General features: G+C 39.5%; 1 protein-coding gene across 6 annotated transcripts; it reads left to right on the top strand.

Moving 5' to 3' along the window:
* Positions 1-75,589: 75,589 nt before the first annotated feature.
* On the top strand, positions 75,590-280,925 carry pik3r3b (phosphoinositide-3-kinase, regulatory subunit 3b (gamma)). 6 transcript variants are annotated; one of them, XM_017480125.3, is made up of 16 exons: positions 75,590-75,729; positions 76,081-76,954; positions 146,240-146,332; positions 146,622-146,699; positions 169,667-169,798; positions 178,140-178,341; positions 184,489-184,574; positions 274,804-274,915; positions 276,698-276,796; positions 276,884-277,064; positions 277,541-277,666; positions 278,036-278,178; positions 278,297-278,473; positions 278,578-278,652; positions 278,908-279,078; positions 279,718-280,925. In XM_017480125.3, exons 2-16 carry the CDS (start codon positions 76,612-76,614, stop codon positions 279,917-279,919), a joined length of 2,220 nt encoding a protein of 739 aa, XP_017335614.1. In that variant the 5' UTR covers positions 75,590-75,729; positions 76,081-76,611; the 3' UTR covers positions 279,920-280,925. The 6 variants fall into 6 exon arrangements, with proteins under 6 accessions (XP_017335614.1, XP_047014379.1, XP_047014378.1 ...); XM_047158422.2 differs by lacking the exon at positions 75,590-75,729 and adding an exon at positions 75,738-75,892; XM_047158424.2 differs by lacking the exon at positions 75,590-75,729 and adding an exon at positions 143,692-143,922 and having other exon boundaries at positions 76,864-76,954.
* Positions 280,926-288,358: the final 7,433 nt, after the last annotated feature.

Below are 288,358 nucleotides of genomic sequence, written 5' to 3'. Positions count from 1 at the left end.
CCTATAGCGAGCTCTCTGCTCTTCATGTTTTCTTATCCTTTTGAACAACAAATGCAGTCTTCACAGGTGGAACTGAAGGCTAACACCAAGAGTAGATGTTCAGAGCTATTTATTGCTTAACTCAATCAATCTAACATTACCCACCTGGGTAACAGGAAATACCTGTCAGTCACATGTTCCAATATTTTTGCTTGCCTACAAATTATGTGGTCTGATACAAAATGTGCTAATTTCTATTTCCTATTAAATATAAATACCAGGAAATAAAAGCTGAAATTCTAAACTCTCTTCTCATGTTCATCTTTTGATCTCAAACCCAAATGCCTTCGGTCTTCAGCAAAAAAACAAATTAATTGGCCTTGATTTTCCAATAGTTTCAGAGGGGACTGTATAAATATGTAAGCCACTACACATGTCAGCAAACAGCATATCAGAATTCTGATATGTTTTTCAGAGTCGATATCGTAAAATAACAAATCAGTAAGCATGCAACTAAAACAGTATGCGTGATCAGTCCAATAAATAGGTTTAAAAGCCAGTATACATGGACCAAATTCATTATTCTGAATGTTCTGCAAAACCAGTATAGTTCAAAACCAATGTATCTGCCAATAACCCTATTAGTTTCCCAATGGACCAAGTTGTATGCACACAGTAAGCATGAATTATTTCCTGAACAGAACCCCACAGTAAAGAGCAGCGCTCTTGAGACTCTCTTTGTGAACTTTATGTACAGTTAAACATAGCCAAGTGACACACACACACACTCACTAACTTTATGGCTTCAGGCTGGTCCACAATCCCTCCCTTTAATAAGTCACAGTGGATTTAGAAGAGAGATGGACTTTGACAGCTCTCACTGAAGCATTCCCCACTCCACTCACTATAATCTCAAATTAAAATTTTATCTGAGGCAATACACTGTGTGTGTGTGTGTGTGTGTGTGTGTGTGTGTGTGTGTGTGTGTGTGTGTAATATATAATTGTGGCACACATATTTACAAAGATTTTTTGGGGGATAAACTTGTAATTGTTTGTTCATGATTGTGTATCCATGGTATCCATATTCATACATTTATACCATTTTTAAATTATATTGTTACTCTTTGGCACCTATCTTTTGCACTACCTGTTATATCGGACACTTCCACACTAAAACTGTGTACTAGTCAGCTCTAACTGTCACTTACTCTGCCTATTGTCCTGTTTTAGTTGAATTGTACTGTCCTGTGGTGTTAGTATATGCACTTTATATAGAATATGTAGATCTTATTTAGTTCTGTGTCATCTCATGTGGTTTTATATATATATATATATATATATATATATATATATATATATATATATATATATATATATATATGTATGTATAATATGATATCATACAATATACCATATATATATATATATATATATATATATATATATATATATATATATATATATATATATATATATACCTTATTGGACATCATCAGCTGGTTGGGCCTCTTTAATCATATGTCATATACACATTCTCTTTATATAGACCCATCTCACTGATATATAAGAAGTCGTAAAAATGCATGAGAAGTGAATGGAGGGGGAAAACACTGGAGCAATGGCAGGTGCTCACCAACACTTCTTTGTCTTTCCTGTGCTCTGTGCTAGCTTTTCCCCAAACTGCCTTCCTTTGCTGCATTGTGTGTGTGCATGCCCTCTCAATGATAATATCTTCTCTGCTTCTCCACTCAACAGATGGACTGCTGCCTCATTAACTTTAATATATCCAACATCAATTAAGAAGGAGTTAATTGGGATGCTGAAAAGGTGATTGCCAGCCAACGCGGTGCATACGAAAGCTCTCCGCTTAATAAATGAGACTCGTCAAGGCGAAATATGCCAACAACAGAGCCCGATACGCCTCATCGTAAGCGCCGGTGCTAGCTGGGATTAGCATTTCATTTGAAAATGCCTAGTTTTTTCCCCCATCATACATAAAGAGCTGACCTTGATCGGTCCCAATTGCTTCACATTGCTTGCATATTTTATACACAAATGATGGAAAATATTACACTGAGTAGCCTCACACGCATATACAATTCTGTTGAATTTTTCTTGATTAATTTTGTCATTCATCTACTTAATCAGTATTTAGACAACACATTTGATATTGATTGTCAGGTTTAAAACGATTCTAGCTATGAGTAATTCTGTGTACTATTATGTAACCTTTAGGGTTAAACCTTTCAGCATAGGGGTTCATCATAGATATAAACCTATTATGCATACTCATAGGAATACGCTTACTGTGAAAAAAGCCTTCGCCCCATCTTTTAGGCTGTGAGGATTGTGGACATGCTTTCTGGGTGGGAAGGATAACCCACACTATCTCACTAGCCAATAGAGGGCATCTGTGAGCTCATGTATGTGGAAGAGGGCCTATAGCACTTTCCTACAAGAGTGTTGCACTGTCCTGTGACACAACATGAGCAGCAGTTCAGAAAGAACCTGTTGGATGACTTCACATGTCTCGGAGGAAGCATGTGTTCGCCTTCACCTTCACCTGGTTGGTAGATTTCCTATGATTGGTTAGAGCTGGCTGGTGGTGTGGTTGAGAATTGGCAAGTGAGCAAATTAGGAAGAAAAGTTTAATCACTTGACACCAGTGACTATGTGAATATTTTGAGTGTGTAATTCTACAGTCTGGGTTACAAAGAAATCAGCCCCAGCCTCTAATAATACATAACATTGTGTGTATTTTTACTGTTACTGCTATTGTTCTTGATTCTACAAAAAATATATAAAAAAATTAAGCCAATTGTTTATGACAAATAAGACAATGTGCATGACAAAATCTAAGCCTTATGTTATGTATTTTTCCTTTTTTAAAAAAAAAATAATAAAGAGAGGGATGACTCAACCCCACTAGCCTAATTACACCAGCCGGGCCTGCATTTGTTGCTTTCCCTCTCACTTTCAGCATGCTTTATGGCAAATATTAGTACACTTGTTTTGCAAACTGAAGCCAGTACAGACATCTCAGTCAATCTCAGACCGAGCTGTAAGTGTGAAAGATGAGGTGTTTTGGAGTTGTCATCTGGCTGCCGTGGACTCATGGGACAGCATTCTGGACGAGGACCTATGCCAGGCCCGTTTGCTGACTCAGTGCCTTATGTGTCCTGCCTTTTTCCTAGAGCAGGTGCCGAGGAAGAGACAACAGATCAGTGACTAGTGTGACACACACTTCATTAGGAAGACGAATGGTTTATTTGGAGTGTATAAATCACATAAACATTGTATATGGAGAGACGGAGAGGATGCCAAAATGCAGCTGGAATCTCATCCTTACTGCTCAAAAAGGATGCCTGGGTGAGACACTATGTAAGCATTAAAACAAGACAGGACATGCTGTTATAGGAAAATAATTCATGACAGGGTGGTGTGATGCAGAGAGTTACTGTTACCATGTTGAAGTTGATTATTGTTATATAACAACGTCTGCAGTGTTTCAGTTCTCTTATATCACAGCAAATTGACCAATGATTACAATTCATACATGTCATACAGTATTTTATATCTAAACAACTTGTCATGTTACTAAACCATAAAACCCTTTGTCCTGAAGTATTTCCTTTTCCTTTGTAAGAAAACTTACAGCATTACCTCTGATTGAATCATAATTCTGACACTGGACACTGATACTGACTCCATCACTTCACCGTATCAACATTTACACACATTTTTAATCTGAATACGTGGAACCTCTTGTATATACGGTCATTATATCATTATACCAAGCATGGTAATATTGATATTGACCTGTGATTTGAATTACAGATGGAATTATTATCAGAGTTGCTGTTATTATTGCAGCTATTATTATTATTATTAGTAGTAGTAGTAGTAGTAGTAGTAGTAGTACATTAGTAGTAACGGATAGCATAGTCATTGGTCAAAGTGTTAAATTCATATCAGTGGTTATTCTTGATATATACAGTTATTATGCAGTTGTTTCTTTAGAGAGGCAAAATGAGGTCATTTCAAAATTTCCTGTGTGGACTCTACATGTGCAAAAGACCATATGATTAGTCACAGTAGAGTTATAACATCCTGTTTTTTTTTGTTCTTGTTTTTTTTTTTTGGGGGGGGGGGGGGGGGGGGGGGGTTCAGGTTCAATTCCCTTCATGCTGCACATCATGTGAAGAATTATTATGAAATTAAATGTCAGAGATCATCAGGTTATAGTATATTCACCTTTCCAATCTACAGTATGTTGTCACTGAAGCATTGAATAAGGCATGAGCTACCTATAACTAGTGTTTAAAAGATTCGCATATGGTGCCATGCTGAAAAAAAAAAAAAATGCCAAAATGCTTCACACTACATAGAGTATGGAGCTTTTTCCTTTGTGTTCTTTTATGGGTTTACTATACTGGCTATCCACATGTTCTTTTTGTCATTGTTCTTCTTGTTGGTGGTTTTTTTGGGGGCTTTTTTTTTTTTTAAGCCTATACATCTCAGTCAGGAAACCTGTAACAATAAATTCTTGTTAAAAATCATTGGAATGCAGATATTTAAAAGAGAATTATAATGAACCTGAGGAAACTGGACAAATAAGTAAACAATGCCATAAGGTTTGCAGGTCCAATGATGCATCTTCACAACGGATGACTCATTACACTTGCAATTTCTCTCTCTCTCTCTCTCTCTCTCTCTCTCTCGACTCTCTCTCTCTCTCTGTCTCTGTCTCTCTCTCCTTTGATAAATGCGCTGGACCACACCACGGAAAGCAGACCTCCTACCCGCTGTTTCACCATGGGGAAATTTGCATGTGCACTGACTGTAAAATTGAGGGCTCCCACAGAATCAAGTCTTAATCAACCAAGCTTAATGATCTTCCACGAGGAAGAGATTCTTATTGTTCTCTTTCCCTCTACTTTGTATTTATTACAGTGCATGGATGGATGGAGTGAGTATAAACAGGGGGAACATTATTCTATCTTACACATCTTTTGATGATGGAAGTGTATTGGGACATTGTGCCATTGTGTTAGATCTATGGCTTGGTACTGAGATGACTTTTCTATGTACAAACAGCTCAGTGATCTTTGGACTAAATGTGTGTGGTGTGACAGGAAGGATTTGAATAAGAAAGTCTTTTTGGTACTTGAATACTAATATATGTTTTACAATTAAATTTCATTTTATACACACTGTGTTGATTATGGTACGGAACGTAGTTTTTACCGATCAAAGCAACAAGATGAGAACAAAAGAGTTGCACACCTGTTTGTTGTTTTTGTCCTTTTCACAAATGACCACACAGGGGCACTGTGCTTCACACTGAGGGGAGAAAAGTGCAGGCTTCTCACATTGCTGAAGAGAATGCATTTCATTCCTCCGTATGTTTTCAGTGAAGTTCACACACAATGGAAAAGTTGCTACGGCACATGTGGGACCCATTCAAAAAGGCCAGTAGGGTGGTAATAAAGCTCAGATGATTTTTACTACATTCTCAAGGTGATACTAAGGTGATACTGATGCTCACAATGTGGAGACTATGAGGATGGAGAGCTGCTAGCCTAGTGAGTATTTTCTAATACAAAAACTTGTGTGTGTGTGTGTGTGTGTTTGTGTGTGTGTGTGTGTGTGTGTGTGTGTGTGTGTGTGTGTGTGTGTGTGTAAATATACAATGCTATACAAGAGATCGATTAGCGTCAGTATGTCTCAATTATGTAAGGATTAAAACACTTAGGGGTGTGTTGTTATAGAAGATTAATGGTGGCAGGGTGGTGTGATGAGGCCTAGCATGAAACGAAGTGACTTTTACCAGCCTGGTGGTGATTATTTTTCAATTAAAGGCTTTTATTCCTCTTATACCACATCAAGTTATAGTTACATTTTATGTTGTAGAATTGTCACACTAACAAGCTGTCTTGTTATCACTTACATTATAGCAGATATAAACTGTCAAACCTATCTCTCTCTCTCTCTCTCTCTCTCTCTCTCTCTCTCTCTCTCTCTCTCTCTCTCTCTAAGCTTGACACATTACTGAGAAAACAGAAAGCATTAACTCGTCTGTCCTGAAGACTCGTCTGTCCCTATGGTGGAAAACCTACTGACACGAGACTCCCTTCATACATGCTAAATAAACATCATCTTACAGAAAACATATAAATGATCATAGTGTCTTTGTTAATAACAACACATTTTTTAAATCAGTTTATTATTACGCTCAGATCATATGACGCATTCGATATACAAGTTCCTGCGAAAGAGCTGTTACTATACCAGAAACAAAAATGTATTAGAATAAGTGCATTAAGATAAACTTATGATTTGAATTACAGGTGGAACTACTGTCACAGCTGCTTTTAATGAAAAACAAAAACAATGAACACCTTCTGACCAATCAGAATGAAGACTTCATCATATTGATGCGCTGTAGCAACATCTGCGTGAGGGATGGGACAAAGTGAATGTCAGATGCATGCTCACTGAACCAGCACACTGGGCCTAGGAGAGACACTAAACCACACACACACACACACAGAGAGAGAGAGAGAGAGAGAGAGAGAGAGAGAGAGAGAGAGAGAGAGAGAGAGAGAGAGAGAGAGAGAGAGAGAGAGAGAGAGAGAGAGAGAGAGAGAGAGAGAGAGAGAGAGAGAGAGAGAGAGAGAGAGAGAGAGAGAGAGAGAGAGAGAGAGAGAGAGAGAGAGAGAGAGAGAGAGAGAGGGCATGAAAGAGAAGACACAGCTGGGGGAGCTGATTGAATGAAATATGATCTAGAGAAAGAAAAAGGGGTGTTGGAACAAGAATAACAATAGGTTGTAGCGAGCATTAGAAAGACAAAAAAGGCAATTAGCCACAGTGTAAACAATAAGTGGGGAGATACATGGAAAAAATACATTCTCTCTCTCTCTCTCAGCTTTCTTTCTCACCTCTCTCTCTCTCACCGCTCTCTCTCTCTCACACACACACACATAGTTTCAGAGCAGATGAAATGAATGAGAAATGGCAGGTCAGAGGCACTGCAGAGAAGGTCAGCCCATAGCCATACACATTACTTCCTTCTCCCAGCTATATTCAAATATATTCTGACAACACACACACTCCACAGCTTTTATTGGTGCAAAGACCTCTTTAGTAGCCAGTAAGCTACAAGTCATATCCAGAAAGCTTCATAAGCGTGGGCTGTATTTTCTCTATGTAAGATTATAAGCTTATAAGAGGAAAGCTTAAACTGTGTTTTACCTTATGGAATAGACAAGTGCTAAACGTTGTTACAGAGTGTTGAAAAATCCAACTTGGTCTGACCAGCTACCAGCTGCTAAAACATTGGCTGATCTGGACAAGCTGGTAGACCATCTTTCCCAGCCTCCTTATTACGTGCCAAAATTGATCATGTGACGTGCCGTGAGGTGAAGGAAGACACAAGTGCAAGTGCTATTTATTTGAATGAATGCAATAATCCGGAAGTCCAGAAGTCAAACCAGGATAATCCATAATCATAAACGTGGCGAAAAGACAAAGGTCAAAACCAGGAAGTACACAGAAAAAGAACTAGGAAAACAACGCTCAGACTTAACATTGTCAAAACCATGAAAAGACTTTGCAAAGATACGCAGATACAAATAGACAAATTAATCAAGGACTTAACACAGAACAGATGAACACAATAAAGTAACCAAACAATGAGAGGACAGAGGCGGAGACAGCACTGTATATAAAACGCATGACCTGAAAGCTGTGATCATGGCACTGGAAACAGCACCAAGCCCTAAGTGGGATCATTTAGACAGATCAATAAATACTTAGTATTTTATTATGGCCTACATGTTATTTTGTTAGTATTAACTTTAGTAACTTTAGTAACACTTACCAACTGGGGGAAATAAAAGATCTACCAGTTTGACCAAATTGTTCTGTGTTTTGTCAGCTGGTATAGCAGAATAAGATGGATATTTCAGCAGGGTGAGAATGTAAGAGCTTACACTCTCTAGTAAACTTGGCTACTGGTTTACTCAATGTAATAGGCTGCCTAATACACAGATACTTTTTTTTTTTTTTCCAGCCAGGTACACTTTAGCTGTAAAAGATGTTTCACAGACCCACTCTGCCCAGATCTATTTGATGGATTTACAACAATTATATACAACTATGCAAATATAATATGTCATTATTTAAATGTGTGTAATAATATGTTCACTATCTATTTATTCCTGAAACTTCTACCAGGTCCAAGTTGACATTAATTATAGGCCTAAATGTGTTTGAGTTATTGAGGTTTGGATTAATCCTGTTCGATTCAAGTGACCTGTCTACAGGCCTGTAATGGGTTGTGGATTGTGATTTCCACCACTGGATTAAAAAAAACAAAACATTCAAATCACAATTCACTGGCTATAATTCATGAATTACTTTTTTAACCACTGGCCTTTTAACCTTAGTTAAACTAACTATGTAGCTAGAAACCATAGTGATAGCTCAGTGGTTAAGATGTTGGGCTACTGATTTAGAAGGTCATGAGTTCAAATCCCAGAATGGCTAAGCTACCATTGTTAGGCCCTTGAGCAAGGCCCTTAACCCTCCATTGCTCACGTGTGTAAATGAGATAAATGTAAGTTGCTCTGGATAAGGGTGTCTACCAAATGCTGTATATTTTAAAAGCGAGCTGAAGTAGAATCTGGGCAACAGCCATGTTTTTGGTGAGCAGCTGTATTTTAAGTGAGTGGAAAATTCTACATTTCTCCAAACAACCTCTTTTCCTTTTCTTTATTTTCAACATAGAAGCCAAAAACTGCAAATTTCTGGAAGCATATCCAAAGATCTATCTAAAGACTTCAGACCAGAATTTCAGCATACTGACATGTTTTGCTCCTTTATTTAATCTAATTTACTTTGTTTCCTCTTGTGCCAAAGGAAAATGCACAAAATGTGAAAGGTAAGTGTTTCAAGCTCATAAATATTTTTTGTAAGGAAAATAATAAAAGCTTGCATGTTTTACATGCGTACGATTGGAAATATTGAGCAATGCATTTAGATATGTTTATTATATTTTGCAGACCAAGTCACTGCATTCCATTTTGTACATATAGAATGTTTAGACTCTCCCCCTAGAGACTTTTTGTGTACATTATTATGGTTTACTCTCATTTACTGCCATTTAAAGAGAACATTTGCTACCTCCCAAAATGTTCTAATGATCGTTACACCTCTTGCTCAAAGACCATGACTCAAGGTGGTTAAATGTGCAGTAAAAAGTATTGGCCAATGTTATACATACTAGTAAAATAAAACGCTCTGTAGGCAAATCTTAATTGGCATTTAATTTATTATGAATTTAAATGAATATGATGTGGAGAGTATAAAAAAGTACCCCTTCTTTACTTGCTGCAGCCAACCAGTTAACTTTTTTGAATGTCACGTCTAAATTCATTCAGCATATTCTGCTGATGTCTTTCCAAGCTGCCTTCATTCATATGTGCCTGAAGCTAAACAGCATCGGCTGTCATTCACTTCATCCAAGGAACAGGGCTAACAAGGGACTAATGGCCAATATGGATGAAAGTACATAATAAAACTCCTAAGGTCAGAAATGAATATTTAACCATTAAATGCATGGTTTACCAGTGACCTTTGATTTCACTCTCTCCCCACCTTGTTTTTTTTTTTTTTTCTCAGTTAGATTCCCACCTCCTCAATGTTTTTTTATCCCCTTCAATTTGAATGTACCAATACTGAAATTAGTTTTAACCCCCTAATCCCCCATCCACCCCTCCCCCCCTAAAAAAAAAACACCTTGTACCAAGCCACATTCATGTTTGTTGTGTCGCTTTTGACCCTAGGCTGTTATCTTGTTTCTGGATTTTTCCCTTGATCTTAGATACTCTGGATACCACTGCCATGTCTTTGGTCTTGACATTTGCTTACTGATTTGGATTTGTTTGATATTTCCAGTTGTTGTTTTTTTAAAATAAAAAACACTCTCTGCAGTTGTCACCGTCTCTGCTGCCTGACACCTACCGTAAGGTCTGTTTTCAGTACCAATCCTCTATATTTTCTAGATTAGCAAATTCTTTTAAATATACCGTGAGGGTTTTTGATTTGAGACACATGTTGACCATGACAACAATCATGCTGACGGCAGAGAGTTTTAAAAGGAAACAGAGCTCGCTTTGCATTCAATTATTCTGATTAACCCCAAATAAAGATCAGCTGTTTCTGTAGGATTTTCTTTACATCGTCTTGCTTTCATTCGACTACATAGGAGATGCCCTCACAATCTGATGGATCTAGTACGTTTTTTGCAAGAAAGAGTGGGAAAATATTGCCATCAAGATGTGCCAAGCTGATAGACTCTTACCCAAAAAGACTGAGTGGTGTGATAAAATCAAAAGGTGCTTCAACAAAGTATTAGTTTAAGGGTATGCACACTTATGCAACCAGGTTACTGTAAGTTATTTTTTTTAACTAATAAGTTTCTGATTGTTTCCCCAGTTTATTCGCATACTTTGCAATTTCACATTAAAGGTGAGAAAAGATCTGACATTATATATCTTATTGTCATTCACAAAAACCTGCCATTTTAACAGGGGTGTGTAGACTTTTTTTTTTATATATCCATTGTACATGCCTCATGAACTAGGTAATAAATGTATGATTTCTCCACCACTGGAAGTTAAAAAGTCTTGCTTAAGGACCCAACAGTGGTGCTGGGTGATGAAAACGTAACCTTCCAATTATTATCCCAGAACCTCAGCCACTGAACTGCCCTATTAGACTTATGTATAAATAACAAGGTCTTCATAAGGATCAGGATTTTATATGCTTAGCCTCTTAAACTCCCACCTTATTACACAGCATATTATATATGAATTATTCAAGTACAGCAAGTAAGTACAATAAAGAGCTATGAAAGGTTTGTAGTTAATAATAATAGTGAGGAATGACAATCTGGACAAACCGACAGCCTTTTGGGAGTTCAAGGGTTTTAAACAGTGCTCATTCTGTATTCAGATACACTGAACCTTACAGATTGTTAATTCCTCCCTGCCAAATAAACAGCAAAATACATCATTTAAACAAAGCCTGAGCACTAAGGTTGTTAATGGAAAGAGATAGCGTTGACTCACAGCAATCGCTTTAAATATACTCCAGAGCATTTAGCTTGCACTGTCCTTTATGCTCACGCATAGCAAAGACACCACAGAGTTTGATTTATGTATGGTCACAGTTCTACAACCTCAGCGTCATGCCGCTCTAATTTGCTGCTCAACATTCCTTGCTAAGCTAAATGGACTGCCGTGCCTACTTGGCTAAATGGACTGCCCTACTACTAACATGCTGAAGCAGACCTGTGGGATTCCAGCACATATAAACCCGGATTGCAGCTGTATGCAGCCAAGGGTAAGAGGAGGTGCAGTTTAATTTAGGGAGCATATAAATGTGAACTTGACTTCAAAGGCTTGTGAGGCCACATAAACAGATGACACAGTGTACATCCGAGTCTCCCCAAAGAAGAGGCTACACTGACAGTCAAATCAATCCATCCATCTCCTTAACAGCCTGCTCCAGGCCAGTGTGCTGGAAATGATTGCACATCGCCTCTGCTCCACATCACTGGCTCTTATGAGATTCGTCTGGTGATGGCACACGGCCGGGCCTGCTTTTCCTCTGAATCGCTGTCCTCATTTTTCATTTATCCTCTTTGTTTAGTTGTCATATATATATATATATATATATATATATATATATATATATATATATATATATATATATATATATATATATATATATATATATATATATATGTGTGTGTGTGTGTGTGTGTGTGTGTGTGTGTGTGTGTATATATATATATATATATATATATATATATATATATATATATATATATATATATATATATATATATAAACATGTTTCTAAATTACATTTCCCATTACTCTATATTGAAACTCTTTAGTGTTGTCAAATTTATTAAGATCTTATCCATTGATATGAAATTTAACCTGACTCATGTTAAAGGCAACTGTCCAACTTTTACATTTAGAGCATCAAGATGAGATTTACTTTCACTGTAGTATTTGGATGTAACACACAAACGAGAAGCGACAGTGTTCTCTGAGAAAACTCTCTGAGAATTTGAGGAAAAAATCCTTGATAGGAATCAGACTCAAAGAGGGAACCCATCGTCTTCTGGGCTTATAAATCATTTCTCTTCTACAGTTGCATACTATAAAGTCAGAAAGTACTGACTGTGTTGAAAGGATATGCAGTATGATCAGATTGTGAATAAAAGTCCTGGAATGAGCACAGGACAGGCTTTATGGTTACAGCAGCAGTTCTTAAGTAAAAATCTACAGTATCCAGGCACGATTATCCACTTAAGCAAGGGTGAGTGTTAAGTCCTAATCTGTAGAGTATCCATGTTGGACCATCTACACCAGCACCAGGTGAGTCACATGTTCAGAAAGCTGTTTCTAATAGCTAATGTCCTTACACATTGGTAGTCTGTGAAAAAATAGGTCAAATTAGTTGGGTTTATGGTTGAATGCTGCTGACATGGTTTTTCTGGTCCGTTTATCATGATGTATGTTAAATTTAATGTTATGTCCATCCATCCATTTCCCATACTGCTTATCCTACACAGTGTCTTGGGGGGAGCCTGGAGCCTATCCCAGGAAACTCATCACAGGGCACAATCACGCACATATTCACACACTACAGACAATCTGGAAACCCCCGAAGCACGGGGAAAGCCTGCGAACTTCATGCACACAGGGCTGAAGTGCAATTCGAACCACTAATCCCAGTGGTGCGAGACAAATATGCTAACCATTAAACAACCATGCCCCCCTAACATTATGTCGTTTAATTAATGATGGTGCTAGTATTGCCACCTCACAGGGTCCGCGAGGTGTCTCGGCACAGAGTTGCATTGGTTTAAAACAGAATCCGATCTTTTTTAATATGATTCACACATCGCTGTAGCTCCTAAAATTAAGAGAAGTAGTAAGTTTTCCTACATCTGTCATCTATATGTGTCAGTACCAGGTGATTGATTGATGCACTGTTAAAATACTGTTAAAAGTTCTATGCCGAGCCATTTATGGGAGTTCGTATTACTAGCCCTTTGCTATTATTTCAAACTCTCTCATAGAGGTGTGCATTATGTTTTCATTCCAAATTTACATACGGTCTTTTGGATACATTTTTTTTGTGTGGGGTAATGACTGCTACTTCTTATTCAAATACAATTTTTACTGTCATGTCCAATCTTATGCAAAGTTACAATGTACATTTATTCTAAATCAGGTTGACTGAACCAGTTTTAACAGATAAACTCCGCGACAGGTTTTTGCTTTTAGATGAGTTATTGCTCAATTTGCTCTCTGGTGAGACTAATCAGCCTGGGAGTAGAAGTGCAGCAATTACAAATCTTAACAGATTTGAATGTCTGTGAAAATTGGAACCTTCCCCAAGGACAAGATCCATGGAACACCTTGATTATGATGAAAATGAATTTGAAAATGAATATGAATCACCTGGAAAAGAAAATCGCAGTACTCCTCAGGAGGTTCTGAGTAGAAAAGGTGATAATGAAGGTCTATGCTGTGGAATTATACCCTGAACTACAGAAGTAATTTGTCCAATGTAATTCGCTGCATTGTCTGTCAAACCTGTCATTATACCACAGCACTGTTGAATTCTCAAAGCTGATTGGTAAGAAGGTGTTGATTAATTATCTATAACAGTAGTCCTTACAATAGTTACAATAAATTCAAGTCACAGGTTTATATTAATGTGCTCGTATTAATACTTTATTGGTTACTAATACAGAAACTTGTATGGCAGATAAACTACATAAGCTAAATCTGTTAATCAGTGGATTGAAAAACATTATATTTAAAAATGAAAAACCTATACTCTTTAATATGGTGAGGTTTTATGTACTATAAGGAGACTTAGGGCTAGGTGACACAGTGCTATAATATCGATATCATGATAAATATGCTTTTCTGAGATATCATGGACATCGCAATATCTTTTGTATAATTTTTTTATTGATTTTTTTTGGAAATTTTTGGAAAACTGGAATTTATATATTTATATATATATATATATATATATATATATATATATATATATATATATATATATATAATTATCATTATTATTATTATTTTTATACATTTCTAATTGTTTTTTTTCCTCCTCTTCAATTAGTTATTTTTTAAAATATTTTTTTTATGAAAAAAAATAAATAAATACAATGATATATATTGTGATACATATTGTGGATCATAGTAATTCCTTTGAGAACTGTTCTATGATATTTCTGTCATATCATCGTCCTTTAAAGATATGTTTATTTATCATTTTTAAAGGCGTCTCAAGTCTAACAGTAAGTAAGTTTCCACTACAAGGAGAGTCTTCAGAACAGAGGACTTTCTGCTTTTTCAGTATCATGTCCTATGAATTTCAATCCACAATAAAGTGAGAAAGGGAATTAAATTGTCTTGTGAATGTTTCATGACATTAAGAGTAATGGTTAAAAAGCAAGATATGTAGTTCATTAATAACTTAAAAATTGTGTTTGCTGGAAAATCGCTCTGGTATAATAAAACATTTTAGGATTTGGTGTTATAAGAAAATAATCCCCATCAGGGTGGTAACAGTAACTCATGGACTATTTTCCTATTACAGCACTCTCAATTGTGTTAATTCCTTACTTATCACACTACAGGATAATTTACTTTGCCTTTTTTTTTTTTTGATTCACACAAATCAAAAAAAGTTGTCCTGAGTTGAGGTTGGTGTCATGCCAATGCCCATGCCCACTCCCAGTGATACACCTGAACCACCGAACTACCTTTCCCACAATTCACAACCTGCCTCCTTGTCAGGTGATTAACACCAAGCCCTATTCAGATTCAAAATTTTATTTGTCACATACTGTACACAATTATATACATTATATAACTTGCTGTATAATGAAAAGACCTATCTCATGAATGATCACAAGACTCCTTAGCCATTTTTCAACATGCCTGAACCATAACTGTAAGTTTTAGCATCTTTATTTTAATGACAATAATCTAAATATGCATCTAAAAAGAATGATTTTGATATATGATTTAGACTGAGATATATATGAAGTTGTTGAAAAGTCAAATTTATCCCTCAGATGTATTTTAATTAATCTACGCTAGCTTCCATCCTGAGGTAACGGTGAACTTGTTAGCTTAGTTTTTAGTTAACGTGAGGTCACGGTTGCAAACAGAGAGCTTACTACGTTAAAACATGATTAATTAACTCTTGTTTAATCGGCAATTTAACAGTAAATCTATGAACCGGCTGAAACATATTACTTAGGGAGCGCTGAAAAGACAATGGTCCTGTCCAAATACTAGAAATGTGCTGGGACGGTACATTGCGCCACAGGAAGATCGCAACACATTTCAATTCTCTCAAAGATATGTTCAATGTCCTGTACCCTTGTTGACATATCCTCCTTCACACTCTTATTAAACTTCTGATCAAGCACACCTGTCTCTCATCAGCATCATATACCTATAAAAACTCTAACTCTTCCAATCTTTTCACAGCATAGTCATGGGCACCCCAATTTTTTAACTGTAAATATTTATCACTCACAATCATGTAGTATGAAGGAAAGCTGACAATGTCATATAAAACATAATTCTGATTTCAGGACTGGAAATCAATGTGCTGAATGAAAGACTTCTATATGTACAGACAAAAAAACACAAACAAGGTAGCTAGCATGTAGCGGTAAGGCTTTGTTTATATGACCAATAGTGAAGTTTTAATTGTGTCTCAGCTCATAACACAAGCGCTACAATCTCTGCTGATCCCATCTTCATCCATACCTTTTATTTTGTATTCACTATATATGATATAAAGTCACATTTGTTCACTAGAAATTCTGTAAGATCTCATGTTTTGAGAGTCGGGACAGTTCAGCACAGCCATGTGTGTGCAGACTTGTAGTGTTGGGGCTTTGGAGACTGTATAATAGCCAAAGATGAATATCTATGAAATGTTGTTTTGTTAAGGAGTCTTTCATGTGTTCAACATTAGTTAGGATGTTATAACTCTTGTAGCGTGTAACATGCTGTGATTGAAGACAGGACGCAAGTGTATATTGTTTATTATGGAAAATCCAATAATTATACTATACAAAACACAGGCAGACAATAACAAACTGGGAAATGGGCAAGTGTCAACACCAGAAAACACGCAACACAGAAACTAGAAAAAACAAAACTCTGACTAAACGACATGAATGCATGATAAGACTTTGAAAAGAGGTAAAGAAAGAAGAAGCTATACATGGAGAAACTAATCAAGGGCTTAACACAGAACACCTGGACACAGTCGGGTAACAGATCAATAATAGGACAGGGGCCAAGGCACGACTAGAACCAAAACAAAAGTACGTCTTAACAAATAAAAGCACATGGAGTGCATGCAAAACAAAACATAGAGTGCTCGTCATGCTCAGGTTGCAATGCTGGGCTCGTCACGGTGGGAACTGCGCTGCGTGCTGAGAGAGAGAACCCGTGTGTGTGATGAGTGTGGGTCAGGCTAGTGGCGTAGCCAGGAATTCATTTCAAGGGGAGATTAGGAAATAGGATCAATAAAATCACTGCATGATCTGTAAAATCAAATAGGATCAATGTGACGTGCTCATGCATTTTGGGGGGGATGATAGAGATTAGCAGAAGTGGTGGTGGAATTCACAATTTGTCATTGAATTGTAATTACATTTAATTATGAGCCAAGTGTACTGTCTTAGGCAGTGTTGGTGTAAACTTTGTTTTCTTTCGCTCATGAGGAAAATATCATTGGAAAATTCTTTCCTTTGTATTTGTGAACAGGACACAGCCGATAATGTTTGTCCTCATCTCTTCTCGATCAGTTCCCATGCACACAACCTCTTTTTGTCCTGCTAAAAAAAACACACTAAAATTAGTTAGTTAAATTAGTTAAATTAGTAGCTGATAGCCAATAAAATGTGATTATACAATCTAAGGGAATTGACAGTGATAATAATGATGCCTTCATTGACTATTTATGAACATCATTAAAGCACATTTACTGCACAAACCGTGTTATTTGGCATGTATATAATCAGCTGCAATGTATGTTTTTGTAATAAGCCACCCACGAATACGCATCTGGAAATGTCCTAACATATTAATTAGGGGGTTCAAACCCAAAATCCTTCCCCCAGGTACACCTCTGGGTCAGCTATTAGGTGATGGTGAATCTGGCAATGAAAATGAATACAAATGAAAGCACACTAATTCATGCACATGCACATCTTGGGAGAAATACTTCTGGCAAGAATCTATTTCACAGAAAGACCAATGGGTTCACATTCCCAGAATATGCAACTCCAAACTCTATGAGTCAAAAATCTTAAGTCAGCAAATCCAGTGTTCCCAAATGTCTAAGGTTCTAGCTGCCAAGAACAAAAAGGATTAAATAACAGTCATATGAGGCTGTCAGCCAAGTGAACAGCTAACGCCTGGATCTATGTAGTGATATAGTGTAATTTTAATCGTGTGAAACTTGCTGGTCATTTGAAATTCAGATATCGCAGCACTGTGAATACACAGACAGTCCATCAAATCTGTGATTGACAGATGCGAGCTATTGGGGCAGGGCTGAGTGAGCTTTTTTAGGAAATGACTGACAGAGGCATTGACATGCTAGCTTTGAAAACTGTAGAATATTGTTGAAAAAAAATCTGCATTTTTCTCCATTTCTACCATTTCTCTTTTGTTATTGCCAATCATTGTAACTGTGATTTTTTTCCTTTCAGATAGGGTAAACATGCAAAAAAAATAAAATAAATAAGAGAGAAGGGAACCAAAGAAACCATCATGATGTTAAGTGTGATATTACAACACTTTTGAATTCTTAAATCTGATTGGTCAGATGTTGATGAATTTTCTAGAAAAGCAGCTCTGACAGTAGTTCCAGCTGTGAGGTAAATCAGAGGAATATATTAAAGCACACTTTCTAAAGTGTTATTGATTCTATATTAATGGGCATGGTGGCTTAGTGATTAGCATGTTTGCCTCACACCTCCAGGGATGGTGGTTAAATTCCTTCCCTCACCCTGTATGCACCCTGTTCTCCCCGGGCCCTGGGGGATTCCTCTGGGTACTCCGGTTTCCTCCACCATTTCAAAGACATGTAGGCATTTTCAAATTGTCCATAGTGTGTGAATGATTGTGTGTGCGATCGTGTCCTGCGATGGGTTGGCACCCTGTCCAGGGTGTCCTCTGCCTTTTGCCCCGAGTTCCCTGGGATAGGTTCCAGGCTTCCCCACGGCACTGTGTAGTGGTACAGAAAATGGATGGATAGTAAATATAGTAGACACTTGTGTAGATGCTCCACATAAACTAAGACCTAATAATAAGCAATTTTTTTTTTTAAAATGTTATTTAAGAAAGAAAAACACATATGGTGACTCTTTTTGTCAGGAGATGTTTATTTAACATTTATGGAAGGAGTCTCCAGTGTGAGTGCTTTGTAACAATCAGCACATTTACCTCCAAAGGAAAGACTTCAGTACAGAGAACTTTCTGATTTCTGTTTGTTTTTCAGTACCAGACTTGCTTCATGTATTTTTTGCTATTAATTGAGAGAGAGAGAGAGAGAGAGAGAGAGAGAGAGAGAGAGAGAGAGAGAGAGAGAGAGAGAGAGAGAGAGACTGTTTAAAGCTGTTAAAATGTAAGTGATAACAGGAACTAGCTTGTTTTGCAGATGTTCCACAACATTAAATGTTAATATAAACAGTTTAAACATATAGTGTGTTGTTCATAACTAAATTGAAAATTGAGACATGCTGTTATAGGGAGAAAAAAAATCAACTGCAGATTGGTAACAGTAGCTTCATGTCTGATTATGTCACACACTCCCATCATTGATTATTTTCCCGGACACAGAGAAATGAAAAATTGAAATGAAAATCTGTGAAAAGGATATGACCTTGACTGTATTGAAAGGAGTTGAAGGTGATGACTTTCACACAGAAGCCAACACTTATGGAAAAATATAAAATACCAAAGATGGCATTACAGGAATGGTTCTTATCTGATATCGAATATATTATATACAGATCCCATACAGTACATCTCATCAACACAGCCTTGAGATTTCCAAACAGTTGTTGCACCATAATTCTTATGGAGTCACATGTGTGTGTGTGTGTGTGTGTGTGTGTGTGTGTGCATGCTCACAGCTTGATGTGAAGCACAATAAAGTTTCATATTAGCTAAGGCTTCCAGTTCCTGGTGCAAGATCCGAATGATTTAGGATACACAGAGATTTCTCTTAGCCAAGAATAGCTGTCCTTTCAGGATCCTGAGAACAGATGTGCAGCCAAGGACATCCAGTACCTGCATTTTTCAAAATAATTGTAAAGTAAGTATCTGTGTGATTTGTCTACTTGGCTTTTGTCATGACTCAGATATAATTCATGAATGTGTTAACTGGTCAGAGGTCACACACTTCCCAGGGAAGGGGTTTTATCAGTGAAGATGCAGCAAATAAACAAAGGGAAACTTGCAAGTTATCTCCAAAAGAGACATCTATTGTGTATGGTTAAGTCTTTTCAACCTTGGCTAGATTCTGCCTCCGGCTGTCCTGCAAACATCTCTGTCAGCCAATCTCTCACTCACACTTTACCTGTCAGATAGCTGGCATGTGCACATTTGTCATCCCGCCAAGATTCCTCCCCCTCCATATCTCTTCCTTTGTTCATCCACTCCCTCGCCTCTGCACTACCACTATCCCTGGCAGTGAATTATAGTTCAATTAACCTTTTTTTCCCCACCAATGCCCGCTGCTTCTGACAACCACAGCATGAAACAAGACTGACATTTACATGGTTTCACTCCACTGTTTAACTTATTTATGTATTTATTTATTTATTTATTTATAATCAGATAACACCAAATAAATGGGGTTATTGAACCACTGCACCATGGCCAGCCAAAAGTCAGTTTCAGATACATGTTTCTGTATCCATTCTTCTTGTAGAATCCATATTGACAGAAAAATGACAGAACATGTGGCTCTCACAACCCACAGTTAACCTCTCTAATATACTCTCATGTCATGATAATCTATAGCATAGGGTATGCATGGCTTGTTTTAACTATGTATTATTGAAGTCACTGAAATATCATCCCAGAATGCAAATCTCTGTGAGTTCAAATGTACAAGTTCTCTGCTACATGCTCACTGTATGGTTGGTTAGCCTACACATGGCTCAGTAGTGCTAGTAAATACAAAAAACGTTCAATTCAAATCAATTTTAATTCATATAGCTCTTCGAAAAATAGACATGAAAGCAGCTTTAGAGAAATCTATATCCCTGTTGAGGTGACAGTGACATGGAAAACTCCCTTGAGGAAGAAACCTTGAGAGGAAACAGACTCAAAAGGCAACCCATTCGCTTATAGATGTCACTGGCTAGTGGTATTATAAATCATTACTCTTCTACAACTGTATACTTGCAGTCAAAACAGTAAGTGTGTTGAATAGATCTTCAGTATAACAGTCGTTATGATTACAGCATCAAGTCTTGGGTACGAATCCAGGTACAGTATGCAGGTGAGATCCATCAAGTGTGTCCAGATCCTATGACAGAAAGAGTACAGATTAGTAGGGATGCTTGTATCCTACAGTAGTTTAAAAGGGTCTATATTGTGATCGAACAGGGATTCTGTGAGGTCTAGCTATAACAGCATAACTAAAACAAGAATCTACATGGTTGTCCTCCATGTGTTTTATTATCCATGTCCTTTAGGTTTCTTCCTTTCTTCTTGTGGATAGAAGGTTAGCAACAGATGAGACGTAACGCACTGTCTAAATAAAAAGACTGCAGTGTGAGCATACAGCTGTATCCAAAATACACAAAGCACAGCCCAAGCTCTTAACACAGTCCATAACCTTTGCTGACTGTGATTCTCCAATGTGAATGTGGCTATTACTCTGGGTGGCTTGCTCCAAGATTCTCTGCCAAGCTGTTTTATGTCAGTGCCCACTGTGTTTTCCCAGCCCTGGAGGCAGAGGTGCCGGTCTATGTTAAAGCTTTTGTTTGAGGCTAGTGGGTGGGCAGTTGGAGGTAAGGCCAAGTAGAGAGACTCTATCAGTTCAGACAATGTCTGGGAAACAAAGCTGTGTTTGTGTAATCTCACCAGCATAGCGATTCTAATATGTGATCTAAACTGATACAAATACAAATATGAATAAGAGTCGCACTACAGACGCAATAACAAAAAAGTCCCACACATTGGAGCTTTATATTTTCATGTGGGCATGAGTGGATGGTCAGTTAGGAACTGTGTGAGCAGGATTAAAGTCTAGTTGAGACTCATTATGGAATGGAGTGATGTAGCTGAGGTTGAGGAACTGTTAAAACTAAATTTACTGACCATGCTGACATTGAAGTTTTTTCTCCAGTGTTTCCAGGAACGCAGTTGGGGGGGGGGGGGGGGGGGGGGGTGTTACACTTCAGGTTTAAATCCAAATAGAGATACAGATTTGGAGCTCTAAATACTGTACATACAGATACAGATAGTGTCACAGCGTTACACCTCTAGACCATACATAGATCATCGTTAAAAAATGCGACTGCACTCATTTATTAAAAATGCTGCTACAAATCACATTACTACGAGAGACTTGTGATCTATAGATACCCATGGGGCGGATTTATTTATGTCATGAAACAATGTTTGTAATGTTGTAAACATTATTTCATATCCACAAAACGTTAGGTGTTCCAGCTTTTGTTCCAAAAGTACAAAACTACAAACACATCATGTTGGTATAATCAGACCACTGAGACATGAAGAACATAGACTTCACAGCTGCACATGTAGTACCAAAAAAACCTACCAAATGCAGTGATTTCTCTTTGGAGCTTTAAATATTGCTCAATAAACCCTAATTATGATTCCACATGTTGTTGAAACATAACTGCAAGTCAATCTGTTCTAGACAAGGGCATGCCTAGGTTTTCTGTCATAAATAAAGTACAAAACAGCGACTCTATATACTGTATATATCTTTCAGCCTTGCAGCTATTGAGTTCATTCTTATTAAGTAACTCTACTGAGAATCAAGCGTTTCTATTTAGCAGTGGGAAACACCACACTGTTTTAGCAGAGATGATGCTTTTTATTATTTGAGTGGGGGACTTCACATTTTGAGACTTTATACTATATATTGTTCTCTTTTTCTGTATTTTCTGTATCTCAACCAGAACTAACTGTAACACTAATTGTCGATTTAATTTGCCTTTTAATTATGTATCAAATACAATGGATGTAAAATAATAAACATGGCCATTTATGATGGAAAATGTCATCATTTCATAATGTGGATCATGATTATTACCCACAGTACCTCTAGTCTCATCTTCTGAGATAAATATCACTTAATACTGAAAGAATCGCTGATTAATTAATTTTCTTCTGGGGCAAAATGTCAGATTATTTTTTACTAGCATTCGAACATTGCGACTTTGTCTGCTCTAAACTTTATGCAACCGTGTGTGTGTGTGTCCGTGTGACAGCTTTATTAAAGCATGTCATTAGAAAAGCACACCTAGCTAGCACATTAGCAATTATTGACATCTTTAAGCAAAGTGACTGTTTTTACAGCTGCAATTTGTTAAAATGCTTCCTTATTCACCTGCATGCACAAAGCATATGCCAGATTATAAAGTAAATAAAACCATTTTGGTGTATAAAAAAACATTTATTTTTCTTTAAAGTAGTGGGGTCAAAGCAACTTATAGGCAGTAGAACCCAATCACTTTTGGCTGGTTGCTGGAATTCAGTCGCCGCACCATCCAATTGGTTTTCCTAGACTATTTTATTTTATTATCACGTTCTGTCTCAGTTCCTGAAACTAAAGCTTTTGTTTAAGTAATAACATTCACTGTGTGCATCTGAGAGCCCGTCTGCTGTTGGCCTTTTTACTGTATCACGTCCAGGTGTGGCTTCTGATGAAACTGGAGAACCTTAATGATCACGTATATGTATACGTCCAGACCTTCAACTCTTCCTCAACTGGAATCTTAATAACCCATTAAGGGTGTTTGTGTAACACAAGCCTTGCTAATGTTCTCCTTTTGGCATCCATTAGGCTGGCTGTAGTTCCCAGTGCAACCAGATGGATTTGTTCACTCATGTCTTCACTGTGTATATTGCATTACAGTCAGCTGGCCTTGGAGACGATTAATTCACCTGTGTGAATTGCATGGCGACTGGGCTGGGCAATCAGCTTGCTTAGGGAGCGAGTGTGCAAAGTACAAAGTACAAGCAATTAGCCTGGCGGTAATGCCTGCACATCAATACTGAAGAACGATGCTGAGATGAAAAACAGATCAATTGAAACTATTGTGCCTCTCTCGGATACAGTGACATCATTGCATGGAGAGAAAAAAAGTCATTCATCAAAATGGCTCGAGGAGCTGCTGTACAATAAAAGCTCAGAAGTCAATCAAAATTTGCTTTTCCTATGGATTTTTCAAAGTAGGCTCCATGGTTGTTGCAATCACTCTACAGCTGCCTGGAGATATGACAGCATGTGAGACAAAGCAGGAATTGTCAGCAGAATTAGGCAGGACATTAAACAACAAAATGAGGTGCCTGCTGTGTTTTAACTCGACCGAGGTACAAATCTACCGGTGCACAGTGCATGCCATAGTACCTGCATGGATTCCTGCTGTCTTTCCTTCTTCACCTCTGAACCCCCCACCCGAGTGGAAACAAGCTCCACCGTGCTGCTTTCACACTCCACATTTAATCATGTGAAATTCATGAGAGCATGGAGCTGGCAGCAGGGAGGTTAACGAGGAGCTGCAATAAAAAAGCAGGGTGCCCCATATACATTCCCTTATTTATCTACTAAACCAGCTGCCTGTAATGCCTTCTTGTAAATAGATATTGGATTAATGTGGTTTTACTTGCCCTGTTGAATAGCAAAGGTCGCTGGAATTTGGTGAAGTTAATTATGGGAATGATCCATAATCTTCATACATTGTATTCATACAATTGACTGGGTCTGCTCTACTGTTCACTCTGTCATTGTATGTCACTAAGGTGGAAATGAATTATACAAGGAATTAATCAAACATAAAGGCATGGAAGCATTTGCATGTATGTTGTAGGTAAAGTACGGGGAAAAAAAGAGAAAATTTTGCCACTAAATGGATTAATTACATTTGAGGGCCCGTTTAACTGGAAGATTCATTAATGCAGCTTTCCTTAGATCCACTCATGAATTAGACCTCCCTTGGGGGTTTAGGGTAGGGGGAGTGATGACTGGAGATGGCCAGGACGCTGTGGTCTTTTCAACACAAAGCCTACTCAAACAATGGATCCAGTGTTACTGTATAACCAGCCGTGCTATCTCCTCCATAGTGCACTATTAGAGATTGCGACAGCTGAGACTCCCAGCAAATCAGGCTGCACAGGGTAACAACTGAAATGCGATCTGTGTCCAACAGCCAGTCCCCACGCCTCAACTTCTCACCCCAGATCTCCAGAGCACGGCCTAGCAATGACTAATAAAATATTGTAGGAAAAGGCCAGTAGTCTAGAATAGTACATTGGGGGAAACAATAAATGATTCCTAAATTGATCTGACCTTTTCAGCAATTGTATTCAGCTGCACAGAAAAGCTGCCACCTTGCTTGGTGAAAGTAACGATCTGGGACGGTGGACTGAACAGATGCTATCCCCAACTTGGCTGGCCCATCATGAAATTTAATAGGCCATAACAATAAAAGTGGGAACACTGGATACACATGGGAAATCAACAGTGTGCCTGGATAGACAGAGCAGAAGGAGAAAGACAGAACAGAATTCAATTACAGAGCATTCTTAGTCATATCAGCGGTCTAGACGCTGTAGAGAGACTGTAGCTTAAATATTTGGCAGATTGTAGAAGGTAAAAGTTGCACATACAGTGAACGCGTTCTTTTGGTCCAAATCATAAGGAATTTATTATTATTATTATTATTATTATGGTTCATTTAATATTCGGTTTGGTTTGATTTTGCACTGCACATAATTGAATAAACCAAAAACCATATATAGTTGAAAACATACTAATAAAACTCTGACATTCTTTGGACAGAAATGAAGCCCCACATACACAGCTTGCTTGGGTCACTTACTGCAGTTGGATTGATTCTAAATCAGATCACTTTCTCACTGCAATCGAACCATTTGCTTCACACCTGAATGTGATTGCTGTGTTCTCATCTGAACAAATGAACCACACCGAGGAGGAATAAACACCAAGGTGTAGGTCTGTTATAGTGTAACTTCTATAACAGAGTTTTATAACAATATAACAATGTACATGGAGTAAGCCTGCTTCAGTGTTCTCTTTCTCACATTACTCCAGCACTTTAAGCACTTTAAGACCCTGAAATGAGTATGCTAACTACGGGTGTAAACAACCATTACTGTTCTTTCATAGAAATCATACTCTTTTCTACATATTGACTTACCGGATTTAAGGTGCAGACCTCGCAAATACAAGGAACGGTATGTATGATTCCTGGTAGACCCCACACACATACTCTAAAGCTCTTAGTTCTTCTCCAGCTCCTTCAGCCTGGTTTATGCTTGTCAGAATGCATTGGAGAGCTGCCTGAACTGTAAGACCAGAATGTTCCTGGTTTTTAGGAGCAGTTTGAGAATCTTGCCTATCTGTCATTCAAACTGGCAAGTGTGGGGACAGGGAGGTAATAAATAAAAATATTGCTGTCTGTTCAAATAAAATGGTAATGACGAGGAAGTTGCAGTTTTTACTCTAAGCTAATCTCAGAAAGATGATTAATTATAATCATGTTGGGATTATTATTATTATCATGAGATAATGGTTTGGAGGTTCTAGTTGAAGCTGTTTATCTCAAGCAACTAGATTTTTTCTATGAAAACACAACAACTTAAAGGTTTTCACAGGTTTATAGATAGAAAGCTAAACTGCACTGTACAGGTGTCCTAAAAGTCTCCATACATTTGGGGAAATAACCACTTTTTGTAAATTTATATATATAATGTTGGGTTATTTTTTCTACCCAAACCTAGGGTTAAGCCTTTTTGGGTTATTTTCTCAGTCTGGGGTAGTTTTTGAGTAGTTTTGTGTGGGTTAATGGTTGGGTCATTTTCACAGGAATCATGACGGCTTCAAAAGTGAATATCATGTACTGCTTCCTCAGTGTCGGCGTTAAACTTCCAGTGTCATGTTTTTCTGTTGGCTGTGAAATCTGGACTGGGGTTATTCTATAATTCTCTCTGGTCTGCATCTTATCTGAGGCTCTGAGTTCGGCTTATCTAGCTGGATGCTGTCACCAGTAGGGATGAGTGATGCTAAGCTAGACTCTCACCTGAGTCAATAACATTACTTTAGCATGCATCTCCTTAGCATACAACACATCTGTGTTATTTTTGTTCTTTTTTAACACATCTTTGTGTGGAAATGTTTAACATACAGCATGTGTTAAATGTTCTAACACACTGAGGATGTTAAAAGCAACACAAAATTGCCCATTTTAACTAGACACGCAGGTGTGTTAAAAATGAACACATGATGGAGTAAAGGTTCATGTCAATATATTTATCCATAAAACCATTACCGTACACTGGAAAAAGCAAGAATTTGCAATAACATTCCAGTTTACATGACGTTAAATGCACTGCTATCTTTGTTAGCTTTGGCTTATTTGTATGTAGTGCTCACTGGATCATAAGTTGGTTACCCAGTTTTTGGGATGTTTTAAGCGTTTCCTTTGATCAAAATCTGACGTTTTTGGCTTAAATATATGACTTATTTGAATCATTTACTTCAAAGTGTATATATAAACATCACTTTAGCAGCTCTAGCAATACATTTCTGATCACCTTCTTGTGTATAAATAAAGGATATACCATGTTGTTACACATATTTGTTTATAATGTGGTATATTTCCAAAGGGTAAATTTTTTTTTACCCATTTATGAAATAAAATTAACCCAGCGTTTTTGTAAAAATGAAACCATCTTTTGGGTTGAAACACAACCCATTTGCTGGGTTAAAATTAACAACCCAACTTGTTGGGCTAGGTTAACCCAAAATATATTCTGTCATATATTTTCCCAGCCATTAGGTTAAAAACAAGAGGTCTTATATATGAATTAACTATTATTATAGGAATGTTTATGTATTGTGTTAATGTATTAAACAAGCGTATTAAAATAAGCATGTGATTTGCCTTGCAGCAAGCCCTGACACTTCTGACCAATCAGATTTGAGTACTCAACAGTGTTGGAGTATAACTACTTATAAACTTTTTTATTTGAAAAGGATTGCTGCTACCACATTGCTTCAGGGAATTTTTTTTAGACTAGAGAGCCATCATTTGTAGTGTTGCTACTACCCTTCATCTCTCCTCAAATGTCTTCTATGCTGCTGGAAGTAGCCAGCCTATTTGGAGTTTCTTGTTTAGGAAAAGTCAATTTTCCAAACCACATCAACCCATCCCCTCTCTGGAGTGCTTCTCTCTCTCTCTCTCTCTCTCTCTCTCTCTCTCTCTCTCTCTATATATATATATATATATATATATATATATATATATATATATATATATATATATATATATATATATATATCTCAGAAACCTGTTGAAATGGAAGCATAAACCAGTCTTAACCTATTTTGTCTAGACGCTGAGTGGGAAAGGCTGTGTGTCTATGGGTTTATGCCTGAGAACTAGGGAGCTTCTCAAGCCTATGATCACTGTGTGGCTTTTGTGAGTAGAGAACACTGAGGTATTATATCTGTCCATTCAGTGAAGGCCCATAACACTAATCCTCATTTAGTCACTGTCTGTGTATGACCATATGTTGTGGCTGGTGGCACATAACAGTTCCTAGCATATGCACACACACACAGTGACCCATCACACGCTGACCTTCCCTTGCTCTCTCTAGTAGTTGAGTGGGTATAACTGTAAAGCCTCAAAGCCAGATGTGTTCCATCAAGTGTTCTGGAAAGAATACAACGCCAGCTGGATTTTGCCTCAGCCTGCTAATCAGATTTTTTCCATTGACTAAGTTCAGATGGATTCAGCGAACACCTGACTACATTCACTTGCACAAATTTTGCATGTTTTAAAGAGAAGTGTTAAAACATGGTCCAGGATTTGTACTAGATTCGTTCACCTTAGCAAAAGAAGCTAGCTGTGCTAGCTATGTACTCTCACCAAAGGCATTAATGATCCCTGTTACTTCCTTATAAGCTTTATTTTTTTGTCATAATGTCTCAGTATACATTTAATCAGAGGCCACATATGACCAGATAAGATGAAACCCCAGTTATCAGGTTTTCTTCCATTTTTGAACATCAAATAGGAAATGGGAACTGAAGAAACATTGGACCACATGCACCATAGGATTGGTCTGAGGAATCATTTGAGTCAATCATTTGGATTTATCACTTCACTGCACCATACCGAATTTGCATAAAATCTCAATTTGAATGTCTCAGCAATTGTCATCATGTGTAGAACGCTAGAAACAAAACTTTCATTTACACTATTAACGTAAATTTCAAAGAATTTCAGACAAAGTGCAGTGGTGGCTCAGAAAATAGGACTGATGTTGGCTCAGAAAAAACGAGCAGTGTTTAAGGCTCTGGGTTTCCGATCAAAAGACTGACACTGCCAAGCTGCCAATGTTGGACCCTGACCCTCAACCGTCAACTGCTTCAGGGATGATGTACCATGACTGACCGCAGCTTTCTTTCAGGATGAGATCTGCAAAGGAAAGAATTTTGTTCCACTGTACACATGTGTATATGTATAATAACAAAGGCTTGCTTTCTTGGTTTCTAAAGAGGATTTGGGACCTTGGGGCAAGTAAGACAAGGGGCCTTATTCCCAGACAAGAACAATTTGAGAGGCCAGAATGAAGTGGTGTCAGATAGATTTAGAGCTAACTCAATCACAATATTGTTTTACAGTCTATTGTCTGGGCTGTATGAGCAGTGTGTGTGTGTGTGTGTGTGTGTGTGTTGGGGGGTTGGTGGCAACATCACACTTTTTACTGAAAGGCAATATCCTACCTGCCATGACTGCACCCCTTAAGCCACGAAGGCTTCTCATTGCGATGATATGGCATTATAGTGATAGTTATGGGGTAAAAGATAGCTTAAAATTTTCCACAGGAAGAACCTATACGCAGCAATCAAACCAGAGTAAAACAGGACATCCATCTCTGTATTGGCATGTCTTAGTCCCACTACCAAACACATTCACTCCATCTTTTTAAACCATCACAAACACAAAGCTCTTCCTTTGTCTTCCGTTATCTATTCATTTGTGCACTATGAGATGCTATCAAAGTGATGGACAATTATTTACTGAACAGTGCATTAGATGTTAGTACTGTTTGACTTTATAGAAGATTAATGATTTATAATCCCACAAACTGGTGTTACTCAGAAGAGGATGAGTTCCCTCTGGAGTCTGTTTCCTCTCAAGGTTTTGTTTCAGGAACACCTCTGTCACCTCTGGCTTGTTCATTAGTGATCTAATTCTACATCTGGGTTTCTGTAAAGCTGCTTCGTGATGATGTCTACTGTTAAAAGTGCTACACACATATACACAATTGAATTGCAAAAAATCTAATATTAGATACCTTTTTTGCACTTCTTGAAAAACTCAACAACAAAAAATTCACCTTTCTGCTGCAGTGAATTCATTTTTATTATTATATAAATGGCCTCTTAACTTTAACCCATCAGCTGATTGTGTATATCAGCAGATATAAAATATACAGTGTGTATATACAGATATACAATAATAAATATGAGTTTCATCTAGTTGTGACTAGAACTGTGCATTAGGACTGGGATCCCACATATATATATATATATATATATATATATATATATATATATATATATATATATATATATATATATATATATATATGAAGCTCACGGGACAAAGAACATGTTGTGCGATGCAGTTAGAGTATTGATTTATGACATGTTGAGAGCACTGGTATTTTGTTTCCAGTGTTTCTGGGGGCATATAGGTATGGTTCATATTTAATTAAAAAATACTGTTTAGGCCACGCCCACTTACATTTTAAATCTGCAAACAGATTACACCCCTAGTGTACTATATATGTGGGTGTGTCTGGCTGTGTGCGTGTGAGAAAGTAAAAACCATGCTGTCTATATGCCAAATGTGAAGGGTGCCAGCTGTTTCCATGTGTGAGCACACTGTTCTTCTGTTCTGCTCTCCTAAATCAGTCTTATTTAAAGCAGCCAAGCAGAAAGCTTTACCAGCTTGCCCAAACCTCTCACATTTCACAATCAACAGAAACACTCCCAGTAATACTTCTGAGCACGGATCCAGCAACCTCTGCTCTCACCTCTCTTTGTGCTGCATTTACCCAAGTTTACAGAAGATTATTATGCACTCTTTCGGTGCTGAGTGGAATGGCACCTGGTGTAACACTCAAACATATGGAGTAAAATCTAAGTACAGTTTTATTTGGCAGAATCTCAAAAACAGATCTAAGAAGCAAAGCGTCAAGGCAGACAAAGGTCAAAGCAGGGTCATGCAGAGTTCATAACCCATGAATATACTGAGTCACATTTAAGCCGAATACTTGAGTCCGCACCCAGATCTGATTCTGGGCTCGGCTCATAATCTCAGGTATGCCATGACCATAACAACCCTGCCATCAATAAACATGAAACAGTAAGTAATGTGATAAGTTGAACCAATCATGGTGCTCAACATACAGCACCGATAGCGAATAGTATCCATACCACCGTTCAGTGGAAGTGAGACCCAGACCACCATTTTCAAGAGGACCAGGGATCAGACTGTGACTGGGCTTGAAAATGGCTTTCACACTTCACCAAACATACTGTACAAACAAACTCTCGGGGCAAATTGACCCGAGTCTGGAAAAAGTGCACGTGTGAAAATGAACTAAAAGCAGGGCGAAATGATAGGCAAACATGAAAAGTAAAAAGGAAAGCTCAAATAGTTCAGGCTATGCAAAACCAAAAGTGAAGCTTATATACACAGGTAAGGAAGGAGTCAGGGGTTATATTTGACGTGTGACTACACACATACATCTAAATATATTTTGGAAGAATGGTGCTCTATTCCTTCAGTACAGTTCCAGAGACATGTGCAATCTATACCAATACTCCAAAACATGATATCTGATATCTAAAAAGTACAAATATCTTGAACATTGTCAAATGTTTCTAGTATTTCCTATTCTAAGATTAAACTAAATCAAATACAAGATTATTAAACCTATTTATAGATTAAAAACAAAACAAAACACTAATTTCGTGTTTGTAATCTTGTTCTATTGGCAGATCATTTTGCTAATTTCAATCATTTATGTCGAGAAAGAAGCAAATTGATATTCCAGTAGAATAAGAATAAGAATGTAAAGCTTTTTGTAGAAATGTCTACAAATAAGTTTAAAAATCTTATATTTGATTTATTGCAAGTTTATAATAAAAAATACTAGATAAATATGACTAGTGTTCAATATGTTTTCCAGTGCTCAGATGTCATTTTTTGCAGTGAAGGTGTATTGAAGATGTTCTCTTGGCTCATGGTGGGCCGACACCTTATTAAAACATTACACACTTCTGGAGCTTTTTACATGGGAGGCTCAGCTGGCCTATTCCAACCTGTTCCATTATATTCAGCTCCGTCAATTTATATAGAAATGATTTCTTGAAGGGAAAGGCTGTATGAAAGTTAGGGGGCTTTGGTCTGCATTGTTTGACGTACTCTCATTGCTTTCAGCTTAGTCCATGTGCACTGCTGGCAGTCCTCTGGGTTTCATCTGAACCTAAACCATATAGCGCTTATTAGATTGCCATGTTTGCTTTTACTTTGCTTATATCCATGGAAAGAAAAATTTTAGCATGGAAATTGCACAGTCGTCCTCCATATTTGTCTGAAAGATTTCATGCTTTTTGAGTTCACTATTGAGCAGATCTATTGAGCTTTTTTTTTTAAATTTTTTATTTTATAGACAAGGTGAAAATGTCTTCTGCCCTATTTAAATAGTCTGTCAGTACTCCTAATGATATGCAAACCTAGGAATTAACATTGCAAAGGGAGACGAGAGGAGATCATTTCTTTTGGTTGGATGTCAGTGCCAAATGTGAGACAGACTCCACCTGGAATGTTACTATATTAATTACTTTTCTGACATTTAATATGGAGTCATTCAATCATCTGTTCATTTTCAGTAACCATTTTATTCTGTTTGGGGTCATGGTGGATTCAGAGCATATCTTGCAAGGCCAGAAAACATTCTAGTTCACTGCAGGGCAGTTGGCTTCCCTTTCAATTGTTATGCACATTTGCACACTCAAACACTGTTCTTTTTGCTATCTCTCTTTTTCTTCTCTTCCTCTTTGTTGAGTGTATTCAATACTCCATAAACTATATTGTTAACTTTATGAAGTGGAATATTTTGTACATGTGTGTATTCTGCCCATAGTGAGAGTTCTCCAGTCTTGCTCGTGTGAACTGCTGTAGCTGTGTAGAAATCTCCTGATTAAGCCTTTTAGTCCATTTGTTTGATTGGCAAATACCTCATTTCAGAGGAAAAGAAACCTGCTTGTGTTGTGTCGATTTATAGCTGCCCATATGTGAGAATTTCATCACAGAGGAGCCATTTTATTACCAATGCTACTCTGATAAACAAACACTGTAAATTGGGCTAAAATGATACGTTTAGCAAGCATTTGAATCAGATTTGATATACAAGAACTTTAACAGATTACACTATCAAATACACGTGGGACAAAATAGTCCTTTCAAAAATGGATTGGAACACATCTCCAGCATAAGTTACAGGTCACAAATTAGCCAAGAAAGGTTGGACAAGCCAAGAAAATGTTGATTTTTATTGTTCTGGAGTTTTATCCATTTTCTTACTGCATTGACCTTGTTATATTCCACTTGTAGTCGTTGGGCATTAATGATATAACCAAGACAGTGAATCTTGAAGTTTCTCACAGAGTCAATTCCCTATGGATGACAGAATGTGATGGAAATGGAAGAACTTTCACTCAGATTTGGAGAATACACTGAAATATTGTGGATGTAAATTATTAAACTTAAATTGATATGTAAATTATTTATTGCTGCACTGTCTGCATGGAAGATAGAGTGGGTCTTAATGGCATCGTGAGGTTTTCTTATTGCCCCCAGGTAGCTTTCCATTTATTGCTCCCTCAATTTCCATACATTTTATGCATTGCTCAAATTAAGGTGAAACAATGTTCCTCCTTCAATCTGTCTACACCCAGCATCACTGCAGGAAGAGAATACCAGCATTTGATATGGAACTTGTAGTAGTCAGTGCAAGGTTGCATTCCTCTATCCATTTTTTTTCCACAAAGAGGAAACCCACAGTGTTTGAGCAAGTAGTTATGTAATGTATCCATCCCTGTCTTAAATATGAGATATTATGGGTATATGCAGCCCAGTGGAGAAATGGTGCCACAGGGTCAGGGTAAGACAGGTGGTATTGATCTTATTGAATGTCTTTGAGTACTCTTTAGGACTGATTTGCTGCTCAGAAATGGTTGGCGTTTAAATCTGGTTGCTCTGCATGCTATACTATACGGCCCAAAGTTTTTGAGTGCCTGGCTATTACACCCAGCTGTGGTTTTTCCCCAAACTGTTGCCACAAAGTTGAACCACACAACTGTATAGAATGTATTTATATGCTGTAGCATTAACATTTCCCTTCGCTGGAACTAAGGGGCCTAAACATGTTCCAGCATGATAATGTCCCTGTGCACAAAGCAAGAAACATGAAGATATGGTTTGGCAAGATTGGTGCGGAAGAAATCAAGTTGCCTGCACAGGACCCTGACCTCAACCCTGCTGAACATTTTTAGGATGAAATTTGATTGCTAATTGCACCCCAGACCTCCTCAACAGTCATCAGTGTCTGACCTCACTAGTGCTCTTGTTGCTGAATGGACACAAATCCCCACAGCCATGCTGTGGTGGTTGCATGTCATGTCAGTTGTAGCACGCAAAACCTGACTTGAACCCCATAGAAAATCTCTGGTGGGATTTGAAGAAGATGTGCAGCACAAAAACCCAAAAATATCACTGAACTGGAGGCCATTGCTCATGAGGAATTTGCTAAGATTCCTCAGGAACGCTGCCAGAAGCTATGCATCTTATTTGCAGCAGGTCATAACAGCAAAAGGGTGCTCTACTAAGTACAAAAGACGCTTGCCATGAATGGGATTGAATAAATTTTAAACTGGAGGTCATTATAAGTTGCATTTTCAGTTGAATTTGGGGAAACCACTTGAAGCATTCGTTGTGTTGAACTATTTCAATTGCTATTGTTTGATTTGTTCACTGCAAACAGCTGAAAGTCTGTACATTTTGAGAATAAACCCTATGTTGCAATGGGGGTGGAATAATATTGATTGCAACTGTATGTTGTTTCTATTTCTCTAGTTAATAAACTAAACTTCATAGCTAAAACATGTAACAGTGTAGACATGTTTATTTCGGTGCATTTGGGACGTGGAAGTACACAATTCCTCAGTCTCCTGAGTATGCTAATGCTCTGAGTGGAGTCAAACAAAGTTGACATGATCATATTTTAGTTTGAAGTACTGGGGATAAGAGGGCAAATCTATGTGCTGTTCCATCTGTGTGAGGACTCTGAGTGCAGGCATTAGCTGTCAGTGAGATGGAGTGTTGCTTGGTACTTTCAGATTGTCTCAGCATTTCCCAAGGGGACGCACATGCCCAATGGGCTTCATCACAATTATCATCATGCTCATCAACACCACTGTCATCAGTGTCAGCGGAAAACAATACAGGCCAGTAGTTTGATTAAAAGTGGCCTGGCAAGGTTTTGCTCATGATCTTCAATCATCATCAGCTCCTCCATTTCTGTCAGGTTCACTGGGGTTTCTCTGGAGTTTTCCACAGCAGTGCATGGAGCCTTCTGTCCCACTGATCAATGCTACTGTTAAAATGAGTTTGGGGGAAGGAGGGGAGTGTGCCAAAATGATCCCTGGAAGGTAGAAACAATGCATATGGACCTGCCTCCATTCCCCTCGCTGTCACTCAGGCTGTATTTCCCCTGGACTACCTTGCTTGGACTCCTGCTGCTAGGTAGCTATTAACACCCAGGCACTCAGCAGGGTGTACAGTTTAAAAAATGAAGTTGGACGCTTCTCTATTGTATCAAATTGACAGCTGATTGGGTCCTCAATCTCCTCTTGTGCTAGAATCCGTCTCTATAAAGCAATACCTTTTGTCAACAGCAAAGTGCAAGCACTGACCACTGCATCATATTTTACCAGCCCCTCCTTTTATCCTATTCATTGTGTTTTGACTCTCTCTCTCTCTCTCTCTCTCTCTCTCTCTCTCTCTCTCTCTCTCTCTCTCTCTCTCTCTCTTTCTTTCTCTCTTGCTGCTCCCTGCAGGGATCTATGATGGTGACCTGCATAACAAACAGCAGTGTCAGTGGGCAGGCCTCATTGCATACTGGATTGAGGTTGTGACAGGACCTTACCAGGTGAGATAAATGGTCCACATTACTCATGCTGCTCTGAATAGGAACACAGAATGGGCAGACATTGAAATACAACAGCCGCACTGGATCCATCAGACTTTTCCCCCCAAGCGCAGCCTTTAGTCTAAATTAAATGTTTTTTTCCCCCAAATACATTCTATTAGGCCATAAAACAGGCCCACTGTTATCTTTCTCTCCGGAGACTCTCTTGCTTTCTCCCTCTCCCTCTCTTCTTTTCTTCTTCCCTTTTGTCCTGTAATTCCCTCGTCTTTTCACAGGCAGAACTTCATGCTCCAGTGGACACCATTTTCCATCCTTCAGTAGAGATTGATACACAGATGCCCATGGTTTCCGCTTGTCTTCAGGCACTTCTCATATGATCCTTAGAGACGCTATAATGATAATATCTCCCTTCTAAAACCTTTACCGGGTTGCCTAGAAACCCCTAATCAGTAGACTACTGGCCAAGAAGGTAAGAGTGGAAAGACAGAGAATATAAATCCTCCTTAAATCCCTCTCCACCCCCATGCGGATATGTGGCAAGATAAAAAAAAAAAAAGGCACTGGATCAGAATGAACATATTACTATGCTTATTCTTTATACAAAAAAAAATTATCGAAGCAAGCTACAGCAGTCACCATTCCTCACAAGCCCAGCGTGACTTTCCCTGAATTTAATCCAGTATTATATATATACAATTTATAAGATTTGGATGTGCCCTTCAGTCTATGTGTTCCATTTGTCTAGCAATCATGCTGGAAGTAGCAAGCACTACTTCTCCATATGTTTGGATTAGAAAGTGATTACTGGTAATATATGAACATGGAAGCTGGCCTTAAACTGGCTGTGCTCAGTGAGGTAAGGATTAGCTAGCCTATAATCTAACAGCACTGATCCGTATTGATTCTTCTTGGTATACCTGGCCAACAGGCACTGCCTCAGATATGTGCACTTAATCTCCCAATTTATGAAGCAGACAGAGAAGGAAGGAGAATTGAAGAAAAATTAAATGCAAAATGTGTCCACAGCTTATAGCTCCCCAGGCTGTTAAGCAAAGAGTTAAAAGGATAAAGAATGAGGACTGATATACCATATATCTCATCTGACATCACATGGTACAGTGAACCTGCTCTTGTAAATACTTGTTAAGTGTAAACTTATCTTGCACCTTTTATGTTACATGTAAACCATTTTGTTTTATTAACCCTTGTTCATCCTTATGGACATTTTTGTCTTTTAAATTTTTTTTAAATCATTTTTTTCTGTGTTAATGCGACGGCATAAATTTTACAAAAGGTGTGTATTTTTATTGGAATTTTAATATTTCACCCTCATTTGCTTTCATAAATCTATTTTAAACCAGGTACACAAAATATTTACACTGAGGATCTTAAGGACAAAAATGTCCCCATTGAAACCCATTCAAACTGCAATATTTAGTCCCGTGACGGTTAAGCATAAAATCATGCATTCTGTGTTGATAGGCTATTATTTTGTTGACAAGGGTTCAAAACATTGAATTTAAAAAAGAAGGTTTTCTCAGGTTTAGCCTGTGGGGAAAATACATGCTTTTCCTTTTTTTCTGATTCTGCTGTATTATAGAGCGCCTCAGACCGACTGAATAATTGATGCAGCTATAAGTGTGTAAGTGTGTGTATGGATATCAGAGTTGTGGTTTGTATGTGTGTACTGAAAATGTTATGCGTGTGTGTGTGTGTGTGTGTGTGTGTGTGTGTGTGTGTGTGTGTGTGTGTGTGTGTGTGTGTGTGAACAGTTTGAAAGAAAGAAATGATATTGCACTGGAAATCACAAATCCCACCCCATGTATATGAGTCGAAGAAGGTTACTGAACTTTAAAGATTTTTACATTATGCAAAGAAACTGGCATTTAAAGGGTTAAAATTCTGAAACTGAATGAACGTTTGGTAGTTATGATCAGTGAAAGTTGAAAAATATATATATATATATAATATTTCTGACAGTTTTTTGACATGGACATTTTTGTCCTTTGTGGACCTGAATGGTAGTTTTTTTGTTTTTTATTTAATCTGACACTGCATAAAAAATATGAATGCATCTAAATTAATGTTGTTGTTAATCATTGACATATCAAAGATTGGAATAATCAAAGAAAAAAAAATCTTCTTAGCTTTTATATATATATATATATATATATATATATATATATATATATATATATATATATATATATATATATATATATATATAAAACATCTGTGGCATTATATAAACAAACCAGCATTTAAAGGGTTCCAATTCTGACAATGAATGAATATTGGTAATTATGATTAGAACTGATGCTGGTAAAAAAAATATATATATCGATGTCAGTGAAATTAATATATAATACGTTTTTGACAGTTTGTGGACATGGATATTTTTGTCCTCTATGGACCTATGTGTAACTTTTTTTAAATTGATGCACAAGGGTTAAGTTAAAACTGTTAAAATAGGAAGCTATATTGAAAAAAAAAAAAAAAAAACAAAGATATGAGAAAGAAATAACAAGGTAAGAGGGACTGAGAATGTATCATACAATAAACATAGAAGAAACAACATATTGCTGGAGCAGTATGTGCCAGTAGCGTGGACGAACAGACTTCTTGTTTCCCATCATCTTCAGCTTCATATGTCCTTTACTTGTGTATGACTAGATTTTTCCTTTTTAGTAACAAAGAAAAATGGGAAATTTTGAATAATGAGCACTCCTAAGGTTTAAATCTTCGCAACATGTTTGTTGGTGAGAGTAAAATGTGCACAGTTATTCAAATTGACTTAATATAATGGAAAAGCATATTTTTATGAGGGAGGACCGTGTTCAAAGATGCACTTTTATGATTCAGGCAGCTGAGTATGACAAAAATGATCCCATTTGAAGACTGTTAGAAGAGCACAACGCTCTCCACTTCCTCACACATCTCTTCCATGCACTTTCAGACTGCTTGTGTTTTCCCACATGTCCTCTGGATACAATCAGTTGAATGTGGGATTAAGAGGCAGTGCAGGTTGTCTCATCTAAATGCTCTAAAGTCATTAAAAACTGTTCAAGGCACAGCATAGTCATTGCAGATATGGTTCATGTTTTGTAGGTCTGCATATGTGACATTTTTCAATAATACAGATATCAGTGTGTAATTTAGTGGACAACTCCTGTTTGGTCATTTCCTTGCTAAGTATGAATAGCAAGGCATCGCATTGTAACCATGACCTTTATGTGTAGCCTATAAAAATTCCCCTAGCAATTCTCATCAACCTGAGTGACACAGGTGGCCTCGCAGTCCTTCACTCAGTTATAGAACTGTGGTTAGATACATAACCTTATGTTCTACTTCCTTTTATTCAACACCACCTGGGTGTATATCAAATTTGTCAAAAGGGGATTGTAACACATCCCAGTGGTTCACCTCAGCAGACAATAACGGACAGCACTCATAAATAGTGTCAATACTAGTATACTTTATTGAAGATACTTTATTTAAAGTGTTGATACTGTTCTTTCAGCTATTCGAGGATGAAAATTAGTCAAGTGCTGATTTTGTACTCTATTGAGGATAAGAATCACAGAGTCTTAATGCTGTATTCTATTGTAAATGAGTATCACTCAAACTCACCACAGAGCATGTGAAGCAACATTCAGTCTGTAAAATCTGGTAGATGGTTAACTCCATTTTACCAGTTCATAAATTTCCACAAGTGACACTCCTCTTAGTGTGGCCCAGGAGGTAGTCATACATATATTGATTGACATTTAATGGAAGAAGACACCTCTTGATTTTAGTTCTGTTGTTTCCAATCTTATGCACTAAGATATAGTGTGACTGGAGTCACAACTGGTGGTCAGTTGAAGGCCAAAATCAGCTGACGAATGGTTGGAACAAAAAACAACCTGCAGCCACACCGGCCCTTGGCAGATAAGATTGGACACCTCTGCCTTAGTTGAAGTATGCTTATACAATCACTTGCTTTACCAAGAGAACCTGTTTTTAGACAGCAGAGCCCCTTAATATTGTTCCCTAAAGTATACAAACAGCTGGTCAGCGACTCACCAGCTGGCAGTCACTTCCACATTACACTTGAGAGCCCTTGCTATGGGCCTTGGAACAATCTCACCTGCAAATGCAGATTGGTTCACAGGTTTAACATATATAGATATAGTATGATTGTGTAAGCCTACTTTAACATCTTTGACAGGAATATTGGCTTTGGCAACAGCACGCTTGATCTCTGGTCCCCAATGCTGACACTGCACGTTCACTAATAACACATGCTATTTGTCTACTCATCTGACTGTAATGAAGCCAAAGTCACTTTGTATCTGCATCTTTCATTGGTTCATGTGGCAAGTTGGACAAGCTGCTGAGCACCAAGTCCAGGTCCCACTGTTATTTTTCATCAAGGTTGGTGATGTTTATAGTTCCAAGGTTTTCACTATATTATGCAATCTGAGCAGTAAACTATCAGTCTGTCCCCTGTTCACAGACAATGCTGCCATATAAACCCAGAAAGAGTCGTTTTTAGTCAACTCTGCAAGAACTTCAGCTCTTAAATTTGGCCCATGACAGCTCTTCCAATCTGCATTAAATTGCAGTAAAGGCACTCACTATTTCTCTTCCATGGTACTGATCAGCCAATTCATCCACCCACTTCAGTTGCTGATGCTGCAAAGCAAAGGAGCTTACTTTTTTCTTTCGAGCAGGCTCTGCTTCTTGCTGTGGTCACACTGTACAGCAAAATATTAATTAGACTATCCTTATGTACAGTACTCCACGGAATATTATTGATTTCAGTTTCTCAGCTGAATATGCATATAATGTAATGTTTATTGTTTAAGATTGTTAGACTCTTCTGAGAAGAATGATCCTATTTCCATGGTATTTGGATCACTATTGGCTGTATATCAGCTCTGCCTAACCAAACGTATCCAACCATATCTGAGTATGGACAATGTAAAATATCCCTTCACTATTGTAGTTTCTGTCTCTTTCATGCTCACACTCCTGCTTTATTTACACTCTCATGCTTTCTCTCCTGATTGGCTGCAGCAACTTCCGGTTACCATATAACAGAACTTCTTTCATGCCTGCACCTGGGGCATGATAACTTTGGACATATGTGAACTGCTGTATAACATATGCATCTAGTATATTTCCATCCAATTCTGATCTGACATCCCTGACACAGCAGAGACTAAGAATTACTATCACAGGAATGTCAGGTGACTCACAGCAGCTCAGGAACAATATATTTTACTCACTAACTCATAATCAACTCAAAAACCTTGTAGGCATTTCCCATTCTCCTGAAGAGTGCTGGAGTTGACTTTATTTTCAAAAATAAAAAATTTGCATTGTCCAGCCAACACAGTAATTCAACCATTTGCAGTCTTATTTAGAAAGGATGAGAAACAATTTTTCTCTTGCTCTCTCACCCTTTATAAGTGACTTCCATCTGTTTTCACTTTAGCATTAAGGCTTGTTTTATGTGCTTTATGTGTGTGTGTGTGTGTGTGTGTGTGTGTATGTGTGTGTGTGTGTGTGTGTGTGTGTGTGTGTGTGTGCATGAGAGAGTGTAGCTTCCTGTGCCAGTGCAAATCTATCCAAGCCATTCCTGTTTATTTTCTGTGAGTTTTAGCACTGCTGTTAATGTGGGCCAAACAAATTCCATTGACTTCTCTGAGATGGGAAATGTTAGGATGCTAATCTGAACCAGGGGAATTCACTAAATTGTCCATCCATCCATCCATCCATCCATCCATCCATTTTCTATACCACGTATCTTACAGGGTCACGGGGAACCTGGAGCCTATCCCAGGGAGCATTGGGCACAAGGCAGGATACACCCTAGACATGGTGCCAATCCATCACAGGGCACAATCACACACCCATACACTAAGGACACTTTAGGCAATCAGCCTACCATTTATGTCTTTGGACTTGGGGAGTACCTGGAGGAAACCCCCGCAGCACAGGGAGAACATGCAAATGGAAAAAATCGAGCCCGCGACCCTGGAGGTGTGCGTCCTCATTAAATCATATCATGCTTAAAAAACAAAAGAAAAATTCCTTCATTTTCCCAGTTTCCCACTGCTCAATGGTTAAACTATTGGACTACTGATCAGAAGGTTATGAGTTCAAATCTCAGCACTGCTGCCACCGCTGTGCCCTTGATCAAGGCCCTTAATCCTCAAGCTCAGTTGTATAAATGACATAGATGTAATTCACTTTGGATAGGGTGTCTGCCAAATGCTGTAAATGTAAATAATTTAAAAGTAACTTTGGCTGTGGATGGTTTGGCATTGTAAAAGGTACCATATGCTAGTCTTAGGGCAGAGCTTCTGTAATAAAATTGCAGAAAACGTTAAGCTGGGATGTGTGTATGGTTTTCATTTGGTTTACAGGCAAGACAAGAGACCATGTAGCGATCAAGGTTGAAAAAAAAAATATGTGAAGAAAGTTTTTGCCCTAAACTATCAAACAGCCAGCTGAGTTTGTCAATTAATTACAGTAACATCAAACGGACAGATTTTGCTTTAAGGTGTGTTGTTTGGTATCATTTAAAACATTAACCTTAAAAGTAGATGATAGACAATGAAACAGCATTCGTTGCTTTACAATTCAGGCATTTTGGGCAATTCTTTGAGCAAAAAGAAAAATTTCTTTATTCATGACACGTTGTGCCTGAAGAAAGATGCCAGCCTTGTCTTCCTTTGCTTTTTGACAACTTGACAATCCGTATTTTCACTCCTCCTCTCTTTTAGCTCGAGCCTGACCCAGTTTCTCTGGCTTTTAAATCTTTTTTTAGCAGAAGGCTGGGTGTATAAGATTTAAAAAGAAAGAAAAAAAAGAAAGAAAGAAAAAAACAACTCTAATGTACATCTGAAGGAGTCAGCCTTCTCTTTCATGTACAATATTACTGATGCCAAGGCTTCCAAAGCAACGCAATACAGACCAGATATTGCCTGTTTTTCATCATTCCGCTTGTCTTTGTAGGAAATGCTTGAAAGGCGTCACACAGCAGAGAGCACAGAACAATGCAAAGGCTGAAGGGAGGTAGGGGAGATGTGTGAAAGGCCCCTCAGGTTATTCTGACTTCTTGCTTTGCTCTTCTGCACTTCACTTGCTGTTGCAAGCAGCATTTACTGCCATTCAGCTGTTTGCTCTTTCATACATGTACTCTCTGTGGAAAGGATTAAACCACTCGCCTTCCACAGCACCAGCCCTCACCAACACTTTTATTCCTAGTGCTTTTCACATCGTTCATACACAGAACTGGCAAGGTGTGGCAGATAAATGAATCCTGATGGCCCTGGGCTGCAGAAGCACACTGCTTTGAGCGAACCCCTTGTCAGCCTTAATGTCTCCCTTGACCTTAGGTGAACAGACTGATCTGTGCGCTAACAATGAAAAGAAATGTCACAGATGTCATAGATGAAGCCCCTGTAATTTAAGTGCACAGTGTACAATAGGGAATGAGATATCATTGAGTTTATATGAATCATATACTCTATTTTCCTCTCGTGAGAATATTGGATGGCTTGAAAAATATATAGCACCAAACTTTCAATAAGCTATGGAGTGATCTCTGGCAGGATGGGTCTAAATGCCATAGCAGCAATCACACTGTGCCTTATAGTAGGTCATGAGTGCTATAGGGCTGCAGTCCCTTTCCCCTGAAAATCTGATACTTCTATCTGAATGCAGGTATTGTATTTACAGTGCTCCTGAAACTCCTAGAATGGCAAGACCAATTCATTTATTTGTGCTATACACTAAAGACATTTGGGTTTAAGATCAAAAGATGCATATGAGACAAGAGTTTAGGATTTCAGCTTTTATTTACATCTAGATGTGTTAAACAACATAAAATACAGAACCTTTTGTATCAGACCACCCAATTTTTAGGTGAGCAAAAGTATAGGAACAGATGAATCTTGAAGTAATTAACACGTAATATTCGGTTGCATATCCATTGCTTACAATAACTGCTTCAAGCCTGCAACTCGTTGACATTACTAAATTGTCGATTTCTTCTTCGTGATGCTTTTCCAGGCTTTTACCACAGCCTCTTTCAGTTGTTGTTTGTTTGTCCCTTCAGTCTCCTCTTCAGTAGGTGAAATGCATGCTCAATTTGGTTAAGGTCTGGTGATTGGCTCAGCCAGACTAAAACCTTCCAAATTTCCCCCCGATAAAGACCTTTGGATGCATTTCTCTGTAAATTGACAGACAAAATGCCCTGTAAACTTTTTCTGAATTCAATCTGCTGCTACCATCATGAGTAAAGATTACTGATCCTGTTCCAGAAGCAGCCATGCAAGCCTACCTAAGTCATGACACTACCTCCACCATGTTTCACAGATGAGCTTGTATGTTTTGGATCATAATCAGATCGTTTCTTTCTCCACACTTTCCCTTTCCATCACTTTGGTGGAGGTTCATCTTAGTTCCAGATTTTTTGTGGCTTTCGGAGGGTATTGCAGATCAATAATTCACCCTGCCACAGAAATCTGTGCAAAATGCTTTTATACCACAGCGCTACTGAATTCTTGATTCTGATTGGTCAGAAGGTGTTGATTAATTTTCTACACCAACAGTTATGACAGCAGATCTGGCTGCAGCAAGGTTCATATCAATATGCATGTTCATATATGCTCTATTTCCCATACTAACAACTTACACAGGGACTTGCATTGTGGACACTCCACATTTCAGATTAAAAAAGAAATAAAATAGTGTTGGAAAAATAGTGTCTCAGACAGTCTTTGGAACAGTTTTCCAACACAGCGACGTCTTCAGGACAGAGGGCTTGTTGGCAAATTGCTGTTGTATAAGAGAAACAAAATACTTTGAGACATGCTAGTATTGGAAAATAATCAGCTATAGTAACTCCACTTCATGCCAGGCTGCATCACACCACCTTGTCCTTGTCTCTTATTATTTTTCTTTTACAGCATGTCCCATGTGCAATCTTTATCTATTTGTACAAGGCACATGTCTTTTCACTTTGTTTTTGCCAAAATAAAGCAGATTTTGTAGCTTTTAAAACTCTTGGCCAAACGGCCAATTCTGTTGCTTTTAACATTTAAAGTTTGATCATAAACTATTCATAAGTAAATAATACATAATGTATTAAGTAATGATTAATGATTAATTCACAAGTGATTTATAATGAATACTTATTACATACATTTATTGAATACATTTACTTATTAAATACATTTTAAAAAATTTATTTAAAAATGATTCCTTATGTATTGATGATTTTCTTTGTATTCATAAATGGCTTAGTATACCAGCATACTGCCCTGTACAGCTTCAAGCTTTCTCGGCTTCCAGAGTTCTGATGTTGAACTTCTTGTTAGTGAGCTGAGGAACACTTCATGGGGTGTGCTGGGAGCACAGAAAAACTCTACAACTTTAGTTGAAAAATTCTTTTTCAAAATTTTTAAAAGTATATATTAACCAATGTTTGCTAAGGACAAATATTTCAAGGCCACATTACTTGCTTATAAATAAATAAACCAAAGCTGGTTACATCGTGATAAGCACAGTCTGCCTTAACTCTAGCTGAAATTTGTGCTAAAATCATCATGGGTGCTCTAAATTCAATTCAACTCTAGAGAGACCATCTGAAAAGTCGCCACCACCAAGAGTGTAGTGCTGTAGCTGTGTGAAATGGATCCCAAAGAAACATATACTTTTCTATATTTATGCATATAAGGGTTAAACACATGCTGCATTCAGCTAAATCCCATAACTCAGAACCACCACCAAGGGGGGAAAAAAAACAAAGAAAACACTCCACAACCGAGAATTCCCACTTGTAAACCTCGGATAGTCTCCTCAAACCCGAGTTCAGCAAGTGATATCAGATCAACATGGCTGCTCACAACATCAACAGTAAACAAAATAGCACTTTCTTTACTTTTAAAATCATTTATACTGTATATACAAGTATTAGATTTAGATCAATCAACATACAGCCATATAAGCTTATTAAAGCTATAACACTGACTATAAAGTTTGCTGTTTTGAGGATGTAAATAAACATCACTTACTTACAGTTAATTGGCTAGCTTGTTGCTGACAAGATGGAGGTGTCCATGATTTTTCCCTATTTTGTAGCTCAAACACACAGAGGTTGAAAATGACATAATTTCAAGTTCTGACTTCCCGCTTCTGAGGTAAGTTGAATACAGCATTATTTAAGGGTTTGACATAAAACCTTTAAGGGCGTCATACACCTCACTTTTGTTAAGTTTACACTGAAATGTGCGTCTGTCGTGCTTCTAGTCTAGACATTTCTGAGACTTTGTCTCATTGCATTTCTGAACCTTGTTTTCCTGTGTTCTCTGTTTCGTTGTTTCTAGTCACTTTCAGTTAGCACATTTGCCTCGCACCTCCGGGGTTGGGGGTTCGAATCCCGCTTCCACCCTGTGTGCACGGAGTTTGCATGTTCTCCACGTGCTTCAGGGGTTTCCTCCTGGTACTCCGGTTTCCTCCCACTGTCAAAAAACATGCATTATAGGCTGATTGGCATCTCTAAATTGTCTGTGTAAGTGTGTGTGCAATTGTGCCCTGCGATGGGTTGGCATCCTGTCCAGGGTGTGCTCAGCCTTGTGCCCTGAGTCCTCTGGTTTAGGCTCCAGGCTCCAGTATAGAAAATGGATCGCTTTTATGTTTTGACCCATGCCTGTATCTTGTTTGCAAAATGTGGTTGATGTTGTCTGCTGATTGTTGTATTTGCCTGAATATACCTTTTCACGTGCTTAAACGTTACAAGGGGATTTCCTCAAAGTACTAATAAGTACTCATGATCAAGTTCTCAAAGCTGGTCTCTGTTTGTTGATGGCTCTGTTCTAGAGACTCAAAGTAAAATGAGGAACCTTGGAGTCATTTTTGATATCAGCCTTACATTTGATTCTTTTGTACAGAGCACTGTTAAAGCATCTTTTTTTCACCTCAGAAAAAAAGGAAGACTGCGCCCTATGCTAAACTTCTCTGTAGCTGAAAAGCTGATAAACTCATTCGTTGTCACTCGGATAGATTACTGTTACGCTGTTTTATCCAGAGTTTCTAAATCCTCAATCTATAAGCTCCAATATGTACAAAACTCTGCTGCCAGGATCCTGGCTGGGATCAGGACATGGAATCATATTCATAATCATATTTTGGAGTCCTTGCACTGGCTCCCGTCAGGTTCCGCGTCGATTTGAAAATTATGATGCTGACATACAAAGCATTACATGGCTTGGCTCCTTAGTACGTATCTGCTTTGTTAATCCCTTACACCTCAAATCGCAGACTGCTCTCCTCACAGTCTAATTTGTTAACAGTGACAGGACTTTTTCTGTCTATGCTTTGGAGTCCCTTTGGAACTCTCGAACTTCGGGAACCTCAGACCTTTGACATATTTAAAGCTCAACTCAAGACATACTTTTTTTAAACTAGCATTTGCTTGCTGATGTCTACTTTTATTATTATTATTATTATTATTATTATTATTATTTATCTATTATTAAATTCTGCGTACTGCTTATTTTGTGTACAGCACTTTGAGAAGCTGCTTTTAAAGGAGCTCTATAAAATAAAGTTTATTATTATTAATAAGGAAAGAACGTTTAAGGGTCCTAGATTTAACCGTCTTAAAATAATAATAATAAATAAATAAATCAAATAAAACAGGTTTCCTGCTTTTTATAGTACTTTTGTATTTAGAATTGTTTCATTATTCTTTTTTTTTTTTGTACTTTTCTTTACAGAATTTCAGTAAAGGAACGCTATCTGCATTGTTATAAGTTTAGTTTATTATGCATGGAGCTTGGTTATTCAAGCAAATCCAATCCAAAGATCAGTGCAGGATTATCTACTAAGCAATGCAAAGACTAACAATTTTGTGCAGTTGTATTCCAATGCAAATGGCTGCATATTGACCGTATTTGTATTTTCCCAGTATGGCTTGTGTTTATAATTCAAACTGCATATAAATTGCTTTGAACCCCAGGCATTTGAGGTGGTTCTTTAAACTTCACTGTCTTTGCTTTTTCATCCCTCCTCCTGTAGTTATTGGTCCTGTGTGTGATGGACATTACTAGCCTCCTCAAATAAGGGACAGTAAGTGTGTGGAAGCGAGCTTTGTGCAGCAAAATTATTAAAAACGAGCCCATTTCCCCTCTTTCCATTTTCCACTCCTGTCCTTTCCCTTTTATTTTCATAACCAGTGTGATGAGATGTGAGGAGTGGAAGCTCTTCAGCCTGCCTGAGATGAACCACTCACACTGCTAAATCGCCCCCACACACTATACATTTACACACCGTTTATGTGTCTATTTCTCACACACCCACGCATACACTCCCATGTTTGAAGTGAACTAGTTAAATATTTAATGAAAGCGTCAAAGTAGGTTATACTGCATATGAGACACAGCACTGAGTTACGACATGGATGCAATATTTATACATCCAATTTCAGTAATGGCGCCAGCCTCTGAAGTGGTGGCGTGGCCCCGAAATTTATTTAAAGAGGAGACAGGGGAAAGGAGAATGAAAAAATCCAGATATACAGTCACCAGTCACTTTAATAGGAACAGCTGTAGGCCAGCTGATTTATACAGTTATCCAATCAGCCAATCATGTGGCAGCAGCACAATACAAAAAAGTCAGGAGCTTCAGTTAATGTTCACATCAAACATCAGAATGAAGTAAAAGTGTCATCTCTGTGACTTTAACCGTGGCACGGTTGTTGGTGCCAGATGGTCTCGTTTGAGTATTTCAGAAACTCCTGGGAATTTCACACACACCCACACACCAGTTTCTAGAGTGTATGAACAATTGTGCAAAATACTAAAAACATCCTGAGTGTGGAGGGTCTTCAGGCTGAGACACCTTGTTGATGAGAAAGATCAGCAGAGAATGACCAGACTGATCTGAGCTGATAGGAAGTCTATAGTAACTCAAATATATGCTCTTTATAACTGTAGTAAAAAGAAAAGCATCTCATAATGCACAACACAACAAACCTTGAGGTGGATGGGCTTCAACAGCAGAAGACCACATCAAGTTGCACTCCTGTCAGCCAAGTACAAGAATCTGAAGCTATCATGGGCACACACTCAATGAAGTCTGACCTCTCTTATCAACAAGATCAATGTTTCCTCCCACAGAATTGTTGCTCTCTCAATGTTTTTTTTGTTTGTTTGTTTGTTTTTCACACCATACTGTGTAAACTCTAGAGACAGCTTTGTGTGAAAATCCCAGGAGATCTGCAGCTTATGAAATACCCAAACTGAGCCATCTGGTACCAACATCCATGCCACAATCAAAGTCACAGAGATCACATTTCATTTGGACGTTTGATGTGAACATTACCTGAAGCCCTTCATCTGTATCTGCATTTTTTGCCTTGCTCTGTTGCCACATGATTCGCTGAGTTGATAACTGCATGAATGTACACTTGTACAGGTATTCCTAATAATATGAACGGTGAATGTATATGTTTTGAATGTCATTTTTTTTAAAGGCTTTTAATTCATGAGATCCTAGAGTAATGATTCCATTTGGGCCCTACAAGCACATCTTTTTCAGTGTGTCAGTGTCGGTCTCTAATGCCTGTGCTCAAGGCCTGTTATCTCTGTATAGTAACATTAAACAGTAGGTGATTTTGACAAATTCTATTAGCAGACACTTTTATTTGCATCTGTTCGTTTACAGTAGACAGATAAAATGAAATATACATACAAAGAGCAGATTGTAACCTTAACGTTAATTGTTCATATTTGGTGAAAATCCATTTTAAAATGTCACAGCGTTCCCAGGATAAACCAGTTACTGAAAATGAATTAATGGATCAAATATTGTTTGGTTTTATAAGGTTATATTTGGTGGATTCACATTAAGCGATCCCTCAGTCTCGATAAAAATGAATAATAAATAGTTTATGGTAAAGATAGACATTTTTATGTCGATTAAGATTTAGGTTTGAGTATGATCATATGACATTTGAGTATGATCAAATATGCTTTTCAAATGTGTTTTATTTTTAAATGTCATGTACCGAGGTTGAGGCAGAAGCAATCGCAGATAATAAAACAGTTTATTAAACAAACGTACAACAAAACAAAGACACGAAGACAACTAGGCAAGATACTGTGGCGTGAAACAAAACACGGGAACATGGAACACGGAAGTCTAAGACAACGAAAGACAGAGAAATAGTGCAGACAATGACTATATATACACAAGAGTGCTCATTAACAGAACATGAATCAGGTGCAGGTGGTCATGTGACATGTAGTGCAGTGCAGTGGCTGATGGGAACTGGAGTCCAGAGGTTCCTGATACATGACATTAAAATCACACGCAGGGCTCTAAATCATCCCTCATTAAGATTTATTACTTGAAAAAATCATTAAAAAATATAAACAATATACAGTATATTCATATTAAAGCACATTAACCCTAACCTAACATACTCAAAAAGTATTTATAAATCAATAAAGGTCACTGTTCATGACTCCACGATCAGAAAGACACTGGGCAAAAATGGCATCCATGGAAGAGTGGCGAGGCGAAAACCACTGTTAACAAAGTAGAACATTAACATGAATTTTGCCAAAACACACCTTGATGATCCTCAAACCTTTTGGGAGAATGTTCTGTGGATTGATGAATCGAAAGTTGAACTATATGGAAGACAGGTGTCCATTTACATCTGGCATAAACCAAACAGTGTGGGGATGCTTTGATGCTTCAGGGCCTGAGCAGCTTGCAATAATTGAGGGAAACATGAATTCTGCTCTCTACCAGAAAATCCTAAAGGAGAATGTCTGGTCTTCAGTCCGTAAGTTGAAACTCAAGAGCAACTGGATTATGCAGTAAGACAATGATCCAAAGCATAGGAGTAAATCCTAGTCATAGAAGTAAGTGAAAGGCTGATCTCCAGTTATCGGAAGCGTTTTTTATTGCTGTTATTGCAGCTAAATGTGGCACAACCAGATTTTAAATTTATGGGGGCAATTCGTTTTTCACATTGGTGATAGGTGGATTTTTTATTTTATTTTATTTCTTTAATAAAATAATTAAATAAATAAAAACTGTGTTGTGTGTTTACTCAGGTTGCCTTTGTTTTATGTTGTATTTCATTTGAAGAGCTAAAACTTTTTAGTATGAGATATACACAAAAACAGAAGAAATCAGAATGGAGGCAAATACTTTTTCATGGTACTGTATGTAACTAACTAATATTTAATATTTCATTTAATCCCTCTCTTAACTAAGAAAAACATTTTTAAATGCAGTTTTTTTGTCCTCCACATCATCTAATAACAGTGCCATCATTGGTATTAAGGAAAAAAAAAATACACAAACGATGTTGTGACTGGGGATAATTACTTTCTAGGTTCTTCAGTGATTCTTTACAGCACCATAGGTTCTGCAAAGAACCTTCTTCTTGTCAAGAACCATTTTCATTGTATAGGGTTCTTGAGTTGAGCTATATGGTTCTTTGAAGATTAAAGAAAGGTTCTTTCATCAGAGCAGCGTATTGGTTCTTCAAGGTATCATCTCTTAACAGGTTAAAGTGAACCCTATAAAGTTCTTTGTGTGACTGGAAAAGGTTCTCCTGGCATCACTTTTAAGAACCTTACCTACGTTCCTTAAGGCACTATCTAGGTTTTGGTGGTTTTTTTTTTTTTTTGGGGGGGGGGGGGGGGGGGGGTTAGAGAACTTGGTATAACATGGTTCCTTGTGGCACGTCTATGAAGAATCATTTGTGGGTTCTTTAAAGCACCAGTAAATAGATGGTTCTATAAAGAACTTCTTTGTGCAACTTAAAAGGGTTCTCCTGTGGCATCAGGCTAAAAAAAACTCTTTTTGGTTCTAATTGGAACCTTTATTTTTAAGAGTGAAGTGAAGTGAGTGGAGTTTGACTTTATGCTGGAGCTCTAGAGTTGAAATAACCTCATGGGTCTCGTGCTGGGGCTCTGGGGAGAAGGTCACCATGTTGACCTCAGACTGAGTCTCTGGAGCTGAGACAACCTCATGGGTCTCATGCTGGGGCTCTGAGGAGGAGGTCTCCAGGTTGACCTCCAACTGGGGCTCTGGAGCTGAGACTACCTCGTGGATCTCAGGCTGGAGCTCTGAGGAGGAGATCGCCACGTTGACCTCTGGCTGGAGCTCTGCAGTGGAGACCACCTCGTGGATCTCAGGCTGTAGCTCTGGAGACGATGATGCCACATTAACCTCCGGCTGGAGCTCTGCAGGTGAGATCACCTCGTAGGACTCAGGTGGGAGCTCTGGAGATGAGGTCGCCACGTTGACCTCTGACTGGAGCTCGGCCGGTGAGACCACCTCGTGGGTCTCAGGTTAGAGCTCGGGAGAGGAGGTCACCACGTTGACCTCCAACTGGAGCTCTGTGGTGGAGGTCATCTTGTAGTAGATGGGGAATGGCCTCACAGGTTCATTCATGAGACTGGCCCTCCCCAAAAACTCATCCAGGTTGGGGGTGTACTCTGGACTTCCAAACTCCTTTACCAATAGTCCCACAAACTAAGTTACATTGTGAAGACCCTTGGATTCTGTATGGGCCAGATGCTCCACCCAGTGGCGGGCTTGGCCAATGAGCCATAAGAATACGAACCCCAGCCACTGCCTCTGGTCAGGCTTGGGGTGCGCCAGGCTCAAAAAATGTAATTGGCAGTCAAAAAGAAAATACTCAGGGTAGCAGAAAAATCCATCGTATGGCTCTGGGGGATCCATGGCAACCCATTGAGTAAGCTTGATAGAGTTGAGTCTTGGTAGGGTGTTCCTTACTACCTTGGCATGATGTCTCCTTCTCTTTCCTGCTGCTTCCATGTTATCGGCGAAGTATTCTGTCACTAAGGGAGGCTGAGACCGAAGCAAGTGCAGGTATGGCAGTTTAATGAAACAACAACCACAAGTCCAAAGGATCAGGCAGAAATCAATAAACAAAGACAGGCTATGGCCAGGCGGACAGGCAAACAGTCTAAACAAGGCAAGGCAAAAAGACAAGGTCGAAAACAAGAATAAGGTCAAAACCAGAATAAACAAACACAATATAAGGCTTGGTAACAACAGAGACAAGGCAACTGAGTGTATACCTCGCAAAGAATGAATTCATAGAAAGTTCTTACAACCTGTGGTTATGATTGTGCTGTGAATTGGATGCAGGTGTGCGTGATTAGAAGGAAGGCGAATTCTGGGAATTGCGGTCCATGGCAGCCATGCTTGTCAGCCGCAGTACAGGATGGGAAATGTAGTCACTGGTGTGCTGTGATATGACAGATGTTATATACTCATTCTGGATGATGAATGCCTAGTAAACAGATACAGCCAATGACTGAATTTGTAATTTTTTTTTAATGATCAACATTAAACTTTTAAATCTGAAAGCTACATTTAATGTTGTGGAATATCTGCATGACTAGTTAGTTCCTGTTATCACTTTATACCAGCTAACACTCTTCCATAGTGGAAAACTTACTGTTTGCTACAAAACGCTGACAGTGGAGACTCCCTCCATTAATGTTAACTAAACATCTACTTACAATATCAGCTTAGTGGTTAGCACCTTTACCTCTCACCTCTGGGGATGGGGGTTCGAATCTCACCTTTTCCCTGTGAGCACAGAGTTTGCATGTTCTTCCTGTGTTTCGGAGGTTCCCTCCTCCAGTTCAAAGACATGCATTCTAGGCTGATTGGTATTTTCAAATTGTCCGTGGTGTGTGAATGGGTGTCTGAATGGGTGTACGTTTGTGCCCTGTGAAGGGTGTCCCCTGCCTTGTGCCCAGAGTTCCCTGGGAAAGGGTCCAGGCTCCCCCACAACCCTGTGTAGGACAAGTGGTATGGAAAATGGAGAGATTATTTACATGGTGTGCCATACAAATCCAAGTGAATGAGTTGTTACCATAGAATTGTATAATGTATTAGAGCAAGCACATTACTATATAAACCTACCATGTGAATTACAGTGAGAGCAGCTGTTATAGAACATTAACACCTTCTGTCCAATCAGACTCAAGAATTCCACAGCGATGTGGAATAAAACCTAATAATACTGAGGTCACAAAATGGCACGTGTATGTGAGAAATTCTCTGGTGATAGTATCTGCTTTCCCTCTCTTTCTCTCTCTCTCTTCCTCGTTCAGCTATATCTCACAAACCAAATCATCTATCATCACATACCAAAGAGCCTAATCTGCTGCTGAGATCTTTTGTGTTGTGAGAGATGATGATGTCTGCCTGGAAATCTCTGCTGAAATAATAATGGCAGTGAAACATGCCATGGGAGTGGAAATTCATGCGTCCTTCCTTATCACTAAAGATGACTCTTTCCGATCAGTGTCTGCAAAGCCACAATGAAACACCGAGTAGTGGCAGAACATTACATCAATAATGCTCCAGAGAGCGCACATTCAAAACCATTTGTACCATGTGCTATAGTGTACTGATGTTTATCTTTTCTAAATTACTATTCATGGTTTTCTGATCAGTTTGCATCCTGACATCCACCCCCATGTAATAGAGAAAAATCATTTTGTCAATAACCAGAGTTCACCTCTAAACCAAAGGTAATAAAATATATATATTTTAAATAAATGGATATAAGAAGACAAGGTAATTTATTATTTTGCTACATGCTCATTACATTTCTTTAAGCAAATCAGATGATAAATGAGGATTAATTGCATTGGTGCAAACATCAATGCGCAGCTGTGATTTCATTTTTGCTTCTGGTGCTGCAGCGTCTCCTGTGAAAACTGAACCAACAGCATGGGGAAAATATAAAAAATTTTAAATTAGTTTTATATAATATGTGGATTGAAGTAAATGAAAATGGTGGGAAGAAACTAGTTAAGGAGTCAAAGGAACTGAATTTTTCCTGTACATCAGAGAAAGGAGAAGAAAAGAATAACAGAAGAAATACAGACAGTGCAAGCCACATACTGTATGAAATTTTCCCTCATCTGACAGTTTCCAGAAGTTTCCTAGTGACCTTATTGATTCTTTGTGTCATTTTCACAGCAGAGATGCTTGACTGAACCTGAAACCGAAAAAAAGAAAAAGAAAAAAAAAAGTCTTTTCTGGTCGTAACGGGTCATTAGTGTTTCCATAATGAGACTCTACATCTGCTAAGATCTTTAGTACTCTATAACCTTCTTGAGACCTTTCATGATCCTTTTCATAATTTCCACTAAATAGATATTGCTCTTAATTTGAAGCAGAGACAAGGCTAATTGGGATATGGGCACAGCATCTGACATTCCTGCTCATTAGTGACAGCTCTGAAGGCAGAGGAGATTGAATTGAAGCATTTATCTCTCTGTAGAGAGATGGTGAGTGTCTTCATCTGCCCTCTTTGGCCTTCATACCCGTGACTGAAGCTTCAGAAATCCTCAGCTAGAAGGGTAGAAGGTCTCTGGGGTGGATGCTCACAGGCAAGCAGGCAGAAATGCCCAGCGGATGGCTAAAGGGGGGAAATGTATTGCATTAATGTTAGAGATGTGAATAATTGTACCATGGTGGGAAATGGTTATAACATGTAGACTTTTAGCATTTTAATGAACTTGAGGGAATCAGCTCCAGGGACTAAATTAAAGGCAGTAGTGGTAAAATGAAATGTCAGTTTAACATGCTCGTGTTAGAGGTAACAAATGGCCTTTTTAAACATATATAGATTCATATAGTTAATATTTGCTGTATCTTTACTGTGTGCTTATGTATATAAAGATAAAGGATACCAATCCAGTGGGTCACATTTACAACTAATGGGCGTGCATAGTAGTGAATCAGTTATTTGGCAATATTAACAACTTATAGTGTTTTATTTATTGTTATGATATTATTTTATTTTATAGTTGATACCTACTTCTCCTTAATGACTACTGTTTATGTAAATGTACTATGCATGCAAGTCTTAATGTAAATAGTCACCAACATTTTTTAACTGTTTGAGAAATTGCAATTTATCTAAAAAAAATAATAATAAATAGCATTTACATACCTCGTTTCAGATTTGTACAACAATGATTCTTCATTCATTCGTTTGTTCTTTCCTTTATTTGTTTGTTCATCCTGTCATTCATTTGTTTAGTGTAATTGTGTTGGACAGTTCTGGTCAAGATGGTAAATCAAGATGGTATTTTAGTGTTTGTACTGTAAAATAGAGCTGTGTATTGAACACATTCTCTGTGATTATGAGGTATTATCATGGGAGCATGGTGGCTTAGTGCTTAGCATGTTTACCTCACACCTTCAGGATTGAGGGATTAAATCTTGCCTCCACAGAGCTTGCAGGTTCTCCCTGTGCTTTGTGGGTTTCCTCTGGGTACTCCAGTTTCCTCTGCCAGTCCAAAGACATGCATTGTAGGCAGAATGGCATTCTCAGATTGTTTGTAGTATGTAAATGTGTATGCAATTGATAAACTGATAAACTGTTAATGCTGCCAAATAAGTGCTGTACTTACCATTTCGAAGCACATTTCATATCTAATATATAATTCCCCATAGGATGTTGGCAATGTAGATGAAGTGCAGTGGGTTAAGCAAATTCTATAGCTGCCCCATAGGTTTGAGTTCTAATTGGCAATCCTATGAAACCATCAGATTTGCTAAAAAAAAAATAAATAAAAAAAAAAGCATCCATCTGACCCATATGAAGTGATCTTCATTGCATCTGATTTTGTCATTTGGAATAAAGAAATGAGCCAATGGAAAGGACACCTTCAAAGAAAGTCTGGAGCCACTGAGGACATCAGTGTCTATCACAGCGCTATCAGTGTGGAACGACATTCACCTCTACTTTTACAAGCTTGATGTGATAGAGGTGGGAATGACCTACTGGATTACACATTTATTGCATTTCCCTGAGACAGAGAGAGAGAGAGAGAGAGAGAGACAGAGAGAGAGAGAGAGAGAGAGAGAGAGAGAGAGAGAGAGAGAGAGAGAGAGAGAGAGAGAGAGAGAGAGACTGGGGGGGATTAGATTTGGTTTGGATTGATCCCTGTTTGTGCAACCACTCAGGCTTCATAGTGGAGGTGGATTTGATTATCTCATGTTCTGCTGTGGACTATACCACATATGTTTTATTCTGAGTACACCAGATTGAATCACATTCATTGATAACACTAGCAACCGCAGATTTCACCACATAAATATGAAGCAATGTTCTTATTATGGTTTCTTATAACCTTATTGCTGTCAGCTCTCATGCTGATGCTCATGCAGATTCTCATGCTGATGCTCATGCAGATTCTCATGCTGATGCACTAATATTATTCCAAGCTATATGCCTCTAGGACTTGTGTCTATGGGACTATGCTCTTCTTTGTGTTTTCATATTGTTTCAGCTATAGAAAAAGGAGCTGCACAGGAAGGAGCTGCACAGGAAGGAGCTGCTCGTGTGCATGCTCGTTTATCAAATTTTTTTTTTATTTTTGATCAATCTTGAAGAGATTGATCAAAAGAGAGCTGAGCACAGAGCAGAAGATTCATAGTGAGGCAGGGTGGGGCATCACAGGAAGTGAGCCAAAAGTGAGCAGGCAGGCAGCATGAGCAGTCAACCTGGAGCATGGGGAAAAACAGACCAGATAAGCACAGGAAAACTCGACAACAAAGAACACTAACTAAATAGCACCGAAAACAATCACCCGGAAGACCAGAAGTGTACTGTAATGAAACCCGAACAATCTGGTGAAGAGTGGCTGAAGAACTGGGGTTTATATACACTGCTGATTGATGAGCTGATGCGAAGCAGGTGAGTCAATGATTCAATCAGATGGCCTGAGAGGTGGAGCAGGAATTTGGAGTCGGGACCGGGAGATCTGAGATCTCCCGGTGTTTGGCTCCCCAGTAACTTCCTTGCTAATGGCAAGCCCCTCCCTTTAGGGCAGAGAGAACTTGTGGAAATGAAGTGGCCTGACTGACCACAGTAGATCCATACCCCAGCCTGGAGCCTGCGGTCATGCTCGGCCAGGCTGAGCTGGGCACGGCCTACCTGCCTGGGTTCTTCTGCTAGTGAGGAGAACCAGAAGGGACTCGAGGACAGGGCTGAGGCTCCTTGGCCAGGTTAATGGACAACTGGGGAGGCAGACAACTGGTGAAATCAGCGTGTCGAGAGAGTCTTGGCAGAGGGAAAGCAGGCAGCCTCCTTCCCTTGGACTGGGTGGTTGAAAACCTGCTGAAGCTCAAAAGTAAAGGCACTGAGGGAGGACCACAGAGCTGGCTGCCTGTCCCAGATGGCAGTGGCCCAGGCTAGGGTGTCTCCCCTCAATAGCCCCATGATGTAGGCCACCTTAGCCTCATTGGTGGAGGAGGAAGGACCAGCACTTTCCTAAGTCACCCGTGTAGAGTTCAGGGTTTGGGAGGCAGGAGACTGGACCATTTGGGGAAGGACGTTGTTGAGCTGCTGGGTGAGGGGCCCGAGCTTTTCTATAATAGCCTGGTGGCTCTCAGTGAGTGTGTGGAGGTGTAAGGAAACTGGCTCTGCTGGGCCCATGATGGCCAGATTGTTCTGTTAGAATGGAGCCCAGACGCAAGAGGACCCAAACACAGAAGGTTAACAGGATTTATAACGGGATTCAAACTCAGGTTGGAGGCGTGAGAGCTGAGCACGGAGCAGGAGATCCATGGCGAGGCGGGGCTGTTCATAGCAGAAAGTGAGCCGAAAGTGAGCAGGCAGGCAGCATGAGCAGTTAACCTGAATCACAGGGAAAAACAGATCGGATAAGCACGGGGAAACTCGACAACAAAGAACACTAGTCATAACACGGAAAACAATCAAGAAGAAGAGCGGAAGTGTACCGTAGAACAATCTGCCGATGAGTGGCTAAAGAATCTGGGTTTATACACACTGCTGATTGATGAGCTGATGAGAAGCGGGTGAAACCATAATTTAATCAGATGGCCTGAGAGGTGGAGCACTACGCGCACACACATACACATACACACACACACTAAGAGAAACACAAGGGAGAGAAAACACTGGAAATATGCTGAAGGGAAAAGCAAGGAACACAGGAAAATGCATAGGCTTCTGGCTGGATCATGACGCCAGGGCCCTACGAGTTTGCAGATTTCGTTTCAGACTTAATAGCTAATGTGGACAAAGCACTGATTGAGTGAGATTTTAACATCCACATAGATAACAAATATTATGCAATATTTCCTTGCCACCATCATCGTGGCCGTCACCTCTGGCTTGCTCATTAGGGACAAATTTCTCAATTTAAAATTTAGATTGGAAATTTATATATTTCTGTAAAGCTGCTTTGTGACAATGTCATCTGGAAAAAGTGGTATACAAATAAAACTGAAATTAATTTAATTTAATTTAATGCAGCACATCACAGTATACTGACAATATTAAGTTAATATACATATTGTGATAAATGTCAGCGCTGCGGCAAAGCACATTCTTGAATTAAAAAAAAAAAGCACTTTGAATGCTCAGTTTGATCATTTTTATCCTCACTGTCATTCTTGAAGTGCATTTGGATTATGAATATAATTGGCCACGAAAAGAGAGAGAGGCAGTAGATGAAAGTGTGCCAGGCAGAGGAATCTGAGCGCGAGGAAGGAGAATAGAGAGAGAGATGCTCTCCGGGAGCATGTGCGTGGGAGTAGCGTGACAATATTTGGCAACTCTACATGATGAGAGTTGCACTTATCCTAATGAGCAGTAGGTATGTATGTGCATATGCAAAGGGTATTACTTGTCAGCATTTGCTATCAGAATATACTCAGGAATGAAAGCTTATTTTCCATTTTAAAAAAAACCTTGTAATTCACTACTAGCAGAACATCTGGGAGAAAGATCTACAAGTTAGCTGATGTATTATGCAGAGCAACTGAAATCAAGCTCTTAATTAAGAGGAGTTCAGCTGTTCCACTCTTCTGAGATGTAAATAGTCATGTATCTGTGGCTGAAGTTAAGACTCAGATGTGGAGGTGGGAAGATTTTAACCCTTTAAAACATGCAGGAGTAAGTTCTTCATTCTCATAACTACATACCATTTCTTATTAGTAGGTCATCTGTAGCTCATTCAGAGTAGTTAGTGAATAACATGCTTGATGAATAATTGGGGCTGTAAGGTGTTAACACTATTTTCTGGGTAAGCCCACTGTTAAAACCATAAAAAGGCTCACCCAAAATTCACAGAATGGTTTTTATTTAAAATTTTTTTAAAACATTCAAAATTGTATTCTGCTGGAAGGGGGCATGGTGGCTTAGTGGTTAGCACGTTTGTCTCGCATCTCCGGGATTAAGGGCTCAAATCCTGCTTCTGCCCTGTGCACATGGAGTTTGCATGTTCTCCCTGTGCTTCAGGGGTTTCCTTTGGGTACCCCAGTTTCCTCCCCCAGTCCAAAGACATGCGTTGCAGGTTGATTGGCATCTCTAAATTGTCCATAGAGTGTGAACGTCTGTGTGATTGTGCACTGAGATGGGTTGGGACCCCCTCAAGGCAGTCCCCTGATTTGTCCCTCAAGTCCCCTGGTATAGGATCCAGGCTCCCCTGTGAGCCTGTTTAGAATAAGTGGTACAGAAAATGGATGGGTTTCTTGATGGAGTGTCACAGTTGATTATATAAGGCTATTTAGCAGATCATTTAAAAGGCACACCAGATATATTCTCTGACTTGTATTAGTTTTCCACATTGGGCCATCATATCTCAAGCATTTTGTGTTTACTCTTCACGCCGAGAAGAGAGAATAACTTTATGGGTAGAATGTTCAAGATTGTTACTGTAAATTTAGGATCCTTATTATTTTTACTAACAGCACATTTATTAAGCTCTGATACATCTTCTATAAAGCATCTATTCATTAAGCTGAATAAAAGTAAATTTGTAGGTATACATCAGTGCTTTCGATCTAACACAATAGACCATGTTGTTATATGAAAATAATCCATATCAGGGTGGTGTTATATGTTGTTGTGATAAGTGTGTTATTCCATTTATACCACTACGATTTGCCAACAATTTTTTTTTTATTATTTATGAATGATATATTACACTTTTTTATAGCAGTTTATTTTATTGTCATAGAATGTTGATGAGACAAATTAGTTCCTGTTATTGCTTACATTATAAACAGTTGTTCCCTCACCAGCCTCTACTGTATTCTCTCTCTTGATGTTATTAAGACAGAAAATTGCAGCTTGCCATTTTACCAGGAAACCAAAAAACATAAACTCTCCTGAAGACTTTCCTGTGCCAGGAAAATTTACAAAGCACTGTGACTGTTACACAGTTTTGAGACCCAAGACTCCTTTCATAAATATTACATAAATGTTTCCTCACAAAAACCTTCACACCAATGATTATCATTTTTCTTTGTTTAACAATAACACATTTTTTAAAAATCTATTTATTATTAGTTTAGACTGTGTGGAGCATCGGCCGTAGAAGTCTCAGTTTATGAAAAGTTACTTTAAAAACCAAAATTTATTGAGCACATTAATATTAACCTATCATTCATGTAATGAATGCCAGAAAGATAATGTACTCTGCATGGCACTGTAGCAGCTAAACCCATACAATGATAGCTTAGTTAGCCTCCCTTTGGCTAGTGACACCAAGCTAGCCTAGTTAGAAAAGTTTCATATTTTTTCGGTCTGGTAGTCCTACAAACAGTGACAATACCCGAGGCAATTTTTATAATAAATTAAGTCATACACTGGCATGCTAAAATTACTGAAAGAACCATGAGTTTCACTTTGTAGTGTATTTTTGTAGGTTTGATAGATTTTGAAAATAACATGAAAGTAATTAGTAATCTGATTCTTTTTTATTTATTTATTTATTTATTTATTTTACATGCAGTAATCAGTAATGTGATCAAATTACAGTTTTAAAGTAGTAATTAGTAATCTGTAGTGGATTACTTTTTTTTACCCAACACTGGTAGGTACCATTTAAATTGTCAGGTTTAAAGTCCCTCGTTTGTGGCTTGAGAGTACTACAGTAATATATCCATTTTATCCAAATTATCAGGCTCTTATCTTGTATTAGTGTTGCATTCAAAATATAAATGTACCTTTAGTTATATCAATGGTCCACTGAGATCACAATGATTGTCATTTACTTATTTGGCTAAAGCAGACTTGCCCTTCTCAAAATGAAGAAATAAGACGTGCATTGAATTTTCTCTAGTAATTTAAACTGAGTTATCATAGCGCCCTGCCAGTCATTCCATTTAATATATCATATCTCTTCGTCTTCAGGCAGAGCCATAAAAATAGCTTTTCCATTCCAAGCTCTACTTTTTCAGCATTGTGCATGAATTTAATGACACTGAGCACTTGCACTTGCACCTGATGGTGTCAGTATTTAAATATACTGGTACATGGCACCAATTCAAAATCTCCAGTCATTCTCTACGCCAGACAATTCCTAGCTTGATTCTCTCCCTCGCTGGGATAAACATATGCTCATGAAATGATAATCCTGACCGTGCACCATGTAGCAGCAGGACCACGTTCCTCTTTGATAGGTGCGTGTCAGTGACTTCATTAAAGATATTTACTGTTGGACGCTGTCGCTGTGTTGAATATTCAAAATTTGTGTGGATTGACTTGCGTGTGGTGCTGTCAGGATGATAAAGTGACAGGTAACATGCTGAACATGCCTGGCACTGCTTCAAAGCAACAGGCGCTGCATCTGTGGCTGGTCCCCTTGTGTCAAACTTCCTGTCCTTCATGTCCCTTTGTTTACCTCTCATGTGCAATGAGATCATCGGTAGTCTCCAGCTGTCCCCTTTCATCCTCTGAACCCGGGGTGTCTTTCCGTGGAGCTTTCATTAAATTCATTGCTGTCTATAATCTTTGTTTTGGTTGGGTTACAGCTCTTTACTAGTGAAGCTGTAGGCAGTAGGTGACCCTTCTCACAGAGCGTTTATGTCTCCTCTCCTTTTTTTATGATCAATCTGTCCTTTCGATCACCCTCTGTGCTTGGCCGTGTACGTGATAAGAAAGGCAATGAATAATCGTACTCTTTCTCTCTACTTCTTTGTATATACAGTACATACAGACATACACACACATCTAATTAGAATGTGTATTTAGACTGCCCCAGTTTCTGGATAACATGCCTTTTCGGGAAACTGGATAAGCTTATAAGAGCAGAATCATAATTTGGCATGACAGTGAGCAAAAACTAATCGTTTTAAAGGGTCTACATTTAATCCTGTGCTGAGCTGACTGTCTTTGTCTGGTCTTCCTGTGTCTGTGTGGGTTTCCTTCAGATTCTCTGGTTTCCTCTCACCGCTCACAAAACATGTAAGTAGGTGGATTGCCACTAGGTGTGAATGTATGTGTGAATGTTGGCCTGAGATTGACTGGTGTCCCATCCAAGGTGCATTCCCATCTCAGGACCTGTGCTTCCTGGATAGGTTCAAGATCTACCGCAACCTTAAAAAAGATAAAGTGCTTACTGAAGATTAATTAATTCAAATCAATTTTGTTTACAGCAATTGGCAGACACCCTTATCTCATTTATACATCTGAGTAGTTGAGGGTCTTTCTCAAGGACATAACAGTGGCAGCTTGACGGTTCTGGCGTTTGATCTTATGACCGCCCAAGCAGTAGTCCAACATCTTAACCTCTGAGCCACCACTGTCCTCAGTTTATGAACATATTTCATATGAAGTAGAATACAGAGACAGCAGTAAAGATTTTTTTTAGGACAAAAAATTTATTTAGTGCAAGTGGACATTAATGTCGGAGCAAGACTGAAGTAGCCGATGACTTTGGATTCATTGTCTCCAAAATACAGAAAAAATTACAACCACTACCTTCAGTGTTTCCTCAAAAGATACCCCCAAGATACATACTTTTTGCTTTGTTTTCAGGAGCTAACAGCAATACATGACCATTATCTCATATGTTTGGGATTGGTGAAGCCATTGTAATTATAACTGTGCAACCACACAAGCACTAACCTCTCACAGGAATAATGAAAATACAGCATCAACCAACACCAGAATTGCTCAAACAGTCTGTAATCTGAAAATCTGTAATTACAAATATTTAAATGTGTGTCAGGGTGTTTTAATACAATGCATTTCAGCTTGGAGGTTTCTTTCAAACAATTCTAGACATGAGTAAAAGTTTTAGTGGTTTCCTTTGTGACAGAATGAAAATTTAGTAACAAACATTGCTAGATTCTTTCTAGGTATCTTTCTAGTATTTCTAGGTATCTTTCTAATTCTAAATAAAAAATAAAAATAAAATTAAAAAAAGGAAAACACCTGTTCCTGCCTGATCCAACAGCAAAATCCCCAGTGTTGAATTAAATCTTACAGTTAGTTGTTAATTCGTCACTCTGAAACTTGATTCAACACTAGGGATTTCACTGTGTAGCACAGTAAACCTATTACACACTTCAATAGTCAGTGTTTCTGCTCATGACACATGTTTTGACATGATAAGAAAAATAAACATTACCGACAATGTTTCCAAAGTAATTGCATTGCGGTCAATATTGACGTTTCATTATCAGTTTTGCCAAATGGTTAGCTATTAACTCTCGCCTACCTTGTATTTATCCTTGTACTTGTGCCAAGGCCCACCGCTGATGCCTTGACCTTTGATGGGTTGAACTAATCTCCCAGCTGTCACACAGAGTGAGACCAATGATTGAAGCCTGCCAGCATCAGTATCCACCCTGCGGGCTCCAATTTGAGCATGAGGAGTCACAACACGGTATGGGAAGATACTGTATTTACACTAGTTACACTACTGGCACCTTCACTGGCTTCCTGTAGCCGCCCGTATCAAATTCAAGGCCTTGATGCTCACCTACAAGACCTTGTCTAGAACAGCACCCTCCTACCTCAAGTCTCTGCCTCTGGGGAGGCAGATGGATATGTTTATTAACAATCCAGTTCAGCAGAAAAACTCATGATTTAAAACAGGTTGAATGTCAGGCTAGAGAGCAATATAGGGCAATCCAATAAATATAAAGGGTAAAATAGCTTTCATGGATTTCCCCTCAACAGCCTGTATCGCCATAGCCAACTCTGGAACCTACGTCCATAAGCATTGCATACTTATTTTTTTTTAATATAAAGCCATGATGTTGTTTTCTACACCTGAACCCATGAGGTGACATTAAAGTTTACATTTAGTACATTACTTGACAAGTGCTGTTATTTAACAAGAATGTATCATCATTGATATGGCGAAGTTTTCTGTAAGGAGAGGGTTATTTAAAATTTATTGAAGGAGTTTCAGGAGGGCATGGTGGCTTAGCAGTTAGCACGTTTGCCTCACACGTGTGTTTTGTTATGTCTTGTTTCCGCCCCTGTTACTTTATTGGTTCTTCCCTAATGTCTCAACTGTTTTGTAATATGCCTCTTTGATTAATTATTTAATCCCTCATGTGGTCTTTGTTCGGGGTGACTTATTGAGTGTTTCTATGTTTTCCGCCAGTACATTCCTGAGCCGTTTTTGATCTTTGTTCTCACGCCATGATTTTGATCCTGTTTTCACCCTCAAATTTTTGATTCTCGTTCTAGTCTTGTTTTACCATATTTGCCGATCACCTGACCCTTTGCCTGTTTTTGACCACGAGTGTGCCATACAATTTGGATTTGTCTGCCTACCTCTCTTCCAATAGGGCGGCTGTGGCTCAGGTGGTAGAGCGGGTTGTCCACTAATCGTAGGGTTGGCAGTTTGATTCCCGGCCCACATGACTCCACATGCCAAAGTGTCCTTGGGCAAGACACTGAACCCCAAGTTGTTCCCGATGGCAAGTTAGCACCTTGCATGGCAGCTCTGCTACCATTGGTGTGTGAGAGTGTGTGTGAATGGGTGAATGAGACACAGTGTAAAGCGCTTTGGATAAAAGCGCTATATAAGTGTGCCATTTACCAATAAATCTCTAATCTGCACTTGCATCCGTCTGCACTCACATTGTGTAACAGGCTGCACGTAGAGGTTGCATGAATGTTAATTTTCACTAGTTGATGGGTAATTCAAAAAAGTAATTGAATAATAAGTGAGTCTTTGGAATAGTAATTCATAAAGCCACCTACCTTTTGAAAAGTAATTGAATAATAAGTATTTCCATAGTTAAAGCAAAAACAGATTCAGCAAAAAATGCAATTCAGTTAAGAGCCATACACAGGCTATTAAATACATTTCCAAATCAGTCGTAATAAAGTGCAAAATGATACATCTGCATATCACATACCACTTGTTAAGGACTTGTTTAAATGCACTTGTGTGGATGATGTGGTGGCTCAGCTAAAATAATTTCTGGAACGGTGAGCATGCAGCATGTAAGCGCATGTACATGAACACAGCTCTCCTTTTACCTCAATCAGTGGCCTTTCTTGGACAGAAGACACACTGTCTACTGCAGTGAATGTGAGTTTTTCTCCATGTTCACCCCTGGCCTTAGTAGCATAGAGAAATGAGTCTGGATTGGGCTTTTTTGTGCTAGCATGTATTGCTAATCTGACTCTAAACTGTTAGTGTTACTGGATAGTGATGTGCAACCTGTGGCTCAGTAAGGGCACTTTCACACAGCCTTCCATTTCTCTACACTTTAAATAAATGATATCAAGTTGATTACGTTCTGTTAAAGGAAAAAAAAAAGATGACTTTTGTCTCTTGAGTAGTCTTACTCAAGGTAACTAGCATCAGGTTGACTGACTGTGGAATCGGCTTCATCTAGTCTGAAATATTTTTAGATTAAAAATAAGTACATGTATCTGCTGTCTTTATTGTCTGATTGCATCTCCTTATTGTCTGCCTCACTGTTTTTTTTTTTTTTTTTTTCCATCAACCCAACTATTCACTGGCTCCCCACAGCAGACACTAGTGAATGTACTGTATTAGTTGAATATTTGACTAGTCTATGCAACCCTAGGGCAGAATTAAGAAGGCAAAACCTAAGAAAAACAAACAGAGAAATCAACTCTGAGAAATTCACACTGGAATGGCAAAACTTCACAGAGATACCGAAGGTGGTGAATGAACTGGTGTAAATACAAGAAAGTCAATGAGGCTTATCAGGAAACAGGTGAGTTCAACTGGCAGCGAGCCAATGCTGGTGTGGATATGTGGTGACCATGAAAGGACAGTATATAAACTGCAGTCAAATAAGACACTATGCAGCTCTGCAGAAAATGACATATCCCAAGATCATTGAACAATTGATGGCCCTCTAGCATGATCCAGTCAATATAGCAAGTTTGACAGCGTCTGCAAGATCAAAACAGACATGATATATGGTGGCGATTTTACACTGTAAGTTCACTGCATCACACGCACTGAGGCCATTTATCTTCAGCAATCAACATCTCTGCCCATAAGCCTCATGTCCAGACTTAGCTGTATGCGTATGGGTAGTGTGCTATTGGCTGTCCAGTCTATTCCATCTTGTTCCAGATTCAGTGTGTCCTGGATTGATTAAAGAAAGTCCGCTGTGTACTCAAAGTGGGTAAACAAGCAGTTGAAAGCAAATGTGTTTAATACATCTGACCATGTGTGCTGCAGAATGATGGGTTTATCGTTCCCTGTCTAGAACACTGCGAGGAAATAAAAGGCATGGCTGGGAGCAACTGTAAAATTTGGCAATCTCTACTTTCAATCTATTTTCAAGAAGATTATTACTGCTCACTGACCTTCCCCACAGACACTTTAGTAGCCCAGAGCAAGTGAGCTCTACTTTAAGAGCTTAGGCATTTGCAGATACTATACAGTAAATCACTGGTGTGTGTGTTTGGTGTTGGTGGTTGGGGGGGGAGGGGGGGGGGGGGTTGCAGTAGGCTGCAGAGTCAATGAGAAAAATTCACCACAATTTCTTTCCATAGAGGAAGAATAAAGTAGAACTAAATGTATAATTATATTATATACTGTACTATATATATATATATATATATATATATATATATATATATATATATATATATATATATATATATATATTTTCACACTATACAGCCTTTCTTTGCATGCACCTAAAACTTTTGCACTGTACTTTTTATCTACAGTATACAGTACTGTGTAGAAGTTTTAGACACATGCAAAGAAATGCTGTAGAGCAAAGATGCCTTCAATATAATGAAATGAAATGTTTAAATACCGTAACGCGCAGTAAACAGTAGTAAATGAAACAAAGTCAAAATTTGTTGTGACACAAAATAAAAATAAAAATACTAGTTAAATTAGTGTAGTTTTATAATGAAATGAGCTGTAAGTTTTATTGAAGATCTTGCAGAACCAGGCACGGTTCTTCTGGAGACTTTGACTGTCTCACTTGCTTCTTATTTTTGCAGCACAATCCAACAGAATTCATTATATTTTTTGTCTGAAAAGTGTCTCTTACGTAATACGCTGCTTTCTTTACTGACATACAAACATTTTTCTGTATGTTTGGAAATCTAATATGTTTTTTGTCCTGACTCGATAATGAAGAAGTCATAACATAAAAAGCTATAACAAAGTTTGTGCTAAAAAAAATAGGATACCTAAAAGTTTTACACAGTACTGTGTGTGCATGTGTATGTATGTATGTATGTATATATATATATATATATATATATATATATATATATATATATATATACACACACACACACACACACACACACACACACACACACACACACACACACATATCAGCCTACTATGCATGTCTTTGGACTGGGGGAGGAAACCAGAGTACCCGGAGGAGACCCCAACCCTGGAGGTGTGAAGCAAACATGCTAACCACTAAGCCACTGTACACCCTCTGTGTGTGTGTGTGTGTGTGTGTGTGCGCGTGTGTGTGTGTGCGTGCGTGTTTGTAAAACGTTCAATAAATCAAACAACTGAAACATCTACAGTTAGTTTTAGACAAACCAATAGACCTAGTGCTACAAAATGTAAAACATAAAATCAATAACATGATAAGAAAATGATAACAAAATAAAGTGAAGCAATAACTAAAACACAACTATATTTAAAAGTACTAAATGACACAGGTGAGCTGAGTGTTTCCGTGTTTTGCAGATTGCTTCACGACTGACCAATAACTAAAAACAGATTTTCCAACATCAGTGCATGCTCAGGGGGCCTCAAGCATTATCCAGTCAATAAAGCGAGTTTGATAGAGTCCATTCCTCAAGGTCAGAATAGATGTATGTGATATATACACTGACGAAAGGGTAATCGGGCCCTTAAACTGTAAGTTGCATCACACGCACTGAGGCGATTCAACTTTAGCACTCAACACATAATGTGTACTCTAACCATCACCAGCAATAAATCTGAGGGCAGACAGAGGCAGGGAGGTTCCTTCTACTGTGCAGAGGGGAAGCAAGTAAAGGGCACTTATTAAAGCACACAAATGCACAATTTACAGTGCTTAATGTACAAAGTCTGAGGAACAATACAGGACATGATCTGCATAGACGTAGAGATTAAAACAATACAATTAATATGAATTGTGAACAGAACTGGACCCAGAATCCCAGAATGATCAAACAATTAGATTTAGTGTTAGTGATAGAGTGATAGAGGTCATTATCATGAATTATGAATATAGTAGAGATATTACGTATACTCATCATACTGATGTGTTTTTTTGTTTTTTTTTTAAAGGACTGATCATCTGTATTAAAAGCTTTGGACAAAAGAGGAGCACAATGTTTCTGCCGCAGTACAATACAAACCAGACAGATGAGTGCTGAAAGAAGTATAATTCACTAAATATTCTAGGGTTTTGCTGAAGAGTGATGATTTTGAGATAATGTAAGTATATAATTATTAAGATTAGATGCTTTATATCCTGAAAATTACACTAATAGGAATCTATGTATTACTGAAATTTATTTAAGTACAGGGAAGTGTAAAGACATTCACACATTTATGCAAATATATTGCAAACACACTTTTGTATATAAACAAACGAATATCATCTTTTTGCCAAAACGTGATGTATCTATTTAAAAAAAAAAAAAAAAAAAAAAACAGAATCCCATGGGATTGAAAATAACTATTGAGATATCTTTTAACAATGAACGCTGACATTAAACTAAATAATGAATAGTCATTTTTAGGATTTAGGATCATTTAAAGCATCTTGACATAATACATGGAAAAATAATATGATGTGAAGCCATTTTAAATAGATAAAGATATTAGGCATGGAGATTTAATTCTGCTGGGATATACAGTGTCAACCTTAAAAAAAAAACAGATCACACGTTTTGTGAAGAAACTCGGCTTTTAATTCTCTAAATAAGTTTAAGTACAATCTGGTGTTGGTTGGTGCTGTATTTTCATTAATCCTGTGAGAGGTCAGTGGTTGTGTGGTTGCACAGTTACAATGGCATTTAATTGCAATGGCTTCACCAATCCCAAACATATAAGATAAGGGTTATGTATTGCTGTTAGCTCCTGAAAGCAAAATTCTCTTTTAATTCTCTTTGCTTATAATGCAAGCAGCCATAATTATTACATATTCTGTATGTATTGATGCATAAGCGTTCAGTTACATTTGGCAACTTGGCATAAGTATTGTTCATATCATCAATAAGTAAAATGAAGCCCACAATGATCAATATGAATGAACACGTTAATGAACATTTTGTTGTCTTTAACTGGCAAAATTCAGAACTGAGGCTGAAAAGTTTCAATAGAGCTACTTTTAGACGAGTTCAGTAAGTTTCAACATATACACTGATCAGCCATAACATAAAAACCACTGACAGGTGTCGTGAATAACATTGATTACATTGTTACAATGGCACCTGTCAAGAGGTGGAACATATTAGGCAGCAAGTGAACAGTAAGTTCTCGATGTTGATGTGTTGGAAGCAGGAAAAATGGGCAAGCGTAAGGATCTGAGTGACTTTGGCAAGGGCCAAAATGTGCTGGCTAGATGACTGGTCAGAGCATCTCCAAAACGACAGGGCTTCTGAGATGTTGTCGGTATGCAGTGGTTAGTAGGACACTGGACCAAAAGTGGTCCAAGGAAGGACAACTGGTGAACCTGGGGACGAGATGAGATCAGGATGCATTATGGGAAGAAATAAAGCTAGCAGAGGTAGTGTGATGCTCTGGGCAATGTTCTGCTGGGAAACCTTGGGTTCTGACATTCATGTGGATGTTACTTTGACATGTACCATCTACCTAAACACTGTTGCAGAACAAGTACACCCCCTCATGGCAACGGTATTCATTAATAGCAGTGGCCTCTTTCAGCAGGATAATGCACCGTGCTACACTGCAAAAAAGTTCAGGAATGGTTTGAGGAACATGACAAAGTGTTCAAGGTGTTGACTCGGCCTCCAAATTCCCCGGATCTCAATCTAATCAAGCATCTGTGGGATGTCCTGGACAAACAAGTCCGGTCCATGGAGACCCCACCTCACAACTTTCAGAATTTAAAGTATTTGCTGCTAACGTTTTGGTGCCAGATACCACAGCACACCTTCAGAGGTCTTGTGAAGTCCATGCCTCAGTGGGTCAGAGCTGTTTTGGTGGCACAAAACTGACCTACACAATATTAAGCAGGTGCTTTACATTTAGCTTTAGTTTCTTATGGAACATCTGCTCATAAGCGGTCTCGGCAGACATATGGAGGTGACTATATATAAAAGCCTGTCTCTTAATAGGTACTTTATATTGATTGTATGTTTATATGTGACATGTATGTCACTTTGCATTAAGATGCTAACCTGATGCTAACCTGTGTCAATGGTATTGCACTGTGGTTAATGTACTTTTCTCTTTATGACTTATATAATACACCATTAATAACCTGTATCTAAATAATAAATGATCAACAAAGCCTAATATTTATGATATTAGTGAGTGAAGCCAGATTTGTGTAATGATTCCTTCTGAAGGCTGAGAAAACACATCTGTGCAGGCTCTGCTGGGGATGAGGATAATACTGAGCATTATAAAAGAAAGATAAGGAAGGAGTGTAGTCCTGTATCTGAATAGGAAGCTATCAGAACCTGAAAAACTCTTATACAAGGCACCTCAGAGGACTGATGATTGTCAGAAAATGCATTTCGTGTCAATTTGTTATCACTACCATTTATCAAAAGTGCAGAATCAGATGAATTTTGACTTATATAGATGACGACACCTTTTCTCTTTTTTTTGCTGTCTTTCTTTCTTTCATTCATAAGTGGTTATAAACGACTGCTTTTGAGTGGTTGTTACATGTAAGTGATTTTTCATATAACTCATGATGGCAGCAGAATGAATTCAGATGTTTACAGGAACATTGTGTCTGTCCAGTTGCAGAGAAGTGCATCCAAATTAATTCAGGAGGATCTTCATCATGCAGCAAGACAATGATCCAAAACACATTGCCAACTCAACAAAGGACTTTATCAGGGAGGAAAAGTGGAAGGTTTTAGAACCAAACCTTAACCCTGATTCATTCAGGAGGTGAAATGCATGCTCAGTTGGGTTAAGGTCTGGTGACTGGGAAAACTTCAACCTTCCTCCCAGTAAAATATGCATCACAAAAGAAGAAACCAACAATTTGGTGATGCCAATGAATCGCAAGCTTGATGCAGTTATTGTAAACAAGGGACTTGTTACTTAAAGAATTTTCGGTTCCTATACTTTTTCTTGCCTAATGATTTATACAAGTCTGATACAAAAGGTTTGATGTTTCATGTCGTTTAACACATCTACAGTAGTTGTAAATACCCGGAAATAAAAGCTGAAATCCTAAACTCTTGTCTCATGTCCATGTTTTGATCTCAACCCCAATTGTCCTTGGTGTATAGCACAAACAAATGAATTGGCCTTGCTGTTACAATAGTTTTGGAGAAGACTGTAGCTTCTGAGGGTCTGAAATATTAATGCTATGCGCATAACAGAAACTGGTCTCAGATTAAAGTGGCATTTTATAAACACTTTCATTGTTATTTATTGCATAATGTACAGCCAGAGTGGAAACAGACAGAAAAAAAAAGATAACAATATGCTGAGCAAATGGAAACTTCTATGCTTGACATATTCCCTGTAACTATCACAAACTATTTCTAACATGGAAACAGAGCTGTATAATTATGCATCTGACCCCACACTTCACAACAGAAAGCTCTTGTCATAGCTGTATGTTTGCATCATACTCGCCTCACAAGTTGTGGATAAAGCATCTTCCAAATATATTGTAGTGGTTTTGAATGGAATTCAACAAAAACATTTGTGACAAAATTACAAGATGTTCAACCAAAATATTTTAGGAATAAAATAAAAGTAATAAAAAATAAAAGAAGTTGTTGTCAATAGACACAGGAATAAAATGACATTATCTACCCATTTAAAAAAAAAAAAATTATTTGGAGATTTACTTCAGTAATTTATGTGGCTATTTGTCAGCTCTGTATCTGTCAGTCCTCTGTTTTGCCTGCATCTGGCAGTGAATCATGGCATTTTCCGTAGAGTCTTATAGTTGACAAAGCCCAGGATTACTCTTGGACGTTCTTCAGAGAACCAAATGCTCGGCTGCAGTAACTGATACAATATATTGCCAAAAGTATGTGGACATCCATATGTGGTTCTTCCTCAAACTGTTGCCACAAAATTGGAAGCACACAACTGTATAAAATGTATTTGTATGATGTGGTTTTATAATTTCTCTTCAGTGGAGCTAAGAGGCCCAAAACTGTTCCAGCATGACAATGCCCCTGTGCACATCGACCCCCATGAGAACATTGTTTTCCAATGTTGGAGTGGAAGCACCTGTATAGAGCCTTGTCTTCAACGTTGCTCCACTGGAACACCTTAGGGATGAACTGGAATTCAACATCAGTGCCTGATCTCACTAATGCTCTTGTAGCTGAATGAGCAAAATTCCCCACAGCCACGATCCAAAATCTAGTGGAAAGCCTTCCCAGAAGAATGGAGGTTATTATAACAGCAAATGGGGACCAAATCTGGAATAGCATGTTTGACAAGCACATATTAGTTTTATTGTCAGGTGTCCACAAACTTTTGGCTATGTAGTGTCTATATCTGCAGATAAGTACTTATCTTGCTACATGCACATGTCAGGGCATGCTGTAATAGGAAAATAATAAGCAACACCCCAAACACTCCTTGTTTATACCACCACTAATTTTGTCTACATTGAAGAATGTTGTGCAATGAATGTTAATAAGATCTAATTACAGTAAATAAAATTAAGTGTGAAACAGATAGAGTTTCACGGGCAAATAGGAGAATTACATTCCCTAATTATATTTCCTATACTGTTTTTCCTGTTTTATATGGATGTTGTTAAAAGCATGATGAATGTCTAATAATGACACACATTCCTTTTCTCGTCCCACGTCACAAAGCTGTTGCCTCATTCATAGACTAAATTAGCTCAAAATGTTCTATGTTGCATGTTAGTATTAGCTGAGATGAGCTGGTGCTGAAGAGAAGGACACGAAGGACATGTTGGGTGCACATTCAGATCCCGGGGGCGGTGGCCTGTGACATCAGCGAGCCTGAGCCCCATGCAGTAGTTAAGGATGGACCCTGGAAACTCACTTAACTGATTTGATTCTTCTGAACAAATCTGCTTAAATGAATCATCTCGATTCCTTTGATTCACTGAACAAAAATGTTGTATGGACAGAAAATCAGTAACTTACATCACACCCAGAGCTTCATGCGGTCACTGTGCAGCCTGATTTAGCAGCACATAATACTTTTTGTTTATTATATTGCATTTATGTTTACACTTTTAACCATGACTCAGAAATAGCCTAGAATGCAAGCATCAAGGTGGTAAATAAACTGATAAAACTACGTTTTCACTAATTGACCCAAAGTAAGTAGTAGATAATCATGCAATTATATCCTAATTGGATATCGTGTCAGTACAAAGTACGCTGGACAGCAGACAGCACCGCATCACAGTACCAGGGCTTCTGATTCAACATGAGTTGGGGTTGGGGTAATGTCTCAGTGGAATGTCTGTGCATGTTCTCCCATGTGGGTTTCCTCTGGATTTTAAGGTTTCCTCCCAGAAACATGCCAGTAGGTGAATTGGCACCACCAGATTACCACTAAGTGTGAATGAGTGTGCAAATATATCTGTGCATACTGGCTTGCGATGGACCAGCCTCCCCATGTGTTCCCATCTCACTCCCAGGGTTTTCGACATAGGCTCCGGGTCCACCCTGACCCTGACCAGGATAAAGCAATTGCTGAAGAAACTGACTGTGTAGAGTATTCACCTAGGAGAGAGATGAGAGTGTGTTTTATAATAATATTGAGTTTTCTTAAACCCTGTGAGTGAATCTATGGCCTGAACATTGCTAGGCAGTTTATTTTACTCTTGCTGAAACATAAAGTGATGCGATGTCTAATATCATAGACGTGTTGTATCTCCAGGCACCGTTCACCCCCAGACTGCAGCGATCACGGTTTAGGCCCTGACGAACGACTCCTTGTAGGAGAATGGCGTTTCTACAAGAATTGATTTCTCAGAAGGCAGCAAGAAAAAATCAAAGAATCGTGATGTACTGGGAGCTAGTAGAAATACATACATCTTGGTATTGGCATGAGGGTTTGGGCTGATTTTAGACTAGTGTTCTGCTGTGATTTTACAGGTTTCTAAGCTGTACTACATTCTCTAACAGTTTGCACTCTGTGGTGAACATGCTGCTATAACACACATTCATACTGTATATATATATATATATATATATATATATATATATATATATATATATATATATATATATATATATATATAAACAAATAAATAAATAATATGGCTCATGATTGAGCAAAGTATTTACAAATGTATCATTTTAATTGAAATAATAATGTGCCAAAAGTTCTGATTCATTTGAGCCCGCGAGTCGATTCTGTCAACTCCCTGAAAAGAGTCGTTCAAAAAGAACCGATTCTCTCGCGACTCGCCCGTCACCAGCAGCAGCGGTCCGGCTGGGCGTCTCTCACCAAGCCACGCTCACTTATGGAGGCGAATGAAACGTGCACTGTCATTACTGTGACCTTACAGCCGCACTCTCTTGTGGGATTATTCGCGTTTAGACTCGGAAGACGGTAAGTTTTTGCCCTGTCGCTCGGAGAGTCGAGTTTGTGCAGGCTTAAGTTGTCACTGGTACGATCACGCATCTGGTCTCAGTGCGCTCTGCTTGGGCTTGGAGTAGTGTGTACATGTATGCTGATGCGCAGAAGAGCTTTAAAATGCTCTAATGTGATGCAGGTATTTCAATCATAATGCAGACTCATAGTTCAAGCTGTTATTGCATATGTATGCAGTGTGCAGTCTGAGTACTAGTCCATAAGTTTAAAATATTTACATGCATTGTAGTGATGCATTATAATCTCTTTTTTTATTTCCTTATTTTTTTTCTTTAATATTTGATTTTTTATAATCATCATAACTTTCAGGTTGCTGAGTAATTCGTTTAGACCACCAAGCGAAGTGAAGTGGACTTTGGATTGATGGACAGGGACTACTCATGTGTGTCTGTCTGTGGGACCACATCTGACACCAGCCTGAGAGGACAATTTAATAAATGTTGCTTTACCGTCTGGCGGTCGTCGCCAGCTCTGCACGACCTACAGACGTCCATGCTGCAGATCTCTCTGTGCCCAAATCAGCGCTTCCAACCTCGTTCCCGCACACCCCTCCTTGGCACCGTCTTTTAATGAGACTGGGGCTGTTACCGAATTCTCTGTCCATAGTGTTCTTCAGTTGCCTGCATACATACTACACATCACCCCAGACTTCAAGTGTACCTTGGACGAATTCAGGAAGTGTGCAGTAATGGCTTCCTCTCCTTCCTCTACGAGGAAATAATCCAAATGTTGATCAGTTCTCAGGACATACCAAAACACTAATTCAGGATTTAAAAAAAAAAAAAAATCTTTTTAAATAAACAATCCAAATCTAGAAGAGAAAAAAAAAGTGCATGCACAATGAGCTCAGACAGTTTTCAGTACCGTGCACTGTATGAGTACAAGCGAGAGAGAGGAGATGACATCTCCCTGCAGCCCGGAGACCTCCTTACTGTCAGCAAGCTAGCAATTCTGACCCCGGACTACCAGGAGGGTGATGAGAAGAACCCCGCGGGCTGGCTCCATGGCACAAACGAACGCACCAAAGAGAAAGGCAACTTCCCGGGGACGTTCGTGGAATACGTGGGGGTTGTGCGTGTGGGCCTACCTGCAGGAAAACCCTGGCCTAGACCTGTTCCCCCAACCCCTGGAGGACCCCAAACACCTGTAGGACCCCAGCCTCCAGGAGCTTGCGCTTCAGGGGGTGAGTGTTACCGTGTGTACGTGTGTACAAACACGAGGGGTGTTTAGGAGTAGTGAATATTAGTAAATAAGTAAAGAGTAAATATTCAAGCAAAAATGTGTTGTTCCTATTTAGTTATAGTGCTTCTGAAACATTTTGTAGCTTTTAAATGCAGTACAGAATTCTTTACAAACATAGTTTAAATGTTAGTAGTTACATTAGACAAGTGTGTACCATTATATTTATTTATGGGATCCATGTTTCTGAACTTTCCGCCTTCAGAACTACAAATATATTGATATCAGTGTTTCTTAAATTCTTGAAGTTTGGCTGGAATCCATTTAATTCAAGTGACCAGTCAATTAGGCTTCTAAGTATCACTATGTAACTATGACTACAACGATAACTAAAATTATGAAAATAATAAATATGTAACTATATAATAAATATATAAATATAACTATTTAGCTATGACTATAGGTATTAAACTTTAAGTATAACTATAAAAATAACTATTTGACTCCCTCTAACTATATGACTATAACGATAACTACAACTATACCTATATGATTATAACTGTATATGTATAATTATAGCAAAATATAATTGTGATAATAGTTGTTAATATCCTCCACCACTGTAGCCATTAAAAAAGAATAACTGCCATAACTACAGCTATAATTATATAACTGCTGTCACTATAACTGTATGACCGTAACTATAACTATAACAAGCTATTATCCTCCACCATTGTAGTCATAAAAAACTACTACTATAACTATAGAGCTATAGCTATAACTGTAACTATAATTAAATGACTATAAAAATAACTAAAAATATTACTATATAACTATAACAACTGTAACTATAACTATTTAACTATTGCTATAATAAAATTGATAATAGTTGAAAAACTACTACTATAACTATATAGCTATAGCTATAACTGTAACTATAATTGTATGACTATAACTGTAACTAAAATGATTACTATGTAGCTATAACAACTGTAACTATAACTATTTAACTATTGCTATAATAAAATTAATAATAGTTGCTAATGCCCTCCACTATTGTCGTCATAAAAACTACTAATGAAATCACAGACCCTGTTATACATCATGGACCCCAGGGGTTCTGCACTCCTGATTATGAGAACCATGACATTATAGAACTCTATAGGCTGTGAAAGTAGTGGCATAAGACTCTGTTTTTGGGTGTTTACATACTAACTAGATCAGACAACTCAGTCCCAAGAGGGCTGCTGTCTCCCTCTGCATGTGTGGCATACATGCCATAGTTTGTTCTTCTTGTGCCATTTATGCTTTTCATCATTCTAAATCCTCTTTTAGTGGGTAAGTATGACATGCTCGAGCCCAAAGAAAAACAAGGACTCATCTTGAATTATTGATCACTGGTGCATTGGGCTGTACACACGGCCAGTCATTAACAAGTGCCATTGATTCGCTGTAGAACACCGTCAGCTCACAGCATGGATAATTTTCTCAGGAAGGAATGGGAAGTTTGGGTCAATATGGGTGGAAGAAAACCTAGTGGTACTGGTTGCTTTAGCAGTGCTAAATTAAGATCCATTAAAGCTTCTGTAAGCGATGTCATCAAAATCTAGCAGGCTTTATTGCTCGCACTGGTGGAACTTTTGGGCATTGCTTCCAGTAGATACTCTGCTGCAATCTTGGGCCTATTGCCATCATGCTAGTGCTTCATTCCCGGTTCGTTTAAAGTAGTGATGGAACATTTGATTCAATTCATCGAGCTGACTCGTTTAAACTGTCCATCTCAATGAGTCAAATGTAGGGCGGGGCAATAAGACGATATAATATCGATATCATAGTGTCATAGTAACATTTTCAGAGATATTGGAGGTGTAATATCACTTTATATATGTTATACATATGTTATACATACGTTAAACATATATTTATATGTTTTTTAATGTTTTTTTTTAAACTAAGTTACAAACTCAGACAAAATGTACTGCTTTGGATTTTAAAAAGTTTTTCTAACGTTTTGAATCTATAAATGTCTCCTTTTCTGTTTAAACATTAAATAAATGTATCAGTTCAGTTTTTTTTTTTTTAATGTAACTATGGTTTTACTGGCATTTTTTCTTTTTAGCTCATTTATAAATCATGTCTCATATGGTATATCATAATAATGTCTGTAAGTAATGATATTTTTGTCATACCGTCCACCCCAAGCTTGTGCGCAGCTTACATGCGTTCATAGTTTGCACCTTAAGGGATCTCTTTTAATGATTTTTTTTCAAGGCCTAGCTATCAGCAATTTAGCAAAACACCTAAGAGTACATCCTTACATTTTTGCTGTGTAGTACCTTTAAGGCTTACATTAAACTTTCCCAATTTAATTTAATACATCAGTTTTTGTGTTACAAAACAAACACACACGTTTTTTTTTTTTTTTTTTTTTTTAAAGTTTGTGAAATGTGACTGCCATAAGCTGTAGCCTGTTAGTCCATTTACAGTGAACTCTTGTACTAGTGGTTTATCTTGTGGAAGTGGTTTATGGGATTGGCTCTTTAGTTTGTGTTTCTTAATGGATTTTGCTGGATTTCTAGTTGAACATGAGAGAAACCGATTTGCCCATGGATCCTGGAACAGACACATTAACTGGTAGGCTTTTCAGGTCAGTTAATTCATTCCTAGAACTTCTTTTTTTAGGGATAGCTATCGGAGTGTTAAAAGGGTGTGTAGAGCTTTATGTGCACAAAGCCCACTGGCCCGCTAGATTGTGTCTAATCATGCGAGCTCCTTCAGGTGAAAGAACTCACCCCACACACTCACTGCAGTGACAGCAGCTGTGGACGTGAAACTCTGGCACCGCATAGAGAAAACTCCATTAGTTCGGTCGCATCTCTGGAAGTGGAATGAGCATGGATTAAGTGCAGAAATCCTGTCTTGATCTCACCATATGTGTTTAAGGAATGGCAGATGAAAGAGATTAGTGCGCATCCATTATTAATGGAGAATCCAAAGCTTTGATGTTCCCACGAGTAGATCCAGTGTGCTACGGAACAAACGAGGAATTACAGTAGTTGCTACCAGCTAATCCAGTTGACATTCAATTGTTCATTCATGAAGACATTATACCTGAGATATAACGTTGATGGCAGCTGTCAAAGGATCTAGAAGCCATTTGCTGGTTGGAGGATGCATAGGGGAAAAAAAAATCTGTTCAGAGAGGAAGCGGCTTGGTCATTAAACAACGTGGCATCATTTGGAGACTGGCGCTATACACACGTAGCGTGGTATTAGACAGTTCGCACAGGATTTTGAAGAGTTTTTTTGTGATCGTTGTGATCAAAAATGCTTGATTTTGCTGCTGCTTTTTTCAAAATTTACAATGTTTTGTGCTGTTTTGAGGAAAACTACTTTCCTCATGTGTCTTTCGCAGTGATGTTTGTAGGTAAATGAGACCTTTTAGTTGTACTCATGTTTGACGCACGTGACTCGAAGGGGGCTTTAGCTGAATGCGTATTGTGACGACGTCACATAACGCATCTTGGCCCAAATCTGTGGAAAATCTTTGGTAATTTTGCAAATTTCTGTGAATATCGTGGAAATTTACTTGATTTTGCATTCATTTTTGTGATTGCAAAAATCGCAAAATCATGGAGGGACTTGATTAGATGAGATAACATAGTATTAGATGATCATGACAAGGGGGCCAATGTTCACAACAATGCTTAAGGCGTGACAGAACAATATGAAGTAAACTTGGATGGATAAAGAGTGAGAACTCCATTGTATGTGGCTTGGTGAGTCCTATTCCGTTAGCATCTAAAGATTCTCATTGCTAATGAAATAGGCAATTAGCCCTCATCTAATCCTCATGAGGTCTAATATTGTGAAAGATTAGCAAATAACAAGCTGTGGCTATTTAGATAATGAATACAGTATTTTGACTTTTAGAGAGGCATTTCTAATTTTATTTTAGAGCACAGGCCTAATTATTCTGCTAATAATTATGCTAGTAATACTATGATAGTGCAGGGTTATTGTACTAAAATTTGTAAAGGTCCAGTTGCATAATATTCCAGCTAATAAACAAACATGACAACATGTTGAATAGCGAGGCAATGGCTATAGACAATTTGAAGTGTTTGTTTCGTTTTGTAGTGGTGCTCCACATTGCTGATTTTTACTAGTGCCATGGACTCTGATGATCTCTTTTGAATTTGCCACAAGGGAATAAATGCAAATTTGTCTTTAAACATTTTACTTTGTAGTCAACTTTTTTTTTTTTCCAATCATGCCGTGGCTTCAGTTTGCTAATCAGGCCAGAGAGGGTAAATAAAATGAAAACCATTTCTGTCTGACCTAATGTAGCTAGTCTGTCATCTGCTGAGCTGCTTACTGCTAAATAATTTACGTAAATGCATGAGATTAGAGAAATCACAACATAAGCTACTATGGTTCATGTTTATAAAACTTGAGCCGGTGAGCTACAGTGCTCTTCAATAATATTGACACCCTTGGTAAACATGAGCAAAGAAGACTGTGAAAAACTGTCTAGCAAGTTTTGATCTTTTGTTAAAAAAAGTTTTTAAAAAAAATACTCTGCTCTCATGGATATCAAACAACTGTAAACACAACTCAGGATTATCAAACAAAAACTTTGTTAAATATAGGTGTGCAAAAATTATTGACACCCTTTTAGTCAATATTTTGTGCTATGTCCCTTTGCCAAGATAACAGCTCTAAGTCTTCTCCTAATGCCTGATGAGGTTGGAGAATACATGGTAAGGGATCTGAGACCGTTCCTCCATACAGAATCTCTCCAGATCCTTCAAATTTCAAGGTCCACGCTGGTGGACTCTCCTCTTCAGTTCACCCCACAGGTTTTCTATGGGGTTCAAGTCAGGGGACTGGGATGGCCATGGCAGCATCTTGATTTTGTAGTCAGTAAAACATTTTTGTGTTGATTTTGATGTATGTTTTGGATCATTTCTTATAGCCAATTCCCATTACATGAAGCTCAACAACTTTTTGCCGCACATCACAGCTATATTCCTTGGTCTTACCCATTGTTATGAATGACTAAGCGAATTTGGCCTGTGTTACCTCATACGTATATCCCTGTGAAACAGGAAGTCATGGTTGAACAATTTCCTGTTCCTAGTCATCCAGATGTACTAAAAAAATTTTTTAAATATCAATGGGAATATACTTTAAATATATGTTTCTCATATGGATTCATAGGGGTGCCAATAATTGTCGCACACCTATATTTAACAAAGATATTTTTTCCGGATAAACCTGTGTTGTGTTTGCAATTGTTTGATGTCCAGGGGAGCAGAGTATTTTTTAAGCAAAAGATCAAAAGGTTAAACAATAAAGACAATTTCTCACAGTCTTCTTTGCTCATATTTACCAAGGGTGCCAATATTAGTGGAGGGCACCTTATGGAGGGCATATGTTTATCAGCTCTGTGACAAAATGTTTCAACTGATTGGTTTGGTGATTGGTGACGACCTCTATGCCAATGCATAATAGTTAACCACACTTAACATTAACCTTATTAATAACCTTATTAGCTGATCTCCGACACTGTCTGATCACTCACGTAACATTATAAGCACAACTGACTCTTCTGGTTCTTAAAACTATTAATGGTTTGTTTGATTAGAAAATTATGTATTTAGAGTTGTTCTCAGTCAGAAGGAATAATGGCAGAGACATTGGGCTGATAGGGTCTGGATCTGGATCTTTGCTGATTGCGTGTGAGTACATCTTGTCTGCGCCAATGCCTTTGCAGCAGTCGGACGTGCAGGTCATGCAGCATTGCCTCATTTGTGACTATTTTTAGTGAGAGACAGGACACAGCAGTGCACTGCTGCAGACAGCCTGCTGTGTCCTCTACCTGATGCTAGGAGAAACATTAGCATAAAAATATGCTAATGCAACCTGTTTCACAAAGAAATGATTATCCTGATTACAACACTATCCTTGTTAATGATTTCTTATAGCATTTTTTTTTTTGCTAACTGAAAGTCTTTTAGGAACCTGGATCTTTTTTATCCATCACAAACCAAACTTTCCCTTACTGCCGCTTTAAGCCAGTAATCTTTGGCATTAGTTGAGGTACTGCATTTCCACTCTCTGCTTTAAAAAGTCACTAAGTTCTGTGTTTGTAGCTATGGACCTGGACAGCTGTGACTCATTCATTTCGTCTTCTCCCCCGTGGCAGGGAGGTGCAGACTAATCTGAGAGTCTGGCAGAACACTCCTTGGCCTCCATGCCGCTTTACTCCAGTCACATTCATTGTGACTACAAAATGTGGTGGAGCAATTTCACCTCGTTAACCTTCTCAAAACCTTATTAGGCCCTTAAGATATTACAGCATCAGTATGGATTTCCTAACAGAGTGGATTAACAAATTTGGGTGGATGTAGGTTGGTTAGGTGTGGCTGCACTAGAAAATGAGAACCAATGCCAACTTGTAGATATAGATCCTGCTATTAGACTCAGAGTATACAATATTAGGTTTAGTTTTTATGGAAACTTTTTTTTTTAATAAATGTGTAAAAAATAATGATTTATTGCTTTTTCTTATTAAATGGACAAATGTCCCATTCATCCCAAGCCCTGTACAGGCTTTTTAACTGTTGCTATGGAGATCAAACTTGGAAACGCCAGAGTCACTGAGCTGGCTAGAACACAGCATAAAAAGTTTGGACATTATGATGGTTTCAAACAGACAGCAAGTTTTTCTATAGGTTAGAAAGACATCTTAATGCTAATGAATTATCTCAACAGAGAGATGATACAAAACAAAAGGGAGAAAAATGAAGCCAAATGCTACTTCACGGCTTGAGTTGGTCTAACTAGCTTTCTTTATCGACTTAGAGCTGTAAAAATGTAAAATCAGTAATAAACATTAGGCTTAGCTAAAAATTTATGCAACACCAGCGTTATGTTTCCTTGTGATCAGTCATTGCTTGCAAGCAAAATTTTGGATGGTTCAGCCAGGATATGCTAGCTAGTTAGCTAGCATTTAGCATTTTATCTAAGTTTAGCTGTAATCCACCTGTGGTCCTGTCAGCTTGGAGTCACAGCATATACTAAATGATATTAGGTTTTTTTCTGGTTGGAAATGTATAAAAAAAAAAAAAAAAGAAGAAGAATGAAGCCAAATGCTACCACTCTTAACTGACTCTTAACTGTCTATTTAGCATGCTAACTAACGTCATTGTTTATTTTATTAAGGCTGTGGCATTTAACAGGAGATCAAATGACGCAGTGAATGTCTTACTTTTCAGTGTGGTACATTTTCTTCTTGTCACTAATGACGAAAAATACTGTTTGCATATTGTATTTCACTTTTTCACCAGTGTGATTGCATTTCGCTCTTGCACAGAATCTTCTCGATATGTAAACATGTTATAAAGGAGGAAACACTCTAAGACTGGCACCAGCCTGTCCTGCTCTTGAACTTCGAGTATGTGCCTGCAGTTCTACCTCAGAGCAAAGCCAGGACCACACAAAGCCTTGTTCTTGTGTGCTGTTTAAGACTGCTATTGTATATTGTCAGTCCTAGGGGCAACGATAAACACTGTCTTTGTTAGAGAGAATGATGTACCATACACATCTGTTTTTGTCCGAAAAAACAAACTAGCTAATACTGCTTTTCAGTGCAAGCGGTCATTTTGAAGGCAACAGTATGAAAATGTATATTTGATACATGCTGAAAGCAGATGGAATTTCAGATGGAATTTCTCAGTAAATAGGACGATAAGAACGGTATATTAGCAATTCTCATGCAGTTTCTTAGTCCCTAGTGGTCCAGCGGCTAAGCATCCTGCGCTGTCCCCGTGGTTCGATTCCCGGCCAGGGAACCGTCCCAGCCACTGGGTTGCACTAAGTGACGCTCCCATGGGAGGGTTGCGTCAGGAAGGGCATCTGGCGTAAAACCTGTGCCGAATCAAATGTGCGGACCAGTGATGTGCTGTGGTGACCCCTAACGAGAGCAGCTGAAAGAACAACATCGACAACAACGGATGCAATCTCTTATGTAACACTCTGTATTTATCATTGTTGTGTAACAAGAACATGTGGTGATTCAAAGTGTTTGAATGATCCACTAATATTAGGAACTTTTCCCGGAGGCACTGTGACTTTGATGGCTATGAGTGTAGTCATGTAGATATTTAGAAGACGTTTAGTTTATTGATTTATAAAGCACATTTTAAAACAACAGATGTTGAAACCAAAGTGCTGTACAAGAAATATAAAACAGAATTTCATCAAATGAAGAGTAAACAAAAAACAAAGATAAGACCAGTGTAAAATTTATACCCTCGATTAAAAAATAAAGCATACAAATAAGTCTTCAAAGAAGATTTAAACACACAAACGAAAGGAAGATGTAATGTGGAGAGGAAGACTATTCCAAAGCCTAGGAGCAGCCACGGAGAAAGGCCGGTCACGTTTAGCCTTTAAACGTGAACGAGGAACTGAGAGCAGTAATTAACTGGATGATCGAAGGTGTCTTGAAGCAGTGTACGGGGTGAGAAGATCACAAATATACTCCACACAAAGTCCATCCATCCATCCATCCATCCATCTTCTACCGCTTACTCCTTCTTCAGGGTCGCAGGGGAATCTGGAGCCTATCCCAGGGAGCATCGGGCACCAGGCGGGGTACACCCTGGACAGGGTGCCAATCCATCGCAGGGCACAATCACATACACACTCACACTACGGACACTTTAGACACGCCAATCAGCCTACCATGCATGTCTTTGGACTGGGGGAGGAAACTGGAGTACCCGGAGGAAACCCCCGCAGCACACGGAGAACATGCAAACTCCGCACACACATAGCCCCGGCGGGAATCGAACCCCGGACCCTGGAGGTGTGAGGCGAACGTGCTAACCACTAAGCTTTAAAAACAAGAAGCACAGTTTTAAAATCAACACGAAACAACAGTCAGTAATCCGGCTGCCGCATTTTGTACCTACTGCAAACGATCAGTAGTTCGAATCAGTAGATCAGCAGAGCGAATTACAATAGTCCAACCTAGATGTTATAAACGCATGAATAACAGTTTCGAGGTCCTTTTTGGAATGCATCATCTTGATTTTAGCAATATCTTAACTGAACGAAACTGTTTTTTTTACCTCAGCACTAATCTGCTTATCAAAGCACAGTGTGGAGTCAAAAATAACACCAAGGTTTTTGACACAGTCACGGATATTGGAAGAGAGGGGACCAATCTGACTGACAGTGTCAGAGGACAGAACCGATGGACCAAAGGGGATTATTTCGGTTTTGAAGAATAAGAGCAGACATTTACCTCACGCACTCTCTCATACACACACTCTAATATCCTTCAGAGTTCACGTGCTATAGTCAGGGCAAATTGCTCTTATATGTACACATCCATTTGCATTAGCACTGCAAATTGCTGCATCCATTAACACTAATGCACCTCTGGAAAGCCAAGTTTGCTGTGGGCAACGTGCACTAATCCAATCTGCACTCCAGAGAGAGGCTTGGCTCGAGCTGTCAGTTCACCTTCTCTGTGTTATGATTCGAGCACAAGCCAGGAGCTGTAACCCAATGACAGAAAGACAGAGACATTGAAAGACTGAAGGTCTAATCTAGGAAGTTGGATGTTTGACGTTTATCTTTGGGTACACTTTGTACCAAACATGCCCGTTCGAATTTTTCTCCGCTCTCTCTTATTACAATGAATGGTCTTTTTGTTTTTGGCATTTACGAACTGGAGGATGGGCCACAAACTGTGCCATAGAGTAAGTAAGGGAGGGAGCGAAAGGATAAGAGTAAAGCTTATCCAGTTGTGGGTGAAAGCATGCCAACTGTCAGTGTGCTGAGGGAGAACAGAGGCTCTGTCTACCAGGATGTGCAGGAACTAGTTGCCCAAACAGTCAAGGACTAATCGCCAAACAGTCTGCTTCAGGGAGCTTATCCTTTTCTTGAAGAAGACTCTTTAAAGTAGATTAACATTGTTTTCAGTCATTATGTATTAATGTCTTTCCGAAGATCCTTTATTCATTATGCTTAATTACAGTGTATCAGGATTTAAGGTAGTTGGAAGGTAAAAGTACTGAGATCATAATTTGCAGTAGCTTGCAATTCCAGGGATTTTCATTTCGCCCTTTAATAAAAGAAGTATTGTAGGAAATGAGGGTCTCGCAAGACTTTAAAAGAGCCTTGAGTTTGCCAGAGACAGCAGTTGGCCCAATTGCCTGAGCTGTGCCTTCAAGTTAAATAGTTGCCCTGCTCGTGCTTCTTTTATCTTGTCTGTAAACGTACTGTACAATATCCCTGAAAGACACTGCGGTCCAGCATCAGTGTATACGACCCAAAAAGCCATGTTGACACAGGTGCTAGTCTTTTGCCTTGGCCTTGTCCTAAGTTTACTTTCCACTTACATCTTGCTTGCTTGCTTGAACTCTTCCCATGTGTTCGAAGCGGCGCCATCTTCAGAACGTTCAAAAAGCCTAACAAGTTTCAAGACCAAGGATTCCTTGCTTGTGCAAAGCCTTACTGAACACACAAATTTGATTTACTCACATAAATCAAATGTGTGGAGTGAGATCAACCACTTAGACATGTAAGAACTGTTCTGTGGCATGCAACGGAAAGCTGGAGTAATGGCCAGAAAGTTCCCTTTGTGAACATTTGCTAGCGGCTAGGGGCTGGAGAGAAAGTCAAAGCTTTATTGTAATCAGTAAGGCTAATTTTGAAAACATGTTCATCTAAAGGTTAGCCATGACAGAGAACCCATTGCTCCATAGCTGGGAATAGTTTGAAGGTCAAGTATTAGCATATTCACAGACAACACAACTGTAAGTTGGGGTGACATTTTATCCTTTCAGCAGAGTCCCTCAATCTTTTCCTAGCATAGCCGATCCTTTGTGTTAAATTTAGCACGGTGGCACAACGGGTCGCACGGTTTACTCTGTGTGGGAGGAAACTGGAGAACCCAGAGAGAACATATGAATCCCCACACAGAGAGTAAACCGTGCTACATTGCCCCCTAGGTGTAAATGTGTGTGTTCAATGTGACCTGCGAGCAGTTCCATCTGGGGTGAAATCTCCTGTCTTCTCAGTGTTCCCAGGATCTTCCACAATCCTGACCTGGATAGAGAGATTGAACGAATGAATGAAGATGAATGAGTGGATCTCTTTTCACATATCAACAGTCACAAACATGGCTGTAATTAGCTGTGAGGACACAGAGGTCCAGACCTCTGTAGTTTTGGACATTTTGGGTTTTTTTGGTATTGTCTGTTTTAGATCATTTATTATTTCATAAGAGCTATACCCTATTTTTTTCCTTAATATGAAATTACTATTTACTGTGACAAATGTGAAAAATATTCATGAGAATGCTTTGGAAGAAATAGTGATATGTCTTCAATTTTGAGGCTGATAAAAAGCTCTATAAAATTAATTTTAGTATATTTTAGCAAAGGACATCCCATACTGTGAGCTCTTTTAGTATGAAGTATATTAGTTGTTTAATTTAGAAAATAAATAATAATAATAATAAAACATGAAAGCAAGCTTCAGAAAAAGCTCTAAGATCTTGTACAGTTTTATTTTTTGCAGGTTGAAATCAACAGACTATTAAGGCTCGCAATACAAAATAATGAACTCTTCTAAATTAAACAAAGTTTGTGGGAGAAAGGCAGGATGAACCAATTAACAACTGATGTAGTACGTATTCCACATTGTGATACGTTAACTATGACGCATTTTTGCATTGTGGACACATACAGATTTCATTTTGGAGAGTATCAAAGCCTGACACCGTTAGTGTGCTTAACACTAAAAGTTCGAAGTGAACGGTTTTAGTACCCCCAGTTGACATCCACAAAGTCGTACAGCATTAACTCTCTCATTGTTGTTGGTTTATCCAGTCCCAGCCATTTACATTTAATCGTTTAGCAGACGATGTTATCCAACGCGACTTAGAAATAAGGAAATACAAGCAAAGCGATATATCAAGCGGAGAACAATACGAGTAGTGCTTCCGTACAAGATTTTGAATTGAGTTGAATTGACTCCTTGAATTGAGTAGAGGTGTAAGAGACTTGTTTTTTTTTTTTTTTTTAACTGGGGGGATGGGGGGGTATAAGGTAGGGGTTAGTTAGGTGGTTACGGAAGAGGTGGGTTTTTAGCCGTTTTTTTGATGATAGTGTCAGATCCTGCTGTCCGGATTGAGGTTGGAAGTTCATTCCACAGCTGATGGACAGTCAGTTTGAATGTCCTGGTCATGTTAAAAAGAATTTGGTCAGTTGTAAATCTCTCTCTGTGGAGCCTCTGTGAAACTCAATTATATCAACCTTGTAAGTTTCTGTAATTTGTAATATGCTGTGATTTCAAGGCTTCAAGGCTTTCTCTGTTTCAGACTCATAACCCTGCTCAGTGTTTTCCCTCAAGACACGCACATGAGCTCACTTGGATGGCGTTTTGTTTTTAGTACACTTATTTCCAAAGCTTGGTTTGAACTGCCCTTGAACCTCTCTTATGGGTTTGGGCTCTTGTCTTCTTCCTTCTCCAATCACCCCCCCCCCCCCCTTCAACCCCCCCCTACGCCTCAGCGTTGTCCTTTTTGGCATGTCGATCATTTCCTCTGCACTCTTCTTCCCTTGCTATTAGATGAGGTGAGCAGAAACAGGATCCGATGGCTTTTTCTTTATGCATCGTGTTGGTTTTTTGACTGAAGGTGAAAGGAACAGGTCACTACTTCTACTACTTATTGCTGTTTTTAGATTTTGAAAACAGCAAAAAAAAAAAAAAAGAATTGTTCAAGCATATGGCATATAAAAGATTAGATCTGAAAGAGTAACCATGAGAGAGAACCGTTGGCTGAACAGACCTACAAACTGGTTTGTGCTGATGGCTATAGTAAACATAATATGGCTGCCATGGGAACAGAGGAATGTTCTCTGTGCTCTGTGGCACACTTGTGGCTTGGGTGAGCAGACGGTTGCGTCCACCATAGACCACGTAATGGCAGGGTGTGCTTGGATCGAGGTCCCCTTTGGCCTTTGTCGTTCTCCTTGTTGGACTGACAGTAGAGCAGAGCCAGGCCACTCTGTTGGTCATCATCCACCATAAAGGGAAACTCCCTTCTCGATTTAGTACGGTCTGTACCTGTCACGCTATGTGGATAACTCTGGAGATTAGGCTTTAGTCAAGCACAGAAGAACGAGCACTTTTACATACCAGAGTGTAGCAAAGCGTAGAGGACTTTAAACAGCAGCTTTTCGATGTACACTGATGTGGAGATCAGTATAGCTTCAACACTTGGCATTTTGCATATAGTTGCTTGTTGTGGTCGGTGTCCTTTAAAACAGGAAGATGCCTCAGAATGAATAGGATCAAGACTTGACATTTCAGTGTGTTGAAAATAAATCTCCTAAACAGATTTCACACAGAACCCGTAGGCGTTATAACAAGTTGGGTTTCATACAAATAAAATTTCTCCACTCTGCTAATCTTAACTGTTTTGAACTTTCCAAGCAAGTTTGGGCTCATGTGAATTCTTACAGATTAGCACTTGTTAGACTTTGGTGGAATGTGTTTACCCAGCTCAAGCAATCCTGCCACCAGTTTTTATTTTGACGTTTTAAAGAATCTATTAAGCATCAGAAGTGTAGAAGAGAGCAGAAAAAGTAAGCCATAGTAGAAAGCTAGCATCGTAGAACAGCTCTTTGCTATAACTGTTTTCATGCTAAGGCTTATTTGCATGGCATTGCCTATCTGTCCCCAGGACTGAAGTGGGACTTAATCTCCAGACCGGCTTTTTGTACAATCAACTGAACAATGTAACTAAATATGGCTTTAATGTCTCCAGAACAACAAAACCAAGTGGAAGACAGTTGCAATATTAACTGAAAATGTTGGATTCTAAAAAAGTTTACCCAGCCCAGCAGAATGTTGTCTGTTTTGAACCTTTTTGTGGGTCATTTGTAGAGGTAAAAACAGTGTAATCAGACTCGTGTGAGGACCCAGACAACCAATCAGAACTCATGGGAGCCTTGGTCTGGGCCAAGTAAACTCTAACGTGGTTCTAATGCAGTGAGGAAGTGATTTGACTCACTGCAACCCAACTGCAAGAAGCGAACCAAACATGTAGAAAAAAGATAAAATAAATGCTAGATGTGATACATAAAATATGAGTTATTTCTATAATTATCCATGCTTGGGTGATTTTTGTCATTTCTGTATGCCCTTGGCAAAGGTTTGTTTGTCTTTTCCATCAGCCTATTTTTTTTTTTACAAGTATGTTTTCAGCCCTGCACACCCACCCCTCTGCAAATATTTTTTGGTTTAATTATGTGCTGTGTGAAACCAAACCAAACCAAATAGCAAACAAGCCAAAAGTATCAATTTCACCCCTGATTCAGATGCACTAAACGGACTAAAACGTGTGAAAGCCCTCTCAGAGTCACAAGCGGACTCACAGTGAAACTCTTTTACGTTATTTCATCCAAAATTTCACTGAGAACCTCAGGAGTGAAAGCTCACTAGCCAGATATTTGACTAAACACCATGTCAGGTTATTCCTTCCAAAGTCAGTTTTATTATTTTGCCTTTTCTTATTTATTTGCCATAGTGCAATAACAAGGCTGTTGTGAGATTTAATATCTAACAACTGATGGCTAGCAATGTTTCCACTTCTTAATGTTAGGAGTGTTTCATCACCTCTTCTAGCATGTCTATTCATTTCAAGCATGTCGCTACATCGTGATCAAATGCTTTTCTTTGTAGTGCAACCTTTGTTCTTTTTGTAACTGTTTTTGCCATCAACCAAGTACGCATCCAACAAGAAACGCTGTTTTCAAGAAAATACCGCCTGGAACCAAATTTTGTCATCTCTTCCCACTCTTTGAGACTCCTCCAAATTGCTAAAATAAATAAATAAATAAATAAATAAATAAATTGGCCAGTTAGGGGTGGCCATGCCAAGTGGCTAAGAACTAAGGCCTGCTTTGTAGTCTTGACAATAATACACCTGCCAAATGATTGCACTTACCAACATTGTTAGTAGTCTTAAGTCCAACAACATCAGCGGCTCAACAGGAACCTTTCTGATTCTCTGAAATACTCTCTGGGTGGCTGTGGCTCAGGTGGTAGAGCGGGTTGTCCACTAATCACAGGGTTGGTGGTCCCCGGCCCATGCGAATCCCCGGCCCATGCGAATCTACATGCCAGAGTGTCCATGGGCAAGACACTGAACACCAAGTTGCTCCCAATGGCAGGCGAGCACCTTGCATAGTAGCTCTGCTGCTATTGGTGTTTGTGTGTGTGTGTGTGTGTGTGTGTGTGTGTGTGTGAATGGGTGAATGAGACACAGTGTAACGTGCTTTGTAGAACCGCTAAGGTTGAAAGGCGCTATATAAGTGCAGACCATTTACCACTCTGATATTTAATTCAGTTTTGGTGTTAACAATAGATATTGTAAAAAAGCAACTTTATAGAATTTTGTGTGTAGATGAGATCCCTAATGAGCAAGACAGAGGTGACAGTGGCAAGGAAAATCTCCATGAGAAGACATGTGCATGAAATCTTGACTCAAAAGGGAATCCATCTTTGTCTGGGTGAAACCACATAGCACACAAGCTCTAAACAGAAGTAGACATTGTCTCTGTCTTTGACCTCATATTCTGTAGTTCCTTTAAATAATTCCTTCAATTTTTTTCCCCCTCTGCCTTCTCTTTTGTCTTTCTTTCCCCAGATCAGCCATCTCCTGTTGCTTTTAGTCATCCTTCTTCACTAGACTCCTTCATAAAGTTTTTCACTTGTCATCATCTGCCCTTTTTCACCAAGCCTGTCAAGAACAAAGCTCATTCCTTGCTGTAGACCAAAATACAGCAGCCATTTTGTTATTCGCCGTCACTGTGTAATTTAAGTGAATTGAAGTCTGTTGTTCTGTTATTGAACGTGACCCTTTTTAAACTGCTGAAAGGAAGATGCTCGAATTGCCAGTAATGAGAGGGAGTGGGATTATGATGACAGAGTGAGAGAGGAACTCTTCAGTTCATCAAGACGACAAAGGTTCCTGATGTGAAAAGGAAAAAAAAAAAACCTGACAAAATTAGACATGAAAAACGCTCCTATTTCCACAAAAACACCACTCACACATGCAGTCAAGCTAGTGTTGAGATCCTAATGGTGCAGAGATCGATGGGATGGTTTTTTTTTTTTTTTTTTCGTGAAAACAGTGGTACTCATTGTGACAATTACAGTTATTTACTGGACAGACAGCTCCAAGTAAGTTAAAGACCAGGAACATGCATACTGAAGTGTGCTCACGTCAAGTCCAGAGACTGTCAGTCAGCCTGAATCCAGTATCTCTTTCCGCAATTTCCCAACACTCTTGTTGTGTAACTGATTGTCTAATTTCTGCTCACTTGCTATATTCTTCATCCTCCTTCTCCCTCATTTTTTATTCCTCCTCCTTGCCACACTGATCCCTGCGTCTGCTCTACTTGTCACACATATGATGAGTGATTCTCTGCCAAGCCTTTCCTCCCTAACTCTTTCAGTATATCTCTCACCCTGTCTCTCCTTAGCATTTGAAGAGCAGGAAAAACATCACTTTAACTAAAGCACATCCCAGAATAGATCTGCAGCACCCCAGATAAAGATCAGACAGCATGCAAAGCCATTGCTCCTCCCTCTCTCTCTCTCTCTCTCTCTCTCTCTCTGGAAACGGGGGCATGTCAAAGCAGGGCAGGAAGTTAGAGAGATGACATGTGGGGAAGGAGTAGGAAGAGTGGGAGATCTGGGAAATGTGCTTAGCCCCTGGGAAGGCATGATTAGTATTATAGTTAAAATTGGACACGATGATGATGAGTTTTATTACTGAAAAGGTATCAGGTTTTGCTGCCATATATAAAAATTGTAGCGCAATCTAAATTTCAGCTTAATTAAAGCATGCACAATTCCGTTTCTTGGCCCAGCGGAGAGATTGCAGAGAGGAAATTGGATCAATTTAAATGCATTACATGACCTTGAGTTAGAGTTATACAGTTGCAATCAAAATTATTCTACCCCCTGAATAGAATCCCTCACGACTGCACAAATACGCAAAACAGGTGTTGTCTCAAACACACCTGATGCAACTAATCAAGGGCTTCATTATTTGCAGCAGGTGTGCTTGAGCTGGAACACATGAAATAACTGAAAACCCTAAAAAAAACCCTCGAGTGACTGCAAAAGACCTGCAGCAAGACTTGGTGGCAACAGGCACTGAGGTTTCAGTGAGCACAGTAAGGCACGTACTAAACGCAGAAGGTTTCCATGCCAGAACTCCAAGACGTACACCACTACTGACCCAAAAGCACAAGAAAAGTCACTCAAAATCATATAAATAAGCCACAGAAGTTTTGGGATTCTGTTCTGTGGAGTGATGAAACAAAACTTTTTGACATGATGGATCAGTGGTATGTCTGGAGGAAGAAGAATGAAGAAAGAACACTCTGCCCACAGTCAAGCATGGTGGTGGCTCTGTGATGCTCTGGGGCTGCTTTGCATCCTCTGGCACTGGAAACCTGCAGCGTGTGGAAGGCAAGATGGATTCATTGAAGTATCAGGAAATCCTAGGAGAAAACGTCATGCTGTCTGTGAGGAAGCTGAAGCTTGGGCATCATTGGATCTTCCAACAGGACAATGATCCCAAGCAGACCTGAAATTCCACCAAGGCTTGGTTGCAGAAGAAGTCCTGGAAGATTCTACAGGGCCATCACAGTCTCCTGACTTGAACCTCATAGAAAATCTCTGGTGGGATTTGAAGAAGGCGGTTGCAGCACACAAACCCAAAAATATCACTGAACTGGAGGCCATTGCTCATGAGGAATGGGCTAAGATTCCTCAGGAACGCTGCCAGAAGCTCTGCATCTCGTTTGTAGCAGGTCATAACAGCAAAATGGAGCTCTACTAAGTACTAAAGATGCTGCTATGAAGGGGGTTGAATAATTTTGAAACTGGAGAAATCATTATAAGTTGCATTTTCAGTTGAATTTGGGGAAACCACTTGAAGAATTTGTTGTGTTGAACTACTTCAATTGCTTTTGTTTGATCTGTTCATTGCAAACAGCTGAAAGTCTGTACATTTGACAATAAACCTGATTTGCAATGGGGGTTGAATCATTTTCACTGCAACTGTATTTCTTCTGTCCACAAAAATGATGAACATATGTAATAAATATAAAATATCAGTGCAATATATCATGTGTGTCAATGTGTGTTATATGTAATTTTTGCTCATTTTTCCCTCTTGGGTCTCCCAGAACGTATCTGCAGCATTCTGTTGTGTTCAATGTAATTTTTTTTTTACTGAATGATAATCATTCAGTATTTCAAGTATTTCAGAGAGGCCTTGTGTGCTGTGGATGGGATTGGGGTCATCCTATAACAGATTCATCATAGGATGAAGGTCTTTAACTTTGTATTGATATGCACTGACTCATCTTTCTAAGGATTTCTAAGGTTCCCAGTAATCACCAACCCAATTCTTTGAGGTCTGCCTTCCTGCAGATTTTATCTCCAACCAAAGTCCAACACACCTGTATTAGTTTATCAAGAACTTCTCAAAGCAGTGAGTTGATGGTCAGGTGGCCACGATTAAGGTTGGAACTGAAGGTAGCTCAGCAGAAGCAGGGTTGGTGACCACTGATCTAGCCAAACGTTATGTCCTTAACTGGTGTGTGTAAATCACAGACAGATTATATGATCACAGAAGCAACCAGTCACAACAAAATACATTTGCTGTTTTCTTACCAGACAGTGCAGTACATCACAGTAACAACTCCATGATTCCACAATACAACTAATTTTTTGTCCAGTTAGCATAAACACCCTTAGCATTAGTGCCTTTGATACTTTCACCCTTAAACTAAAGCATGTGAAATATGAAACTGAATGTAAGCATCACTTTTGTATGTCCAAGCCCATTGTTTCATTTCTCCCACAGGAAGCCCCAAACTCACTCTGTGTTAGAGTTACTGACAAGCACTAAGCTCAGCTGCGATTCAGCTTAGATCAGCTTGGATCTTTTTTTTCCTGCTTGTGTTCACACTTTCACTGCACATATTAAAGTGCCAGCATTTCCTTTGTATATCAGGCCCCAAGAGTTTTACACCTACAGTAAAGAGTGTTATTTCTAGTTCCAATTATAGTCATCCAAAGGGGGATAAAGTAGTAACAAAGAATTCCCATATTTTTCTCCAGAGCTTAAAAGAAGCCACCCCCTCCAACCCGTTTCTCCCACTTTCCCATATTTCCCACTGTTCCCCAGAGGAATGAAAGAGACTCAACAGGAAACTGATAGTTAACAAAAGCTGTGACCATTTCCTGTCAGTCCCTTCGATACAGTGCAAAGACAACAAAGAATCTTTCTCGCTGTCCCCGTTCTAGCTGACAGTGAGCACACAAGGACAAGTGTCTATGTATGCTGACGGGCTCACGTGCAGATGGTGCGCCCTTTGTGAGTGATAGGAAAACTCATCCATTAAACAAAAGCAGGCCTCGCAGGTAACTTTTCCTCTCAATATTTGATGCCCTTGTCACCGTGCTCCAGTTATTATTGCTTCCATCTAGCTTTCAGCTTCTCAAACTGTCAAGAAAATGTGCTGCTTTTTATTCTTTATATCCTTAGCCCCGTGAGACACTTCTATCTACTTTCTCAAGCAGTCCTTCTGTCTACGAATGTATGCACATATCTGATAAAGTGTCCAGACTGTGCATTTAGCCACCTTTAACCCTGGCTAGGTATTGTCTGGGGCAGTATCTTTGCCCAATGGATTCAGTCAACTTGCCTAAAATCTCACATACATGCAGACCGCTTTTTACATACAGAACATCCAGACCTCTTGCGTGTACTTGAACCATATGTTTCCTAATCCCATCCAACGATTAATCTCCCCGAGCGCTTTCATGCTCAGCTCTGCCTGCCCTAATCATCCCACTCGTCCTTAGCCTCTACAGTCAGCAGATTCTTTCATTGGCGTCAACTCTAATTAAAAATGCTATTTGCGGGCATCAGAAATCACACGCAGAGAGCCTGGCTATTCAACCTGATCTGTCATGGCCTTCAAGTCTCATAAGTTTTAACTCCTAGTGTTATTATAGATAAGAGAGTCAAAATTCATGAAAAGTCATGAAAATTAGGAATAAATGGGCCTCATTGATGAAACACATTTATAAACCTCCTGTGCACATTTATTAATCCCAACCAGCATAAGAACCCGATGCAACCACGTCGCATCCGTTAAATAAAGAATCATAAATGGTTCTTAACGTCCATATATTTTGTATATTCGTGATCTTGTGTGCATATTTATAACAACACAATGCTTAGTGATTACAGAAACACAACATGAAACCAGTACATCACATAAAATGACAGAATGTTGATCTTGCGACCACATTAGAGCCAATTGTGCATTAAATGTTAATATAGGGATAATGAAAGCAAAGAAAGCTATTCAGTCTCAGATGCTGCCTTTATTACCACATGGGTAATAAAAATGCATGACGCATGAACTGGTATTCTTTTTATCATCCGTAAAAAAATAAGAATAGCTTAATTTTTTGACAGAAAATAAACATTAATGTAAACAACTTCTGAGAACATTTACATATGCTATAGTGGACTTGTAGATCATATTATAAATAATTAATAAAACACTTGGGGTGCGTTCTGTTATAGGAAAATAATTTATAATGAGTCAGTGTGATGCAGCCCAACACAGAGAAGAGATACTGTTAAAACCCCAAAGTCGATTATTTTCCAATAACAACACATCCTGAATTTTTTTATTCCTCTAACGCCACAGCAATATGCCAACGCTGGCAATTTTTTAATAAAAGAAAAAAAAAAAACATTATCCATTTATTTTTCCAGTAATGTTTTGTAATATCCTCAAAACAAGTTCGTGTTAGTTCAAGTTCCACTTATACTACAGTGGTGCTTGAAAGTTTGTGAATTTTCTGTATTTCTGTGTATTTGTACACAATCTGTCTGACTGTGGATTGGTGGGATCCAAATGCTTTAGAGATGGTTTTTTAACCTTTTCCAGCCTGATGAGCATCAACAACTCTTTTTCTGAGGTCCTCAGAAATCTCCATTGTTCCTGCCATGATACACTTCCACAAACATGTGTTGTGAAGATCAGACTTAGAACCCTGTTCTTTAAATAAAACAGGACGCTCACTCACACCTGATTATCATCCCATTGATTGAAATCACCTGACTCTAATTTCACCTTCAAATGAACTGATAATCTTAGAGGTTTACATACTTTTTCCAGAATTTCACGTATCAACATACAGTTCATCTTCGTTATGGTTCCGTAAACAGTTTTGGGTGTTTTTATTTAATTTTTTTTACGAACCGAACGCTTTAAGTGCAGGTAATTATTTGTCATGCTATACGTGCTAATAGACAACTGCTTGAAGCCGTGGGCTGTGTCCCAAACCGCGTACTTACCGTCTATATAGTAGCCGAGATGCATGTATTTTTCCCCACTACAGGCCTATAGTAGGCAAGTATGCGGTTTGGGACGCAGGTGAACTCTCTTGTTCGCTGTAAAACGTAAAACTTCTGTGTGTGATCATGTCCTGTCGCAAAATGCGGTGAAAACTCTCACACGACATTCATAATGTGATTAAGGTGTTTACCTGTCTGCAATACACGTCCATAATGCGACTAAAACAGGAGTACTCTACCTGTCTTAATTCGATTAGAGCTTAATTCCAGTATGACCTTAATTAGATTAAGGTAAGTAAAAATTGCTGTTTACATGGTAGTTTCTTAATCAAAGTATGGTCTTAATCGGGTTAAGAGTGGATTATTGTTGTCCATGTAAACGCACTGATAGAAACAACAGTGTATTAGAAAGAGGACATGTTTACTTGACACTGGTGAGTGGTTCAGGAGAAGTCTTTCAGCCATTCATTTACAAAAATAATGCAGTGTTGTAGTCACTTGTGTTTGAAAGATGTCTGTGGTCCATTGTTCGAGACCGGACCTCCTAGCTTTTGATCAAGTTATTGTACTTGTTGCAAATTTCTGATGTCAGGAAGAACTGAAACGTTTCTCGACTAGTCAAACTGAGTCACGTGCAGACATAGTTAAAGCAATTGAGCTGTCTCTGTGAACGTACTGTGTAGCATTTCAGCAGCGGTTTAAAAAAAAAACAACACACCAATAAATGAATACATTTCATGGTTCATGACAAAATAAATAAATAAATCACCTTGTTCTGCCACTGGGTCAGAGGTCATAACTTTTGCATGCTTATATCAGTATGATCCCACGTGTGCTTTGTTTATGCTTAAACATGTGCAGCAGTATACAGTATTTGGACAGACAAGGTTTGTTATTGTGCTGTCCTTCTGCTTCTCTCTTTCACGATCACTCTGTCAATAATACAGTGAGTAATGCAGATCTGTCAGAGGCATCCCAGAGGAAATTAAATCATCCGTGGCCATCTTACACTTTCTAGATTATGCTTACAAAGAGAGAGAGAGAGAGAGAGAGAGAGGGAGAGAGAGAGAGAGAGATTCAAGGTAGGAGCAGTATTATTCCTGGTATAATCCAGGAGGATTATACCAAATCAGCAGGGAATCATGCATGCAAAAACAGCCAAGCTCTTAACCCACAGTTCTGATGGGCTGGTATTAGTGAGCTAATACACACGGCAATCCTGGAACAATAGAATTGTTGTTAAAGTTACCCCACCCCCCCACACCCCCACACACACACACATAAGCCGTCCTTCAGTTATAAACCAGCCTGAAATCCCGTATAGCATACCACATCCAGTTAAATAAATGTCATCGGGCATATTTAATTAACTGGATATGAAAAACTTCTCCAGTAATGGGTTCATGGGTCGGACATCCATGTGTATATTAATGGGTGCTGTAAGTTCTGTGAGATGGAAGGCTACAATGGAGAATCATCATCAACATCATCATCAAATGAAATGACTGACTGTGCTGGCAGCCAGAGACGAACCCCTGCGACATTTCTTTAACAGGGTTTAACCGTTAATTAGCTTTTAAGCATAACTGAACTATGGTCACATCTTTCCCATAGTAGCTATATGCAGTTATACGACAGCACGCTTGACGTCTTGATTCTGATTGGTCAGAAGGTGTTTTCTAAAACAGCAAACCTGACAATAGTTCCAGCTGCAAGGTTTATATTAATGCGCTCGTTCTAATGCGTTCTTATCAAATTGAAGGCTTTATAGCTGTTATATAGTGGTGCTTGAAAGTTTGTGAACCCCTTTAGAATTTTCTACATAGTAATAGAGTCTAAAAACTTACAGAGACTTGGTGGATGAGCTACAACCTAATACATAAGCTAAACCTAATACTTGCTTAGACACCTAATACTTGCTTAATATTTCCGATTTTAAAATAGTTCTTTAACAAAGAAAGATGTTTTATCATTAAAATAGTTCAGTGGTAGCTCAGTGGTAGCTCAGTGGTTACAGCGTTGGGTTACTGCTCAGAAGGTTGTGAGCTGCCGCTGTTGGGCCCTTGGGCAAGGCCCTTAATGCTCCGTTGTATAAATGAGATAAATGTAAGTCGCTCTGGATAAGGGTGTCTACCAAATGCCATAAATGTAACATAATGTAATTTAACAGTGAAGTTTTGTAAGGAGTCGCTAGTGCTAGTGCTATTTAACAAGCATTAAATGAGTAAACTTCAGTAGACATTAAGGATGCACCTACTTTTTTACTGACGTTTTTTTAGCAATGTTAAAAGCATGCAAATGATCCACAATTTGAAAGGAATACATTTTAATTAAACTCCTCCTCACCTAAATGAGTATTAGTGCCGAGGGTTAAACGGGTTACAATAAATAAAATCTGTCTTACTGTATCAACAAAGCCTGTGAAACATGATGTACTTAGCATTTTATAGTTTAATCGGATTTAGCAATTGTTGTAATTTTCTGGATTGGTGCCAACTATGCAAGCACCGGTAATAAGTCATCCAAATGACTGCTTTAGGGACGGCACGGGTATCGTTAATGCCTCACAGCTCCAGCGTCTGAGGTTCCATCTGAGCTTGGGTTACTGTCTGCGCTGAGTTCATTATGTTCTCTCCATGTACATGCAGGTTTCCATTCCAATAGGTGGTTTGATTACTCTAAATTCCACTGTATGTGTGTGTTTGTGTGTCAGGACCAAAATATCTGGACTATGTAGGAAACCCAGAAACAAACAAACATAACCTACCTTATCAGGCCCACTAAGATAGCCCTGACAATGGGCCTCATTTAGTAAGCTGGATACAAACAAATCTGTTCTGTGACTTGTTCGTAGGAGCATTTTACCCAAGAAATTTGAAATTCATTTAAATACTGATAGTTCAGAAAACTTCTGTATCCTATAAGAGCTGCTGAGCATGTCTACATTTATACATGAGAAGATCAGTTTCTTTTCAGCTCACTTAATTCATAACTAATTCACTTACGTTTCCGTAATCTGGCTCCATACTTTCAGGTGCTGTTAATATTTGATTGGCATAGGAATGAGTCGAAATAACGGAAAATTCCTTTTCTTTTCCTTTACCGTTTCGTTGTCCTTTCGTGCTTTTAGCTCTGTGAGATTTTCCTTTTATGAAGTTGTGTGGGCATCTCTAAATGCAGATTGTGCCATGCATTTAAGAATGACTGGCATTCATCAACATACTCACTGAAACTTTTGTCAGTTCTGTGGAAATGTTTTATATTTGTTGGATGTGGAGTCATGTGAACAGAAGGAAACTGGGAAGATTAACATCTGCTGTATTTACTGTACTGACAGGGCTGTTAAACGGTGTAAAAGTTGAGCCCATCTCTAGTGATACAAGACAAACGATACATAGCTGAGTCACCCAACAACCTGCCCCCCCAAAAAAACCAACCAAACAAACAAACAAACAAAACAAACCAGACACAAACAAAAACACATACAATAATTAATATATTCGGAAACATGAAGAGCTTGAAATTGGACTGTGGACTGTGCGTGTATGTGTTTAGCCTAGTTATCTGGTCCCCCAGTTTGCCATGGCTGTTTTAATTGGCTCATATCTTTGGTACACACACACACACACACACACACACACACACACACACACACACACACCCACACGCACACACAGGTGCACCCACATTCTCCTCTAATTTAGTAATTCAACACAGCTGCCTATAAAGTTACCCCTGGCACTCTGCCACATGGGTTAAAGGGCTCTGTGTGTGTGTGTGTGTGTGTGTGTGTGTGTGTGTATGTGTGTGTGTGTGTGTGTGTGTGTGTGTGTGCTGGGCACAGCTGTAGAAATCTATATCTTCACTGTAAACACATCCATACTCATGACCCACATGTTTTAGTGTCTCTAGATGTGTGTGTGTGTGTGTGTGTGTGTGTGTGTGTGTGTGTGTGTGGCATCATCTGGCCTGTGGTGTAGCTCTATATAGGTCCTGTCCTGTTTGCCCTCAGTCTCCTGGGAATCAGCAGGCCTGGTTTGAAAGATACTGTTGGAACAGGACACATCTGTATCTCTGTGTTTTATTACAGCATGTAATAGTACATTTTTATATACGTATGTGTGTGTATGTATCATATATCATTGTACTTCTCAGCCTTGGTGGGGTTTTTTGCCATTAATGCCCTGATTGAGATGATTGACGATAGTTTTGGGAATCACAGATAGAGTCCGTCTATCACGATGGCTATCAATTTGGATGGTTTACATTAGAGATGCACCGATACTAAATTTCTCAGCTGATACCGATAACCGATTATTCAGAGTGATACCGGGTGATACCGATACCCATAACCGATAGCTCTGCCTTTTATACCTTCTGTTAAATGAATAATAATTAATTCAACAATTCTGAAATAAATGCAAATACAAACTTTATTCTCTCCATTTCAACAAGTTGTTTCACAGTAACTGGTCTCATGAACAGAAAACACATGACTCTAATTAACATGAGCACATGAACTCAAGTCTGAAGATTAAAGTAAGATTTCTTAACTTATTGAATGTTATTAATTCATATTACCATTGACTGAATTGTAAAAAACCTCCTGTTAGTCTCACATTCACTCTCCACTAACAAAAGCATTTCTACTTCATCACTGAACATCAAACTGCTAATATATAATATCAACTTTTTATATATTAACATTAACTGGATATGAAATACACTACTCTACAAATATATTTTTCTGTGCAATATATACTTTTTTGTTAAGTCATCTTCATTTAAATCTTTCATCAGTGTACTGGCGCTTTAATTCAGCGCGAGCAGCGCGTCAAAAAAAATTCCTGCTTCACTGCAGCTCACTTCCGGTGTAAAATTTGATCGGTGCAGAGATTACAAAGATTACAAAATGCAGTTTTGTTGTCATTCCACACAAGAGACACCTTCTTTACACACTGCATGAAATCGATGTGTTTTCCACATCACTAGATGTGTGTGTGTGTGTGTGTGTGTGTGTGGGCAATTGCGCCCTGTGATGGGTTGGCACACCATCCAGGGTATCCCCCAACTCATGCCCCGAGTCCCCTGGGATAGGCTCCAGGCTCTCCACAACGCTGTGTAGGATAAGCGATACAGAAAATGGATGGATGGATGCTTGGATTCGTTTGTAGTCCTGTATGAACCTTAATAGTCTGCTGTCTGACTTCGGAGGAGAGCAACAAAACATCTTTCTCTGATGCATCTCAGCTTCCTTGTCCGTGCTGGCAACAGATAAAGTTATGCTAGCTTTCCACATATTGATTGTCTTTGCTCACATATCATGAACAGCAGGCTTCCCAGATGCCGGAAAATTATATACAATATCCCAGAAATTAATTTTTTGAGAGTGAGCTAGCAAGAGACCAGAGAATTTCTAATAGTAGATGGGCTCTTTAGAGACAGAGAAAGCAAGTGACAAGATGATTGGTCTCTTTTTCTGCTACCCAGACTTATCAGTTTTCGATGTCGGCGGGCTTTACAGTCCAACTCTCTCTCTCGCTTCAGTTCATCCATCAGTTCAGTGTACCACTGTAGTTCAGTAACACTGTAGTGTCCTGCAGTGCCTAAATAAATAAATAAATAAATAAATCACAATACAAAACGCACTTCAGCCCAGACTACACTAAAGTGCTTAATCGGGGTAAAAAAATACCCCGATATAGTGAGTTTTTCTCACTACACTGTTTTCAACAGCGACATATCAATTGCCCATAGTGGTTTTATTATGGTTTTACTGCCCCTAAATGATTGTAAAAGACATGTTGAGGTGAGTTTAATGGTTAAACAGGTGTAATTTGTTCATTAGCATAGCTAGCGTTATTTAAACTAGCTGGCTAGTTGCTAAGGAGCTACTTTATTGATGTCCCACTTGATGAGGCCAAAGTCCTTGTAGACGTGCTTAAAGTTGTGATTGAATAAAAAATGACACCATGAGTTGAAGAATCTAATGTAAAGTAATATAATATAAAAATCTTACATAAATGTCTCCTTACATGTCAACAATTAAACACGTTTTTTTTTTTTATCTGTTTAAGTGGAGGGTTCACTGTAGAGCTCTAGAGTGAGTTTTTGTAAAGTGGGATGTCTGCTATTATTATGATTTTATTTTTGTCTTTGTTTTTATGTCTGTCCACTAGGGCTGGGAAATTTTACAAAAAAAAAAAACAACCTTGATTTTTTCTTCAACTTTATGAGCGATTCTTGATTACAATTAAAAAAAATTTTGTTCAGACATTTTGCAGAAGATTTGAGGTGGAGGGTGCATGGTGGCTTAGTGGTTAGCACGTTCGCTAACCTCCAGGGTCGGGGGTTCGATTCCCACCGTGGCCCTGTGTGTGTGGAGTTTGCATGTTCTCCCTGTGCTGCGGGGGTTTACTCCGGGTACTCCGGTTTCCTCCCCCAGTCCAAAGACATGCATGATAGGTTGATTGGCGTGTCTAAAGTGTCCGTAGTATGAATGAGTGTGTGTATGTGATTTGTGTGATGGATTGGCACCCTGTCCAGGGTGTACCCTCCCTTGTGTGTGATGCTCCCTGGTATAGGCTCCAGGTTCCCCATGACCCTGGAAAGGATAAAGCGGTATAGAAGATTGATTGATGGATGGATGGATGTGTGTTTTGTGCTTTAGTATTCCGCTGTGGTTTCTGGCATCACTAAGATCTTGCTCAGTAGCACAGTGTCACAGCCACCATATGAATTATGAGCTGTGTGTGTGTGTGTGTGTGTTTTCATGCTTTTTGATTGACAACTGGTTTGTGCTGAACTTCTAGAGGAACAATCTCAAAGTCCTATAGGCTCTGTAATAACACATGCTCTATACAAAGCATAACCATCAAACATACCTGTTTACATGCTCTGTACCTGTATCTCTTCCTCTGCACTTTGCTGAAATGCCTTCCTTTTTCTTCTTTTTCTCAAATCCATAGGACAAACAAATTAAAGTTGGGTCTATCCTGACTTCAACTGACAAAAAAACATTGTTATTGTCTATTTTTTATGTTTTATTTTTTTGGTGCACATTAACCCGCACATATTATGGTTTTGAAACGTGCCTAATTTAGTTTTAGAGGTCTCATACAATAGATTTACACGCATACGAGGTCAAAAACACTTTAACGTGCTCATAATTTAATCTGCAGCATTACCTTGTCTTTTCCCAGTGTCAAAAATGACTCGTTAAATGATCCGTTCTAAAGGATTCGTTTCTTTAGATTCGTTCCTTTAGATTCCTCCTTTCAGAGAGCATACTCTGCTCTGATTGGTCAGATGTCCCAGTCTGTTGTGATTGGTCTATCGCTGTCAGCGTGCGTCGAAAAGGAAACGCCCACTACCGACTTTCAGCTCTGCAACCGATGAAGACCAGAGGCAGGGGTTTATTGTTATAAACCTACGTAGGTTAGTACAGGAAGTAAAGTCTGGAATCACTAACGACTCGATTCAGCTGTTCGGAATCGATTCCTTCTGTTGGGAGTCGATAACTCCATTTGTCCTGTGCTTTAATTTTTTGACTTTGCAGACTTTTTACATTCAAATAGAGCTCTATAACACACTATATGAAAGGTAATATTTGAAAAACCATAATAGGTGCACTTTAAGTTTGAAATCTTTTATTAGACTACAGTAAAGATTGTTTCAGTCATTTTTAGATTGCATTTATATAAATGTGTATAAATAAATATAAAGGTGGCATAGGTTAAATATTTTAATAATTACTGAATTGTACATTGTGTTTGTTTTTATCCGTTTATAGTTTCGTTTAATGTTTGTGGAAAGTCCCTGAAAGTCATATCTGAAAGTCATGTCTTCCTGTTTCACTTTGAATATGTACATAATTCGTAATGTATATCGTTCACACTAACAGCGTATGTGTGCGAAAAGCACGTGTGTCCTTTCACTAGATGTGCATGTTTCTCTGTATGGAAGGACTTACAGCATACAAGCTCCATGAGGTGAATTATGATTGGCTGATTAGCATGACTTGATAGCAATGTACAAATGCAGCTAATGTATATATAGCACTATTATAGGATTAGCACTATAGGAAGGCACTGCTTCTCTGTGTCTCGTGTATGCATGTAAAAGCAGGTCTCCTCACCTGAGACAAATATCTAGCATGCTTTGGGTGTTTGAAAGCCTAGTGAATGCAAGCCCCATGCCATATTTTTAATATATATGTAAATAATTCCTTGGACATGCATTAATCGTTATGGTGCCAGTGCGAGCGGAGACACCATCCCTCAGGCTGTTGATATGGGAAAATTCTACGTATACCCTGTGTGTGTGTTTTCTGTGTATTAGATCTGGATTTGGCACTAGCCAGTTTGGACGTAATATGGAAATGAGTTTACCTGCTAGCCCATGGTTCGCATGCCTCGCTTTACTCATTTACATAATCACCCCTGCATGCAGAAGACAAATATTTCCCCTGGACTTACACTCCATATTCCTCATGCATTATCTCATTATTGACAAACAAACAACATGGACAATATGTGATTGATTCTAGTATTTTTGTATTTGCTGGATTTTACTGCTCATTTGCCATGGTGTCTTGGGCACAGTATAAAACAAACTTCTAAATCTTCTAAATTTAGGCTTAAATAGTTATTAGGGTCCTGTGATTAGTATCTTTGTACTAATTTCTGCAAAATAAGCACTCGATATCTCTTTATAAATAGAAAATATTATGTTTCCTATGATGACCTTTACTTGTTGCAATCTCTGCTTGCTTCTTCTTTCTGGTCATTCATCTTCAAAAAGCACTTTTTCCTGGTCAGGATCTTCACGGATGGGACGCCAGTCTATCGCAGGAAACCATGCACACAGGCGTTCACACACTCGCTGACACCTACGGCCATTTTAACATAGCCAATCTGCCTACATCCCTGATTTTTTTTTTTGTCAGGAATATTACAGTAATGAGAACATTACATTGAGCGCCAAATTTTGAGTGAATATTGAATGGTAAATTTTCTTTAAAATGGTTCAATCTTAGGCTACAGTGTGCACAGGCTCCCCAAAACTGGACAGTTTAAGATTGGGACAAGACCAGGTGAGCGGTGAGCCTGTGCCGACTGTCGCCTCAGATTCCTGAACACAACATGGTTTTCTGCTGTTGTAGCCCATCCACCTCAAAGTTCGTTTCTGCTCACCACGGTTGTAAAGACTGGTTATTTGAATTACTGTAGCCTTCCTGTCAGCTTGAACCAGTCTTACCTCTCAAAACAACCAGGTGTTTCTACCCACAGAAACACTGCTTACTGGATGTTTTTTGTTTTACACACCATTCTGTGTGCAAGATTGTTTACAATATGATATATGTGAAAATCCCAGGAGGTTTCTGAAATACTCAAACCTACCTGCTTTGCACCAACAACCATGCAAAGTCACTGAGATGATGTGTTTTTGTTTGATGTGAACGCTCTTGACCTGTATCTGCATGATTTTGTACACTGTGCTGTTGGCACATGATTGGCTGTTTGGATAATTGCTTGGATCGGTGAGTGTACAGTGCTTAGGCACCCTATTTTGTTGTAGAGATTTGTTTTATGACTTCAGCCTTATTCAGTCATTGCAAAATAATTTAAAAAAAAATTCTTTTCCGACAAAAAATTTGCTTAAAAAATGAGCTTTAAAAAATTAACATTGACTTTGTTTAGTTTATTGCTGTTTACTGCTCTTTATCGTATTTTTTTTTTTAAAGTCAAACAATTATTTAATTATTTTAAGACATCTAATCTTTACAGTATTTCTTTACATGTGCCTAAAGTGTTTGCACTGCACTGTACTGTATATAGTATATTTTCATAAGAACTTCCCCTTTGCCTGGATTAGAGGGGTAAAAATAACTAGCACGGCTTATGGGATTGGTGTCAGATATGGATTGACTGACTGACTGACTGTCTGAAGCAAATATCATATAATAGTGTGATTTAGGATTTGAAAATCTCATCGCTGAGTGCTGTCGACTGTCAGAATTCATGTTGTTCATAATGCTTTTGGCAGATTTCTGTTGGACAGGTGCCACAGATTATCTAAAGTTTGATGTAGCATGTGACAGGTTCTAAATCTGGTGGCATGTAGTGGTTAAAAAAACCCAAAACAAAATGAAACACTATATCAGCTGTTAACCACCCAGAAATAACCATTTGGGACTATCATAAAGTATTTCAGGGGGAGTTCACACACTAAATCCCCCACTAGCTACGCATCTGATTTCAGCCCCTGATTAATATTATAAAGGAAATGAGGTCAGATTAACTGTTAAACTAGGTTCCGACAAATGGTATGATGGAGTCCAGTATGCTGACTTGTACTTCGATTAAAACTCTTATAATTAGCAAATGAATCACAAAACGCGAGCATCTCAAGAAATTTTTTTCAATATACATTATATGAAAAAAAAAAAGTGAGAAACGGTATAATGAACGGAAACTCTTGGGAATGGTTTGGTGTGAGCAGGGATAATGAGAACGTTTGTAGCCTTGACCATGGAGCTTTAGCTGAAACCGGTTGAATTGTAAGCAGCTTGCCAATTATTTGGTGAAGTAGCCGAGAATTATTTATGGGATATAGGGTGATCTATGGCATTGGTTTTACATAAACTGCAACTGTTGAGTGAATGTGATTACAAATAATATTGAGGTAATCCAAAATGTATCCTGGGAGAATTAGGAAGATCAGGAATGCTTTTCTTTTCTTGGTAGCCTTATTCAAATTACTATTACTTCCCCTACATGATACATACAGAATCTTACATGCATTCCCCTTAGGAGGAATCTGTGGTCTTTATTCTTAATTATGTACATATAAAGTGACATTCTGTCTGTATGTATATGTCCTAGTCTGTCTCACAAATGCAGTTCCATGATGCAAACACCTGGTCTTTATTACTGTATAATGTGCTGATGTGTCTATCGGGACACACTGTACCATGTATATTTCATAACCTGTTGTGTAGCACTCATTACAGGCCCTATACTCAAATTTGAAGGCCAGTGAAGGAGAATGACTCTGTATCCCCATAGACAGGCTTTATCCCTGCGGTTCACCTGAATAACAACACAACCACACAACAGAGCAATGGTGGATTGGTGGTTAAAGGAATACTCAGGGATTTTTAGAGCTGTTCACCGCATCAGTAGTGTGTGTTGTATTTTCTGTAATGGATGCACAATTGCACACTCATTCACACCTACGTATGGGCAATTTAGAGCAGGCAGTCCACCTACTGGCATTTCTTTGGGAAGTGGGAGGAAATTGGAGACCTGACGTGCAAAACCCGACCTCAGGATCAACCCAGAGCTCAATCCCGCAATGCACCAACAATGTCTTAAGGCTCTCTTCAGTAGTATTATCCGATTGCAATAAAAAAATAAATAAATTCTGCTTACGGTCTCAAAGGTTTTGCAGTAATCATTCACCAATATACCACTGAAATTTAACCACATATTCTAAAAATCTCTGAATGTAAGTAGGTAAGGAATAAAACAAGACAGTGCATGATTATAGGACGATAATCAACAATAGGTTGGTGTTATGCGGCCTGATGTAAAGGACCAGGATGTAAATATACTAGGACTATTTTCCAATTACAGCGTGTCCCGAAGTATTTATTCTACTAATACAGCATCTACTTATGCATTTATTCTACTTAACAACACGTTGGAATTTTATTCCTTTTAAAGTTCTGGTTAATGTTGTTGAACGTCCACGAAACAAGTCACTTGTAGAGGTCGACCGATAGTGGATTTTACCGATACCGTTAGCTAAGTCGGACAGTACCTGCCGATAACCGATCAATCAGCCCATAGTTTTTAAATTGATACTGTATGAAAACATAACACTCAAAGTAAAATATTGCTGAACTTTATTACAAACATAAACAGCACTGACGGTACCCTGAAAATGCACTGTACTTTTTAAAAATGCAATAAATATTTAAATATTAATATATATTAACTATTAATAAATATTGAAGTCAATAAAAGATATACATCCAAACCGAACCAAAAAATAACACTCCAAATAACAAATAAAAATAGAGACATCCAAAATGAATCAAAAAACACTTCAAATAACACAACAAAATTGGTGAGTGATAGTTTTCATTTCGCCTCTAGAGGCCGCTCTCGTAGCGTATAAAGACAGCGGCCCCTTCTCGACCGCAACAGACGCAACCGGGAAAAACTATCGGTGTGGATTTTTTGTGCCGATTGATCGGTTTTCTCGACCTCTGGTCACTTGTATTTGGACGTTTATGTGGACTGTTGGTTATACAAGTCCCTGTGTAAGCTGTTACCATAGAAACAATAACACATTAGAATAAGCGTTTGCCTTGCAGCTGCTCTTATTGGAAATGAATCAACACCTTCTGATCAGTCAGAATCAAGAATTCAGTGGTGTTATTGTATGAAATGATTTCGAGCTTTGCAAATCTTTGGCTAAACAATCCATGTGAAAGTGATTTACAAAAATATGTATTCCGCATAAATATTTAATGATAGGATTTAGCATCTGCCTTGAATTTTCATTATAAATGACTTTTGTGTAAACAGATTTTCTGTTCTTTTCTCGGCTCAGGGAAGTTTTGTCTCTGCTGTAATCACACATAAGCTGGATGGATGGACATATGATGGACAGAGATTATGTTGAGAATGTTGGCGTATTCCCTTAAGGCTGTGTGTGTGTGTGTGTGTGTCACAATAAGGACGTGTGTATAAATGCCAGGATGCTCAATGAGCCCCTGAGCGAGACTGTTAGCTCTCACCTGCGCAGTTCTGTGCTTGGAACAGAATTTGCTTTACTTGTAAATTGCTTTGGATGAAAATGTCTGCTAGATGGGTAAATAAGCACATGTAAATGTAACTCCAAGAGAGTTGTGTTTTGTGTACAGGGTGATTCTGACAGCATGATTAATCCTTCCTTCGCTGCTGTCCAGAGTCTCTCTCTTCCATCCTCCCTCCTCGTTCTCATTCTCGTCCTTTGTTCTGTCGTTTTTGCTCGCTTTCCTGTTGCTCGTGCTCCATCAGGTCAGTTTGTCGTGTTGGCATTTTATGCCACTTGTTCAAAGCACCTGTTCCTCTCTTCCCTGATGAGTTGTCCCAGCAGAGCTGCCCTCCACTTCAGCTGTCTTCCTTCCCTCCCTCCTGCCTCCTTTTGTTCCTCGTGTGTACACACGTGAGGCACGCTTAGAACCTGCTCTGCAGAAATGCTTTGTTCTCTAAACAGATTCCCAAATGCCATATGCCTTCCAATATTATCCCAGCGTATTTTATTCTCATTCCTTCTGCCTTTTTTTAATGCCTACACATTTGCCTTTCTCTTATCACTTCTCAATTTCAGCCATTATGCTGAATATGCCATTGAAATAATACTTGCCAGGAAAGAAAAAACCCCATATTTGAGCTGGTGTTAAATCTACACTCTCTCTAAGCCTACTTCCCTGCAAGCAGCCAAAGGATTAGAGGCAACAGGATGCTGGAATTTTGTGCTAAGATATATGACGTGGTTTTATAAGCTGAGCACTTGGATACATTCCAGAGGGAGGGATAGCTCCTCTCTTCTGCTCTCCTCTTCTCTCCTCTGCTTTTCCATCCAGGAGCCCATTGCTCACAGCATCTCCATTGATCCTGACAGGAACAGCCAAGAAGGCTTGGCTTAATCACGATCTACCCTTCATGTCTCTCTCTCGGCATAAATAGTAATCTCGGCACTCCTCTCCATGTTTCACACTGCTCCTCTTCTCAGCCTGGCTTTAAGAGATGAAGTCTTATGAATATTTGATACACTCATGCTTATATAAGCAGTGAGTGAGTGTAGCGGCCAGATTTGTTTCCCCTCTGCTTGACTCACAACAATGCCTTAGTTGAACTGACAAGAACACACACAGACACACAAATTCAGGCTTACGTAAACAGCATGCCACACACAAACGCACACCAGGCACGCTACCGTTTACTTTCTCACACGCACACTTAGTCATGTTACTCTGTACAAACTGGACAACAGACACAACAACAACAACAGCTGCCCCGTCAGCCTCCGTCCTGTCTTCAGTCTCATCTCACACCCTGCTACAAAGCAGGGCTTCAATTCCCATAATGCATTTGCTGACTCATAAACCCTCTTTAACCACAGTGTTATTATCACACATGTTTGATAAGGATGTTTTGTCTGGTGATGTTTGTGTACGCAGCTGCATATGGCAAATTATATAAACAATTAAGATTAAGACTCTGGGTTACTGATCGGAAGGTCGGGGGTTCAAGCCTCAGCACTGACAGGCTTTCGGTTACTGATCGGAAGGTCGGGGTTCAAGCCTCAGCACTGCCAGGCTTTCGGTTACTGATCGGAAGGTCGGGGTTCAAGCCTCAGCACTGCCAGGCTTTCGGTTACTGATCGGAAGGTCGGGGTTCAAGCCTCAGCACTGCCAGGCTCTGGGTTACTGATCGGAAGGTCGGGGGTTCAAGTCCCAGCACTGCCAGGCTCTGGGTTACTGTTCAGAAGGTCGGGGGTTCAAGTCCCAGCACTGCCAGGCTCTGGGTTACTGATCGGAAGGTCGGGGGTTCAAGTCCCAGCACTGCCAGGCTCTGGGTTACTGATCGGAAGGTCGGGGGTTCAAGCCTCAGCACTGCCAGGCTCTGGGTTACTGTTCAGAAGGTCGGGGTTCAAGTCTCAGCACTGACAGGCTCTGGGTTACTGTTCAGAAGGTCAGGGGTTCAAGCCTCAGCACTGCCAGGCTCTGGATTACTGATCGGAAGGTCGGGGGTTCAAGCCTCAGCACTGACAGGCTCTGGGTTACTGATCAGAAGGTCGGGGGTTCAAGTCTCAGCACTGACAGGCTCTGGGTTACTGATCGGAAGGTCGGGGGTTCAAGCCTCAGCACTGCCAGGCTCTGGGTTACTGTTCAGAAGGTCGGGGGTTCAAGTCTCAGCACTGACAGGCTCTGGGTTACTGATCAGAAGGTCGGGGGTTCAAGTCCCAGTGCCACCAGGCTCTGGATTACTGATCGGAAGGTCAGGGGTTCAAGTCCCAGCACTGCCAGGCTCTGGGTTACTGATTGGAAGGTCGGGGGTTCAAGTCCCAGCACTGCCAGGCTCTGGGTTACTGATCGGAAGGTCGGGGGTTCAAGTCTCAGCACTGACAGGCTCTGGGTTACTGTTCAGAAGGTCGGGGGTTCAAGTCTCAGCACTGACAGGCTTTGGGTTACTGATCGGAAGGTCGGGGGTTCAAGCCCCAGCACTGCCAGGCTCTGGGTTACTGATTGGAAGGTCGGGGGTTCAAGTCCCAGCACTGCCAGGCTTTGGGTTACTTATCGGAAGGTTGGGGGTTCAAGCCCCAGCACTGCCAAGCTGCCTCTGTTGGGCCCTTGAGCAAGGCCCTTAATCCTCTCTGCTTCAGAGGCGCTGTATCATGGCTGACCCTGCGCTCTGACCCCAACCTCCTGACATGCTCAAATATGCGAAGAAAAGAATTTCACTGTGCCGTAATGTATAAGTGACCAATAAAGAGTCATTATCATTATACTTCTTATAGAGCATGCTTAATTAATGCATCAACTAACATACATGTACTGCTTAAGGTGGTCGTTATTCACGCACAAATTCGTAAGAGGTTAGCTTAAATTAAGGTTAGCTCTTCATTAGTTCGTGCTGATCATGCTGCTCTTTATATTTGACTTAAAAAAAAACACAGGATTTAATATATTTACATAAATACACAGGAAAAGCTTAGTTGTGCATTCATTTTAATCTGTTCTTTAGCCTCCTCTTCCATCACTTATTCTTTTTCTTCTTCAGAAGACTGGTAACTTACTCATCTCATCCTCTTACTTCAGCTTGAAGCTAGGTTGAAATGTGCAAAGCTCTCCCAAAATGTTGGCCCCGAGGTGCTCAGCCAATTATCGCTGTACGTGTATGTAAATTTCTGCTATTGTATGGATTTTTCCACTTCCTCCTTTTCCCCACACTCAATCTCTTTACCCTTTTATTCTCCCACTCATTATTTTCATCAGGATCAAAGAAGGTCCTTTTTCCTCTCTCATCGAGAAATCCCCTTTGGGACTTTGCGATGCCTGCCTGCTGGGGATGATGGCTTTAACTGTCTTTGTGTAAGCCAATGTGCTGGTCCAAATCTCCAGCTTTCCTCCAGTGTGCTCCTTGCTGTGCGAACAGTGTGTCTGTCTGATTACCAGAAGCTCAGAACCACATAATAGTTCATCCTCTGAGTGTGTTTCTTACCCCCAAAATAGCAACACACACTCACCACCACATTCATTTTTCATAGGCTTGGTTCTCAGTGTGACGGCCTCCGGATGTGGCTTCAGGGTGAGGCAAATGTGCATGAATTGTGCATGAAGACAAGTCAGACGTTCCCAAAAGTGCCCGCGCTGGCTCAGGACAGGCTTGGCTGAGGCAAGAGGCGCACGTGAGGTCAGACCTCAGGCAGAGGAATTGGACTAGAGCAAGTTTTCCAGACAGAAGACAATAAACAACAACAACAAAAAAATCTCAAATGTTTTTCATATCAGCCCTAGTCACTTTTACTGTATAGCACATTTAAAGACAAGCGTCAGCCAAATGAGCATAAATTATACGTTATATATAACATATCTATAATACAGAATTTTTGCATCTGATTTTTCAGAAGGTTGATTGATTTTCTTTAACAGCAGCTCTGACTGTGCTGTAACTCAATCACAGGTTAATATTAATGCACTCACTGTAGTATGTTGTGATTTCAGCAGTAACATTTTACACAGAAACTTGTATAGCCGATCAACAATATAACAGCACTTTCCTTGATATGGCGAAGGTTCTGTACGGATATGTTTATTTAATAGTCATGGAAAGAGTCTCCAATGGCAGTGCTATCAACTTTCGAGAGAGAAAAAGTGAGGCAGGTGAGGGAGCGGCTGCTTATAGCTGCTACACCGTAAGGGACGACAGGAAGTAGTGATGCACTGAAAACGAAAGCGAAACTGAAAATGACATTAAACAAAACCAGAACTGTTATTTTATTATTATTTTTTTGTATAATTATATGAATATTGTGCTTTTTAATCTTTTTCATGTGTTTGAATGAAAAATGCAAGGCAGTGAAATTAACAGCACTTTTATTAAAAGTCGAAAATAAATAACCAAATAACAATGAAACGATTTAAATACACAGAACGGTGCAAAAGTTTTAGGCACCCTAATTTTTTAGTACAAACTTTTCTTTTATGACTTCTACGTTATCGAGTCAGTACGAAAACATTTTAGATTCCCGAACATTAGTTTTCCAGCACAAAATGAAACGTTACAGTAAAATGTTTGTATGTCGGTAAAGAAAGCAGAGTATTACGTAAGAGACACTTTCCAGACAGAAAACATAATGAAAGCTGCTGGGAAAATAAGAAGCGAGTGAGACGGTCAAAATCTCCAGAAGAACCGTGCCTGGTTCTGCAAGATGCTCAATAACACTTACAGCTCATTTCATTATAAACCTGCACTAATTGTACCGGACACTACTATTATTTCATTTTTTTTGTCACAACAAATATTGACTTTGTTTCATTTACTACTGTTTACTGCTTTTTACAGTATTTTTTAAATTTTTTTTAATGTAGAAACATTTCATTTCATTATTTTGAAGGCATCTTTGCTCAACAGCATTTCTTTTCATTTCTTACAGCAAGACTTCTGCTCAGTACTGTATATATTAAATATCAATATATTCTTCATTTAGTAACATTCTGCGTGTAAAATCTAACATGTAAATCAAACAGTATTTACCTTCTCAAATACTGTGGTGACAGATGGCGTTGGCTTGCTAGTTTGGGAGCTTTGAAGCTTTGTTGTTTTGCTGTTCTTTGGATATTTAATTGCATGTCGTGCTTTCAGGTGGTGTATCAGACCTGTCATAGAAACTTCAGCTGAGCAAAGACCTCAAATCGCTATTTTGACGTCTTTATCAGAAACTTTTAAATAGTTCCACACTGCTAACTTGATCGCTCTTTGCTTGGTAGTGCGGTGATGACATTAGCTCACATTTACCCTCAGCTGTCGAAATTTCAGTTTCCCTAACCCGGAAAGCACTTATTTCATGGATGTTCCACTACTATGTAACTATAAACAGTTAAAAAGTAGAATGCGTCATTCAGAAATAAATAAAAAATTGTCAAATTGCCGTGGTATAAGAGAAATCAAACACTTTGTGATGTGCGGTTATAGGAAAATAATCAACTTCAGGGTGCTAACGACTAATTCAGGTGAAACATATACCTGGATGCTATAGATCTTATCCCGAGAGAATAAATGCGTGTTAAATTGGATTTTAAAAACGTTTTTAATACGTTGGATCTGAAGATGTCTGCTGTCGAGATACACTAAAATGCTAAAAATGGCAAAGAGGGTCTTGAAAGAAATGATGCTAAATGCTAAAATGCTAAAAAAGGCAAAGAGGATCTTGAAAGAAATGCTAGCGTTTTATTTATTTACTTATAATGAAAATCTAGGGTTATGAAAAACTTAACTCATGTCAAATCACAATTAAATCCTCTGGTGAAAATAGAAGTACAGCTTGAAATTCTTCAGCCATACACAATGTTATACAGGAAAAAAAAAAAAGAATAATCCTTACATTTATTTGAAATATGAACGGAAAGTAGAAGAAAGACTCACAAAAGAAAAATCACACTGATTTCAGTGACTGATGGTAAATGAGTGCTTCTGTCACCAAGTAACGGTTAAACAAAACAATCGTGGGAAAACATTAGCTAAAACAAGGGCAGATTAGCAAGGAAAGCTAAATCTTTGAGGGGCTTATTAGCTACTCGCTCTCGTGTCTTAATTGGACTATAAATGAGTGCTTTATTAAAGACAGGCGCACTTGGCCAGTAAACCTGTTAAGCTTATAGATAAAAGACTCACAGATAGCGCTAGTATTAACCGTAAAACATAAACATGTGGTCGGCTGAATTAATTAGCATGCTAACGATGTTGACCTTCGGTATTAGATTAGTCTGAGATGCCAGGAAAACAAAGCAGTTTCTCAAAACATTTCTCAGTTCGCTGAGCGTTTAATAACGAACATTTCTTCATTCACTCATATCCATTTCATGGTGAGCTAAAATATATTCCGCGTACGTTCAGAAACTTTTGAGTGGCAGTACATTATATCCGCCATGCATTTTGATTTGATTGTACTCGAAAGGCTTTTTTGTATATAAAAATATCTTCGCTTATGTATGTATTTCTTTTCCCTCGCGCCTTGTGTACGCGCTCACTAACTCTTCTGCTAGCTCTTTATCGCCGGAGGGTATAAAAATGTGTCAGTGTGTGTTTGACTACCACGCTGCTTATGTAACCCAGATTTGTGTGGAGGGTTGAGATTTAGTTCATTCTGCCGCAGTGTATCTGGTTTATAGCTGCAGAGACTTGGAGAAAATGTACGGGATATGTATGAGTCCAGCATGAAAGGACAAAGCAGTGTATGTGTGTGGAGACAGCGCTGACCTCAGTAATGCAGGTTATGTCTTCCATCAGTACAGCGTCCTCGGCATGAGGTACGGGTTAATGGACAGTGCAGTCCTCTGTCTTACAGCCCGCTATGAACTGCAGACAGAGAGACGAAGACGGAGGAACATGCATTCGCATACAACGATTGTCCTAGTCTCTGAGGTAAACTTGAGAAACGCTCTAACAGGATTCATCAGTCAATTAAAAAAAATAAATAAATAAAAGAAAAGAGAAGGAGTTAAGAATGCGAACGTGACGTATCTTAAAGACTAATACCACTCAAATGCCTTTAGGCTTCTACTCTGATGTCCAATTGCGTAGTTACTCATTTCTTGCTGGTTGTTAAGATTATTAAGACAGAATGTGATCCTACATCTGAATCGCCATACATCGCCGTGTGGAGCTCTAATAACTGTTTAATGGCCTAAGGGTCTCCCATAAAGAGATGTTCAATGTGTGTGTGAGGAGAAGCGAGTTTCAAGGTTGATCCATCGCGCACCATGGTACGGACACGTGTGCTCCTTTTTTTTTTTTCTTTTTTTTTCCCCACTGCATCAGCATAAATCGTATCTTAAGGAAAGGGACATTAGAGATGATGAATGAATTTTACATTCCATTAATCAGCTGGGTGAAAGGTCTGCAGAGCGGGAAACGGAGAAAGAGCGAGAGATTCCTTCCTTTGTTTGCTGTCCAGTCGCTCACATATGATTTATTCTCCCAGGGGTAAACACTGCCTGAAAAAATAAAAAACGCAGGGGGATGCAGGGGGGGTGAAAAAAAAAATAAAAATACTGGAGTGAAATTGACATAGGGACGTTTGTAACACACGTAAGCTGGGTTTGTGGAAGAATTGTAACATACACACTTATTTTAATGCTGGAAGTCTGTCAGTAATTGCATGTCTGGGTGTCCTTTGCTTAAAGAGGTGTGACCAATTAACGTTCCTCTCATCTTTAAACAGAGTAACAGTGTGGTTTATTGACAGAAAGAGGTTTTAATTAGAAAAGCCGTTTTGTACTTCGACGCGTACCCAGTCAGTCCTTTGAACCGTATACGAAATATATCATTCAGTATAATTTCCAACTCCAGATAAAAGTTTCACCTTGAATGCGTTTTCTATCTGTGCTTTCATTAGCTTGTCAGCCTTCAACGTTCCTATCAGTCACATCTCGAATGTTTTCCACTACTACCGTGTTTCTCAGTGCTTCGATGAGGACAAATCCATTTCCACGTCTGCTTTCTCTCCGTCTGTGTTGTAATGCAACTTTTATTTAGATTCCCCGTTCGAGCACATCGCCTGGCTGGAGATGGGATTTCTTTGTTCCCACAGCCGCGGTGGAAACACAGGCACCGGAAGAAAGCAGGTAACAAAAGATGATGTCTGGTCGCTTCAGAGGCATGAAAAATAACCTCTGCGCCTAATTTCCTTCTCCCGCTCTAATTAATCGTGAATATTAATCATTCGATTCGGTTTATTTCTCTGGAGGATTCCTTTTAATTCACGTTCTTCAGATCAGAATGGCTTTTTTTTTTCTTTTTTTTTTTTTACACGCACATGTGCGCACACACACACATACACATATTCAGCTGGGCCCAAAAGTTTGCATATTCCTTGCAGAATCTGCTAAATCTTAATACTGTTAACAAAATAAGACGGATCATAAACATCCCATGTTGTTTAATATTATTTAATACTGTCCTCGGTGTAAATGGTTATTATTTTGTTTAAAGAGCTTTGTTTTTCATTTAGTACCGCCCTTCAGACGATAAATAAGATAGTTACATGTCTCCCAGAAGACAAAATAATAACAATTTACACCGATCATCCTGTTCAAAAGTTTACACCCCCCTTTATTAGTAATGTATCGTGTTGCCTTCTTGAGCATCAGTGAACGTTTACACCTTTTGTAATAGTCGTGTACGAGTCCCTCAGTCGTCCTCAGTGTGAAAAGATGGATCTCAACATCATATAGCCGCTGATGGAAAGGGGTCAGATATGCAGAATATGCTAGAAAATCAAAGAATGTGCAGGATTTTTCTGAAGAACAGTGGGGCAGTTTAACTGCTCGGGACAAACAAGGGACTCGTGAAGAACTCTCACAAAACATAAACACAGTCGTGGATCATCCAGGTAACGACACACAGTATTAAGAATCAAGGGTATGTAAACTTTTGAACGGGGTAATTTTTATATATTCAGCTATTATCTTGTCTTGTGGACTATATGTAAACATCTGTTATGTGAAATAGCTTGTTCAGGAGAGGACTAAATAAACAACAACATGGGATGTTTATGCTCCGTCTTATTTTGTTAACAGTATTAAGATTTCGCAGATTCTGCAAGGGGTATACAAACTTTTGGGCACGGCTGTATATAAAGGAGGTTGATTTGAGTTACGCTAGCGCAGTATTGTATTTGAAATGATTGTGAATTGATTGTGAATGTGGAAGGAAAGGGTAAGGGGAAGCAACACACTTACAGAGATCGAAATGAATAATAATATTGGGTTCCATCATCTCCAGGATCTTAATTACACAGAAGATGACCTGGACAGTTAAGAGCGAGCGGTGAAGTCAGGGCTGATAAACTCTCTGGCAGTTCTCTAATCATCCTCCTCTCCATGGGGAGAATGAGTGTCTCCAGATGGAGGGAATGAGGGAGTGAGTTGTCTGACTGAAACAGGTGGGCTGGTGTTCTCTGGCAGATTTCCTCTCACACATTTATCCTTTCTGTCCTTCTCTTTTAGCAAAGCTGTCCACATGCAAAGAGTGTGTGTGTGTGTGTGTGTGTGTGTGTGTGTGTGTGTGTGTGCGCGTGTTTCTTTGTTTATTCGTTGTTCCTGCTCTGTACTTGGCTGATGTCTTGGTCAATGCAGAGCTCTCATATGGATTAGCATTGAGTCTTTGTGTGTACAGCATTTGAGCAATTGATATATCTGAGAGAGTAGGATCCAGACGTCTCAGAGTTCAGAGTCCACCAACAAACTCTTTTTATTTCAACCCTTTCGAGTAAAACGTACATCCATCCAAATTTTCGCATATGCAAAATCTAAAATGTAATAAAAAGGTCTATTATTTACTAAAGACACCAGTGAGATTAATAAGTATTGCATACCATTGGCCGTGAGTTTAAAAGATATGTCGATATTTATATGGGGTTGGGTTACGCAGATTATTCGGAATATTCAGATAATTAAAATGAATTCAGAAGTTGCCAGGTTTTTCTTGAGTAGAATTGTCAGAGAGGGGTTTTTTTCTTTTTCTTTTTCTAATAGCGTCCAGACCACTGCCTATAAACACAAGCACTTGGCTTTAAGGCAAAAAAAAAAGAAAAGAAACACAATTGGAGTTTGAAGATATGGAATAAAAAAGCAGAAGACTGCAGTCCCTTGGAACATAAAAGAAAGATACGATTAAAAAAATTCGAAATAGCAAAGACGGATGTGATGTAATTAACAATGTAAAGGAGAAGCGTTCGCCATGAATAAATAAACATGTAATAGGAGTCTAATAGTATGTTGCCAACATATTACAGCATGAATATTCCTAGTTGTAATGATCACATTATCCATCCATGTTCTATACCGCTTTATCCTTTTCAGGGTCACGGGGAAACCTCGAGCCTATCCCAGGGAGCATGGGCCACAATCACATACACATTCACAAACCCCTTCATACACTACGGACACTTTAGACACGCCTATGAGTCTACCATGCATGTCTTTGGACTGGGGGAGGAAACCGGAGTACCCGGAGGAAACCCCCGCTGCACGGGGAGAACATGCAAACTCCGCACACACAGGGCCACGGTGGGAATCAAACCCCCGACCCTGGAGGTGTGAAGCGAACGTGCTAACCATTAACCATGTGCGCCCACTGAATAGGACTTGATGCAGCATATTCTGTTATTTTACACAATGAACTATAAGCTCTAAGTTATAGTTAACTATATACAGTTGGGCCCTAACCTTTGCGTACCCCTTGCAGAATCTGCTCAATCTTAATACTGTTTAAAATAAGCCGGATCATAAAAATCCCATGTTGTTGTTTATTTAGTCCTGTCCTGAATAAGTTATTTCACATAGTAATTGTTTACATATAGTCCACAAGACAAGATAATAGTTGTGTACGAGTCCCTCACTTGTCGCTCTGTGTGAAAAGACGGATCTCAACGTCATTGGAAATATCCAGAAGATGCTGGAAAATCAAAGAATGTGCAGGATTTTTCTGAACAACAGTGGGGCAGTTTAACTGCTCGGGACAAACGAGGGACTCGTGAAGAACTCTCACAAGACATAAAAACAGTCGTGGATCATCCAGGTAACGACACACAGTATTAAGAATCAAGCGTATGTAAACTTTTGAATGGGGTAATTATATATTCAGCTATTATCTTGTCTTGTGGACTATATGTAAACATCTGTTATGTGAAATAGCTTGTTCAGGAGAGGACTAAATAAACAACAACATGGGATGTTTATGCTCCGTCTTATTTTGTTAACAGTATTAAGATTTCGCAGATTCTGCAAGGGGTATACAAACTGTACAGCGGTAGAAAGTGTAAAGCTTAGGTAAGCGTGAGAAAAACAATATGTGCACAAACAGTGCACCGATAGCTCGTTGTGAGCACAAATGAATGCCGCTGCGTCATGATGTGTAAGATGTAGACAAGGATAAGTTGACCAAGCACTCATCTGCTACACTTTGACTCACTTTAAGTAAGTGGTGTTTATAATAACAATGGAATTAAGCGATGTCGCAGATTAAGATGCTGTCTTAAGTGCGTAAGATCCCAAGGTTCTGTAAACTCCAAGAAAGCAAAATGATGTGAACCAACAATATCCAACCAATCAAAAGAACAACTATTTGCATGTCAGTCATGTTGCCTGATAAATTAGAACGCTTCAATTCTTCTATTATAGCCTAAGCAGAATGTGTGTTTGAATGAAATATAAAGTATCGCATCATTTAAAAATAAATGAATAAATAAAAGCTAATAGTATTTGGATATTTCTTTCATTTTATTCTCAGGCGAAATGAAGCTAAAGTGTATTGTTGACTAAAATGTTGCCCTGATGCTGACAGTACCCTCAGGCTTTAGGACTTCAGAAAGTAGCACTCCTTAATTAACATGCTATGCAGTTGTACAGCTGTGTAACAGACTACTGAATAAGAAATGGAAAAAAAAAAAAAAAAAAAAAAAGTGAAGTGAAGTATTCTTTACATGCACCAGAGGCATTCTTTACAAGCTAAGTTGTGCTGACGCCACCATCTTGCCCTGTTTAACACGTACTTTGGAGATTCTAAGGCTATAAAAGTCATTGCTACACCACTCCTTTCTATTCCCAAATGGCTTCGTAGTTCAGCCAGTGTTCCATCTTTGCATCTTAAAGACATTCTTTTGAAATGGCCTTCAAATTACTTCCAAATTACTCCATCGTTATGTGCACATATTGTCTGCATTCGCACCCTGAGCATTGTTAATTATTTAATGAGAAGCTAGAGGCAGCCTAGCTGCACCGCAGGTCTGGCGTAGCGATGGTATGGGGTTGGGAGGGAGGGATTGTGTAAGGGGAGCATGGAGAGCTTGGGAAGTGCACTTCAGAGGGGTAATTAGAGTGGAAAGTGTGCTTAGGCGCTGGAGGGGATGGGAGGTAGCTCACTTGGTGACAGAAGGAGCATGAATGCAGTTAGAGAGCTCCTACTGCAGTAACAGGAATAATAACAGGGGTGCTGTAGGGAGCGCGATGCAAACCGATGATCCGTGTTGCGCGACTGCTTGCAGACAACACACCATGTGTGCTTTAGCATAACCATTAATGTCTTCTGGGTGTCAGCCAAGATCAGGCTTGCAAAACTGTCAGTGCGTGTGAGGAAGTGCTGAACATCCAGGAGAGTACATTTATGAATACAGCTCTGGTGTTTTCCAGGCCATTTGTCTCTAGTCCGCAACGCCTCCTGAAATGATGAATCCAGCTCTTAGCAATGGGAAGTATTCTTTCTCTCCATGGAAATGAGACGAAAAGTGCTCTTACTAGTGCTTATATCCTTGTATTCTTCCAGTGTTTGAGTGATGGGACAGCTTACCCTGAAGAGTGGGGCTCAGAGCAACACTGTAGGGAATGTAGGCTGCTGCTGAAGTGGGTTTATGCTTGAGATTTTTTAGAAGCGAGACACTCAGAAGGACCCCTGGGTGTCCTATTTTCTTACATAAAACCTCGGATAGGGATTTAAGTACACATCCTGAATGCTAACACATTCTCATAAATCCTTGTTTATGATATACATTTATGGTCTGCTTTATATCAATACTCAGCTGGAAGGAGTTACAAGGCTACTGTTGGTGCTAATATGAGAAATGGGAAGCTACATTCAGTTATTATTATTATTATTACTATTATAATTACGGGCTGAGCACTGAAGGTTCATACCTGTGGGGACCTGCACAGTTTCGGTGCAGCGCCACCTAGGGGTCACGAGTTATAACTTCTGAACAGGTAGACCAAAAATCACGAGACTTGTCTCATTAGATTCGTTACGGCATACCGAGTCGTCGGTACCCAATTTCCCCATGTCGGCCATTCAATATCGGCCATTTTGAATTTTTTAACGAAATGCTATATTTTACGAACGCGTAGCCGTATCGTTACGAAACTCGGTATGTGTCATCGGAACCATGCCCTGAAGGTACTCAAGATAGTTTTGAGTTTGTGGTCAAAAATTATAATGAAATTTCAAAAAATGCTAATAGCGTTTGAATAATTTTGACTATTGTGATGAAAGTTTTCTTCTTCTTCTTAATAATAATGAGTCTTTATTGGTCACCTATATATTATAGCACAGTGAAATTCTTTTCTTTGCCTACCCAAGCATACATGGAAGTTGGAGTGTAGGGTCAGCCATGATACAGTGCTCCTGGAGCAGAGGGGGCTAGGGGTTTTGCTCAAGGGCCAAACAGTTGCAGATTGGCTGCACCAGGGTTTGAACCCCTGACCTTCTGTTCAGTAACCCAGAGCCTTAATCTTAATTCCCCCAATCTTCTGCTTCTTCTTATTATTATATTATAAATTCCTTATAAAGAACATTTTTGTGCTTTTGACTCCGCCCCTGTCCTATCACTGGTGTGTTACCCAGTTGTGCCCATCTGTTCTGTGTTTATTCATTTAATCAGTTTGTTTATTTATGCCCTGTCATTTCTGTCCCTCGGTGCCAAGTCTTATCATGCATTTTTGCGTCATTAAATTCAGAGCTTTGTTTTAGCACGTGCCCCACTCTTTGCTTCCAGTCATACTTCTTCGTTTTGTATCCTCGCTTATTTTCCTATTTAACGAATATGGATTTTCCTAGTTTAATGCTGTCTGCCTGCGCTCTGACCCCCACTACGAACTTCAACTATGATTTTAGCATTGCCTCCTGATACACACCATGCTTTCCATAACACCCCGCATGTGAGTGGAGAGGTGAAATGGGTTTTCATGTAAAATCTTCCGACATCACTTAAAGATTTAATTTTTCGGAAGTCCCCCCCCCCCCCACCCCCCCCTCAAATCCAACAAAGAGGTTTGCAGAACAAGGTCCCATTTTAGTGCTCATAATTAATGCCTCTTATCTGAAAGTAAAAAAAAAAAAAAAAACTATTAAAACTGAAGCGGTTTAGTGTTAAGACAAGAATGTAATCTTAAGAGAATATCAGTGGGTGGATCAAAAAAATGTTTTAGAGCAAAAATCTTGGACTGTTTTGTTAGCTCCCAGTGTTTTAGTGACAGTGCTAGCTTGGTGTGCTAGCTAAACCCACAGTGCTGCACTAACGATTAGCATTATGTGCGTATGAGTAGAGCGCTGTTAAAAACTTCATTAACATCCATTTCAGATATGCTCGGCATGTGAAGCTGCTGGTTCATCACTAACCTCACTGTCAGATACTTTTTGTTAATCTCTGCCACACTGAATGAGACCCTAGCAGAAAAGCTAATGCACATGGTTTGACGCCTGCCATTTCATAAAGGGCGCTAGCTCAGACAGCCGTATCACTGGCAGAAGAGAACGATTTCCGTCAATGAGACGGAGCTGAGTCGTGGCTCTTCATTAAACTGTCTGTTCTGTTGATGGAGTGACTGAGATAAATGAGACGGAAGGCCTCGCTGATAACTGGAACACCGCAGCAGGTATGGGAATGAGGGATTACAGTGATTTAATGCATCTGCTGTATTATAGATTATAATACTGCGTTCGGTTGTATTGTAGATGTGTTTCAGACCTTTAATTACGTTCCAACAGTTCTGCGCTTTCGTTATGCTTTGTGAATCTTGTGTGAAATGTCATATCTCGTACTAGCAAATTTCCACTGATCGAGTGCTGGCGTTTGGTTCTGGTCCTGGAGTCAGTGGCTCACTTTAAACTTTTCCACCACAATAATAATAAGTTTCTTTGCTGGAAAAGTGAGTTAATTATATTAATATATTAAAGCACACCCGTTATGGTTTTGAAACGTGAAAAATTTTGTTTTAAAGGTCTCATACAATAGATTTACATGCATCCGAGGTCAAAAAACACTTTAACATGCCATATAACAATAAATAAATAAATAAATAAGCTAACTACTTAATTAAATACATTATTATTATTATTATTACCACTACTACTACTACTACTACTACTACTATTATTATTATTATTATTATTATTATTATTATTATTATTATTATTATTATTATTATTATTATTTTCAGCATAGGAGTCTTCAGAATGGAGAGCTTTGCAGATTCTTGATCAAGTGATGACAGAAATTCTCGCACACAAAGGGTTGGGGGTTCGAATCCCGCCTCTACCCTGTGTGCACAGATTTTGTATGTTCTCCCCGTGCTTCGGGGGTTGCCTCCGGGTACTTCTGTTTCTTCCCCCAGTCTAAAGACATGCGTTGTAGGTAGTTCCAAATTTTCCATAGTGCGTGAATGTGTGTGTGATTGTGCCCTGCAATGGGTTGGCCAGGGTGTCCCCCACCTCGTACCCAGAGTCCCGTGGGATGGGAGAAGGTATGGAAAATGGATAGACGGATCATTTTTGCCAGATTGCTGTATTATAAAAGAAATAAAACACTTCATGTGGTTGCTAGTAAGAAATGAATCAACTTTTTAGTGGTAACAATAACTTTGATTCGTGTCGGACCTTGTGACACTATGATTAGTTTCCTACAGCACCCCATAGTATTTTATTCCTTACTTATCTTCCTTCATATAATTCACATGCTCTGTATGATTGATCTACATGTGAGGCTTTCTTTTTTTCCTTTTTTTTTTTTTTTTTTTTTACAGCAAGAAACCATGAACCATTACAGCCAGAAATCAACCACCTCTAGCCTGGTCTCTAAGCTTTGCTCACTTTGATCATTTAATTAGAGTTTACCAGCTGCTGCGGGTGTATGTTGTTTTTCACATTTAATCTCCTTTGTGAATGCTATGCTTGATTGGATGCTATATAGGGCTATTACTGATAAATTGTTAATGACGTACACACGTGGCTTGTTAATTTCCTCCCAGCATCCTTTACATTCAGTTCACTGTAACCAAGCAGCTACACAAAAAGCCTGCAAACACTCTCCATCTCTTATCTCCAGACTAGAAGAGTGAGTCCTGCTAGAAAACCTCCATTTTTTCTTCTGGATCGCACACACCTGTACGCCTTATCTGTGCAGGTCCAACATAGGCATCAGGTAACCTTTTCCTAAAGAGCTGCTCTTTTCTACGAGTATGTCTTCTTCGGGCATTCTGACCTGAGCCATACATCTCTGTCTCATCTTTACACCTTAGCTCTACAGCTGTGCTTAGCTATCCATTAGCTTGGTCAGACACCACATGGGGACAAATAATTTAGCGCAGGTGTGGAAAGCTAAAAACTGTAAATCATGTGGAGGGGGCGGGTGCGCATAGTGATGACCCATAACCCTATGCTTCCACTCCTGAATCAAATTCTTGGCTGTGGCTGAAGGGAGTGATTAGTGATACGTCTCTGTCTTTGTCTCAAACACACACAAACACACACACACACACACACACACAGACACACAAGCATGATATTGGATGTGATTGTTCCTCCTTATACCAGATATTTTAGTACCGATATGAAAGTAGACCCAATTGCAAAAATGTCAGATTCAATGTGACTTCTGCTGTTCACACTGTAATGAACTTCTGCCACATATAAGATCATTTGCACTATTAACACCTACAGTGTAAATGTAGCCCCAGATATCTTGCAAAGAATAGGGTTACGTTCACGTGGCAAGGCTAAGAGCTCAATTCTGATTACCACTAAAAAGCAGTTTTCATTATATATATATATATATATATATATATATAACAACATTTCATACATTCTGTACAACGCATCTTAACAACGGTCCAGCCGTGTTTAATTTGCAGCTCTGCTGTGCCAGAATATTGCGCTCCTCCTGCTAAAAGCAAGAAATGTTTCTTTTAAAAATGCATGTTCAGAATAATAATAATAATAATAATAATAATAATAATACTAGGGGTGCACAGTGGCTTAGTCTTTAGCACGTTTGCCTCGCATCTCCGGGGTTGGGGATTTGATGCAGGATGCCTGTTCTCCCTGTGCTTCGGGGGTTTCCTCCGGGTACTCTGGTTTCCTCCTCCAGTCAAAAGACATGCCTTGTAGGCTGATTAGCATCTCTAAATTGTCCGTAGTGTATGAATGGGTGTGTGATTGTGCCCTGCGATGGGTTGGCACCCCGTCCAGGGTGTCCCCCGCCTCGTGCCCTGAGTCCCCTGGGATAGACTCCAGGTTCCCTCACAACCCTGTGTAGGATAATAATAAATAAGGATAAGTGGTACACAAAATGGATGGATGGATAGTCCTTGAAAAAAATAGTACTTGAAAAGTCCTTTAATTTCATTATGAAGGATCTGTACGAACCCTGATAATGTTACATAAACATCTCCTTCATTCGTAAACATGACTGCCGACACAGAGCTGCTGTTATAGAGAATTATTCAACACCTTCTGACCAATCAGACTGAAGAATTCAGCAGCGCTGTGGTTATAAGGTAGCAATATATTCAGAACCTTCTCTCAATTAACATTTCTTGTTAGAGACATGATTTATCAAAAACAGCTGTAAGGGAGAGTGTACACACACACACACACACACACACACATTTTTTTTTAAAAATCCGATTTTGCCTACGGTGTGTAATTATAGCCTAAGATATCGCAATTTTGTTTACAGTCATTATTTCAGGTAAAATATAATGAAACAAATGGCCAGCATGTTGAGTCAATGCGAAGCAGCCTTGCACACAGAGCAAAAATGATTCATTGATTTCCTGCTGTAGTGTTTCTCAGCCGTCAGCATTTTTTTTTTTGCAGAAACCAAGAGCACCAAGAACACACTGATGACATTTGGCCTCCGGTAAAGAGGGCAATCAATATATATGATATATTAAAACCCCAATTAGGTGCAGCAGGAGCTGACACGTATTTACAGAGAACATTGAACAAGAACTGAGGTACAAGACTGCTTACATTCATATGTACACTATGTTTACAGCGGTTATTGTACACATGCGTCACTGCTGAGAAGGGAGCGAGGGATTGTCGTGTTGGAAATGAGAATGAATTGTACTGTATATTCAGTCATGAAACACTGCTTAGAGTGGCTGAGATGTGTTTTTCCGCTCGCCATGAATGGCGTTTTGAGAGGGCATCTTTACTGCAGTATGTGTATGGCATGCTATCATTTGAGTAATAGCGAACATATTGTTAGAAACTCAAGTGGCGCTCGAGAGGCACACGGGTCTAGTCCGTGGTTTCATTTCCACATACATGAGGACTCGTCAGACAGCTCTTGCATACCATCCAAGACTCATTTGAATATAACGGTCATTTTTTTAAAAAACACTAGTAGAATTGATTGTGGTTTTCACTGGCTCGAGTACTACAAAGTCACTGTTTGAAGTTTCCCGTTTCAGTTCGTTCCCTTTCATCTTCAAGGCACCGATTTCACGTTCTCATTTCGACTGCACGTTCTCGGTCTCAGTGCTAATTTGTGGATAACGTGTCGATTGCAGTTGAGATGTGCTGCACTCTCTGCATTCGATTTCAGGGCTTTGCATGGTTTATCAATTCTGACTGAGGATCTTAGTTCGGAGAAGTAGCTCAGACTATTTCTTTTTCTAATACAGTCTGAAAGTATGGGAAGGAATCTGTAGACACCTCATGTTTTATAAAGTGATACATTTTAATATTTCATTAATATGAGCCACATAGAATGGCCACTAGGTTCTTTGAAAATATAATAATATAATATCTTTTCGGGCGCACGGTGGCTTAGAAAGTTCGCCTCTCACCTCCAGGGTCGGGGGTTTGATTCCCACCGTGGCCCTGTGTGTTTACATGTTTGCATGTTCTCCCCGTGCTGTGGGGGTTTCCTCCGGGTACTCTGGTTTCCTCCCCCACTCCAAAAAAATGCATGGTAGACTGATTGGCATGTCCAAAGTGTCCGTAGTGTATGAATGGGTGTGTGAATGTGTATGTGATTGTGTGCCCTGCAATGGATTGGCACCCTGTCCAGGGTGTACCCCGCCTTGTGCCCCATGCTCCCTGGGATAGGCTCCACGTTTCCCTGTAACCCTATGGAAGATAGGGTTCCCCGTTCCCCGTATGGAAGATGGATGGATGAATAATATCTTTTCATCCACCTGAAAAAAAGCTGAAGCTTATGAACTGTTTTAATCATTCATGCAAAAAAAAGAGAAAGTTTAATTATAATAATGTAAATTATACAAAAGTTCCGATCCACTAATTCGATTGGTCGAGCAGCATTCCAGGAGCGTGTCACTGTGTGTGTCACTCCACTTGTCTGTGTTTACCGTGTCGAATTCCACTTCCTATTTCAAAACACTTACTACAGTAGTGTTAGTGACATCATCAGCGGACAGAGCAAACAATGCTTTCCAGGAATATCATTTTTGACTTAAAATATAAAAGCTCATCAGGTGAAGGTGAAAAGGAAGAAGGGACACCGATTTCACCAGAGGCACCTTTAACAGGAATGTACAAATCAATGCGAGCTAGCTAGAAAGCTAGCTGAGGTGCTGTAAAATAAGTGTTGTTTAATATATCAATATTAATTCCTTGTTTATAGAACTGTGGCCTCGTGCCTATGCCGATTCACAGCTGTGCTGAAATTCAGTATAACCGCACTCCTGTTTGTGCAACATTGCTTAATTATGACCACATACTACTTATGTAGTATAATACGTCGTATTATAATTGTAATCAATCATGGAAAAATGATCATATATTTCATGTTTATTTTCAATCAGAAATGTTCGATACTAATGATAATCAACAACGAATGAAAAGAAAGAAAGAAAGAAAAAAACAATAATACTTACACCTATTCAGAATAGATTATTTTCCCCATCCGTGTCATCCAAGTCTACTTAAATGGTCTGAACTTATATAGCGCTTTTATCCAAAGCGCTTTACACTGTGTCTCATTCACCCATTCACACACACACTCACACACCAACGGTAGCAGAGCTGCCATGCAAGGCGCTAACTTGCCATCGGGAGCAACTTGGGGTTCAGTGTCTTGCCCAAGGACACTTCTGTATGTGGAGTCACGTGGGCCAGGAATCGAACCACCAACCCTACGATTAGTGGACAACCCGCTCTACCACCTGAGCCACAACCGCCCCTACTTCTGCTTCATATTATAAATAATGTCTATTATTAATATGTATGATAATACATCATGACCTCATGAAACTTGTCTAGCCTAATATAAATAATGTTAAACAGTCATTAACAAAATAGACAATGTTTATTTTGCGTCAAAAATGTTTGAAAATGTTTTTTTTTAAAATCCCCATCCATTTCTTCAATCCAATATATATATATATATATATATATATATATATATATATATAAATATATATATATATATATATATATATATATATATATATATATATATATATATATAATAAACAGTCTAATAAATAATTACAATAATAATAATGTTACATTGCATAATTTAATGTCATTACATATTTTTAACATGCTACTTGTATAACGTAATATAATAATCTGAATCAAAAAAAGTTTAAACTAAAAATAGCTTTTATTTTGCATCAGAAGTATTTGCCAAAAAAAATAAAAAATAAACAAAACTGGAAAGTGGATAAGATTTTTGAGAATAGATCATCTCCAAGTGCCAAGAACTGTTTTATTCAGTTTTATATATATATATATATATATATATATATATATATATATATATATATATATATATATATAAAATTTTAAATGATAAATCTTAAGTAATGTGAAAAGCACATAAATATGAAAGCCATATTGACAATAACACAAGAAACACATAAACCAGCGGACTAAACATTCTAACCGTCGTTTCACAATAACGTTGTATTGAATAATAAGTGTCAGTTCGGTGAAAAGTATTAGTGTTTATTTTTGGTATAAATGATGAACCAAAGCTACTTCTTTGTGGTGAGCTCCTGCTGTCAGGCTCAGACGCACACTTGTGTTTTGAGTTGCTGTATTTTTGGTGCGTTCTCTTGTTATTGTATTTGGAGGTGCTCGGAGAGCCCGTGGCAGCACTTTATCCGTCTGCACGCCATGTGGAGTGTTAGTGCTATAGGGGGGTAGATGAGCAAAATCTGATAAATATTTTGTGGCTCGCAGGAGTGTGTTGGCCTACATTCACTTTCTCTCCTGCTTCTTTAAAGGATGCCAATTACTGTGAGAAACATGAGAGACACGTTCTGAAAACACGGGCATGGACGTGCAGCGCCGAGTTGAAAAAATAACCTCAGTCTGCTTTTATCTCCCCTGCCTTATTAATTATGCATGGCCCAGTGGTCTACAGCCGGGAGCTTGTGAATGAGTACATGTTGTGCACGCACACACACACACACACACACACACACACATACACACTTTCACACTCATTTTCTGCTTGCATTCTCAGTAGAGAACATCTCTAATAGCTCTATAACGAGTTCTTGCTAAATGACCATTATACTCATACTGCAGTCCGTGATGATCGGCACTCTGCTGCCCGGAGTTCACACACTCTTCAGGGATACGCACATACACACACACACACACACACACACAACCCAGCCCCAGTTCCTAACACTACAGTGGTCACAAGTAACCCATTCAATCCCACTGGTTACTGCTCACTTTTCCTTGGCTGTGCAGAAGAGTTGTTGACGTATTTTCTTGATGAAGAAACACACCACAGATAGAATTACATGTTGTCATGACTTCATGTGAATAGGTTTATTAAGGTGGGATAAATAGTCACATGACCAGAGCCTCTTATTTCAAGCAAGCATCCAATAAAGATGGCGTCTAAATCAGAGCTCTATAAAAGGAAGGAAATGAAATGCATGTAAGGAATGCATGGAGGCGTGCTGTTCTGGGAAAATAATCAATGATATGGTGGTGTGATGCAGCCGGATCTGAAGCAGGGTTTCTGTTACTACGCCAAAGTTGATTATTTTAGCACATGCCGACCTATATTATTATGTATTTTATTACATTTTTATAGTTCGTAAAAAGCGTCACCGTCTTTTGTATCCATTCAGAGTTACAGTACATTTCATGTTGTGAAATGTTTGAGGAAAAAGGTTTTTGCATCATTTAGGTCGTGTAGTAATGCAGCTTGTCTGCAAAGCCCACTGCTGTGAAGACTTCTGAAGAATCCTGTTGCAAAGCGCTGACACTGGAGACTCCTTCCATAAATGTTACAAGAACATCTACTGAGTGAAAACTACTGCACATTTCACATGTTAATGTTAAGCCATAAAAATCCATGTGAAAGACATTATTACAAAAAGGATAAGATGTTAGAACGGCTGCAATTAATATAAACCTTGCAGCTGCTGTTAGAGAAAATTAATCAACACCAATTCTCACCAATCGGAATGGAGGATTCCGACAAAAATGTTGCAGTATAATACTTACTGTATATAACAGAGCCATATCTCAGTGCAGTTCTTGCCTGGTTTCCCATTGAAGCTAAGCAGGGTTGAGCCTGGTCAGTATATGGATGGGAGAACTCCTGGGGAAAACTAAGGTTGCTGCTGGAAGTGGTATTAGTGAGGCCAGCAGGTGGTGCTCACCCTGTGGTCTGTGTGGATCCTAATACGCCACTGTAGTGATGGGGACCCTATACTGTAAAACAACACAGATGAGATGTTAAACCGAGGTCTGACTCTCTGTAGTCGTTAAAAATCCCAGGACTCCTCTCATAAAAGAGTAGGGGTATAACCCTGGTATCCTGCCGAAATTCCCCCATTGGCCCTTCTGATGCTACACACTGGGGGTGGTTGAGGAGATTCCACACGCACACCCCTCCCCCCAACCATGTAAAGTGCTTTGAGTGTCTAGAAAAGCGCTTTATAAACGTAAGGAATTATTATTATTGTAACTTCCATATTTGGTACAGATCATCTTTAAATGGCTAATTAATGTTTTAATGGCATTGAATATCAGCATATCATGCAGCAGCATTTATATCATCATGCTCGCAGGTCAGTAGACACAGTTGTGACCACTGGGTCAAAGTACTATTTCATTTCGTAAAGTCTGATTCCTCACACGCAGGACACTGTAGACTTAAATGATCGAAATGTAGGATCCTTCCAAGTTTATGTATTTTGTTCTCTAATATTTCTTGCTGTTAAATAAAGAAAAAAAATTGCAAAGTGGGATCAAGAATTTTATAAATAAACCTTTTTTTTTTTCTCTCTTCAAAAAGACACACCAGTTATGTCCAAATAATTAACTGTATTCTGGGGAAAATTTGGATTTAAACAGATTATCGTCTTGCTGTTTTTTCACACTCTAGTCAATGTTTGTTTCTTCAGACACACATTCTGTGCCAAAGAAAAGATTTCATTTAACCTTCATCTTTTTTTAATTTATGCAACTTAGCCACCTTTTTTTCCCTTATCGCCATCTGCACAGGTCTCAAAAGTTACTCTTTGCTAACTTTGCACATTCCCCTCCTTCACTCTCTCTCTCACTCTCTCTCTGTGTGTGTGTGTGTGTGTGTGTGTGTGTGTGTGTGTGTTTCCTCCCTCTCTCTTTTCCTCTGCCTTGGTCTCTCTTGCTCTCTTGCTCTAATTGAAGAGGCATGTGCTCCACGCCCCTCTCATGGGCCTCAGTCATTGGCTGCAGGGGAAACATCCGAGGACGAGCCCCTACCAGGTGGTGTCTTTTTGGGAAGCCCGCGGTCTGACCTCCCTCTCTGGGCCGATTCTGGCACCTGCTTTTCCTTTCCTCTCTTCTCTTTTTTTTTTCTTCACATCATTAATTCACTCTCTCTTTCCAAACTTGGCTTTTTATTTCTCTCTGTTCCTTTTTCCAGCCTTCACATCCATGTCTAATGTTTTTTTTATTTCATCTTGTCCCTCTCCTTCTTCATCTCCTTCCTCCTCAATCCTATACTTATTTGTGCTTGAAGTCTTCTTCGGAGGAAAAGATACAACCGCAATTCGGAAAAAGTTGGGACAGTATGGGAAATGCAAAAAAAAAAAAAAAACAGAAAGAGTCCTTTGAAAATCCTCTTCATCCTGTACTATATTGAAAACACATTATTAACACATTATTTGATGTTTTAATTTGTGAATTTAATTTATTTCTGAAAATATACACTCATTTCAAATCTGATGACTGCAACACACTCCAACAAAGTTGGGACAGTCGATTGTTTACCACTGTGTAACATCACCTATTCTTTTAATAACACTTATTAAGTGTTTGGGCGCTGAGTGAAGACACCAGTTGGTTAAGTTTAGCAAATGGAATTTTCCACCATTTATCCATTATGCATTTCTTCAGCTGTGCAACTGTACGAGGCCTTCGTTGCCTTATTTTGTGCTTCATAATGCGCCACACATTCTCAATGGGAGACAGGTCAGGACTGCAGGCAGGCCATGCTAGCACCCGCACTCTCTGCTTACGCAGCCATGCGCTTGTAATCCGGGCAGAATGTGGTTTGGCGTTGTCCTGCTCTGGATGGCAGCATATGCTGCTCCAAAATGTGTACATATCTTTCTGCATTAATGCTGCCCTCACAGATGTGCAAGTTACCCATGCCATGTGCACTGACACACCCCCATACCATGACAGACGCTGGCTTTTGGACCTGACGCTGATAACAGCTTGGATGGTCCTTTTCCTCTTTGGCCCGGAGAACACGACGGCTGTTTTGCCCAAAATCTATTTAAAATATTGACTCTTTAGACCACAAAACACGATTCCACTGTACTGCTGTCCATCTCAGATGAGACCGAGCCCAGAGAAGTCAGCGGCGCTTCTGGACAGTGTTGATGTATGGCTTCTGCTTTGCATAGTAAAGCCTGTGAAGTCTGAGGGATCGGAGAAGTGTTCAGAAGTTCATTCAGAAGTGATTTTTGGCCTTTCCCTTTACGCACAGAGATTTGACCGGATTCATTGAATCTTTTAATTATATTGTGCACTGTAGAAGCTGAAATGCCCAAAATCCTACTGATTTGTCTTTGGGGAATGTTGTTCTCAAAGTGCTGAATTATTCGCTGACGCATCTGTTTACAGATTGGCGAACCTCGACCCGTCATTGCTCTTGAAGGACTAGACCCGATTGCCTCACCTGTTTCACATCACCTTCTTATTTCAACTTGTCACATCGCTATTAGTCCTGAATTGCCCCTGTCCCAACTTTTTTGCAATGTGTTGCATGAATCAATTTCAAAATAAATGTTTATCTTCAAAAAAACTATGCAGTCGATTAGGTAAAACATCAAATACCTTGCCGTTATATGCCTTAACTTGTTTAAATGCAAGTCAAAGTACGTTTACAAATCACTCCTCTTTATTTTTATTAGCATTTTCCCAACTGTCCCGACTTTTTTCGGAATTGGGGTTGGAACTAGACATAGCCGGGCTGATAAACTTAACATTAACAGTTAACAGTCCAGTAACATTTTTTAAGGGCCTCATTGATATTCATTGGCTCGAATTTTCAGAAGATTACCTGAAATTAAATGGGTCATCCATTTTCTTTATGGAAGCTCTTTCTGGAGCTTAATTGTAATTTTAATCATGCATGATTAAACTCGTGTGGGTGCGTTAAGTGCAAGAGACCTTGAGGGTGCATGTGCATGTGCATATAGGAGATAAAATTTGTGGGACTGATTGATTTCTATAATGTATTTTCTTATTCCTGAAGGAATAGACAATGAACACAAAATCAATAGGGGCTGAGAAACACCATTTGCACGGATAGCCACTTCGGATCGCGCCTCCAAATTCAATAAGTCTCAGTGACACATTATTGCAATTATCTGAATGATTCAGCATGCATAGACACCAGCCCAGAGTCTGTGTGTGTGTGTGTGTGTGTGTGTGTGTGGGTGGGTGTACATACGTGCCTTTATTCTTTTGTGAGGTGTGAGGACCAAAACAGACTAAATGTCCTCACAATTATAGCGTAAAATGTCTCCACAAACACCCGGTCCTCACAAAAAATAAAGCGTTTATTTGAGTACCTTTTATTTTGGTTTAGGTTTAGCCAATGGATTAATTAGCAACAGTAATAATTATGTCAATGGAAGGTCCTCACAAAGACAGTTTAGGATAGGAAAGAATTTCAGGATAGGTCCAAGGAGTAAAATCATGTACTTAAGTACAGTCGGTGTGGATCAGGGCTGGGATCCTGCAGAACCCACAGGAGCAAAAAAAATAAGAGTCATGGGGTTGGACGGTAACAATGAAAACTCACATTTCTTAACATAGGAGCATAGTGGATGTGGCAGTGCTCACGTTTGCCACTTTCTTTCCTTCGCCTTCTGTAAATACTGAGATTTAGGGTTAGGGTTGCTGTAGTTTCAATGACTAATTTATATTTAGCGAAATAAAGCCAACTAAGTTTCAAAAAATATCATGGGTGGGTACATGCAAAACTAACTGCGGGAGTGGGTGGGATTGGTGAAGATTGTATGTGGGAGTGGACAGAAATGCTCAAAATGTCTATGAGAGCGGGCAGGATTGGTCAGCAGTGTCCATGGGACTGGGTGGGATTTGTCAAAAGTGTCTTTGTGAGCAGCCATGCTTGGACAGAGTAGTCTATGGAAGCAGACAGGATTGGTCAGGAGGGTCTATGACAGAAGACAGGATTAGTTAAGAACACGCTGTCCACATGATGTAAAAGAAAACGTTATTTATCAGACCAGGCCACTTTCTTCCATTACTCCATGTCCAGCGCTGACGCTCACATGCCCATTCTAGGCACTTTTGGGTGGAGACCATGACCCTGTCGCCGGTTCACCGGTTGTCCTTCCTTGGACCACTTTTGGTAGGTACTAACCACTGCATACTGTCAACACCTACAAGATCTGCCATTTTGGAAATGCTCTGACCCAGTCGTCTATCCATAACCTTAAAACCACCGGACTAATATTGCGTAGGTCCCCCTTGTGCCACCAAAACAGCTCTGACCCTTCGAGTCATGGGCTCCACATGACCTCTGAAGGTGTGCTGTGGTAATTGGCACCAAGACATCCGTTAAGATCCTTTAAGTCCTGTAAGTTGTGAGGTGGGGCCTCCACGGTTCGGACTTGTATGTCCAGCACATCCCACAGATGCTCGATCGGATTGAGATCGGGGGAAATTCAAAAGTCAACACTTTGAACTCTTTGTCATGTTCCTTACACCATTCCTGAACAATTTTTGCAGTATGGGAGGGTGCATCATCCTGCTGAAAGAGGCCGCTGCCATTAGGGAATACCGTTGCCATGAAGTTAGGTTCTTGTCCTGCAACAATGTTTAGGGAGACGGTACGTGGCAAAGTAACATCCGCATGAATTCCCGTCCACCCAAGGTTTCCCAGCTCAACATTGCCCAGAGCATCACAATGCCTTGCTTTTTTACAACCACTTTTGGTCGGTACTAACCACTGCACACCGGGAAAATCTCACAAGACCTGCCGTCTTGGTGATGCTCTGACTTAGTTGTCTATCCATCACGATTTTGCACTTGTCAAAGTCGCTCAGATCCTTAAGCGTGCCCATTTTTCCTGCTTCCAACACATCAACTTCAAAAACTGACTGTTCACATGCTAGCTAATATATCCCACCCGGTGACAGGTGACGCTGTAACGAGATAATCAATGTTATTCACTTCACCTGTCAGGGGTTTTAATATTATGGCTGAAAGGTGTTATATATGAACAGATAGAATAGTGACTCTAAATTTAGAGCTAGCTCGGGCCGTGTTATGCTGAAATGTTCAGAATAAAACATTTTATACATAAAATAAACGTGCAAAATTATCGGAATGAGCTGAGTTTGTAAATACGTTTTGTGAGCGGTAGCATTGCAGAGCTTTGTCTACGTAAGCGTGATAGCGGTTTTCTTCATCTGAAAGCGAGTGTGCGGGTATTGTGGCTTACGTAATCAACAAAATGCACTTCAAAAAAAGGGAGAATGAGGTAATCCAGACATTTCAGTCTGTTCCCACTGAATTCTCAATCTCCAAACGGAAGTGTTGCTATCATTTATCTTTTCCTGTAGATATGAAACCAGTACTGGCTTTTCCTTTCTTGATAAGATTAGTATTCTACACCAAACTCATTCCTTTATCAGGACTTATTCATAATCTCTTCCAGCATCTGAGATTGAATCCAGATGTTCTGTAGTAACTACCAGTGGTTATACTCCCAAGATAATTCAACACTTTTATCTGGAGAATATGTACTAGAGCATTAATAAACAGAAAACTTGAGTAGTGTTGACAATTCACATCCGTGCAAGAACGTACCTATAAACAGAACAAAGCAGAAGCTGGAATTACATTTATAAATGAAACAGGTTTTTGGCAGTCTGTCGTTCTTACAGGGTGATTCTAGTACGTTATCTCTTATATGGTTTAAAACAATTTAAAAGTCGGCTAAAATTTTAAATACATTTTATTTACACCATTCACTGCGTATGTGCAAGTGTGTGGGTAGGAAATATTTTAGTATTACTATAATATATATTCATATTTGAATATATTATAATATGTGTGCAGGGCATTATACATAAAATGTAATATTGTATAATATGCACTCTCAATTTGTACGGTTATAATGAATAGCAGTGCTGTGATTAGCTACAGCATTTAGCCGGCGGCTTTGTGCCTATGGCCGAATCACAGCTGTTCTGATATTCAATATAACCGCACACCATGCAAGTGCATATTATACAATATTATATTATATTTTATTTACAATGCACTGTACATGTATTGCTCCTGCAATATAATATAATATAATATAATATAATATAATATAATATAATATAATATAATATAGGGCTGCAACTAACGATTATTTTCATAATCGATTAGTTGGCTGATTATTTTTTCAATTAATCGGATGGGGCGCCAAAATTTCAGGACCTTTTTTTTTTTCGTTTATTTAAAATAAAATCCCCAACCTGAGTGTTACAAATATAACCTTCAGACTAAAACTTTACACAACTGTTTGTCCAGTTATATGGGACTGAAAAGAACCCAATACACACTCACACACATACACACACACACACACACACACACACACACCAGAATATCTATTATTCAGTTAGGACTGTAGTTTAATATAGTGCCTTTTTGTGCATCCATAAAAAAATAATGCATAAATACTTATATATAATATAAACTAATATTTATATATCTATATGTAGAAGTTTATATTACATAATAGTATTTATGCATTACTTTTTATGGATGCACAAAAAGCACTAAATTAAACTCCAGCCTTAAATTAATAATAAAAACTCACTTTCACTGAACGTTTAAGTAGTGCTTTATACAATGCCAAACTCTACGAAACATGTACCAGATCTTGGCAAACTAGAACACGTACACAAACATGAAATAAATATAACAGATGCTAGACAAAGAATACTATAAATGACAGAACTTGAATACTAGTACTTGCTTGACATTAATGTGACTCAGGTCCTCTTGTGGTGTGCAGGGTTTGATGGGGAATGTAGTCCAGTGCTGCTTTTGGTGCTGACATGACAGAACCCCCCTTTAAAGTGCGGCTCCTGACATGTCTACTTTGGTCTCGAGGGGTTCCTGGGCAGCCAGACAGTATGTCCACTGGTGTGAGCTGAGCTGGAGAGACCGCCCCGTCGACCTCTGATGTGAGCCTTGCTGTAGAGCGACGCATAGGCTACAGCCCCCTTGACGATGTTGATTCATTTTCTATAACAGCAGCTCTGACAGTATTGCTAGCTATAATTCCAATCACATGTTTATATTAATGTGTCTGTTTGATTTCGTTTCAATAGTAAGAACTTACACATGGATGGGATTTGTATGGAGGATGCTCCACATAATCCTGTTATTTAAAAAAAAAAAAAAAAAAAAGCAACGTGTACACCGTAGCAATTTACCAATGATCTATTTATTATGTAATCTAATCTAATATAATATTTAGGTCATTTTGGTAGACACCCTTATCCAGAGCGACTTACATTTATCTCATTTATACAACGGAGCAATTGAGAGTTAAGGGTCTTGCCCAAGGGCCCAACAGTGGTAGTTGGCAGTGCTGGTGCTTGAACTCCTGACCTTCTGATCAATAACCCAGAGCCTTTAACCACTGACTCACCACTACCCTAATAATACAGAATAATGTAATATAATATAATATAATATCTGCATTGAAAACACGTTTTGCATTCTGTGTGAATGTCCATTTTCCGCAGCCCCGTTGTAACATCTGGCATAAGCTTGAATTTGATTGCTCTATGCATTTATAACCGTCGTAATGTACTGCCATTTCTCAGATGTAGGAGGTGTGAAGTGTACGAGAGTACAGATTTTGAGTGGGAATACTGACTAAACATGATTCATGGAGTACTAAAGCCAATTCTATTTAGGGATAGAGATTATGTCCCTGATGGTTCAGCTCACAGAATATCATAGCACTACCTGCATATATATATATATATATATATATATATATATATATATATATATATATATAAACACCACTGCATGTCCCAGAGAGAAAAGGACTCAATGACTTGCCTTTTACTGGTCCTTTGAGTCATCTACACATACGTAACATAGAGCCAGGTACCTCCTAGGGCACACAAAGGCTGTTCAAAGTCAGCAGAGACTGTGACGCCCCCTGGTGATAACTGGAGTGCACTGCACACTGTTCTGACAAGTTTGAGTCAGGGGCAGTGTTAGATGTGATTACATCAGGTGGAAATGGTGTTTTCAGTGAATAGAACTTAAAGAAGACGGTAAAGAGAGAGTTGAGATTAAGAATGCTTGTGGAACGTATGTGTTTGTGCGTCTGTGTTGTACATTTATGTTTTTTTGTTTTTTTTACACACAGTGAGCTGACCCAACAGTGGAGCCACATTAATGGCTTTGTGCAAAAGTGCTGATCCCTGTAATTCCCTGTCACCCTGACGAGAGCAGTGCCGCCTTACTAAAACACACACACACACACACACACACACACACACATGCGTGCGCTGCTGTGGAAGCCCAAGAAATTGCTTTCTGTCCACTTAATAGAAAACAGATAACATCTGCTGGGCTCATGTGTTCTCTAAAGCATCAGGGCTGAAGCACTTAGAGTTTGTACAGTAACAATGAGGCTAAAAGCATCCTGCCCTATTCGCTCTATTATAAATATAAATACGCAATACAACTATATATGCACAGTCTTTTTATGTCATGAGTGTTGTTTTTTTAACATCACTGAAGCTTTACATTCGATTTGTTATTTCCTATATTAGTTATATTTGGTTTTTATTTAATTTAACTTTAGTTTTAGTAACGTTAGTTCCCGAAACAGAACAGAAAGCTGTGAAGCTATGGTCCTTCAGTTCATTTTGTAGATATCAAACATTATTATGAAAATGGAACAATCCGGAATATGGTTTGATCAGATTTCATATTAGATCCTCACTAATTCCCTGAGATATCACTTTTAGACATTTTGTTTTCCAAATACGACTTCTCTAGTTTGTGGTGAGCCAAAGTATTAACGTTTTTGGGCTCTTGTTTAAATTCCAAGCAAGTATGATGTCATGGCGAAAACAGCACGGCCTACTAACATACGCCGCCGAGAACTACAACAACCAGATTTCTCCCGTTCACACTCACCTGATTACTGATTACACACACCTGGACTCAATCACCTTCACAGCAACCTCACCGTATATAAGAACCTTCAGTTCACTCACTCATCGTAAAGTATATGCTCTGTGTCTCTCGTATCAGTCTATACCAAACTGTTGTTCCATTGTTTCTCTTTCTGGTTTTGACTTCATATTGTTGTTTACGTTTCTGATCTTGTTCACTGACCACATTTTTTTAGATTACGTCTTTTGTGTGTGTTGCCTAGATCATTAAAGTCCTGGAGTACCTGTGCTTGTGTCCTCAGCTGCTTCTGGGCATATGAACACATTGTCTAGCTTCTAAATGTGCTTCTTTTTGTTAATAACAGCAAGGTTGTTGGTTTTTCGACCACAACTGTCATTAACAATCGAAAAGTGGAAAAAAGTAACAAAAGCGACCTTATAAGTGCTTTGCTGGGGTGAGACGGGTGTGACCGGGTATTGAACGTGCGTTTGAATTCAGCAGGGTCCGGCTGTAATGGCATCGCTCTCAAGTCAGGCAGGAGCCGGGGGCTCCAGAGGTCTGAGCTCTCTCAAAGTGAGGTATTGCCTTGTGAGGGATTGCCACCGTGATCGGGTGTGACAGCAATGCTAATCGAGAAACCGTACCTAAAATACAGAGCTCTCTAAGATATATAAACATCCCTGAACAGCTACTCTACAAATACATCAACAAGCTAAAGGAGAATGCACAAAGGTTAGTTTAGTCTTTTTACCATGTACATTCACATTGTACATACTATACACACTGGAAAGTGTGAGGATTCTACAACAAAGGAGGGAGAGAGAGTGTGTGTGTGTGTGTGTGTGTGTGTGAGAGAGAGAGAGAGAGAGTTATGATTCTGTCAGAACCACCCTCACCTTTTTGCTCATTCATAAACCATGCCGTCTCAGAGTCTGTGGAGAGATCGACAGGATGTGGAGCAATTAAAGGCGCTTTGTGCTGCTGGAATACCAATGCACGCCACCGTTAACAAGTGTAATCCCTATTTCCATCCTTGTGCCACCTTCATCAAAAACTCCCAGATGTTCCTGCTATTCATCTGTCAAGTTTTGTCATTATTGCTCCAAATCTTTCCGCTATTTCTCATTGCATTGCCTATAGAACAGCATTCAGCTGTGCATTTACATAATGATGGTTCCAGAACAGTCATTTTTCCCAATTGATTCCCATCGTCCAGAATCCCAGCTCAAGCAACATGACTGGATTCTGATGTATGCTAATTTAGCTTCCTGCTCAGTCCTGTGAATTTGGTTCCGTTACTTTTTTAATCCACACGAGTGAGTCAAACAAATCAGCCAGCGCCTCTTCCGTGTGGTGCTAAAGGGCCACTATCACGCTGATTAGCATCACAGCTATATCCACAGTCCCAAACAACAGCCTCTTCTGCTATCAACAGATGCTTCTTTGTAGTGGAGAGGTAGTGATAGCAGCAAATGGTACGCATCAGTCCTAATTAGCATCGTCACTAACTAGAGCTGGTGAAGGCCCCCTAACAGGAATACAAGAGTGCCGCTGTTCCCTGAGCCTCGCTGCTTACATTTGAGTAGGAAAAACATGTGGCTCCGGAATTTCTCATAGGAATTCTCTCAATAACGTTAATGCTAATATGATGTTAATGGCGCAGTTATCTATGTAAATATCCAACAAAAAGCAATGCCATTCAATCATGTAAATTCCATGCATGTTTGCTAGCTCGCGTGTCGCTGATCATAGCAAAGGTGGCATTTGCAGGCTGATAGAACAACATGACCGGACTGTTAGAAATGGATGAGTCTGTGTGTTTTTGTTTGCTTATTTATGTGCATCAGCATCAAACGCATAACGACTAGCGAAGCAACAGTACAGCCAGTGCATGTATTTCCCTCTGATATTTGTGGAGGTTTATATTTGGCTCCAGCGTAATCAAAGGTTTTGTTGTGTTTGATGTATGTCCCAGTTGTTGGGTTAGTGGCCCTGAAAGAAGGCAGCCATGTTGCTTTCATACTTTAGTGCTACTTATATGAAGCATGTGTATATATGAAGTCAAAATTTCAGCCTTATTACCATTTCGCAGTCTTAAACTAAGCTGTAAGCTAGCTCAATTTAGCGAACATTAGAGAGGTATTACTGTGTCACGGTTGCAAGCATGATATTTATTGCAAAGTATTAACCACAAACTGTTCAAAAGTATCACAAAGTATTCAATCAGCAACAAGAATAAAAACGAAACGAAATGATAAAAGGTTTATTACCATGGTAGTAATGCTAACATTTTCACCAAGCACTACGCTAGTCGTAAATATGCTAATGTTTCATATGCTAATTCAAGCTATTTTCTCATTTCATGGTCTCACAACACCATAGTTCATATTAACTGCTCGCTCACAATTAACAACACAAAAGCATCATATGCTAACTTTGATCAACAATTATGAACAAATGACAATTCAACAAATTAGCTATTAGCTAATTAGCTAATTAGCTCATTTCCACCACACTCCCTGTATTTTACTTTAAATTGTGCTACAGAATTGAGCCAGAGGCTAATCAATTATCCTGTCTAATAAACAGACCACAAGTCCAAGCAGGCACACATGATCATATGTTTAGAAATATATGTTCCTGTTTCACTGTCATGTGGTATTTTACTTTATAATGACTATACATATATATATATATATATATATATATATATATATATATATATATATATATATATATATATATATATAAAATGTCTCATCTCCAGTGTGTAGACGCTCCTACATCCTGTGTCCATCTGTGTGTCGGTGTGGACATTGTGGTGTGTATCACTATAATGGCAGTGTGAGTGTGACAGCTTTGTCTCTAGGGAGAACTGCCACGGTGACTTAGCGGCAGGCAGCTAATCAGAGAATGCGGGGTGTCAGTGGTGGAATATCACACATCTCCTGTCGCCTGCTTCTCTGTCTTCTTCTAGGGAATAAAGGATAAAGCATAGCGGATTGTCTATAGTTAATCCCCCTCTGCATGCATGTGTCTCTCATGACAGGTTGTGGGTTGGGGGATTCTCTGGAGCAGTGTACCGTGCCGGACCAGGCCCCAGCCGTGGTGCTCAGACTCATTGAGGCTCTGGAGAGACCGGGTGAGATTTATCACTCATTAGTGTGCATACACTTAAAGCTAATCCATCATACAGGACCAGACTCCCTCAAAGTGCTATTAATTGACTGCGTAGTCAATACACAAGCATGCTAGTTTCTGTGTATTTAAACTTATTGAATTTGCTATTGGCTCACATTTTAATCTATTGAAAGGAAAGTCAGAGTTTCGGTCTTAAATCAGGGCTCTGCTCTAGCTGTTATTTATCCTCTGTGTCAGTTTGATCCCGTAGGTCTGTTTTCACGACATGGTTGTCATTTGTGTTTGATCAGGCTGGGAAAATGAGCCTCTCTACAGAACCCTGTTAGCTTCCAGTGCACCGCTCGACCTACAACAGGCTCTGGACACAGGTGAGTTAGCGTAATGTTAAATGATGAAATGCAAAATTAAGCACTTTTTCGTGCATGCATGCAGTGGTTCAAGGTATAAAGAGATTCATGGTCCAGCTGTGTATGTACACACACCACAGCTATGTGCCATATTAACACATAGGTAGGGTTGAACGTATGCCAAAAATATCCTATCTTAATACTTAAAGATGTTTTCATAATACAACAACTTAATATTATAATATTTCTCAGGTTTGAGTTCTAGCACATGGTGGAAATGAGCTTTTGGGTCGCTAGGGCTTCACAATATAACCAAAACGTTCATCTCCATTATCCATTCATCCTCAGAAAGTGCTTTATCATGGTCAGGGTCGTGGTGGATCCAGAGATTAACCCGGGACCACTTGGCGCAAAGCCGGAATACACTCTGGTTGGGTATTAAGTCCGTCACAGGGCATCATGGACATTCACAATCGCACACTCATTCACACCTACGTGCTGTTTAGAGTCAGCAGTCCATGTGCAGACAGGTTTTTGGTAGCTGGGAGGAAATCGGAGAAGTTGGTAAAATTCCGATTACAATGCTTATATGTTGTATCGCAATGTGAACAGACTTGCCAGTATATGAGATATCTGACTTATCTAGTATATAGTATTGTGTGCCCTTTGGCTTTCAGAACAGCATGAATTTGTCCGAACATGGGCTCATCAAGCTCTTGGAAAGGGTCCAGGTCATTCCAATGATCCTCAATATGATTAAAATTGAGAGCCCATGCAGGGCAACAAATCAATGAAAACTTGCCTTATTTCTGGAATCATTCTGTGAACCTAGGAAAAAATAAAAAAATGTCAGGAAGTCTGTAGTAAGGCCAAGCCCTAATGTAGAGAAGGATGATGGATAAACTAGACTCAGTTCTTGCCAACGTCTCTCATCCACTATACAATTCACTGCAAGAGCTCAGGAACACATTTAACCAAGTGGTCATCAGTCCAGAGTCCAATACTAAACGTTTTAAACTCTAGCCAGTGTAAACATGTGATGTCATTGTTATTACACACTGTTGCAGTTTGTAATAATGTATGTAGACCATTTGTCACGCTTAAGTATATTGTTTAGAAGTGCAGCATTCAATATTCATTATCTATACCACGTTGCTGTTGAATCCTCTATTCTGATTGGTCAGAAGGCATGTCATGGATCAGCCTGGCTCTCACAGTTGTTTTTACAAGTTTATATCAATGCACTTATTCTAACATGTTATTCTTTCTTTAGTAACAGCTTACACGGTATGGTGGACACGTATAAATTGTTGATATGGGGAAGCGTTCATCATATTGGAAGGAATCACTAGTGTCAGGGTTGTGCAACAGTTGTCAAAGGTAACAGTCTCAAACAGTTTCTTGTTAACTTGACAAGCTGCATGTTTTTTGTATTATTACCTTCAAGTGAGTGAAAAAAAGAGATGCTGGTCAGGGTATGAAGGTTTATAGACGTTATAATGTAAGGAATGACAGGAACTTAAGTTGTTTTGCGGACGTTCCGCAGCATTCCAGTAGATTTAACTATGAACAGATTCTTTTTTGTTGTTGTTGTCGACATATGTGTCTCCAATAACGCGAAATGTTAGTGTTGGCAAATTTCTGAAGTGTAAATGGAATAAACCACTTTGGGATGTGCTATCATTGGAAAATAATCAACTTCTTGGTGATTACCGGTTGCGTAATACCATGCGATTGTTGATGATTTCCCTGTAACAATGGGCCTTGTGGTCCAAGTGTCCATTCAACTGGGATAAAGCATAGCTATGGAGAGATTAAGCTCATGAGCAGTGATGTTTCTGATATGCCAGGATATCCACATATTTCAGGAAAGCATCCCCCATATTATCCCCACAACACTGACACAACTAGTGAGTAATTTTCGCAAAGATGACTCAATGGACTCCTGTGACCACACCACTGTTCCACTCCTCAGTGGTTCAGTTCTGAAGCCCACCGAGAGACATGTTTTCTTGTCCCAAATCTGCACCCGATGTGGTCTTTAGCTGCTATAAGCCATTCAAAGCAAAGGTTGATAAAGAAGATGTTGAATTTGGATGAGATTTCTTGCTCATGATCTGTCTGGTTTTCCTTCACCCTTCTAATTAGCCAGCTGTTCTCATCGCACCATTCTCGGTAAGCTGTTGGGAGACGTTTGAACGATCACACTTACCACCAAATCACTCATATGAACCATTCCAGCACTCAATTAAATGCTAAGTGATGTTGGAAATGCTGATCTGCCTGATTCAGACCACACAACTGGAAACTGAATATGTGTCCACGCATTCGTGAGGCCTCAATGTCAATCTGACCAAAATAATTTCCTTTTGTTGGATGTTGTGAATGCTATGATTCATTAAACACCCACAGCAGCTCATCTGACATGCTGAAGGTCAGTGAGAATACTCAGAGGCCTAAATATAACATTCGGTTATATGTTAGAGGGCTAATTTGCTTATTGTTGTCTTTTGTTATATCAGTTCTGTGAAGGACAATATTATTATAATACCGTGATTAATGAGAAATATCTTTTACAGCTGGTTTCATATTCAGAAACCCTAGAACTTGTCAAAACACCATGGAAGTAAACATTGCAGTGTAAATATTTAACAAAAGCAGCTATTTTTTCCACACAGTGAACTAAATTATGATTCATGATGCACTGCGTGGTTGTTGTGAACTTGTTTTGGGCAGTGCTCTGAAAGTTGAGCCGAAAGTTTGAGCTGAAGTTCTTACTGGCACCACAAGGGAGTGCTCTGACTTTTTTTTCCTCGGCTGTGCCACCTCCATAAATAACAAAGTGGCACTGGAGGAGAAGAAATACATGTCTACATATATACATAAAGTGAAAACTTTTTATGTTACAATGTTGCTCCATTTTCACGACTATTTTATTACAAGTATTATATACTTTTTTTTTTTTTATCAATGGTCAATTAGAATGCAATGATTATGCACTTAAACAAGAATAAGTACGAAATAAAAAGTTTAGAGAGAACGTACACTTGTAGATTGTCTTAGATGATATCTACCTTTGCCAAGCGTGTGTTATGCCGTTGTATAGTCATGATTGTGTGTGATTGTTATAAGGATGTTGACATACATGTACAATATGTGCAGTTGTGCATAAATACAAATAAGAAGAGAGTTACCAAGGTGTATGAGCTCTGATGTTAGTGTGTGCCAAGATACAGGTGGTTCATACATGTTAGATCCTTTTTTTCAAGCTTTTGTTTTAGATTAGATTATTTTTACTTTCTGAACAAAACTCTAAAAACAATTGTCAGTGGCTGCAGTTTGGACTTTGTTTGAAAATGCTAAGAGATGAAAAGCTGTCTTTCAATGCCACTGGACAGAAGTGGTTTGGGCTTTTCATGGAAGTATAGTTCATTTTATTTATCCATGAGAATATAGTTTGCAGTATTTATTATTATTAATAAAAATCTGTGATTGTTTACGTTTTCACCACCCATTAAAATCATTAGTTCTGATGAAAGCAGTTGCTATCAGAAGCCAAATAATTTGTTGAATGGACCTATGTGTGATTAAAGTGTCATTTCAATATAAATACACCTGCTTCTGACATGAGCAGAGTTTGCTAGAGAACATACCTAAACAAACAGTATCGGAAAAACCAAGGAGCTATTATCAAAACAATTCTGAGACAACATTCTGGAAAAGAATCACTCAGAGTTTGGTTAGAAAAAAAATATCTTAAACTTTTAAATGCTATTAAATCCGTTATTAAATAATGGAAAGAATATGGCCCATGCGTGACTCTGCCTAAAGGAAGCCGTCCAGCAAAAGTCAGTGACCGGGTAAGGAGGGCGTTAGTCAGAGAAGAGGCCAAGGGTAGCTCTGAATGAGCTGGAGAACCACAGATCAACTGGGAGAATATGATTACAGGACAACCATAGAGCAGACATGGAAGAGAATGGAATAGAAAAGAAAACTATTATGAAAAAGGACATATTAAATCCTGTTTGGAGATTGCCAAAAGACATCTTAAAGAGTCAAACATATGGAAAGAATGTTCCCTGGTCTGGTGAGACTAAAAATGAGCTTTTTAATGCCTTGGCACAAAGCGCTACATTTGGTAGAAACTTAACACTGCTAATCACCCTGAGAACACCATTACCACACTGAAGCATGGTGGTGGTAGTATCATGTTTTGAGGATGCTTTACATCAGCTTAAAGCATGCCCAAATTGATTGTGAAATTGGTCAGGGTTAACAACAAGATGGATCCTAGAAGAAAACCTGTTCCAGTATGCAAGAGACTTGAGACTCTTCCAAATGGACAACAAACCGAGACAGACTGCCAAAGCTACACTCAAGTGGCTCAAAACCAAGACGTTTAATGCGGTAGAATGGCCCAGTCAAAGCCAAGACCTCAATCCGAGTGAGAATTTGTGGCAGGACTTGAAAATTGTTGTTCAGCAACAGTCTCTATCCAAACTGACAGCGTTCGAGCAATTTGACCAGGAACAATGGGCAAAAGTATCAGGATTCAGACGTGCAAAACTGATAGCAACATAGACTTGCAGCTATAATCGCAAACAAAAACGGTACTTCTAAATACGGACCCACGGGGACGAATACTTATGCAACCAACACATCTACTTGTATGTTTAATTAACCTTTGTGTCACAATAAACTTTGTGTATTATATATATGTGTGTATTGTGTATTATACACATATTGTGTAAACGAAATCCCAGATAAGTCCATTTTAGTTCCAGGATGTAACTCTATAAAATGTGGAAAAGCTTAAGGGGGTGAATACTTTCACAATATGTGAGCTTCTCTCTCTGAAGTGCACAAGTGAACAGTAAAAAGACTCAAAGAATATATTTGGGAATTCGAAGCCTGATGTGTCTCCTATACCTTCATCTTTTTCCAGTGTACATGGAGCAGGTTTGTGCTAAAGTAACAGGGTGGAAATACTCATGCCACTGCCCTCATTGTAGTATCTTGGCACTAAAGAGACGTGGGTGCCATTTAAGCCGATGGCCAAGAAGTGGCGTAGTCGAGCGGCCTGAGAAATCCAGAGAAAGCATTACCTCACTCAGACCAGAACAGCGCATGACACTCACCGCCCATTCGCAAAATGTTGGGGTGTCGTCATGGACGTGGAGAGCCGATTTTAGCCTGGGTGTACGCCTTTTGGAAATGCATCATAGATGGAGAGAAAGACAGACGGAGAGAGAGAGAGAGACTTGGAAAGATGAAGATGAATAACAGAGGAAGTGAGAAATGATCCAAATAGGAGCATGTGGCCATGTACAGAATTCAGAAATATACAGCATGTGCATATATGAATATGATGGGTATATGATGAGCATAGCCCACACACACACAAACACACACACACATTGCTCAGCAGTAGCCAGAAAAATCCGTTCCAGCACCAGTCTCCTTGGATACAGTGACACACACACACACACATAGAGAGAGAAACCCTTGTCCACTCGACAACATGGCTCACTCATCTTCGCTCCCTTTCTCTGCATTTGTCCCCACATTCAGACATCTCTGTCTCCTCTTTCTCTCTATAACGTTTGGACAGAGTGAAGCTGAGCTCAGCAAAATGCAGTTTTAAAAACGCTGCTCTCATCTTCCACCATTCCTGTCTTCCTATTGGCTGTCGGTGATGTCATCCTGTCCCGTATACCATAGTCGATAACCTATTAGATGCCAACGTTTTACAGTCAGCTGTTCCGGGAGGGGTGTTCTGCTGCCTAAGCTCTTCCACACGCCTTTTATTTTATTAGTGTCGTTTAGCGAGTGCCTTGATTAACACACAGCAAGTTAACTGTGTAAGAGATTTCTACAGGAAGATTGGAAGACTATAAAAAAAAAAAAAAGAAAACACCTCAGGAAGACATTTCCATTGTATGGGAAGTTTTAATAGTTTTTGTTTGAGAGAGGTTTGTTGTTCAGAAATCTCTGCATAGTGCATTTATGGAATGTTTGAGCTTTAAATGAAATAAAATCTGCTGATGTATAAGGTGTAGGTGCTCAGTGCATGGCAGATCATCTTAAACTTAGCCTTGACCTTAAGCAAGTCCCCAATCAATCCCGCTTAATTCAGTCATGTGTGAAATCTGCTCTGAAGTGAGTCATTAAAACATTATTACACCTTATGAGAGTGAGAGCAAAATGCTTGCAGTGCAGGGTGACACGGTGAAGACTGAGCCTATGTTCAGACAGGCAGATCAAATCAGATTTCTTTGATACAGCGGGGGAAATAAGTATTGAACATGTCAAATTTTCTTTCAGTAAATATATTTCCAATGAGGTTATTCACATGAAATTTTCACCAGATATCAGTATTAACTGAAGAAATCCAGAAATATAAAGAACTCACAACATTAAAGTCCATAAATAAAGTTATGTGTAATAAAGTGGAATGACACAGAATGAAAAAAGCATTGAACACGCTAAGAAAAAGCAGTTCTCCAAGGCAAGGTAATGCAAGGTGTCATGTAATATGGGAAAAGGGACTAAAACTACCTTTCCCATCACATGTCTCTTTCACCTGATTCACGTTTGGCTCATTAGCACTTATGTATAAATAGTCACGTTCTGCAATGCACGCGTTGTCTTGCATTTTTTGGTTTAGCTTTATGTATCATGTTCGTCTAGCCCTGGGTTCTTGTAAGTCTTGTTTTATATTCGGTTTGTACCTCATTAAAACGTTTGAAAGTAGATTCTGCATTTGCATCCATCCTTAACGTCGCATCGTGACACAAGGAACCAGCTGAAATCCGTAAGTAATTATACTCACTATCTTTGCAAATTAATATCAGCTTGGTTAGTAAATTTATGGTCTATAACTTTTCATTATTAAGGTGTCACACAAGAAACATCTCATGGTGGGTAAAAGTAAAGCGATCTCCCAAGACCTTCTTGTTGCAAAATATATCGATTGAATCGGATACAGGCGTATTTAAAAACTTCTGAATCCTCCAGTAAGCACCATTGGGGTCATTATCCACAAGTGGAAGCAACATCACTCCGTCATCAACCGGCCACACACAGGAGCTCCTCACAAGATTTCTGACCAGGGAGTCAGAAGAATAGACAGAAGAGACCTAGGACCACTCAGAAAGAGCTCCAGAAACACTTGGAGGCAGTATATATATATATATATATATATATATATATATATATATATATATATATATATATATATTTATATATATATATATATTTATATATATATATATATATATAATTTACCAGTGATGCTACATGATGAATTCATAGCTTTCATTCATTCATCCTTAGTAACTGCCTGGTCAGGATTGCAGTGCTTTAAATTAGCCTTTAAGTTTGTTCATATTTTGGGCCATAAACCCAACTAAACTCTTTAGAAAATATTACTTCCTTTTCGCAAACAAAAAGAATAACTGGGATTGGATTAAAACAGACACATCTGCATCTCTAGTTGAGACCAGTTATGAACTCGAGTGAGAGATAAAGATGAGGAGCTGCCAGAGCCAGAAATGCTTTCCAGGTTTAAACCAAGTTCACTTTGGGTTTCAATCCAAATACAGATACAAATATGAATATTTGTTGCACTAAACAGACACAGATACAGATATAGTGGCATTAGGTTACACCCTAAAAAAACAAAACCATAATTAAAAATAAAATATGTATAGCATGTTACTCAGTTAGACTAGTCAAATCACTTTTCATGTTTTGTTGTTGTTGTTGTTGGTCAGTGGATGGTGCTTCTTGATGTCAAATCTTTCTATCAAGAACAACAGAGACAAAATCAGCATATTGGCAGATCAGGGAAGTAGAGTATCTCAGTCTGATGCATCTCCTTTCTGTGTTTAAAAGTTGGACCGTACCATTTTTGGTACTGAATCAAGTGATCTGACTCTTTAAATCTAATCAGCTAGCAATTTTTTAGCGAACTTTTGTCGGCTCATACTCAATGTTAACACGCTTTCATAGTGACAACAGCAACTGATGTGGTTATGAGAGCAAATTTCGCACCAATTCAAACTAAGAATTGGTCAGAAAGAATAAATCAGGTTCGACCTTCACTGTGACCAAAGTGTTCACTTCTTTAGGTTTGAATACATTCTGCCTTGTATTCAAATAATGTCTAGTTATAAAACTCTTCTACTTATTGCCGTATTGCAGCAGAGTTATTTACATTTACATTACATTTACATTTATTCGTTTAGCAGACGCTTTTATCCAAAGCGACTTACAAATGAGAAAATACAAGCAAAATTTCATGTTACTTCGCTGTGCTCTCTTTTTGGTTCACACACTGACCTAACATTACCTGAGAGATGCACTAATTGCATTCGAGACGCACTGTGGAGGCTGGACCTTTTGTACTAGCAGTTAGATTAGTTGATAAAGAGATTCAGATCCTGCCGTGCATAATACATTTGTTATACATTAAATTACTTTTTAAAAAAAACTAAAAAAAAAAAAATTCCTCTCTCTGCATACTGCATAGCTGGTCATTACTATACGCTATTTCACATTTCATATTAGGGCTTGGTGATATGACAATATAAAATTGACATCATGAGAAATTATTGCACAATTTCTTATTTTTATTTTTACACACTGAATGAAACTTGTTCAATCTTTTCACTGAGTCTTTAAATCTGAAAGACCCCCCCCCCCCCCCCCCACTTTTCAAAACTAAATTATATTGGGGGTTTTTGGGGTCTTTTTTTACACTAAATAAAAGCACTATCAGATGTATATTTTTAACACAACACTACAGATCCAAACTATGTTATTTTTCAATTCTCATCAGTATCGATGCTCAAAGGTTGACCAGATTCATGATGGAGTTGCCCTAGAGCCTTTTTTAAGTGTTCCCCAAATAGTCCAGTCTCCTCATTGCTTCTCTTTATTTCTAAATCATGTCTAGAGTTAAAACTAGTTTTTAAAATAGATTTCGATTCAGAATGAAAGAGTTTTGATACAAAGTGAAACTGCTTGTCCAGCAACTCCAGCAGTACCCCTCCGCACCAGAGGATGTCGCTGTCTCATGAATACTATCCCACGTTCTCATTCATATCTGGTTACATTTCCTGTCTCTACCCTGTATAAACATGTGCAAAACTCATGAACTTTATGAAGTATTACCAACCAGACGTTGTGTATAGAGTTTGAGCATAATTATCCCAGACTTCTTTGATGATTACTCTGACCCTTGGCTTGTTTAATGTTGATGATTTTGTATCGGTATTCTGCTTTTGTTTGCCGTAAGTCTTCGTGTACTGACTGCTTCCTGCCTGACTATGCTTTTGCCGTTTTTGAGTTTTTGGCGTGACATTATTTTTAGCCCCTGAACCTGTTGTCGTATGAGGGTAGGTTTTTAATGGATACTACAAAGCATGTCCCTCTGGATAACAGTGACTGTTAAATGCTTAAATGGAATTCTCCATGTCAGTCACTTTTGTTACACTATTTTGTATTATTTCTCATGGAACAGTCCGAACATGCACACCTGTGTATATTGGTGGCACTTGACAAATGATAAACTACTATGGAAAAATAAGCTGATCCATGGTAGCTAGCTGTTCCGATTGAATTTTCTCATAGTGTCATGAAACCAGTAAGGAAACTCTGAACCACAATTCCCAACAGCCACTGCTTCATTGTCACATGACCACCTGCACCTGATTCACGTTCCGGGTAATTAGCACTCTTGTATATAGTCACAGGTTGCAATGCACTCTTTGTCTCACGTTATCATCTCACTCTACCTTTGTCTATGCTGCCGTATTTTGTCTTTGCCACAGTGTTTTGTTTCCTTGTTGTAGAGTGTTTCGTATGTATGTATGTTTGTTTGTTATTAAATGCTTAAGAATCTGCACTTGCTTCCGTCTGTACTTTGAACCGTGACACATAGTTGGAGGAAAAAAAAAGTCTTCGCTTTTCGTGAGACATTTTGCAGCTTGTCGTAATACTGTATACACTCATCATCTTAAACCGCTTAAATGACTGTTACCATCCCAACAACCAGTATATAATTTCTCTTAATACTGTAGCACTCACCTCTCATTTATACTTCACAGTAAACATGAATTTGATGTGCTGAATGAAGATGCAACACATGATGATCAGCATCATTTGCGTTCCTACCATCATCAATTCCACAATTAAGCCTAGACATTTCCTTTCACAACAGCATATGTATTGTCCAGACTGTGTTGACTTAGTATACAGTATATCTCGCTCTGCTCTATATTTTCCCTTCTTTTGTTTCTGCCCCGTCGTTCTCTGCTCACTGCCACAATGGCAATTTAAACCATTTCAGCCACATCACATTTACTCATTATGTCTGCTTGAAGCAGGCTTCTTGCGTCCAACTGAAAGAGCAAGCACTTAGTGTGAGCATGTAATCTACAGTATAAATTGCTGCCTTATTTAAATAAAGCTGAAAGGATTATATCCATTTGTTAAATCACAGTGTTACATACAGGACCAGCGATTCTGCCGTAAAAGTATAGTCCTGGTTGACTGAGCTGTGCGTAATGATGTGTAATGTTTACCACAGTAATTCTATGGTGGAGGTCATTGTTGATGGCATTTTGTGTTAGTGTCGTCCCGTCCCTCACCCCATATCCCTCTTTACCCCATACTTCACACTCATCGCCTTCTCCAGACACATAAACTCAGCATGAAGCCTTATGCTATCCTAGTGGATAAACAATGGCATGCGCGGTTCTCCTGAGTGTGACCCAACAGCACTGTGGCACGATACTGAAGCCCACAAGGCCTTCAGATATACGACAAGGAACTTGTTGTGGTGGCTGACTTCTTTTCTGGTCCTTAACATCCTACCCTACAGCCACCACAGTTTATTCTTTATGGTGTAGGGGGAGAACATGGAAACTATGTGCATTATAATGCTTCAAAGTTCTGCGCAGTTCTCCCAGGCGACAGTATAAAGGGGATTGTCACTGAACATGGTTTATAGAAATATGGCCTAGCCAGCTTGTGTTAGTCTTTTCATTATGCAGTATTACTCAAAACTTGGAATACAGTTTCTGGAAACAATTTTTTTTTTTATTCCCACAAGTTCTGTTGTTTTCTATCATACAACTTTTCTGTAAAGGCTTGAAACGAACGTGTGAAGCTTGAAATGTTTGGAAAATGACACGTACAAGTGAGCACAACAAGTAGGGCGCATCAAGCCATGTTCAAGAAATTCCTCAAGATATTTGATTTCTTAAATACCCCCTTTGCCTCAATAGCAGCTTCAAATCACCCAACTTGCACCGCCAGTCAAAAGGTTTATGAACGCTCTGTTGTAGCATTTTTTAAATTTTTTATTATTATTTTAGCATAAAACAAATGTAACTAAAGAATATGTAAATAGTTTATATAGACTGGGTAAATATTTATTATTATTACAAGTTTAGCTAATTGTAAAATGTTTTTATTGGAACAATGTCAGTTCATTCCTCACTTCAGCATACTATACACATTTGTGATTTACAGTTATTAACACCATCTAGGAGTATTTTATCTGTAGGCTTAACAGGTTTACCCTCCGAATAACAGTTATTTAAAGTTCCACAAAGATGTAGGTTTCCTTATTGCTATTCTGTAATGTTTAGTGTGGTTTGTGGCAATAATAGTGATTAAACTGTAAAAAAGAAAGAAAGAAAATCCATGTGTTCAAATGATTTCCAATTTATGATGTTTATTTAAAGCATTTTAAATGAAAATTGAACTAAACACTATTTGAATGTGAGGTTGTAAAATGGCACAACGCAGAACCCTCTGACCTACCTGGTAGTGGGGTTATCCTACTTGTTCCTACATGAAGGCTTGAATCAAAATTTGTTGGAAGAATTAAAACCTTGAAACTGTGCAGGTCAGTCAGTCCTCAGCTCTGATGTTGAGAATCCTTGATTTTTGAAGCATTCAAAGTGCTTGTATTCAAAGAGCATCACTGTACTGTGTGATAGACTTTGTGATTCTTACACCACATTAGTGTTGTATTCTCGATTCTGATTGGTCAGGATGTGTTGATAAATTTTCTCTAACAGCAGCTCTGCAAGAAGGTCCAGCTGCAAGGCTAATTACAAGTTTCTATTACTGCATGTGTTTAAATACGTCATAGTTTCTATAGTAACTATATATTGACATGGTGAAGCTTTCTGTAATGAGATGTTTATTTAAAATTTATGGAAGGCGTCTCCAGCGTCAGCACTTTGTAACACTTTGTAAGTTTTCTGCCATTAGAAAGTCCTCAGGGCAGAGGACTTTAATTTAAGAGAGCAAAAAAAAAAAAAAAGAAAAAAAAAGAGAGGCTGTTGAGGGAAATGTTTATAGCTTATATAACATAAGTGATAACAGGAACTAGTATAAGTGGATAAACAGTATGGCATGTCATTTTTCTTTTGTATATATATTTTTGTATATATTTAATTTGGAGCCGAGCACCAACGGCGCATTGAGATTTCTCCAGATTCTCTGAATCTTTTGATAATATTGTGTACTGTAGATGATGAGAGATTCATAGTCTTCGCAAGTTTACGTTAAGGAACATTATTCTGAAATTTTTCCAGAAATTGTAGACGCAGTTTTTCACAGATTGGTGAACTTCTGCCCATCTTTACTTCTGAAAGACTCTGCCTCGCTAAGATACTCTTTTTATACCCAATCATGTTACTGACCTGTTGCCAATTAACCTCCAGCGGTTTATTTTTAGTGACACTTTCTTTTCTAGCCTCTTGTTGCCCCATCCCAACTTTTTTGAGACGTGTTGCGGCCACCAACGTCAAAATTACCTTATTTGTGTCTTAAAATGGTACATTTACTCAGTTTAAACATTTGATATATGTTCTATTGTGAATAACATATGGGTTTATGAGATTTGCAAATCATTGCATTCTGTTTTTATTTACATTTAATTACATTTTACACATCGTCCCAACTTTTTTTTGGAATCGGGGTTGAATATTCAGGACCACACCCTGAATGTGATGAGCTGAGTTTTCATGCCACGGCTCTGCAGCTCTTTTTTCGTATAAACACGAAACTTTGTACATGAACTCAGTATGTCTCGAGGGTCCCGGATTAGTCTTGTGATGGTGCCCCCTAACTGCCATTGTGTGCGAAGCCACGTAAGCCACGTAAATCTTTCAATTATTAAAATAAATTCTAATTAAATTAACACTGCATTCTCACTGAAATGGCTTATTCCATTTGCGTGTAACAGCAATTCATTTACACATTCAAATGATTTAAAACGACATTGGCAAACATTGTTTTTAAATTACAAAAAAGAAAATACAGTACAGACAGTACAGCAGCTTGTTTGGATTCTTTCTAAAACCCTTTTCGTGGTCTGGTAAAAACCCAAAATCCATCCTATATTTTGTACGCTCAGACATATACTTTTAGTTGTTTTTTTTCCCTCCCCAGACAGTTCTTGCTAAAACAAAACAGAACTGTATTTTGAGTTCTATAAGCTCCATGCTGGGCCTGTATAGTGACCAGGGAGGGTGAACGAGGTCAGGCCCAATGTGATGTTTAGCGACCTAGCTGTCTTGTTGTGCAGAGGGTCCTGTGGTCACTTTAGAATGAAACCTGTCATCTCCTTGCAGTCCCTAAAGGTCAGAGAATGTGAAAGATTGTCCATCATCATACTGACACAACCGGCAGCTCACGCCATCAAAGCCAGCAGTAATGCAGTCCGGCATTCAAGGCACAACTGTGTGCTAAGGTAGCACATTCACACACAGAGGAACTTGAAAAATGTAATTAAATAGTCATCAAGACTTACCGAGCCTCTGTTTGTATTTTAAATACACCCTAGTACCGACGTTTGGATGTTTGACCTCCCCAACTAATCTCAGATATGCCTAAACAAGCCTGGCTGCAGAATGGCATTGTCTGCATGCCTGCCCCTTAGTGGACTCTTAAATAAGAAACATAGAAGTTCTTGGGTATATGGGGTTACATCGGCGCAAGATTGTTGACAGGATCTGCTATGAATAGATAGCTGAAGTTGGAAGAGGTGATGAAGTACAGACTCATAGGGTTTTGCAGTAGAGACGAATGCTGAATTTAGAGGTATTGAAAACTGCGTCCAAGCTGACAGTGTGGAAAACGCTGACGTCTTGTAGTCCAATGTGGGTGTATGTGAGTGTTGTGTACTATATGTGTTACTGTATGTGTGTTACCTCACGTTCTAGTTCTAAATATTCGAATGCTATCTCATGCTCCTCTGCAAGTAATATCTGCCATATCTGTGCTATATGGTATCATTTTTTTCCCTTTGTTCTAGGGAAATATTAGATTAGGCAGACATAAACACTTAGTTTGCGTGCATTTTAAGTTAAAATATTTTAAACAACACTTTGTTTAATTAACATTTTTATTCGATACGGAGGGTACGGTGGCTAAGTGGTTAGCACGGTTGCCTGGGGGTTCAAATCCCACCTCTGCCCAGTGTATGCGGGGTTTGAATGTTCTCCCGGTGCTTCGGGGATTTCCTCTGGTCACTCCAGTTTCCTTCCCCAGTCAAAAGACATGCATTGTAGGCTGACTGGCATTTCCAAATTGTCCCCACCCTGTCTAGGGTGTCCTGTGCCCTCTGCCCCAAGTTCCCCAGGAGAGACTCCAGGCCCCTTGCGACCCTGTGTAGGATAAGCGGTACGGAAAATGGGAGGACGGCTGGATGGATTAAATGGTTGGTTTTGACTTTTGATCAAATATCTTCACACTGAGTGTGCTTTCACTTCATCTGTTAGTCCATGTGCTGAGTCCAAGTCATCAATACCTACAGTATTTGGTTTGGTTTAGTTTCACACTGTGCATAATTAAAGGAACCCAACAAACGCTGGTTGACGGGTGTGTATAACTTTGATTTATTGGGCAGTGACATCAAAACAAGTGTGTATGGAAATCACAAAAATGACCCGAGCATGGAGAACACGGAGCCGGCACTAAATAAAGGATTAGATCATTATATAAATAATTCACTGTTTATTTTCTCTTTTTGCTTGTCGGGTCGAATGTCCAGAACACATGGCATTTCTACAGCACTAAAGCTCTGTCTTTTGTCTCATTTTGCACCTCAAAGCTCAATTTTATCAGCTCGCATCTACAACACAATGCTGAAACCCATGTTTGGTTCACTTCCTGCAGTCGGGTTGATTTGCAGCTCTCACTGCCTCGCTTGAAGTTCTCTTGGAACCAGAATCAGACCTCTTTGATCAGATACTGTTGGTTGTTTGTGATTGCTGGCCATGGGTGATTGCTCCGTTCTTACCTTCCTAAAGCACCACACAGATGGGGAAAACATTAAAACACTGATCAAACTAGCATGAATCTATACATGATCTAGTAATCCAATAGCAATGCAAAAGCCTGCTCTTTGGCACTGAACAGTGATTGATATGTGGCTATATAGGGAGCGACTAGAGTGTGACTCCTAAACCGTGAAGGAAATGCTCTTATTTGTATCTAAAATATGCAGATGGAGAGGAATAAAAAATGACTCCAAATCCATCTCTGCCACCGAGCTGGTTATTCATACATGTGAAATTGCATTTCCGTGCATAACACCATCATGCATTCTGCATATAAACACCCACAATTACACATGCACACATACACACTGTCACTACCTCGCTGTCACACGTACATAAACGGCGATTCCTTATGAAAGATTCATCACTCTTCCGTAGGCATGATGGATAGGAAATCTATACAACATGCATTTTCCAAATTTTCACTGCTTTCCACCAACCTGAGCCCGGAGACCAATGATGCCTTTTACAAAGAGGCAAGACAGAAATTTGAGCATTTATTAAATCATTTTAATGCATTTCAAATATGCATGTACACTGGTCACTTCAGTGAAAGGTCTTCAAGAATAAATTAGACCATAACTACATAAACACACGCAGCTCCGTCTTTCCTAAATTTCCTGAATAGAGTATAATGTACCATAATCAGAATCATTTGGTTTGTATTTTATTTTCTGGCAGCCTAGAATAGTTTAAACTCCTCAGGCTGGTTCACTGCCCTACCACACGCTTTCAATCAAATGTCACCAACTGTCATCGTGTCTTATAAGTACAACAGGGAACAGCCAAACAACCTAATGTGACCTCTGGCAAATTGAGGCAATAATGTGTGTCTTTTTCCCTGCCTTTTTCAGGCTCTTAAGAATTTTATAAATCAATAGAATTATGGAGAAATCAGAGCTGCATTTTCCATCGCATTAAATCACGTAAGACATGCTTTTTGATCTAAAGGCCCTTCTCTTTCACTTTTTTTTTTTTTTGGCAAACCTTTTTGAGAAAAATAGTTGCATTTACCTCAGTGAACTGCTTGAACTTGCTGCCCAAACAAAGCTGAAGTAAAGATTAGATAATTCAATAATGACAATCATGCTGAAGCTGATTCGGTTAGCAGGATCATCACTGTCCCATTGTGACCATGTTAAAGAGCTTTAGTGTTTCCTGTGAAGGGAAACCTAGTAACAGCTTTACCTCTGACTGGTGCAAAGCCCTGACACTGGAGGCTCCTTCTAAAAAAAAAAAAAAAAACACAACCCTGGAGGTGTGAGGCAAACATGCTAACCTATTAGCCAGCATAAATAAATGTCTCCTCAAATAAAACTTTTACCATACTCATCCCTGTGCACACAGTTACTGGATAACAGAACGATAATAATTAACAGTAATATAATCCTTTGATTTGCGTTGCAGCTGGAACAACTCTCAGAGCACTTTCTGGCCAATCAGATTTGAGAATTCCACACAGCTGTTTCTTTTAAATCCTTTCCTACTTTGTTCTTTTTGACATCTTTTCTTTTGTCCTCTTTTTTTTTTTCAAGTGTTTAAATAATAAACAATGCTGGCTAATCAACGTTCTTCAGCAGCTGTCTGTTACATGAATTAAATAAACTGTGGATTGCAGCAGTTTGCTAATTGTTCTTGCAGTAGCCTTTTAGCGTGTTTGCAGACCACATACGCAGACTAATGTAGCCACTAGATTTGTTTCTTGGTTCTTTTCTGCTCTGCGTGTAAACTGTAGTAGAATAACATTTCTCCAAAACTCATGCTGTGCTGAAACCTTTTTGTTTTTTGATTTTGTTGCATATGGATAGCTGCTTGGATTATCTAGCACAATCTAAAAGTCTAGCTCAGGCACGATTTTATTACTACAAACAGCCAGATTGTTATTATTGTTTTTTGGCATGGAGAAAATGAGTAATATGTAAGGAAGAAAATTTAGAAGAAAATAATGAATGGTGTGATGCTACAGTATTTAAATTTAAAGCTGCAATAGTTCTTTTTTTTTTTTTTTATTCCTTACTTGTACAAATAACCTCAAAGATATATAGAATATGATTTTAAAAATAAATAAATAAATAAAATAAAAAGGCCTGAGCAAAAGTGTATTAAGTCGCTGAGAAAACCTGTTTGAAAAACTGACGTCCTGTCTGTAATGCTTGTTCATGTTTGGGATACGCCACTTGTTAGTCGTTTTATAGACACTCTATGGGCCACCGTTTATCCTGGGGGTGGAGCTTGTGTTAGAAAGCTTAAAGTTACAGCTTTACCCTTGATTGTTCACCGGAGACTCCTTCCAAAAAGGTTAAACATCTCCTCAGAAAAAACTTCACCATATCAACAATTACAAAGATTTTTTTTTTTATCTGTTTATGTGGAATATCAACCAACCATTCAACAAATGTATACTTTGTTGCTTTAGAAATAATAACGTATTTGAAAGAGCACATTAATTTAAACCTGGGATTTGTCTTGCAGTTGAAACTACTGTCAGAACTACAGTTCTGGAAAATTAACCAACACCTTCTAACCAATCTGAGTCAAGAATTCAACCATGCTGTGGTATAAAAGGAATTTACTACATTGTGGTGGGAAATAAGCGTTAGACTTCAATGGCGGAAATGCAATAGTACAACAAACAGATCTGGATTAGAAATTTGAGGTCCTTGTTTTTCTCGTTGGGATTTGTTTTTAGTAAGTGAACCCAATTAAACATGCAGGATTTTTTGCCCATGACCGTTGCTTTATCCACCATGCCTGATGTCCTTTACCTAATAGATCGACACGATGGGTCATTTCTACCCTTTCAAGTCTGCCTGAAAACAATAACCCTGACCTCTAATGTCATGTCTATCGTCCATCCCCCGAAACCTACTTGAATGGGGTCTTTGTGATGTATCTTCTCAAACAAAGTGACACCAGAATGCTTTGACCCAGTGTGAGGTTATGGTTGTGTGGAGGCTTCTAGCCAAGGCTGGACCAGCCGAGTGGATATCTTTGTTTGCAGATGACTGGTATAAGGCACCAGGCGCACCAATAAAGCCTCAAGTGGATCAATAGAGCTGGACCAGATGGATCAGGCAGTCAAATTTGAATTCAAATGACAGACATGTAAATGGCTGAAGTGGAAGCTTAGTGGAGTAAGGAGGGGCAAGCCAAAGACTGATTGAAGAGCTGAAGTCGTCTGGTAGCAAAGTAGGGAGGGGTGTCAGCTATCGATAAGTTCACAGAGAGAAATTCCAACAACATATGGATTAAAGCTGGCATTAGGAAGCGATCAATATGGAGTCATGGCAAAGAATGAGAAGCCAGTAGATGGACATCAACTGTGAAGATGATTAGAAAACTAAGAAATGTATGTAGATGCAATAACTACTTAGAGAGACCAATAAATGAGATTCATTGAGAGGGGATGGATCAATAGGGGTTAGTTTCTCGCATGACTGTGCCTCAGTACCATGGGAAAATGCAGCACATATAGAAAATCCTTTTGTTCATCCAGCTCAGTATTGTTCAAGCACAGTTATGTGATCTGAGTCAGGCAGTAAATGGGGTTAAAAATAGAATATACACTGTCTGTCACCTGGGCAAAAGCATATGGCCTGATGCAAAGTGGATTATTTTTCTATAACAGCCTATCCTGAAGTGTTTTATTCCTTTTAAACCACTGCAATTTGCCACTGATTGCACTTTATTAATGAACACCACACCATGCTTTTTAACCATTTATAGTTATATTTAATGTTATGGAACTATGGAATCTGTGAGACAAGTTGGTTCCTGTTATAATTTATGTTACAGCAGCTTTAAACAGTTTTTTTCCGCTCTTTCTTGAAGGTAATAAGACAAAGAAACATGCCTTGTCATGTTACCAAGAAATCAGAAAATTCTCTGTCCTGAAGACGTTCCTGTGTTACAAAGCTCCTTCAGTAAATGTTATATAAACATCTCCTAATAAAAGCTTCATGATATCAGTAACGCGTTTTCCATCCATCTTCCATACTGCTTATCCTACACAAGGTCACGGGGAGCCTGGAGCCTATCCCAGGGAACTCAGGGCACGAGGCAGGGGACACCCTGGAAGGGGTTCCAACCCATAACAGGGCACAATCGCACACACACTCATACACCCATTCACACACGCACTACGGACAATTTTGGAAAACTAATCAGCCTACAACGCATGTCTTTGGACACGGGGAGGAAACCAGAGTACCTGGAGGAAACCCTCGAAGCACGGGGAGAACATGCAAACTTTGTGCACACCGGGTGTTTTCCCTCACAATGTGTTTTCTTTGTTAAATAACAAAACACCTTTTAAAAATGTCTTTAGTATTAGCCATAGGTTATATGGAGTGTTTACCATACACGTCCCAGTAAATAGAATATTCATCAACTCTTACTGGCCAATCAGAATCAAGAAATTACCAACAATCAAACCAGAGATCAACATCATGATTGCATGTTTGGTCTACCTAAACAACGGATGTTGGTGCTCTAGGTGCTACATGCTCTACAGGACAAAGGACTGGCTTCCACATTCCACATTACAGTGATTCAGCAGTTGGTCAATAAGGTGCTGGCGGGGACTGTTGATGGAGAATGGAATGGAATGATCTTTTGTAATACCTGGGTACATCATTTGCTGCATCTCCTGGAAGTATTCTGCTGGATGCAGAATGTAGGCCGCACCATTACGTCACTGAAGTGTTTGGTTGCTCGGGGTCAGGTGGAATATTTGTGTAACATTCTAAGCGATAGAACAAGAGAGTCAAATCTTTTCTTTTTTTTTTTTTTTTTGCTTTGTTGGTACCAAGTTTCATCCATAACTCTTTTACTTAAGTTAACTCAAAGGCCACGTGAAAGAAAGCACGTGTCTCAGTGCTCACAGAACACAAATGTAGTTTCTCTGCTACACACTTGTAAATACCTTTGCGTGTGCACACAGAAATGCCATGTGTGCTTGTTTTAATGACCATGCTTGCTGATAACTGCTATGCGTGCACAAGTAGGCTGCTCTTGCGCTTTCTATTAATGATACTGTTTTAAAAACTGTAGCCAGAGCTTTGAGATCTGAGATGTGCTCAGTTATTCGCAATATAGATGACATATTTCTTGTTTGGTGTAAATTACCAGTATTCAAGCAAAAGGGAACCTTACCAGGATGGGTTGTTGAGGAGTATCGAACTATCTAAGGGTCTAAAGGATAAGTGATGCTAGCGACATTTTATTGAATCACTAGTTTAACATATCAAATGCTACACGTAAATAATGTATGTATTTTGTCCTGTTTTATGTTACATGTCCTGAACCTCGACATTGGCAGCATGTGCAGCAGCAGGTGTACACACTAATCATGTTTAGCAGGTCTACAAACTTAATCGTGAGGGAGAAGGTCATCAGTAGAGCTTAATGGGCTTTTCATCTCACTGGAACCCGATAAGAGGGAAACTTTCCTTTACAATTAGTCAGAGGGCCGATCAATGCAGTGTTGAGATAGAGTGGGATAACGGAAAGATCGAGGAGGAAGAGAGCGGAGAGGCAAGCATTGAGAGAGTTTGTTTAATTGAACAAATAATAGGTGTATTTTCATGTGTCTCTTTTTGTATGGTTTGTCCCTTATTACTAGCAAGCTTAGTCGTACCCTATGAATACCTAAAACGTGCATTTGGTCTAAATGTGTTCTCTGACTAACATGCACATTCATTACTCTTTTCAATTTAATCAAGATGCTGAAAGGCAATCTGTTCTTATCATTGCTAACGGTCTTCCAAGGTCACAGCCATAGCAAACAATGCATTGTGGGGCAGAAGAAAGACAAAAGCCATTACATTTGTATAGTATAGCCTCCAGGTGAGTACAGTACACAGGAGCAATTCCTGACAGTCAGTTGGCTTATGAACGTGTCAGTTGTTTAGTGTAGTATTCTGCTGTAAGCATTGTGAGCCATAATAGCTAAGGAAGATTACTGTATGTGGCGAGTTTCTTACTTGGTCATAAATATTCCGACTGAACAGTCACCGAAGAAAGAGAAGTGGTAGATTAGTGGTTAAGACGTTGGATTTCTTATCAGAATGTTAACCCTCACCTGCTCAGTTTTATAAATGAGATAATTGTAAGTCGCTGTAGATAAGGGCATCTGCCAAAATATGCTATAATGTAATGTAATGTGAAAAGATTCCTTGATGAGCTGAATATTATATCTAATTGTCTTCGATCATTGTTCTTTTTTATTGTTCAATCTACCTTACAGGTCACTACTTTTTCGTTCTATAATAGCATACAAAAATTAAAGGACCATGGTTTATATAGCATAGACATACACCTATATGGAATCATTTTAACATAAGGAGGATTAGGATACTGAACATTTCAAACAACACATCTATTCTTGAATTGCAAGTCTTGGTTAACAGATTAAACTCATAATGTATTATATTTTCACATTACTCTTTAAGGTGGCAACTTAAGGCAGGTTACTGAACTGCAAGTTAAGAAAAAAAATGTTGGCGTGCTCTTTTGTTATTTTGACTTAATATATCCTTATTTAAATAATAATAATAATAATAATAATAATAATAATAATAATAATAATAATAATAATAATGTATTATTAAGTTGAATTAATGAGACATTAAGTTAAAGTAATGACATGATACTTTGAAATAAGGACACCTTAGGTCTAAATAAGGACATAATATCTAAAAAACAAGTAAAACTAATGGTATCCATCCATCCATTTTCTGTACCACTTATCCTACACTGGGTCACGTGGAGCCTTGAGCCTATCCCAGGGAGCTCGGGAATACCGTGGAGGGGGTGCCAACCCATGGCAGGGCATAATCACACACACACTCACGCACCCATCCACACACTACAGACAAGTTGGAAATGCCAGTCAGCCTACAACGCACGTCTTTGGACTGGGGGAGGAAACCAGAGTACCTGGAGGAAACCCAAAGCACCAGAAGAACATGCAAACTCCGGGCAGAATCAGGATTCGAACCACCAACTCTGGAGATGCAAGGCTAACCATTAAGCCACCGTTCTCAAACTAATGATTTTAAGTTGAAATAATGACACAGCACAACATTTTTCTCAGAATTTGCGGTTCAGGGTTTATAATATAATATAACCAGAGGTGTCCACCTTATCACCATCCAGATATATATAGGATTCTAAGGTCCTTATTCACAACTATGACCGGTTTGACCTGTTTCAACTTCTGTCATAAGCGGAGCTGTACAACTACATATATTCACTCACATGAAGTACTTCCTTCGTTTCACAGCCGTGCCATTTAACATGTAGGAACTATTGACAATTATGTCCTAACTATAAATTAGGATACTCTCATCAGGAATGTGCAAGAAAACAGCCAGCCTCTTTTATGCCTTCTCAATATATCAATATGCCTGTATAATTTTAGTGCAATCAAGGCCTTTTACAATTCCTACTGTATAATTGCACTCCCTTGAAGTGCCATTATCCGAAGCAGTGAATTATTGACTAGTAATCTTCCACTCAGCGTGCCTCTGTCTCGTTTTGTAAAAAATAGTTAACTGTCTCGCTCTTGCTTGTTCTTTGTCTTTCTCTCTCCCTGGCTTTGTACCCTCCCCCTCTCAGACCCCGCTGCAGTGGACTGTGAGCAGTATGACTTGGCCGTGTTGGCTGATACTCTCAGGGCTTACCTGCAGGAGCTGCCATGTCCCATCATCCCATCTGTGCTCTACAGTGAGCTGGTCTACACTGCTCAGGGTAAGCTGGCTCATAGAGACAAACCATAATACAGCAATATACAGCTACTGTATCAGTGAAGAAAGGATGGTGTACTATCTGCTCGATAAGAGTATGTAAGGATTCTCCACAATGAACTGATCAAATGTTTTACATGACATTCTGTAATGAATAAGAATCGTAAGCATTGGAAAACTGCCGGGTGTAAGAGGAATAAAACAATCCGAGCCTGTCTTTAATAGAAAAAATAAACAAAGGGCTTGTATAATGTATTTATATTTACAGAATTTTGCAGACACCTTTATCCAGTGCTTTGTAGTCTCAATTAAAAAACAAAAACAAAAAAAAATCCTCATTCTAGCTCAGTAGGTCAGGGACTAAGGGTAGCATTGGTCTAAATTGTAAATGGTCACTTATAAAGCACCTTTTTCACCTTAGTGGTTCTATAAATCGCTTTACACTGTTTCTCATTTGCCCATTCTCACTCACACACACACACACACACACACCAATGGCACCAGAGCTGCCTTGCAAGGCACTGGCCTGCCACTGGGAGCAATTTGGGGATCAGTGTTTTGCCCAAGGACACTTCAGCATGTGGGTCGGGGATTGAACCGCCAACCCTACCATTAGTGGACAACCCATTCTACCACCTGAGCCACAGCCGCATTGTCTAAAAACCCAGTTGGGCAGGTTAGTACAGTATAAATATAAAAAAAAAAAAACGTAAGACAAATATGATTAAGAAAGTGCCTGGTGATGAGGTAGGTCTTTAGTCTTCACTTGAAGACAGCCAGTGACTCAGCCAGGGGGAATTCATTCCACCAACTTGGTGGCAGGACAGAGAAAAAGCACTGATGCACATCTTCCTTGTACCCTAAAAGAGATGGTGTATCCAGTCAAACAGTGCTAGAGGCTCGGTGTGAGCTTTGAGTCATCGTGGGATTTTGATAAGTGCTTTGAGGTAGGTGGGCACTGGTCTGTTTTTGGCTTTGCGTGCAAGCATCAGTGTTTTAAACCTGATGCAGGCAGCTATAGGAAGCCAGTGGAGGGAGGGAGTGTAGCAATAGGGTGGTGTGAGAGTACTTTGGGAGGTTGAAAACAAGTTGTGCAGCTGCATTCTGGATTAGTTGCAAGGGTCGGAAGGTGTACAGGAGAAGATCTGCCAGGATTGAGTTTCAGTAGACCAGTGTTGAAATGACATGGGACTAAACAAGCACCTGAGTGGCCTCTGTGGGTAGAAATGTCCATGGTTACCCCAAGGGTGTGTGCAGTGACAGATGGTGAGATCTGAGTTTTCCAGGGAGATCACAAGATCTTGACATGGGGATGCATCTCCAGGGATTTACAGCAGCTCAGTCTTGCTGGGATTTAGTTTCAGCCGATGAGCTGCCATCCATGACAAGATGTCTGCCAGACATGCTGAGATCCGAGCAGAAACATGAGTGTCTGAGAGAGGAAAGGTGAGGATGAGTTGAGTGTCATCGGCATAGCAGTGGTATGAAAATCCTGTGTAAGGTTATGACCTCATTAGAGTGAGCTGGTATAAAGGGAGATCAGAAAGTTTTCGCTATAACAGCAAGCGTCACACTATCCCACTGTACATTTTATCTGTTTAGATATACATGTAATGTGGAGCATCTGCAAAACAAGTTAATTCCTCATATCACTTATCTTACAACAGCTAGAAATGTTACCTAAGAACCAAAAATGTCATCCTTTCCAATGACTTTCCTACGTCAATAACTTCAAATTAAAGTTTTACCTCAGGCTGTTACAAAATGCTGACACTGGAGACTCCTTACAGAAAAAGATAAATAACCATCTCCTCACAGAAAACGTTGTGTGAGTGATTTGTTCAAAAGCAAAACTCCATGTCACAGAGGGTTTGGGTTTGTGCATGTGTGGATGAGTGTGGGTGTGTGCTTGTGTTTTAGAGGGGGTGCTAACATGCCTGATAGTGAGATAACAGCATTTATCACTAACCTCATTCTAAATTACTCCCACTGATGCTGTCTGGCACACACACACACACACACACACACACACACCCAGTCTGCCTTCTCCCTTAGCCTCATCTGATCCTGAGCATGACCTGATTTAGCTAGGACACATGAGCTGAATTATGTAAGTGCTGTTCAGTCTAAGCAATGCCTCATCTTAGGCCCTAGATCCTAACTTTCCCTTAATTATGTCCAGTAAAAACCATCGTACTTATATATATATATATATGTGTGTGTGTGTGTGTGTGTGTGTGTGTTTATATATATATATATATATATATATATATATATATATATATATATGTATGTATATATAAACACACACACACACAAACATATATGTACATATAAACATATATATATGTGTGTGTGTGTGTGTGTGTGTGTGTGTGTGTTTTTATTCTGGATTCTCATTGATCAGAATGTGTTGATTAATATTTTATCACGGCAGGTCTGACAGTAGTGTCGGCTGTATTCCAGTCACAGGTTTATATTAACGTGCTCATTCTAATATGTTCTAGCACATTCTGTGAGAAGATGTTTATTTAACTTTTTTATTTAACCCTGCCAAGTCTTCAGGACAGAGACCTTCGCACTTTCGGGTTTCTTAGCAGCAAGACAAGTTGCATTTTTTTTCTTCAAAAATGAGACTGACTCTCACAGAAATGACCATTTATAACATCTATACCATAAGTGATAACTTGCTTTGATATTTCACAACATCAGATATAACTATAACTAGATTAAGAGTATGACATTGTTCTTTAATAACTAAAAATGCAGTCACTGACTATGTTTACATGGACAGCAGTAATCTAATTATTGACCTTATTCTGAATAAGACAATATTGTGATTAAGGTGTTTACATGAGTCGCTTTTAGAATACTCCTTTCATGTTCCTGTTTTACATGTTATAGAACATAGTTCGATTAACATAGGGCTCATTACATCTCCACGACGTTCATAATGTGATTAAGGTGTGTACATGTCTGTAATACACGTCCATAATGCGACTAAAACAGGAATACTCCACATGTCTTAATTCGATTTGTGTTTACTTCGAGTATGACTTTAGTCGGATTAAGGTCATCAATAATCACTGTTTATATGCTAGTTTCTTAATCAGAGTATCGTCTTAATCGGGTTAATATCGGATTATTGTTGTCCATGTAAATGTACTAATTGGCAGACTGCTGTGGTGTAAGAGGAATAAAACACTTTGGGACATGCTGGGGTAAAAGTACCTTCTTGTTGTTCATTATTTTTTTCTATGTTAGATGAGAAACTTCCGCACAGTATAATTCACGTGCTAGAAATACACTGCCTGGCCAAAAGAAAGCTAAACATACTAAAATTTCGTTGCACCACCTTTAACTTTGATATACAGCGCACATTCTTCCTGGCATTGTTTCGACAAACTTGTGAAACGTGCCAACATTTATTTCCATCCAGCGTTACCTTCATTTTTGGCCGAGATCTTGTATTGAGGACGGGAGCATCGAAACCACTCTGTATAGTCTTCGCCAGCACATCCCAAAGACTTTCAATTGGATTAAGGTCAGGACTCTGTGGTGGCCAATTCATGTGTGAAAATGATTCCTCATGCTCCCTGAACCACTCAATTTCAGCCCAATGAATGATGTGACTTCACCAAGTGTTAAAGATCTCCGATCACTCAAGATTTTGAACGCTCATTTTTCCGACCACATTTCTTCCTCAGAGTTGACAGTTCGCCGCTCTCCTTCCAGGTTTTAATAATGCGTTGGACAGTTCTTACCCCAATTCCAGGGATTTCAGCAATCTCCTTAGTTGTTTTCTTTGCTTGATGCCGGCCAATAATTTGCCCCTTCTGAAACATCTTTTCCACGATCACAGGATACGTCTTCCAACATAGTTGTTTAAGAAACGAGAAGCTACACACTGTATCAGTTAGGGTCAAAAGAATTGCTGGCAGCTGAAACATATTAATCACTGCGCTAATGATCCAGTCATTATTGGCGCGCTTAAGTATTTGCTTATTTAAATCCGAACAGCGACCTTTTTTTTGGCCAGGCAGTGTATATATTATATGATATGGCTGTACAGTAAGATTTAAAAAACGGGAATCCTTTCATGTATTTATAATTTGTGCATTAAGACCCTAATTTATTACCATCCCATATATGAAGGCTAAATTGCATTCGTTCTGATAAATTGTGTGTGCAGTTAGTGTGTGTGTTTCAACGCATTTGCAAAAAGTAATTATGAACATGGTGTCACATGCAAAGGAGGTAGCGAACGCAGCTTTTTTTCATGCGATACCCGTTTTCCTGCTAGAATAATACTGAAATTGAAAATACGTGTGTGTGATTACACAGCGGGAACAGTGCTAAAAATAAAAGCGGAGAGACGGGTAGAAAATGATTCAAAAATTTCATTCATTCCCATGTGTCTTGCTGTCATATTTGTGTACGCACTTATCAAGACAAATTCCTTGTGTGTGTGAGCAATAACGCTCATTCCGATTCTGATTCTGATATATATAATAGGACTGTAGCTGTGAATGTGTGTTCTGTTCAAAAGCTAATTTTAAAGAGACCTATTTCATAACTCTTCATAACTCTTAAATGCAAACATGCAACAGATAATTAAATGTTAGTCACATTAAAATGAAACTCTGTGAAACAATGAGGCATCATTTCAAGAAACTTTAATAAAATAATGGCTTGGTGGAAGCGGGTTAACCCGTATCCGGACATTACACTGAGCGTCCAATATTCATTTATTTGCAGATACGCAGCCATGAATTTTGCACTTTTTAGCCAAAATGTAATGTTTATTAAGGCAAGGGTTCCCAAACTTTTCCAGGGCAAGGCCCCCCCAAATGGTATTAACATTTGACCGAGGCCCCCGTTTTGCAAGATGTCTTTAAAACACATTAAAAATACAGACTTCTGAATATATCCCCCTTTTTTTTATTAATAATTACATCTTACATCTTTACATTACATCACATTAGGAATTGATTGTGTGTGTGTGTGGTTGTCTGGGAGTGAGAAAGAGAAAACATACTAGTGGGAGGGATGGGCTTGGTGGCTCCGACACAGATTGTTGAGGCCCCCCGGGCACCCCTGGCAGCCCCCACTTTGAAAACCACTGTATTAAGGTGAACAGGCGTGGCATGGTGGTGCAGCAGGTAGTATTGCTACCTCATATCTCCAAAGTCCCTGGTTCGAGTTAGTCCTGAGCTTGCATTACGTGTACTCCTTGTGTTCATATGGGTTTCCTCTGGGTTCTCCAGTTTCCTCCAACTGTACAAAAACATCCTGGGAGGACGATTGGCTACTCTAAATTGAAAGGGGGTGTGAATGTGTATGCACGGTGGCCTTGGATGGATTGGCATCGCAGGTGCGGTGAGCTCACAGTGTTCCCAGAATAGCCTCTGAATCCCTCAGAACCCTGACCAGGACAAAACTGATTGGGGCAAACATGCAAAACAGACAATTTGCTGATTTGGAAAGCACACAATCCTTCATCAGACCATTAATATTTCAGCTTTCATGAGGTTTGCATGTGTTTTTACACCCTTGCACTTCTGTGGAGTGTCATTTTGTCACTGGTCCATCATTATCGGTCTTCAGATTTCTCTTATCACAAGAATGAGTTTATTTCTTGCTGTAATAAAATCTGCAGGACCGGTTAAGCTATTTATAGTGTATCCGTCTCTACAAAGTGAGTCAAAGGAACCTTCGCAATTAAACGGTCTACGATGGCTGTATAGATTCCGCGTCATTCCCAGCAGACATGCTGCTAATTGCCATTAAGTGTTCTTGACTGGGGTTCAACTCAAAGCCCAGTTAATGCTAATCGTAAAGGTAGCTTTTGCTGTTATCTGTCAGAGTGTATAAATGTGAAGTTCCAGTGCCAATCTGGCTTACTGGGGACTGCTGTGTCCCTTCCCAGGAACGTCAAGGCTTTTTTGCGGGACTGCCCAACCCCCCCTACATGTCTCATGCTGAGTCCAGATGGACTCAGCTAAGTTCCTGAGGCTCTGGCCTTTATTGAACGCCTCCATTGATTATGACTAGCAGGGTTGGATAGGAGGGGTGGATGGGGCTGTTCTTCTTCAAACAGCTAATAATATACATATGCATTTAAAGAGCAAAGGCGATAGCTGACAGTGGTGTGCGTGCATGCATAGGGTCTAGGTCTATGTCATTGGTCTGTAGGTCTTAGGCCAAGGTCAAAGGCCAAGGTCAAAGTGCTGACCCACATTTCGGCCGGCTGGCTGTCGAATATCCATCATTCTATTTCCCCACCTCCTGCTGCTCATTACCTTTGACCCCAGGACACTTATCTTACGTAAGCACCATTGCCGAGGTTCCTTAACCAGCCGCGTCGTAATGATGCTCATAAGTCATTGTGGAAATGTAATTGGCAAGAGGTTAAGAGTGTGTTCGTGTGAGTCTGGTGTGTGTGAGCACCATTTAAACTTTGTCTTTACTTACTCTGAGAGCATTGTGACGGCTAAGATTTACACCGCTTGCGCTAAAAGCAACGCTGTCTGCTCGAAACATATAGCCATAAATATGGCAAGACAATTGTCAATTACGGTTATTTTATTTCACCACGTTTGCATGTCTAATAGGTACATTATAAGGTATCGGTTATTGTTCTGGCTCTTGGGGATTGTGTGATGATTATTACTCAACACCGATGGATGAGCAGATTGTGCCTTTAGAGCTCAGCCACATGTTCAATACACTGTTTTGCATGCGAGAGTTATTACGTTGAATCACTGGCCTAATTTTGAAACCCAGGTCTGCACCTCCTCCAATTGTTTGTGCACAGATGTTGTCCTTTTTCAGTGTGGGAAAGCCCATCTGAACATTGCTAATTAATACATAGGTGGTGCTTTAAATCAGAGCCTTATTCCCCAGTGGCACAGCAGACAATAAGCTAGCAGTAGCTGTGGCTGGGCTAACACTAAATCCCCAGCGTAGTGATGTATAATGTCGTTGGTAGACGGGTATAATGGCAGAATAACATGAATAATTTGGGTCAGCCCATCAGTCCATACAGTAGCTAATGGCTGCACATATTTCATATTTGTGAGCACTGGGGAAAAAAGGGGTGTCTTGCTGACTCAGCATTTTTACTACCATGCTATATACATACGTGGCCTTCCCAGACACTGAAATTGTGAAACCCACATGCAGTAGCTTCCGAAAAAGCTGCTCGGGTAGCACAAAATAGAGAAGGTGCAGATGCGGGTTTCAGAATTAGACTGGTTTCAGAATTAGACCAGTGGTTCATCCATTCAGCCATTCATCTTCAGGGTTGTTGTGGATCCGGAGCCTATTTCATGAGGCGGGAATACACTTGGGATGAGACGCCAGTCCATCTCATGGCACTTATATATGCGTGCGTTCTCATCATCCCTTGGGACAGTTTATAGTCGCCAATCCACTTACTGGCATATTTTTGGGAGGTGAGAGGAAATGGGAATGACTTTTGTCATTTTTCCATCCCGTCCTGTCCCATCTCGTTCTTTCTCTTACGTCCCTCCTTTCCTTTGCTTTCCGTTCCTCCCTCACTCTCTCACCCTTTCCTCACCTCTCCTCTCCTCTGAAAATCATGATTCATGTTTTTTTTTTTCCTTTATGTCTGACTACTTATTCAGTCATGGTTCAGTGCATTTTAACGTTCTTTGTTTCCTTCGTCGTTTCTTTCTTTCTTTCACTTTCCTTTACTTTCTTTTGCTTTCCTCCCTCACTCCTTCACTCCTTCACCATTTCCTCTCCTCTCCTCCGAAAATGTTTTTCTTACAGTATGTCTAGCTTCAAATTCAATTAAATCACAGTTTTCTTTCTTTCTTTCTTTATTTCCAAGTGAAACACATGATTTTTTTTTTCCTATGCACAGCTACCAATTCAGTCCAGTCAATTAACTTTATTTTGTTTGTTTCATTCCCTCTATTCCTTTCTATTCCTTTCTTTCTTTGTGATATTTCAACAAAATTAAAATGAGAAATGAGATGAACGAAGAATGTCGTACATTGACATCAGTCTTGCCCATTTGACAATCTTTGTTCTGTGCTCAAATCAACTTCTGCAACCGAGGAATGTTTGCTGATGTATTAAAACAATACAATAGAAATAATAGGCTGTGTTTAGCGCTTCCCTTTATGCACTCTTTATCCACTGTCTGGTTAAAAGAAATGATTAAACATGGCAACTGATGACAGAAAGCATGTGTAGCCAGTGCTTTTCCAGCCTCTGATACTATCGTTCAGTATGTGAACTGAATATATACTGGATGGACATGATAGTGCATAGTAAGTATTTAACCTATTGAATGGCTCTTGTCTTCTTTACAGAAATAGCAAGTTTGGAGGATTGTGGTCAGCAGCTGAAGAGGATCCTGGACTCCCCCAGCATGCCACAGTCTAACCACCAGCTCCTGGTCTATCTGACCCGTCACCTCAGCAAAGTGACTCAGAGTGGAGGAGCTGCTCAGGCCAGTGCCAGGTTTCTGTCTCAGGCCTACATCGAGCTGGTCTTTAAACACAGCCATTTCAGGTAAGATGCATACTAAATTGAATTGGATCTGTTCCTGGCGTTACTGCTATGCTTGTGTTTTGGGTGTATGCAATACACTGTAGGGTTTTTTTCCCCTCCATTGGTATTGTGTTGAAGAATTTAAGAAATCCACAGCCCATAATATGACTGATATCTCTAGATCTAGAGCTAGATATTACTCCTGTAACAGAAACTAACATTCACCCTGTTTGTCTGACAAATAAGTTAATACATTAGAGCTCTAATGCTCTTGTGGCTGATTGACAAAGAATAATGGCATCCATGACGTCGCATAAGAGAAGGTGAAGGAAACAGTTTATACGGCGCTAATTATACAGGCTCGGATGTCAGAAACTCCCAGGAAAGTGAAACTAAAGCTTGACACCCATGAGTAATTACACATCAAGTTGCCGAACCTGTCATAAAATTTGAGAAACAAATGGTTTTATTCAGAAATGGGCTTCCATAAATTGAATACCTGGCCTTCGTATGCAGTATATTAATTTACATATGCAGTCTCTGCTCCAGAAGTGACTTTCGTATGCATTATTGATGAAGCTATATGCAAAGCCACCCTGTATTTTTCACCTTTAGGAAGAAATGTGTTCATTTAAGCAAGCACACAATATAGACATGTTTCAGGAAGGTCGTGTTTTTCTCATTTTCATTTGCCTGAATGGAAAATAATACAAAATACAGCATGGTAAACATTTGTTTACTGTTAAAGTCAGTCCTTCCAGTATTATCTTTTAATGTTTCCTTTGAGATTTGGCACTGTATTATTATTTATTATTATTAATTAATACATTTATTATTATTATTATTAGTAGTAGTAGTAGTAGTAGTATTAATAATAATGTGTTTATTTATTTATTTGTTTATTTTTATCTTTTCAAACCGTGGCTGCGGATGGTGTCCGTGTACCAGCAGGGACTTTCCTTTTTGCTTCAGTTTTTGCTGTATTCTGCCTATTGAAGAGGATGTTGTGTTTTCACGCAGTGTATCAAACCTGTAGTAGAGAAGTCCTTCACTGTTCTACCCCCTCTGGATACATGGTATGATCAGTGATTACAAATTACTCGTCTAATGTCTCTCATGGAAACCGTGAAAAGTTTCTGCTGGGTTGACATTTTCACAGTTGATCTGCTGCTGCCCAAATGAAGAAATACAAACATGTATTTGATCTTTCTGTTGGGGGGGAAAAAGAAAAGCCTTTTTTTTTTTTTTTTTTAATGTGTTTACAGCATGCAATGTCATTTGCACATTATTACACATGGATTCACACTCACACACATAAACACGGAAACCCTCTTAAACCCAGATACATACACAGACGTAGTTAAATTTGACATTTAAAGCCCAGTCACGCAGATGTTGAAAGTTGTATTTGGATGACTGTTGAATCTGTAGGATGTAAGACTCTCCTGCTTGCTGTGTACAAAGCACTTCAGGACCTTTTTGTTGGCAAAACTGTCATCTGATTTTTTTTTTTCACAGTTTTGCTGTATAAATGATGATGTTGTGTAATAACCAGAAAGAGGTTGAGTAGACAAAAATCTTACTCAAGCAAAAATGACTCAAGTAAAAATAAAAATGACTAAGTCCATATCCTTTCCTTTCTTCCTTCTTGCCTTATTTCCTTCATTTCTTTTCTCTTTCCTACCTGCCTACCTTCCTAGATGCAAGCATCTTTCTATCTTCTTATTCCCTTTCCTTTTTTCTTTTCTATCTTCCTTTCTTTCTTTCCTTCCTTCCTTCCTTCCTTCCTTCCTTCCTATCAACATGTAATTAAATTAGATGAACAAAAACTGCAGTACATAGCCCACATCTTTGCATCATAAAAATTTTTGTTTCATAAAAGTACACACAAAGTACAAACCCCAGTATACACACAAAATGAAACGTGAAAAACAAACTCCGGTTTACACGGGATCGGCTTTACATTACAGAATAAGCAGTGCTGATGATAATGAGATCAAAACTTATAAAGCGATAAGTTAAAAAAAAAAAAATAGTCAAGTGCTCGCAGAGACCTATACATAACTCATAGCCTATGGCATAAATCATAGACGGTAAATATTGTTTTGCTTTCTAAAGCAAAAAAAAAAAAAAAGAGGCAATTTGTGAATGTTATTAGAAACGTCAATATTTTAATGATTTGTTTTTATATTTATGTACCTAAAAGCTACCCTAATACACGATGAGGCCAATTTGCATATAGTTTCATATTCACTACATAAATGCACCATTTGGGATTCAGCTATAAAAAAAACCCTATAACTGACTATTCAGTTATATATACTAAAAGCATATTATCCAGGAACTACTATGAATTATTCAGTAAGTACAGCGAAGTAATGGGAATAGTTTGAAGTTATGACAGTGAGGAATGCAAGTCTGGGCCAAGCATTCTACTTTAATGAGTAAAACTTATTCAAAATTTGACTTAGCAGCTCAGATGGTTACACATTCACAGCGTATGACAGATTTTCCATCACTATAGAAGCCACATCACTATAATGACTGCAGTAACTTCTTAATTTCAGTTAGAGAAGGAACAGAAGTATAGCGGAAGAATAGCCCTGGTGATTCAAGGCCTCGTCACATTTCATCACAATTACCTTGTAAGCAGTGACACCATATATCGTATAAAGTGCCTGGCTGCGTGATGGACTTTCGTACACACAGGAGAGAGTAGTGTAGGAGTCGTTGGGATCACAGCCTGGGCATTGTACTCCACTAATTCCTAACTCGCCTCAGTCTTATTTGATTGTGATCTATTTCCTTGCCCCAGTGCCAAGTGAGAGATGGGGATGGGACTTTCCTTTCTCACAGCGTCAGATCCACTTGTCCATCTTGCTTGTGAGATTAGCAGGGGGGAGGGCTGTATTATGCCTCAAACACTCCTTTTGTTTGGTCAGCACAAACAGCTGCTGACTGGGGTCATGTAAGGTAATCATCACTATTACGAAGTAGGTGTAAAATTTGAGAAATTCTTTACTCTAATATTTGGAGATACTGGATTTTTGATTTCCGTGAGCTTCGAGCCGAAATCATCGAGATTAAAACAAAAAAAAAAGGCTCGAAATATTTCACTTTATGTGTAATGAATCTAGAATATATGAAAGTTACACTTTTTAAATTAAATTATGGGGGGGGTATCTTTTCCACAATATTCGATTTTTTTTTAGTTGCACCTGTACAATAATAATCCACACCGGGATATGACCATTACCACCCCGACGTGGATTGTTTCCATATAACAGGAATGTTTGAAGTGTGTTATTCCACATATACCACAGAGATTCATGATTACAATTTTTAATTGTCATATTGCACCTTTTAACTCTTCATATTTACATTTAAAATACCTATTTACATTTAACGTTATGGAATGCTAACAGTTCCTGTTATCCTTTACGTCATAAACAGTTGCTCTCTCACCAGCCTCTCCTGTACTGTCATTTATGTTACAGCCAGAACTACTGTCTGTGCTGTGCGGTTATATAAAATTAATCCACACCTTCTGACCAATCAGATATGAGAATTCAACCACACTGTGGTATAAAATTAAGATAACACATATTAATGAAGAATGTAATTGTTAAAAGAGCTACACCCCTAGAAGAATCGTCCTATCTAGCACCCTCAATAGATTTGCTCTGGACGAACCTTAAAGGCTTTTAATAAAAACCCTACAGTACAACAGAGTTCCCTTTCAGAAAAGCTCAACGGAAAGCTAGTATCGTTAACCATAATATAAATCCAAAAGAATTACAACAAATTACGAAAAGCATGTTTAAAAATGCACTCTTAAAATAAAGCTTAAATGTATACCCTTAAATGATTCTTTAGGGCTCCAAGAATGCTTAAATGTCCAGAACTCGCTGTAAGAACCTTGTTTTAGAACCAGAAATCTGGATATGGATTTAGATTTAGATCCTTAATGAGCAAGCCAGAGGTGACGGTGGCAAGAAAAACTCCCTGAGACTGCGTGAGGAAGAAACCTTGAGAGGAACCAGACTCCAAAGGGAACCAAACCTTTTCTGTGTGACCCGGGATAGTGCAATTATGAGTCGTTACTCTTCCACAGCTGTATACTATAGAGTCAAGCAGTGCTAAGTGTGTTGAAAGGATCTGCAGTGCTAGCATCAGGGTCGTTTTTGATTTCAGTACAGTTTTCGCTTTAAGTCTTCAGGAATCCAAGTGAAGTTATCAACAGAACCATAGAGGGACCTTGCATTTGAAGAGTGTAGGCTATCCTTAGCTGAGCACAGTGCTCAGGATGAGCTATAGTGGCTCAGGTGGTAGAGCGGGTTGGCCACTAATTACAGGGTTGGCGATTCAAACCCTACGCCCTCGAAATGCTGAAGTGTCCTGGTGCAAGACACTGAACTCCTGGTTGCTCCCAATTGCTGGCTAGTGCCTTGCAAGAATTTCATAAACCATTCAGTGTTTATATTGTCATCAGTAGGACATTGTAGTCACTGTGGAACTTTATAGGTAGTAAAAGTAGTTTAAATTAGACTGGGATAATGGACTTGTTCTCGTTAAGAATGCAGCTTCCAGAGTTTTAGTTTAATGGCATTCTTAGACCTGTTAGTACCAGCATGAGGATATGCTGGGTTTTTTTTTTTTTATGGAGAATACAAAGCAGTTGTGTTAAGCTGCAAAGGTTAAGATGTAAATTGAATGTAAATGTTGCTGCATTCTGAACCAGCTGAACTTTAAAGCACTTCGACACCAATCTAGGTTTAGAGGTTGTAAAAGCATTAACTAGCAGTGTGAATATATGCCATAGGTATTATTTTGGCTATGTTTTTCAAGTGATAATCTGCAGGTGGAAATTTTGCCGACATGGGAATGAAATGCTAGAGCAGCCACAAGGGTTCACACCAAGGTCCTTAACTGTAGCTTTTAGCTTTACTAAATTGGCCTTAAGCTTCAGGGTGAAATTGCCAAACTTATTACTTGCAGAATTGCTTCCCAACACTAGTATATTTTTATTTCTCAGAATTCTACCACTTCGCTGTATGATTTTCTGACCATAAAAAATGAGTCACTGGTCTTCCAGGCAGATCAGCCAGTGATTCTCAGGATGTGACTGAGTGCATTTTGTGACATGACTGTGTGTGTTTGTATGTGTATGTGTGTGTGTGTGTGAGAGAGAGAGAGAGAGAGAGAGAGAGAGAGATCGAGATCGAGCGCAAGAGAGAGAGAGAAATTGATTAAAAACTATGTGCAGAAGTGTTACATAATATCTACATAATACTACTGTACAGTGTAAATGCAGATTATTTTGGCAGGACTGAACATACATTTTGTATATTTACACATTGTACATTGACTTGTACATTCATTCATGTACAATATTCATGTATAATATGTGGTGTATTTAATATTGTTTTTCCAGTGTGTGTGTGTGTGTCCCCTTTTATTTTGAACATGCTACGGGTAAGATTTGCCTTTAAAAGCATATCATTTGACATTACTGGTTACAGTTTTCAGATTTAAAAAAAATCTGAGTCTTAAATACAAATCTCAAAAATGTTTCCCTGTTTTATTTCCCCGGGAATCCTAGTTGCTCCACCTTTTCTTTTTTCTTTTCTTTTTTCTTTTTTTTACAAAAAATCTGTATTTTTAACATTCAAATTTTTGATCATTTCAAATGATATGTTAGCGACAAAATACACTGCAGAATTTTTTTTTAAAATGTATAATTCAAATATACAGAATTCATATTAAAATACTTTTGTCAGCTTCCATGCGCCATACAGTGACTGAAGTTGGTGCAGTTAAGGAAATTGTTACAGCGACTGTTACTTGTATAAAATACCAATATAATATAAAATACTTTAAAATAATATATAATATAAAATACTTCTAGAACCTAAGAAGTAAGTTGGCGGTTGATTGTACTGGGCTGATTTACATAATAAATTTGGTAAAACCAATTCTTCTAACTAAAGTTACATTTGAACACAATTATTTTGAAAAAATAATAATAATTGCTTGTGGTTAAAATCTTATCAGGATCCAATCCATATACAAGATCAGGGTTCTGTGAATCAAGTGTCTTGCGAAAGTTAATATGAGCTCACGCGGTGACTCTCGTTCATTGGTTTTTCTGCCCTCCTTTGTTTGTAGCACGGATGTGAACCCGGATCATCACGTGAAGATTCTGGAAGCCCTCATCGTCGTGGGAGGCCTGTCTGAGATGCAAGCTGCCCCAGGTAGGCAAGATCTCCATTTCGGTCTGGTACAGTATATGAATCCAAAGCATGAAGGGATCCTGGCACGTTGTTATCAGTTTCCTGCTCTAGCGCTGCATTTTTAATTTTTTTTTTTAACGCAGATGTGCGCCGCAGCATATTTTCCGAGCTGAGGTCACTTATTTGATAATAATTTCTCTTCAGTAATTGCAGTTGTTAGCGGCGATGTAGACGGTATCTGTCTCTCTGTTGGAAGTGATTAAGTTGTTCCTAAATAAAGTTAGCAAAGCATGAGTGTGTGTCTTGGTGACTGATGATGGCTGCTGAAGGGCCAACGAATGTTTGTGGATAGATGGTAACAGAAGAGAGCAAGGAGCAAACGAGCAGGAGATGATCCTCCTGTCCAAGGACTGAGTAGGACTCCTCTGAGGCCTGGCAGCAGTGTGTAGCAATGAATCTTGATTTCCTGTCAGGTCTTTTTTTGGCAGCCTAGGCTCCCTTCGTGGTCTGTTTTGTGGTTTAATGAAAGGAGTTTGACTCTGTGCCTGATACAGTTCTTCAGCTGAAGTTTATTTAACTTATGTAGTTCTCACAGAGAGAGAATGGTCAGGCTCCTCCCTCGAAGGCTGCAGTCTTGAGTTAAAACAGTTATGGTCGTTGAACCTCTGGAGTTAGTAGTGCGAAATGAATATGGGCAGACACGGTTGATGTTTTTCTGCCTTTAGTTTGAAGTATGTTTTTAATAGTTTGAATGAAAGAAACGAAACACAACAGGGTGTGCTGTTAGATGTGAACAATCAAAGATGAGTTGGAGTCACTGTTACCACCCTGAAGTTGATTATATTTCCGATACCCATGTCTTTTATTCCGCTTCAGTTCGCCAATTATTGCATAGTTTAAAAATAATTCAAGAATGTAAAGTTGAACTTTTTATCCATTTATAGTTACATGTAATGTTGGGGAACATCTGTGAAACGTTAGTTCCTTTCATCACTTATTTTAAACTGTTGTTCCCTCACCACCCACTCTTTTATTATTATTATTATTATTATTATTATTATTATTATTATTATTATTATTATAATCTCTGGAGACTCTTTATAAAAATGTTTAATAAACATTTCTTTACAGAAAAAACTTTTCCAACATGTCCCTGTGAACGAGCTGTTACTGTAGAAATAATAAGACCGAGTAGTTGGCATCACTCTCTGAGCTGTTGTTATATTAATAAATCAGCATCTTTTGACCAATCAGAAATAAGAATTCAGCGATGGTGTGGTGTATATTTAGCATAATATGGCTTTCTAATAGATGACATAGAGGAAAGGTATTAGTTAGAATGTGCAGCCAAGCAATGCTCTCTGAATTACAGCCAATATCATGAATATATTAAACAAAAAAAGAACAAGAAGCTGACGAATCTGTATTTTAATTCAAACAAGCATCACAACTGTTTATATTACTCTCTGGCTTTCATTCTCTCTCTCTTTCTCTCCTGCTCTCTCTCTTATGTGTATATATATATATGTATAAATATATATATATGAAAGTCTTAGGAACCTTATTTTTTTTAGTACAGACTTTGTTATAGATTTTTTATTTTATGACTTCTAAGTTATCGAGTCAGTACAAAAAACATTTTAGATTCCCGAACATTAGTTTTCCAGCACAAAATTAAATCTTACAGAAAAATGTTTGTTTGTCAATAATGAAAGCAGCGTATTATGTAAGAGACACTTTTCAGACCAAAAAACAAACATAATGAATTCTGCCGGATTTTGCTGCAAAAATAAGAAGCAAGTGCGAAAGTCAAAGTCTCCAGAAGACCCGTGTCTGGTTCTGCAAGATGCTCAATAACACTTACAGCTCATCTCCTTATAAAACTGCACTAATTGTACCTGAGTATTTTTTTTTTTGTCACACCAAATATTGACTTTGTTTCATTTATTACTGTTTACTGATCTTTGTAGTATTAGAATTTTTTTTTAATGTAGACACATTTAATTTCATTATTTTGAAGGCACTTTTGCTCTACAGCATTTCTTATAATATATATGGAAATTGTTGGCTTTTTTGACATATTGGGCCTCACATTATCTTCAAACACTCTTTAATATGATCAATGAATACAAGCTGCCCGGTCCCTAAGGCAGTGAAGCAACCCCAAACCAAAACATTTCCACCACCATGCTTGGTATGAGGTGCTTCTCCTGAAAAGCTGTCTTTCGTCTACGCCAAGCATGTCTGCTGTTACTGTGGCCAAACAACTCCATCTTTGATTCATCTGTCCAGAGCACATTATTCCAAAATGGTCTTTGCATATATGCTCATCGTCAAACTGTAGTCTTACAAAGGCTTTTTCCTGGCACACCTCACATGCGGGTCAAATTTGTGGAAGCTCTTTCTGATTGTAGTTGCATACACTTTGACACCAACGGTTTCAAGGCTTACTAGCAGATCCTGTGATGAAATCTTGGGATTCCTGAAATCTGCGCTACTTGTAGATGATTTTCCTTACAGTAGAATGATGTATTTCAAATCATTTGGAGATAATTTTAAATCCCTTGCCAGACTCATAGGCGTCCACAACTTTTTTTTTTTTCTGAAGGCCTTACCGAACTCTTTAGATCTTGGCATGATGACACCACACACCTCAATAACAAAGGAAACACCAGACACTACGTATGAGAGGGGTATAAATAAGACAGGTTCCACCTGCACTCCCAAACAGGTACAAATCACTGGCTCCTAATTCCACACCTGATTCTAATTTGATGGATTCGAAGGTGTGATAAATGTAAGGGTGTACTTACTTTTTCCATGTGACTGATCTGTTTTTTGTTCATTTAAATTGTGAAAATCACTACAAAATGACAATTTTATGTATTATTTGATAGAGTGTATGAACTTTATTAATTGGCACCGTTTCAAAGAGGATCAAATGTTTGCTTGTCCAGATATGTCAAAAAAGCCGACAATTTCCATGGGGTGTACTTATTTTTTCACATGGCTGTATACTGTATATATGACTTCACACTTTTGTTAAGGTCCTACTCAGAATAGGTCAGAGTTTGTGTGTGTATGTAGGTGTGGGTTTATTTACTTCTGATTCTATGAATGTGTTCAAGAGTCAGATGAACTTTATGGCAACGCTCCATCAGTACATACATAGCAAAAAGTTTTGACAGATTTATGGGGTGCAATGCTGGTGTTGAGGGGTCTTTAGGATTAGGGTGATGGTGTATGTACTGTACATCTCCAGGTGTTTGGCATCTGGGTGTGGATGAACCTCCCTGAACACTGAACATTCATGACAAACTACTGATGGCTTTAATTAAGGTTCACCATTTTGTTTATGCGCACCAAGCATGAGGTCAGGGTCATGTGTGAACAGCAGGCCTTCCTTCAACAAATCTGAGGTCATGCGAAGGTCAAGTTTCACAGGGTGCCCAGGACACCACTACGCTAATACAACCCAGCCCATGCGAAGACACCGCACCTGGGAAATGCTGTATTTTCTTTGTGCGTGTCGAACTCTGGCACTTGACGTTCATGACTCACTTTCAGCCCAGCGCAGGCAGTCAATCTGTCAGCTATTAGGCACACAAAATACTCCCCCACCTTCCAGTGTACACACACACGCAAATACACAAGGAAATAAAACAACCCATCCATTCACATTACAGCTCCTCATTTATTTCCCAAATAATTTTCTTATTTTCCCGTCGTGGAGGCACGCAATGCTGTGCCCTCAAATGCCTGGCTGCTTCTATGCCTCTAACCCCAGACGTGGCCTCTAATGGGTTACAGCTTGGTACGGTTTGTTGGTGAAATATTGTGTTTAAAGAGCAATCTTTGGGGGTTGTTTTAGACTTGCCTCCACTCAGATGACTGCGCCTGTCAAAGGATGATGGATTCATTAAGTGTGTGTGGGTGTGTGTGTGTGTGTGTGAGTGAGAGAGAGAGAGAGAGAGAGAGAGAGAGAGAGAGAGAGAGAGCATTTATATAGTATACAGACGCATTACATGACAAAATGTGTGACAGCATCTCTGGTGTATAAGAGTGTGAACAGATGTGTAAAGTAGGCTAGCATGTGTCGGATTCACACGCATTGCAATAACATGCAGTTAAATCATTGTAACTAAAAACAGACAAAAACAAGGCTGAATTGTTTTCGTTGTATCGTAGTATGAAGTAGCACTTCATTTGTTACATCAGTGTGTCTACTTAAGTAACTTTTTAATCGAGTTGTACGTATAACAGTACTTTAAATCGTTTTACAGTACATGAAAGTTGATTAGCGGTTGATGCTAAGTGTAATCACATTGTAATTTTTGTCAAATTCACCAACACATCTGAGAGAAATGTTGATATTCATGACAGTTTTGTCTCATTTCGATGTTTATCCTGCCTTTACATCAATTCGAAAGACAGATAGACGATTATTTGCTCGCTAGCTACATCCGTAGCCTCAGTCATTAGCTAGGATGCACTCTTCATCCTCCTCATTTTCTAATAGTGTTCACACAACTTTGACAATTTGAATGTTAGGCTCGTCATATGTTTTCCTTTCCAAAGTCGAGAAATCCATTTGAATGCACTACTATTCCCATAGAGAAGTATACTGTGTGTAGTGTATAGTGAGGAATTTAGGTAACGAAACATTCAGCGTACTTCTGTAGGAAAATGACCTCTTGAAGTCATTCGTTAAAATGAAAGGTATGTAGTTATGAGCTAGTGAGGGAAAACGGTTTAAGGAAATGATACAATTTCCACTTTCTGTTGTTTATACAGTATGACATACTATAGCAGTGCTGCTAATGTTCACTTTTTTAACTTCAACTTTATTCGTTTGGCTTCTTTACAGTATTCTGTGTGTGTGTGTGTGTGTGTGTGGGGGGGGGGGGGGGGGGTAGATTTGGTGTGGTGAAAATTGACTTCTGAATTTGGGGTCAGTTAAAGGCCACAATTCTCTCTCTCTCTCTCTCTCTCTCTCTCTCTCTCTCTCTCTCTCTCTCTCTCTCTCTCTCTCTCTCTCTCTAGTATGCACTATGTTTATGCCCCGTCATCGTACCACAAACTGCCCTCATTGTCCCAAAGCCCTGAATTTAACCTACTCACGTACAACCATTAAACATGACACTCTCTCTCTCTCTCTCTCTCTCTGTCTCTCTCTCTCTCGCTCTGTCTCTCTCTCACTCTCTCTCTCTCTCTCTCATACACACATACACACACATGCATCTCCAGGGGTCCAGGGTGTGACCTCCTGGAATTCCCCACTAGCTGACCCCATGTCCTTGCTGACCCAGTGAAAATGACCACTGCTGTCCACTCAGCTGCTTGCAATCACATGCTTCAGTCTACCATGTAATAATCTTGTAACTGCCCTGACTATAGCCTTTGTTCTTCAGCCATGTTTTGCCTTCCAAACCTTCATCCTTCCTCTCCATTTATATAGAATGATCTCACGTTTGAGGTTGTCCAAACAGAAAACAGTAGTAGTGTAAGCGAGTAAACTTCAAGGAATATTTCATTAAGTTTTCCCTCATATTCGGCAGATTCAATAACATATGATGTGTACCACCAACATTCAGCCAATCAGATAAGATGTTGCCTATCCTGTCAGTTCAGAAACCTCCACTTTGCGAAATATTTATCATGTGTGAGGTAAATTAAACATACAAAATATACATATTCAAGCTTTCAGGCGTTCTAGCCTAGATAGCGTGTGCATGCGTTTTGACGGGAACAGTGTGATAGGAAGGGCAGTCCACCAAACTTACTGGCCAAACCACTGTCTTCACAAATCATGGACAAATCATACATGTGCTGCCCAGTACTTTGCTTTGGTTGGCCATAAACTTAATTGACTAGGCTAACAGATGGTAGCTAATATAATGTAATAAGACATGGTCAGCAGGTTAGTTAGTTAAGTGCTTTAATAATGACTAAGATAAACAAAGCATATTTATTTTCTTTTAATAATAGATTTTTTTAGCACATTCCTGCTACATTAGCTGAAATAAAGCTTGGCCTTGAGCGTGATTTGATGGTTTTCTGTTTTGAATTTGACTTGGCTTGCTTTCATATGGACTTGACTTGACTTGGCCCTGACCCCCTTCAATCTCAGCTAGTCCTGTGGTGCGTCTCAATCAGCTCCCTAGTTCAGTAGTCAGGGCACTGATCAGAGAGTCGGCCATTTTAAGGTCTGTCTCAATTGGAAAATCCTTCCAGTGCATAGGAACGTTCTCTCCCTACAAAATCCCACAATGCACCACAAAAACCATGGAGCATCAATGCTCACTATGTTCTCTTACTGGAAATAACATCATGTTTTCTGAAGCCTCTCAATGGGGGACGAATTCTCAGACAGCTTCATCTACAAATGTAAGTAGCTTGTTATCATTGTTGTAGCTCTCAAATGATTGCTTATGTTAGCTAGTTTTAACTTTATTTCACATTCTATATATAGCTTGATTGAGTCTAATGACTTTTAAGTGTTTAATTTTTTTCTTTTTTAGTACAGTAGCTAGTGTACGATCCTGCTTGAAGTACCATGCCAGAAATGCATGTGATTAAGCTAACAAATTTGATTAAATTTTTGGTGATGTTTTACAATGCGAGTACGTAGTCGTGTCGCCGGAAATCGAGTCATCAGTGTCCCAATGTGTAGTGAGCCAGGGTCCTTACCAGTGCCTGAACTCATGTGCACGATATACTTATTCACCACCTCGGGAGCTGATCGAGACATAGCCCTGGTCTTGGATTTGTGTTGGACTTGACAGTGGCGGTCTTGACTACGGCCTTAGTCTGTAATGCAGCAAACCATGGGATTCAGAATTGGTAGAATACACTATACAGTAGTTATAGTTTCAAGGTGTCTCACCAACGTGAAGTGTCCATCCATCCATCCATCCATTTTCTATACCACTTATCATACAGGGTTGCAGGGAACCTGAAGCCTATCCCAGGGAGCATCGGGCACAAGGTGGGGTACACCCTGGACGGGGTGTCAATCTATCGCAGCATTCCATAATGAAGTGTATTAGGTTTAAACATACTTACACAATTAATTGTGTCAATTAAAAGGTCAATAAGTTAAGGCGTTGGACTTCTGATCGGAAGCACTGCCACTCCTAGGCCCCTGAGCAAAGCCTTTAACCCTCAACAGCTCCGTTGTATAAAAGAGATAACTGTAAGTCAGTCTGGATAAGGGTATCTGCCAAATGCCATAAATGTACAGTTTTTCTTTTTCTGGTTTTTGAGCTTGTCCATTGAGCAAATGGTCTACATATGAACTCTGCTACTGATTTGTCCACCACTTCCTAAAGTGGTGAAAGAGTCCAGATTGCACTGTTGCTTGCGTATTGGAAATCTGACCAGCACTTTAAATTATATCAGCTGCAGGTTTTCTAAATAAAGCAAACATTTTGGATTTCAACCTTCAGTACTGTCATTGAAAAGAATCGAATTATCCCATTACCAGACCCTGGTCAAATTTGAAACGAGTTATTGATGACTGGATTACCATAACATGGATTTTTCATCTGACGTCCAGAATCACAGCCAAAAACAATGCAGAACTGTATCCTTTATTATCCATGGCTGAATATAACCAATCCATTTTCTGGATGAAGTCATCTTCACGGGTCTCAGCTATCCGGCAGTGATATTTGAATTTAGTACAGTTCTCCTGTGGAACTAAGGAGAGCCAAAAAAACAAAAAAAAACAATCCGTTTTGTCAATCATGGTCAGAGAGAGAGAGAGAGAAGGTAGAAAATCCTGTATTAAAAATGACTGGGTCATGTTTGGAAAGATCTGCCGTTCTCCTAATATGGGATGGAGGACTGAGTCTATAACCATTGCTGTTTGTTCAGGCACTCGTACCATCTGTAAATCGACACTGTAGATGACGTAAGGGACTGTCAGTTATGTGCTATACACATCATCGTGTGCTGTCCCTCTTTGAACCACAAGTAGAGAGCTTTAGTATGTAAAGATACCAATATTTTGCCCAGAGGGACCACAAATGATGGCAGGAAATCCTTCAGGAATAGATGAGAATGTAACAATAAAACCTGATCCTAAATGGACCACCGGGGGAGGATTACGTAATTAAGAGTACTAATCCAATCTCAGCAATCACTGTCTACACAAAGGCAAGATAAAAGATCTCCTCAGATCCTAAATCAACATCTATCCTGTCATGCGTCAACTGTCCAGCTTTCATTTCTCATCTACTGAGGGAAAACTACTGTAATTCCTGATGGAACATGTCATGGCATTTGTTCTTTCAAGTACCTTTTCCATAAGCTCCAAAAAAGACCCTTTCACATGACATTAACGTCAAGCTTCGTGCACGCTCTGTGCACTGATACAAGCACTATAGTCTATACTCTTGTCAAATTTTTTTTTTTAAATGTCAGTAGGAATACACTTCAAAAATATGTTTCTCATATGAATTCATAGGGGTGCCAATAATTGTGGCACACATACATTTAACAAAGATTATATATATATATATATATATATATATATATATATATATATATATATATATATATATATATATAAACCGGTGTTGAGTTTGCAATTGCTTTACATTCATGAGAGCAGAGTATTTTTGTGAATTGAATTTTTTTTAACAGAAGATCAAAAAGGTTAAACAATGAAGACAGCCTTTTTTCCTCATATTTAGCAAGGGTGCCGATATTAGTGGAGGGCACGGTATATGTTTTTGGGAGGTGGAGGAAACTAGAGAACGTGGAGGAACCCAGGGCGTATGTGAGAACCCGCAAAACTCCACACAGATGGATATCATTTCCACTCTCCCATTGTTCCTGATGTATCTGTTATAATTCTATGAAGACATCATAAGCTGAATTCACGTGTTTTGTCATGAGCGCAAGAGGGTCATGGTTAAACTTGGTTACTACAGTAAAACTAATAGGAAAAATTATGCCAAATAGTTAAACATATGGATCCTTTAAGCGGTTAACACACCTGCATGTCCAGTGAAGAACAATGTTTTCTGTGTGTGTTATCACAGTCACTATTTCTTGAAGAAAATGAGGGACAATTAAACAATTGGTACAGATGAAATAATAATATCCAGTCAGTTATTTTATCCAGTGTGTAACATTGGTATTATATTGTCATATTGCCCAGCTCTACTCCTGATTGTGCTATTTCTTCCTTAAAGAGATACCAATCACATTAAGGTTTCCTCAGCTGCATTTTTACACACATTAATCTTCCATTAAGTATACCCAGACTGTCCTTAGCATGAGGCAAACAAAGCTCTAATTAGTGTGACGTGGCTGATCGTAAGACAATTAACTGGCTTTAAAGCTGCTGATAAGGTGATTCAAAGTCAATTTGGCAGAAGCTAATGTATGACGTGGTTCTACAGACTCTATTTTAGTTTGCACAATGAAATCCTGGATTTCAATGTGGATTTTTATCATGTCACGTCATGTCATCTCTCCGGTTTACTCAGGGGAACTACACTAAGGCTTGGTTGGCAATCTAGCTATAGTAATATTATAAAATTATACTAGGGGACATAATGGAAAGCTCTAATTACATGATCTCGATTTTTTTTTTTCTAAGGTACTTGAACAATAGATTGGTTCCTTAGAAGTAATATCTTCATTAGTTGTATTATTCCTAACACAATGTGGAATATAGGGAAATCTCACCGTTTTGCACCAGTTTCAGACAGATTTTGTCAACACAGTTGATCATGATGAAATATTAGTCAGAAGTTTACTTAGATGGCAACATTTTAAAAATCCCCTCAACCCTATGATACAGGAACAAAGAGCATGCATTTTTAATATATATACTTTCGTGAAGGGAAGTCAGCAAGTGCTTTGAAAATGAAAGTTTCAGCTATAAGCTGTGGTGTTATGTCTTCGTGTCACCTGTAATACATATTCTGTTCAGCATCTTTATGCTCTCTTCGTATGTTTCACTTTGATGCGATTGCATATTGCACTAGAGTTATATACGTAACTCATCTGCAGACTACAGTTAGCCAGATCACCCCTCAACCTATGTGTAGTGCAGCAGGTGGTGGGATTCAGAAGCCTGTGCTATAGTTAAAGTGATGTCACCATGGAGCATATTATTTAAACATAGCTACTGTACACACCGGATGAAAATGTTTATTTTGCGAAAGAATTGGGTTTTTGTTGTTGTTGTTGTTCAATTCTGTTTTCACATGTCTGCCTTGTTCCTCTTTCTGAAAATGTAGTACAATATCTGAAAAGGAGAATAATACAGATATAACCCGATCGAGCATAACATTAAAACGACTGACGGGTGGCGGGATTATCTCGGTACAGTGGCACCTGTCAAGGGTGGGATGTAATAGCTAGCAAGTGAACAGTCAATTCTCAAAGTTGATGCGTTGGAAGCAGGAGAAATGGGCAAGTGTAAGCATCCGAGCGACTTTGACAAGAGACAAATTGTGATGGCTTGATGTCTGGGTCAGAGCATCTCCAAAATGGTAGGTCTTGTGGGGTGTTTCTAGTATGCAGTGATTAGTACCATGGAAGACATTGTGATGTTCTGGGAAATGTTCTGCTGCAAAACCTTAGATCCTGGAATTCTTATGAATGTTACTTTGACACGTACCATCTACCTAAGCATTGTTGCAGAACAAGTACACACCTTCATGGCAACGGTATTCCGTAATGCCAGTAGCCTCTTTCAGCAGGATAATGCTCCCTGCCACACTGCAAAAATTATTCAGGAATGGTTTGAGGAACATGACAAAGAGTGCAAGGTGTTGACTCGGCCTCCAAGTTCCCCAGATGTCAAGCCGATCGAGCATCTGTGGGATGTGTCGGACAAACAAGTCCGATCCATGGAGGCCCCACCTTACAACTTAGAGGACTTAAAGGACCTGCTGCTATGATGTCTTGGTGCCAGATACCACAGCACACCTTCAGACGTCTTGTGGAGTCCAATGGGTCAAAGGGTCAGAGCTGCTTTGGTGGCACCAGGGGGACCTACACAATATTAGGCTGGTGGTTTTTAATGCCATGGTTGATCAGTGCTTTATTTACAATTAAACTCTGACTGAAGAATTTAGAAATCTACTAAAACAAATGTTTTACTGTATGTCACATTTATCCATCCATCCATCTTCTATACCGCTTATCTTTCCTTCAGGGTCACGGGGAACCTGGAGCCTATCCCAGGGAGCATGGGGCACAAGGCAGGGTACACCCTGGACGGGGTGCCAATCCATTGCACACTCACATACACATTCACACACCCATTCATACACTACGGACACTTTGGACATGTCAGTCAGCCTACCATGCATGTCTTTGGACTGGGGGAGGAAACCGGAGTACCCAGAGGAAACCCTCGCAGCACGGGGAGAACATGCAAACTCCGCACACACAGGGCCACAGAGGGAATCGCACCCCCGACCCTGGAGGTGTGAGGCGAACGTGCTAACCACTAACCACCGTGTGCCCTGTCACATTTATTGACTTCCCAAAATTGCCCTTAGCCTTACATTATAAGTGAGTTCTGCATAAATCTGTCTTTCTTTGCTTTTTCTTTTCTCAGTGCAGCAAAGTAATTGCTCACTTTAGTCACATGTATGCTAAAGATGTGTCCATACAAATGGAAAAAAAAACAAACATCGTTTAAGCATTATAGCGTTATAGTTTAACATTATATTACATATAGTAGATAGGAAATGGATGGTAAATGCAGCATGTTTGTGGTAATGCTGCTCTCACTGTCTGCAGAACTTTTTCCACTGTTGCTTTAAATGATAGTTAATGAATTACTGGCCCACATCCCAGAGGCTTTTCAAGTGTCTCAGGCTCCAGAAGCTTTTTTTTTTTCAGCCTGGCTGGTGCTGGTCATAGCAGAAGGTTAAAGGCGGGTTCAGGGGGGAGATTTTCACTCTCTAGGGAAGGGCAAGCTTATTACCTAGCGAGCTATGCTTAAATATTGCGTGCACGCTTGTGTCTGTGTGTGTGAGGGGATTTCATTGTCAAAGAATTCTCAACGGATAGAACCTCATCTGCTGTCCTTCCCATTTAGAGTTCTCACTTAGAGGTTTACTCTCATCGGACACCCTTGCCCAGCCTCAATCATGTTCACAACCTGGAAAAAGTCTGTTCAGAATTGCTTTTGGATGACTTCTTCTACTCCCCGTGCAGCTTCCAGTTGACTTTAACATCAGAAATGGCCTATTGTTTTGCCTATAGTTAGCTGTGACCTTTAGGGACCCCGTGACCAGAATTTGGTTTGGCAGCCCACTCGATGTATCCCATAGCCCGCCTGTTCTTAGCCAGCTCCCTGCCTTTGTTTGCATTGAGTATGCCGAAATAAACATCTATGAATAGCTGTTGTGGTCAAAAATTCTTATTATTCTTCTTGGGCCATTTTCTAAGACGTGGTTAACTCATTTACTGCAAAGTCAGTTGAGATTGTGTGCTAAAAATTGGGTGTAGTCTGCAACTTCGCGTAATTTCTATCTAGGAAATAAGGTCTGAATGACTGTATAATCAAGCGTTTGTGAGAACATGAGCATAAAATCATGTTGTTCTCACAGCCTACATAGCTGCTAGGACACTTTCTCTTCTAGAAGTCTTGATCAGCGTGAACTTAATAGTCATGGCTTCCCATTACACAAATTTAAACCAAGCAGAAAGCATAGACACATTTGCTAAGGGATGTGTGGAAAGGAGGTCAGTAGAAATGTACTCGCTAAAGTCTTCTGTTTACTGGTCAGAGATGCTGCAATACCACCTACCTAAACAGTGCAGAACAAGTACACCCCGATGATATTCCCTAATGGCAGCGGCCTCTTTCAGCAGGATAATGCACTCGGCCACACTGCAAAAAATGACAGAGAGTTCAAGGTGTTGACTTGGCCTCCAAATTCCCCAGATCTCAATCCGATCTAGTATCTGTGGAATGTACTGAACAAGTAAAACATGTCCGATCCATAGAGGTCTAACCACACAACTTACAGGACTTAAAGGATCTGCTTTGGTGATGGTGTCTTGGTGCCAGATTAGCCACAGGTTAGCCACAGCTAACTTTCAGAGGTCTTGTGGAGTCCATGCCTTGATGGGTCAGAGCTGTTTTGGTGGCAAAAGAGGGACCTACACAATATTATTAATGGCTGATCGGAGTAAAACAATATTTTTGAAAATGTTAGTTACTCCTAACTCATACGTTGATTATTTTCCAATAACAGCACATCTTATAGTGTTTTATTTCTCTTATAACACAGAAATTTACCAATGTTTACCAATTGCACATCATACTTTAATCCATTTATAGGTACAGTGCTATGAAAAAGTATTTGCCTCCATCTTGATTTCTTCTGTTTTGTGTATATCTCATGCTAAATACTTTTAGATCTTCGAAATACAACATGCAAACTGAAGAAAGGCGACCTGAATAAACACACAATGCAGTTTTAATTTATTGCTTTATTGTATTGAAGGAAAAAAAAAAAAATCCAACACCTATCACCAATGTGAAAAACTAATTGCCCCCTTAAATTTAAAATCTGGCTGTGCCACCTTTAGCCGCAATAACTGCAACCAAACGCTTCTGATAACTGGAGATCCGTCTTTCACTTACTTCTAGGACTAGGATTTACTCCTATGCTTTGGATCATTGTCTTGCTGCGTAATCCAGTTGCTCTTGAGTTTCAACTTACGGACTGAAGACCGGGCATTCTCTTTTAGGATTTTCTGTTAGAGAGCAGAATTCATTACATAAAAGTTTAATAAACTGCTCCTTATGGAAAGCTTAAAAATTACATTAAATGGTTTTCTTTGTTAAATAACAACACGTTAAACTGTTTGTTAGTAGATTAGATTTGTGGCATGGCCGGTATTCAATCAGCTGAAATAAATAAGTAATACACATAAATCTTGTTTGTTTCATGCGTATATATATATATATATATATATATATATATATATATATATATATATATATATATATATATATATATATATATATATATATATATATATACACAGTATCTCACAAAAGTGAGTACACCCCTCACATTTTTGTAAATATTTGATTCTAACTTTTAATGTGACAACACTGAAGAAATGACTCTTTGCTACAATGTAAAGTAGTGAGTGTACAGCTTGTGTAAAAGTGTAAATTTGCCGTCCCCTCAAAATAACTCAACACACAGCCACACAACCATTGGAAACAAATGTGAGTACACCCCTAAGTGAAAATGTCCAAATTGGGCCCAATTATCCATTTTCCCTCCCCGGCGTCATGTGACTTGTTAGTGTTACAAGGTCTCAGGTGTGAATGGGAGCAGATGTGTTAAATTTGGTGTCATCGCTCTCACACTCCCTCATACTGGTCACTGGAAGTTCAACATGGCACCTCATGGCAAAGAACTCTCTGAGGATCTGAAAAAAAGAATTGTTGCTCTACATAAAGATGGCCTAGGCTATAAGAAGATTGCCAAGACCCTGACACTGAGCTGCAGCACGGTGGCCAAGAGCATACAACGGTTTAACAGGACAGGTTCCACTCAGAACAGGCATCGCCATGGTCGACCAAAGAAGTTGAGTGCACATGCTCAGCGTCATATCCAGAGGTTGTCTTTGGGAAATAGACGTATGAGTGCTGCCAGCATTATTGCAGAGGTTGAAGCGGTGGGGGGTCAGCCTGTCAGTGCATCAAATTGGTCTGCATGGCTGTCGTCCCCGAAGGAAGCCTCTTGTAAAGATGATGCACAAGAAAGCCCACAGTTTCCTGAAGACAAACAGACTAAGGACATGGATTACTGGAACTATGTCCTGTGGTCTGATGAGACCAAGACAAACTTATTTGGTTCAGATGGTGTCAAGCGTGTGTGACGGCAACCAGGTGAGGAGTACAAAGACAAGTGTGTCTTTCCTACAGTCAAGCATGGTGGTGGGAGTGTCATGGTCTGGGGCTGCATGAGTTCTGCCGGCACTGTGGAGCTACAGTTCATTGAGGGAACCATGAATGCCAACATGTACTGTGACATACTGAAGCAGAGCATGATCCCCTCCCTTCAGAGACTGGGCCACAGGGCAGTATTCCAGCATGATAACGATCAAAAACACACCTCCAATACGACCACTGCCTTGCTAAAGAAGCTGAGGGTGAATGTAATGGACTGGCCAAGCATGTCTCCAGACCTAAACCCTATTGAGCATATGTGGGGCATCCTCAAATGGAAGGTGGAGGAGCACAAGGTCTCTAACATCCACTAGCAGATGTCATCATGGAGGAGTGGAAGAGGACTCCAGTGGCAACCTGTGAAGCTCTGGTGAACTCCATGCCCAAGCGGGTTAAGGCAGTGCTGGAAAATAATGGTGGCCACACAAAATATTGACACTTTGGGCCAAATTTGGACATTTTCGCTCTTGCATATAAACCCATCTACTTTGTAAAATAACAAGATTTTATATAGAAACTCTTTTCCTATGCTTTGAGACCGCGTTTACAGTTTTCAAAGAACAAGAATAAATATTGTGTATATTTGTGTATACATGTATACATATGCTTTTTTTTTTGGCATGCTTTTGTACTGATGAATCCTAAAACAGATTGACCTTGCTTTCTCTTCATCTCTTTCTTCCTCCTGTACTTCTTTATGACTCTCTCTCTCTCTCTCTCTCTCTCTCTCTCTCTCTCTCTCTCTCTCTGTCTATCTATCTCTATCTCTCTCTCTTTTCTCACGGAGACAGAATCACTTCAATTAACTCAACAAATCAGTCACGTGCTTGCATAAATGTCATATGTAGATAAACGGGCAAGCTGCCAGACAGAGGAATCACTTCAAAGTAATGAAAGAAAGGCTTTACAGAATGGGATGCTTGCAGGAAAAAAAAAAATGTTTGAGGAGCCAAGCAGAAGAAATGTGAAACATGATTAATCATGATCTCTGGAGTGCTGAGAATTGAATTCTTTCCCTCTTCACACTGGTGCCTTTGTTGAATAAGACTGTGAAGTGTTACACATTTGGATGTTTGAGATTAAATGATAAGAAAGGAATCATATGACCTTCACCCTGAATACGTTTTTTAATCTTGTATTTGCTTCATTCCAAACGTTTTGCCAGTTCAATATGTGTGAATCGATGGTGTGTGTGTGTGTGTGTGTGTGTGTGTGTGTGTGTGTGAGTGTGTGTGGTTTTTTTGGGGGGTTTTTTGCAGGTGGGTGGGGGCGGGTTGGAGGGGTTGCTATATTTAGCTTCACATGCTCCCTTGTGTCTGTGAATGTGTGTGTTTCATACATTAATGACCACCCAGAGTGCTCATCATGACTTGGTCTGTGCATGTGTGAACGCTGGCTCTTCGGTGGCTCATAAAAAAATGAGGGAAAGAGGGTGCGTGTGTTGTGTGGAGAGCGTTCAGGCCATCTGTGGTCTTTTGTGTTTCCAGTGAATGTCATCAGCTTGTGTCAACCCTAATCCATATAATTATTAAGCTCATTTGTTTGCCCTACTTGCAGTTTTAGTGCTGGCTTTTGAAGTGCTAAGCTGTGCGTAAGCCAGTGCGTGTTTTGTGGATTTGGCTCATGGTAATATGTGTGAGTGTGGTTAATATGGGGAGATGAAAGGTGAGACAGGGAGCTGGTGTCAAAAGATGTTTGTCATTTTACGCATTTTGTTACAAGAGTAGGGGGAGGTGATGAAAAATAGATATGGACAAGAGAGGGACTGAAGGAAACTTGAAACAGAAAGGACAGGTCAGGGTTTGTTTGTTTTTTGGAGCATAAGGAATGACCAGTTTGAGGAAATTGTCACACAAGAAAGTTTTTTTTTCCCCCATCCGTAGCTGGATTCAGTCATAGATCGATTTGTACTGGATAAACGATCTCTGTATAAATCACAGACATAGAGCTTCATGATGTACACACTAATAAAAATCCATGCATACTACATACACCTCATTTTAATCCAAACGGATTGTTTTGACCTTTATTTTCATTTTTGGGTCAGCTGTGGCTCAGGTGGTAGAGTGGTTTGTCCACTAATCGTAGGGTTGACGGTTCGATTCCCGGACCACATGACTCCTCATACCAAAGTGTCCTTGGGCAAGACACTGAACCCCAATTTGCTCCCAATTCCCTTACCTTTCATGTAGTGTGTTATAGAGCTCTATGTGAATGTAAAAAGTCTGCAAAGTTTCAAAAATCAAAGCACAGCATAAACGGAGTTATTGACTCCCAAACGAAGGAACCGATTCTGAACCGCTGAAACGAGTCGTTAGTGATTCCAGACTTACTTCATGTACTAACCTATGTAGGTTTGTAACTAAAAGCCCTGCCTCGGAGTTGAAAGTCGTTATAGTAGTGAGCGTTTCCTTTTCGATACATGCTGACAGCGATAGACCAATCACAACAGACTGGGACATCTGACCAATCAGACCAGAGTATACTCTTTGAAAGGAGGAGTTTTTGACACTGGTGAAAAGACAAGGTAATGCTGCAGATTAAATTATGAGCACGTTAAAGTGTTTTTTGACCTCGGATGCCTGTAACTCTATTGTATGAGACCTCTAAAACTAAATTAGGCCCGTTTCAAAACCATAATAGGTGCGCTTTATTATATTAATATAATTAATATAATTTAATATAACTCATTTTTCCAGCAAAGAAACTTTTATTGTGGTGGAAAAGTTTAAAGTGAGCCACCGACTCCAGAACCAGAACCAAACACCAACACTTGATCAGTGGAAATTTGCTATTACGAGATATGACATTTCACACAAGATTCCCAAAGCATAATGAAAGCACAGAACTGTTGGAGCTTGAGCTTGATCATTAGATCACATGACCGTAACTATAGGCTTTGCCCCAGAGTCTTTTCAAATGTCATTTAGATTTTATTGTTCTGTATTTTAAACTCAGGTAATAGTTGTTCATTTTGGTTTAGGTGGGAAATGATGGACAAGAATGAGCACTTCCTGGAGTGGCTTTATACTCAAGAAAAATACCAAAATATATTTTCCCACAGGATATACTAGAATCTTTACCCACGTGTTACAACCGCAAATCCAAAAAAGTTGGGACAGTATGGAAAATGCTCATAAAATGAAAGAGGGGTGATTTGTAAATGTACTTTCACTTTTTTAAACGTATAAAGATGAGGTATTTGATGTTTTACCTAATCAACTGCATAGTTTTTTGAAGATAAACATTTATTTCGAAATTGATGCATGCAGCACGTTCCGAAAAAGTTGGGAAAGGGCAGTTTAGGACTAATAGCGATGTGACAAGTCGAAATAAGAAGGTGATGTGAAACAGGTGAGGCAATCATCTAATCATAGTCTATAAGGAGCCTCCAAACAAGGCCTAGTCCTTCATGAGCAAGGCATTTGCAAGTTCTCGATCACATCTCAGGGGGACACATGGTTACATGTTATTTTCCACTTCAAGGACGATCAGCTGTCCTTCCTGTCTCCCTGTAGCACCGTCTTAGGCATCTTACATTACAGACATTGCAGTTTATTGTTCTGGACACATCTGCAGTCCTCATGCCTCCCTGCAGCAGGACTATGGCATGTTCACGCAGGTGAGCATGAACCCTAGGCATCTTTCTTATGGTGAGTCAGTAGAAAGGTCTCTTTAGTGCCCTAAGTCATTGTAACCGTGACCTTATTCGCCTTGCGCCTGTAAACTGTTCGTGTCTTAAGGACTGTTCCACGGGTGCATGTGCAATAATTATTTACGGTTCAATGAACAAGCATGAAAAACATCGTTTCAACCCTTTCCATTAAAGATCTGTAAAGCTTATTTGCATTTTACAAAATTATCTTTAAAATACAGTCTCCTGACAAAGGGCCGTTTCTTTTCTTGCTGAGTATATAATCACATATTTTGTGAAATAAATGCAAATGTTAATGGAATTAAAATATTTTTTTAAAGGGGGAATTATCGTGTGTTTTAAAAATCAAAAACACAAACGCAAAGAAATTCAGCCTGCAGACGTAGAGCAGGGGGGATTGTTGTTGTTAGGTCTTTGTCTGCTTTCCCTGAAGTCTTAATGTACTGTGATAAACGAGGCATGACCTGCAGGACATTTTTGAGGACCTTTATGTGGCTGAGCAGTTTGGGCTTGGTGGGTTTTACAGGTCATCTGTGCTGTCTGCCGCCCCGTCCTGCACCCACCCATGGAGATTAATGGGGGGACATTATGGGCCTTTCACAATCCCAGAGAGCATTAGTTCAAGGTGAGCCTGCATGATGACGTGAAATGGGCCCTGATATTGTCCAGAGCTGAGACGTGTAAAAACCGCTCTCAATTCTGTCCAGTCTTCAATAAAAAGGGTGGCTTCACCCCTGCTTTCACACTGGGGAGCTTTAAAGACTTGCTGGGGACCGTAAAGTCCTGGGTGTTGAGATAGTAGCCATCATACAATCCCACGCCATCCGAGCATCCTCACACATTCACCTACACTCTTGCATACACTTAATTCTTTTGACTGATTTTTCTTCAGAAATAGTAAATGGCAATGCTTATGAGCGAGTGTCTGGTGGGAGGATTGTTATCTGAGAAATGTTCTCGCTCTGTATTTGTGGTAACGCATTGATGTGTCATCTCAGTAGCTGCAATCAGAGTGCTATAATGACGTAGGTCTCTAGGGAACCATACTGGAGCCCGGCTGGTGGGCAGGAGGCAGTGAGGTCATTGTTGGCAGAGCAGCCGATAGCCCTCGGTGTGCTGCAGATGTCCCTTTCCTCCCTGCCATCCTATCTCCTGAGACACAAGGCACACACTCTGCGTACGTGTCTTTGACCATGATGTTAGCCTGAACGCCTTGAACCTGAGGACCAGAGGTCAAGAGTCCTCACAAGACCTCTTGCAAGACCCAAAACCCAAGTGTCCTCGTGCATGATTGCGCTTTTCTCTCTCCGTCACTGTTTACTTTATTGGAAAACCCAATGACTCCTATGTTAGTGGCTTTCTCTGTTATCAGAGTCCAGTCTGAAAATTAGAGAGATTAAATAAATAACCATGGCAACAAAAACACCTACTTCCTTGTATATGATATCCCATTTACTGTATCTAGCATACTAATTACCCTGGTTGTCAGTCAGATTTACTTCGTTTTTATTCAATTTAGCCAGAAATCGCATAATAAACAAAATTTTCACGCTCAGTACCTGGGACATTATCACTATCATCACTGATAATATTCTAAATTTGTATCGTTTAGACTTGAAGCATACATTCCAATTTGCCATGAAAGCCTTGTTACACAGGACGTGATGTATAACAAATCCCATGTATAATAGGGTTGGGGGAATTTGTTCCACAGCTGTCTTGTTCATGACCTGCATCTTCTTTTTACATTCAGCACATCTCAAAGTCTGCTGATAATTCAAGCATAAATAACTGCCTCCCATGTGATTCACCTGATGCAGTATTTCATCCTCGGCACAAATGGGCAACGGATTGCTCAAATTTTCTCAATTTTCACACATTTCTCCTGTTCTTCTTTGTTGACGTTAGTCTTTTCCTCCAGTTGTCACTTCATTATGCCAAACTGTCTCAAAAAGGCATCGGTGTGTCATCAAGCCTCTTCCTTCCAGGTGGATGGTGTACAAGTGAAAATATCTCGAATGTAGTCAAATTTGTGTAGTATTTCTTATTGTAAAGGTTACCATAAACCAGATTTAACATTATTTAACCTATTTCTAGACATGTTTACTCGTTTCAAGCTTTTCTCATTCTATTGGCATAAATTTGCTTCTTTCTTGAAATAAATGCTTGGAAGTAAAAGCTAGAAAATGTATCTGCCAATGGAACATAACTATTTAAAGCTTGTAATTAGTAACAGACACACATACACCGATCAGCCATAACATTAAAACCACCTGCATAATATTGTCTCGATCCCCTTGTGCCACCAAAACTGCTCTGACCCATCGAGTCATGGACTCCACAAGACTGAAGGTGTGGTGTGGTATCTGGCACCAAGACATCATAGCAGCAGGTCCTGTAAGTTGTGACGTGGGGCCTCCATGGATCGGACTTGTTTGTCCAGGACATCCTACAGATGCTTGATCAGATTGAGATCCGGGGAATTTGGAGGCCGAGTCAACACCTTGAACTCTTTGTCATGTTCCTCAAACCGTTCCTGAACATTTTTTGCAGTGTAGCAAAAGAGATCAAAGAGTCCATTGCCATTAGAGAATACCGATAGAGTGATGGGGTGTTCTTGTCCTGCAGCAGTGTTTAGGTAGGTGGTACGTGTCAAAGTAACATCCACATGAGTGCCAGGGCTCAAGGCATCCCAGCAGAACATTGCCCAGAGCATCACACTTCCTCTGCTGGCTTGCCTTCTTCCCATAGTGCATCCTGGTGCCATATCTTCACCAGGGAAGCGACACACACACACACACACACACACACACACACACACACACACCTGGCCGTCCACATGATGTAAACGAAAACGTGATTCATCAGACCTGGCCATCTTCTTCCATTACTCCATGGTCCATTTCTGATGCTCACATGTCCATTGTAGATACTTTTAATGGTGGACAGGGGATCAGCATGGGGATTCTGACCGGTGTGCAGCTATGCAGCCCCAAATGCAGCAAGCTGAGATACACTATGTGTTCTGACACCTTTCTATCATAGCCAACATTAACTTTTCCAGAAATGTGCGCTACAGAAGCTGTTCTGTGCTCGTCCAGCACTGAGCCATGTTCACCAGTTGTCCTTCCTTGGACCACTTTTGGTTGGTACTAACCACTCTATACCTGGAACACCCCACAAGACCTGCCGTTTTGGAAATGCTCTGACCCAGTCGTCTAGCCATCACAATCTTGCCATTGTCAAAGTCGCTCAGATCCTTACGCTTGCCCATTTTTCCTGCTTCCAACACATCAACTACTAGAACTGACTGTTCACTTGCTGCCTAATATATCCCATATGTGAATGTTATTCACATCACCTGACAGTGGTTTTTATTGTGATGGCTGAGTGTGTACATGGTCTTTGAAATTTGAAATGTTTTTTTTTTTTTTTTGAACATCTGCTTATGAACTCAGCGTTTGGGCTTTGCTGTGGAATGAAGTATACACGATGTGGATATTTTCATCAGTCCCTACAACTCTCCTATAAAATGATCAGCAGACAAAAATTGTTTGCATGGGGGTGTGAAAGATTATATAAGTACAGTATGGTACCTTGAGAAAAAGCCTCCTGTAATGTGGTGTGGGCTGGAGGCTGTTTAAGTATAGCACACAGTGAGGTCTGATAGACTTACCAGTTATTGCCGCTCATATGCAACGTGATACATGCACACTTTATCTCTCCAAATCCCACTTAATGCATGGCGTGAGCAGTGCATGTTTAAAGTGTTCCATTATCCACTGTTGCACGTGCAGCTTGTAACTGCAGCACATATTGTTTGCAGCTTCCAAGTTGGAAGAGTCAGGGCAGTCATTTCTCTTTTTGCTTCTTTGCCATTTATTGATTTGATTGATTTTATTTCTTTTAAGTACTGTTGATGCTATAAAACACAGAGACCCTAATTTGCATGTGCAAGGGGATAAATCCAGTGAATAGTGACTGTGTTGCAGGTGATTTACAAAAAATAATTGTGTGAAATACGTAAAACGTCAAATGGGGGGAGGCAACAATATGCAAATGAGATTTTTGAATGCATTATATATGTTCCTTGTAGCCTCCAGTTAGTTTACTCCAGGAAGAGTAAAACGTAACATGAAGAGTAATACAAACTAAAGGCAATGAAATGTGTTTAAAAAACTGTTCAGAATATTTGATGAATAAATGTGTATACATGAGCATGTATTATAATAAGATGTGAATATCTTATGACCTTTTTTTAAAAAAAAAAGAAAACTTCTGATTGTATTACTGTCACATAATTCAGTTAATTATTCTCATTAGTAGCTAAAATGTATAATTTTGTCTTGCAGCAGAAACAAGCTTCCACAAATTTAATACATGCTCTTCGGACATATTAATTTGCACATGCAAATGCTGTTCCCGAAGGGACTTTCAGGCTTAGTAAATCACATTGCGGATGCAAAATGAATCTGTTTGCATAAACACAGCCCAGTATTTCGAACCTTCAGGTAGGAGCACCCCAAGTTGCATATTCATTAGGCAAAACACGAAAAACAAACAAGACACACTGTTTTGTCCAGGTGAAAGACACAATACTCCATAGACCCTGTTAGTAAATCAGCTTTGTGGGTGTTAGCAAGTTTGCACCTGTTTTTACACATGCAAATCTTTAGTCAGTCATGGCCTTGAACTCAGTGTCTCTCTTTGTGTCCTCAGACTTCCTAAACATCAGCTCAGTACACATGGTTACATGGCTCCTCACATATGAAGCTACAGTGCCATTACATTCCAGTGGCTCATGTATTCCCATATGATTCCCCCAAGATAGATATACATACCCGCAAATTAAAGTCTATATTCAGTGTTTTACCCCGTAGTCATTGTCACTTCAAATCCAAATCCAATGTGGTAGAGTACAGAGACAAAGCAGCAAAAATTTGTAGCCTGTCCTGAATATGCCACAAGTTCCACTTGGCTTAATGTGCTAAATCTACGCCATTAAAATGACGTGTAGGATAATGAATTGGTTTTTTTTTAATTAATGAAAGTGATCAAATGGCCAAGGAACATCTCTACACCTTCACCCTAATTAAAATACCCCAAATTACAAATATGCATGATATGCAAATTGGGAACACCCCAGTGACTTCCTATCATCCCAAATATCTAGATGTTAACTGTTAATGGTCACAGATAGACACGAGGTGAAGTTAAGGGTCAGAGTCTTGATTTGCCTCGTCATATGCTCTGCTATTAATTTAACAGTAGTGAAACCTGTAATCGTTGATTTTGTTCAGCACTAACTTTAGCTAAGTTGTCCAGCTGTGCCTGCCTGGCTGTGTGGTCCTTTAATAGTGTAACAATTTAATTTGCATATTGGATATGATTGGTTCATTTCATTACATCACAAACTGAGATCATGCAAAATTCTCCCTGAATTCTCCCTGGTGTCTTATTTAAGTTACGCAAATGATGAGAAAATCGTTTTTGTTTGTTTGTTTGTTTTTTCTTCATTTTAAATAAAAATAGTACAAATTTGACCAAACACTATAAAATATCCTAGGAATCAGGAATCCCAGGGGCGGTGATTTTTTTTCTTTCTTGAATCCCCTTTTAAAGAGCAGGGATATATTAAAGAGGTTGGAAAGCAAAATCGATTGGTGAGACTCAGAACAAAGGACACAAAGGGAGTCCTCTGAATGTGGCATGACACAGTGTAATATAAATTCACCCACAATGTGTTAGAAAGACCTGACCCCTGGAAGAGCTCAAGGCAGTTTAATTGAATTAGCAAGGCAAAGGTGGGGCTGTGTGATGCCTGGTCTTAGTCCTGCTTTAGGACTTTAATCTGATTGCCTATTCCAGGGGCATTTTGCATGGTTGCCTAAAGGGATTCTCCATGACTAAAGCGTTTGGTTTCATTACATAGAAATTGGAAGAGGCTTCCACTCAATCCTATCAGTGCTGCCTTCTGGATCCTGTAAAGCCAAGGTGAAGCTCAGCTTGAGGATCAGGTCAGGGTCAGAAGCCTTGTTTTGACTGCAAGGACAGATTTTGACATTGTTTGCTTTACATGCCATATTTGCCTGATTATTGCATGGGTGTTGCTGATAGAGGTGACTGGGGTACAAAACCTTCATCATTACAGTACTAAAGTGCAATGTCCCAGTTTGACCCAAATATCAATCTATATAATCAGAATGAGCCATCCAAGTGGAATTACCAATTTGAGCATCATGTTTGATTGCAGGGCAAATCAATTTGCAAGACTCAAAACAAAAGGGAAAAAAGAGAGTCCTCTGAAGATGGGATGTAAGGATGTAACCATCCATCCATTTTCTATAATACGTATTCTACACAGGGTCGCAGGGGAGCATGGTGTCTGTCCTTAACTTGGGGCACAAGGCAGGGAGCACCTTGGACTGGGTAGGGCACAATGGCATACACACTCACAAACATTATGGACAGTTTGGAAAAGCCAATCAGCGTACAATGCATGTCTTTGGACTAGAAACCAGAGTCCCTGTACGAAAACCCCCGAAGCACAGCGAGAACACCCAACCCCAGAGGTGCAAGGCAAGTGTGTTTAACCACTAAGCCACTGTGCCCCTAGGATGTACCCAAATATACATAAATACATTATTCATAATGAACAAATAATCGGCAGAGCACTATTTGTGGATTTTTCTTTTTGTTTCGTTTTGTTTTTTTAAAAAGATTGCCAGAAATGTTCAAAGGGCATCTGGTTGAGACTGTGATTGGGATCCCGCAGGACAGTCATGAGTGGGAGGTTTTTTGCTTTAATGCAGGTGTGAGTCAGATATGAAGTTTATGGGACAAAGACCACGTTCGTCCACGTGTCTTTTACACATCTTTAGATGCAACTGATAATGAACTGGAGTGATGTAGCTGAGGTTGAGGAACTGTCAGAGTCAGAATTCACACACACCATGCAGATAGTGCTGCTATTTCTACCTCTTTAAAAAAAAAAAAAAAAGGAAAGAAAGAAAGAAAGAAACATGAAAAAAATTTTTTTCCAGTTTAGGCCACACCCACGTTGATTTTAAATCTGAATACAGTGTTGTTCTGTTACACTTCTAGTGGGACGACACACTGTAGTGTGAATTCATACGCGGTGTGTTAGAGCATTCCTGATAGATCTAAGAGCTCAAGGCTGTTTGAGTGAATCAGCGAGGGAAATGTGTCCTGAAATTTTTCTTTCCTGAGAATATAAAATACTATGGATATGCACTATGGATACACATAGAAGTAGTGCAGAAGTGTAGAATTTTAAACTGAATATCATATAATGAGTACAAATATAAGGAGCCATTATTTCCAAAATGTGCCACATGTGTGACGTTTGCATTATTTGATCAGGATCTGAATTTAATGCTGGGCTTCATTAGTTGATTCTCAGATAGACAATTTTTAAACAATGAAGTGTCAAGTCGGCGAAGTCCAAGAATATGTCAATAAAAAAGTAAGGCTTTTAAAGAAATGATCTAACGATTTTATATATCATCTCTGAGTTCTCAAGTTTAGACATTGATTTTGAACAAAGTGTTTGGAAATTATTGAAATTGCTTCTTTGTGCAGACTTCATGCCTATTGTGTGTAGAAGACTATGCATGGCATTAATTGCTTGAAGAAAGCATTGAACTAGAGTGAGAGAATGGGGTTTCACACTGTGAACTTGAGAGCAAGTGACAAGAAAATAAAACTTACCATTCTTTTAATTGCCAGTTTCTAGTGCTAAGTATTTTCAATACTTGTCTTGAATGTCTATCAGTAAGTATATTGTAGAGGCTCTGCTCAGCTTTGTAGTGTTAGGAGAAATCACCGGCTCATTCCTGGGATGTCTTTTACGTCTTGTGTGACGCGGGAGCATAAACTGCTTTCCCCGAAAGCCCTACCGCACAGAGACTAGTGCAGTAATACTATTAAAGATGGCCCAGTGCCTTAGTTTCAAACTGAGGCTTTATTTATCCTTGCTTGTCCCTAGAGACAGCAGGTCATAGTCATTTTCTTCGAAGGTCGTCAAGTCAACACAGCTGTTTGTTGATGGAATGTGGTTTTCTTGGTTAAATGGTTGTGGCACATTTCCTAAATTGGTTTGTTTGGTCTCACCCTAGGTTTGTCTTTATTTCTCACAGTATAATGTTACTTGGTTGCTATGAGGTTCTTCATTTTGGTAGAATAAGGAATTCCATTTGTATCATTGGATTTTGTTTTGTTTTGTCTTGTTTTTTCAAACTAACTATGCTAATCATTGTCATAAGAATAACTCTAGGTTTTCATAGAAACCTTTCTCAAGAGTTGCATTATTTTAGTAACAAAAATTTTGTCTGTCTTTTAGACATTTTAACCTCCTGGTCCAGTTTCTGCAATCCAGAATCCAATCAACTCAGACTGAACCACTCTGAACTCGTGATCTTAAAGCAAAATAGGAATGTTTTAATATGTTCAGTCTGACACAAGTGGTCCACTTTCTACGTGTGATCTGGAAGCAATGTCGATCTGATGTCGGTACAGATTTGCATAATGACATGCAGTCATTATTCCACAGCTTTAACAACAGCTTGGAAGGTACAGTAGCCATGTTTGGTGTCCAACATGATGTCACACGGGCGCTGTTATAACGCAGTGTCAGGACCTGTATCTATATCTCATTAGTGCTCCAAAGATTCCGATCTGAATCTGGATTTAAACCCAAAGTAAGCATGGCCGCTATGTCCTCGAAAACCTTTAAAAAAACAAACAAACAAACAAACAAAAAAAAAAAACAGAGGTAGAAATGCCAGCATTAGTATGTAATAAATAATTGGACAATTTGGTCACTCATGCCTGCATGAAAGTAAATATCTCTCACTCGTGTAACTGTTTTCCCCACAGATGCGTACTTCTAGTTTCAGCCAGATTCCTTGTCAACTTTTCGGTCATTCTTTCTAAAAAATCAAAAATAAAAACCTAGTGTGTACTAGTATTCGTATCTTCATAACACATTATCTGTTCATTCTGAATAATATATTCGTATTTGGTTACACCCATAATCTTTACTATAAGCAGCCTGGAGAGGCCGTATTGTATAGTTCCACTGTCTTGCACTTAACATTGACCCTTGCTTTCGCACTGCCTCTGATTCAGACACGTTAATAAAGAGGTGCCAACATCTATGGTTTGGCCGTAGCATATTTTGGATTCCTTCCTTGGACGGCACGGTGGTGCAGGGGTTAGCGTTGCCACTTCACAGCTCCAAGGTCTCTGGGTCACTGTTGAGCTTTGGTTTCTGACTGTATGGAGTTTCTCATGTTCTTCATGTCTGCATGGGTTTTCTCTGGGTTCTCCAGTTTCCTCCCATCTACCAAAACATGCTTGAATTGAATATGATCAATTGTCTGTAGCTATAAATGTGTGAGTGGGTGATGCCCTCTGATGGACTAGCATCCCATCTAGGGTGCATTCCTACCTTACACCCAGTGTTGACTGGATACGTTCCGGATCTACCGCATAGTTACCGCAAGTGAATGAGAGATTGAGGGACCACTTGCAACTGTGATACCAGAGACACCTGAAAACTATACTTTTTGGGTTTTTCAGATCAAACAAAAGCAGCGAACAAACCAAACATGAATCAAACTTACCAAGCAGAAAAGCCAGTTCACTGAAAGGGAAAAGACGTAAGATGTAAAACAACGCATTTATTTCCCAAGCTGTTACTTTTGCCCCATACCTGTTTGATCTGGTTGACCTGTGATTTCATGCTCATTTGGTCTTGTGAGCCAATAGAAAACAAGAAAAGAGTTCTAATGGGTTGGTAAAGAAAAAAAATCTGTTTTTCTGTTTTTGTGTATATCCCATACTAAATTGTCTCAGAAATGAAAACCAAATCGAAGATAAAACAAAGGAAACCTGAGTAAACACGAAATACAGTTTTTAAATGATAATGTTATTTATTGAAGCAAAAATGTTATCCAATACCAACTGGGTGGGCCTGTGTCAAAATGTATTTGACCCCTGTAGTTATTAATTCCCCAAATCTATGAAACTGACGTAACCAGGCCTGATAACTGCAAACCCTGTTCAATCAAATCAACACTTAAATAGAACTTTTTCAACAGCATGAAGCTGGTTAAAAGGTCTTACTCACTAACACACTGTGCCAAAAGTTGAAAGAAATTGCAGAAATGATGAGGAAGAAGGTGATTGAAATACATCATTCTGAGAAGGGTTATAAAGCTAATTCAAAGGCTCTGGGACTCCAAAGGACCACACTGAGAGTCATTTTCTCCAAAAGGAAAAACTCGGCAAAGTAATGAACCTTCGCAGAAGCATCCAATCTTCTAGAATACCCCCAAGAGCACACAACGACTCATCCAGCAAGTTACAAAGAGCCAAGGACAACATCAAAGGACCTACAGGCCTCTCTTGCATCGATAAATGTCACTGTTCATGACTCCAGAAAGACACTGGGCAAAAATGGCTTCCATGGAAGAGTGGCGAGGTGAAAACCACTGCTAACCCAGAAGAACATTAAGGCTCGTCTGAATTTTGCCAAAACACACCTTTATGATCCTCAAACATTTTGGGAGAATGTTCTGTGGATTGATGACTCGAAAGTGGAACTGTTCGGAAGACAGGAGTCCCGTTACATCTGGCATAAACCAAACACAGAATTGCACAAAAAGAACATCATACCTACACTCAAGCATGGTGGTGGAAATGTGATGATGTGGGGATGCTTTGCTGCTTCAGGGCCTGGGCAACTTGCAATAATTGAGGGAAACATGAATTCTGCTCTCTACAAAAAAATCCTAAAGGAGAACGTCCGGTCTTCAGTCCGTAAGTTGAAACTCAAGAGCAACTGGATTATGCAGCAAGACAATGATCCAAAGCATAGGAGTAAATCCTAGTACTAGAAGTAAGTGAAAGACTGATCTCCAGTTATCGGAAGCGTTTGGTTGCAGTTATTGCGGCTAAAGGTGGCACAAACAAATTTTATGTTTAAGGGGGCAATTAGTTTTTCATATTGGTGATAGTGTTGGATAACTTTTTTTGCTTCAATAAAAAAATTTTTTAACTGTATTGTGTGTTTCTCAGGTTGCCTTTGTTTTATGTTGTATTGCATTGTATTCCGTTTTTGTGTAAGATCAGGATGGGGGAAATACTTTTCTCACAGCAGTGTACATTAAGTTAACCACAATATTACAGCCAACGCTAATAAAGTTGAAGAAAATTCAAATTCATTAGCAGGTTTGGCAGAAACCAGTTATCATTCTGTGAGAACTCGTAAAACAATGTAATCTGCTCAATAGGTGTTCCACAATGTCGATAGTCAAATGAGGACAAGAGATGCTATACCTTGTTCACTGCTTCCTTTGATGGCTAATATCACACAAACCCCATCCAAAATATGGACCGGGAGCTAGCAGATAAAAGGTTCAATTAGCAGAGTTTTTTTTTTTTTTTTATAAAGATGTAGCTCATTAGGTTGTTTATTCACATTAATCATATATCAATATGGCACTGTGCACCAATTAATCACTATAAATCCTGATTAGCGCAAAGTAATTACTGAAAGATAGCAGAGAAGGGAGGCTGATTATGAAGTTAATTATTGTGACCACCGCTCCAGCTCGAAATTCTCGTGTGTGTGTGTGTGTGTGTGTGTGTGTGTGTGTGTGTGTGTCCCAGGTCATTAACATTAAAGTTCAGTTTAAAGACAAAGGAAGTCCACTGTATTTTAATGAGATTAGATAATAAATCACATGATCTAATGTTCGTCCAATTACCAAGTGTTCTAACACCTTTCATATTACTAAAGGACCAAGATCGCTAAAAATGAAATCAAAATAGCTGTGTCACAAGTCTCTTGATACACCAGTATATTTATTTATTTATTTATTTATTCATTTATTCTATTTTATTTTAAATGGCAAAATGTGTTTTGTAGATATTTTTATTTCAGTGTTACAGTGTATTGAAATCTGCGACTTGTTTGATGATTCATCCTGTACTCATCCAATCCGTCCAATCAAATGCTCTCTAGAACACATTCGTCCCGCTCGTGTGAACTGTAAACTGCGCAGGAAAAATCACCTTACAGAAGAATCTACTGTCGTTAGCATCAAAAACAAGTTGTTTGTGTAGTTGTGGTTGTGTATCTCCCTGCATGTTATTTACAGTGAATGGACTTTTTTACTGTATGCGTGTGCCTGTGCTTATTACCCCTTCAAAATCTTGATCTTGGCTCAAACATTTACGACCGCTGTGGGCTGCACTAACCGTGATGGTCTATGCGCTGCAGCACAGTTTAATATACAGCTAATGTGTGTGTATGAAACAGTGAGCGAGCAAGGATTTGGATATGTGTGTGTGTGTGTGTGTGTGTGTTGTCCAAAAAGCTTGTTTCTTGATACATTTTTATTTTACTGCCTCATATTAAATGGCAGTTTTTCCCTTTCCCCCATGGGTAGCCTAATTCGCTCACTGCCACTGAGGGGAGAAACTGCCGTGGGCCAGTAAGAAATGAGCCCTGACCCGGTGCCAGTCTAGTGTCTGGAATAGGGGTTGCAGGACAACTAAATGTTATTAGTCAAACAGTAATTCCAAAAAAAAAAAATCCAACTTGTCAACTAGTCATCTCTTCCCTAGTTAAATCAAAAACTTTTTCAAGACGTTGCTATTTTTAGCCGGTTTTATTTGTTCAGCAAAGAATGCATCAAGCCTCACGTCAGTTAACAACCACACACAGGCTACAGCTTCCAATTCCAGCATCATTGCTTTTTTTTGGCAAAACTGTTAACAACGAAAGTAAATAAATCACTGTGTAGTAAATGAGCAAAATAATAATACGTGTATCATACACTTATACAAAAGTTAGTTCCGGTCCACGAATTTGATCGGTCGAGGGTGTTCCAAGAGTGCTTAACCGCACTGGGACGTTTCAATTCAATTCAATTCAATTCAATTTTATCCGTATAGCGCTTTGTACAATAGACATTGTCTCAAAGCAGCTTTACAGAAATATCAACACGGTATATAGATATTAAAGGTGCGAATTTATCCCAACTGAGCAAGCCACTGAGTGGCGACGGTGGCAAGGAAAAACTCCCTAAGATGTTTTAAGAGGAAGAAACCTTGAGAGGAACCCGACTCAGAAGGGAACCCGTCCTCATCTGGGTAACAACAGTTAGTGTGAAAAAGTTCATTATGGATTTATATGAAGTCTGTATGGCGTTAGGAGCAGCCGTAGTCCCAGCAGTCTGGAATTAAAGAAGATTTGAGCTCCATCCAGAGGCAGAGAGGATCTGGATCTCTAGTATCTCCATAAATTCGTGTGGGGCTCGGCGAAAGCAGAGAGGGAGAAAAAAGATAATTATGACTGCGAAGTAGTAGAACAGAATCTAGTCAGGGTAGGCTTGAGTAAACAAATATGTTAATATGTTTCACTGTGTGTATCAGTCAACTCTTCTGTGTTCACCACGTAAAATTCCACTTCTTAGCTTTGTGTCCGTACTGTCACTCGCTCGATGTTCATTTTTGTTTATAGAACTGTTGCATAAAAGCAATATCGCACTTGCAATCATGAGGTTATATTGAATATCAGCGTGGATGTACTTACGTACAGCACTTGCTCCGTGGACTTCACAGCCATGCCGATATTCAGTGTAACCACACTCTTACTCGTGCGATATTGCTTAAGTAAAGTATGCACCGATTTTTAAAATGCAATCGTTTGGACAAGCTGGTAGCTAAGCTGAAATATAAGACGTTTTTTCAACTCCAGGCTCAGTTGCGTTTGAGAAGTGTGTGTCAGTTTCCTGGAGCTGACATGTGCTGTTAGCCTAACTCTTAATGAGCTGAACGGGATTGGATTCTGATGTGCAACCCGTGGCTCCGAAAGTTCTTTTTAATACAGCTAACACTTTTTTTTTTTGCCACAGTCCAAGGATTTTATTTAAATTTTAAGACAGCAAAAATAATAAAGGAATTCCTTTAGGAGCTGTTGGGAATGGGATTGAAAGCAGTCCTGAGCATACGCCAACACTTCATGCAAAGTGTTAACAGTGCATTAAAGCAAAAGAAGTCCCAGCATAGTCTTGTGCGATTGACTGAAGAATCGGCTTCATCTAACCTGAAATATTGAATACATTTAGCCTGCTTTCTTTACTGTATGTCTCACTGTTATTTCCACACTACCTCAAGTAGTCAACATCTGCACAGCTGTGACTAGTGAATGAATTAGTCAAGTAGTCCAGAGGTTCCCAAACTTTTCCAGGGCAAGGCGCCCCCAAATGGCATTAACATTTGACCGAGGCCCCCCTTTTGCAAGATGTCTTTAAAACAAATTAAAAACACAGGCTTCTGAAGATATCCCCCTTTTTTATTATTAATAATTACATCTTACATCCTTACAGTACATTAGGAATTGATTGTGTGTGTGTGTGTGTGTGTGTGTGTGTGTGTGTGTGTGTGTGGTTGTCTGAGAGTGAGAATTTATTTTTCACACCAAATTGTTGAGGCCCCCCGGGCGCCCCCTGGTGGCCCCCACTTTGAAAACCACTGAACTAGTCTACTGTATGCAATCCAAAGTCAGGAAGTCTATGCTCTAGGATAATGAAGTGGACAGATCAGTACTGAGAGATACTCAGCTGAAAACAAGCTATTTTTATACTTTGGCCGCTTATTTAGCTGGTTTGCTAAGCCCCGTTGAGTTTCGGTGGGAGGCCTGGTATACCTTGAACGTTATTGGCTGTTGTGGAACTCACGCTCCCTCCCTGACTTACTGTCTCAAAGGAAATACGTCAACATACAGAATCAAATAACAGTTCTCATGTACTGTAGGGCTGCAGCTTACGATTATTTTATTATTATTTTATTATTATTATGAAAATAATCATTAGTTGCAGCCCTACTGTGCATGAGAGCTGTTATTTGATTCTGTATGTTGACGTACAGCGGGGGAAATAAGTATTGGACGCGTCACCGTTTCTTTCAGTAAATATATTTCCAATGAGGTTATTCACATAAAATTTTCACCAGACATCAGTATTGACTCAAGAAATCCGGAAATATAAAGAATTCACAACATTAAAGTCCATAAATAAAGTCACGTGTAATAAAGTGGAATACTTATTATTTTTTTAAATAGATTATACTTATTTTTTTTTAAAGATGCACAAAAAATCACTGGTAATGAATTAAATGGATAATTAATAATACAATCTCACTTTCACTGCAACGTATGGTTTGTGTTACTTGCTGCCTTTAGGCATATTGTTTTACTTGTGTTTGCGTTTATCGTACCGTACCGTTCATCACTGCCGTGCTTTCGGGCTTCACAAACTCTGCTTTGTAAAGTTTGCAGGTTACAGTTTTCTTCGTGGCGTTTAATATAAAATGCACCCCTGCCTTCGAGGACTTGAGGCGCGCCGTTTTTTCCGCTGTCACTTCACGATTACGCCTCCAGTCTGATGGTGACTGAGGTCATGTTGGGCATCAACACTAACGTTGACATAAACAGTAAACTGGAGAAATTCATTGGCGTTGACTCTGGGTGTCTGCTAAAGCTAGCGGCGTCGCATTACCAGCGTTTGACGTCATGTGCCATGAGCTGGGAAGCGGCTTATACTTCCGGTTAGTGAAAAAAAACAACTTGCTAATTCTGCATTTGAGACGATATTACCCTTCTAAAATGCATACAGATTAGTCTGTAAAATACACAGTGCATAGTGTAAGTATATAGTACGTCATTTGCGACACAAATTTAGTATATAGAGCAGAAATAACGTAATGAGTAAACGTGTCCCGTGTCGTGCTCAGACCAACTAATCGATAATGAGATTCGTTGACAACGATTTTCATAATCGATTATTATGATTATATTAGTTGTTGCAGCTCTACTCTACTCGTGGACACTTTAAAGTGAAACAAATGTCAAATTGAATTTGCCAGTGACTGCTTTAACATGTCTAACGTATGACTAGCTTATTCTTTAAGAGGTATCATCTCATTATAGGCATCAGCTGAACAGTTAAGGGGCTGAATGCACACCCAGGCACGTATCTGCACGTAGACTACTCTCAGAAAGACACATTGTAAAAGTCAGTAGCAAACCACAGTGTGTTCCTTAGTCACTCTGCAATGCTGCGTTCACAAACCATGAGCAGCAGTAGGTACACTGTCGTGAAGCATTCCTCCACTGTGGTTTCATAGCTGTGGCCTGATGTATTTTATTACATTTCCTTAAATTATAATGGGATTCTCCGCAAGTCCTGGAGCTATAAATCTAGTTTTTAATAGCCATTAGGTTTCAGCAAGAATAACTGCTAGGTCAGAGCTGTTTAACAACAGGCTTGGAATTAAACAATGATATATATAGGATTATGATCTGCTGATGTGGGTTTGGAGTGAACAGCTGTCCTGAAGGCTATGGTCTTTAAACAGGAGCTTATTTTGAAAGAGAGAGGGCTACTCTTAAAGTTTCATTAGCCTGTTTTGAATCTGCCTCCAATGAAATGAATACCACATGATTCCTTCAAATGCATAAACTATGGGAAAGTCCACTGATAGGTTTTTGGAGACTACTGGTTTCACCCTCACATGGAAAACATGACTGCCAAGAAAGAGAGAAGAATCAGGACCTTTGGTTTTTCCTGTACATTTTAATGCATTTTATACAGGAAATTAGTGTTTTTAAACAATAATTCTATTTTTATTTTTAAATAAATAAATAAATAAATAAATAAATAATAAAGGATCATACATTAAAGTTTATATTAAGTAAGTGCTTTATGCTGGTCAAGGTCTTGGTGATTCCCTATCCTGGGAACACTGCCCATGAAGCAGAAATACACTCTGGACAGGAGGCCAGTCCATCACATTCACATCTTTAGTGTAACCAATCCACCTACAGGCATGTTTTCATGAGGATTAAGGAAACCAGATGAAATCACATGGATACTGAGGGAACATATGAAACTCCACACAGATGGTAACTGGAGCTCAGGATTGAGCTGGGAACCCGTGGAGCTGTGAGCCAGCAACGCTACGTGCTGCACCAAAGTGATGCCAAAAAGAGTCTCTGAAGGGGTTAATATTCAAGTAAAACAGCCCTAAGGTTTTAATGACTAAGTCAGGCTCCTTCAGTAAAATAAGCGAGGTGATTTAGATGATCCTGACCCTGAGGAACAGAAAAAGAGAGTGTGTGTGAGAGGCTTTAGAATAGAGCTGCAGTCCTCCTCAGATTCTCACGCCATCCCTCTGCTCCACTTTCTCTGTCTGAGACAGACAGAGCTAACTTCCAGCAAAGTCCCGCTCACTTTTTCCTCCTCTCAGCCGAGTTATATAAGCGTAGCCGCAAGCTGAAGGTGTTTTTTTTTTTTTTTTTTTCCCCCCACATCCTTTCACTTCCTACTACAGTGATGTTGGTTAGGTGATCAGTAGGTAATAACTGTTACCATGTTTGAAAGATTGGTGTGACAGATTTCAAGCTTGCTGCTATGTGTGTAGTGTGTGTGTGTGTATGTGTGTATATAGATGTATATACAGAACCTTTATTACAGCTAGGCAAATTCTCAATATGTTGTCTCTCTTCATTAAACAGGTCTGTGCATAATGCCTTTCTCCCATCTAAAATCAGCAGGCTACCACCGGTTATTAGAAAATCTACCAGAATGCACACTGCATGGGTTCCCTCCTTCTCCTTCTGTTTCATTACTATATAGACAGCCAGCAACACATGTATGGATACAGTAGCTCAGCATATAGGCAGTGATAAAGCAGTTCATAAAAGACAGGGCAGCTAAACTTCAGTGTGTTCCCAGTTTGAATGCAAAATAGGACCTCCACCTACAATTATAATGCAAAACAAACATCTGAAAATGTTGCATGCATAAGTATTCAACCCCCTCAGGCTAGTACTTGGTACAACCACCTTTTGCTGCAATAACAGCTTTAGGTCCGTTGGGGTAAGTTCCTGCCAGCTTTGCACACTGTTTGGGAGTGATTTTAATGATAATGATAATAATAATGATTCTTTATTGGTCGCATATACATCAGAGCACAGTGAAATTCTTTTCTTCGCATACCCCAGCATGGCAGGAAGTTGGGGTCCGAGCACAGGGTCAGCCATGATACAGCACCCCTGGAGCAGAGGGGGTTTGTTCAAGGGGGCTTGAACCCCCAACCTTCTGATAAATAACCCAGAGCCTTAAGTGCTAAACCCCCACTGCCCATTTTTTGCCCATCCTTCCTGGCATATTTGCTCCAGGTACTTCAAGGTGGTTGGATGTTGTTTGTTGACTGCAATTTATTATTTGAACAAAGCTGATCAATTCCAGGGGGTTCAATACTTTTGCAAGCAATGTACATATGAGGTGGACTGGCAAAAAAAAAATCTGGCTGAAAACACCCCAAAAAATGACTGATTTTGACTAAAAAATACATTTTCCTGCATATTACATGAAAAACATCCAAGACTTATAAATATAGTTCACCAAAATAGCACAGAAATGTTTTTATTTACTTCTTAATCTTGCCTTGGCTATCTTCCTGCAAAGATTGTGTTGGGTAAGAAGCCTGTTTAACAAATGCGGTTGTAAAAACAGTCAGTCTGCCAAAAGACGTCTAAAATCTTTCTAGCTGAGTGTGAATATCACATTTCAGTCAAGTTTTTGGATAGTTACGTCGTGTAGCGAAATGGACGTAAGCCTAATCAATTCCTTTTTTTAGTTAGATATTGAATTTTGATGGAAATGCTTACTGATTGGTGAGATATGTGCCAATAAGATACCAAATTCTGTTCAGGGAAATCTATAGTTCCCAGAACAATATCAAAATCTCACAATGGGAAGGGTTTTCCCAGGTTGCCAGACTTATAGTTAATATAGCTCTTTTAACAAAACACATTGTATAATATTATATGTATGTTTTACAAAGATCTAGATTTTTCTAAGAATTTCCAAGAACTACCTTATAGTCACAGCAGAGATAAATTCTTAATTAAAGTAATTTTAATAAACATTAAAGGGCAGTATGCTACATGTAGATCTGAAATAACATCGATGGCACTTCCTGGTTTTCAGTAAACTGCAGTTAACATAACCATAACAACATTGATACTTGTTGATTGCAATGCTTTTTTTTCTTTTTCTTTTCTTTCTTTTTTTTTTATGAATGACCACATGACCACATCCACCACGGTCATGTGGTCATTCATTAAAAAAAAAAGAAAAGAAAAGAAAAAGAAAAAAAAGCATTGCAGTCAGGGACCCCATGGATATCGTACACAACGGACCCTTGAAAGTTGCCGGAACACATTTTGGAACTATGAAGAACCATGACAAGGCAAAACTCCCTGAGAAGGCAGGAGGTAGAAACACTGAGAGAAATCAGACTTAAAAGGGGAAAAAACCTCTTTTAGGCAACACTGGACAGTGGGAATTTGATTATTACTATAAACAGTTAGGTAGTAATAAGACAACAAAGCTACATATCAAATTATATATAGTGTTGGGTATGCATATTGTTTTGCTTTCCTGTTTTTGCAAATGTCTAGCGCAGTACTAGCATGGGATGCACATGTAAGTATCGATAAGTAGCCTAAATTTCCATGCAGGGCAAAACATGATGTGACCAAGCAATTGTACAGAGGTGAATTACTGAGGCAAGGTAGTAAATTAGAGCATTAATTTAATTATGCAAATGAAAAGCATTTAACAAAGCTATGTGAAGTGTGATTACCAGCCAATACATTCCTGCATATAGAGGAAATACACGAGGAACAGAAAGTTTTGTGTTGGTGGAAGGCAGGCCCTCTGGGGCTTGGAGAGAGCTAGCACTGGGCCAAAATCCAGCCACCGCCCGCACCCACAGCTCAGCAATCCTCTCCTGGGCAGCGTTTGGCCGGACGCCGCTTGTCTCTGCTTCTTTATTGATAGAATGTGGCTCCCAGGCCGCACTCGCTTTGCCTAATGATGCTGTCAGAGAAAAATGCACTCCCAAGAAGCCACTGGGCATTCACGTCGCACGCAACCTAACCAGAGCCATTTTCATCTACTGCTTTATTTACCTACGTGCTTTCTTTTTTCTTTTTTTCTTCTAAGCTGGTTTTGGCCCACATGCTGAGAACTGGAGAAATATTTATCACCAAAGCTGGTGATTGTGTATTTCCATTAAACACATCAAGTCTTATAATCATTTCTAACAGAGTTATTAACAGTCCCAGCTTGTTAATAGTAGTTCTGCTAGATCTGTTGAATAAAATAAGGCTGTTAACATAGCTGCATACAGGACAGTATTACACACATTGGTAAAGTTCATACTCGCTGTGTTTAAAAAGGACGCTCTTAGGAAAAAAAAAAAGTGGAAGACTTAATGGTTGTAGTTTTCTGAAGAGGTTCTACTTTTTGTGAAAGTACTGGGGTTTATTACAAATGAACAAATGAATAACTCTTTAGGGTGCTAGATATAGTGTACTACAGAGAGCATTATGTTTCTTATGAGCATTAACTATCCAATGAACTCTTGAACACTACTGGATCGTTATCTGCTTTGGCTTAGAATCATTTCTGATGGACAAACAGTAAGGTGTAGGGTTCTACATAGAACCTTTAAGTGTTCCCTCAATGGGACACCCAATTGAGTTTCTAGATTTCGTCTTTTTTTTGTACTCTTGTTACCATGTCAGTATTAGTTTCAAGTCAAAGTCTTTGTAATTTAATGTTCCTTGGCCAATAAAACGCATTCTGATTCTAAAGCTTTGTGCCTCGTTTACAACCCATGTTGTCGTCTTACATTCCCAAAGCTTCTTTTTTTCCCCATTCCACCACAAAGCCACACTGTTAGCATTCCGGAGGTAGCGTCAGGGTGAGGTCTGATCCGGGAGTGTAAAAGGGAGAACTGAAAAGTCCCCTCAACCTCAGACCATGCAGTCTCAAGGCCTCTATCCACACCCGAGTCGTTCCCAGGCTGCTCCTGCAGTGATGTATCTACAACATTTCCCCTGACAGCAACAGCAATAGCGTGTGGTACTTCTGCTCCTGCACACTTTCCGAGCACTTGGATGGCTACAGAATGCACCCTGCCGTGCCCAGCTTGATCTGCTGGATATTCCCACATAATTTTAACTTGTTTATTGGAGGATCGCAAAGCAGAGGTTGCTCAGACAGGCCATGGGCAGATGCGCATAAATCTGATGTCATTCTCACATTCTCACTTAGCATTCTTAATTTTTCTTTAGAAAAGACTTAAGTGTAGTGACAGTTGTGGTAACATTTAAGTTAGTGAGAACTTACATAAAGTTATAATGATAATGAGTCTTTATTGGTCACCTATACATTAGAGCACAATGAAATTCTATTCTTCTCATACCCCAGCATGATAGGAAACTGGGGTCAGAGCGCAGGGTCAGCCATGATACAGCACCTCTGGAGCAGAGAGTTTTAAGGGCCTTGCTCAAAGTTCCAACAGTAGCAGCCTGGCAGTGCTGGGGCTTGAACCCCCGACCTTCCGCTCAGTAAGCCAGAGCCAGCACTGCCTCCATAATAATTTTAATAATTCTTATTGTACAGAATCCTGTATCTTCAGTCAACCTAGTGTGAAAATTTGTATTTAGAATTTAAATCAATCACTCAGTCTTGGTCGGTGCTTTATAGAATGACAAGTTACACATTGTGTGCCACAAACAATCAGAATTTCTATATTTATTAAAAAGTCCTTACTATGGCACACATGATATGGGGCAGTGCTGGCTTGACGGTTAAGGCTCTGATCGGAAGGTCGGGGTTCATGCCCCAGCACTGCCAGACTCTGGGTTACTGATCCGAAGGTCGGGGGTTCAAACCCCAGCACTGCCAGTCTCTGGGTTACTGATCCGAAGGTCGTGGGTTCAATCCCCAGCACTGCCAGTCTCTGGGTTACTGATCCGAAGGTCGTGGGTTCAAACCCCAGCACTGCCAGTCTCTGGGTTACTGATCCGAAGGTAGTGGGTTCAATCCCCAGCACTGCCAGTCTCTGGGTTACTGATCCGAAGGTCGTGGGTTCAATCCCCAGCACTGCCAGACTCTGGGTTACTGATCCGAAGGTCGTGGGTTCAAACCCCAGCACTGCCAGTCTCTGGGTTACTGATCCGAAGGTTGTGGGTTCAATCCCTAGCACTGCCAGCTGTCACTGTTGGGCCCTTGAGCAAGGCTCTTAACCCTCTCTGCTCCAGGGCGCTGTATCATGGCTGACCCTACACTCTGACCCCAGCTTCCTAACATGATAGGATATGTTAAAATAGCACTGTTCTGTAATGTATATGTGACTAATAATGACTCATTATCATTATCATGTTTATTGAGTTTCATATCTCATAATCCCAGCCTGTTTTGAATATTGGGATATAAAATACTTGATGTTATTGTCAAAAAGTGGCAAAAGTTGTAAGTACGATAGGAATAATGTAGGTCTTCATATAAGGCATTTAGCAGCTGTAAAACATCTGATACAACTCAACAGTTCATAGCCAGGTTTTGTAGATCACTAAACTATGCAGGAGCTCATTTATCTGATTCAGAAAGAATAAACTACCCTGGACTACAAAGGATTTGTCTATAAAATGAACCTTGAGTCAGATGTCCTTAAATACTCCTTGGACAAACTAGAAAAACTTCCTGAGGCAGTAACTGTCACACACTGATCATCAGCCCTGTTCCTGGAGATCTATATTTCCACAGGATTCACGTTCAGCCTGGATACAACAAAACTAATCCACCTAATCAACTAGACTGATTATCTGGAGCAGGGGTGCTGGGTTAGAGATGAAAATGAATTAATCTTGTGAAAAGGTACAGTAGATCTCCAGGAAAACAGCACTGGTGATATCTGCTGTAGTACCAGTTTAAAGGTCATTCCACCTAGTTAACCTGGCCTCACCAAACAAAGGCCAACACCTAAGCCATTTCTAACCATCTTCTTAAAGATCTTCATATTGGACAATGAGGTAATCAGCATAATTCATTATCTGTCTTAATGAGGCCAACCCAACCAAGATAATCAACCTGTGTTAGTGATTCTTGATGTATCATTCTTAGACAACTAATGCGAATGACTGGCTAAGGTTGACCGATTTATTGATTTTGATTAGCTTGGGCAATCAGACTGAGTGGATGTGAATAAACAGGTACAAATTTGAAATAACTTCCAAAGGGTTAGCTGTATATGTAGTGTTTGTTGTCACCTGGGGACTCGTTTTTAGAATAAGATATGATCTTAAATTTGATTCGATGGAATTGATCGTATGTTAAACCCATCCATCTATCCATCCTTCCAGTTTCCATCCATCCATCCATCCATCCATTTTCCATCCATCCACAAGCATTTATGGTCGAAGGATTGTTTCATTAAAACAAATTACACAGGGCATAATAAGAGTCCAAATGAAGGCACACTGTAACTGATTAAAACTTATACACACGTGAACAGCCTTGTTGTTGATAATAATGGGAACTATTAAAATCTAATTTAGCTAACATAACACAAAGTAGCTTTGTCTCACACCTCCTGGGTTTGGGGTTCGATTTCCACCAGCGGCCCCGTGTGTGTGGAGTTTGCATGTTCTCCCCGGTTACCCCGGTTTCCTCCCTCAGTTCATGGTAGGCCGATTGGCATCTCCAGAGTGTCCGTTGTGTATGAATGGGTGTGTGAATGCGTATGTGAGTGTCCCCTGCGATGGATTGGCACCCCGTCCAGGGTGTACCCCGACTTTTACCCCATGCTCCCTGGGATAGGCTCCAGGTTCCCCGCGACCTTGTAGGATAAGCGGTATAGAAAATTGATGGAACACAAGTCAGTTTTTTGCAAACTTGTTATATTGATAGTTATGGCCAAATTGCAATGAGTTAGCTAGCTAGCTATAATTTAGGTGAAGTGCCGTTAGATAGATTACACCATATTATCCTACCTGCTTCTGACTACATGTTTTATATTTTTTTACTGTCCCTCTCTGACCAGCAATGCAAAATAGTCTGCTGGGCAGCGCTTCTCTTCTTCTTCAAAGCTACCTGTGCTCTCTCCCAGTCAAACGGCACTAATCGAGCACTGTGCTGCGAGGCAATAGTTGGGCATTGGGTATTTTTATCCGATTGATTATGACAAACTCTCAATCGATTCAGAACAATAATGTTACAAAATAACTTACTGGTTGTAATTGCTAGTTCTGATGATCACCCCCCTGGAAACTACGCCCTTGTGTGAAATACACAATCCTTCATAGCCCCTGTTAGTAAATTAGCTTGCATCTTTTTTGCAGGTGTTTTTGCATATGTTCTACACAAATTTGCATGTGTTCTACACAAGCAAACCAGGGCATGTGTGTCAAAATGTGTATGGTGTTTAATACACCGGTGAACAAGGGCAGGTTCAATTTAAAATCTTCCTATTTTCTGATGGGGGACTTTTCATTAGTGGCAGTGTAGCATATGTGAGTTATTTAATTAATGATCAGTTATACGGTTGCTTATGAAATACATAACAGACATTCCTGAATAAGGGAAAAGCAAAAACCCTGTTAAGAATAACCAATGAAAAGTTTCTACAGACTATTAACTTCCCAATGATAATCTGGATAAACAAACAACAAAAGAATGAATGGACGAATGAATGAGCATGCCGTAGTTACACTTATTGTTAGAAACCTTGCCAGTGATGAACTCCCAAGATTGAGTCAACTTTTTCAGGCCATGATGATAAGCTTATTAATAGCTATTGAGTGCTGATAGGTCTAGACAAAAATTGTTGGGACCAATTATTTCAGCAGCTGCTTACATTGCTTGTTTCCCAAACTATAATTATATTATGAAACAGCTGAAGTTTGGGAGAAAGACCATGCATTTCTAATTAGCTTCCTATAAATTCCTCACCATATCTCTCTCGCTCTTCATTAGTGACGAATTGTCCTCACCCCGCACCGCCCCATCTCCTCCATACTATTCAACTACTCCTAATCAACAACAACTCCTTTGCTGGAGGGATCAGCTATCTAGCTCAGCATAGAAGCCATCCAGTTGTTCCCTGCACAACGTCAAATTTTTTTTCCCGCCCTCTCTAGAAGTTAAAAAGACCACCAAAAAAAAAAAACATTGCAGCTCGGCGTGTTACTAAGAAACCGCAAAAGCCAGCCATCCTGAAAACTTTCCTCTATCGGAAAACTTTATTACAGCTTGACCATCTCATCACAGAAAACTTCACAATATCAACAATTACACATCCATTTGTTATCCGTTTATATGGAGCATCTGCCATACAGGTCCCTCTGAAGTAGCTGTTACTATAGACATGAAAAAGAGCGCATTGGCACTGTGATAAATGGATAAACATTAGATCATATCGTTAAAACTTTCAATTTAATGACCTGTCATCCACATACGCACACACACACACACACCCGCAGTTGTCTTATATACCCAGCTTTTTGTGCAGTTACTGACCTTGTAAAAATGCTTTAATTATTGTCAAACACAGCGGGCCTGCTCCTCGGCTTTGTTTGATCTTCCTTAGAAATTCCTCAGGAACAACAAGGATGAATCACATGCAATATTATTGACGATGGAACTCAAAGTAAAGACAGAGAGGCTGAGCTTCCCCTGAAAGGACTGCAGCACAATTCGTTTAGAATTAGTCTATAGTAGATATATATAATAGTATGTATAAGTGCTTTTTCTCTCTCTCCCCCCCCCCCCCCCTTTATGGCATTTGAATTACTGAAGCCCTTTTGTGATTGAGCTCTGTTTACATAGGAGGAGAGCAGGCAGGCTTTATGGTCCTGATAAGGATTTATGGCTGAAAGCAGTTTTTGTCAGGCAGATGAAAAGAAGCAGTTAATGGCAGATCAGTCTCGGTTCTCGGTATTGTCACTGTGTTCCCCCTAACATGTTTTGGCAAACGTACATTTGATCTTGAAATATCATCTGGATATTTATTCATATCCTGAGTTTTTAAAAAATTTTATTACGTACTGCAATATGTGGAATTGATCAGGTTTATTTTTCCAGCATTATTTTATGGCATTTCTGTACGTCAGAGCACATTTGATCTAGTAGCGAAGATCGAGTCCGTGGATGTTCTGTAGTTTCGGAACTCGGAAAGACTGAGGCACATCTGAAAGTCATTAAACGGTGAACGAGCACCCCAGCGGCCCCCAAAACCATCCCAGCTCCTGCTAACTTGGCAAGACTTTTTTATTACAATGGCACTGCTGTCTCATGCTGTAAGTTAAAGCGCAAACACTGTAAACTCAGGAATGAAAAGTACGGGACAGCCGCAAGATGAGTGAATGTCTAGACCTGAGGCTTCACAATACAGCACATTTATGTCAGTGGGACATTTCTGACATAATCATATTATATATTCATATTATATATATATATTATAACAATAATGGAAATGTTGTAAATGGAATATTTCATATGCATCTATCATGGATTACTGTATTGGGGTGGACAAATTGCTAGCCGGAGCAACCGCGACAAGCGGAGTATCAGTTTTTCTTCGCAGTTGCCCAGTTTTGGGGTTTTTTTTATTCGCTCATACAACAACCAGAGAAAAGACAAACTCTACACCCGGCTGACTTTCACAAATCCGTCCCGCCAGGATTTTGCGATCACAGAAATGGACACAAAATGAAGGAGACTCTGCTTAAAATTTTTCCAAATTACTACAGAGCCGTTATGTGCCTTCATCACGACGCGCGTTCAGCCAAAGCCCCCTTCGATTCACGTGCGTCGAACATGAGTACAGCTAAAAGGTCTCATTTCCCAACAAACATCACTGTGAAAGACCGTGCCGAACAATTCCGTGCGATTGCAATTTCACCAATTCAAGTAGTTTTCTGCAACAAAAAAAAGCACAAAAAACTTTGAGGGGAATAAAAAAAAAGGCCGGGTCAAAATCAAACATTTTTGGCCGCAACAATCACAAAAATACTCTGCAAAATCCTGGACCGACAAATGAATGCTTATCGTTTGATAAATTTGTTTAAATGTAACACGTTTTTTGAAATCCTACCACCTGCCGCACTACACACATGGCCCGAGGACATGGTCTAGCTAGGAAGCATTTTTACTAGGCATATTAATTAGCTAAGGCAATTTGAACAGAATCAGGGATATGGAAATACCTGAGCAACACAAAAGCTGTTAAATACCTCTTGCACAGTGTGCATTCACCTCACATTTAAACACTTCATCAAACAAAAATGAAGCCACCGGGAAGACTTTAGTTTTTGTATGTGTGTGTGTGTGTGTGTGTGTGTGTGTGTGTGTAACGAGAGAACATCACAGCTCAAAGCTGAAATGTTAGCTTGTAGTCGAGGGTGCAAACATGATATGCTTCATCAGCAGAGACATTATCTACATAGTTCTGCCACTCCCACACCCTTCTTTTCCACAGTCTGTGTTAATACACATAACTAGCTTGTCATACTTTCGAGTTTAAAAGTATGACCCTTTTTAACCCCGTTTAATATAATAGCGTTAATTGTACAGTTTTATGATTCGTCCCCGTTGTCATTCTTGTTTATCTCTTCTTTGTGGCACTTATTTTCTCCTTCATATTTGTTATTTTTATGTGTTTTTTTTCCTCCACATTGTTTCAAAATGAAATGAGTGCTGCTCTCGGTGCTTGTAGGGCATCATCCACTTCAGTACAGATAGAAAAGAATGATGAGTGTGGTGCGAGGAGAGAGAGAGAGTCATTACGCTCTGTTGGCTCTGAATCATTAGGGAAGCTGGTGGTCCCAGAGCAGAGACCACTCTTGGGCTAAAATGATGGCCCAGGTCACTCTTCCTGACCTGGAAGAGACCCGTGGGCTGCACAACACCACCAGCCGACCATGTACTTGGAAAATGATATGTGTGTGTGTGTGTGTATGATGGGGGCTGCTCTTCAGGCAATAGATCCTGTTGCGTGCCGTCTACCCTGGTCCCTCACGCTATCCTCCCTGATTGAGCACCGACCGTGCAGCGGTTCTCCTCCTTCCCTGTCCGTCGCTCTTATACTGTCTTCATTCTCTCTCTCTCTCTCTCTCTCTCTCTCATTCTCTATCTCTTATTCCGCCTCCCCAGAGTTTTAGAGCTGACACTGACAGAGCTCTTAGCTTGATAAAGGGATTGCATTGATCTCCTCACCTTGCTGCACATCAATATGGACCACAGCTTGAGTAGAAAGTGAAAGAAAGAAAAAAAATGAGAAGGCTTTCATTTCTAATAAGTGCTCTCATACGTTAGCATACCAGCGTTCACCTTCCCAAAAGGCTCTTCTTGCTATTAAATTGTTCTGTTTCAGGGCCATGTTTGTTCTGTTTGGTTTGTTATGCATTGAACTGTTAGGAAGGGAAATAGATTTGTCTCGACTGAATTGGAAATCTCCTTTTCTCGCGCGTTCCTCGGAAGCGAAAGAAGAAACGTGACAAGCGACTGAAGATCATTTGACTTAACGACACCTGGCCAGAGGTCAGAGTGCAGAAGGTTTGGCTATTCACTGTTTCCTCAAGACGGATGCAAACGAGCCGCGAGCAGAGACCGGCGAGGGTGCAGAATGTCAGTTTTGGGTATTTTGTTAAGGTCTCGTCGCAAGCCGTATAATTCTCTCAAACAATAGAGTGTAGCATTTAGCAGCCTAAACAGGATTAGCAACTTGACTCCTTCTGTAGTGCATTACTTTACCAGAACAGACAAGGCCGACGTGTCTATTGATTGTTCAGTAATATGAGAATTTAGCGGTTGGACAAAGTAAACACGATCATTTCTTTGAATATTTCAGGTTCGTATTTTAGTTTGTCTAGCAGTGCATGGACTGACCTTTTCAACTCAAGTCTTTCTTTCTATTTCAAATTTTTTTTTTTTTTTTTTTTTTTTTAGAAAAGACTTTGTTGTTATGCATATGCGCATAAAAAGCTAGCATTCAGTTTAAGCATTTCACCAGAAACAGAGCCAAGCGGAGACCTTCGGTTTGACCCGAGAGAGTCCGCTCTTTGTGCGAGTGCAGTGGATGCCTTAGTCTCTAACGTGGATTAAGAACTCTCAATCATGAGCTTATGTTACTAAATTATACACAAGCAGTTTTGTGGGAAATCTAAGCCTCTGCTTAAAGAGTCTGTCCTTTCTCTGAACCAGGCTATGAGGAAAACCCCCCCGTCTTTTGGACTTAATTCCTGCGCCTTCAGCAAAGCTTTGGTTTGTGTGGGAAACAAAGGTGGCAGGCCACATACAGTACACGTTCGTTTGTGTTGCGCTAGAATCCAAAGATAATTGTACATTATTTGCTGTTTGGGCTGTTTTTCCACACATTTGATTTGAAACGAAGTTAAAGTACAACACCTTTATGAGACTGACCGCTGTATCGGGTAGTGCTTGCATGATACAGTATTCAGCAACTGAACAAATGAATGAATATGAATAGTGATTCAAATGAATGAATATGAATAGTGATTCAAATGATTTTGGGGTGTTTTGTGGCGATATGACTTGCATGTTACGTTAAGACACACGACGCTGATGTTTCTGTGCATACAAGTAGTCCGAGTAGAAAAAGTTCACGTTCAGTGAAATGCCAAGTAATTTACACGTCTTAACCACACAGGGAAGATACTGTAAGCCCATGTCATACCTAATCTGGAACCATTTCACATTTTATACGTAAAAGATCTAGTTCTTGACGAGCCAAATTGGCTCAGTTCCAAGAACTGAATCAGCGCATCGGGTTTTTTCCGTCGATCGGAGTTAAACAAGGAGTGGACGTTGTGGAAGTTTTGAGGATTATTGTTGAAAAATGTACTTAAGCTGTTAATTTTTTGTTAAGTTTTTTCTTCACCTTACACACATGCCCCATGCGAACCAAAAAAAAAAAATAGTTCATGAGCGTCTGAGCGAGGTGGTCCTGGTCTGCTTCCAAGAGAACTCGCATGATTCGACTGTGAGAAAATAAACCCTGGATGCTTTTTTGCCTTCTTTAATTACGTGCAGTGTGAAACCAAACCAAACAGACTTTTCAGGTCTGCAAGCACCCTTACAAACAAAGATCTGATTTCGTAATGCTTTTAAACTGGTGAGCGTACTGTATGGGCTGGTTCGCATGGTACAAGTTGTTTACTCCTGTGCTAAAGCTTTAATTAATAAACTGCGTCCACCGTAATCTACGCTTTTAACATTCTCCTGTATTTTTCTCATCCTGTCGTCGTTTCTATGTACAATACTGCTCCCAGAGTGCTGAGTTTAGTGTGTTTCACTGCTTGAACACACCCAAATTCAACTCGTCAGCTAATTATAATCCATCTGTGTATTGTATCAGGTGTGTTCGAGCAAGGAAAGCATAAAAATGGGCAGCTTCCCCATGAGATCCTTTTGTCATAATCTGTAATAGCCTTATACTGTGTGGAAGGGAGGTGTGTGTGTATGTGTGCTACAGTGTGTTCATGCTCATTTGAGCACAGTATAAGCCTGCTTGAAATGGCTTTGGTATTATGCACAGTGTTTATAGTGAGTGCATGAAATGACTACAATGGCACTGAATAGAAGTTTGAATCGAAGCTTAAATGCACGCAGTGAGGTCCAAAAGTCTGAGACTACATTGAAAACATTGGAACCCCCCATCCCAAGTTTCAAATAATGAACGTAAACAGGTTTTAGAATTTTGTGATCTTTAAAACAATGAAAGTAAATGTTAAAAATCTGGACAGCGGTAATCTAATTATTGACCTTATTGTGAATAAGACAATATTGTGATTAAGGTGTTTACATGAGTCGCTTTTAGAATACTCCTTTCATGTCCCTGTTTTACATGTTATAGAACATAGAGCGATTAACGGCACACGTCATTACGTCACCGCGCCACGCCGTCCGACGTTCCCTCCAGAATTTCACGTATCGACATACAGTTGGTCTTAGTTATGGTACCGTATACAGTTTTGGGTGGTTTTATTTGTAATTTTACGGAAGCTTCAAGTGCAGTTAATTATTCGTCATGCTGTACGTGCTAATAGACGACTGCTTGAAGCCGTGGGCTGCGTCCGAAACCATGTACTTACCTACTATATAGTAGCCAAAATGCATGTATTTGGGACGCAGCCGTGCTCTCTTGTTTGCCGTAAAACGGTAGAGCACTGCCGTGTGTGTACGTGTCCTGTCGCAAAATGCGGTGAAAACTCTCACACGGCATTAATAGTATGATTAAAGTGTGTACATGTCTGTAATATACACGTCCATAATGCGACTAAAACAGGAATACTCCACATGTCTTAATTCGATTTGTGTTTACTTGCAGTATGACTTTAATCAGATTAAGGTCATCAGAAATCGCTGCTTACATGCTAGTTTATTCATCAGAGTCTTGTTTTCTTGGGGTTAATATCCGATTATTGTCCATGTAAATGTACTGAATGACCATGCTAACTGCTTTGTACAAAAGGTCAGATTTTCCTTTTCTGTTGAAGCACGTGTTCAGACGACACTCCGATGGATTTGATCTAAAATGGGTCATAAGGTTTTGCATAAACTTGTGGAGTCCATGCCAGCTCGAGTGCGCAGTGTCGTCAAAGCAAAAAGGACACTTTTTGAAATTTGAAATACTAAGAAACTCTGAAATCCATGTAAATCTTTTGACGATTCGACTTTTCATTGAATTTGTTGTAAATATGTCAATTGTATTGAAAATTGTTCTTAAAACTACAAAAGAATGGCAAATAGAAGCATTTTTACTGGTGCGCCCAGACTTTTGGACCCCACTGTACATTAACCCGAAAGCCATTATTCTTCAGGTTAGCTGCCTAATTTTGTTCAATGATTTCATATTGTAAACAAATATAAAAAAGAACAAGCAAATAAATGGCTCAAAATAATTGTCACGAATGTCTTCTCTGGATGCTTTTCTTGTTTATATTTCCATGTTCTGTTCAAGTCTTGTCTCCGTGTTACGTATAAGAGGCGAGGACTGATGCGAGTGCAGATAACGTTTCATAAAAATCGAAACGAAACACAAAATGACTTTTGCCCATTTTCTTGTTTCATGAATATTGATTATTCAAGCTTTTTTTTTTTACTGTGTTTTGTCTAATAAACAACACTTAAAGAGTTTACGCACTTGAGTCCTGCCTTCAGTCACAATATTAAACTATTAAACACTGCGATGTTACTGATATATCTTTGAAGTAACAGAGTGCTTGACAAGTATTTTTATACAGTACTGTACAAAAGTCTTAATCAGCCTGTTTTTGTTTTAGTACAAACTTTGTTATAGATTTTTATTTTATGACTTCTACGTTATCGAGTCAGTACAAAAACATTTTAGATTCCCGAAAATTAGTTTTCCAGGACAAAATGAAATGTTATAGTAAAATGTTTGTATGTCGGTAAAGGAAGCAGAGTATTACGTAAGAGACACTTTTCAGACAGAAAATATAATGAATTCTGCTGGATTTTGCTGCAAAAATAAGAAGCGAGTGCGACAAAGTCTCCAGAAGAACCGTGGCTGGTTCTGCAAGATGCTCAATAACACTTACAGCTCATTTCATTATAAACCTGCACTAATTGTACCACTTTTTTCCTTTCTTTTTTTTTTTAGCTCACCAAGTATTGACTTCGTTTCATTTACTACCGTTTGCTGCTCTTTACGGTATTTTTTTTTTTTTAAATGTAGAAACATTTCATTTCATTATATTGAAGGCATCTTTGCTCTACAGCATTTCTTTGCATGTGCCTAAAACTTTTACACAGTACTGTATATAATATGTTATATATATATGTATTAACATGTATATATTATATAAGTATTTATAATGTTATATATAACAGTTTGAGGTTAATGACAAAATTATTGAAGTATATCGTGTGTATTATTTTATTATTTTGTTATTGTCAATTAAATATTTCAAATGATCATGAAATGATAGGGGTCACATGATCTAAACACGGTGGTTATCTTGGCAGGAATGCTTGCACTATATAGAATAAACTGGCTCGTTTAAAACATATGAGTGTACATTATATAAGAAATGTAAAGGCAATAGTTTGTGTGTGTGTGTATATATATATATATATATATATATATATATATATATATATATATATATATATATATATGTGTGTGTGTGTGTGTGTGTGTGTGTGTGTGTGTGTTTTGTTGTTGTAACCTTTAGTTTAGTTCCCCTTCAAACCTTAAAGAGAGGCGGTCTTTTTGGTGTTTCTTTTGCAGCAGAATGTCAAATTAACCAGGACTTGCTGATTTTATTTTAAGATACCCAGGATGTCTTGCCATGATGTTCACGGCACCTTACTTTCCTTCAGTCAGAGGGCTCTCTTTTTTCCTTCCTGCCTGAAGTGGAAGGCAAGTGGAGAGCCCTATCAAGCCAGCACCGCCTACTACCATGGTGTTTCAGACAATTTTCTTGTTCTTTTGCTGTATTTTTCCATTATGCACTGGTTTTATTTTTGTATGACTTTAGCTGCGTTTGCTCATTTGAATTCAGCACCGCTCAGCTGTCGGACCTCTTTTGAGGTTGCGCAAAACATAGACGAGTTCTCCTCCATTTTGACATCCGTTTATTTACCCTGTCTTCTTTTGTTGCCCTTAAGATAGTGCAGACTACCTTGAGTTACTTGAAAGGATGAGCCGACCTATCTAGTAATTTTCCTTTGAAACATGAAATGAAGAATGTCTTTTATCTGTGACTGCTTTTAGCAAAGGCAACCTAAATGCCAGGGTCGAATTCCTCCATATGAAAGGGTTTTAAGAGAAAATTGCCTTGTTATGTAAGGTTCCAAGCTTCATCCTCTAAGAGGGAAAAGGGAAGTGGTGCCTGCCTCTATTTTCTAGCATGCATTCCACAGAGACCGTGACACAGCATAAGCAGATTAGGAAGAGGTTAGGTCAATGTTCTGTGTCCTAAAGTGAACTAGGCCCAGTGGATCCGTTTCCTCCAGAGAAAAGGAGCTCAGTAACGTGGCTGACGCATCGAATCCGAGGCCACTAGTTCACGCATTGTGTGTGTGTGTCGGAGTGTAGATGCGTTTCATACAAGTGAAAGAAAGCAGAGAAGCCATGTGAAAATGTTTATGGGAGATATAATGAGTATAGGTGGGAAACATAAGGGGCCCAAGCACTAAGCCTTGAGGGACACCTCAGTAGAACAGATATAGATCCTTTACATGTCACCTGATACAAGCGCCTCTCCAGGTAGGAAGCAAACCTCTACCTTGCTGAACTAGTGATTTTGGGCGTGTGAGGATTAACAGGAGGATATTATGCTTACTTGTTTTGAAACCTACCCTGAGATCCAGAAGGTTCAGGACTGACAATTGATTGGCTGATGTAGTGATATGGAGGTTCTAAGTGTTGCAGTTTCAAACCAGAGTCAGTAGAACTATGGAGATTGTTATAAGTGAGAACTGATTGCATGTTTAGAGACTTTTGCACTTGAAGAAAGGATAGATCTCAGTTGGAAGTTGCTGAGAGTGGGTTTTCAGAATGTATACCACAGTTGTAGTCTTGCAAGCAATCAGGACATGACCTGATGTTATTCGTCATGCATGTGATGAAGAGAAGGTCATGAATGATGGGAGTAGAGAGCCTGGAGCATCATGGATGGATTGGTGTTCAAGTCATTTGGCGAAGGGGGAGTGAAACATGTTAGGGATTTGAAGTGGGGAGTAAGGATTAGTGGGAGGAGTAGAGGCTGATGGAAAAGATTGAAAAGTCTTGCTAACCTTTTTTTGAAAGAAACTGAAGTGTTAGCGATGAAGGGCACGGCTGAGAATGGTTCAGGCCACATCTGTAGACAAATGCACACCAGTCAGGAAGCAGTGATATAACTCTATAACATTTACATATAGGACATGGCCATTGATTTGCAGTTATACAATATCCACCATCACTTGATCTTTGACAGAGCATGTGCTAGAAAGTGAATGCTACCACAGCTAAAGGTCAGCACTCCCTTATTTCCCCTGGGGCCACACGAGACTTAACCATAACCATGCTCATTATATATAAACCTATTAGTTTAAATAACTTTATTCACTTGGCCTGAGTATATGCTTTTGTTTCACAGCTACTAACAGTAACAAAACTGTACTACAGTTGCCAGGGATGTGTCTTGATTTTGTCTTTTCATTTATATTTTAATCCTTGACATCTAGATAGGAGCAATGCTAGATTAGTGAAAGTTCACGAAGGTGTATAGTTGTACATTAGTTGTTATATCTGCCAATGTGAGCTCTTGGTCTCCTGGCCATGGATGTCTGTGGCATTGCCAGGATTCGAACTCTCAACCACCCGCACTCTGTTATACCACTTTGAAGTGCCCCCTTTTATCATCCTGAAATCTGCATTCGTGTTCTTTCTGGAGAAATCCCGAGATAAGGTGGCCGTGTGTAGCTGTGGTCTTAGTGCCTATAGTCCAGCTTGTGGGAGAAAGTCAATCAGGAAGTGAGTAATTCACAGCCACTAGTGCCAAAGTTTTAGCTGATCCAGCGTCATGGAGCTAAGTGTTGCGGTTTAAACCCAGAGGGACTGGAGTCACGGAACTGTGTGAGAAAGAATTGTAGACGGCACGTTTAAAGGCTTTTGTACAGAAAGAAAGGAGAGATATCAGTTGGTAGCTGCTGACGTCAGAGTGTGTTTTCAGAATGGGTACCACCCTGGCAGTCTTGAAGGGAAATATATTATAAAGGGATGGAGGTCATGGGAGATGGGAGAGCCTGGAGCATTGTGGACCATATTCGTTTCATTTATCTGTCAAAGTGCCCCTTTTTGACATACTGAAAGCTTTTCTGTTCTTTACTGAGAAACCCTGCAATGAGGTGACTGTGTGTAGCTGTGGTCTTAGTATCCATAGTCAGCCGCATGAGAGAAGCTAAAGAAGAAGGAAGTGAGGACATTCACAGCCACCTTGTAGCCAATGGGAAAGTAATGATGCCATAAAGCCACATCATTTCTGTATAGTCTAATGCTGATTAGAGAGTTATTGAAACCCTCCAGGGGATGGTACAGAGGTAACCACGAGGCTTCATCATAATGCTTTTCTACCACATCAGGACCTTTTCCATAAATGGATAACTAGGGAACCATACAAGGACGTTTGAGGTTGTTTTTTTTTTTTTTTTTAAATCAATAGTCTCATTATTTCCTTATGCACACATTTAACACTCAAACAGCTTTGCTTCTGCAAGTCCTTGAGCATATCATCATAGGAATACTGTTCCTGTGTGCCGTGGGTCTGCTGTCTTTCCTCTCAGGTCTCAACTCACCGCCAAGCTTTCATCTCTCAGTCCTTGGATCGAATAGCATGAAATGTACACCATGCAGCAATTGCAAGGGCAACGTGTGTGCACACCCACTACAGACAGGCAATATTGGTGTGTAGGAGATCAATGTTTTATTTTAATTTTGATGTCAGTCACGACTCACTCCGTCCTCCGGGCTGGAGCGCAACAATTCTTTGCTTCTCTCTAATATCGGACAACATAATTTGAAATGGGCCTCGGAGGAAATCTGCCATTGATCTGACCTGTCAGCAATGTGACCATATTGTAAATGGATGGACTGTTCCTTCAGAAACAATAAAGTTCCGTCGCGTTATATTCTTGACTACTATAATGTATGTTTAGCACCATTGTTCTTGCTATTGCTAAGAATAAAGGTGGAAAAGAAGTACTAAATGTGTTTCCATGATGGATCTGATGCATCTTATTATTCTATTCCTAATGAATACTAGGATGCAGAATTGCACACAACAGCAAATGCACGCACTCTCTCTCTCTAGAATTACTAAGCTGTCCCTAGTTCGTGCGTGTAAGGGAGAATTTATGCCATGCTGAGTAAGACATATGTAACAACAGTGCTGTGTTGTGTGTGTTTACGTGTATGTGGGGCAGAGTAAAAAATGAAGACTCAACTGAGTAAGATGTGTGTATGGAATGAGCACCTTAGATGTACAGGAGCATGTATGTACAGTGGAAAATGAATGCTTCACTGAAAGGCGCCCTGACTAGGAGAAAATCTTTCGCCTCAGCATATCTTATGGCTCATTATGTGCGTAAAGATGCATTGTCCTCACCACAGATGCAGCACCGTTATACTGTCACAAGGGTTCTACCTGTTCTGTGAGCAGTTCCTTTTTATGAAAAAATCAAGAAGGAGTACAGAAGCATCACAGAATTAAAGCATATGTTTAAATGTATTGTAGAGCAGGGGCGTCCAATGTTATCCGCAAAGGGCCGGGTGTGAGTGCAGGTTTTCATTCCAGTCAAGCAGGAGGCACACCTGATTCTACTTGATTAATCAGTTGATATTTGCTTTCAGTAGACTCAGGTGTGGAATCTGCTTGGTAAGAATGAAAACCTGCACCCACACCGGCCCTTTGCGGATAAGATTGGACACCCCTGCTGTAGACTATAGTCAACCAAGTTGACTCGGTTAAGGAGATTTTACATTTATGAAATTTCTCTATAGTTTACTATCATTTTTATTTAGGATTTATGATTGAAACTTATCTATCTAGCACACAGCAGCTTTATAGAAATCAGGGTGTAGATTTAGATCCCAAATGAGCAAACCAGAGGTGACAGTGGCAAGGAAAACACCCTGAGATGACACAAGGAAGAAAGATTTGCTGTTTCTAGACCACACAACAGAATTCTTAACCAATGTTTTGGTGTCTCTGCTAATTTCCTTCAAAGTTTAGTCTTGTTTTCAGTTGTGTTTACTGCAGGGATAACATACTGAAATCAGACAGACATTCCATTGGGTTTCCCTGGATTAGACTGGATTAGATCGGATTCTGGAGTTATTCCCTCCTTGCACCTAGTGTTTCCCGGATCCAGCTACACTGCCCAGGTTAAAGAACTTGCTAAAGAAGGATGAATGAAAGAATTCCATAGAGTTGCTTCGTATACTATGAGAGTCAAGTCCAACTCTTAAGTAACAGAGAGTCCTTGGGTCACATTGGGGTTCACCCCAACAGGGCTCTACAGTGTGACCATTATATTGTGATACATTAACATTACCATCTCTTAAAAAAAAAAAAAAAACTAAACTTCAACCATGCTCCTAAATTTTTGTCTGTGATCCTAAATTTTTGTAATTGTTAGCACAATTTCTCCTAAAAAGATTGTTACCGTAGAGCCCTGCCCAATGTGACGAACTCTTGAAAAGAGAAACTAATATCTTCCTCTTCTCTCCACACCTTGATGCTATTAAACGTTAGTTATCGAAGGACAGAAAAGTGTACGGTGTCAATAAAAAGCATACATTTTAATTGGAGCCTGACAGGAGGGTGACAGAGCCTGAAAATAATAGAGATTAAAACACATCTTCAGTAGCCTGAATATTGTTTTTTCCCCAGGAGCCCACTCACTCAGACATGTACACACACACACACACAGACATCGAGAGATCACCGGCCGTGCTGTGAGATTGCTCATTTTATAATGGTATTGATCCATTGAATCACAGAAGTGCCTTTCAGATGTAATCAGCAAGATAAGTGCTTTAGATTTCAGTCATGAAGCTGTGGTTTTAAGAGTGTTTCGGGGAAGATTAGACAATATGTCATAGTGGTTTAATATCGCTTTACCAAAATTCTCCATATTGGTAAAACAGCTTTTGTGGATTTGAGCAGATTGATGTAGTGTTGTGTATTATGTGATAGTATATAGCGGTGCACTCCTGAATCTAAACAAAGCTGCCCCATGTGTCATATCACTGAGATATCTACATGGCTGTCCTTTGTGTGTAAGACAATATTAGAAACATGTGAGTTGGTTGGTCATGGAGTTGATGCACCAGGGCTTTGTTCTATGAAACGTACCCTATACATGATTAGCCTGATTATGTTACAGAGTAGTGACACGCTTTACAAATCAAGAATGCTATTTTTCCACTCTACATGCATACCACCTGACTAGTTCGTTTTTCACTTGTTCTTCTCTTCCCAAACTCTCTCAATCTTGTCATCAACAGGGCAAATATAATTCAATCACAACTCAAACTCAAGACACCAAAGAAAGCACATTTTTCAGTGCTGGTTTGAACTGGCCTGGCCAGATTTGCCTTATTGACCCTGTGTGCCTCTTGTGTGAGCTCCTGTGCGTGTCTGATAGGAAGGATTACTGTAGCTATCACAAAGAAAATGGCCCTGTCTGTCAAGTCTTGCAAGTTTTCGAATGACCGATGGAAGCTAAGGTGTCTGGATGCTGAAACTGCTTCTGAGCTAGAAACGGGATTTTCACACAACCATGAAATCATGAAACCCCAATTTAGACCTGATTCTTTGGCGGCCTTTCTTTATGTTCAAAGGAAGGCAGGATGGGAACATCATCTTGCTGCTTTGTCGCAGGCGGCTGGATGGATGTGAGGGAGGAGACGAGGAAAAAAAAGGCGGGGTGAGGGTGGAATTACAGAAGGTGAAATGAGTCTAGTGGAGACCTTGAGATGTGAGTGGGATGATGGGGGCTTTACATCAAACGTTGACCCAATCAGGCTGTGTCTTTCATGGGCGCTGGGTCTTATCACTCCTGCAATAGCTTGTTAACCATTGGGGTAGATAGTAAGAATGGGAGTAGATGGGTTTTGTGCCTGAATAGGTGATTTGTTATCATGCAGACAGCCAGTGTTTTGACAGCATCATCTAATGGTCCTGTCTCCAAGGTCTGCTTCCCCATTGCTCATCTGAATAGTCTTCCTATGGAGAAAATCATAAGTGTATACTCTGTCTATTGAATAATTGACCATCTCACCTCCAGTTTCTCTTATGATATTGCTCACTGTATCGACAGCTCAGAAATATAGTATGGACAGCTCAGTGCCCTTCCATGTCAAGACTTTTTTTTTTCCTATAATCTCATTGTTTCCAGTTCAGTGTCCATTGCTAGCTAGCAATCAGAAGGCCATGTGTAGGCTTCATCCCATCCAGCCACATTTAAATGATGACTTGCAGCAGTATTCCATTGTGATTTTGGTCATTTCTTTTCGGACTGACGCCGATGAGCCTCTCTGTTTGTCTCCTGGTCCTCTGTCAGTGTCTCCTCCTGCCATTGTTGGCCGAAGATTTCAGCCATCGTCCCGCATCGCAGGTACAGCTCAGGGAAAAGGTCAGGATCGTAGGTCAGCCCTCCTCCCAGCCGCACGATAAACCCCCGGTCCCCGAACAAAAGACTTCTCCATCTGGGGTTTGAATAATGATGCCATGTTCGTGCTGAACTGCGTTCTGTGTCCGAGTGATAAGGCAGATATAGATAGAGAGACGCTCAAGAGCTCGGCTCAAGAGCCAAGCAGCATTGCCCACGTCATCCCCACTACTTTGCCCATGCTTAATAATTGATGCTGTCAATCAGTTATCATCAGCATCCAGCTTTTTGTGCTGTTGTCAAAATCACTATAGTGTGCTACATGCATAGTGTTAGGAATCCATTAGTATGATTACAAGAGCTCGATTTCTCAAGACAGTAGAGCTAATGAACAGAGTGGTGTACTGAATAACGCCTGACGTAAAGGTTTCTTTTAAGTCAGCACTAAAAAATACGTCAGATATGCTTCATTATACTTTAAAGCCATCAGCTAAGCTTTGTTTGTAGTAGGTATGGGGTCTGTTACTTTCACTTTTAGATATTACTCTGAGCTACATTCGTACTGTTTCATCTATGTGGCTGACCAATACTATCTAAGGCAGCACAGTATTATAATGAGTGTACTTTGCAGGGTTTTTTTTTTTTAAATGTTGTTACCAGTTAAACCATTGATGGTTTAACAATGGTGCAAAAGAAAATCATGGTTATTCCATTAATGAAGTTCTTGACACATGTTAAAGTGGAAAATTATTAGGTTACCTCAAAAATTCACTCAAAGAATGAAAGTAAAAGCACAAGAAAGATTCACAAAAGAAAAAGACGTGTGCCTCAAATCACGTGACGGTAAATGAATGCCTCTTTCGTCAATGGAAAATGGGAACTTTAGCTAAGGCTAACTAAAAACAGCTTCATTCCTAATCTCTCAAGTGTTAGCTATCATGATAATGCAGTGCAGAAATGTAGGGATGTTTGAAAATGCGCTGAATAGAAAATAGAGATTTTTCTTTTGAAATGAAGGACGTAAAAGTCAAAAGTATTAGCTGAAGACCTAAGACGTGAGTACAGGAACAAGTCACACGGTTCAGAAACTGATCACAGTTACTGTAAGGACATATTATAACAGTAGAAAACTGTACTTTGAGTATGAAGGGAAAATGTACTGAAGATAAAAAGCGTTTATATTAATGGTTGGAAAACTGAAAGTGAAGCCCATATATTGCTACTGATTACAGTAGGACGTCTGTACATTTAATTATACATTTCTCTCATTATTTTTTTTATCTGGTTTCACTACAATCTCATTTTTTAAAATGGCTTTTCTTTCTCTTTGTGTCTTTTAGTTTTTCATTTTTGTCTCTTGCATTGTTTTCTGTTACTCACAATAGTCCTTCAGCTCCAGACCTCATACATCTGGCACATGCCACAGTGAGGGATGGAACTTGCGCACAATAGTCATTTGTTTGGAGCCTCCTGATGGACACGCTCTCTTGACAGGGTGAAAAGGTGACAAGGGATGCGAGGATTGGGGAATTAGTGTAGGGTTAAAGAGAGTATTTTGAGGGGGAAAGGAAGCACACACCCTCATTACACATAGACGGTGTCCATGGTTCATCAGTGAAATGTGACTGAAAGTACAAGTAGTGCATAGTCCCAGTGTTGAAAGAATGTATGAAAGAAATGCAACTGCTGTAATGATCTGAGCAGTTGTTTATTTACATTAAGATTGTATATTTTACAAATTTTTTAAAAGGACACCTTTTGAATCCATATTTTTTATCCATTTACAGCTACATTTAACTCTGTGGAACGTCTGCAAAACAAATTAGTTGAGAGATTCTGGCATGTTTCAGTTTGACTGTATTGCCAGTAGGACGTCAAATCGTTTAACAGTTCGTACACACCGTTCTTAGCTCAGGAGTTTTACGTGCTTGTTTAAAAGCCGTGAAAGTAAAGCGAATTAGCAGAGTGGCTGAACTCATAATTGCATAATTGCAATCTTTACAAATCACCCGAGACATCTGCACCCAGTGATGAACAAGCATCCCTCTGGTTAATTAATTAGCCTTCACTCACTATGATGCCATCAGCGTGATAGAACGCAGTCAAATGTGACGACAATAAAGCACATTTTAAATTTGAAAGCGTGAAATTATTTAAAACTATTGCCGGATAATTTTGGCAATTTCAAGCACTCATATTTAGAAGGAGGCTGTAATATTTGCCAATATAATAAGATCATTTTAGGTTGAAATTACAAAAAAAAAAATTTTTTTTAATTCGTAATTAGACTAAAATAAGCTTTGTATTTTTGTTTCTAATAAGAAATATCTGATAGAGTTTCCAGTATTCAAGATACTCATTTTTTGAATAACAGTTACATTTTTGAAGCGTTTAGCTGTAATTATATATATATATATATATATATATATATATATATATATATATATATATATATATATATATACACACACACACACACACACACACAAACACATACAGTATCATTCCACTTTATTACACGTAACTTTATTTATGGACTTTAATGTTGGGAATTCTTTATATTTCCAGATTTCTTGAGTTAATTCTGATGTCTGGTGAAAATTTCATGTGAACAGCCTCATTGGAGATATATTTACTGAAAAAAAAAATCTTGATGCGTCCAATACTTATTTCCCCCACCGTATATCCTCGATTTGTGTTGGTAAATGGATCATTGCTTAAGTGGTAAATTCCTTAAGTGACTGATCTTAACCATCTTTATGGTTTCTAACATTTGAAACAGTGTTGATGTAGGCTTTGAATTATTTTTAAGGTACCAAGTACTATATCGATGAAGGTACAAGACTCTTGAAGCAACCATATGTACAATTTAGGACCTATTTTCTTGGATCGTAAGCAATTCTCAAGACTGGTAGCAAGCAAAAGTTGTAAGAAATATTCCTCACATGAAGCTATTATATTGGTATGGATACAGTCGATACAGGAAAATAATTATAGGCTTTTTGGTGGTATATGATTTGTTTGTATTTGCCTTAAAATCCAGTGACTCGTGTCAGCCTTCTGTGTTGTCAGTATAAATATATCATGAATGCTTGCCTTGCACAAGCAGTAAGCACTCTGCACCACTCGGCATGCTCGCGTTTACAAACGCGTGGCATGATGCCGGTTATTCCTATCAGTGTTTATGCATTGTTAATGTCCCAATCACACTTAATTAGACAGCTCATCAGTCACACTTTTGTTGCTCATATTAAAAATAAAGGTGGTCTAGAGTGTGTCCAGCTGATCGGATTCGGTAGTGAGGGCCTTTTCCTGATTAATATTACGTCTCATTTAAATTAGAGACATATTGCAGGGCTGCCTGGCCAAAAACAACAATAAACTGAGTGCTTCTTGAGATTGTTACTCTGTGAGTCACTGCTGTGTGATATAAAGCAAACATGTTGAAAATATTACCCGGGCATGTGCCACTGTATGATCTGAATTAAGTACTTTTAGGTGTGTGCGCGCGTGTGTGTGTGTGTGTGTGTGTATATGTATATATGGACATATATGTATATATATATATATATATATATATATATATATGGATAGATAGATAGATGTACAGTATATAAAGGGTTCACAAACTTTCAAGCACCACTTGGGTTATATGTTTTATGAACTTGTGTTGAGTTTGTTCTCCCCTTTTGTCTGAGTTTGTCTGTGTGTGTGTTTCCTCCTGGTTCTCTGGTTTCCTCCCACTTATTTCTCACCACTGTGTATTATTCACACATGATGCTAGAAGACTAAAAAATTTAATAATTATAGACCATGACCTTTTATTCTGACCTTATGTATGATAGTATGATAGACTATTAGCCTCTGACCTTCACACAGTAGAGTATGTGAGTTCATGTTTTCTTAACATTTCAATCACTAGCTAATTAGACTACTTTTACAATGTCGTTTGCCAACTAGACAGCAACAGCTTTGCGATCGACGGTAGGAGGGTCTTGTGGGTTTTAGTTGCCTAGCTGTAATTGTAAAATGAATACCTTATTCCTTCCTTATCTACTCCTATCTGATTCCTCATTAATAACTGGCATCCCATGCCAGACGTGTTCCAGCTTTGTGTCCATGTGCTCCCGGGAAGGGCTCTGGATCCATCATGACACTAGCGGTTACTGAAGATGAATGAATGAATGAATGAATGAATAATAATGAGGTTGACTGAGTAGACTCCCACCCAGGACTTAAATACCTGCTTGTTCAACATGCCCTGCTGTCGACCCTAGGTGCCTATTTGTCATACAGTATGTCAACCGAGCTTGTGTTATAATGTTGATGTTTCTACGTGTAGCTTCATTAGCCTTACTGAATTTTAGGGACACAATACGCAACCCTCATAAAATCACAAATAACTATAGCAACTTAAAGCAATGTTAAAAATACTGTAAGTTTTGTTGACTTGTTTATCACCCTTTGAGGTCTGACTCATCGACAGGATCATCTAAGAGGGATGACGCTTTTTTTTTTAAAAAAAAGATAGCAGTAGGTTAAAGAGGTGCAACTTTTATTCACTCTCTTGTGCTGGAATCGAGCAGGACATCGATAAGCCTAAACTAAATTCTGCTTCGTAGCACACAGTAAGTAGTACAACAGCTCTATTTCACCAAGAGGTATCCAGGTGATTCTTAACATCACTATCCAGGGGTTCATAGAACCACCGATACAAACGAGTGTTTTCTGTGACACAGTGAATGAACATTAACAATGAACGTGATGTTGATAATAAGACAACAATCGCTGTATGACTGTAGTAGCATGCATGGTTCGAGCTACCGAAGCAGATCCTATGCTCAGTATCAACGTGTCAGTCATTGATTCAGTCTGATGAGCGCACTACAGCCGCAGGAGGCACAGTCACAGGGTGGATCAGCTTCCCTCACCAGATTTATTCACACTAACTGGTCTCCATTAATCCCATTCGGGGCAGTCCAATCACCTGGCAAGAACAGACCGACTTACTCTGCATTGTATGGCTGTGAAAATACCTCCACTGCTTCCTTCACAAGCTCCCTCACCCTCAAGCTCCCTCCTTTAGTCACTCCTGCTCAGGTTTTCAGTCCAAGACTAGAGAAATCTGTAGCCCAAGTGTACGGGATAAGCAGATTTGGGTTTTTTTTTTTTAATTCGTAGTTTCAAGTAGATTCAACAACCAGAAAAGACCCTACTCCTTATTGACTTAAGTAAACAAAATGTTTTCATTTGGTATGTATGTTTAAACATACCGTACTGTGACAGTACTGACTGCATTCGATACAGTACCTACTGCTTGGCTGTCGATACAGTACGTACTGATCAGTATATGTGTGTAGTTTGAATACAATCCGGACACACTGCAGTACATCCGCCATGTTGGCATTGTCATGTGACCTATGACGTCATCATAACCGCAAAAACGTAACCTTCAACAAGTCAACAAGTTTACTCAGAGGTTGTTAAACAAGTTCGGTTTAATACCAATAGCACTTGCATTTTAATAGATCCGACGCTCTGCCGTCCAACATTTTTGATTCGGACAGATCTTCCCACCAGTCCCGTTGCATTATGGTATTTCAGTATCCATTGGTTTTATAATGCAGGATCTCAGTGGAAGCAGTAGGTCATTCTTTATGAATGCTGAGAATTCTGACATTCTACTCCTTTGCGGTACTGCTTTTCAATAACAGCTTACGGGAGAAACATTCGCCAGCAATTTTTTTGTCAAGGCACAAAAGCGATGATGAAGTAGACATTTGTTTTCTTGTTCTGTATTATTGCACTTAAGTAGCTGTCTAGATAGCCACATGCTATTATATTTTATTAGCTACCACTTTTTAGCCTAGTCGGTTAACCAAAACACAGGGCTGAGCAGAACATTGCAGCTTTTACTTGCGCGTTCATATATCTAACGACCTAGCGGTGGTCTAGGTCATTCTGAAACGTCTACCAGTTGTAAATTGAGCCAACAGGACATCTGTGGGACGTTCTAAAAGCCTCTGAGATGAGTGGTCTTGACTTATTATTACTACTGGAACACTGAAGACCTTGCTAAAGTAGGCTGATGCACAATAACTAGTATGTATATCGTAGCAGTAGCATTTTTAGTTTATGTGTACTTTATCTGAACACACACACCCCCTTCCCCCGGGTACAGCTCGGCCTCTTACTCGCTCTCTCGCTCACTCCCTCTTTCCTGTCTCACCATAGCAGTGGCCATTAGTCTTCATCAGGCAGTAGAAGTGTCTCGGCAGCACCCTGAATAATTGACGACGCGCTTTAATGATTGGCCACTCGGTTAACAAAGACGTGCCGCGGTCAATGTGAGTGCCGGTGTCGGTTGTCATGCTCTGTGGTGATGTCATTGCTTCAGACACACACTTCTCTGTAAGCCACAGAGAGAGGACAACCATGTCAGAGTCGTAAAGACTTGCACCAAAGTATGAATGATCTTGGAGACGTATGATACGGCTATAGCTATTCAACCAGCAGACAATGTATAATTATAAACAGGCAAAAAGAAATACATCTACAGGGATTTTGATATCTGTCTACGCTGTGCCATGAGAGAGATCTGAGCCATGCTAGTTTTAAGTAGATGGTCAAAACTTGGGGGACTTTAGATGAGGACCGTTGCACTCTGATTCTTTAATCTTTGAATCAGTAATAAGTGAGAAATATTAGTAGACTGAACGTAAGCTTCGTCTTCACTGAAACTGATAACACATTTATATGAGGCCAGCTGTTAAAATCAAAATCACCACATTTGATACTGTTTGCTTTTCCCATGGCTGGTTTGGGAACAGATATACCACATACCACTGCATTAGTGAATTTGCTTCATTTTGCAGTGATTGTGCTTTTTGTGAATGAGTGAATGGATTCCTTTCCAGAAAAATCTCATACCTTTCACATCATAAGGGATTATGCGAATAACATGCAAAAGTTAAACTGCAGGTATGGCAGTTTAATAAAACAACACGTCCACAGGATAAGGCAGAAGTCAAATAATCATAAACAGGCAGAGGTCAGATGATCAGGCAAACAAGTACAAACAAGGCAAGGCAAAGAGACGAGGTGGAAAACGTGAGCGAAGTCAAAAAGCAGTGGTACAAACCTTGGTATAAACAGAGACACAAGGCAACTGAGCATATACTTCACAACTAGATGAGTAAATGAGAGTCTCTTAAAAGGAGTAGTGTGTGTGTGTGTGTGTGTGTGTGTGTGTGTGTGTGATTGGAATCAGGTGTCTTTAATTAGAACTCTGGGGATGGTGAACGTGTCCGTGTGTGTGTAATCGTGCATGCGTGTGTGTGTCCGTTCGTGCGTACGTGCATGCGTGCACATATGTGTGTGTGTGTGTGTGTTTGGGAAGTGTAGTTTGTGTCAGCCATGTTTGTAGTCCATGGTGCATTCTGGGAAGTGACATTTCTGGTTTGCGGAGTGTTTGGGAAGTGTAGTTGTCGTCGGCCATGTTTGTAGTCCATGGTGCAGCTGGGAAATGAAGTTGCTGGTTTGTGGAGGGTTTGGGAAGTGTAATTTGTGTCGGCCATGTTTGTAGTCCATGGTGCATTCTGGGAAGGGAAGTTGCTGGTTTGCGGAGGGTTTGGGAAGTGTAGTTGTCATCGATCATGTTTGTAGTCTATGATGCATTCTGGGAAATGAAGTTGTTGGTTTGCGGAGGGTTTGGGAAGTGTAGTTTGTGTCGGCCATGTTTGTAGTCCATGGTGCATTCTGGGAAATTAAGTTGCTGGTTTGCAGAGATATGACAATGTGTGGAAAAACAACCATGTGAAGCAAAGTTTTGATCCTGATGAGGGGAAAGAAAGCGCACGTCTCAGTGCTCAGTGCTCAGTGCTCGCACAGCTGAAGTGCTGAGTGAATTTCTCTGCATTCTCCCTTTACTCCTCCACACTCTGGAACACTCTGCACTTGTTTAAATTGACAGTGCTCGCTGATCCTGATTGCACACAGGTTTGCTAACCTCAGCTCTCTATTAAAGATACTGTTTAAACGCTGTGAGATGTTTAATCAGGTTACTCGAGTTGTAGGAAAATGCTGTAGTAGTTCCTCTTGGTATTTTCACAGAGCACAGCAAAGCACTTTGCTTTGCTTTGCTCTGGTTGCTGTCATTAATCATGAAGTACAGTACAATCAGATCCCTGTCATTTCGTGTGGTCTGTTCATTAGTGCAACCGGGTACACTCGGCTTACATGACACGGCATCACTTGGTATTGGGATGTTGGTATTGGGGTATTGTTTCACAAATATAAATACGAGTATAAGTAAGTGAGCATGATATCTGAGCAGTGCACAATACCAGTATCGGTACTGGCGCATCCCTGAAGATAAAGACTAGAGTTCAAATGTGAAATAATCCTGTCTATTGCAGTCTCAAGGCAGAATTGTGTTTAAATGGTTGCAGTTTGAACCTAAATTTTTAAATATGATATAACCCTACTATTTTGACTCCCTTTTAATATATGAGAAGTTATGAAGGGTTTTTTTTTCCTTTCATGTCATTTTTTCAGGTGAGTGAGCAGTATTCTCGCTCTTAGCTTGTGCACGAATGCCCTGTAAGACTTCTGGCTGATTTCAGATACAGTCTCTGTAATCAGTGCAGCATGACTTGGGAGAAAAATTTTGCTGATTCCTTTTTATCCTGGTCTCTCGCTTGTCAGAAAGATATTCTAATGCTCAATTAGGCATTTCCTTCACCCTCTCTTTAGTCTGCTGTGCTTAACCCGTCTTTTCTGTTATTGGGCTGAAAGCATGGTGTAGCGAGGGAGTGAAATGTGCCATGAATACTCCTCCTCTTGTCCTGATCCCTTGAAAGCACTTTAATCTCAGCACACATCCTCCTTTCTACCCCTCCTCTCCTCCTGGTACCTCTCTTACCCTCCTTGTCACTCTTCTTTACTCTGTTTTCACTTCATGACCTTTTGCTGAGTTGGGAAATAGACTTTTGGGGTTTCAACTTGCAACACTTTTAAACACTGGAAGTCTCTGGAAATTCAAACATGTTTGTCTGGAGTCATTTATTTGATCGTTATAAGATTTATCATGTAGTCTTTCTAGAATTATTTTTAGTGCCGTCAAATAAACAACAACAACAACAACAACAACAACAGAAAAATCCTACACAGAGTACAGATTTCATTTCCAGCTTCAGTGCTGCAATGTTAATAACAAAAATAAATAAATCAGTGCAATAAGTATGTAAAATAGTATATTTGTGTATCATAGTACACTACTTAAGGCTGCAACACTGTGGACGATTTGGCAGCTGAGCGGAAACCACTAATACTGAAACTGAGTGCACAGCATGGAAGCTCATGTCTGATAACAGACTCCTTCTTATAGCTCGGTGATTTACCTTTACCTTGATACAACAACATCATGGAGGTTTTTCCAGCATGATAATGACCTGGGAGTCATTTTCTATTCCAGCCTCAGTAGCATTTAGTCGAGTAACTCCTAGCATACTGCATATAAGCAAAGTCTTAAAAGGAAAAAAAAAACTTGTATATTTGCTGAGTTGACACCTTGAACACCTGATATCTGAGTTTCTATGGCCTGTAACTGGACACCTTGTTCTTTTCTTGATGTGTGACAAACACGACAGCATGCTTTGTCCTCACAGATTTTCTGGAATCCATGTTTAACCACCTGGCTTCTAAATGCATGTCTCGTGAACTCTTTACACACGTGCTGTTTGACCTCTCAGAACGCTGAATGAGGTGAGGTTTGCTTGTACACAAGCCGACTCCCCCCTGCAGGCAGGGTTTGGCTCAGCTGGGACTGTGTCAATAACTTCTGGCTCAGGTTACTGTAGGGATGTAAGCGTAATCAGCCTGCCACTCTGCACAACAGTCTGGAACTAGATTTGAAATGACAGGGTTGCTAAGTGATAAACAGTGGCACTGTGCACTTTTTCCCCTCTCCACACCTCTTAAACTGTGGATTGGTCTGTGAACTGTCACTTGGCCATTTTGAAGTTGCTGCTGGTAGCACGTGGTCTGTAATAAAAGAGCAATTATTAAACTAACTAACTAAATAAATAAATAAAAGTTTGGGGTTCATGGAAAGCTTTGTCCCAAAGTAAGGAAGCAAAGAAAGCGTAAGTATCCACAATGTAGGTATAAATAGGGTTAAACTGAGGAGAATTTAACTATAGTACTATACTTTAGTATGCTATACTAGTAAACCAAGTATAATATTAATCCTAGTTCTGGGCATTTTTACTGATTTCAATAAATTTTTACTAATTTCAATACATTTTCTTTTTCTGTTGGCAGATAGTTTTGCTTCTTTGTAGAAATAAATGCTTAAAATTCTCCGACAGTAGAACAAGACTATTTTAAGTTTGAAAATAGATAGATAGATTGACAGATACAGTACGTTTACATGGACAACAATAATCCGATATTAACCTGATTAAGACGATACTCTGATTAAGAAACTAGCATGTAAACAGTGATTATTGATGACCTTAATCTGATTAAAGTCATACTCGAAGTAAACACAAATCGAATTAAGACGTGTGGAGTGTTCCTTTTTCAGTCGCATTATTGAAGTGCATTACATGTACACACCTTAATCACACTATTAACGCCGTGTGGGAGTTTTCACCGCATTGTGCAACAGGACACGTACACGCACGGTGGCGCTCAACCGTTTGACGGCAAACAGGAGAGCACGGCTGCGTCCCAAACCGCGTACTTACCTACTATACAGTAGGAGAAATACATGTATTTCGGCTACTGTATAGTAGGTAAGTACGCGGTTTGGGACGCAGCCCACGGCTTCAAGCAGTCGTCTATTAGCACGTATAGCATGACTAATAATTAACTGCACTTGAAGCGTTCGTAAAATGAAATATAAAAACACCCAAAACTGTATACGGGACCATAACGAAGACGAACTGCATGTTGATACGTGAAATTCTGGAGGGAACGTCGGACGGCGTGGCGCGGTGACGTAATGACGTGTGCCGTTAATCGCTCTGTGTTCTATAACATGTAAAACAGGGACATGAAAGGAGTATTCTAAAAGCGACTCATGTAAACACCTTAATCAAAATATTGTCTTATTCAGAATAAGGCCAATAATTAGATTACTGCTGTCCATGTAAACGTAGTCATAAATAGAAAGATGGACAGACAGACAGACAGACAGACAGACAGACAGACAGACTGATTGATTGATTGATTGATTGATCCCAAAGGGATAGTCACAAAAAATAGTCACAATCATTTAGGAATAGATATAATAATTTTATACCTAGTATATTGCAATTTTATAATAGGAAATACTAGATAAATTTGATTACATTAAAGACATTTTCACTTGCTAAGATGTCATGTTTTGCAGTGCATTGAGTAGATTGTTTTAGAAATTATTTATGAATGATTTTCATCAAATTATAGTACTGCAGTAGATGCCTTTTTTTTTTTTTGCAGTGTGTAATTAAACGCTCTAACAGACAACTCCTATTCATCTAACAGCTACTCTAACATTACCAATGTTAGTGATAATCACGATGATGTAATGTGTTTTCACACCCGGTTAGCAACTGACACTGTTGTCTATTCCTGGAGCAGTAAATACTTAAAGGTGTTTTTAGTTTATAGGACTTGTGATGGTGGCATGGTGGTGCAGTGAGTGGGTAGCATTGCCATCTCACCATTTCAGGGTTTCCAGTCCAATCTTGAGTTCAGGTTACTGTACAGAGTTTTGCACGTTCCTCCTGAGCAGGTTTTCTCAGGGTTCTTCTACCCAAAAACATGCCAGCACCGTCTACTCTACAGATTGGTGACTAGAAATTGCTCCTACGTTTGCAAATGTGTGTGCACGGTGGCCTTTTGATAGACTGGCGTCCCATTCATTTGCATTTCAGTCATTTGGCAGACGATTTTGTCTGAACTGCCTTGAATCCGAGCTGAGCAGATGAAGGTCAAGAGCCTTGCTCAAGGGCCCCAACAGTCGCAGCTTGGAGTACCTGGATTCAAATTCACAACCTTCCGATCCTAGGATAGGCTGCGGATCCACCACGACCCTGACCCGGATAAAGGTCATTAGTGAAGAATGCATGCATTACTTTTGACAACTTGTACGGTCTATGACTAAAAGACATTAAAAAAAGAGATTTTTTCATGTCTTTTGATCGTCTTTGTGCTCACAGGGGACGGCTTAATAGAGAAATGCTTTTAATTACAAACCATAAAATGCATTCATTCAGCCAGGACAAGTACAGCATACGCATTTGATTATTAAAGCAAAACTTTTGCTGTATTTAAATGTAGATTTAAATCGTTTTGATGTCAAAATTTAATTTGAACAAGAAACAAACTGACAAAATACCTCAAATCTGGCCAGTTGCTTGTTAAACCGAGCCCTTAGCACAGAAACTAGTTTAAATCTCATTTTCATAAATTTATGACATGTCTATATAAAATCATGTAGCTGAACGCTGCAGTTCCCACATTGTCATCAGCCAGAGAGAGCTAGGGCCGACTTATTGAACTTGGATATAAGTAATAAACTGTATTATCGTAGTTGGTAGTAAAGCAACAGTTATGTCTGTATTTGTAATCGAGCGATATTCATGAGCTGTGAAGTTAAAGACACACTTCTACTGAATTCAGCACATGTCCTACTTTATCATTTGAACATATTTTATGTGTACCTCCTCACAGGTAAACATCTGTGGGTATGGATGTCTGTTAACTTCAAGTGCTCTTCAAGTTTCTTAGTCGATTAGGAATTGCATTCGTTTACCATGTCCAACATGTACAGTACAACATCGGTGTTTAGCTTTTAGTCATTTTCATGACTACACAACTGTAAATCAGAGCATTAAAGAGGCAAAGCTCGAAAAGCACATTGCGCCTCAGATCTATGGGAAGAAAGCTAAAGTGTACATTATATTTTAAACTAATGGTGTTATTTTAGAGGTTCACTGGCAAGTCATGACACTACCATTTCCTGAGCCAGCTGGCGTACGGTGAGTTTTTCCATCCACTGCTGCATGCATCATCTGAACGAGCGCTCTGAGCCAGTTCATCTACTGGCATGGGAAAGTGGATCACCATGTCAGTCTGAAAGCCTATTTTAAATTAAAGCGAGGAGATGACTCCCAGCTGTGAGTCAGCTTTGCATTTTACACCATTCAGGTCAGCTGTTTATAACTTTTTGAAATGTTTTGAAAAAGCAAACTGTAAAGCTCAGTTTTGCAGTCAAGTCTCCATCAGTGAACAGTTGATAACTTCAACAAAATAGAGTTCATGTGAAAACTATAATGAATTTCCTGTTTACACAACTGCACTTTTTGGCCATGTAGTACACAGTTATAGAAGGGATTTATTTATATTTGCAGTATTCGTTGTCACCCAGTTAAGGATGGGTTCCATTTTGAGTCTGGGTCCTCTCAAGGTTTGTTCCTCATGTGCTCTCAAGGAGTTTTTCCTTGTCACCGTCGCCTCTGGCTTGCTCATTATGGAGAAATTTACGAATTTATATATTTAAAATCTATTTCCTAAATTTGTATATATCTGTAAAGATGCCTTTAGATGTATTGCCTTTAGTAATTGTTATTTGCATGGTAATAATAAGCTATAAAATGGGATTGCAATGTCAAAAGGAATAAATGTAACATATGGGTAATATATATAATTACTCTTGACTTTTTGAGGGAGAAATGTGTTTCTAATGTGGAAAAATTCATTTATTCATCTACAGTAAGCTCTTTACCCTAGTCAGGGTCTTGGTGGATCTTGGGACCACGCACACATGCATTCACACACTTATTCACACCTATGGGATATTTAGCATAGCCAATCCACCTACAAGCATGTGGGAAGTGGGAAGAATCTGGAGAACCCATACAAAACCCCATGGACCATACAAAACACTACACAGACCATAACCTGGGCTCAGGATTGAACCAACATTACAATTCATAAAAACGAATTTCCAAGTGAAACTACATAATTTAAGAACATTTTTGGTTTCCGTCGTTGATTCGCCTTCAAATGAGGACAAAAGATCAAAAGCATTCAAATGTTTTAATGTTCCTGGAAAACTTGAACATTTGGCAGATAAATAATAATAATTTAATATATAAGGTATACAATGCACTCGGAATTATTATCATTATTTTGGAAACCTTTGAGCTGTTGCTAGTAGTGGATATTTCAGCCCCTCCATATGACCTCCTGGTGTACTGAAGACCTCGTTGTTCTTCAGAGTAAACAGCAGCTACCTCCTGATGCCCCTCCTTCATAAAGGGGGTTGTTTGGTGCTCATGTGGCTTTGTTCTCGCTGTTTGACCCCTGTAGGCTGGAGGCTATAGTCTGCTGTGACGAGAGCTCTTGTACAGTGCAGTTCAGACAGAGCAAATGCGGTGGAAGTTTAGGTTACATTACAAATCTCGATTCTATCCTAGTCCTGTATTAAGGGCACTAAAAGGAACATGGACTGTATCAAGACACACATGGTAATAAGTGACTCTTTAAATTTAAATCACTGCATGTTATCATGGATATTCATTTCAGCTCTGATGTAGTACAGTACAAGTCAAGCATTTTAGTTGTTAATATGTCACCTCTAACCATCCAAGCGTTAAACAATGCCTAGGGGCCCTTCATCTGAATTATGCATATTCACATAGTCCCAATACTGAAGGAGCTTTGGGGTGCGTAATTAATCTTATTTCATGATTGTATGATTTCCATGCTGAGGTGAACAAACTATCCAATAAAGCCCCCTGTCTTGCACTTGGTTACAGTTATACCTGGCACCTGATGCCCAGATCGTCCCATGACAGATAACTAACCTCACTCACATGTGTTCTGTAGCTAATTCTGAATACCCACAACTCCCACAGTAGAGGTTGCTAAGCATTTTAATCGCATCCAAACGGGGACATGAATGCTGCTCATATAGCTGAGACGCATTATCCACACTCCTCTAAACCATAGCATGCAGATTACGTTAAGGTTTATTTTAGACTGGTGAGAATTTGCATGGTTGAATGTGTTCAGTAGACACAATACAGAATATACAATTCGTTCGGTAGTTTCTTTCTTTCTTTCTTTTTCGTCTCAAAGCTCAAGTTGTGTGGTTTCTGATATCTTCTCAAGGTTAGTACAGAAATAGTTCTAATAGAGAATAGGGGTGGGGCTAGAAGCATCGCTCGTTGCTGAATGGTTATGCATAGCACATGACCCAACATGCAAACAAACAACAATTTAAATTTCATAAATGACTTCATGGAGGTTTTTAGTGGGTCACTGACTGGCCGTACATTTTTTATTTTTGTGTTGCCATATGTTCATCAACAAAGGGTGGACTTTAAAATCATTTTCATTTCGTCGTTTGGAATGTTTTCATTTTGCCATTGACAAAATTGACGAAACTGTCATCAACATGTCTTAATAATAATTACGAGAATTCGGTTGCAGGTAATATAAGCAGGCTAAACCAAATGGACAATCAGTCAGTGTTAGTCCAAGCATATGCTAAAATCGACTAAAACTCGTAATTCCGAGGTAAATGGAAGGCATCAGGAGTCTCCATCTCAGAGGCTCCTCCCACATACCACAGAGCATCTGACACCAAGCATCAGAATCCTGAAGGTCTGATTGACTTTCACACTTTCGTACACTATATTCTGGTGAGAAAGCAAACCCTTTAACATTAGGACACAGTAAGAAATAGTGACTGGATTAAAAAACACATTATGGCATCCCATTTTTAAAAGTTATTTCAGAGTTTTGTTGGAGACAGTGGATAAATAAGATACCCTCGCGTGTTTAGTAGTCAATAGTCTGTTATTTTGCAATGTCACTCAAATAGCGTCATCCTGGGATTGACTGGCGCTCCATCCAGGGTGTGTTCTGATCCAGCGCCACCCTGACCTGGATAAAGCACTTGGAGGTGCAGTCACTAAAGTTAAAGTTGGCCGTTCTTGGCCACATTTTTGATGAAACATACTAGACTCTTTAGTGATACCCAAAAGTCTATCTTGCAAGACTAAGCTCTATTTAAAATATCTGTGTTAATGATGAGGCAGTTGCATGTACTGTCCTCATTGTCACTGTTCCTGTTGTCTAAAACCCCAGTTTCTCCTGGTTCTTGTTTGGGTCTGTCCTTGTTTTTTTAAAACATGCGGCAGGAATAGTGTCATGACATGGATCCTAATCATAATAATCAGATCTCTGTTCTCTTGCCAAGAAATGAACAAACCTCTAAACATTTTTCAGGTACTATGGACTCCATTAATAACTCACTGATTGTCAATCATGATCATCTTAGGATTCATTCTCATTGAAGTGACACACTCATGGCAGTTGTATAAAACACTGTTCAGCTATTTGGCATCAAACTAGCACTGCAGTTTTCCCCTGGCTGGTTCTGTACGTGTGGTTGGAATAACTTCAATCCGACATATCAAGCCTCTGATGTTACTGTTTGTTTTGCAGGCTTTTATCATATCTTATGGCTGATATGGCACTTGTAGCATCAATAGCTGCTTAATCAGCACTGCAGGCTGTAAATGTGAGAAGGGTGTGTGGATCCGGCTGGCTGATATTGTATCTGTCAGAATCATTCAGCCTGGAGGCAGGAATGGGTTAACGAGTTAGAGTCCGGCCTTTATCTGCAGAATGCTGAGCCATGGTGGCCGGTACCATGACAACCACAGAGAAGGAGAGGGGAAGAAAGGAGGAGAGAGAAAGTGATGGGGCGAGAGACAGGCCAAAAAAAGTAGACAGGAAAATGGGTGAAAAAGAAATTACAATCTAAAACATAACATTAGAGTGTACAAAGATGATGATGATGTGAGAGAGAGAGAGAGAGAGAGAGAGAGAGAGAGAGAGAGAGAGAGAGAGAGAGAGAGAGAGAGGCGGGTAGGTGGGTGCCACCAGCTTATTACACCGTGTCACCAGAGTATTGCATCAGTCCAACAGAGACGCTCACATTGCACGATGACATCACTCGGTTTGGAGGATGGGAGGAGAGACTGATAAGCTCTAAAGGGGGGGGGGTCGTATCTCCACCTCTCACTTTGGTAGAGTCATTAACACATTGGTGTCAGTTTTAAGGCTGTCCTGTAGCACGTGTACTCTGCCTAGTCATGCCTATTCCCGCATATTTTAATTCTCGGTGCATGGTTGCATCCAGTCGAATGTACGGAAATTTGTGCGTAGGAGAAAAGCGAAGAGAAACTTCCAGACAGTACGCTTAATCGTTTAATTCAAATCGGAGCGTACATTATCCGAGACACATGACTCCTCCTGGGGAGTGCAGCCATAAGAGCCCATTAGTGTAGCTCAGTGGAAAAATACTGGCTGATACTAAGTCACGCTTGAAAGTGTGTCTGATAATAAAGAATTTTTTTTTCTTTCTTTTTTTTTTGAATTTGTAATGCCTGCTTGGTCTGTAATGTGCTTTCAGGCAGATGGGTTCCAGGCTTGTCATGTGAACCCATCATTTAGTGTCTCACCTCTAATGGGAGAGTCTGTGCAAATGCAATCTATACCATATTCTATCTGGGAAGCCATGGTGGCTGTTATCTACATGGTCTTACATGTTTCTTAGACAGAATGAAAATTTGCTCCGGCAGCAAAAATAGAAGTGAAAGGAAGCCTAAGTTTGGGGTTACCGGGGCAGGCTGTGATGTTCTCGTGTATTACTTTATGGAGGATACAGCTTTAAGACTCATCTATATCTCTTCAGATATCATTTGCTACCAGGAACTTGGAGGAAGGTAGTGTACAGCTTAGACTGGCAGTTTCTTATGCTGTGTTACCAAACAAAGAAAGAGAGAGATAGAGTGAGAGAGACAGTGACGAAGGGAGCAGCCTGGATCTGATGAGCTCAGCAAAAAAGTGAAAAGGCGATCTCTCTCACCATGTAATTTATAACAGCATGGGACCAATTTCCCCTAGCCTTTTCAGCTGGAGAGCGATAGCATTGCCGTCTTTTAGGTTTCAGAAACTTTATGAATTATGCATCAGATAGAGCAGTGCTTACACAACAGCCACACTAGTGTGTATCTTTACTACTCGACTTCTGCCGTAGAACAATCGGTTCACATCCAAACTAAAACTGAACACTTGAGCTACTAAGGACACAGGGGAAAAAAATATGACCGTGCCTGAGGCTACTGTATAATCTCTATAATCAGATCTTTTCATCAAGTAAGGCTTTATTTTATGCACATACACATACAATGTGGTCAGGCTGATTAGAATCTCTCTGTTAGTCACGCCTGCCCTTTGGCTCAAAGTCAACAATCTACTTGCACCGAGGCAGAGTGGAATGAGAAAATTCAGCTCATAAAATTTAACATGCGAACAGTTCTCAGCAGAAAGCCCTCACTGAGAACTGCAACAAACTCTGATAACATGAAGGCAGGAGATTGGGTTTGTAAATAAAACTACAACCTGTCTGCAACAACTTGTCCATACAGCAACTTAGGGAGGCAGAGTTAAGCTGAGGCGTAGAAACAACTTGTATTATTATAATGAGACAGACAGAGAGCCGGTGCTGTGTTTACATTAGCATTAGTCTGTGTTGAAGTTTCGATGCAGCTATCATGTGATCGTCCTTAAGCTCATTATTCATGTGACAGAATTTTCCGATCTGAACACCATGCAAGAATCATGCAACACTCATGCAACACAGAACTTTTATTTTAAACATCTTTTGGGATTGTTGCACAAGGATGCATTATGGATGTTGATGTGGAAGAAAATCTGGTGTTGTTGAACTTCACACTTGATACTTAGCACCTAACTAGCTACTTGTTACTAACTAATCACTAACTAACTAATAACGAACTAATCACATATTGACATTTCAAGTTTGCAAAATGTACAGTACGTAATTAATAGCATATACAGTACTGCGCAAAAGTCTTACGCAGAGTCTAACCTAACCCTAACCCTATTTTTTTTCTTCTAATGACTTCTACATTATCGAGTCAGTACAAAAACATTTTAGATTCCAAAACATTAGTTTTCATGCACAAAATTAAATGTTACTGAAAAATGTTTGTATGTCAGTAAAGAAAGCAGCATATTACATAAGAGACCACTTTTTAGACAAAAAACATAACGAACGCTGCTGGATTTTGCTGCAAAAATTAGTAAGTGCAACAATCTCTAGAAGAACCATGGCTGGTTCTGCAAGATGCTCAGTAAAACTTACAGCTCATTTCCTTATAAAACTGCACTAATTGTACCTGAGTCTATTTTTTTAAGCAAAGGCTCGTTACACCAGATATTGACTTTTTTCATTTATAACTGTTTACTGCTCTTTATAGTATTTTTAATGTAGAAACATTTCAAGTTTCTTTATTTTTGAAGGCATCTTTATAACATTTCTTTGACTGCACAGGGATGGTGTGATGTGGCCCGACTGTTACCACCCAAAATGGATTATTTTTCAGCATATCACAAAGTGTTTTATTCCTCTTATTCAGGTTGTAAAACGTCTACAAAATAAGTTACTTCCTGATATTACTTACATTATGTTATAGCAGTTAAAAACAGCTGTTCTCTCACCAACCATCTTTTTTTCCCCTCTCAAACAAAAAATGCAGTACTCTGTCCTGATGACTAGCCTAAATACACATCTCCTTACATAAAACCTCACCATATCAAATATGAATATGTTTTCATTTGCCTTGCTTCATAGGAACATATTTGAGTATATATATATATATATATATATATATATATATATATATATATATATATATATATATATATATATAGTTAAATCCTGCTTAATCAGTCTTCTGTCCATTGATAACATTCTCACAGCTTCATATGGATCTGTGACTGGTTTCTATGGCCTATTTACTCAAATTGTGTGTGTGACTTCACTGCAAAGGGAATTAACATATGGTTTAACCTCAAGAGATGTGTAATTTAAATAGAAAGCTCTCCCCAAACTCATTAATAAGGAGCATTCTTATGTAATATTATTTTACTTATTATTATTATTATTATTATTATTATTATTATTTTATTTGAGTCTTAATTTGGTGGCTGTTAAGCTGGTGTAAGGTGTATGCCCAGGTTAATTTTAAATGCAGTTTGTAAATATAGTTTAGGTACAATAGGTTTCCACTGGGAGTCATTGTTTCAGATCCATCTGTCAACACAGGACCGAGGCACAGTTAGTGACAATTAAACAAGTTTGACACACTTGATAAGAAATGCCTGTGGCAGGCAGAAGCCATCTGGCTGGTCCTCTGAGTGTTGAATTAAATAGATGCTCTTAATGTTATGTTGAGATCTCAACATGATGGGGAAGACGGACATTCTTGTCCATGAAGGTTCACAGATTTGACAGATGAGAATAAAAAAAAGAGGACAAGACAGGCAAATCGATGTCTACTCCCAGCACTTACTTTCAAAAATCACCTGTTAATGAGACTTTTATTGAAGCAGTTCTTATTTACAGAGCATGCAGGGTCAAATGTATTACATAGGAAACATTTAAGAAAAAAAGAAAGCCTTGTGGTAATGTAATTTTGACCAATTCTTTCCACTTAGTTTTTGGATTATTTTTGGAGTGGATATTGCCTCGTTAAGTTTTCAGGTAACACCGTGGACGAAAAGGCTTTACAATGAAACAGCTGTAACACACCGCTTTTAATTTTGTACCAAAAATTGTATGGTTGTAAAGAAAAAAAAGGAAAGAAACCAATGAGTAATAGTGATGATGTTGGATAAAATGGTGGGATTTTTGACTGGATAAACCTGAAATGTACTTCATTAAAGCCCCTGTCATTGTCCTGCCCATTTAGAGCTAGCTGTTTTACACATCTTTATATATATATATATATATATATATATATATATATATATATATATATATATATATATATAGATAGATAGATAGATAGATAGATAGATAGATATAGAAATACATAATTTAACCAAAAATACGTCTGGCTATCTATTCATCTTTCCATGTTGAATTTGTGCAAAGACTCCAAGTCAAAATACTGAATTACATTTTTACTCTGTACCCATGTCCTCCCCCTTTCTCCTATGTTCCTCTTAGTAACGGTTGGACCAATCCGAGTTTAAGTTCAGCTTTTCTCGCATGTTCATTGGCTCCTGAGAAACACGCGGCTCTCAAAAAAAATGTATGCAAATTCCTACTTTGGCAACGGACCCAGAGAAACGGTGCTTCTGATTGGCTGCCTGCCGACTTTGGAGTCTGCGCACTGAGCCGCGCTTGAGCATGGCACGTCGCTCGGACTCGGGCGACACCATCAAGCCTAGGTGAGAGGGGTGTTCAAATATGATGTCACTTGTAATTGAAGTATCGCTGAAATAAAATCTTAACTAAAAACCAAGAGACTGAATGTAGTTTTAATACTAACGCCAGCAAATATCTATATAAAATCCATAATATTGATTAGAACGAGTGTGGCGTAGTGCAGTCACCCTGCACGATTTTCTTACATCGTGTCAACCCCCGTTCTGTGCCTAAAGAATGGTTGGTCCCGCATGAAGTGAAAGGTTTGCTGTGAGAGCACTTGAAATGAAAGAATTAACCGTTTAGTCTTGATGGGAGCTCAGTGGATTGTAGAGCTGGTATCTACTTTCTGTTCTGTTTCGTAACATGTTGAAATTTCAGGACGTAACGTTATATTGCTGAAAAGCCTGGCGCTATATCGCGTTTAATTACAGCAAGTTTGTAGTCTGAAGCGGGCTTTCGGATTTGGAGAATTGAAAAATATCAAATTGAGCTCGCGCGCCAGGTCGAGTCTAGGGTAGCTAACGTTAGCTTGCAGGATTAAATCAAAGACTAGCACTTCGGATTTGTGTCTTCATTTATTATTATCATTATTATTTTTAATGTTTTGACGAGGGAAAAGTGTCATTCATCACTGGAGTGCGACAATGTACAATACAGTGTGGAATACAGAGAAAGACGATGCCGAGCCGAGGGATGATTTGATGATGCCATATTCCACAGAATTGATATTTTACATAGAGATGGACCAACCTCCAGGTGAGCGCCCTGACACCCTGAATCTCCCTGCTGAGAGATTACATAACGCACTGACATTCAAATAAGAAAGAGTTTTAACCTTCTGTAGCTGTAGGGAATGCAGTGCAACAGTCCTGAGTCAGTGCAGCTTGGGATAAAGACAAAACCCTGGCTCTAAACGCTAACAAGCGCACAGCTTTGTTGCCTTTCTTTTCAACTTTCTTTCTCTCTCTCTCTCTCTCTCTCTCTCTCTCTCTCTCTCTCTCTCTCAGAGCAGTCTTTTGTACGCCATCTCTAACCAGGTCATAACCGGCTTCTCATCACTGACTAATCACTCTCACACTGCACTCTGCATTTCCTCACATGCAGCTCGGTTCAATGCAACACTTGAGCACTGAATAATAATAATAATAATAATTATTATTATTATTATTATTATTATCATTATCATTTACCTTCGTCTGCTTTAGCAACACTTGCACTGACAGTAACCCAGTGACATCACTGTGTGTGTGTGTGTGGGGAGGGGGGGATGGATGGACTGTGCTGAATAATGGACTGCTGTTCACCTTTTGAATATGTGAAGTAGACGTGTGCTTGTCTTTGCATATTGAAATAGAAAGACACCTCTACAATATGTGTAGTTCAGGCAGGTGAGTGTCCTCCAGCCACCTCCATTTGCATAAAATCCTTGAAATGACACCAGCAGGTTTGTGGGGATCTGCTTTGTTAAGATCTTATCTAATCATAGGAGTTATAATGTGACAGTGTGTCAAATGAAAACTTTTTGTTTTGTTTTGTTTTTTGAGTGTACGTTGTGAATTGCAAATATGTGTCACAAGAGTGTATTGTTTTTGTTGTTGTTTGTTTTTGTTTTTGTTTTTACACATAGGCTAATCACCATTTCATTCAGTGCCAGTGTTCCAGTGCTTAACAAGTCTCGGGATTCATCTAGGGAAAAAAAATAGATTCGGTCTAATTTATATCATCTTTTAACTACAAAGTGATTTATATAATAATAACTACAGACAACATTATTCATATAATAACTACAGACAAAGTGATTAATATAATAATAATTATGGACAGAGTGGTTCATGTGATAATTACAGACAAAGTGGTTCATATAATAACTACAAAATTATTGATTATTATAATAATAATAATTACAGACAACGTTATTCATATAATAATATTATAACTACAGACAGTAGTTTGTGTGATAGTTACAGACAAAGTGGTTCATTTAATAGCTACAGAGTGATTCATGTGATAACTACAGACAAAGTGGTTCCTATAATAACTACAAAGTGATTAATATAATAATTATGGACAAAGTGGATCATATGATAACTACAGACAAAGTGGTTCATGTGATAACTACAAAGTGATTATAATAATTACGGACAGAGTGGTTCATATAATAATAACTACAGACAAAATAGTTCATATAACTACAAAGTGATTCATATAATAATTACAAAGTTGTTCATATAATAATGATAATAATTACAGACAACGTTATTCATATAGTAACTACAGACAGTGGTTTGTGTGATAGTTACAGACAAAATGGTTCATATAATAGCTACAAAGTGTTTCATATAATAACTACAAAGTGAATAATAATAATAATAATTACAGACAGAGTGGTTCATGTGATAACTACAGACAAAATGGTTCATATAATAACTACAAAGTGATAATAATAATAATAATAATAACTCCAGACAAAGTGGTTTATGTGATAACTACAAAGTTCAAGTGATAATTACAAAGTGGTTCATATAATTACAGACAAAGTGGTTCATATGATAACTCCAAAGTGATTCATATAATTATAACTACATACAAAGTTTTTCATATAATAACGACAGGCAAAGTGATTCATAATAATTACAGGCAAAATGATACATATAATAATTGCAAAGTGATTCATTTAATAATAATAATAAATAATTACAGACAAAATGATTCATATAATCATAATAATTACAAATTGATTCATGTAATAATAACTACAGACTGATTCATAATAATAATATTTATTATTATTACAAAGTGATTCATAATTATAATTACAGACAAATTGATTCATATAATAACTACAAAGTAATTGATAATAACTACAAAGTGATTCATACAGTAATAGTTACAGACAAATTGATTCATATAATGATAACTGCAGACAAAGTGGTTCAAAGTGTTGTCTTGTCTGACAGTGTGAGTATTAGTAACCGTAAACTACATATCTTTTAAGATATTTTTTTTTCTTCCTTTTTTTTTTTTTACTCATGTAGAATGACTGCTTGACTTCTTCACCTAGAGTTATTTTCCTAATTTTTTTTTTCTTTGTTTTTAGCCAATTCAGCTTGTGTTCATTGCACTTAATAGTGGCTTCCACACTCTTCCGGACCTTCTGACATCCGTGCCTGGAACGTTCCTGAGCTTTCTTTCTTTAGTGTTAGCTATGCAAAGCCCCGTTTCAGTTCAGTGCTCTCGTGCTTGCGCTCGCTCGCTCTCTCTCTCTCTCTCTCTCTCTCTCTCTCTCTCTCTCTCTCTCTCTCTCTCTCTCTCTCTCTCTCTCTCTCTCTCTTTTTCTTTCATATGCAGGTCTCAGGCCAGTGTAATATATTAAACATGACTTTGACAGCGTTTTACAGCCATTCACAATGATGTCATAGACTCGAGCCTGGACCCCATTCAGGAGCCAGAGGCACGGCTGACAATGGCTCGTTAATCCGGACCGTTAATTCTTGATGGGATGATTCCTGTAATAAAGGCTCAGATGACTCTTTGCAGGCAGAATGCGTGAAAAGAGTCAGTGTTTGACTTGAGCGAGCGGGAGCTGTAATTTTATTCCAACATCGGTCATAGGGTTTGGGTTATGATTTTGTCCAAACAAAGCACAAGCTGTGTGAAATAGGGCTGAGCAATATATCGTTTGTTCATCATTATCACCGGAACGATTGCAATTTTACTACTGATGTTGCAGAATGGTGAAATATAAACCGAGTTTTCTTTGGATGTTCTCCACAGAAATCGGGATCCAGTTCATTTTTTGGTCATGGTTTCTTCAGTATGTTTTCATTTATTGTAAGATACAATTGAAGCATGCTGTACACCTCTACTGTGAAATTACCTAGGGAGTCAAGATCACGTTATTTAAAATGAATAAATAAACGAAAACAATTGTCCGGATACTTTAGGTTAAATATGTCAGTACAGTGAATTTCAGCATAGCCCAGGATTTCCATCCTACCTTTAAGAGAGAAACTTTTCTTTTTTTTCTTTTCTTTTTTTTTGGTGCAACTTCTTATTTTTATGTGTTTTTCCCCACTGATAGCGTTTGGTAGATTGAATCAGGCTTCAGCGTTGTGGCAGGTAGAATTATGAACTGAATAGCGGTTCGATTGTGCTGCCGCTGGAATGAATGAGCACGACTGAGCACAATCAGTCCACACATTCATCTTATCTCCTGCTCTAATGTCAAGACATGCTGGTTTAGGGTGAGTGAGAGAGCTTTACGAACTCTCTCTCTCTCTCTCTCTCTCTCTCTCTCTCTCTCTCTCTCTCTCTCTCTCTCTCTCTCTCCCTCTCTCTCTCCTTTCTCTTTTCCACCGCACAAAGCCTGGCGAATATCATTTCAGTGTACTTAGCCGCTTTGTCATCCTCTGGCCAGCTGTCTTGATGCTAGTTCTGGGACCTGAGGACAGATAACCCCGTGGCCCAGGGGACCTTGGAGAGGAAGGGGTGCAGAAAGAGGCTCCTAGTGCAGATGTTCATTAGAATATTTAAGTGAAATGTAAAAGGCTCAGTAGTTCAGCGAGACCGTTGGCGACTGTGTGCGCTGTCTGTGTCACTCAGAGCAAAGACGGCGGACGCTTTGTTCCACTGCGCCGCACAATGAGCACAGGTGCTACGCCGCCCCCGAGGGAACCTGCACTCCGGATCGAAGGCAGCGGCGACTCGCAGCGCCAAATGTGTCCGAGAGAGTGGGAGGTGTTTTATTTTCGTCCCAGGACACAGAGTAGGGCGGTTGAGCAGACCGAAGTGTCTCACTCACTGAATGGAAAATTAACACTTATTTCCTCTGTCTTTGAGACGGCTTATTTATTTATTTATTTATTTATTTATTTATTTATTTATTTATTTATTTATTTTAAAGACATATTTCAATTGCGCGTGAACTCGGAAAGATGTGTCGTCGTGGAAGGACATGCTGAGCAGCCGTTGTCTTTTTCCCCTCTGTCTTTTACATAATTACTCAGCTAATGCACCGCTGTAGCTCCTAATGTACACTAGGATAACCATAGTGCCCAGAATAAGGAATAGGGCACCGTTTCAGACAGGAAATTTCTGACTCTTACTCACCGCACGTTGACGTAAAAGGACATTTTTGGAGGCACAAAGAAGTGACAGTTGTTTAAATGTGACGTTACGTTATTTTCTTTACGCCTTTCTGGAGTTTCCATGTAGGCCGTTTGAGATGAGGGGCACAAAGTTGCACCGTGTGTGTCTACATTTGTGTCTCGTTCCTTTCTGGGAGGAGCGTCTCTCCCCTCCTTCTCCCTCACCATTCCCCTGAGCGTTCTCCCCCCCCCCCTCTCTCGCTCTCTCTCGCGCGCTCTCTCTCTCTCTCTCTCTCTCTCTCTCTCTCTCTCTCTCTCTCTCTCTCTCTCTCTCTCTCTCTCTCATATGGTCATAACCACCCCCCCCCAAACCAACCCCCCAACCGCGTTCCCATTGGCTGCAGCCGACGTCTCCATTCAGAGGGTTTAAGGCAGCAGCGTCTGAATTTAGGAGCAGGGATTTTCCCTCTGGCTTCAGTCTGAGAGCCACAACGCAGGCGGAGGGTGGAGAGCGAGGGAGAGAGAGAGTGAGGGAGAGAGGGAGGGAGAGTGTGTGTGTGTGTGTGAGAGAGAAAGAGAGGACTCGTGTCCCAGGCAGCTGAGCGCACTCCGTACGCATGCAGCTGAAAGAGGAAGCAGTGGAGGAAGGTAAGCGTGCTGTCGTCTTTAAGCTTTTCTTCATATTTCACGGCTGTCGCGTCTTCTCCGTCCTCTTTGAAATCATCCCGCGGGGAGACAAAGGACGCTCCGTGATGATTAGCGTGTCCTTTTGTGCGCCGAATCGTGACGCTTGATGCGAACTGGACGTGCGCTGGAGTTGACAGCGGCGTCAGCTTGATCCTCTTGAATTAAATATCTGCTTTTTTTTTTTTTTTGTTCTCTGGATAAATAAGAGTCGATGGTACGTTTGCGAGAGAGTAGGATGAACACGACTGGCTGTTAACCGAAGCGTGTGATTGCAACGTGCATGCTCTATTTGGCTCATACGGTGCTCCATATTTTTGTTGTCAGACCCCCTGTTCAGCTGTTTTACGAATTTTCGATTCGGACTGGGACGTAGCAGTCTTGGTTTGACGGCCGTTACTCGCTGTCAAGATGCCTTTCTTATGCTAATGCGCCTCTGCACGTTCCGCACAAACTACGTGTGTGTGTGTGTGTGTGTCTGCGCGACTGTTTACTTTGCATCCTATGGAGTTGGGCGGTTTCTACAATAAATACAATTTTGCCCCCCCTTGATCCTCTTTTTTATATATATATATATATATGTATGTATGTATGTATGTATGTATGTATGTATGTATGTATGTATGTATATATGTATGTATGTATATGTGTATATATGTATGTATGTATGTATGTATGTATATATGTATGTATGTATATATGTATGTATATGTGTATATATATATAAAATATGCGCGTGTGTGTATGCATGGAAGGGCACACTGGAAGCATGTCATCACTGTGGGTGTTGAGCATCCCGTCAGCGATGCGAGTCGCAGTTAATAAGAGAGAGCAGAGTTCACTCCTCGACGTGTCCTTTGTTCCGAGCCGCGCTCCTGGAACATACCGTCGCTCACTTTTCATTATTCCGCTTTGTCTTATTGTGTCCGCCTGTCCTGTCCTGTCCTGTCCTCATGTGTGACTTGAAAACGTAGTGGTTTGTAAGTTAAAACCAAAAACAGAGCACGAGAGAGAATACGCTTTGTTTGTTTTTGCGTTTCGGGGAAAGGGAGACTTGTGCGAAGTTGTTGGTGTAATTTTATTGCACCGTTTAACAGGCAGGAAACGCGATAACAACGTGGGGACGCTTTGTCGAGTGTGCAGACTGTTGTGTAGCACGCCTTATTGTCATTCGTAGTAGCAGAAGGGATCCAAGTGTGGCATGAGAAGTGTTTTCGTTTTGCAGCCCACCCCTTTCTTTTCTACTGGGTGTCAAATCATTTAAAGATAGGGGTGTGTGTGTGTGTGTGTGTGTGTGTGTGTGTGGACCGAGTTGGTCCCGCACTTGCAGAAAGAGCTGACCATGGAAAACTGTAGGCAGGAATGTGAGGTTTCAGCTCCACTGGTGCACCTGCCTTTTGGCCTCTTTGTGTGTGTGTGTGTGTGTGTGTGTGTGTGTGTGTGTGTGTGTGTGTGTGTGTGTGTGTGTGTGTGTGTGTGTGTAAAACCCACAGAGGCATTTCCCTTCCTCATGGCAGTGTGCCGCCCTGCTACTGTAGCCCTCAATGGACCTTTGTGGCTACATCCCTCAGCAAATCCCTCAGCCCTCTCACTGATCTGCATGGGTGTTACACACACACACAGAGGTAACCTTTGTAGACCTTTTGTTTTTAAAAGAGATGCTCAGCTGATCTGATAACAAAGGGAACTTAAATCGTACATGATGCACAAAAGCTGCTTTCAGATTCTGTAACCAGCTCCAAGACCAGCTGACCGGTTACCTCCCAGCTTCTGACGGCGAGAGAGTGCACCGAGAGGCCACCTTCTGACTTTCCCCTTTTCTGCACTGCACTGCACGTCTATTTCTCTCTCTCTTTTCCTCACCTGGCTTCCTGCCTTCCCCCGTCTCTTGTCAGACTGAAAGGTGTGTGTGTGAGAGAGAGAGAGAGAGAGAGAGAGAGAGAGAGAGAGAGGACGTGCACCTGCAGAAGCTCAGGTTGGACATGACGTGTCTGTTAAGCCAGCTCCTCTGTGACTGGTCTGTGCTCCTCACCCCACCGGGTTAAAGTGGGAGCAAGTCCCGCCCTGGAGAGTGAGTGTGTGTGTGTGTGTGTGTGTGTGTGTGTGTGTGTCCGCTCTAACTCACTCCACACTTCCCAAAACTGCAGCACTGCTTTTAATTAATCATGCCGTCAAAGCACACCATTCATACTCCCTTCTTCCTTCTTCCACTCCTGCTGAAGCTGATTTTAAAACCCCCACAGCTCGAAGAATGACGTCTCTTACAGTGCAACACATCAAGGGAACTGGAGACAAGTTTAGTTTTGTTGTTCTAGTTAATGTTGGAGGTACATTTTCAACCTTCATACAGGGTTTTTCTTTTTTACTCTCTCTCTGTTCAGTTTCTACAAGCAGAGATATTTCACTCTCCGGTCTCACCGAGCATTACACGTTCCTGTCTGGTTTTATTTTAGCGACTCTGTGTGTGTACAGGATACTCGGACAATCCAGGACGTGGCCATCCCCTTTTTTTTTTTTTTTTTTTTTTTTTTTTTTTTTTTTTTTTAAAAGCCCTCGCTGTTTCTTCCATCCTGTGTTTAATTCATAACAAACCCCCTCGGTGAGGATGGTGGCACCCTTACGGAGGCTTTCCGCCGCTCTGTGTGGGAATCACACAGCGCGTGTTGAATAACCGCTCTCGCTCGAGCTGCACGTCTGCGCAGTTCTGCTCTCCGATTCGTACGCGTCGGCGTTCCACCCGAGTCCGCCGCGTTTGATGTTTTCCCCCCTCGCGAAAAGGGGCCGGAGAGCGTCTTTTGATTTTCACTTAAAAGGCCGCTGCAGCCGCTCTGGGCACGTGGTGGACGGACGTTGCGGGTGCGGTGCTGCGTGTTAGGCTTCAGACTGGGTCAGGAGAAGTTTAGTTTGGCTTGGCGTGAGGGTTGCGCCGAACACTGCGCCCTCTGTGAGTTAAGGCTCGGGCTTGTTTTTCCCCTCTGCTCCCTCAAAGTCGGTAACTCTTCCTTGCCAGCTGCACCTGGCCTGGTGCAGGTTGCCAAAGCCACTACACACGCACACCTCAACCTGGCCTCGCTCACAAAAAACACACACACACCACAAGCATCGGCAGCTTTTTATCTTTAAAGCAACCTCAGTCAAAGGGCTATACACCACCTCTGGCCCAGTATAATTACATTGAAATTGCTCTCCATCAGACGATACATAGCAGCTCTGCATGCCGTCCTGTAGCTGCCTCGTTTAGCCGCGTCCTGAATTGATGACCGTAGGATCGGAGAGGTTTAGAAGCTTAATGCCAGCGGACGACGGATGAGCTGGGTATAGAGGAATAAGCCCTGGGGGGAGAGAGAGAGAGAGAGAGAGAGAGAGAGGAGATACTAAGATTTGTGGTCTGATTGGACCATGATGAAGAGCTGTTCATGTTTGACCTCCTCTCTGGAAAGCGCCGTGAGCGTTCGAGCTTCGTTGTCCTGTGAGCTGTTAAAATGTGTTTGGTCCAAAACAGAGAACGCACGGTGCCAGTCACGTTCTCATTCAAGAGCAGTCAGGCCTTTTTATTTACTACAAATGAAACACTTGACAGCCAACATAAGTGTAGTGCGGGTGTGTGTGTGTGTGTGTGTGTGTGTGTGTGCGTGTTTTTAGCTTGTATGAGTTTAGCAGGAATTGATCATTCAGCATTATATAATAACAGCTTTAGCGGTTTATTTATACGATCCACCATAGTTTCATTTTCATAATCAGCATGTTTCAGGGTATCTCTATGATACGAATCTGCCAGGACACAAACCGGTGCAACCGGACTTGAGCAATCTCACCCATGTCGGAGCGATGATGTTGCATGGTTGCGATCGTCTGTCATGTCCGTCAAGCAAACTTTGTTCACTAACGAAGTCATAACCGAACTAAGTGTTGCCAAGACATCATGTGTTTCTCGACCGCAGGCTCCTTATATCAGTGTTCATGATTTGCACAGATGGGATCTCCTTGGCATTAAAAGGCTGCGTTATAGGGTTATAAACAGCAGTAAATTGAATGTGCTGATACCTGCAGAAACCCTGCTTTAGCGAAGTGTGTGTTTAATGAGAAATAGCCTTGCCCTGTTTTTATTTGGTGGTGTTATGGCTTTCAGGTTTCTGGGTCTGGTTAATCTAGCCAGCCTTTTTTTTTTTTTTAAAGAAGAATTGTTGCTCTGTCCACAGTGACTGCTCACATTTAGATTCATTTAGCACCACATGACCGCGAGCCAGCTGTTTGTGTTTCGTCTCGTTGGGTTTTTTTTTTCTTTCTTTTTTTTTAATTAGTAACAGACTTCTGTTTTGACAGTTGACTCGCTCGACAATCTTTTAAGGAGGCTCGCTTTTGATATTTGCATACGGTGGTGGTTTCTAAACCGCTCTGTGCTGGGATAGTAAAGCTCCGTTTCTCTCTCTCTCTCTCTCTCTCTCGCAGCTCTTCCTCCGAAGCCGGCCAAACCCATGACTCCTGTGAACAGTAACGGTGTGAAGGAGGCGGCAGGGAGCTCGTTGCAGGAAGCCGAATGGTACTGGGGAGACATATCAAGGTAAGAAGCGTGTCTCTATGCCCGCCCGCACTGTGAACGCACACACGTTTCAGCCACGTCAGGTGATGGGAGTCATGAGATCCCCCTGCGGATGAGATAAAAGGCTCGGCAGGTTTCCACGGCGTAAGCGTTCCCCTCTGTGTGAAGAAGAAACATTCCCAGCCCGTCTCCCTCCTCCTTCGTCTCTCTCGGCACGGTGCTGCGTCATCCGCTTCGCTCTGCTCACACCTTTCTCATATAGCAGCGCACATGCCTGCTCTTTGTTAACAGAACAAATCTCGCGGCTACCGGATGGAACTGGATATTTCTTTTTCCTCTTTTCTTTTTCCATGAGCAAAACCTCCTTATTAATTTATTTTATTCCACTCTTCCTCCCTCACATAGCTCTGATATGGCCACGACAGCCTGGCAGCTGCTCTAGATTAAATCAACAACTGAGAGAGGGGGGGAAAAAAAACAGAGAGGTGCATTTTAGTCAGCTAGAGTAGGGATGGAAGAAGCTTAAATCTCCCGAAATGTCAAACAGCTTGGCGAGTCCATAAAACTCTCAGGTTTTAGCAGATTAGAGGGCTGCTTATTGACCGGCTTTATCCCTGAAATGCAGCTAAGGTGCTCGAAGAGTCAGGCGGACACCCGAGACCGCTGCAGATCCCCGTTAAACACGCGCCGAGGTGAAGGACTCCATGCAAGCCTCGAGCTTCTTTTAGTTTGACCTGAAATCCTAGCTATTTTCAGACCGTGACTCGTTTCTCAGGTAAAATTAGACACGACCAGTCAGATCTGGCATTTAGTAGCGTATTCGTTCCTAGCATGTAACATTAGGATATGGATATATTCGGCAGCTTATGGCTTAATGGCTCGTGTCTGAAAATCCTTTTACACTTAAAGTTCGTGGCTGCATAGACTTTCCAGGCACATTAAAATCATCATACTAATGCACTCCGAGTGGAGCGGAGTGTGAGAGAAGTCCATCGTTAATACAAAATCCATCCGGCCTTGTGTCCATGCTCTGATTCCTCAAACGATCTGAAGCTTGCACTGTCTAATGTCCACTGTACTCTAAAATAGGGCGGCATATCTGCATCGTGCCAAAAATACACAGGGCCACAAGCCCCTGACTGCAGACTGTATTTAAAAAAAAAAAAAAAGAAGTTGATAAAGGATTAAAGTTTGCCCCTCACTGCTGCTGCTGAGGTAGGAGCGATAGCGTCTTTACCTCAGACGCCCACAGCAGGATAAATATAACCCCCTCCCTCCCGAGAGCACCGGATCTGAGGTCATCTGAACAACTTCATGATCGAGACGACCAGAGACGACTTATGTTCGGTCAAGGTCAAAAGGGTTTTACCAAAAGAGGAGCAAGGCCTGATCACTATATTGCTAATAGCTGAAAGAAGATACAATAATACTTTTTTTTTTTTTTTTTTTTTTTAACATAAGGGTTAATACATCAACCGGTGTGTGTGTGTGTGTGTGTGAGGGAGAGAGAGAAAGTGTAAGAAAATGTCAGTTAATGAGTAAAAGTCTAAATTTAAGGAAAAGTACAATATTCGGAGAGGTCTTCACTTTCAGACACCAGCATCAGTCCGCACGGTCACCGGCCTTCGTCCTCGTCCAGAACACACGTGCACACGCATTCACTCCCAAGAGGAGAAAGCAGCTTACCTGTAACCCTTACCTGTACCTGTTCCTTTGTTTGTGAAGTTTTCAGGGATGTCATACATGCCTCTAATCTGACCACCCTCACTTCTCCCCTCCTTCTGTCTCCTTGTCGCTATCCAGGGAAGAGGTGAACGATAAACTGCGAGACATGCCAGACGGGACCTTCCTGGTACGGGACGCCTCGACTAAAATGCAGGGAGATTACACGCTAACTTTAAGGTGAGCACTGTTTTAAGAGTTTAAGCTGTAGGTTGTGGTGTTCTCGTTTGAATTCGTCGTCTAATTCGAGTCGATTCGTCCCTTTAGGAAAGGCGGCAACAATAAGCTAATAAAGATCTACCACCGTGACGGCAAGTACGGTTTCTCGGACCCGCTTACCTTCAGTTCGGTGGTGGAGCTCATCAGTCACTACAGACACGAGTCTCTGGCTCAGTACAACACGAAACTGGACGTCAAGCTCATGTACCCCATCTCCCGCTACCAGCAGGTACAAGCACTGCACACCTCTCTCACTTCGCCCTCCTTTCAGCCTGCCTGCCTGTCTCACGGTGCTGTTTGCACCCCCGCCCCCCAAACCCGCTTGATCTGAGACTCTGGTCAGTGAACGCTGCAGGTTGTTGCTTGTGAAAGTGCCAAAGCAGCAGGACGTTCACGGCATGAAATATTACCGTACTTATTTGCCACTGCAGCGCACTCCATAAATAATTGCACACACTCATGATGTCGAAAGGCCATCCAGGCATTTATTCCTCGAACACACACACCCCCCTTTAACCCACATCGCCGCGTGTCTCTAATGCACTCACATGGCAACTGTTATTCAGAAAGTACCACAAAAATGCACGTTAATTTTTGTTTTTTATTAATTATTCCTACAAGGAAAGAGATCTAGTCTGTGAGTAAATTTCATACGGTTTTATTTTCTTCAGTAACACGTCTTCCAACTGCCTCTCTGTCTCTCAGGATCAGCTGGTAAAAGAAGACAACATTGATGCTGTGGGGAAGAAACTCCAGGAATATCACAATCAATATCAGGAAAAGAGCAAAGAGTATGACCGTCTGTACGACGAGTACACAAAGACTTCGCAGGTATGTAAAATAAAGATCACAATAGCATCAAACCGGTTCTTCTTAGTATATCCAGCCCCGTTTTTTTTTTAAACATAAAAGGCCGCACCACATGTGGTACTCTCAGCTTGGAGAAAATAACCAGTAGCCGCTTTTTTGCGCTTCTTTTGTATTGAAAATGAAACATCAAGATAGCACTAGTACATACCAATGGCGTACTTCCATATTCATCGTTCACATACTGTGCACTACACGCTCCTTTGGGACAGGGTTTAGCATGAGCGGACGGTACACGTCACGTGCTCTGTTCGTCGGAGCAGCGTTTCAGTGCTGAGAAGCCAATTTGTGTCAGTATGGAGTGCATTGATTTTCTTTTGCCTTCGATCGCAGGAGATCCAAATGAAACGCACGGCAATAGAAGCCTTCAACGAGACCATCAAGATATTCGAAGAGCAATGTCACACTCAGGAGCGCTACAGCAAGGAATATATCGAGCGCTTCCGCAGAGAGGGCAACGACAAAGAAATCGAAAGGTACACACTCGTTTGGAATACTCATTGGTCTTCTGGTCCTAATTCCAGCAAAGGTCACTGGAAATCCCATATAGACCAGAGCTACATGCGAATAGAACACTTTTTGCTTTTCTGCTAGGATAATGATGAACTACGCCAAGCTCAAATCGCGACTAGGGGAGATCCACGAAAGCAAAATCCGCCTGGAGCAGGACCTGAAGACACAAGCGCTGGACAACAGGGAGACAGACAAAAAGATGAATAGCTTAAAGCCAGATCTTATCCAGCTGAGGAAAATCCGAGATCAGTATCTTGTGTAAGTGGCTGTTTTCATTCCATGCAGAGCAGGGCGTGTTTTTTTTTGTGTGCATGTGTGTGAGTTTTTCCCTCGTCGGTCATTTCTGTCTTCCTTCCTCACAGCTGGCTCAATCACAAAGGCGTACGTCAGAAACGAATAAATGACTGGCTGGGCATCAAAAACGAGAACACAGACGAGTAAGTTCATAAGAAGAACTTTTTTTTTTTTTTTTCTCTCCCCCCCACCCCATTCCTTTTCCTTTTATTTTGACATTTCTCTTGAGTCATTATTAGAGCTGACTGCGAATTCACTTCACCGGCCTTTTCTGCAGCTTGCTCGCTAAATAGAAACAAGACGTCCTGCGTCGTCCGTGTCGGTTATTTACTGCTAGAAATCTGTAACTCCTGTCAGTCTCTTACCATGTTCTGCCTTTTTTTTTTGGGGTGGTCCAGTACTTACTTTGTGAGCGAAGAGGACGAGAACCTGCCACACTACGATGAGAAGAGTTGGTTCGTTGGGGACCTGAACCGCACACAGGCTGAGGATCTTCTGCTGGGCAAGCCAGACGGAGCCTTCCTCATCCGCGAGAGCAGCAAGAAGGGCTGTTACGCCTGCTCTGTAGTGTGAGTAGCATTCGCATTTCTAAGTTTCTGAGCTAATGAACAACAGTCTAGTAACATTGACGGGCCAAAGCCAGTCAGGTTGATCGATTTGATTGACACATCATTAGTGGTGGGAAAATGATGGGGGGGGGATCATCATCTGAGCAGCGAGTGTGATTTCATCAAATACAGCATGTTCCTGAGTCAACATCCAAGAACATGTCGCTCTTAAAACCACATTCCTTTAAAAACCAGGCACAACTGCATGATGTCATAAGTGTGTGCCGATCAGCGATCCAGCTTTTTCAGACATGTAGCTCTAGGGTTGTCACGGTACCAAAATCTCAGAAGATTGGTACCAAAACCAATCAGGAAGCTGACTGAGGTGTTTAATAGAGTAGAAGGTGCACACAGCAGTGATGAGTCATTTAAACAAGAAAAATAATTTAACAAGGAACACTATGATGCTAATAAAACTGGAGTAAAATGAGCAGTGTTTTGTTTGAGGGAACAAGAAGTTCTGCCTCTAATATCTGCATCCGATCACGGTCCAGCCTTTTATATCTGACTAAAGTCGGTGATGTATACAATGACTGAACTGGCCTTGTCTTTTTAATGACCTGCACTTATCTCCGCTCCATCTCTTTGTTCTTTATGCAGTGTGGACGGAGAAGTGAAGCACTGTGTGATCTACAGCACGCCGCGCGGTTACGGCTTCGCTGAGCCATACAACCTGTACAGCACTCTGAAAGACCTTGTTCTGCACTATCACCAGACCTCGCTGGTCCAGCACAACGACTCGCTCAACGTGCGCCTGGCCTACCCCGTCTACGCACAGATGCCCTCAGGCCCACGCAGATGAGGCCCCGCCCACTCCAACACACATATACACACACACACACGTCCCTACAAACAAAACAAAATCCAACACGACAAACACTTGCTGCAGCACACACACACACACACACACACACACACACACACACACACACACACACACGTCAGCCACCTTCGGAGTTCTATATTTTTACTAGAACAATTTGGAGGGCATTCTTTCTAAAGACTGCTTGATTTGCACAAGGAAGTTTTAAATGTTTGTGAATGTGAAAAAAAAGACAGAAGGAAGCAGAAGAGGCGAGTTTCAGGTGACCCACGCTGCTACCTAAACTCCAGCTGGGACTTTTTACATGCTTCTTGATTTAAAGCTTTTTTTTTTTTTCTTTCTTTCTTTCTTTTTTTCATGGTCATTCATTTGTTCATTTTTATCCCTTTCTCCCGTCCTCCTTTACTAAGTGCAAGGCAGGAAAATATATGTTTGGTTCTTCTCTCTTTCTCTCTCTTTCCCTCTCTCTCTCTCATTGTGTGTATGCTGAAAAGGCAAATGTATGTAGCAAACAGACGCCTGACACTTTCCAGAGTGTTGCTCACAGTAACTGCTGCTGAACAAGGGATTGTGGGAGGGAATGGAACAGGACAGGGGGGATAGGGTGGGCTGGGGGGACAAGCTGAGAGGGCACAAGTGAAAATATGTCTTAGTCTTAAACAAAACAAGCTTGCTTTTATATGTTAAGAGGGGAGCTGTTTGATTTTTTGTTTTGTTTGCTTTTCTTGCTGGATCTGATCTGTTGTTTTTTGTTTGTTTGTTTGTTTTTTTTTAAACCTTTCTAAGCAGTTATGGTGTTACAGTCCAGTGCAGAGACCAAAGTTAGCATAGGGAGGAAGTTCCTTTATGATTTTTTATTTTTTTTCTTTTTTCGTTGCTCTGTTAATTTGCTTAATGAGAACGAGAGGAAAGTGTTATTTCACCCTAAAACCTAAGACTCGGTAACTAAAGCTCCAGACAGAAATAAAGATTATAGTTTTCTTGACTGGATTTTTTTCTTCTTCTTTTAATAAAACTGTCGTTGACTGACTTTTTTTTTTTTTTTTTTTTTTTTATACGTGACTCGTAGAATCATAAACAATGATGAGAATTTGATTAAAAATCAAGCCAGTCAAGGAAATCACAGTCAGCTGCAGCTCTAGTTATTAAGTCCAAATGGGTTTTAGAGAAATGTCGCTTCTGCTAATGCTTGTGCTAATAAAACTGCAAACCACACATGAAATAGAGTTCGGGCCTGGGTCCTACGCCGAAACGCCAAGTTTTCCTACCAAACTGGATGTGAAGCACTTACTTGACGCGATAAAATCCTGCAGTGGCATGATTTTTACACCAAATTAAAACAGAAAAAGAAAGACAAAAGCAGCAAGAAACACTATTTGATGTGTGGTTGTTTAAAATAATACTGAATCTCTGTTGATTGTTCAAAACAAAACGACTTGTTTATCTGTTCGGCCCTGAATGATTCGGCGTACGAGAAGCAGTGGGTCAGCGACGAGAGAGACTTGCTTAAGATGGCGAAAAATACACAAACCTGAGAGTGCAATCCAACACGTGTCTTGCTAACATGGAGGTCTGACAAAATGAGCTCTGAGCGATAATCACGTGCAACACGACCCCTTTTTGGAGGAAAAAAAAAAAGCTTCTTTTTCTACCTGGTGCTTCTTATAACGAGTGAATGATTTCGTTGTCGAAAAGATAAACGGGCAACATTCGAACGTTTGGCTACTTGTTCGTGTTCACGTCGCACAATAAAACCTTTTCAGAAATCACGTCACGGCGAAATGCACAATATTCTGTGATTTATACTGGCCACATCATCTCTCATTCGCACTGGACTCGTGTCTTTCCCTGCTGGCCGTTCCAGTTATCGTGGGTTTTTTTTTTTTTGGTCCACGCTCCTCCTTTAAAGCTAGATCAGCCTGATTTACTGGCGCTCGATTGCTTTTTGATGTCAGTTCTCACACACGGCATGGGCAGCTGAAGGAGCGTAACGCGCTTATTCCTCCTTTCTAAACTCTATGCATTACGTCCACCTCTGTGTCACACTCGCTCCTCTATATTGTACTCCGCACCAGAGAGGTTGTGAAATGTTATTCACAAGTTTACGTACAAAAAAAAAAAATGGTCAAATGCACAGTCAGTATTCCTGTCCCCTCTGTTATATCAGGAGTTAGTGGTCATTCTAAGTGTCTGAACCTGGACGGCGAGGACGGGTCGGGTTGAGCAGAGCTGACGGGACAGCAAGGCCGGCCACGGTTTATCCGTGTCCTCGTCTTACGCCGCCAGCCGATCGCCGCTCCGTCGAGCACGTATGCGTGTGCTTTATCTGTCTTCCCTCTTCACGCCCCCGAGTGTACGGCTTCGAGATAAAAACCACATTCAGGCCCCAAGTCCTTGATAGAAGCCACATGTGCTCACAGCTTGTGACTTGAAGCTGGCCAGACAGTGAAGGATTCCTTTCCCTCTGTCCTCTACATTGCAGCCCTTCCTCTGCCTCGCACCATGGCAACTAGCTTAAAACCAATAGAGCTCCTTGTGACTGTGTCACGGCTCTCGCTAGGCTGTAATTGCTGAGGAAAGAGCAGCTTCCTAGTGCACGCTGGGAAATTTGGAGAATGACCAACGTCTCCACACGAACATCTCCAGACATCCACTTTTCAAACCCCTTCCCAACAAATACTTGATTTCCTCTTCTGCACTATGACCCCATGCGCATCGTGGCGACCCTGTTCACGTGCAAACGGGGTTCGCTTATTTTTTCGACTGTCTGTCAAACTTTTATAGATCAAAGATTCTATTTAGCGTCTCTCTTATGATTTTTTGTTGTTGTTGTTTTCCTCTTTTTCAAAGATGCAGATTGTCTAACCTGGGCCGCTGACAGGTCCGCTCTCTATTACTTGAACTATTGCATTGCTCACTGTTGAATGTCTTTATATTGCATATATACAAATATATTAAAGAAGAGGAAATCCCTTTTACGACAGCCGAGTTCGGAATATATGTAAACGCATTTATTCACAGACACGACTTCAAGTGTTTGGTTGTTTCTTAAAGGGGTTTGCTTTAATCGAAATACGACTGTTTATTGGATTCTGCTGTCCAATATTGCACACATCATATTGAAGAGACTTTATAGAACAACATTACAAGGCTGGCGACCGAGTGGGGGTTTTTCTGTGTGTGTGTCATACGACTCATCATGTTCGTACGTTTATTGAACAGTTGTTAAGGCTGAGTTGTAAACTTTTCTCTTTTTTTTATTCCTGACATTGAGACCAAAAATTTGAGTTTGGTTTGTTTTCTCCTAGTGTTGCTTTTGAGCGAATGCGTAGTTTTGTTTTTTTCTCTCTCTCCCCCAAGTGTTTTTTTTTTTTTTTTGGTCTTGCTTCAATGAAAACTCAAGGTGATAGATATACTGGTGGGTTCTATTTTTATTTGTCTTATAAAAAGGATAAACTATTATGAGTATGATTATTAATGGGGTTTGTCAATTCAGACTGTTGAAGAATCTGACAGTTTCAATAAAGGGGCAAAATCTTTCCATTCAGAAACTATTTTACCCCTAAACCAGTTTAAGAATAAACCTGAGGTTCATCTTTTTCAATTTTATGAAGTGCTTGAATAGTGTAGTGTGCCATCAGTGTTTTCATTTCGACCGACATCTCGATGACACGCATCGCACCACCGAAATCCTGTTTGTCGCTCTTTTTCTCACATTCAGAAAAAGTTGAGCCTGGCTGGAAACCTGGATTTTCTCTCCTTTGGACACTTGTACAGAGAGAAAAGCAAGTATCTAGTGTATCTAGCAATTTGTGGTTTGTCTTTTAAAAAAAAAAAAAAAAAAAAACAACAAACACACACGACGTGATCATCATTCTCTGCAGGGCAGAAACGCGGTGGGGTTCGTTGGCACTCTTTGTTCACACACTCCACAAAGCATGCAATATTTCATTTTTCTTTCCTAAAAGGTTTCAGGGACAAAAACAAGCATTGCATATGGGGGTTCGTATGAAGGACGTGTTTACCAGAGGGGGGGAAAAAATGCCTGTGCATTTTTTAAATTTTATTTATTTATTTTTATTTTTTATTTTAAAAAAAAACATGTGGGACAGGGATGTGGGGGTTGGGGGGGGGACGACGACTAAACTAAACAGATTTAAAGAAAAACAGATTAACAGTGCATTACTTCAAAAGCTCAAAGGGTTTGGGCATGAACCAAAACCTCTCCACTCACCTCGAACTGTCCGAGTTGTGATTAGATCATCAGGCTTCGGTTATTTCAAGACTGTTAACGCCACAGTGTACGATTCTCTTGCCCTCTTGTGCAGTTCTGCAAAGTTTTATTTGCAGTCGGGTTTGAATATGTTGTGATTCTCATTGGGAGTCTTTTATGTTCTTACCACTACTGTCACATCATGACACCCAGCACAGCGTAATGGAGTAAAGCTTCTTATATTTAAATAAAGGAAAAAAAAAAAAAAAAAAAAACGAGAAAAAAAATAATTTAAAAAGGAGAAGAAAAAAAAAAAAAAAGCCCACTCTCCCTCCCACTTTGACATACGTACAAACCCAGCATGCTTCTTTGGTACTCTTGACTGTTGTTTTGTGTATAAAAGAAAAAGTTTAAAAAAAAAAAAAAAAAAAAAAACGAAAGATGTTGAAACAAGAACTGTTATTTGTCTGTTTATGGTGTAGTCAGATATACATTTTTGATATCGCTTATTAAAAACACTGCTTTTTCAGCTGAAATAAGTTTGAACCCTGTGTTTCAGTGGACAACGCAAATATGATATTGTTCCTAAATACTGAGAACGAGGGGCCGCGTCAGCAATATCAAACCTGCCACAGGTTTCAACTCCCCCCCATCCCCCCCACACACACACACACACACTAATTTAATTTATCGATACGTCTCTGTATAACGACAGAATCTCCAGGAATCTACTAATACCTAGCTCTTGAAACGGCAACATTTTTACGAGTTGAATTTGAATACACGTGCTTCGGTGAATATTTGCCTGACACCAGCAGATATTTCTAGACTCAGCTTGAGCAATAAGCCGTCGACCCTGAAATCAGCTAAATCACCGTATCCCACAATTCCAACACAAAAAATAACTAATAAGAAAAATCATTAAAAGCACGCACCGAACTCCACCGAATCTCTCCTGCACTACCTATACATGCATTTTTTTTTTTTTTAACCCTTCGCCTCAGTCATCTCGTTCTGCTCGTTATATCTGGAGACCGAGAGTAGAAAACGTCCTCTTTCTCAGTATTTGAATATCATCCTTGCTACAGGCTTATCGATACTCCTCAGTTGTTTTCCCACCATATTTTCTTGTATCTGTTACAATAGTTTGTATTGGTTGTAGACTCTCCATTTGTTATGAGATGAACTCATGTATATTCTCAATGGAACTCCACAATATTCATTTCTCTTGCGGAATAAAGAAAATATTTTGTCCAAGCTTGTGCGCTTTGGTCTGGGTTTTTCAGGAGCTTTCTTCTCCTCCGGCTATGGAAATACACTGACGTGGTCATTTAGTGGTCTGCTTGTTAGATATGCAACGCAGGTTTCGGTGGAGAATTCACATTTGGCAGCTATATGAATCATTTAGTTTCCACACCGAAATAATCGCCTATAAAATCTATAAATCTGTGTTAATGCTGTGTGGACGATCGATCGTGAGAGAAATCAACTTTGAACATTTTCCTTTCATCTCGTCTCCTTATAACGTCTTCAAACATGGAGCACGTTGAAGACTATAACTAGAAGGCTAAAGAACTCGCTTTATTTCGACTGAGAACTGTTATACGGTCAGGTCCGTAAGTATTTGGACAGCGACGCAATTTTTGCCCCCCCCCCCTCCCCGTACACTAACAGGGTGGGTTTGAAATGAAGCAATCAAGATGTGATTGAAGTCTAGACTTTCAGCTTTAATTCAAGTGGTTTAACAAACCATTGCATTAACCGTTTTTTTTGTTTGTTTGTTTGTTTTTTTAAACAGTGTCCATCCATTTTCACAGGCTCAAAAGTAATTGGACAACCTAACTGTTATACATATTAGGATTATTCCTAATACTTGGATGCAAATCTTTTGCTATGAATGACTACATGAAGTCTGGAACCCATGGACATTACCAAATACTGAGTTTCCTCCCTTGAGGAGCTTTGCCAGGCGAGATGTTGTATAGGGGTGAAAGAATTCTGCCATCATCCACTTTAGTTTTCTTCCATGGTCTTCCAGGCCTTTTGGTGTTGCTGAGCTTGCCAGTGCATTCCTTCTTTTTAACAATGTTTTTTTCAGATTAATGATGGCCTCCTTCACTTGGATCGACACCACTTTGGACTGCATATTGAGAGTTCCCATGAAAAGCTGCCAAATACCAATTCAACACTTGGAAACAACTACAGATTTTTTCTCGCCTTAATTTGTCATGAAATAACGAGGAAACAGGCCACACCTGGCCACGAAACGGCTCATCAGTCAATTGTCCAATTACTTTAGAGCCTGTGAAAATGCCTGCAAAAAAAGAACAGCCTTAAATTAAAGCTGAAAGTCTGCACGTCAATCACATCCTCACTGCTTCATTTTTAATCCAGTGTGGTGGTGTACAGAGGCAAAAATATGAAAATTGTGTCACTGTCCAAATACTTATGGACCTGACTGTATGTGACTATGTGTTTAAAGAATATGCGTTTTAATGCAGTGCTATGGATGTGTTTATAAAAAAAAAATAATAATAAAATAAATAAATAAAACAGCTACACCTCACTGGTTAAAATCTCTAACACATAGCTGGTTGATTCTTTAAATTACATACAGTGCCCTCCACTAATATTGGCACCCATGGTAAATATGAGCAAAGAAGGCTGTGAAAAATTGTTTTTATTGATTAACCTTTTTATCTTTTGTTTAAAAAAAAAATCACAAAAATACTATGTTCTCATGGATATCAAACAAATGCAAAACACACAGGTTTATCACAAAAAAAAAAAAAAATAGTTTGTTAAATAGAGGCGAGTTTGTTTTTGGATGAGAGTACAGTAGAGACTTCGGATTGTAGTTGTGGAGACTTTCTGACCCCAAGACGCAGCGTATTTCTGAAATTCTCCAGCAGTGGTCCTTGGAGATTTTTTGGGCACTCGAACCGTCCTCTTCACAGTGTGTTGAGATGATATAGACACACGTCCAATTCCAGGTTGATTCATAACATTTCCAGTCGACTGGAACTTCTAAATTATTGCCCTGATGGTGGAAATGGGCATTTTCAATGCTTGTGCTATTTTCTCATAGCAACTTCCCATTGTGTGAAGCTCAACAACCTTTTGCCGCACATCACAGCTATATTCCTCGCTCTTACCCATTGTTATGAATGACTAAGGAAATTTGGCCTATGTGTTACCTCATATTTACTGTTACACATATTTACTGATGGTGGACTCATGAGTCCACCATCAGGAGAACACTGAACAACAATGGTGTGTATGACAGGGTTGCAAGGAGAAAGTCACTGCTCTCAAATAAGAACCTTGCTGCCTGTCTGCATTTGCTAAAGATCACATGGACAAGCCAGAAGGCTGTTGGAAACTGTTTTGTGATAGATGAGACCAAAATAGAACTTTTTGGTATAAATGAGAAGTGTTATGTTTGGAGAAAGGAAAACTCTGCATTCCAGCATAAGAACCTTATCCCATCTGTGAAACATGCTGGTGGTAGTATTATGGTTTTGTGGGTCATGCAGAAAGACAACGACCACAACACAAGTCGTTTGACCAAAGAACGGTTAAAGAAGAAGAAAGTTAAAGTTTTGGAACGGCCAAGTCAAAGTCCTGATCTTAATCCAATAGAAATGTTGTGGAAGGACCTGAAGCAAGCAGTTCACGTGAGGACACCCACCAAAATCCCAGAGTTGAAGCTGTTCTGTACTGAGAAACGGGCTAAAATTCCTCAAAGCCGATGTGCAGGACTGATCAACACTTACCGTAAACGTTTAGTTGCAGTTATTGCTGCGCAAGGGGGTCCCACCAGATACTGAAAGCAAAGGTTCACATACTTTTGCCCCTCACAGATATGTAACATTGGATCATTTTCCTCAATAAATAAATGACCAAGTATAATATTTTTGTCTCGTTTGTTTAATTGGCTCCTCTTTATCTAATTGTAGGACTTGATGTTTGAGGCCATATTCATGCAGAAATATAGAAAATTCTAAAGGGGTCACAAACTTTCAAGCACCACTGTAAGTTCGAAAACGTTACCTCTGACATTTACAAAGCACTGACACTGGAGACTCCTCTTAAAAATGCTAAATAAACATTTCCTCACAGAAAATAAAACGACACAATTTTAAATCTGTGTATATGGAGCATCCGCCTTACCGGTCCGTGTGTACGAGTTGTTACTATAGAAC

Source organism: Ictalurus punctatus, chromosome 11 (genome assembly GCF_001660625.3).
Source record: "Ictalurus punctatus breed USDA103 chromosome 11, Coco_2.0, whole genome shotgun sequence".
Lineage (NCBI taxonomy): Eukaryota > Metazoa > Chordata > Actinopteri > Siluriformes > Ictaluridae > Ictalurus > Ictalurus punctatus.
This window is presented reverse-complemented; position numbering and strand designations above follow the sequence as displayed.

What these genes read in the sequence shown, in the direction of transcription:
- pik3r3b (XM_017480125.3), top strand. Translation starts at nt 76,612, where the DNA reads ATGAGCTCAGACAGTTTTCAGTACCGTGCACTGTATGAGTACAAGCGA. An exon ending in ACAACAGGCTCTGGACACAG is followed by an intron (nt 146,700 to 169,666) that starts GTGAGTTAGCGT and finishes TCCCCCTCTCAG; the next exon opens with ACCCCGCTGCAGTGGACTGT. An exon ending in AACGACAAAGAAATCGAAAG is followed by an intron (nt 278,179 to 278,296) that starts GTACACACTCGT and finishes CTTTTCTGCTAG; the next exon opens with GATAATGATGAACTACGCCA.